A 288,358-nucleotide genomic window follows, 5' to 3' on the forward strand; every position below is an offset into this window, starting at 1 on the left:
TGCTCCATGCTGGAACCCTCCTCTCTCTTCTGGTGATGCTATCTGCCGCAGAGGGAGGGGGGCCACACTTATCAAGTGCCCGCAATGTCCCAGGCATTTCTGATACATGATTTCATTTAACCTCCATGACACTCTTAAGAGGCAAGTATTGTGGCCACTTACTAGAGGAAGAAATAGAGGATCTGAGACATACCTAGTAGAACCAGACCGATGTGCCTGGCGTGCGGGCGGATGGGCACTGAGGCTCCTGGGCCATCTCCACTTCTCTCTCCCCTTCCCGTGGCTGCAGCTCCCCTGGCCCCAGCACACCCTGGACTTCTGCTGAGGATCTCTGCATGTGGCTTCTGATGGCTCTTCAGTGCTGATAAGAGCGGTCATGTTGCCCCTTGGGTGGCAGAAGTGAACTTCCTCCCTGTGTGATGTCAGAAAGCCCAGCCCCACAGGAACCAAAATAAGCCCTTCTATGCAAAACTTTCTAGACCCTTAACCTGTCTGCCTCCCGGTGACCTGTGAGACCCCAGGGGTTCTTGATCACTTACCTCCAGAACTTCCCTGATGGGTCAAGGTGACATCTGTGACAAACACCCATGGGGCTTCCTGGGTCCCAGCCGTTCCCACAACTTTCTCTCATGTGGAGAAAAAAAAAATCTGAGAACTTTATAATGGTGACAAATTAGGGAATAAACCTGGCTCCCTCCACAGACCCACCTGGCAGCATTCAGAAAACAACACTGTTGCCCTCATGGGAAGCCAGTTGTTTGCATTAAACTTCTTCAATCCTCCACCCAGGATGAAGAGAATTCCGCACAAAGATATTGAGGGTGAGGAAGGGAAGTGGATACTGGGCAGGAAAAAACATTAAATATGTACTACGGACACAGACCAGGGTCCCAGCCGGGACTGTGGGTCACAGTGCATGTCAAGCAGAGGGGCCTGTGGAAAAGGAGACAAAGAAAAAGCTGCTGGCATGTCCTGGGCACCTCCAGTGTGCACTGGGGGTTTAATTTACTGAATCCTTGTGAAACTGTTGTTAACCTTACCTTTCAGGAAAAGAAATTCAGAGCTTATCAAGGTGATGAGATTTATACAACTACGTGCTATAATTTATTAACCCAGTGAGATTAGAAAACCCAGTTAGAACCCAGATTAGAAAAGTATTGAGCAAATGGAAAATGCACGTGATATGAAAAACTTGGAAATGTGTTTTAATAAAAACACCTTATATATGTGCCAAGAACTGCATGTACCTGAGGAGTATGACAGTCCTGTATAAAAGAGGACTATCTTTGAATGTAATACACGCCTACCTGTGGTTACGATGGAATGGTATCTATCAGTGGTCTGTGGTATTCTGTGAAATGGGCCCATGTCTTCCAGGAGCTTTGTCACATGAGCAAGTTTGAGAATCGCCAGCCAACAGGATCCAGCCCCAAGTCTTTCCTGGATATCCAGACCTCGGCCCCATCACTCCTGCCCTTGTCCAAGGTAGGGGTAGGGAAGGGTATCCCAGAAAGAGGGCACAGCATGTGCACGGGAGGAGATGTGTGGGCAGATTTCCACTGTGAGAGACTTTTCAGGCAGCCATGTGGAAGGTACATTGGTGGAGAAAGATGGCAGAGGAAGTTCTTATGAAAGGTGGTGAGAAAAGCGATAAAGATGTGAACTGAGCAGAGCTGGGACTGGCAGCCCAAGAGAGGCACTCACCAGGATGGCATCCGTGTGGGCTGTGGTAGACCTAGGAGGACCCTGGGCTATTCTAGGATGTGGCCATGAGGTGGGCTTGGAGACAAAGGCTGGGTTCCACTCTGTATCTATGGGAACCATGAGGACTCTTCCACCATGGCTGCATCACAACTGCCCCCATCCTGACCTTCCCCCAAGTACACAGGAACAAATGTGACTTTGCTAATAGAAAAGGGGAGTGCCTGAACTTTCATGTTGTGACGCTTCATGCAGAGATTTTCTGTCCCCTCTCACCTACACCTGACTCTCTCAGGCCCCTTTTTTCTCCTTGCCTTCCTTCTGCATTATGGACGTGGCCTGGGGGTAGCACTGGTCTCTGGGCCTTCCACTGCTGGGAAGTAGATGATTTTAAACCCATCCAGTGGGGGCAGTGGGCCCACCTGCCCTGGTCTGCTCCCCTCCACACCTCGTTGCTGTGGCATCTCCCCTTCATCTGATTCTTCAACCCTTTGTTTTCTATGCTCCCCGTCTCCATCATGATTTCAGTGACAGTGCTTTTCTTCCCTCTGCACAGCAGCTCCTGGAGTCCAGAAGGACCTCTAGGATGGAGCTGTTTTCCTGCTCAGCCACTGGAGGGGAGCAGCCTTTGAGTGCATCCAGGGACCTGCTGGGCCTTTCTGTAGAACATGGGTGGGCAAGATGATTGGTGAAGCGTTAGCCAGAACCCGGGACAGGGACCAGGCCACCTGCCAACCCCAGCCCTTGTCAGAACCTTGTCCAAGTGAACTTTCCAGGAGTTCACAGATGACTGACTGTAGCATGGTGCCTGTGGAGGTTTCTAGACCTTTAAGAGAGAGGGCTGCAGAGAGGGGAGGATCCCTGAGTGTGTCTAGGTCTGAGGTTTGTGTGTGGCTGAAAGCACAGTGGGCATGGCCGAGGGTCAACAGGACACAGAAAGGAGGCTGTATGGGGTGAGGGCTTTGCTTCACGATCGCACGGGTGCAAGGATGGGCTTCCCATACACAGCCATGGTGAGAGTTGCTCAGCCCAACTGGAGGGACACCTTAGGGCATCAGAGGGCACCAAAGGAGAACCGTCAAGGCCTGGACAGATGCTCCTACCTCCTCCAAAGGCCTAGCTCATCTGATCCCTGAAGCTGACATTTGCCTTTCTCTCTTTTCTCTGAGACTCACACCTTTGACAGAGTTGTGAATACTCATGTGTGTTCCACTGGGATTACAGCAGACATCACACCTCAATCAGCCCTGGAGCAGGCCAGGTAAAACTTCTCAGTCTCCCTGCACAGGGCTCAGGGACAACCCTGATCATCAGTTACCCCAATCACTCACCCCAGTCCATCAGCCAGACTTACAAAGGAGCCATGGCCCATGTGCCTTCTCTGGCTTAGGTTTCCTACCCTTCCACTGCACCTTGTTCTATGCCATCCTCACCCCCTACCTTAGAGATGCCAAGCTTTCTGGGAAAGCCACACACAAAACCAGTGTAAATTAAATCACCAGTCCCTGTTCTTAGAGCATTTATTCATTTGATAAATACCCTCTAACCCACCATCTGCACCAGGCCCCGTGGTCGGGGGGTGGCAAAGGGAAATGGAATGAAGATGAACAAGCCATGCTCTGTTCCTGTGGAGCCCCATGGAAGGGAGAAGGTTAGCGTAGCTTCAGCCAGACATGGTAGAGGCGTAGATACCCATAGTGGGGCTCCAAGGGAGAAGACAGAATGCATGGGGGAGGTGACTTGGAATAAAGGCCTTGGAGGATAAGTACATTCCTGCAGGCAGAAGTAGGAGACACCAGAGAATTTGGAAGAGCATGAACCAAAGCAGGGAGCAGGACAGTACCAGACTCTTTGAGAAACAGCTGGATGTCAAATTGGATAAACACAGGGTAAGTTGACGTCAGAGAGAAAGAGGAGATGATCTTGGACACAGACTGTAAATGGCCTGGAATGCTCAGCTAAGCTTGGACTTTATTGACCAATAGGAGGAGAGTGGGCCCACTTGGGATGAGGCAGGGCAGAGCACAGGGTACTCCAGGGAATGGTCCGGAGCACCTGAGCAAGCAGCCAAGGGTGTGGGTGGCAGAAGGTCATGTGAATGCAGCAGGAAGCCCAGGGAAGCAACTGGACCTCTGGGCACCCCTGCATCTCCTTGCATGCAGCCAAGCAGGAAACGGTGGAGTCAGGGAGCTCCGACCAGGAAGATTGGGCCAGGGGTTCTTTGTGGACCACCTTGTCCCACAGACACTCATCCAACCATCGGTAGCCTCAGCTGATTCTCATATATTCCAGATCATCTCTGCGAAGAAGAAGGTGAGGCAGTGTCACTTTGCTTTTATTCTGTTTTCTCTGCCTTAATCACCTAAATTCATTTGGAAATGGCCAAGCCTACAACAAGGATGAGGAAGGAATATTTCCGTGTTCTGAGCTGGTCTCTGAGCACACGCTTGGGTCCGAGGCCCGTCCTGCTCCAGCCTGCCCACCGTGCCGCCTGTGCGGTCTCCCTCCAGCCGGGAAGGGCACGTCTAGCCTGGGCAGAACCAGCTGCGGCTCCACCACGGGGAACCCTCTGCTCTTCACGCTCCACTGAGAGTTTTCAATTGACTGTAACTTCCTTTTCAGAAATCATATTTGGCTTCAAAGTTACTGAAGATTTTTCTCCCTGGGGACTGCAGAGATGTTCAAAGTTTGCCTCCCAGAGATGACCGGAATTTGCTTGATGTGTTTTTAAAAAGGCATCATAATACCACCATTGTCCTTGATTCTCAAATGCAAAAATTAAAATCTTCAGACATAAAACGATCTTGAAAATCTCATGGAACTATACTCTCTTTAGAGTGGAGGCCAAAAATTAAAAATCCCCTCCCCAGGAGGGTACTGGTAAACTTAGAATTAGAGACTCAGAAGGCACAGATGGTAAGAGAAGACTATCCAGGATACTGAGACAACTCCAGCCCTCTCAACCCAAAACTTCAGGACCTCACAGACCTGAATATGGAAGAAGATGGGAAATACATAAATGAATAAAATCTGCAGCGCGATGTCTGGAGAGGAATGCAACAAAGAACGGATTGAAGAGTGACAAGATTGAGGGGTTGCTATTGTAGGGGGGCCTGTAGAGAAGAAACCAGACATTCTTTCCCAGAATGAGCAGTGTTAAAAAGTGAGGGAAGCGGCTTCTGGGCAGGAGGATGGAATGTGCCGTGGTCCTGAGGTGGGAGGGAGCTGGGCGGTTTGGGGAACAATAGGCAGTCCAGTATGGCTGGAGGAAGCCAGTAACAGGGAGTGAGAGGAGATGAGGTCTTGGGAGGAGGCAAAATCCAGGTCTTTCAGGGCAGGAGTCAACAAGCTGTCTCTGTACCGGGCCAGTTAGATATTTAAGCTTTGTGGCCATACAATCTCTGTCATGTCTACTCAACTCTGCTGTTGTATCATGAAAGCAGCCACAGGCAATATGTAAGTGAATAGGTGTGGCTGTGTGCCAATAAAACTTTATTGACAAAGACAGGCAGTGGCCAGAGGACTGTCGTTTGCTGAGCCTTGTTTTGGAGCCTTGTAGGCCAGGTTGAGGACTTTGACTTTTATTATTAATGTGGTGGAAGCTATTTAGGACTTCAAACTTGAGAGGAAAGTGATCTGATTTATATTTTAGGTCATTCTCTCCATCACACAGAGAAGGGTTTGGAGGGCAAGAGCAGAAGTAGGGGACTGGTTTGAGGCTGTTAAAGTTCTCTGTGCAAGAGAGCGTGGAGATCGGATCTACAGGGACTGCAGCAGTGATGCTGCTGCTCTCCTGTGTCTCTAGGGCTCCCCCTGGGTCTATGGAAGAATGGCACTTCCCACCCCTGTGAAATTAGGCATGGACACGTGGTTTGCTTCAACCAATAAAACGGGAGAAGTAGACACCTCTAAGAGCTTGCATACACCTTGCCCTTTCTTTGCCATCCCTTGACAAGGTTCCGAATTCTAGAAACTCTGTCAATCTGACTCCCTGAGCGAGGCTAATATGGAGGAGAGCCCCGTTGACCAGCAACGCATGTGGAGCAAGAGCAAGGGAACTGTTGCTATTTTAAGCCACCGAGAGTTAGGGTCTGTTTGTCACTGAGGCATAGCCTAGCTCGTTCTCACTGATACAGCAGTAGGTCGGGAGATAAAGCCTAAGTGGCCAGGCTGAGGAGAAATTTTCAAGGTAAAGTTTATGAGACTATTAAAATTTCATTTAGTTATAGGACATTTACAAATAAAAGAACTAAAGGATGACTCCTAGGGGTTGTGGCCTGAGCAACTGGGTGAAGGATGGCACCGTTTAACGAGAAACAGAAGGCTTGGGGACGAGTGTGGGGTCTAGTGTAAGACTGGCCAGGTTTAAATAATGGTTCACCGCTTACTAGCAATGTAACTTGAGCAACTTACCCAGCCTTCTCACAGTAAGTTTTCTCATCTGTACAAGGGATAAAAATAGTACCTACCTTAGAGGTTTATGAAAAGGATTTGTGGAGATAGTTCATGCAAACTACTTAGCCTAGACCCTGGCACCAAGAAGCTCCAAAATACATGTTAGCTATGTCATCTTCATCATCATCACCACCATTATTGTTATTATCATCAGTATCTTAAGAGCTTGTTTATTTTGATTCAATCCCTCGTGCTCAGACAGTTCCAGGTACCCTGAGAAGTCAGATTTCTGTACCTGCATCGCTGCCAAAAAGAGCCTGGCTGTGTCTGGCCTTCCTGGTCCTTCCTCCAGACAGACTAAGCCCAGACATTAGCCAGTCCCCTGTCTGGCTCCCGCTCACTGGCTAAGCCTCAAAAGAAAGGCTGCTGCTTGCTGATCGTCTACAGGGGATCTGGCCTTGCTTCCGTCTGCTTTTTCCAACTCCCAATGGCCTGAGCAGAACAGCATGGGGGACTCTTATTCCCATAGTGAATCCAGAGTGAGAACAATCCCGCTGACATGACTCTGGCACTGTCTTCCCTTTATTCTGGATTGCCCCTGTCTGGGGGCAGGTGGAATTACAACAGAAGTTCTAGAAAGTTCTACAGTAGTATCAGTCAGTAGTGGCAGCTTCTTGGTCACTAAGAGGAGTGAAAACATGAGCATAGCCTTTGTATATTGGTCCTCACAGGCTGAATTAAATGGTTACTTTTCCAGGTCAGAGTGCCACATTTGAGCGGTTTTGTAGCAAAGGCTGTGGTGCACCCAGAGCCCCCCACCCCTTCACGACCAAGTCCCTATTCCCCCTACCGACAGCCGGAAACTCAGGTGGTGGTCACCACTGCTCCTAGAGCAGACCCACATTCAATGGCTGGTCAGTGCAGGGATGCAAAGGCCCGGTCCCCTCAGCCACCTCAGGGCTCTTCCACAGGGTCATGTTGGCTGTGCCATGTTTCCCGTGCATGGCTGAGGCATGTGTTAGAACTGCCTCATGGCCCAGCTTCTCTCTCTGCCCAAGCCTGCTTCCATAACTCTTCACACGTGTCATTCTGGACAGCACTCCCAAAATATTTCCTGTAGACAAATCTCAGACTCAGAGCCTGCTTCCCAGAGAGTTTTACCCATGGCAGGCCGTCCCAGACACATATGGGAAGAAGCTAGATCAGAGCGGCGTGTAAGGTTTTGTCACACAGGGAGGGGAGTCAGGTCTCTTATCATTTAAAAACAAACATATTTAGAAGAGAAGAGAAAAATCCTCTAGTGTTACTTTGGCCACTATATACAATTCTTTCTCTGTAGGTGCTGATGTCTTGAGAAAAGTCAGTGTCTGGGGCCACAGGGGAGGCCTCACCCAGTTCTACGGGGAAGTCAAAAGCCCCATGTCCCCTGTGCAGGCTCTTGGCTCTGCAAAGTCCCCTCCACCCCTCTGTCACCCTAGCAAGAAATATGCTTCTCAGATGGTACTGTCCCAGATGGAAGACTTGCTGCCTGTGGGTCTCTTTGCTCTCATGTTAGCTGGTGCAGGTGCATCTGTGCTCCCTCTGTTCCTCCAGATGTGCAGAAAAATCTGAGATTGGTTTGTATAAGGTGTGTGTGAACCTCTTGAATTATGTGCAGAATTATAATAGTACTCCTTTTTAGAAAGAGTGTGTTAATTGCTTTTATCAGATTTTTGAAGGCCTGTGACCCATAGCTGTTTAGAGGAGAGCTCTCTGCCGGCTGCTGACGTGATGGCCAGGAACCCCACCCATGCCCCCGAGAGTTTACCCCCATCTCCTGACAAATCCTTGAACTCAGGTCAGGAGGTTCTTCATGATTCGCTTCTTACACAAGAGGGGCATGACTCCTTTCTTGGACATCACAGCCTTCCTTGTCTCTGTCCTTCCATTCATCAGGGTCCCTTCGTCAGGGTCCCTTTTCCCCAGCTGCCCCTCAGACACATCTCTGAGCTATCACCCTAACAACTTCCTCTTCTTTTGGTACATTCTCAAAATGTTTACCTACAGAAGTGGATGTAACATACAAAAACTGTTAGGACTAAAAAGAGGATTAGGGTACAAGTTGAGGGTGGGAGTGGGAGTAGGGTGAGAGCAATCAAAGTCTGATTCTAGCTCTACCAGGTTTTCATTGCACACCTCATGACCTCAGCCAAGCTCTTCCACCTCCCTGAGTCTTGATTTCCTCTTCCTAAAAGTGGCGATGAAGCCGTACTTGCCGCGTGCGGTTGTTATGGCAATTCAATGTGACCGTGCAAGAGGCTTAGCACCTTCCTGGCCTGCGGTGAGCTCTGGAAAGTGCCGGTGGGGAGGGTACAGCACTGCGGTTGCAACAGTACACAGGTGTCAACTGTAAAATCAAATGGAGCCGTTTTACTCTCCATAATGAAATTTACTTAGAGCAAAGCTTTTTAATTGGATTTGAAATCAATAAATATAATAGCACTGAGTCCTCATCCATCCTCTCTGACTTCCAGTGGAGGGCAGGAGCATCGAGGGCTCACTTTCCAGGCCCGCTGCCCGTCTCTGGTGGGGTGAGACATTCCTTGATCCCACCTCCTTCCTCATCCTAAGATGCTTCCTTGGTATCTGCGGGGTTGGCTATTGGCCACGCAGCTCCCTGAAACGAGCCATCTCAGGAGCATCTAGTAGTGACCTTCCTCGCCACTGACAGGGCTGGAGTGTGTCCCCGTGCCCCATCAGGCAGCCACTGAACTGGTCCCTCAGCCCTGTCTCCCAGCTAATCTCACAGGACACCCAGACTGGCCTTTAGGTGGGCAACCAATGCAGTCCACAGGACCCTGCCCTCGGAGGGGCCCCGCACTTGGGGTTTAATGCTCTGCCGTTACTGATTGGTCTCCAGGAATCTTCATAATTGTATCTTTGAATGCGTTTTATAAGTGAAGTCCTCTGGGCAACACAGCATGTACTGGGCTTGACACCTCAGCGCACATAAGGTCCCATCTCCAAGGGTGGGTTTTTGGCCATCCAGTCCCCTGCTCCCAGCATCTTTCCCACTTCTACCAGGTGACAGCTGCTGCTGCACTCTGCCCCCAGTGGAGACAGGTGTGGGGAGGGTTGGGGTCAGGTGCATGTGCCCATGGCATCTTGGGGTGAGGCGTGGCACTGGCTGCCCACACCCCAGGCTGGCAGCACCACGGCGTGTCAGTGGGCGACTGGGAGGGGAAAGCCTCTCTCTTACCCCAGTCCAGGTACCGGTGTGGACTGATGCTCTGGGTCTCCCATGCTCTCTGGGTTGAGGCGGCCAGCCCATGGAGAAGAAAAATGTTGGGCTTCATGTCCCCAACCCTGGATGGGACATAGTGTGTCCACCCAGCAGCTGCCAGGTGGGAGAACTGACCTGTGAGGTCTGCACTCGGGCCGTGAGACTCCCCACACCTAAAGGAGCAGGACAATAAGTAACAAACTAAAAACACCAAGACGGGACGAGAGAGAGAGAGAGAGAGTACAAAAGAAAGAAAAAAATCTTTATTTTTGTACCTTTAGTGACCCTTCTTCGGCTTTTTGAACAAGAGGTTTCTGTGAATTTTCATTTTGCCCCCAAATAATGGAGCTGGTCCTCTGGTCAACTTTGAATCTCTCTACTTCTCTCAGGTGCCATGGAAAATGTGGGTGAGGGACGATGGGAGTGACTTGAGCCTTATATTTCCTGGTTACCAAGCACCAGCATCTCTACCGGCCCTCCCCAACTGAGTAAATTGGATGCTTCTGCAAGAGACAACGTCTCAAATCTGTTGACAGAAGCTGATCCAAGCCCTTTTTATGCTGGGATTCCAGTTAGAGAGAAGTTAGAGAGAAAATGTGGCTTGTATATTCTCTTTCATTTTTTTTTTTTAATGCTGTTCGTCAAAAATCTGGCAGCTCTCTTTGATCTTTAAGGAGAGGTTGCTTCAAGAAAGCGCAAAATCCACTGTTAGCTACATGCAATGTTTCGTTATTGTTCTGCCCTGCATTAGTCACTACTTAACATGTGGCCACAAAAGCTATTATTGTTGTATTGCTATTATTATATGTGTGTGTAAATAAATGAGCACACAGAAAAGAATATGTTAAGTAGATAAATTTGTTGAAGACCACAGTTTGGTCGTTGGTAAGTTGTCCTGCACACTCTTTCCAAATATCTCATTATTGTAAAACATGTCTGTGGTTTTTAAATCAAAATGCATCAAAGACCTAATGTAAGCTAAAACTACTAAAGTCTTAGAAGAAAACATAGGCATAAAGCTTCACAACCTGGCATTTGGCAAAGGAGTCTTAGATACGACACCAAAAGCATGAGCAACAAAAAAAAAAAACATAAATTCGAATTCATCAAAATTAAAAACTTTTGTGCTTCAAAGGACACCATTATTAAACTGAAATATCAACACATAGAGTGGCAGAAACTTTTCTGCAAATATTTTATAAGGGACTTGTATCTAGAATATATAAAGAACTATTGCAACTGCATAATAAAAAGACAAATAACCCAGTTAAAAAATGGGCAAAGGCTCTGACTAGTCATTTCTCCAAAAAGATATACAAATGGCCAATAAGCATACGAAAAGATACTCAACATTAGCCATCAGAGAAATGTACATCAAAACCATAATAAGATACCACTTCATACCTACTAGGATGGCTGCAATCAAAAAGTCAGATAATAGCAAATATTGGCAAAATTAGAACCCTCATGCATTGCTGATGGGAATGCAAAATGTGCAGCTGTTATGAAAAACATTCTGGCCATTCCTCAAAATGTTAAAAATAGAGTTACCATATAACCTAACAATTTCACTCCTAAGTATATACTCAAGAGAAATGAAAACATATGTCTGTGCAAAAATTTGCATATGAATGTATAAAAGCATTATTCATGATAGCCAAAAGGTGTGAAACCCAAATGTCCATCAGAAGATGATTGGATAAACAAAATTTAGTATATTCATACAATGAACTATTATCCAGCCATAAAAGGAATGCAGTACTGATACGTGCTACAACGTGGATGAACCTTAAAAACATGACGCTAAGTGAAAGAATCCAGTCACAAAAGTCTACATGTTGTATGTTTTCATTTATATGAAATGTGCAGAACAGGCAAATCTATAGAGACAGAAAGTAGCTTAGTGGTTTGCTATAGCTTGGGGAGTGGGGGAATTGGAGCTAGGAGATGCAGGGTTTCTTTTTGGGGTGATGAAAATGTTCTAAAATTGACTGTTGAAATTCCACAACTTGTGAATATATCAAAATCATCAAATTGTACACTTGAAATGCATGAATTGTGTGGAATGTAAATTATAGCTCAATAAAGATGTCCATGGTTTTCCTTGACAAGGTCATTACTTTTATCCCTCCAGCAGTCCTGCTACAGATTTTATGTACTTGAGAGCCAACTGGATAAAATGCTCTGACTTCCCCATGTCTCTCCACCCCACCCAGTCTTCTCTAATACAATTGCTTTTGTATTTATTCTCTTTCCTTCCTGGAAACCAAACCAAGCCCACCCACCCCCTACATTGGCAATGGCAGAATGTAATGGGGTGTGAGTCTTTTTAGAGGCCAGGGCTTGCCAGTTGCCCACGGACATGTCTGACTCCAAGGTGTGAGGGGAGCCTGTCTGAGGCCCACTTTCCACTCCTCCAACCCATGTGTTCTGGACTTCAAACATGTCCATGCCCAAGGTCACATACTCAGGCCCTTTAGCTAACAAAGCTGGGATGAATTTGCATCCCACTCCCTTAGCAAGTTGTAATTCAAACCTCATGATTTAGGAAGAACCCAGAGGAGCAGTGCCAAGGCCCCCTGATAAAGGTGCTCTGTCATTACCAGGGAAGAATTCGAGGTCCTTCTCAGTACTCAGGAGCCACGCCCTCCCATCCTGCAGATGTGTCAGCAGCTCGCAGCATGTGCAGAAAAAACAAGTATTTGCTGACTTCCCGGAAACCTGGGTTTGAATCCTTCCCTCTGGATTGTCAGTGCAAGATGGGGTCTCCTCTCTCAGGAGTCCTCAGCCTTCCCTTGTTCCTCCACAACTTTCTATCACAGGTCAGGAGGCACCAACCAGAAGCACCCGCTGTTCTCATGGAGCCTGTGGGAGTGTAGACACATCCATCAGTGCAGAGGGCACGGGAACATCATCTCAGCAATAGCTGAAGGCAGAAAGGGAGATACCTTAGTTGTGCAGGATTGGATTGCATGCCCTCAAATTCGTGTCCTTCCTGGAATTTCTGAACGTGACCTTATTTGGAAATATGCCCATAGCAGGTATAGTTAGTTAAGTTAGGATGAGGTCATGCTGGTGTAGCGTGAGCCCTTAACCCAATATGACTGTGTCTTTATAAGAAGAGGAAGATATGCAAATAGACACATGGGAAGAATGTCAGGGGACAATGGAAGCAAAGACTGGAGTGGTGCATCTACAAGGCAAGCAACAGCAAAGGTCGCCAGTCACCTCAGAAACTAAGAGAAAGGCAGGGCAGGATCCTCCTCTAAAGCCTTGAGAGGGAACACCGTCCTGCCAACACCTTGACGGCAGACTTCTGGCCTCCAGAGCTGGGAGAGAATAAGTTTCTGTTGTTTTAAGCCCCCAGTTATGATGATTTGTTTCAGCATCCCAAGAAAACGAATGCATCAGTCTTTATTCTTGAAGCAGCAAGATGAGCATAGACAGCCAACTTTGACGGAACATCCGAGCATCAGGCTCTGAGCTGGACGCTGAGAAAAGTAGTGAACAAAATACATAGTGTTGGGGGCTTCCCTGGTGGCGCAGTTGTTGGGAGTCCGCCTGCCGATGCAGGGGACGTGGGTTCGTGCCCCGGTCCGGGAGGATCCCACGTGCCGCGGAGCGGCTGGGCCCGTGAGTCATGGCCGCTGAGCCTGTGCGTCCGGAGCCGTGCTCCGCAACGGGAGAGGCCACAGCAGTGGGGCCCGCATACCACAAAAAACAACAACAACAAAATACATAGTATTTCTCTCCTTCTGTTGCCTACAACTCCATGAGGAAGACAGACACTAAACAAATAACCACAAATAGATACTTAAAAGTTTTCCTAAGAACTAAGATTGACCTCCCAGGAGAGTGTAGCTGGGTTACGGGAAGCAGGTAAGCTCCTGAGGCAGTGTCGTTGTGCTGAGATCTGGGGGAGCGCGGGCACGAGGGCAGAGGGGAGACAGACCAAGCAGTGCGTGTGTTTGTGTCCTCTTGGGGTTTTGAACGTTGCACAGGTCGTAGATGTTGGAAAACACAAAGGGAAGGGTTCACCAGGTTAAATATCACGGAAAATCACTGTAGGCAAAGGGAATTGTGTGTGTGTGTGTGTGTGTGTGTGTGTGTGTGTGTGTGTGTTCTAAATAAAGACGGAGCAGGAAGCAGGGAGGAACTGGGAATTTAAGAGTTTGGCTAGAGGCGGATGGCAAATAAGAGACTAAACAATGGAGGCTACAGAAGTAAGTGGGGGAGGGTGGTCTGATAGATCTAATAGGACAGGATCTTCCCATGTCCCTTTCCCCTTCATCCTATAGTAATGGGCTCAGCACAGGCACTGCCCAGTCAGCACAGAAGCTGGCCCTTCCCAGCTAATATGGCCACACCCAAGCAAGTGTGCTACATGAAGGCACTACAGCCTACAGCCACTTGGGATAAAGGTTTGTGTTCCTTGTCACCCTACTAGAGCCTGTTTCATGGTTGCTCTGACATACTGTATTGTATCAAGTCTGAAAAGTCTCCATCGTATCAAAGGGAGCCATTTTCTTTAACTTACCTCTCTGCTCTATCACTTGATAAATATTGTTTTCTCCAATTCATAAAAGCTGAAAGCAGGGACACCTTTACCCTTGTTCAGTGCCCAGAGTGTACAACCACACAGGACCTCCTTATCCCGTGCCCTGGAACGGCAGCCTGCTTTAACGCATAGCAGACCTTTACATCTATTGGTCTCCTTAGAAGTTGGCACAGGCCTGTTGTGACTATCACTCTATAGATCCAGATAGATGGCGGCTGAAACTTACTTTCCATCTTAGCAGTCATAACATGTCCCCCAAATATCCTGGAAATGGGTAAAGTGAGTCCTTCCATCGTCTAGGAAAACTTACACATGCAGATTTTATTATGGCCTGTTGAGAGGCTGCTCATTAGAGGCAGAGGGGAATTTGCCTTAGGTTATCTTATGGTTAAACAATCACCAGTGACCAATCCATATCTACTGAGACCACGGGCAACAGAAATGGATTTATAAAAAGCAACAATCCTTCCCAAACCCCATGTATAAATGTCACACATTAATCTTCCCTCTAATCTCCCCCAGGCTTCCTAGCTGTGGATGGTAGCTCTCAGAAGAAACAATGTTTCTGCCCTTTTCTTTTACATGGAAAATCAAAACCAAAGCAACACTGATTACTCAGTCCTTTGAAAGAAAGAAACACTGGTTCACAGTTTGAGTTTGCAGCTTTCCATGCAAAGGTATAACACCTCTTCCCTTAAACTTCCCTTTCATTTCTACATCTAGGAGATGGACACTACAACACATGTCCCAGGCATGGAATGTTACTTTGATCTGGGTCTCTCTTCACCATGCCTGGAGGTGGCTGTAACTGGCCCTGGCATGTTTCTTGCAATGGGTGTTCTGACTCAGATGACAGGGCTCAGAGTCTTCCTGCAGGGCTGAAGCATTTGCCCCAAATTATCCCTTCCCTCAGCATTTCCAAAACAGGCTTCAGTGTGTGCATAGACTGCAATGAAGGGAGGGCAGCCGCCTGGGAGCTCAGAGCACTTACTACGCTTGTGTGAGTGCTGCTTGTTTAAAGCTCCCGAGGCAGGAGACCCTGTAGTTCCTCTCACTGGGATGAACAACCTTCTTTTCTTCCCCAGCCTTGGTTCACACTTTGGAGTTGATGCCAAGATCTGGGTCCAGGGGACCCCCACCCAGGGAACCCAAACGGACTGGACAGCACCAGCCATCCCTCAAAGGGAAAAACAGGCATTCCCAAATCCCAAGGCAGGAAAAGTATCACCTGAATGTGTAAATAAGCCAGAATTGGTAGCAAATTCTGGGACAGGGGAGCCAATAATGGGGTACAAACCTTACTAGCTATCAAAATATACTGTAATGCCATAAGAATCAGAACATAATGGCTTTAGTTGATGAAAAAACAAATGAATCAGTGAAACAGAATAGAGAGGCCAGGGGAAAAAAAGGAGTATTTCAATTCAATGAATAAAGAATAATTAAATAAATAACACTAGCTGAATTAGGTATCAACACCTGTGTAACAGATCAAAGATAGTTATAAAGTCCTTGATACTCTTCCCATTGAGAGGTGGAGTCTAAGCTTCCTCCCGTGAATCTGGGCTGGAGGTCAACTGCTTTAACCAATAGAGGGTGGTGGGAGTGACACTATGTCAGCTCCAGTCCTAGCCTTTAAGGGACGGCTGAAGCTGCTCCTTCTCTCTTGGAGCCCTGAGCTTCCATGTGAGAAGTTTGATACCTTAAGGCAGGCATGCTGTGAGGAAATCCATGCTCACCACATGGACACGCCAGGGGAAAAGAGAGATGGAGGAAGATGCTGGGTCAGCCCTCAACTGTTTCTGCCCCCAGCTGTGTGAGGTACCCTAGCTGAGTTCCCAGACATCATGGACCAAGAAGGAGTCATTGCTGCTATGCCCTGACCCAATTCCTAATCCCATAATCCCAAGATGTAATAATAATAAATTACTGGTTTTGGTCACTAAGTTTTGGGTTAGCTTGCCATGCAGTAATAGCTAACTAGAAGAACTTGGCGTGGGAGGAATAAAGTTAGACCCCTATTCTACAATGTCTTCCAAAGTAAGTTCCACAGGAATTTAAATAACCTTAAAAAATAGAATATTAGAATAAAACTAAGACTGACGATTTACATTGCTAGCAAGGAGGTAGGGAAATGACTAGTTTCATACATTGCTTGTGAGAGTATGAATTCCTAGAATTTTTTGGAAAGTAATATGCAATATCTACTAAAGTTATCAATTCTGAAAATCTATCCTATGGAAGTCAGGTCGCCAGTATGTAAGGCTCTCTGTAAAAGGCTGTCTATCTCAGCATCACTGGCAGTGGTGAAACACTGAGACAGCCTGAACGGTGAAATCAGTTGCATGATATCCACACTATAGCATGTTATGGAGCTTTGAAAAACAAAAAGGCTAGATCTGTGTTTATGAACCCCAAGGGGTCTCAAACAATATTTAAACAAATAGTTTCACAGTCTTGAAAATGGTTTGGCAATTTTTTATAAAACTAAACACGCGGGCTTCCCTGGTGGCGCAGTGGGGTTCGTGCCCCGGTCTGGGAAGATCCCACATGCCGCTGAGCAGCTGGGCCCGTGAGCCATGGCCGCTGAGCCTGCGCGTCCGGAGCCTGTGCTCCGCCACGGGAGAGGCCACAACAGTGAGAGAGGCCCGTGTATCGCAAAAAAAAAAAAAAAAAAAAAAACTAAACATGCAATTACCATACGACCCAGAAATTTTCATTCCTGGGCATTTTTCCAGAGCAGTGAAACTTGTGTTCACACAGAAGCTTGTACTCAAAGTTCATCGTAGCTTTATTCTTAGTAGCCCAAAATTAAAATCAGACTAGATATCCTTTTACAGGTGAATGTTAAACAAACTGTGGTCCATCCATACTATGCACCTGCTCAGCAATAAAGAGGAAGGAGCTACTGAGAGACCCAGTAACCCAGATAAAGATCCAGAGATTATGCCAAGTGAATAAAGCCCATCCAAAAAGATATTACACTGCAGGTTGCATTAATATAACATTTTGAAATGACAAAATTATAGGAACAGGGAACAGATTAGTGTTGCCACAGCTCAGGGATGGGAGGAAGGGGGGTGAGGGGTTGTGTGTTGGGAGCGTGTAGGAGGGAAGTGGGTGTGGTTATAAAAGGGAGACAAGAAAGATCCTGATGGTGATGGACTGTTCTGCATCTTGATTGTGGTGGTGGATACATGAACCTACCCCCATGATAAAATCGTATACACACACACACACACACACACACACACACACACACAAAGGAGTACAAATAAAACTAGGGATAAGATCCCTGGATCATCTTCAAAGGAGGCAAGAATATACAATGGAGAAATGACAGCCTCTTCAATAGGTGGTGCTGGGAAAACTAGACAGCTACATGTAAAAGAATGAAATTAGAACACACCCTAACACGTTACACAAAAATAAACTCAAAATGGATTAAAGACCTAAATGTAAGACCAGACACTGTAAAACTCATAGAGGAAAACATAGGCAGAACACTCTATGACATAAATCACAGCAAGATCCTTTTTGACCCACCTCCTAGAGTAAGGGAAATAAAAACAAAAATAAAAAAATGGGACCTAATGAAACTTAAAAACTTTTGCACAGCAAAGGAAACCATAAACAAGAGGAAAAGACAACCCTCAGAATGGAAGAAAATATTTGCAAATGAAGCAACTGACAAAGGATTAATCTCCAAAATATACAAGCAGCTCATGCAGCTCAATATCAGAAAAACAAACAACCCAATCCAAAAATGGGCAGAAGATCTAAACAGACATTTCTCCAGAGAAGACATACAGATTGCCAACAAACACATGAAAGAATGCTCAACATCACTAATCATCAGAGAAATGCAAAACGAAACTACAATGAGGTATCACCTCACACCGGTCAGAATGGCCATCATCAAAAAATCTACAAGCCATAAATGCTGGAGAGGGTGTGGAGAAAAGGGAACCCTCTTGCACTGTTGGTGGGAATGTAAATTGATACAGTCACTATGGAGAACAGTATGGAGTTTCCTTAAAAAACTAAAAATAGAACTACCATATGACCCAGCAATCCCACTACTGCACATATACCCTAAGAAAACCATAAAAAAAGAGTCACCTACCACAATGTTCATTGCAGCTCTATTTACAATAGCCAGGACATGGAAACAACCTAAGTGTCCATCGACAGATGAATGGTTAAAGAAGATGTGGCACATATATACAATGGAATATTACTCAGCCATAAAAAGAAACAAAATTGAGTTATTTGTAGTGAGGTGGATGGACCTAGAACCTGTCATACACAGTGAAGTAAGTCGAAAAGAGAAAAACAAATACCATATGTTAACACATATATATGGAATTTTAAAAAGCAGTACTGATGAACCTAGGGAAAGGACAGGAATAAGGACGCAGATGTAGAGAATGGACTTGAGGACACAGGGAGCAGGAAGAGTAAGCTGGGACGAAGTGAGAGAGTGGCATGGACATATATATACTACCAAATGTAAAATAGATAGCTAGTGGGAAGCAGCCGCATAGCACAGGGAGATCAGCTCAGTGCTTTGTGACCACCTAGAGGGGTGAGATAGGGAGGGTGGGAGGGAGGTTCAAGAGGAAGGGGATAGGGGATATATGTGTACGTACAGCTGATTCACTTTGTTGTACAGCAGAAACTAACACAACATTGTAAAGCATTTATACTCCAATAAAGTTGTGGAAAAAATAAAAATAAAAAGAGATGGTAGAACAAAACAAACAAACAAAAAAGATCCCTGGATCATCTTAATTTCACTCTCCTGGTTGTAACATTGGACTACAGTTTTGCAAGATGTTACCATTGGAGGAAATTGGGTAAAAGATACACGGTATTGTTTACAAGTACACGTGAATCTATAGTTACCTCAATAGAAATTTTAATTAAAACCATTTTTAAAGTGGAACAACAAAATCTATAATAAAGTGTAAAAAAATTAGTTTCAGAGGTGTTTAAACACCATCTTCCCATTTTGATAAAACAAAGCAAAACTAAATCCCATAAATCTGAACACACATTTGAATGACCATAAAGAAGGGTGTGATAGACTTCAAACTGCTAAGGCTGGTGACCTGAGGAAGCTGGCCTGGAAGTAAAAAGAGAAGAGATTGTTAACTCCCTGTGACATATCTCTGTGTTGGCTATTTTGCTACATTAGGGTGCATTTTTTTTTTGTCATGAAAAGTAAATATTTTTAAAAAGCTAAATGAAAGAAACAACAAAAGTTTTAGGGGGAAAAAAGAGGTTTTTTTTTACAACTTTAGGATGGGGGTTCCTTCCCCAGGAAGGAAGATTCAACACCCAGAAGCCATAAAGGAAACAACTGACTGATTAATCTTACAGAAATTAAAAACTTCCATAGCTCAAAACACATCATAAAGTTAAAAAAACAAGGAGCGTTTGGAATTTTCTAACAAGCAAAGGATTCATAGCCAAAAATAGTGCTTACAAATCACAGAAAGAAAACAGTCCAATGGAAAAGTGGGTAAAGGATTGGAAGAGATCATTAAGATGAAGGCAATGAATGTTGGATGCTCCAGTGGGGCCCTTTCAGTCTCGGTTTTCTCGGTTTGTGCACAGACTCCAAAGATCAAGCACAATATGGTAGATGCCAACTAGTCCCCAGGGTCTAAAAGCTGGATTCAAGGCCTCCTGAAAGGATTTTCTAATCATTCACCTCCCACCCATGTGAGAGGCAGAGAGAGACAGGGCAGCTGGTCCTGGGCTGGCAGGGGCAGTCCATGACGGGATGGGAGGAGTTTCCAGAACAGAGCAAGCAAAGAAAGGCCCATGGGCTCCCCAGCGTGTTAATCTAGTGTCTCCTGAAAGTTCACTAAATGACAGTAAGAAGGGAAAATAAGGCAAAACCTTCTACAGACAAAGAAAATGGAGAGGAAGTAACAGGGATGAAATCTTGGAACCTGGAAAGCAGTTGCATGAGTAGTCATGCTGGAGCAGATCTGAGAAGCCTGAAACCTACCCAGGTGGTGGGGGAAGCCTGGAAGCAAAGCAGAGTCTGCCAGAAATGAGTTGGGATTATAAGTGACAGGTATGTCTGCAAGTGGCGGTGTGGGTGGAGCTGAAAACAGAGGGATAGTTAAAAATTAGTATGAGAATGTTTTGGCCAATGGTCCCTTGCCCCAACTTGTACAGGTAAGAAACCACCTCCCCATCATCCTGGCAGAAGACAGGGCTCTACTCTCTAGTGAGAGAGAAGCAGGGGGCTCTGGACTCAGGAACCAAGGGGACAGATGCAGGTGAGGGCACCAGGCTGACCACGGGGATGAAGAGAAAGTCAACATGCTGAATGCTGAAACCCACACCCTACACCTCTTTCTCCCTGAGAACGAGAAACCAAGCAGTATTTCGGATGATTCTTCTCTAGGGACACAGGCCAGCCCAGTAGAATCTATACAGACACTGGCAGTTCGGATCCCCCCTCCAGTAAAATGGCCCAGATCAGTCTTCCTCCACCAAAGCCCCACCCAGACACACAGAGCTTCCCATGTGTGTGTTAGAGCCTTACTGGTTACATCAAGTCAGAGGCAAAACCATCAAAGAGTAAAAAAAGAACTTCGAAGAAACAGAGATATCTCAGGGAGCAGGGGAGAAAAAAATTATTATCTATGTATATAAATTACAAGTGCTATCTCCAGGAAATAAGATAGTGCGTGTATCCATGAAATGAGGGAGTGGGTTGCTTACAAAATAATAACAAAGCTTAAAAAGAATCATTCAGGACTTGAGGACACGAGGAAGGGGGAAGGGTAAGCTGGGATGAAGTGAGAGAGTGGCATGGACATATATACACTACCAAATGTAAAATAGACAGCTAGTGGGAAGCAGCCACATAGCCCAGGGAGATCAGCTCGGTGCTTTGTGACCACCTAGAGGGGTGGGATAGGGAGGGTGGGAGGGAGACACAAGAGGGAGGGGATATGGGGATATATGATACATATAGCTGATTCACTTTGTTATACAGCAGAAACTAACACACCATTGTAAAGTAATTATACACCAATAAAGATGTTAAAAAAAAAAAAGAATCATTCAGGATTTTTAAAGTAGTTTTGGAAATTAACAATGCAGATAGATAGCATACAAGAAGCTCAATAGAAAGGTTAAGACACATCTTCCAAAAGACAGAACACAAACAAAGAGATGGGACATCGGAGAGAAAAACTACAAACTCTAGACAATCAGCTCAGGAGGTCCATAACCGAAAAAACAAAAGGGTTAGAAATGAGAACACAGAAAATAGATTGGGGGGATGAGGAGGAGGGGTAGAAAAATAACAAAAGAACATTTACCACATTGCGAGTAACAACCATGAGCCTCCAGTTTGAAAACCCCCATGTGAAATGAGACCCACACCCGGGCAGCCCAAGGATAAAAAGAAAATTCTGAAAGATTTCAGAGAGGAAACTGGCCTGATGAGAACAGCATCTGACTTCTCCACAGCAGCTCTGTGAGCTGGAAGGCAGTGGGCGACGGCTTCAAAGTCTGAGGGTCAAGCATCTCCACCCAAGCTGTCAATCAAAAGTGAGGGTGGACTGGCTAAGTTTTGCCTGTACAAGCTCTCAAAACACTGTGCTAACACAGAACATTTGTCAGGAAGCTCTTGGAGGAGGCGCTTCACCAGAACAAGGGAGGAAACCAGGAGAGGACATTGGATTCAGCCAACAGGGACCCAACTTGGGGAAGTCAAAGGGGTGCACAGGACCCCAAGGCCACGGGGGTTGGGGGGGTGGCAGCAGCCAGTCCATGCTGGAGCGCACGCGAATCTACACAAAGAGCAGGGATAGCCTCCTTCAGCCCAAAGTCTACAAAAGACTGGTAATCAAACACTAAACAAAGGGAAAACTTGGCAACCCTTTATTCCAAGCAAAACAAAAAGCTGTGCAAGATAGGAAATGTGCTCTACATGGTTTAGCCGTGAATAATATGAACATAGTCATAACTACGTAAATACCGACTATTGATTTGGCCAAAAATTACACTATAACTACCATGACGAGGGTTGAGGAGGAAAGAGTGTGCCTACGCATGGCGGGAGGGTGGTTTCAGAGTGCTAAGTCCTCCTCTTCCATTGTAGGAATTCGTCAAATAACATTTAAACTGGGAAATCAAGAAATGGCAGTCGACGCATGTTATTTTAGAGTAAGGAGGAAAGCAGCAGAAGAATCAGCGAGAAGAATTCAAAGTGATGGCCTCTGGGGAGCGAGGATCAGGAAGGGGGAGGGGAAATGCTGGTTTTCATTATAAGCCTTGCAGAACCCTTTAACTTTTAAAACTATGTATGTGGACGACTTTGATAAACATAAAATGTTTTTTAAATATCTACTAAAGAAACAACAAGGAAATGATTAAATGGGTGAAGTCAGCACATTTCAAACTTTTTATCCAACAGATCTCCAATGAATGAATAAGTCATTTGGGGCATTTGGGGCACAGCCCCAAAAAGAAGCTGCAATCCAGAATTCTTTAAAGTCTTGCTTCTTATTCTTAAAATTCATGCACAAGTTTCATTCTCCCCATGATGCATCCCTGTTTGTTTTTATAATATGGGAAGGTTTTTTTCTTTCCTCCTTTCTCCTCCTCCTGGGTCAGACACACACCAGGTTATGAATACAGAGGAGGACTCTCTGATAGTGTAATAAGGTCCAGCGGGTGCCCCGAGGAGTGTTCATCAGGGAGGGTGAAATGTCTGAGCATCTTTCCGCTGCTCAGGGCAAGCGCTGTGAAGGCCCCTTGTCCTGTCAGCCCCGCCCCTAGGTTCAGGTGTGGTGCCTCTCATCAGGGAGCTGGGGGAACCTAAGGACTGACCCCCAGTAGGAGGCTGGGGTGAGACCCTCTTGGTGGGGAGCAGAAGAGGTACAGGCCACGGAGGAGGAGGGGGAGTGGAGCCCCAGGAAGAAGAGACATCTCTATCTCAGCACTGGGGAGGCCGTGGGGTACCCACAGGGCTGGACTCAAGCTCCATTGCAGTGCATGAACCTGGGAAGGAAAACTTTGGGGGACAGGGTAGAGAATCCCAAGCCCAATCCCTACCTCCTCTTGCGAATCCTGCAATCAGTACAACACAACCTCTCAAAGCAGACAGCTCATTGCAGGGCTCCCCGTACATAGTGGGGATTTCAAAAAAAAACACCATGTTTTCAATTCGTTACCTTTGCCCGTAATTGATGTGCAAAGTTTACCCTGAGGCTCAGTGTCCCCCAAAGTTCTCCCAAAGAACCCAGCCCCCCAGTGCTGTCAGGAAGATCTGTCTGGAGATCACAGACAGGGAAGCAGTGAGATCAAGTGTGGGACACAGTCACAGGGTTGGCAGGATAATTGATGCGATGTGGCATTTGTCAGTTCTCTCTCTGTCCCCTCTCCTGTCTAGGCCTGAAGTAGGCCTTTGCACTCCCTCCTCCTTAGGAGGGTTGCAGCAGGACAGGAAGCAGAAGCTGCCCAGAGACCATCCCTATTCCTGGATAGTGATTTTCAAAAACCCGACAGTGTGATGGTAGGAGGAAAGGTGTTCATTGCCAAAGCCCAGACTCGGGGCTGCCGGAAGTCCAGGGGTCCCTAGAGGAGAGGAGACCCTGCCCAGCTTGACATCAACCCTACAGGGGAGTGACAGGACCTCTGAGGGGAGTGGCTCCTATATGGGAGACCCCACTCAGGAACAGGATGTTCTGCTCAGGCCCAGGTTGCTGTGACCTTGTGGTTCAGGGCACATTGGGCCACTGGGCTTGAGGAAACCATACGGGCTGCAGCCTCAGCATCTCCGCCCTAACAGGTGGGCTGGAGGGCTTGTCCAAGTGTCCTGCTCTTTGTAGGGACCCTGGGACTTCATGAGCTTGGGATGCAGGGGAAGGCTCCGATATTTCCCAGACTGAACTTCTTCCAGTCTGGCAGAAGCACCACAAACAAATAAAACAAGACGTGCACCTGCCACACAAGTTCTTCTCATTATTATGAATGACTGATGCTTAGCCTGGCATCAAAGGCAGGTGAGAACGCCTCACCTGTGTTTGGACCAGGACAGGGAATTCCAACTGGAAGCCCACCCTGCCTTCCCACCCACCCACACACACACAGGCCTTTTGGGTTTGTCTCTCTCTGTTCCCGATATCCAATCCCAGAGCCAGCTGTCATAATCGGCCCTGACAGTGGGGATGGGTGTCTCTGGGAAGGACTGGAAAGGGCAAGAGGACCGAAAGGAGAGGTGGAGAGGGGAGAGGAGACTTTGGAGACACACAGGATGGGTGTGTCGGGTGCTAGATGTCTGGAAGTCTGAGCTGTGCTGAGCCGTGAACAGACCAAAGTGGGCAAGCTCCCCACTGGGGCCAGTGTTTACCTCTCCGGTCCCCTGAGCACAGACAGCTGGGGATGCCTGGATCAACGTATGCCATCCACACTGTGGCCATGTCCATGGGACCCAAAGACCACATGGAAGGGAGCTGGTCCCCAGATTCTGATACCTGTGACCCAGACATCAGAGATCATGTCTGACAGACATAACCAACAGGACAGAAAGAAGCACCTCCTTGTGACCCTGAAAACAGTAGAGAGTAAGAGCCTGAGTATTTACCATCACCTATTGGTGGTGGTGTGATAGAGGGCTTTACAATGCCATGTGGGGAGACCTCACCAGAGTGACAGTCCCTGCTGCCCTCCCCCACCCCAGCTGGTGGTGGGTGACAGCACTGTCCGAAGCTCTACTTTGGGTGGGGCGGCGCCATCAAAAGGCAGCTCCCAGGGACTTCCCTGGTGGTGCAGTGGTTAGGAATCCTCCTGCCACTGCAGGGGCATGGATTCGAGCCCTGGTCTGGGAAGATCTCACATGCCATGGAGCAACTGGGCCCCTGCACCACAACTACTGAGTCTGTGCTCTAGAGCCCATGAGCCACAACTACTGAGCCCTCATGCCACAACTACTGAAGCCCACGTGCCTAGAGCCCGTGCTCCACAAGAGAAGCCACCGCAATGAGAAGCCTGTGCATTGCAACGAAGCGTAGCCCCCGCTCACCACAACTAGAAAAAGCCTGTGAGCAACAGGGAAGACCCAACACAGCCAAAAATAAATAAATAAATAAATTTATTATGTTTTTTTTTAAAAAGGCAGCCCCCAGAAGACTCAGACCCTCTTGGCCCTCCCTCTGCTCTGGGTGAGTTTGACTGTTCTGCTCTGCCGACCCACACGATCTCTCAGGTGGGCTGCCCCATGATGTGACGGTGTGACCAGGAGGATGGTGGCAGGTGCAGGAAGCTGAGTACCCCGTGTGGACCACAGAGCTAAGGCCTACTGTCCATCAGCAGGACCACAAGGATTCTGTCGCTCGTCCATTTCTCAGTTGATCTGGCTCCAGCGTCTCATTTCCCAGTTGGATGTGAGCAGAGGAGGAGAGTAATGGGGTGTTATTTATGAGTCCCTTAAAACCTCAACAGCCGTGTGTCAGGTGCAGTGCCTGGTGCTTTGTAAATGCAGTGTGTCATTGGATTCCCATGACTCTCGGTGGTCAGGATTAATACCCTGTGAATCGGAGCCTCAGCCTCTGTGATTCTTAGTCCCGCTCTGCCTCCCCTGCACTGCAAAGCCTCCCGGTGGGTACAAGCAAGGGTCTGGTGAGGAATCATAAGGACGTTGTTGGGTGCGAGGCCTTTGTCACCTGGAGAGCATGGACCAAATCTGGGCTCTAGCTCTTGTTGTTGATGATCTGATGATCTGACAGAGGATGGAGGCGGCCATGGGGGCCCTGTTCCCTGCTCGTCTCAGCCCACACGTTCCCCTTAGATGATTTCATCCACCGCATGGCTCTAATTAACTGTCTATCTGTTCAGAGATATGTCTCAAGCCCAGACCGAGTGCGGGGCTCCAGCTGCATGCAGCCCAGGCACATCTCACTCAGCAAGTCCTCAGTGAGCACCTCATCCTTGTTCCCAGGTCTCTTCCCCTCCAGTGTCCTGTATCTCAGGGTACAACACTTTTTCTCTCTAACACTGTCCCCTGGCTCCTGGCCTAAGGAACTCTCCTGGCTCGGTCCATGTCTCTCCCACCACACTGGTCAACACGCTTTCCTGCCTGGGTCACTGCGATGCCTCTTAACTAGTCTCCCATTTTCACCTTTCTCTCACCTGATCCATTCTGTGCATTAGCCAGGGTAATATTTTTGAAACACAAACCCGATCATTTCCACCCCTTCACTAAAGCCCTTCAAATATTTCTGATCCATCTGGAGAGAGAGCAGAGCCCTGGCGAGGGCCCCCAGGCACTGCAGGACTGGCCCTGCCCCCTCTACGGAGCCCTCAGACAGCCACCCTCTTGCAAGGGTGCAGGCACAGGCTCCTTCTCTCTGCACCTTAGAGTCCCAGCTCCTTCCTGCTCGGGGCCTCCACACACGTCCTTCTCCCTGCTCTCTTGCTGCCACTCTCTTGACCTGAGTGACTCCAGCCACCCTTCAGGTCAGATGTCACTTCCTTGGGAAAGACACCCTCACCCTCTAGACTACCTTGAGTCCCCCCTGCTCATTACTTCCGTGAAATGCGGACGACTGAAAAAACATTTACTGCGATTATGATTTTTTAATTTATTTGCCCTTCTAGATGACTGTCTTCCTGCAGCATTGTGTTGCTGTGACCCTAGGAATCTCTCCAACCTTTTTCTTGACTATGTCCCTTGGGCCTCAGAGATCGATTAGTAAATATGGATTGAATGAATTACTTGGAAATGGCTATTAAATAAGTTAGAAAACCATTGACTCTGTTGCTTTTAATAGCTTTTATTTTTTAGAGAAGTAAGTTCGCAGCAAAATTGAGCCTAGAGTAATACAGAGATTTCCCATATGTCTTTGCGCTCACACGCACGACCTCCCCGTTATCAACATCCCACCACCAGAGTGGTACCTTCATTATAATCAACGACCCTACACTTACACATCTTTATCACCCAAAGTCCATAGTTTACATTAGGGTTCACTCTTGGTGCTGTACATTCTATGGGTTTTGACAAACGTACACAGGCATACTGATTTTTTTTTTTGCGGTACGCGGGCCTCTCACTGTTGCGGCCTCTCCCGCCGCGGAACAGGCTCCAGACGCGCAGGCTCAGCGGCCACGGCCCACGGGCCCAGCCGCTCCGCGGCATGTGGGATCCTCCCAGACCGGGGCACGAACCCACGTCCCCTGCATCAGCAGGCGGACTCTCAACCGTTGCGCCACCAGGGAAGCCCAGGCATACTGATTTTTATTGCACTTCTTATTGTGCTTCACAGATACTGTGTTTTCTTCAAATTGAAGGTTTGTGGCAACCTGCAATGAGCAAGTCTATTGGCGCCATTTTTCCAACAACATTTGCTCACTGCATGTCTGTCCCATTTTGGTAATTCTCGAAATATCTCAAACTTTTTCATTATTATTATATTTGTTATGGTGATCTGCGGTCGGTGATCTTTGATGTCACTCCTATGACTCACTGAAGCCTCAGATGATGGTTAGCATTTTTTAGAAATAAAGCATGTTTTTAAATAAATTTACTTATAAATAAATTTATAAATATATAAATAATTTATATAAATTTATTCATAAATATATAAATAAATTTATAAATAAATAAATTTATTTATAAATAAATAAATAAATTTATGCGTTGGGTCTTTCTTGCTGCTTGCGGCTTTCCCTAGTTGTGGCGAGCGGGGGCTTCTTTGTTGCGGTGTGTGGGCTTCTCATCATGGTGGCTTCTCTTGTTGCGGAGCACGGGCTCTAGGTGCACGGGCTTCAGTAGTTGTGGCTCACGGGCTCTAGAGCGCAGACTCAGTAGTTGTGATGCACAGGCTTTGTTGCTCTGCGACATGTGGGATCTTCCCGGACCAGGGCTCGAACTCGTGTCGCCTGCATTGGTAGGCGGATTCTTAACCACTGCGCCACCAAGGAAGTCCCTAAAGCATTTTTTAATTAAGGTATGTACATTGTTTTTTAGATGTAATGCTATTGCACACTTAATAGACTACAGTATAGTGTAAACATAAATTTTATATGCACTGGGAGACCAAAAATTCACGTGACTTGCTTTTTGCAATATTTACCTTATTGCACTGGTCTGGAGCTGAGCACGCAGTACCTCTGAGCTCTGCCTGTAATGACATGTATCCACCACTGCAATGTCATAGTATCTTCTCTGCCCTAAAAATCATCTGCAATTCTCCTGTTCATCCCTCCCTCCCGAGAAGCCCCTGGCAATTACTGATCTTTTTTACTGGCCCCATAGCTTTCCTTTTTCCAGGTTATCATTTGGTTAGAACCATACAGTATGTATAATTTTTTTGCCCATTTTTAATTGAGTTGCTCATTTTCTTATTGTTAACTTTTTTTTTTTTTTTTTTTTTTTGCAGTACGCGGGCCTCTCACTGTTGTGGCCTCTCCCGTTGCGGAGCACAGGCTCCGGACGCGCAGGCTCAGCGGCCATGGCTCACCGGCCCAGCCGCTCCGCGGCATGTGGGATCCTCCCAGACCGGGGCACGAACCCGTGTCCCCTGTATTGGCAGGCGGACTCTCAACCACTGCGCCACCAGGGAAGCCCCTTATTGTTAACTTTTAAGCGTTCTTTGTATATTCTACATAAGTCCTTTATCAGATACGTCTTTTGCAAATATTTTCTCCCAGTCAGTGGCTTGCATTTTCTTACTGTTGAGTTTTAAGAGTTCTTTGTATCATTTACATAAGTCCTTTGTTAGATATGTCTCCCAGTCAGAGGCTTGTCACCTCTTTTTCTTGAATTATATTGAATTTTAAAGACAAAAGTAAACCTGAAGCTATTTTAAGGAGTTTGTAAGATAGATAGATCCATAAGTTATATCCAGGTCTTCTTCCTAGTTCTTTAACCCATGCACAAACACAGATTTGTAGACACTTCTCAACATGAGAGAGCAGGTTTGTCAAGAGTTACAGGAATGTCTCTTAAGCTGCCCTGATGAAGCTGAACAATGAACATGGCCAGGTCCGTCTCATCCGGCCTGCTAAGCCACAGTCACCATCTCAGGCTAAGGCTTTAGGTTAGAAAAGCCAAAAGTCCTTTGAATAGAGACTCCACAGGGCAGAAGCAGGTGGGGACGGTAGTCCAAGACTGATGCTGCAGGTGAATTTACCTTCAAGCTAATGAGTCTTATAGGACAGACCCCCAATTTACAGGAACCCCTTCCAAAGCCCCAGGAGGGACCCTAACAATATAAAAAGTAAGACTGCCTTCTCTTTGCACTGAGGCTTCCCATTTGTCACATATACCCCCCAACCCCCATCAGGTGGCATTGGTGGGGCCCCAGGCGCTTTGGTATCCAGCTGAGGAGGGGTTCGATTGGGAATATATTGTTCAAATTTTAATTTAGAAAGATGTTTTAAAATGTTGCAATAAATCAAGTGAAAAGTTATAGTTTTCCAATTTGAACATACACGTAATTTTTTGTGCTTAAATTTTTAATTAAGAAACTGAGAAAAGAAGCATACTCACAGATATAGAAGACAAAATTGTGGTTACCAAGGGGGAGAGGGAAGGGGGGCAGGGGCAATGTAGTGGTAGGGGAGTAAAAGGTACAAACTATTAGGTATAAAATAAGCTACAAGGATATATTGTACAATAAAGGGAATATAGCAATATTTTATAACTATAAATGGAGTATAACTTTTAAAATTGTGAATCGCTATATTGTATACCTGTAACTTATATAATATTGTACAGCAATTGGACTTCAATTTTTAAAAAAAGAAACTGAGAAAAAAATCTGATAAAAATTAGTGGAGTATAAGACAAGGTATAAAGATATGCAATGGAATCAATAAAAATTAGCATTAATCAAATTAAAATTTTAAATGTTCAGATTTTACCATGAAGAGGAAGAGATAAATCTCTAAAAAAATAATACATAGGTTCTTGGATGGGTTTAGTAATCTAACGAATTAAAAGGAGTGAATCCCAGGAAGATATTGGGAAGATATTTCAATTTCTTGCTGAATTCACTAAAACTGACAGCAAAGAAAACACAAAGTGACAAAGATGTGAATATCATCATTCAGAGAATATTTAAGAATAGTAACCATGAGAAACCTTGAAATGCCCTAAAATCTTATAGCTCACATACACACAGAAACATGATACAAATGTTCCCCAAATTTGATAATAATACTATAATTTACATGTCATTACCAATGAGTTATGAAATTGAAAGCAATTTTTCTAAACTACCCAAAAACGTATACTATTTTTGATCAGCCATACTCTGAAGAAAGACTAAATTATCTTTTTATTATGACTGTAGAAAATCACTGTCATATGAAGAGAACAAAGGCGACTCAGCCAAAAACGTAAGGAAAGTATTATAGAAGTATGGCTAGAAGTGAGTCAAAATTATGTTTTTGAAGGGTTTTATGATATTTATATTATTTATCAGCTTTTTAAAATGTATGATTTGTTGTGATTCTGGTCACATTGGAAATATTCACTTTTAGACCTAATTTTGTATTCATACTTTTGTGGTTTTTTTCTTAAAGGAGTTCCCCAACTTGAATAAGGAGTACTAGAACCTAGGTCTACCATGACTGACATGGGTGATGGAGGGATGGGAGGGGGAGGGGGCCTGCCCACCACACAGACTCTCCACTGCCTCAGACAGTCTTTGGTGGGAAGGTGCCTGGCGGCCAAGGGCACACAGAGTCAACCTAAGAACCTGCAGGGTTGGAGGCTTTCCTACAGGGAGCCAGCCCTCTGTCCCTGCAGCTTCAGCACAGGGCCCCATGCCAGGCAGCTCCTGCTTCACGTGGTGATTGGACTGGCATCTAGTCACTAGATAGCTAGGCACCAGATTCACTTCTGAGTCATTTCCAGCCCTGATCCTTTTTTAAAGACTGGTGGTGGGCACCGTCATGCTCCTGGAGAGCAAATAAAGTGACTCACTTTCTGGAAGACTAGTTGGCAAGAAATACTCAACATGTTCACACCCTTCAGCCCAGTGATTCCCCTTCCAGGAATCTATGAATAGAAATGATTAGAAATACAAGCAAATATGTAAGCAAAATGAAGCTCCCACAGCATTACATGGCACAATGACGATACGATAGCGACAGTGTTTAAAACAATCCCTCTCTTGTGTACAGCTAGGTGTCTAGAACTGAAGAAATTTACCAGAATGTTGCTAAAATCTTCTCGGTGGTACCATTTGTGATTGCTATTTTCTTTTTTATGTGTTTATCGGTGTGTACCGGCACGTGTGTGTGTGTTTGTGTAATCAGCACAGATGACTTTGACAATCAGAAGAATGTGCATTTTTTAAATGAACCAGTTGTGGAAGGAAATCAGACACCTACACTAGGTGGCCGACACACCTGCTCCCACAGGAATGTCTTTGTACTCATCAGTCTTTCTTTAAAATAAATTGCTTTAGCCATCACAAAAAATGGTCACCTCCCACCTCATTTCTCCAGGATCCCTGGAGCCTTTGCCTGGACACTATGATTCAGCAACACAGGTAAACTTGGAGCCGCTCTTTGCAAGATTCCTCGCATTCTACTGTGGGCTTTCCTCTCAGCGGGTGGGTTATTGTGTGTACAGGCAGTCCTCTTGGTTCTTACCATCACAAGAGCCGTGTACATGCCTGGGTGGGGATGTGTAAGAGGACATAACCTGAAAATAGCCTCCAGCTGAGGAGTCCTTTGGACCTTGGAGAGACCAGGAAGCAGAGAAAAGACAAGAGCCCGTGTGATGGACCTCACTCTCCTCTCTGTAAAGTGAGGGTCTGAGCGACCTCCGAGGACCCTGGTTCTACCCCTCTGAGCCCTACTACAGTGACGGTGCATCATGGGAACTACACGGCAAGGACACAGACTCCACCTTATCCGGTGGGATTGTCACGGCTCCATTTCAGGTTGGACGATTCAATATTACTCATCCTGAACTCAAACTACCTTCTCTGGTCTGCTTGAGTCTCTTTAGAAATCAGGCTGGGATTATGGAAATATATAAATTACACATGCTGTGCAGGCATAATTTTTTAAACAGAAATGAGCAAGGCGAAAGGAGGCAAAAATCGTGTGCCTCTGTGTGCCTGATCCGTGCAAGGTGCCTGTGTATGTATGAGACAAGCCTGTGAGCTGGGCCATCAACTCTGCTCAGGAAGGGGGTGAGCTTATATGGTGGTCAGAGCAGGGGGCAGAGCTAGCGCCATCAGCCTGCACAGCAAGGGTCCCATCGTGGAGGCCTCTGTGCAGGGGCCACCCAGGAGGGGACTCTTCATGGGACTCAGTGCCAGAGGGAGTCTCTATGGGTCAGGGGAGTCCTGGGGTCCAATTCCAGGAAGGGAGGGTCCCAGAGAGATAAAGGAGGGCCAAGAGAGGTCAAGCTAGAGACACAGCCCTATGCCAGGTACAGAGGAAGGCCAAGAAATCAGAAGCGCAGAGTGGGCTCACGACACTTCAGAGGCCACCAGCCGGGGAGGAAAGCCCCCTGAACCGGATGCCTGAACACAGCGTGGCCCACAGACCCCATCCTGCTAAAGGCTCTGCACCCACACACTCTGATCTCCCTTATCCTAGCTTTCACACAAAAGGAGTTTCTACGTGTCTATCCAGCCAGCAAAGGCCACCAGCAGGCACAGAAGTGAGGTGGAGCAGACCCCTTCCGGGCCCTCTGCCGTCTTTGATCCTATGTGTTACTCAGGCCAGCTCCTGCCGTGGAGGATCCATCTGATGCAGAGGTTCTATCTCCAGGAAGCCCCGGGTGCCACCTTCGAGCCTGCTTGGAAGAATGTCGGAGTCACAGCAGATTGGCCGATGTCTTGGAGAAGCTGGGGAAACCGAGATCCACACAGGGAGGCGTAACTCACTCAGACTCCCAGCTGGCGCAGGCAGATTTGGAAACAGCTGGGAACCACACTGTGAATAACCATGGTGTGCTTTGGCCACAACTCCCGACGGGGCATTTTCCCCCCACATTGCCTGCTCGTGGGCTTCCAAATCATCCACTTGGAAGCTCCCCATCACCAGCCTCTAATGAAGTGCTCTCAGCCTTCCAGAGCACAGCCCCACCTTGACTGATCAGAGCAGCTCCTGGTACAGGCTGCATGCACTTGGGGGTGCACCACTCCGGCTGCATGAAGCCAGGGTGCTGTGAGATGCTGGGAAATGGTCTGCAAAGCTCTAATGTTTATTACTTTCCAAAGTCATCACGACTCGGTCTTCCAATACAGAAAAATATGTTTTTGATTTTGTCGTCGATGTCCCAAAGCCCCAGTCCGTGGGTCCCCGACGACAGACCCCTCTTGGTGGGCAGGGCCTGGGGCCCGAGGCTGGTCTCAGAGGGGTTGCTGAGCCTTCCTGCCAGGCCCTGCTGCTGAGGGTAGCACTGGCCTTGCCCGATCTTACTGGCCATCGGCAGAAGCCCACCCAGCCCCGGTGGTCCTTTCCCAGATGTTCCCAGGCTGGCTGAGGCCTTCCTGGTGTGCTTTCCCTGGTGAGCAGGGATCCACTGGCAGGAGACAGAGCAGCAGCCATTACAAGGAGAGTTCTTGAGCGCCTGGTATGTGCCAGCATCATTAGCACCGATGCTCCCCGGCATGGGCCGTGAGCCAGGCCTTGGAAGGGGAGAGGTGAGGACCTGCGGTCAGGTCTTCAAGGGAGGCGGGTGGGCACCCAGCTTGTCCCAAGTCAGGTGGAACCCACAGGCCCCAAGGGGTTCATCCAGATTCCTGCTCTTTCTTGTTCTCTATCTGTCTCTCACTGTCTCTGTGCATCTCTGTGTCTGTCTCTGTCTCTTTGTCTCTCTCCATCTCTCCTCTCTCAGTCTCTCGGTCTCCCTCCCCGTGACCCCATCACCCCCACCCCATCACCTCCAGGCTCATCTGTGCCCAAGGTCACCTGGGGGCCTGCTGGGTGGGTCCTGCCCCATTGTTCATCGAGCCCGACCCAGTACTTACCCCTTGTCCCGACACCAGGGAGCTATCCCTGTGCCCCCCAGAGAGTGTGCCTGACCCTGGGAACTGTGGAGCCTTCTCCCCACATCTTTGCCTCCCCCTCAGCTTGGGGTTAAGAACAGTTGCTTCAATGTCTGTTGTCTGTCCTGGAAGCTTGTGGTATATCTGGAAGCTTCTGGAAATCTTAGGAACCTCTTTTTGCCCTTTCCCTTCATCTCCCCCAGAGTGGGTGGAGTTTTCCTCTGTGACAGTGTGGCTGGGGCCAATCAGCTCCGGCCTTCTCTCTCCCAGCGTGAGAGAACCAGAGGCCAAGCCACACACAGGGTCCCCGGGTGGCTGCTCCCACCAGGTTTCCAGCCCAAACCAAAATCGCTAGTTCTGGGGTGGGGGAGACCTCTCCCACTGCTCCCCCATTCACTCCCTACTCTGCTGTGGACTGTTAACACCAATGACCTTGAGTGCCTGTCACCACCCCCATATTCCTCTCTAGGGCAACCAGGATCATAGCCAGATTGAGGGTCCTGGGGAGGGGCCAAGGACTCGTGGAGGGCATCCCCATCCATGGTGGAGGCTGCTAACAGAGTGGCCCAACAAGGCAGGGGACATATAAGCAGTGAAGGGGGCACTATAGAGAGTGGTGGGGTCTGTGGTAACATTTTCACCAACTGCATAGGCAACCTCTCTCCTCTCACACAAGGTGTCCAGATCCTCCATTTTTTTCAAGAGAAACTTCAAACCTGGATTTTTATAGGAAAATGTTAGGGCATAAATAAAATTTTTAAGAAGCACTCTGTAAGCCAAATCGAATACACTGACAGGATAAATCTGACCTGCACACCACCTTTAGGACCTTTGTTTGGTGTCCCCAAACACCCACCCCCTAACCTCCCAACCACCCTGATGACTGACTGGCAGGGGGACTCCTCACAGCTCCCACACTCCTCCTTTGCCCCCAGCTGCGGGCCACGTGCCCTGTCCCTCAAGAGCCATCAAGGTACTCAGATGATCCCCATGCAGAGCCCGCTGCAGCCTGCAGCCTCCAGGCTGGTCACCCTGCCCTTGGCCTGCAGACTCCTGGGCTGCCCTTCTCCTTCTCACCCAGCGCAACACAAAGCCAAGGCAGTAAGATGGTCCAAGCCACAGGGAGTCCCCAGAGGGCCAGGCTGCCGACGACATGCTTGCTTAGATTTCTTTCCCCTTCTTTGCCGCTACCAAAGATGATGTTTCAACACAGCTACTGTCTCCACTCAGGCAACCAGGTCAGAGTGCCTGGGGCTGATCCCACGGTCCCCAAGAAGGGTCCTGCCTGCCCATGGCTGACCCCAGCCCTGGGCTGCCCCTCAGGCGGTGAGAAGCAGACGTGTCTGGACCAGTTACCAGCTTTGCTGAGCTATGGCTGTGTGGCCTGGGCAAGTGACTAAGCTTGGCTGCCCTGCTTCTTCATCCATAAAACAGGAACATTAACTACCTCATTCTAGATAAAAAGACACAAAATTAGATAACATACTTAAATTCCCTCCCAGCTTCCTCCCCTGCAGAAACCCTGGAATAATAATAATAATGGTTAACATTTATTGACCCCTACAGCGTGTGAGGCACTGATAAGGGCTTACAAACATCTCATCTAACCCTCACGACTGCCCTGTGGGGATTATCATCACCCCATCTCCCCCATTTCCATTTTACAGATGGAATCCCAGCTCCAGAGAAGTTGGCTATTTGTCGCTGGAAAAGCCCAGATGTGAAAGTTTAGCTTGTCTTAATGTTGAATCTAAAGATACCAAGGTAGGACTTGGGGCCGCCCCTGTTGGTTTCAGTGACTGACTTCCACCCTCTTCATCCCCCTTGTCCTAGGACTCACTCCCTCCCCCAGAGTCTGCCCTTGGCCCTGGGGTCCAAGATGTGTGGGTTCAGCTGTCTGAGCACCCCACGGGGGCTGGTCAGCCGCCACTCTTAACACAGACCTGCAGCCTTCTTCAACTTACCACCCACCACCCAGCTCCCACTTCCTGCTTGTGCAACACGGCCTCGAGCGTGGAATGCTGCCCACTTGGCCCAACTGACTCCTACTCATTCTTTGGAACACAGTTCAGACAAACCTTCCACTGAAGCCCCTGGCAGCCCCCAACCCCCCCAAGCTGGGCTGAACCCCTCCTCTGGGCCATCCCGGCACCCACCCTTGCCTTGATAGCGCATTCTTTGTGCTGTGTGAGTTCACAACACGGTGAGTGACATGAGTGAGCAGAAGCAAGGCGGGCCCCTCCAGGTTTGACCTGAGGGTCCCAGCAGCTGTTCCCAGGACCCCTGTTCTTGCCTCGATGTCACCCCAGGCCACTCTTTGCCGCTCCCAAGAAAACCACACCCTGCCAGGAGGCCCTGGGGCCACCAAGCCTGCGAGAACAGAGACCTGTGCTGGGTGTCCTGCCCTGGGCTCTGGAGAAGCCCCTGGTTGAAGCCCCCCGGCCTCCATGCTCCCCTTTGCTCCTCCCATGTGGACCGGGCACCTTCCCTTTCTCAGGCTTTATTTCACACCTGCTCCAGATGCCTTCTCATCAGGAACTGTATGTCCCTTTCTCAGGGCTGAGAGGGGCTGGGGGCACCAGGAGCCCGAGGCTGCCCCTGGAGTGACATCCTGTGATATTATTAGCATAGGAGGCGATGAAGTGCAGACAGTTTGCCATCTAGGACCGGAGCTAGATTACCATGGAAGCGATGCCAGATATGGGCACCCACTCAAAAATGTAAAAATATGTATTCCAGCTGTTGAAAGTGTTTCCAGGATGGGGGGTGGGGGTGGGGCGGGGCGTCCCTCTGTGGCACAGCACCCCCTGCTGGTCATGCTGAGATGCAGCTTCACTCACAGGCATCCTTTGCTGTAGGGAGGGACAGAGCGGGGACCAGGGGATACAGGGTGTGCACGTACGCACCATTTCTCCCGCGCTCTCTCTCTCTCTCTCTCTCTCTCACACACACACACACACACACACACACACACACACACACACTGACGCCCCTCTTGAGGAGCCCTCAGCCCACTGGCACCAGGAACCAGTCACATAGCAAACAAATTCATAAGCACCTACTGTATGCAGACACTTCCCCAGAGTCTCCTCATCCGGGTGCCCCCCAGCCTCCCTTCACTCCGCTATGGAGTCCCCCTTTCCTGCCTCCAATGGCCCCCACCCACGGAACTGGCCCTCGACCCCTCCCCCCAGGCCATGATGCCCGCACAGGGAGACGGGCCCAGGGCCCAACCAGGCGCCCTGCCTCTGCGTGTTCCTGCACCCACCCATCCTGCAGGGCCAAGCCTCCAGGGCCTCCCCTGCGGCAGTTAAGGCCTTGGTTCGTGAAGCTAGCCCGCACATGGGCTCCCCATTCCTCACTCATCCACCCTCTATGCAAACCACAGCGCCATTGCCTACCCCAGGCCTTACAGACCCCCGCACCTGCCAGCTACACCCTCACCTGCCCCCTCACCAGCCCAGGAACCCCCTGCTTTATACGCCTCCACACAGCCCTCGCCCCATGCCTGTGCACAGACACACACGCTTTCTCTTCCTCACTCTGTGCCACGTGGGCCCACCAGCACTTTCCTCGCTGCACTTGACCCCCACTCCCAGAAGCACCCACTTCCCTGACACCCTCTCTCATGCCCACCCTCGGCCCTGAGGTCAGGGCTCCGCGGAGAAAGGCGGAGCACGGCGGAGCATAAGGGTCACAGGCCACACTGCCCAGTTTCCCAGGAGGAGCCTTTCCAAGTTGTTCCGTTCAGAGGGTGGCGGCCTGCCGCCGGAGCTGCGCAGCCAGCAGGACCATTGCTCAGACCTCAGCTGCTGGAGCCCCTTCTCCGTCTGCTGAGGCAGTGGGAAAACGGGACCTTGAATCCAGAGGCCTAGGAGCCCGTCTGAGCAGCCCCCCTCAAGCAGAAGTTTCCCACATCGCCTTCCAGCTGGGATGCTGCACCAAGCCCACCACCGCCCACCAACGCCCGCCTCTGGCTTGCCTGGCCTTGGCGCTGTGTCTGCCAGAGCAGGGGAGGGCCTGGGAGAGGGGACGGAGCTGGGAGGGCCTAGCAGGCCGGCCGGGCTCCTGAATGGAGGTGGCCCTTTCTCTGAGGATCCTTCTGGCCCTCAGACCACCTCTTTCTACCACCTAGAGATACCTTGACCTGCGTGGGGCTTGGGGACCCACCGAGTGAAGTTCACATCACTGGGCCCCTTCCAAGCCATCGTGTGACCCCGGGCAAGCGAGAGGACCTTTTCCTGCCTTGTCTCCTCATGCCCTCCTCACTGAGACAAGCTTGGGGAGCCTACATGGAGATTCAGAGAGAAAGCTCCTATACAGGTCCCAGAGCGGCACCTGGTACTAGTGAGCCCCTTCTAAGATATCCTCCCAGGGAAAAGGGAACCCTCCTGCACTGCTGGTGGGAATGGAAATTGGTACAGCCACTATGGAGAACAGTACGGAGGTTCCTTAAAAAACTAAAAATAGAACTACCATACGACCCAGCAATCCCACTACTGGGCATATACCCTGAGAAACCCATAATTCAAAAAGAGTCATGTACCACAATGTTCATTGCAGCTCTATTTACAATAGCCAGGACATGGAAGCAACCTAAGTGTCCATCAACAGATGAATGGATAAAGAAGATGTGGCACATATATACAATGGAATACTACTCAGCCATAAAAAGAAACAATATTGAGTTATTTGTAGTGAGGTGGATGGACCTAGAGACTGTCATACAGAGTGAAGTAAGTCAGAAAGAAAAACAAATACCGTATGCTAAACATATATATGGAATCTAATAATAATAAAAAAAAGGCCATGAAGAACCTAGGGGTAAGATGAGAATAAAGACACAGACCTACTAGAGAATGGACTTGAGGATATGGGGAGGGGGAAGGGTAAGCTGTGACAAAGTGAGAGAGTGGCATGGACATATATACACTACGAAACGTAAAACAGATAGCTAGTGGGAAGCAGCCGCATAGCACAGGGAGATCAACTTGGTGCTTTGTGACCACCTAGAGGGGTGGGATAGGGAGGGTAGGAGGGAGGGAGATGCAAAAGGGAAGAGATATGGGAACATATGTATATGTATATCTGATTCACTTTGTTATAAAGCAGAAACTAACACACCATTGTAAAGCAATTATACTCCAATAAAGATGTTAAAAAAAAAAAAAAAAAAGATATCCTCCCAGGAATCCGTTTGCCCAAATTTGAGCTTCTTCAGGACTTACAGACCCCACCCCCAGATGGAGTGAGCTGCTCTCTCCCCTTCCCCTCAGGGGGCCTCTGTTCTGGCTGTGTTCTCAGCCCGACTTTGCCCACCTCCCCTTGGCCTGCAGGACAAGATGCTGGCACTCTGTGTCCCCGCCCTGAGTCCCACCTCTCTGCTCCACTCTCTCCACCCCACCTGACCACCCGGGACTTCCAGCCCTCGCTGCTCCTCTGACAGGTGCCGCTTTGAGCCCCAGGGTCTCACCTCTTCACACCGAGCCCCTGGGCAGGGCCAGGTGCCTCAGCAGCGTCTTGGTAGAGAGCGGGAGGGGCCTTTGTCCTCAGCATTGCTCTAGGGAGAGAAGACACAGGAAGTACTAGAAACCCAGGCTTTTTGTCCCCAGGCCCTTTCAGAGAGACCCTCTGCCCTGCTGTGTCTGGTAGCTCCCACGGCTGTTTCCTACTCATGCTGTAGCCTGGCCATCCCAGTGGGTCCTCACACTCCCTGAGCCCATGGTCACAGGGAGGCCTGGCTGCCATGCTCCTTGGAGGCTCGGGATCCAGGTGCCAAGAGCTCAGGGCCACCTGCTGAAGTCCCCTCCGAGAGGGTCCATCCCTTCAGGCCTGCACACATGGGTGGCTATTCACAAGTACACATCGTTCCTGGCTGGTTCCAGGACCTCCTGAGCCCACCCCACCTGCCCACACAGTCAGTGAAGATGAGGCCAGATTCCAGGTCTGCTAACTCTTAGGACCACCCTGCTATGACTCTGTCCCTGTTTCCTCTGACCTTTGGTTCCTCTTCCTTCTCGCAACCCAGCTCGTCCACTGGACTGTCCATGGGCTTTGGAGACCTGGCCTTGACCTCCATCTCATCCTGGGACTGTGCCTTGGACTTGGCCCTTTGGCCTTTTCTGCCTAGTACATGCTCAGGTGGACTGCCCGGAGCCACTTGGGGCCTCTCAGGACCCATTTCCGGGGGGGGGGGCAGTGCTCTAGACAGAGGAATGTTCTGGAGAAGGAGTGACACGTGCAGGACCTGGGGCCTGGAGCAGCAGATGCTGAGCCTGGCACCTGACCCTCGGCAGCACCTCGGACTGGATTCCACCCTTCTGCAGCCCTTTGGGGTCCCAGTTCCCATACCCTATCGAGGTAGGGAGACCATGCACAGAGAGGTGGAACTCTCATCCCACATGGCAGTGGAGCACGTGCTAAGGAGGATCTGGCCTGTGACTGTTCTCAGCTCTCATGGAATCTTAGCATCAGGAGGACCTGCCCTCACGCTCCCTCATCCTGATAAGTAGAGGCTTATCCAATAAAGAGCCAGAGAGGCCCGGGGGAGGGGCCAGAAAGGCCCTGGGAGGAAGCAGCAGGGATGGCCAACCACTCTAATCAAAACAGAAAAGCATCAGTGGGAATCAGGGAAAAAAGAGGGCAAGCATGAGACAAAGGATTGAGTAGGTTCTAGAAAGAGTCCTGGGCCATGCCGAGCCAAGTCTAGTGGCTGCCGTCTCCCAGGAGGTAGAGCTGAAATCCAGGGGCAGGTACAACCAAAGGGATCAAGCAAGACCCAGAAGACAGCGGAGATGGCTCCCAGGGGGACACTGCGATGGGATTCCTGCTGTCTTTGCAATTTCCGGGCTCTGTGGCTTCCTGAGGGAGGCTGGAAGGCCTAACCCAGAGCCTAAGTCCTCTGAAGGGCAAGACCGGCCTGCTTCTTAGAGGAGACGCACTGGTCAGTGGTAGGAGCATTGTGAATGGGGTGTGCAAGTCCTATGCCACTCGCAGTGACAGGGCTTGGCTTTACCTGGAGGTCCATGTTATCAACTCATCTTCCAGTCTCCCGGACCTCCTCATCTCAGGGTCATTCCTCATGCTTCTTCCAGGGACCCCCAGTGCTCCCATGAGGCCCCTGTGTGGATATGCTCCAGAGGCTCAGAGGCCCTTCTAAAGTCTGGTGCTGAAAAGCACCGCCCGCCCCCTCGCCCAGCCCCGGTGCAGCGGTAGAAACGTTTTCCACATGCATGTCACTCTAGCTCGGTCTCATGAAGGAGAGACAGAAGCTGACACGGGACATCAGAACTGCCTGTGCCCCTGTACTCAGCTCGGATGAGGTGGGGCGCCCTGCAGCCCCCGTGGCTCTGCCTGGGCCCATCTTTGGATGCCCCTTCCTGGATCTCGATCAGCAGCTTCAGTTTGGGCCTCCGAAGCAGGGTTCCAAGGCCCTGACTGCTCTCTTCTCTCTGAGCTCAGTGGGAGGAAGCTCATCAGAGACGATGCCCAGGGGCAGCTACAGCTGCGAGGGATGTCCAGGGTTCCCCAGAGCTGGGGTGTGAGGCACACATGGACCAGAGGTTCTGCCCTCCGCAGCAGGACCCCCAGGGGTCCACGGCCATCATCCATCACCACCCAGAGCCTCTAGCTGTTCTGTCTCCCCGCTCTCTGGGCCTGCTCGCTGCCAGGCAGGCTGTGAGCATGGGCCTCATGGTCATGGAGCCCCACAGCCAGATCACGGCGAGGTTTGCGGGCGACCAGTGCATGGGAAGCAGCCTGCTGGAGGCTCCAGGTACCAGCCCAGCCCAGGTTCAGCCTTCCCGTACAAAGCACAGGAAATTCCAGGCACTGGCTACAGAGCCCAGCATACCTACTTCAGTTTCCTCAGGAGTGTGAAAAGTATTTTACATGAGAGCTCAATTTCCTTTAAACAGGTGGAGTAACCTATGCAGGGCAACCCCCGATGCCAAACCTCTGTGTCCAGCAGTGAAAATGCCCCCAGTCGTTTGGATGGTTCCTCATATCCAGATGTCGGGCACCAGGGAATTCAAACTTCCACATGAGGACTTTGGGTTCTGATGCAAGAAAGACCCCAGAGGCCATTGGAGTGATGGTTGTCACTTCCCAGGTGAGCATGCACACCTGGATACAATCCTTGACACGGGATTGACCAGGCAGAATCAGGAGGCCTTAGGAGGAACTTGAAAACTGTGCTCCTCCAGGGTCACCTTCCTACCGTGGAGGAAGTGCCACCTGTGAGTGCCCGGCACACAGTGGGGCTCATTAAATACTGGGAAGTGTCCACTGACTTGAGGTCAAGTGGAGGAGTGCAGCCTCCCGTGCAAGGCTAGAGCCCCATCTGTGCTGTGCACACACATGCGCCTGCCTCGTCTAAGCCGAGGAGGGAATTTCATCAGGACAACTGGAAAGCTTCTCCCCCGTCCTTGGCCAAGTGGCCTGATGCCAGAGCTGCGATCCAGGGCATCCCTGCCAAGTTTCCAGGCTCTTGTCATGCTTCCCTCTTACCCAGGGGGAAAACCCCTGCACTTTCTCACTTCTTTTGAGACAGATCAATTTGAAGAGAGTTGGCTCAGAGCTAAGACTAGGCCTATTTTCTCTACACACATATTTTGGAAGGGGGAACAAATTATATTCCTTCTTTTCCACGGATGCTGGTGATGGGCTGTGGGGGACATGCTCCAAGGCACCTGTCGCTAAATCCCAGGGCTGAGCAGAGATGGTGCAAACAGCCAACTGCCGTGGGCTCTGGGATTAAAAAAAGAAAAAACCACTCAGGTTCTCTGAAGTCCAGTGGCAGCATCTTGCAGGATATATGGCGGGGTTAATGGTGCCCTGAATGTGCACATGGCCATGACAAGGCTGAAGGGCAGATCTCCACTCAGCCAGGAGGGTGCTTCTCCACAAGCCCTGCGGTTCTGCACTCCTGGGAATTCCAACCTGGGCCAAGAGTAGAGGGTGGGCCCCCTCTGGGCACTCACACAGCAGTTGAGCCTGGACTGGCTCCCTGTCCTGAGGAAAGGGCCAGGTGGAGCCATTGTCCTGAGGCGAGCCTGCTTCCACGGCCTGAGGGATTTATACCCGTTTAGGTGAACCATTCATTCACGGGCTCAGCAAGCATCCTTTGAAAGCTTCCTCATGGAAAGTGCTACCATGTAGGGCATCTTTCAGGGAAAACCACACAAGAACTGCACTAAGGGTCTCCTTAATGCACTGGAGTACAAAGAGAGGATCACCACCTGGGCTGCCCCCAAGGGTTCCATGTCTGGAGAGAGTGACAAGGCATGGCCATGCCATCCTTGAGGGAGCCCTGGACCCCTAGGGTTGGGAGAGTCCCCCAGAGGAAGTGGCTCCTCAGTTGAGCCTCACTGGATGACCTTCAAGGATGGGGGTCATTCCTCCCACACAGAGGTCTCCACGAGGGGGCTAAAACGACAGAACATTATATAGCTCAGTTTTACAGACCAGATCACATTAGGGGGAGACTGATGGAATGTGTGCCCCCTGTTCCCATTTCTACAACACTCGTGTCCCTCTCCTCCTTCAACTCGGAGGCCTTCCTCGACCCTCTCTGACAACATACACACACCCTCCCCGTCCCTGCTCCATCATTTCTTCCTGGCACTTCTTCTCACCGACAGCATGTATTTGACTCATGTGTGTTGCTCATTGTTGGGCCTCCTTCCTGCTGTAGCAGCAGCTCCTGGGGTCCATGAAAGCAGTACACTTTGCCCTGCTAGAAATACAACCTTGCTGCAGCTAGAGGTTTACATTTCACCATTTCATCAGTTCTCAAGATAGCCTTGCAAGGCACATGTCACTGCTCCCATGTGACAGATTAGGAAGCCTTCTCTCGGTTCCATAAGAAATATGCCAAAGGTCCCACCCACAGTAGATAGGAGCAGAAGTGGGATTTGAACCTAAGATTGTCTGGTTTCAGAAATGCACTTAGGGCTTCCCTGGTGGCGCACTGGTTGAGAGTCCGCCTGCCGATGCAGGGGACACGGGTTCGTGCCCCGGTCCGGGAAGATCCCACATGCCGCGGAGCAGCTGGGCCCGTGAGCCATGGCTGCTGAGCCTGTGCGTCCGGAGCCTGTGCTCCGCAATGGGAGAGGCCACAACAGTGAGAGGCCCGCGTACCGCAAAAAAAAAAAATGCACTTAAGAACCACCTTGATGCGCAGTTGGACCATCCTCCCCCTGGGCATCCGTCTGGCAGGCATGGGTGTGGAAGCCGTGCTGGACCGGCTCATTCTTATCCTGCCCACCTACCATGGACTGTTTATGTTAATGTCACAGCTCTAAAATATTATCACTGGAGGCCATGAGATTTCAGAAAGAGCTTCCTTTCCAGAGCCACGTTGCTATCTATAATTAGCACAAGTTTCCATAAGCATGAAGAAGAGGCAGGAGCAGCTGCCCTGGGAGCTAGGTTTGTTAATGTAAGGCATTCCTGGGGCTTCTGTGCAGCCCAGGCTGTGCTCCTCTATCCCCCGCTTCTCTGGCCCCTGCCATCGGGAGCCGCCAGGCCCTCATTAAGGGATTAGCAACATCAGCCATTCAATGCCTTGGCTGTGGACGCGAGAAATGCTGGGCCCTCTGCTCTGTTCTCTCTGCCCCTTATCAGTGGTCCCTGAGCCATGTTTGTGCTGCGGAAATCAAAGCAGGGCTTGGGCGGAAATTATGGACCACTGGTGTCACACACTAATTAAAGACACTGGGGTCAAGCTTCAGGGAGGGGACCGGACTTCTTCCATCCTCGGTCCCTCTGCTAATGGGATGTCGAAAAACACAGCTGGGGCTGCAGGCTGAGAAAGCCCACTGTGCCAAGGCCCGTGAGAGAGAGATAAAAGGGTGATGCAGTCTGCTGTGCCTCAGGAAAGATGACTGGTCTTCCTTAACCAAGTACAGAAGAGGGGCGCTCCTATCTGGGCCCAGCGCCTGGGCCACAAAGTGTCTCCCTGCCAGAGACTGGCCACGTGCTGTGAACACCCCCAGCAGTGGTCCATCTTCAAGGGCCCTCTGCTTTCAGTGCAGGAGGGCGGGAGGAGCCCTGGGGGGATATTCTTATGTTGATCACAACACATTTATGACCCGGTAGGATGTCTGGGACAATTCTGAGCGTCTATACCTCTGTCATTAAAAAAAAAGATAGATTAAGATTCAAGGACAATTCTGAATAATGAAAAGTAGCCAAACATACTATAGGGGAAAAAACAAAATGTAACCCTGAAAAGCTTCTCCTATTGTTCTCTGGTTCTCAGGCTCTCAGCCCACTAGACTGTGAACAGCTCCATCAATATGATCCTTCGCTGCTCCTGTTCCCAAGAAGGCAGATGCAAGGTGAGAGCCTGGGGCCGAGTCAGTGGCTGAGCCCTTGCACGAGGGGTGAATAACACCCCTAGGTATCAATCCCATCTCCCTCTACCTCCCCTACTCACTCAGTCCTTCTTGCGACTGGAGCCCTTTCTCTAGCCTCATCCTAGCTCCCAGCCCTTGCCCTCAGCCTCGCCCCAGATCCCAGCCACAGACAGATGGACAGGAGACTCTTCCTGCTGACTCCGAAGCAAAGGCTGTAAATATGAAACCACTAAGGTCAAGGCCTGGCGATTTCAGCCTAGATGAGAGAGCTGGCATGAGTTCCTGCACAGAAAGCGTTCATATGTTCCGGGACTATCTCCAAAACTTCTCATGGACCAGGAAAAGGTCCACATGGGCATAACCCCACCTGAGTAAGCATGATCACTGCCAGGACCAGGTAGTACTGCAAGGGTCCAGCTCAGAGCCAGTGCCCCACCCACTGTCCTCTGGTCAGTACTCCCAGTGGTGGCACCTGCCATCCAGTTTGTAGTGATAGTTAATCACTGCCCAAGACTATCCCCATTCAATGAACCCATGTGGCCAGCCCCCATCTAGTGGCCCAGGACACTCTCCAGCCTCTTTCTAGACCCCTGCAGGAGATGCAGTGCTCAAGGCAGGCCCGCCCATGACTGGTGTGTTGTGTTGGGGCAGATGCCCTATGGTGTAATCCAGTAATTCTTGAGGAAAACTTCTGAGACCCTTTCTCTTCCTCCTGCCTGTTCTCAAGCCCCACTTTTGTTGAACATGTTTTTCAACTTCTTTATGACCCAGTCGAGCTTCTTCTGACAGAAGTGGCCTCACCTTTATTGAGCACATACTATTTTCTAGGACCATTTCCGCCAACTAGGCCTGCAGGCCAAATCCAGCCCATTGTCTGTCGATAAAGTTTTATTGGAACACAACCAGGTCAATTTATTTATGCTTTTTTTACTTCCTTATTTATTTTTTTAAAACATTTTATTTTATATTGAAGTATAGTTGTCTAACAATGCTGTGATGGTTTCAGGTGTACAGCAAAGTGATTCAGTTATACATAGACATGTATATCTATTCTTTTTCAAATTCTTTTCCCATTTAGGTTGTTACATAATATTGAGCAGAGTTCCTTGTGCTATACAGTATATTTATGTATGCTCTTAGGCTACAGCAGCCAAGCTGAAAATTTGCAACAAAGACCATATGACCCACAAAGCCTAAAATATTTACTATCTGGCCCTTTACAGAGAAAATTTGCCAACTTTTGTTCCAGGAGGTTTGCAACAATGGTTTTAGTGTACCTTCATAGTGCCCCTGGGCACTACACCCTGACTTCCATTTGGAGAGAAGCCGCTGAAGCCTGGCAAAGTCAAGTAGAACCCATAGCTGGTAAGGAGGGGAGGCAGACCTCAAACCCACCACACTTTTGGCACTTGGCATTTCTTTTGCATCTTTGGTAGAATAAGCTGAGGGTGAATAGTTGCCTTTGTCCTGTTGTTTGGGTGGCTAGAACTATGGCTCCCAAACCAGCAGGATGTCTAGTAACTGATTCCAGCTTTTCTCCCTGGAAATCCTGATTAGAAACAAAAGATAGGGCTTCCCTGGTGGCGCAGTGGTTGAGAGTCCGCCTGCCGATGCAGGGGACACGGGTTCGTGCCCCGGTCCGGGAAGATCCCACATGCCGCAGAGCGACTGGGCCCGTGATCCATGGCCGCTGAGCCTGCGCGTCCAGAGCCTGTGCTCCGCAATGGGAGAGGCCACAACAGTGAGAGGCCCGCGTATAGCAAAAAACAAATCAAAACAAAACAAAAGAAAAGATAAGTGACCTTCTCCCAATTATCTCCGAAGATGCCCAAATTAATCACCCAGGCAACCAAGTCCCTCCTCTTCCCCTTGGGTTTGTGACATAAAAGTCAGTCAATCAATCAGCCTCTTCCTCTTCCCTCTCATTCAGGATTAGGCATTCAGACCCTGAACCAAGTGGGTAAGACTAGGCCAAATGCCCCTCAGGGTCTTCTCTGGGAAAATCAGAGGACTCTCCGTGGGCCCTGAGACTCAGCATGAGGAAGTTGATGGAGAAAGGGCCTTATGGGCATCCGGAACTCAGCAGACCTTATCTTTAATCCCTAGGGTTCCCAGGAAAGCGCATGAATTGGCACTAAGCTGCTTCTCATTCTCTCTGTTGGCTGCCAAGCCTCTGAATGTCCTTTCATGCTTGGAGAGCTGGCCTTTGCATGAGTCTTGGGGGACACAGAGCACTGCCACTGCTATAGAAACTGAGCAGGGTAGGCATGGCTTTTCAATCTTTCTTCTCCCTGTGCCCACCAGGCCATGTCCCCTACACTCCTCAATCCAGGAGTGACCTTCACCAAGGTTCAAGGGCCGAGGTGGTAGCACAGGGCAGTGGTGCCAGCGTGGCAGCAACAGTGGCCTGGACCCACACCCTCCCAGCTGACCTTGGCCTTGGTGGCTACGCCTGCCTTGATTCCTGCCTGTTCTCCAAGTCTGTGCACGAGGCTTCTTTGTCACTGGCCTGATCTCTTCCAATAAATTCAATTTCTACTGAAGTTGACTCAGGTCTGTGAAGAAATGGAGCTTGGAGAGATTAGATGGCTTGTCCAGAGCGACACTAATAGTAACAGGCAGATCTGGGATTCATTCCTAGCTCCTCTGGACTGAACAGACAGTGCCTTTCCACTAGCCCACACTTCCTCTCAAGGAGTGACACCACTTGTTCTAGAACCTCAGAAATTGGCCACCACCCAGATGTGGCTGGAACTGTCCTATGCCCACCCTCACTCAGCTCCCAGCCGGGGCCTCCCTAGTGACTTCTCAGGCCCAGGGCAGCCTCTTGACTTAAGTCCTGGCTTCTTGGGAAGCACAGTCAAATTCCTGGGCTACCAAGTGAGTTTCAGAAGTGAAAGTAGAATTTTCAATCATATGTGGAATGATGAGGGGAGGGATGGACTTGGAAGGTACCAGTCAGCTTGGAGATGAGCAGCGTCACCCATGGGTACCAGCCACAGGAGGAGATGGGTGGGAGGCCCACATCCCTGGAGGGCCTGAGACCAAGTCTAGGAACCAAGAAAGCGAGCCTGTGGTGGCTTGTCATTGTCCCAGAGCAGGATGAACAGGAGTTGCCCACTGGGTGGGGTTGTGCAGGTGTGGAACTGAGACTGACCTGGGCAGAAGGGTGGCTGCATAGGGCAGTGTCGCTCGCCTGCACCCCTGCAGGGCTCCCATACACCTGCCAGTCCTACAGGAGTCTTGAGGCCTCAGATATATTTCCTAATTCCTGAGGCTTAACTCTCTGAGCCTAAGGATGTGTGGACAGGACAGATCTGGGCCTTACCTCCTTCCTCTTGCTCCTGTCCAGACATGGCTGGATGATGGGCCAGACATTGCGGGGAGGTTCTGGCTTCTAAGTTTGGGGACCTACAGGTCCTGATTTTCCTGTTCAAGCCCAGGGATCTACATCCCTTGGCTTTTGACTATGTTCACTTGGGGTACTCCCTCAAAAGGTGAGCATTACAGCCCCGTGCTAAGTACTTCACATATTTGTGTGACATGGGCCATCGTGAGGATGAGACAGACATATTTGCTGATCTTCTAATCATCTCATTTTTAAATCACAAAAGTGAAAATAAATAAGCTTTATTTCTGTTTATTTATTTATTATTTATTTATTTTTGGCTGCGTTGGGTCTTCATTGCTGCACGGCGGGCTTTTTCTAGTTGCAGCGAGCAGGGGCTACTCTTCGTTGTGGTGCGCGGGCTTCTCACTGTGGTGGTTTCTCTTGTTGCAGAGCACGAGCTCTAGGCACGCAGGCTTCAGTATTTGTGGCACACGGGCTTAGTTGCTCCGCAGCATGTGGGATCTTCCCGGACCAGGGCTCGAACCCGTGTCCCCTGCACTGGCAGGAGGATTCTTAACTACTGCACCACCAGGGAAGCCCCAAAATAAATAAGCTTTAGAAACAAGAATTCCTTTTACTTGTCTTTGCAGAGAAACTTAAGAAATTATCACACTTCCTCAGGCCTCCAAGTTGCCTTCAGAATTCTGTTGAAAACTTGGACAGGGGCTTGTAACATCCTTGTCGACTGTCCTTATTGACTCAACATTTTATTTAAATTGCACTTAGCACCTGCTTGCAATTACTCACCTCTGGCAGAGAGCAGAACTCTGGTTAAATGCTTGTCCCGCTTTCGCACAGCATTACCCCAGGCGAAAGCCGGGCCGAGCAGGCATCATCTATCTTCATCAAGCCTCCGCTCCCAGCTCTGACAGCAGCTGCTCAGGAGGTAATGAGGACAGTTACCGCTGGGAGGCCAAGATGCTAACGACATCCTCTTCAGTGTCCGGGGAGTGATTTGTATTCATTACTGTTCCTCCCAATCACTGTCCCCGGGTTTACACGGAGAGCAGGCATGGACAGCCTGGCCAGGCTGCGAAGGCAAGGAGGCGGGGAGGTTAATGATGGCCATGATGCTGACGACAGTGATGATGAGAGAAGGTGGCGGTCGCTGATGCCGATGCTGATGAACCCGGCCGCTTTGGGAGCACCTGCCGTGTCAGGTATCTTGCCAACCGTGCAGCCCAATCTTTCCCATTTCACACCCACGCCGACTCTGCGAGATTGGTGTTCTCGGGTTCTCCCTCCACTTTATGGCCGAGGAAATGGAGATGGGCACACGATCATTTACCCAGACAAACTCAGCCATGAAGCCCACCTGCAGCCTCCTCGAAGGGGTGAGCACATGACCCTGCCCCTCACCTTTCCGTGCCAGGAGATGCTCCCTGGGCCAGTGGGGCTGGCTTCCTGTGGCCACAGGGAGGCATGTGTACTGGGTGACTCTGTGGTCACGAGCTGTCCCCTCAACCAAGTCCATCACTGATGGGTCTCCTGGTTCAGACAGAGCTCATTGTTAAACATATTAAATGTAGCGTGTGTGTGTGTGTGTAAAGCTGTGTTTTAGAGCTAGAACATGGGGAGGATTGTGGAATGAGTGGAAAACGTCATGATTCATGGGATCAGTGACATCCAGGTTGGAGTCACAGCTCTACTTTCAACACTGTGACCTTGGGCAACTCACTCATTGGCTAACATCTGCCTCAGAGTCATACCCGGGGATGGAGCCCCAGGGCTCACCTCTACCACTGAGGGAGTGGAGTTCTCTAAGCTTCCAGGCCCGTTTATTTACATGAGATGCTTTCACCATTCAGCTCCAGAGTCCCACTGGCCCTACCTCCTATCTCGCTGGCCATCCTCTCAGCTCCCAACCCATTTCCACCGGCCTAATCATACCTTTAGCACACATCATCCAGACCACTGCTACTGAAGCCGTCTTGCCAAAATGCATACGGCACCTCTTCCCTGTGTAAAGTCATTTAAGGGCTCTTGTCTCCAGCCAGGTAGAGCGAAGCCCCTCAGGGCACCATGCAAGTCCCTTTGGCTTGGCCCTTGCTTAGTCCCAGCCTATCTCCCACCCCTCCTGGCCTCCCCTTTGCTACTCCAGTCATGATGAACCACTGGAAACTCCTCGAACCTGCAAGAGGGCTCCGCCACCTCCACGTCTCAACACCATCTGCTTTGTGGCTTGGAAGGTTCTTCCCTCCTTTATTTATTCATCAATTATCAGACAACATTCAGAGAGCCGTCCTGAACGCCGCACCTACTTTCTGTGCCCACCCCACCCATCCACCGCACCAACACTAATACCACACTTTCTGCCTTCCCATGTCCATCTGTCTCTCATCACCACCAGACTATAGGTGCCAAATATGGGAACTGTGACACATGCGCATCTTCATGTCTGCCCAGCACCTGCCCTACCAGGGCTCCAGGCTCCTGACTTGCCCTGGACCATCCTTGTATCACATGCTGTCACTTAGCACGCTCACCTCAAAGTTGTATGAATGACTTTGGCATTGCCTGTGCCCACCCTCTTCATCCTCAAAATAGTCACAGGAGGCTTACCTCCCAGCTTCTGATTTCCTTTTAATAAAAAGACCCACCCTCCCAAGAACCAGAACCATTACAAAAAGGCAGATGAATGAAAGGAATATAGAAGCAAGTCTGAAACCCTCACCACCCTCCATCCAGGGAAAGATGTCTCAAGGTGTCCTCTCAGCCAAGTGGCCTGTCCATGACCTCCATGACCAAGGCCATGACCTGTCCGCCTCACCGACTAATACCCAGTACAGTTGCCTGGAGAATGAGTCACAGAATCACCCCCATCTCAGTCCTGTGGGGATTTTCAAGGTCCATCAGACTCAGCTCCCATGGGAAGGGCCCCTTCTGCATTATCCCCCAAATGAAGTCCAGTTTCCCAAGACATCCCTCGGGGAGGGGCTTCTGGGAGGAGCTGCAGCTCTGAAGTCAGAAATCCCCTTCTAAGCCTTGGCAGCCCCCTCCTCTGGCTCTCTCTCTCTCCGGGAGCTATAGAGCTGCCCAGATGAGGTGCCACCAGGAAACAAATGCACCTGTTCCCTCCCTGCACCCCCGCTCTGCAGGCAGAATGATCCACCCAAACACTACCACCGGACGGGTTCCAGGCCCTTCTCTTTTCCTCTCAGGCTCTTCTAGAGGCACCGCCTCTGTGGGGCCTGAGCAGCCCGGAGGAGACCCGGTGCCCTCGTTCTAGTGGTTCTACCTCTGTGGATACAGGGAGCAGCGGCAGTGGGCTTCTGGCAGCCCCGCTGCCCTGACTCACACTGAGCCTTGCCTTCCCCCTGGCTCCACCCAACCAGAGCAGCAGAGCCTTGCTCCCTAGCCTCCACGCATGACGTCCCTGATCATTTTCCATCGTTGAACTCAAGCCAGAGTCAATTCAGTGACGTGCAATGGTCTCAGGGGCTGTGCTTACATTAAGGCCCAGCCTGGGTTCCCACTCTGCCTATCCCTGAGCCTCCGCAGGGAGTCCTTCCCACCTCCCTCTACATCTCCAGCCCCATCTCCTCTGGCGCCAGACCTGCATTTCAATCTGAAAGTTCCAAGGGCAGCTCAAACTCACCATGTCCCAAACTGAACTCATTACTGATTCTTCCAAACTCACTCCTGTTCCGTGCTCCAAAAAATGACATCACCACCACCCGGTCCCCACGCCAGAAACCTGGGACTCATTTGAAATGTCTACCCCACCAGTGAGTACGCATTTACCTAGTTTTTCTCAAATCCAGCCCCACCCCTGGCCTTCCCACCGTGCTTTCCCTGATTCAGACTCTCACCATCTTTTGTCTGGACTATTACTGCACCAGCCTCCTAACTGGTCTAATTCTAACCTGGATTCCTTCCAATCCACCCTTAACACAGTTCTCAAGAAGCTCTTTCTAAATGTCCAACATATACATTTCAAGGAAGACAAACTTGCTAACCCGGCTTATGCCTGCTTTGCTACCTTGTTACCTTTTCTTTCTTGCCCTTTCAATTCTCTTTTTATTCCCCTGTGATCCCCTTTGTCCTCCATCCCCAGCGCTGAGCATGCTGTAGGGCAGTGGCTGTCAAACTTAAGCCTGCATCAGAATCAGCTGTAAGGGTCCGTTAAAGCACAGTGCTAGAGACCCCCTATCCAGGGTCTCTGATGAGGGAATCTGGGTGGGACCTGAGAATTTGCATTTCCAACTTCAAATCTTCATAGAGGTGATGTTGCTGGTCTGGTGGCCACATTTAGAGAAGCGCTGGTACAGGGCTTCAATGAGTACCCAGAAAGGACTCAGTGAATGTCAGCTGAATGAATGAGCTGCATACATGCTGACCAACTGAAGTTTTGCAGCCCGTCATGAGGACTCATTATTCACGTGTATGCGTAATCTCGGGTGGAATTTCTGAATAAGTTAAAAGAGACAAAATTACATCACGCCCTCTGCACAGTCTGGAGGACCCATCTGAGTTTCTCCCCATAATCAGGGCCTCGCTGTGTGCTTGGAGGAGCCAGTATCTTTCCCAGGCACAGAGGAGGGAATTGGAGGGTCTGGGCCTGGGATCCATGATGGCATTCCCGGTCACATCATTTGGAATTCTTTATAGAGTGGAGAGCTTACAATGTCATCAAAACATGTTTTTGCGATTTTCCAATAACGCTGATTCCCGCTAACATGTCCTGTTCCCAAGCCACTGCCAAGCTCAGCGGACAAAAGCCAGCAAGCCCCAGAGCTCTCAAATGCTCATAGCATGTCCCTTCTCACGGAGGGGGTTTGGAGAATAGAAAACAGGATGCGAAAGACCCAGAAAACACTAGAGAAGGTTTTGCAGTGAGCTGGCCTATACCTGGACAAGTAGTAATTGTGGAGACTCCATGCCTTCCAGAGTCATGATCAGTATAAAGAAGACCCCAGTGCCCAGCACAGCCATGCCAGCCACCAAAGTCCCCCTGCTTCACCCATTTTGCGTCCTGAGCCCCAGGCTGGTCCACTCTGATCTTGGAAACAGTAGAACTAAGTGGAGCAGCATCCATTACACCATTTCCTCAGTTCATCCTAACTCCACGTGCTGCCAGCTCCCCTGGGACTTCACAGAGGGTGTGCAGGGGATGGATGCTGTACCCACAGCTGCAAGCCCCTGGGGTGATACGCGGCAACCACTGCGAGAGTCCTTTCCCTGGCCTGAGATTTAGTGCTGAGCCTTGGGTAAGGGAAGTCCTCCCCAAGGGACTGTCAGGCCACTGTCCCTCCTCGTGGTGACTCCAGGTGACTCTGCCCCAGAGAGGTGTGCTGCCCTCGTGCTTCTCGCTTCTTCCGCAGGGCTCAGGAGTTCACTGTGCCTCAGGACGGCACCTGCAGCACACACCGGTGTGCCTGGAACATTGTCGTGAAGGGGACGAACGTAGGAGGTGAGGGTGGAGGAGAAGGCTGCGGGCCTGCCGCGCCAACACCAGCCCTCCACACAGTGGGGCGCCCTACGTTCCTGATGCTAACCGCCTGGGGTCAGAGCAGCCCGCGCAGGGCAAGGGCGTAGCGCCACAGCACTGCCTCCATCGCAGACACTGGCCCCCAGTTGGCAGGTGTCCCCAGGCTACCCACACTTCCGCTCAGCCAACTACACAGTCAGGGTCCCCACGAACCACCCCCAGGTTTGATAGTTTTCTAGGCCAACACACAGAACTTGGGAAAAGCCTATACTCACTACAACGGTTTATCATAAAGAACACAAATGAACAACCAGATTGAAGAGAGTAGGACAAGGTGAGGGGTGGGATGGGAGCGCAGGGCTTCCGGGGCTCCCTCCCAGCACACCCACGTATTCACCAAACCAGATGCCTTGCTTCAAGATCTTTTCTTGGGGTTTCATCACCTAGGCAGGATTGAGTAAATCATTACTGGTCACATGACTGGGTGCAATCTCCAGTCCCTCCCGCCCCACAGGGGGCCAGGAGTCAGGAACCGGTGGGGCTGAAAGTTGCCACCTCCAACCTCATGCTCTTTCTGGTGGCCACACCCTGCCTTGAAACTCCCTGAGGGCCTGCCACGATACACGTGTGCCTGTGAGACATAACGTCAGGTATGGTCAAGGGGCTCTTTATGAATGACAAAAGACACTCTTACCACTCAGGAAATTCCAAGGGTTTTAGGAGCTCTGTGCCAAGAACTGGGGGCAAAGGCCAAATAAGATGTTTTATTACACCTGAGGCCCCAAAGACAAATATAGGGGCCTTCCTTCCCTTGCAGTGTGACCTCCCAGGTCCTACCCACAGCCTGCAGGTTCCGACCCCTTCTCCTGCTGGCAAGGCGTGTCCTGAGCAGAAGTGGGAGCCCCACTGAGGCTCAGACACAGGCCGCCCAGGCTGCTGGGATGCTGGGCTGGGGCACAGGCTGCAGAAGCAGGCAGGGGCCAAAGGGCTTGGGCCTTCGGGACCTGGGGAGTCGTGCTAAGAGCCCCCGATCTAGATTCTAAGCGACTGGGAGCCCTGGGAGCAGGGATGGCACTGATGGAGAAAGGCCGCTTTGCTGCTGTGTGGGAAACGTTCCCTGTGGGAATGCAGAGCACAACCCCAGGAAATGTTCTAAACATTTCTTGAGTGGACTTCAGCGGGTGAAGCCTGAGGCAGGTGACCCTGGAGGCAGGAGGCTGACTGGGGAGGCTCCCCCCAGTTCAGGCAGAGTGGTGGGGAGCCGAGGGGAGTCACTGCACGTTTCAGACAGAAAACCAGGCAGAGCTGGACCAACGGCTGGCGGGGGTGGGCGGGCGGAGGGCACTCCAGGCATCCAGTGTGGGGCTGTGTGACTGGCCTCGGGGACGCAGAAGGGTGGAGGGAGGGTGGCAGTGGCAGCTTCCTGGTGGACAGGCTGAGGATGAGGAAACTGGACACTGAGTATGGGCAGCCGGGGCGGGGGGGAAGGAGACCCTCCCACGGAGGCCTGAGCCCGGCTCTCACCTTCCCCCAGGGCAGGGTGCAATCACACGTGGGTCCCACGAGCCTGGGTGGCACCCTCACCGTCCTGCTTGCGCTGTCCCTTCTTGGGCTGGAGGGAGCCTGAGACAGCTCCATCAGCAGCTTTCTCATAGGAGTTAACCAGGCAACCTGCCCAGCACACCTGGCTCAGAGGTGCATGCAAATCAGGTGTTCCCTCTCCTTCCCTGGTCATCCATCCCCATCTGGCCACCTTTGCTCATCTCAGGCAATGTAGGAAAGACTTGGATTCCCTGATTGAGGGACTGCAGAGTCTTCACAAGTACAGGGTGACCAGCCTGCCCCTCCCCCTCCCCCAGCCCCACTCCAACTCCCCAAGGGCTTCCTTCCCAGCTCCATTGCCTCTGCACCCCAGTCTGCCCAGATGCGCCCCATTGGGAAAGCTCCTCCTTCGGCCCAGGGCCCTAGAATTGTACGTCAGGTACAGGTGGGGACAGCCGATGTGAGGGAACCTGGCAGCTGTGGAATCAAGCTGGGCAGTCCCAGGCCTGCCCATGGCTTTTTCTCCTTATAGAAAGAGGTCATTAATGCCCTCCTTGGTGGCCCATACTGCTCTGCGCCACAAGCCCTACAGTCACTCTCACCCCAGCAGACAGGAAAGGAGCAAAGCCCCAATTACAGAAGTCCCACCCCATCTGGCCTCAGTCTTCTCTGGGTCCATTCCCTGATGTACCCACAAGTCCCCTGCCCTATGCCCAGCGCAGCCTCCTCCACCAAACCCGGGGCAGGGCCCAGGTGGGGGCACATGAAGACAGGTAGTTCTGGAGGTAGTTCTGGTTTCCTTCGCCTCCAGGCTGTGTGACCCTGGGCCGTTGCTGAACCTCTCTGAACCTCCGTTTCCTCACTTGACAGGTGGTTGCAAAGATCCAAAGCAGTAATGTATGTAAAGTGCTTTTTGCATGGGGCAAATGAAGGCTTCCCTTCCTCCCTGAAACTAACAACTGCAGCCCTGGGAAGTGGAATGTTAAGTCCATCCTCAAACAGGATTCGGGGCTGATGGCAACAATTTCCAGCTGAGGCTCATCTGTTGGCCACAGGCTTCTGACTGGAACGGAGCAGGGGACAGAGATTGGGTGCGCGGGAGTCGGGGGAGCCTGCCTCCCAAGACCCACCGCTTTCTGGCACTGACGTGCAGCTGCACAGGCAGGCAGCGCCACCTAGTGGATGTCGTTGGGACCATGAATCAGGAGGCCGATTTACGGGGTGGGCGTCTTCTCCTCTCTCCTGCCGCGCCTCTCTCACACAGACACGCAGACGGACACACACACACCATCAGGAACACTTACCACAGCCCCTACCCACACCTGCGCCCACACACAGATATTTCCCAGCCTCCTCCCCGCTGGGTCTCGCTTTGGAGCTGTCCATCGGCAGCCATAAAACAATGCTTCCTTTCTCTTTCCAAAAACTGATTCTGTGACGACTGTGTGAGGACAGCAAAATTGTCTGAAAAGGAAACAGGGTGAGGTCACATTTGCTAAGGGCCTAGTACTGCCAGGCTTCAAGCCGTGAGGTAGATGTCACCGTCACACAGAAAGGGCGACGTATCCAGGCCCACCCAGCCAGGAAGGGGCTCCAAACTCCAGGCTGTGCAGCTGAGGCCTCCGCTCCTCTGAGCTCCACCAACCGTTCCATTTTCTAAAGTGGTTGCTATGGACCCTGTAACTTCCTTCTTGAACTAGGATTTTATTTCAATCAGAATCGGCTTGGCCCAGAATTCTATTTTTGGTTCTAAGATGATTTTCTAAGTGGCACTAGAACCTCAACTCTCAATAGCCAGTGTCGTACCTACCCTGTCCTCAGCCTCCTCCCAGCAATGGAGTGTGTGTGTACATCCGCGTGTATGTGGTTTGGTGTGTGTGTGTATGTTTTATGAGTGTCTGTGAATGTATATATCTGTATGTGCAGTATTGGGATATGTGCGTGGTGGGTGAGGTTTGTGGCACAGATACCGCAGTCAGAGACGGGGGGCGGTCAAACCCCAGTTCTGCCCCCTGCTATTCTGGGTGTGAGCCCACCTCCTGGGCTTGTGTAATCCCCCCCAACCTTGAATGTAGGCTGCCCCTAGTGACTTGCTTCTAATAAATATGGCAAACGTGATGTGATGTCACTTCCAAAATTAGGTCACGGAAAAGACTCTGAGTTCCGTCCCAGCTGCCCTCTCAGCCACCGGTTCTGAAGGAAGCCAGCTACCATGCCCTGAGCTGCCCTATGGAGAAGCCCACGTGACAAGAAACCTCATGAGAGAGGCTTCAGTCAACAAATAGCAAGTAAGTGAATGGCACCAACATCACTGGGCAAGATTGGAAGCAGGCCCTCCCCAGTCGAGGCTTGAGATGAGACCACAGCCCCAGCTGACACCCGGATGGAGCCTGTGAGAGACCCGAGCCAGGGGACCAGCTGAGCCACACCTGGATTCTTGTCCCACAGAAACTGTGAGGTGATAAATGTTTAAGCCACCAAATTTGGAGTAATTTGCTATGCAGCCATAGATGACACCCTGGGCCTTTCCTTTGCTTTTCCTGAGTCCCAGGTTCCCTGCTATAAAACAGGGATTGGATCCTAGGACATGCCTAGCACAGTGCCTGGCGCAAAAGAGAGACAAGAAAAGTTTCCTTTCTCCTTTCCATGCTGAAGGCTGCCTTGGTGGGGGTATTGCCCTCCCAAACAGCATGGTGTAATGGAAAACCCTAAGTCAGGCTCTGTTTGGAGGCGGAGGCTGACGGAGAGCCCACCCCTTCCCAGCCCATGACTGAGATGGGCTGTTGCCTCTAGAGAATCAGGAGCCAGCAGCCCAGACATGCGTAGAGCAGATGTGATGGCGTCAGCTTGGGCCTCCCTCCATTGCGCAGGGGGTGGGGTGATCACCTCCAGCCACAGATGCCCTTGACCTCTGTCCTTACTGGAGGGAGCAAGACCCTCTCCAGGACCAGGACGGTCTGCTGGGTGTTCACTGGACCAGAGGCTAACAGCCCTAACAGCAAGCTGACTCTGCCTTTGCCACAGTGAGCCCAGGGAGGCACCCGGCCACCACCCACAGCTGTGGGGAGGAGCACCTGCCCAGCGCTTGCTGCCCCAGCTGCACCCAAGCACCCCAAGTCCCTCTGTCTATCCTCCTGGCTAAAGAGTGGGAGGCAGCCCCCCAGCTCCCTCCCCTGCTGCTGCCCCAGGGCCCCCCACTGGCATGCTATCTCACTGCGAGGATTCCAGGGGTGGCTCTCCAAGGCAAGCCCCGGGAGTCGCGTTCGAGGTTGGGTCTCCCTCCGGTGAGGCCGGCTGAGCCCCTCTTCTGCTGACCCTTGAGTCAGGCACACTGGCCCCCGACCCTGCAAAGTGCAGAGAACTCACCTCTGAAACCCGGGCTCCCAGACTGGGCTTCTACCTGCTTTATCCTCCCTCCCAGCAAGGAAAGAGTTTGTCCTACTTTCCAGATGAGGTTCAGAGTCTTTGGCAAGGTCACACAGCACGGGTGGCGGTTCTTAAACACTCTTTGTTCCCCGAATTCTTTGACATTCCTGGCACTGAGAGGGGGGGTTTCTGCCCTCTCTCTTTGAATCTGGGCCTGGGACTGCTTGGCCAAGAGAACACGGCAGAAGCAACACCGTGACAGTTCCTGTGGTGGGCTGCGTGGAGCTGGCAGCCTCCACTTCCGGTCTCTTGGGACGTTGCTCTTGGAACTCAGTCACCATTCTGTGAGGAAGCCTGTGTGGAGGGGCTGCATGGAGAGGAACTGAGACCCCGGCCCTCAGTTCCAGCCAAGCCCCTGCCGCCGGCCAGCACCCCCTCATCAGCCATGAAGTGAGACTTCTTCAAAGCAGACCTTCGGCCCCTAGTCGAGCTGCCCCAGCTGACGCCTCTCTGCTGAGTCCTCTTCCAGCCCACACTGTCGTGTCCTGAGATAAACGCTGGTCTTCAAGCCAGTAGGTTTGGGATGACCTTAAGTTTAAGTAACTGATACAGCAAGAAGTGATGAGCACAGCTCAACTGACAGCAAGGTCCATGCTCTCCGAGACTCCCAGTGGGGCAGGAATACCCCCAAATCAAACTCCCCATCTCACCAGGGGCCAGGAAATTCCTTTGAGGCCTAGCCTGACTGCATTTCACCTCCCAGCCCCGTGGCAGGGTTAGAAGGCCAAGATGAGCCTGAAGCCCCTCGCCTTTGTACAACCTCTTTCCTTGATTGTGGCTAAGACTTGTGAATATGGTGAGATATCACTCCCTTGATGAAGTTACTTATATGGCAAAGGGACTTTGCAGATGGCATTCAGGATACTTACCAGGTGACCTTAAGATAGGGAGACTTTTGGAGGGGCCTCATCAAACCTAACCTGATCACCTGGGACCTCTAAACTGAGGAGTTTTCTCTGGTTGGTGGAAGACAAGGTAGTCGGAGGGGATTGATGTGTGTGCTTGAGCATGAAGGAGGGGCTCCCTTGCTGAGGTGGAGGGGCAGGGGGTCCGGACCTGAGAGTGGTCACTGGGAGCTAAGAGCAGCCTCCAGATATCAGCCAGCAAGAAAGTGGGGACCTCAGTCCCCAATCCACAAAGACCTGAATCCTGCCGGCAACCTGAGGGAGATGGGAAGCAGATTTCCCCCAGAGCCTCCAGATAAGATCCTGGCCCAGTGATTTCAGTCCCATGGGACCCTAGGCAGATGGCCCAGTGGAGCCCACCTAGACCTCTGACCTACAGAACTGCGACATGATAATTGGGTGTTGTCGGTAAATTTGTTACACAGCAATAGATAATTAATACGACCCCATTACTTTTGCTTCTGGACTCTTCCTTCCCTGCAAGTATCCTTTCTTTCTTCATTGCAAATGGGGTGACACGTAGGCCTTCAAGCACAGGCTGGGGTGGGGATCTACAGCCTGGGCCAGGGCCCCTGAACCAGCTCTCAGGAGTAAGCGGCTCCACCCATCGGTGGGTCCAAGCGTGGGCCCAGGAGGGAGGTCCTTAGCATCCCCCTGCCAAGCCTCTGTGGCCTGGCAGAGCCTTCAGGACTCCGGGTCCAGGGGATGGTAGCATCAAGTCCGCTGGCTATCAGGCTATCAGACTCCCAGAATTCTTGTTAGGGTGACTAAGCCTAGCCTTAATTAGCTGGGCTCTGATGACCTGGACACTTCCAATTCCCTCATTTCCAGGACAATAATAGCTCCCTGTTCAGACCAGATTTCCTCCCGAAGGACCAGTTTCAAACTCTTCATATAGCTGATTTAACCTGCTCCCTGTCTAACTAAGCCATGATTTGTCTCGTACCTTCTCTGAACCCATCAGCATTCTGGTCTGGATCCACAGGGATACCTCACAGTGTGGGGACGCTGGGGTATGGATGGCACTTAATGGGCTCAACGCCCCTTCACCTCCTCCCCCTCCCCGTGCCAGGCCATACTCCCAGGAAGCAGACCACACCGAAATTCCCATGCCCGTTTTCCAGATGGGAATCCCGAGGCCCAGAGCACTAACACAGAACGTGGCACTTAGCATGCCACTTGAAGGGGTTTCTAGTTACTTCATGTCATTGCAATTACTTCTTAGGTTTTGAAGGACAATGCTTTTTGTCTTCTATGACCAAGGAAGATGTCCCCATCAGAAAGAAGCACCAGCCTGGATATACAGCGAATGATTGAGAAAACGGCCCTGATGATTGCCAGGTGGTATATATTTACTTATCAGATCAAGCAGGGGGGTGTTGTTTGGATTTTCCATTTCCTTACTAATTGTCTTACCTGTTTATATAGAAGTAAATTAAAATCTCCCATTTTGGGTTACAGCTTTGCAATTTCTTATCATTCTGTTGGGTTTTGCTTTATGCATGTTGAGACAATATTGTTTTTGATATTGCAGGGCTACATTATTTAAGAACATACAGCTCATAATTGTCCCACATGACCCCCAAAATGCTACTTGCCTTAAATTCTATTTTATCTGTTATTAATATTGCTTCACCATCATTATTTAGGTTGGCATGTGCCTGATATATATTTTTTCTCTCCCTTGATTTTTCTGCATGATTTTCTTTCAGTTCTGTCACTTGTAGCAGCATATGGATGGATTTAAAACTTTTTTAATCTGCTGATATCTATCTTTTAATAAGCAAGGTAATCTGCTTACTTTTTTGTGATTACTGATATAACCTGGACTTACTTCAGCTATTTTGTTTCTCTTTTCCATACCTTTCCATTGCTTCTCTTTTTATTTACATTTTTCCTGCACAGGCAAATTTTGCTTCTTTGATGGTTTCGAAGTGATTATATTTTTCTGTTCTTGCGGTTGTTACCCTGATCTTTTCAACCTACATCCCTAACTTTACCTTTTCCTCTGAGCTGAGAATAATGTACATTATTATTCATCATCTCTATCCCCCCTCCCAAGTATGACAAGGACCTTGCCAAACTTAACCACCCAGCCATGGAGCCCTTGTCCTTCATTTCTTATTTTTGTCTGAAGTCAGTTTTACCTCTTATCTTTAGATATAAAATATTACCTTTAATTTTCACAATCAAAAGTGTATTATAGTTTCTGACATACTTTATAGATTCCATGCTAAATGGCTGATGTATTGTTTAAGTTATTACCAGTTTCCTGCCCCAACAGATATTCTTTGTACTACATGTTTACATTTTCCTAATCATTAACTCTTGAACCTTTTCAGACTCAGGGAAGGCCTGAAGCAAAGGCTTTTACTTCAAGAGATGGGGGAGATGGTTGGGGGGGTCCTTATACCCAAGAGGGTCCCAAAGGGTCCTGTTCGATTTCAAAATGAACACATCTGAAAACTAAAGGAAAGGAAAAATCTTGAAAGCAGGGTAACTGACATTCATGCATATCAGACCGATGCAAATTGAGGGCTACCTGCACTTTCATAGAACGAAATCAGCCTGAGGGGGACCCTTGGGATAGACGAAACTAAGGTGAGCACAGAATCTCAAATATCCCTCAAGAATCACTCCATCGCCAGTCCCTCTGATGTTACCCTCGTGGACCCCAGTCTCCCCCTACATCCGTCTCTCCCCAGCCCTTGTTCACCTGCTATTTATCCCCTAAAGATCACCCATTTTCTCATCCTGCAAGTTCCTCCTGAAATCACTTCGAACTTTAAGCTCACATACAACTCCAAATCCCTGGCCCTCCTGGCATTTTTCCATTCCTGCTCCAGCACTGGAGAAGGCAGCACCTGGCTTCCCTTCTCCCCTCCCCGCCGTGCAGCCTGGATCCAGAGGCTGTGGAACTGTGGGCCTCGGCTCCTGGACAAGCCCCTTGAGGCTGCTGCATAACCCAGTTCTTCATCCCTTGCTGGCCTCCGGCATATTCCCCCAGCAGCTGTTCCCAATCTTTCTCCTCTCCCCAAGCCCACGCACCCACCCCTACTTCCTGAACTTGTAGGGGATGAATGCGCTTCATAATTTATTGAGAATTTCATCTGATAATGACACTCTCACCTTCTCTCCCCTTTGCCTCAGAATGTCTCTATCTTCCCCCAGTGGGTCTTTATTGAGAAACAGCCTTCCTCTTTCAAGACAAACGTTTCCCCCTGGACTCTGGATCCCACGCCTTCCTGATTTCTTCTTGACCTCTTTCCATGTTTCTGTCTCATAAATTCTTTTTATTTTTTAGATTTATTGAGATAGAATTGATACAAAAGCACATATTTAATTTATACATCTTGATGAATTTGGACATGTGCATACACCTGTGATACCATCACCACAACCATGGCACCAAGGCACTAAAAATAGACATCACTTTCAAGAAAACTTCCTTGCGTTCTACTTTTTTCAATAAGAACATAACGTGTGATCAATCCTCTTAACATATTTTAAAGAGTACAATACGGTACTGTTAACTACAGGTACTATGTTGTGTAACAAAATCTCTAGAACTTATTCATCTTGCATAATAGATTCTATACCCATTGAAAAACAATTCCTAGTTCCCCCCTACACCCCAGCGCCTGGCAACAACCATTCTATTCTCTGCTTCTAGGAGGTTTAATATTTTAGATGTCTCATGCGGTATTTGTCCTGTGAGTGGTTTATTTCACTGGGCATAATTTCCTCAAGGTTCATCCATGTTGTCACAAATGGCAGAATTTCCCCTTTTAAGGATTCAATTATATATATATATATACACACACACACATATATATACATGCATGTATATATGATATATATTATCTTTGTCCTTTAATCTGTTGATGAAAATTTGGTTTGTTTCCATATCATGACTATTGTGAATAATGCTGTAATGAACTTGGGGATACAGATACCTCTTAGAGATCTTGATTTCAATTTTTTTGGATATACACCCAGAAGTGGGATTGCTGGATCATTTAGTAGTTGTATTTTTAATTTTTTGACGAACCTCCATACTGTTCTCCATAGTGGCTGTATCATTCTACATTCCTACCAACAGTGTATAAGGGTTCTAATTTCTCCACATTCTTGCCAACACTTATCCTTTGTTTTTGATAACTGCCATCCTAACTGGCCTAAGGTAATATCCCACTATGGTTTTGATCTTCATTTCCTTGATGGTTAGGGATGTTGAGCACCTTTTCATATACCTGCTGGCCATCTGTATGTATTATTTGGAGAAATGTCTATACAAGTCCTTTGCCCATTTTCTAATTGGATTATTTGTTTTGGGGGTTTTTTTTTGCTATTGAGTTGAAGGAGATACTTATATATTTGGAATATTTTCCCCTTATTAGATGGATGGTTTGCAAATTTTCTCTAATTCTATAGGATGCCTTTTTACTGTTGATTGTTTGCTGTTTCCTTTCCTTTTTAGTTTGATATAGTCTCACTTGTCTATCTTTGGTTTTGTTTCCTGTGCTTTTGGTATCAAATCCAAGAAGTCATTGCCATGACCAGTGTCAAGAAGTTCCCCAACCCTGCCCCATGTTTTCTTTGAGGAGTTTTATAGTTTCAGGTCTTAATCTAAGTCTTTAATCCATTTTGAGTTGATTTTTATTTATGATGTAAAATAGAGGGGTCCAATTTCATTCTTTTGCATGTGGATATCCAGTTTTCCCAACACCATTTGTTGAAGAGACTATCCTTTCCCCATGTGTTTTCTGTCTTGTGACTTCTCTTCATCCACATAACTCATGAAAACTGAGTTTATCAATTTAAAACAAACCATATCCTCAGGCTTGTTGCCTTTCAGATTCCTGCCCATCTCGTTCCCTGCTTCTTTTCATGATTGTAAACCTGAGTAGTGAACTGTGCAGTCACTACTTCCCACCTTGTCCTCCATCCACCCCTGGCCCGCAGGCATTGTGCCCCTGCCCTCCACACCCACGGAAGACCACGTGCAGTGGCTCCTTCATGGTTCTCATTCCCTTTGCCTTCTCCACAACCTGTTACCCTTGTGACTTCCCAAGTCTCAGTTTCTCTAATGTGATAAGTGCAAGCTCTCCTCCCACTTCGTATCAGTCCTCAGTTTCCTTACCACAAATCTATAGGATTCTGCCCTTGACCCTCCTCTCTTGCTATATTTCACCTGTGTTTCTTAACAGGAACGTACGGCACTTTAAAACTTATCATCCAAACTGGGACACTTTAGAGAATGAAAGCTGTATCATTAATAATTATGTAGAGCAACTGGTGTCAGGCAGGACAGTCCTGATCAGCCTACCCATAGGGCTGTTGTAAGGGTTCCTAGGATTTGTTTTAATCAGGTATAATAAGACATGCAGTCATGGAAATGATTGTCATGAAAGAAAAAGTTGTTATATCCACAGATCCCTGGAAACAGGAGGCACAGCCTGCCATGTAGGGCCACAAGGGGAAGCACCAGAGTCGATCAGGAGGCAGAGAAAGAGGGGAAAACATGGGCAAAGCATTTATTGTGGTTTTCATGGGAATGATTAGGCAAGGCAGGGTGAGGTTGCTTAGGATTGGCTAGTCTGAACAACTTTAGTAGCTCTGGGGCACGTTTCTGGTATGTGGCCCTGGGTGATTAGGGCAGGTTGATAGTGGCCCAAAGTGTGACAGCCAATAAAGGAGGTAGTTGGGGTGTGGGCCCTGGACTGGTTGCAGTTGAAAAGCATACTTTCAGATGAGTTGTTTACTATCTTCAGGAATTGGCCGACCCTGGGAGGGGCAACAAAGCCCCGAGGTGTCAAAGCATCAGAATACAGAAAACAAAAGACATGATCAATACGAGGGTCTATGAGGGTCACTGAAGAGACTTTTCCAAGACTGACAGGAAGAGGAAGATGCACTACTCCCACCCTCTACTTACTTCCCCAGGTAAGAATATATCAGTGAGCCAGAGGTACTGATGCACGTGCCATATTTCTCAGGTTTGTGAGAACAGGAAACGTGAGAACCACTGCTTTGCAGGTTGCCACCACTTATGCTGACTCGACACACCTAATGCCTTGATTCCAAACCTGTATCCTTAACTTCAGGCTCCCCTTTACTCCTGAACTCTGCCTGCTACTGCATTTACTCCCATCCTTTCCTTCACCTGGAGCCCTTTCTTCCCCAGTCCCACCTATCAAAGCCCAGCTCAAGGCCCCGTTACAATGCTGTCGCTGGAAACACCTTAGTCACCCTCTACCAGGCTGGGGCCCTGCAGAGTTTGCAGTGCCCCTACCCTCCAGCATTTCCTCAGCTGCCTTCAGCCTTATACATCTCTCCCGTCTTCTTTTCTGGTTCAGCTGCGGGAGCAGAGGATGGGGGCAACCTCTCTGCTGAACATGGATGCTCTTAGACTGAATTCTGTTGCATCCCTCCAGAGTAATAAATGTGTGTTAATGTACCAATGTGTTACTCCCTGGCAACATGTTTAAATGAGAACAGAAGCTTCTGGGAAACATGATATTTTGGCTAGTGTTTGCCATAATACGGGAACACAAGCTTCCTGGGATGCTAATAGGTAATATGCAGAACAAACAAGTATGACTCTGGGTTTAACAGTTACAGTGTTGCAGAACTGCAGTACTTCTCACAGCTTTAGATACCCAGGAGCCTCTAATAAAGACAGTCCTTCCAAGGAGAGGAAAAGGGAGTCTGGAGGTTGTTTTTGTTTGTTTTTTTGTAATTTACTTGGCCTTTTTTTCTCAGACTCAGGAAATTGATGGTTACGAAGAACACTTTAGTCTAAGAGCAATGCTCTCAAGAGGCTGTGGGGCCGTGCATAAGCAGGTGGGTCCTCCTGCATCCTGCAAGTTACATCAGCTCACATCAGCAGGACCAGCACCTATTTCACTAGCATGCAATCATCCCCAGCCCCCAATTAAGGTGACATTTGTCCAGAGAAGCTAATATGTCCCATTGGTTCCTTCTCTTTAGTCACCCCCAGGGACATAAGCTAAGCCAGCCCTTCCCCCTCACCTTTGGCTCCAGTCAAGCTGATCAGCTTGCAGTTTCCTGAACGCGACACAACGTTTCTCTCCTCTGCACCTTTTCTCACACTACTTGCATCAAATAAAAAATTATATATATATGAAGATCATAATCCTAATATATATAAAACCTAATATGTATAACCATATATGTACATCTGTACATAGAACCATATATATATGAAGTTTGAGATGCACATATATATGGAGATGTATATAAAGGAAAGGGAAACAAAGTGGACTCCGCTATGGACCCACATTTCAGTATCTCAAATGTCCTATATTTCACACCTACCATGTCTTTCTTGTCAGCTTGCTCTCCTGCCCTCCAAAATGACTATTGCTAACCTCTCTTCTCCTAAACTCTCCCATTGCGCACACTCCCCTTCTCTCCAAGCAGGTGACCCTGCCTCTACTTTCCAGGGGAACCCTTGTCTGGTATACAGTCCGCAGCTGAGCCCCTGAGCCCAGCCCCTGCCCGCCCTCAGCTCTCACCCTCCACCCTCGCTTGACCATGAGCACTGGTCTTTCAGTTTCCCGGACACAGCCTGCTCCCCCTGCAAGGGCCCATTGCAGGTGGCTCTGTCTCTGCTGTTTGGCACGCCTGGTGGCACACTCAGCAAGGTATCTCTCACTCGCCCTGCAGATCTCAGCTCAAACATCACTCCCCCCCATGGCACTGGCCCTGAACTTTGAAAACAGGTCCACTTCCTCTGCCATATGTTCTCCTGACACCCACTTCCTTTCATACCTTTAATCATCTCCTCAAATAGTCATCATGACAAGATGTTTAAATTATAGACACTGTAATCTTCCAGAAGGGTTTGAAAACACCATGAGGACAGGCACCTACTTGCTTCTGATTCTTAGGTTGCCCCTGACACTTCGGAAATGCTCAATGATATTTACTACATGAAAGTAAAAAAGGGAAAAGAGAGTAAGTCAGTGAATGAATGAATGAAAGTAAAGTCTTCAGTTACCCATACTGGAGAATCTTGATCTGATAAGAAATAGAAGTTGTGGCTTGGCCAAGACTCCCTCCTTGACCAAACTTTAGGCAGGGCCCTCTGAGCCCTCCTCTGGACTTGGCCTTGTCTTCGGCCGGCTGAGCCCAGGGTCACGTGCCGACAGGTTCTGAATGGGATGAGGAGACTCCGGACTGAATTCCGGGACAAACTTACACTCGACTACAGCAAGCCCACCTGTCACAAACCCAAGATGGCCCTGGAGGGAGTGCCAGGCCCTCTTTCTGCCCTAGGCCTGGCTGGCCCTGGTCAAGCAGCCAGCCTGCTGTTCAGAAGGCGCCTGGGGACCCGGGGAACTGGTTGTTCCTGTGCTTGTTGGTGAGGCTGACGTATCAGACTCCAAACCTCACCTTCCAAGCTTTCTTAGGACCAGAGCCTCTGAGGCAAAAATACCTCCTGGTTGTTCTCATTCCCTAAACGGCTGTGTTTTATGATGTGTTAAAGTTGGGGGAAAAAAGAAAGTTCCTCCAGCTGTGGAGCTATCCCAGCTGAAAGCCTTGCGGGACGGTGATTTATGACCTGCTGAGTGCCAGCAGCGCGCTCAGCTCCATGAGAGGGCCGAGAGGGGAGATCCGGCCAGGGCACCGCACCGCACCCCAGGCAGCAGGTACGACCTCCATGGAGACCCTCCAGGTTGAAGTGCCCCTGTGGGCTCAGGGCTGCCGTCGTGCTGGATCTGTCTCCAAGCCTTGGAAGCTATTGGCCTGCTGTTCCTGTCGCCCTGAGAGTCCAAGCATGGCCTTGGGTCATGGAGATTCTTTGGCTTGAGCAACTGCCTCGTAAGCTGGAGATCCCGTGGGCAGCTGTTTCTGGCCTGCAGCCCCTGCAGACTTGCCCCCGCCTTGGTGCCTGGGCTCAGGGTAAGCAGGGCCTGTTTGTCCTGGAGGCTGACCCAGTGGCCTCAAAGCAGACTTTGTTTGCCAGCTTACCCCTTCCAGACCTAGATGTGAGGGCTGCTCTCCACTGGTTTCCTTCCCCGGGAGGCACAAGGCCATGCACAGTTGGCCTACCCAGGAGGTTTGAACTTACTGGTTACGTGGCATGGAGCCATGCCAAACTTTGAGCAGAGTGACCTCATTAGAGGTGCAGGCTCCCCAAGACAGGCACACACAATGACTGCTGGCGTGGGCGTGTGGGTACCATGTGGTGGTGAGGGGGCTGACAAAGATGGGACAGGCTTTAGTGGCAGGAAACCATTTAGAGGTGGTGATAAAGGATCCAGGCAAGCCCTGATCGATGGCCTCCCACCTTCCCTCTTTGATAGAGCACGTCCCACCCTCTCAAAACTCACTGCAGATTTCCCTCACTGCAGAAGCTGCCTGTAACTCCAGGCCAGTCTTGACCAGGGACGGGGATGAGCAGCCTGGAGGGGTGAGAACTTGGGGATTCCGGCCCCATAGAAGCCACCTTGAGCCAACACCAGTAGGTGCTCTGGGCTCCGTGGGCTCTGGGGGCCAGTGCTGCTGGCAGGTGGAGAATCGGCACACACAGGAAGTGCCAGGGCGGCTGTGTTTCTGTCCAGCAGGAGGCTCACCGTCAGCTCCAAATCCGAGCAGAAAAGCAGGGGAACCCTGAGCCCCACCAGACAGCGGAGGGAGCGTGGAGGGATGGAGAACCGCAGCAGCCAGCTCTGGCTGTAGGTACATGTGACTTAGAGTCCTCATCTCCAACAAGGACCACTAACCCTCTCCCTCGGTGGTTCCTGTGAGCTTCAGATGGGGTAATGGATGAGAGTATCCGCTGTGCTGAGATGTTGCTCAGCAGGAAGCCACAGCCCTCATGTCCCGAGGTGGCTGGCACTGCTCTCCCCAACGGGTCACGCAAAGAACAGGCGTTCAACTAATACTTAGAATTAGGATTAACTCGCCCTGCTGCCTGCTCTTATGTCATTTATATAGCCACTTATTTAATTAATGTTACTGGGTGCCAGAAAATACATTAAGCACTGACAATACAGAATGAATGCAGTCAAGTTGGAAATACGTTACACCAGGGTGAGTAGTACATTAATCCAGAGGTGAGTAGTGAAACTCCCATTCCAACAGTAAACTTTTAATATTGTGGTCTGTTTTGTTTTTTCTTTTCTCAGGTGGGATGGATTGGTTTGTAAGAGGAAAATCACATGGAAAATGTGACTTGCCCTGTCTGAAGGGACTCTGGGTAAGAAAGAAGTTGGCATACGACTGAGAAAGAGACAAATGAAAGCTATTCCTGGTAACCAGGTCCCACCGAGCCTGGTACCCACCCTTCCTTCTCAACAGCCTAGAACACAAGGATGGCTTATCCTCTGGGTGGATCAAAGTGTCTCTGGCCCAGGGAAAGTCATTACAAGGAATGGGCCTCAGAGTCTCACTATTGTCTGTGGAAAGATGAACAACCACTTCTACTTAAGGAATGGCCATGATCCTACTTCCCATTACAGGAGGGACACACACACAGACCACAACCACACAAGAGGACACTGTGTACTGAGCCCATGTAAGGCCAAGTATGCAAAAGCCAGGCCAATGTGGACAGTGTCCTACACCTGGCAACAGTATTATGAAGGGGCATGGTGAGCCCCTGTGTTGACTCAAGGACTGTCACTTTCTCTCCTTGTTCTCCCTCTGATCGTTCTCAGTGAGTGAGTCATGTCTGCTCAGGTTCCAGCCTGAGCAGGGCTCTGAATCGGATATTCACCTTCCACTCTCAGCTCTGGGACACACAGGGCGAGGCACTTTGACATATCCGGGCAACTACACACATGGAGTACAGAACCCAGGGTTGACCTACGTTGTGACTTTTTCAATTTTTAGCCAGCCACCTCTGGTTCACCTGTTATCAACAGAAAAAGCTAAGCAAAAGAGAATTTCCAAGTTCAGAAGGATTTGCTTAACAGAGATTTCCCAAAATGCCTTATACCAACAGCAACAGCAGTCAAGATGGTCAACATTGTTACCATCTTAACAGTCAACATTGTTACCAGCTTGCCTCTCTTGGGAGATGGTCTGCAAGAGAATGTCAAATGCTATCTACCTAACAACTCTAGTCGTTGGCATTGCATCGTGAGAATGCAAAGCATCTCTTTTCACTCCACGATAAAGGAGAACTCCTAAGGGCCTCTGTGACAATACTAAGCTACTAGTTCACTCAGTTTCTCTAACAGCAAACGAGCATTTGTGGTGACCTGGTTCACCGAAACACTAGGAAAATGCACCCTGAAAATAAGGTATTGACATTCATTCACTCATTCAAAAAGATGAACTATTTGAAATTGACGAGCAGGGCCACAGAGGACAGCATTGGTGAGGACATGCTTAGAGACAGCAGAGTGAAGTCCAAACAGCCAGCCCTGACAACACCAACACCACCCTTCAGTGCTCACTGTAGAGAGAAGGGCTTCCTGTCAGAGTGGAAAGCAACGACCATGGATACCATTCAGACACCAGAGGAGAGGAAACAGGCAACCAGCAGCTGAAGAATACTCACTAGATGAGAATTATGATTCCACAAAATAAGAACTAAAGGAGAGGCCAACAGAAGAAGAAGAAGAGGAGGAGGAGGAGGAGAAGAAGGAGAAGAAAAAGGTAATAGGGGGATAAAAGCAGTTTAAACGTGAGTTGGGGGCTTCCCTGGTGGTGCAGTGGTTGAGAGTCCGCCTGCCGATGCAGGGGACACGGGTTCGTGCCCCGGTCCGGGAAGATCCCACATGCCGCGGAGCGGCTGGGCCCATGAGCCATGGCCGCTGAGCCTGCGCGTCCGGAGCCTGTGCTCCGCAACGGGAGAGGCCACAGCAGTGAGAGGCCTGCGTACCGCAAAAAATAAATAAATAAAAATTTAAAAAGTGAGTTGGTGGTGCTTGGGGAAATAATCCCACCCAGACCTTTGGTCTTCCTGCTGGTTCAGCCATTAATGAGGTAAATGAAACAATGAGTTGTGCTCCCTGTCTATTTGTATGAGAATTATGTTTCAACACAACAAGTTCCTCCATAACAACATTCAATGCTATGAGAAGGTAAGTGAATGTCTACAAAATGTCTACAGTGTCTGCAAAACCCTCCGAGTGAGAAAAGAATAACACATGAATTATATACAGAGTCAAATGTCATGCATGATAAAGACATTTTCAAATACACCAGACATCAGAGAATACAGACCTCATGAGCTCATCTTGGAAAAACTACTGGAGGATGAACTCTAATCAATGTAGTGGAATTTCTATATATCCACTAAAGAGACGAAAGCAAGTTTGCTATTACATTCCAATATTTAATTCACTCATCCTTCTTCCTAGAGTCATAATTTCATACCAGAGGCTGAGAGAGGCATGGTATTTTCTACATGCAAGTCCTCCTCCTGGTCTGTCTGATGCTAGTATACTAATGTGCACTATGGAACTCCAACAGAAGCACGTGGAATGCAGTATTTCCCAAGAACCCTTCTCTTACCGACTCTCATGGGACTGGTTTCTGCGGAATATGACTAAGCATTTCGGGAGAGTATGCTCATGTCATAAACCAATCCCTACGATATGAACAACACTCCAAAATATTGACATTGCATGATGAGTAAGTCATCGGTTTCTCTGTTCATTCATTCTCCATTCATCTAGCTTTTACTGAGGACTTACTCTGTTTAGGCATCCTGCTAGGTAATGGTGACTCAAAGCAGAGTAAAGCACAGGCAAGCCACGAGAGCTCACAGGAAAGTCATCAATGAATAATTATATAATGTTGTGTTTGCTGTAGTATTACTGGTACAAACAGTCAAAGAGTCTAGGGGTGAGAGTGAAAAAAAAGTGTCTTATGCTTCACAGACCTGCACCTATTTCAAGGAGAGGGCTGTAAGTGGAATACGACACTGGCCCCTCCTGCCCTGCTCAGAAGAAAGGTGTGTGGTAGGGAAAGCAGAGAAGTGCCAGGAGATCACACCTGCGTGACTGTCCACGCATCTGGGTGTCGGCAACCAGGGAGCGCATGAGTGAGACTAAAGGGTGAGGGCACTAGAAGTGTATGTTTGTGATTCTCCAGGAGCAGACGTCTCAATCAAACCAGCCTCCTCAGCCCAGGGTGCCCCCCCTGCCCACAGACCTATGCAGGATCTCCCAGCCTGTGTCCCAGCATTACCCCTCAGGGTCCTGCCCTCCTCACACTCTCCCCCGGGGAAGGACACCCTCCTGGGCACAGGTGCAGATCCAGCCCTGGCCTTGTCATTACCGCGATGAGCGGAGGCCTCTTTTCTTCTCACTAAAACCACTGATGAACCCCAACAAAAGTGTATTCCCAGATTATTTGTTCTTATTGCTGCTTTATATGACTTACTTTTACAGCTTACTGTTCCATCAACCCTCCCTCAACCTGACATATGTTCCCAGAAGGTCAACAGCCAGAGGAAACGTGAGCAACCCTGGTTAACCCCAAGCCTCCCTTACTCATGGTTCCTGCAGGAGCCTTTACCTCCTGGACAACTCTTTTCCACAGAACTTGACCTGAGAAGCTAGGGGATGGCCATTGTGCCCAAATGCCATCACTTAGCTCTGGAGGCAGCTGTCAGTGCCAGCAGGCACAGACATTAACTCCCCTGACAGGTCATTAGAAGTCTTATAAAAATAAGCTGCTCCCATAAGCATGTCAGCCCAGGCATCCTGGGCAGGCCCCAACATGCCCTGGTGCTCAGTGGCAGTCCAGCTTGGACAGTCACTAAGGGACCCAGACACCATTTTGTTTCGTAGAGCCGGTAACACTCAGACTCTGGAATGCTGTGTCTCTTTATTTTGGCCCTTTGTTGCAAAGAGCTTTAATACTCTGCTTTGCTTTCAGCTTCACACAGGCAGAATTCCCTGTAAACAAGCACCTTAACACTAGAGTACTGGGCTCTTCAGATGTACTTTCCTAGAGAATAAAATACTGCTAACATAGGCATTTCTATTTGACCTGTGAAGTACCTTTTCTACATTGGGTTTGTGAGAGGATTGGTTCTGGATTGCTGACATCACAGTGGTGATCCTGAGCAGAAAGGATACTGTTGGAGAATACTGAAGGTGCTCTATGGTGTAAAATTAACCAAATCCACTCCCTCTATATCTGAGAAAGAACTTAAGAATCATCACCAGTGAGGAAGGCATGATCTTTTGCATCAAGGGACATTTAGTTGTTTCCTTGGGGCTTCTATCCAAGCCTGACTGTGTAGTGGACTCTGTTTTCCCAGTTCCATGCCTACCCATTTTTCAGAAGACAAGTCCAAGACAGCACTTGATTTGTAGGAGGGAACAATGTCTTACTATTAAATGAACATCACCTGTAAATGTGCTGCAGCTATCCTTTAGCAGATTGAAGCAATTCCCTTCTGTTCCTAGTTTGCTAAGAATTTTCTTTTTCAAAATCAGAAATGGATATCAAATTTCATCAGAATTTTTCTGCATCTATTGAGCTGTCTGTAGGATGTTCTCTTTTAATCCATTAGTGTGATGAATCACATTCATTGATTTTACATTGTTAAATCAATTTGGTATTCCTAGAATAAATGCAATTTGATCATGATATCTTATCCTTTTTATATTGCCAGGAAAAACTGTAAACAGCTTTGAAATGGACCGAAAAGATTACCTGGTGTTCTCAATGGAAAAGTAGGAATTTTTTAATTTTAGGTTTTCTGATTTTTATGGGCACTGTACCTTTCCTAGTCTTTGAGCTATTTTACAACTCTGTAATTGCAGATAATTGATAGCAATGCAAATGATTCTGATCCATAGACATGTAAATTAAATCTGCCCAGTGGAGAGACAGCTCATTCTTCTTCTTCTCACCCATTATGGTAAAAGCCAGTTTAACATCTATTTGTAAACTTCAGCATTTATGTGTAATTTTAAAAATTGTTATTAATTGTATTAATTTTTAATTAATTATGTATTTTTAATATTAATTTTTAAGTTACATGTGTACAATATGGTGATTCACAATTTTAAAGGCTATACTCCATTTATAATTACTGTAAAGTATTAGCTATATTCCCTGTGCTGTACAATATATCCTTGTAGCTTACTGTATACCTAATTATGTGTGACATTTTAAAATTTTCCTGAGAACTAGCTTATGGGTTCCCTCATTAACTGATGAATTAAATACAAATTTTGACTTGTGTATATATAATATTATGAAAGTAATAATTATGCTTTCTTTAAAAATTATCTCCTAACAGTTCATTTCTAGGTTCAATTTGTTACTACTTTGTTTAGGATATATGCATACATGTTCATGAGTCAAAATTGACCTGATGTGTTCTCATAGTTTCCTTTTTGGGTTTTGGTATCAATGCTATGCTAACCTTTTTCTTTTCTATCGAAGAACTGTATAAGATTGGAGACATTTCTAATTATTTTTTAGAAGTTGCCAGTGAAGCCACCTACTTTAAGTTTTTATTGTGGAATGGTTTTAATTATGAATCAGTTTCTTTGAAATTTTAGACCTACCTATTATGATTTTCTATTTTGATTGTTAGTTTTTCTAGGGATCTGTTCATTTCAAGTGTGTTGGCATAACTTATTGATATTCTCTCACTTTTTTTTTCAGCTTTTTTATTGAGGTATAATTGACATATAACATTATATTAGTTTCAGGTATACAACATAGCGGTTCGATATTTGTATATCTTGCAAAATGATCACCAGAATAAGTCTAGTTAACATCCTTTACCATACAAGTTAAAAAAATTTTTTTTCTTGTGATGAGGACTTTTAAAATCTACTCTCTTAGCAATTTTCAAATATGCAATAAAGTATTATTAACTATGGTCACCATGCTGTATGTTACATCCCCATGACTTATTTTATAACTGGAAGTTTGTACCTTTTGACCCCCTTCACTCATTTCATCCAGCCCCAACTCCTGCCTCTAGTAGCCACAAATCTGTTTTCTGTATCCATGAGCTTGGTTTTTATTTTGTTTTGTTTTGTTTCTTAGATTCCACATATGAGGTCATATAGTATTTGTCTTTCTCTGTCTGACTTGTTTCACTTAGCATAATGCCCTCAAGGTCCAACCATGTTGTTGCAAATGGCATGATTTCATTCTTTTTTTGCTCCTGAATAGCATTCCATTGTATACATATATACCACACCTTCTATATCCATTCATCCATCGATGGACACTTAGGTTGTTTTCATATCTTGGCTATTGTAAATAATGCTGCAGTGAACATGGGGGTACATATATCTTTTCAAATTAGTGTTTTCATTTTCTTTGGATAAACACCCAGAAGTGAAATTACTGGATCATATGGTAGTTCTATTTTTAATTTTTAAGGAAACTCCATACTGTTCTCTGTGATGGCTGCACCAATTTACATTCCCACCAACAGTGCATGTGGGTTCCCTTTTATCCACATCCTTGCCAACACTTGTTATTTCTTGTCTTTTTGATAACTGCCATTCTAACAGGTGTGAGTGTTATCTCACTGTGGTTTTGATTTGCATTTCCCTGATGATTAGTAATGTTGAGCATCTTTTCTTGTACCTGTTGGACATCTGTATCTTCTTTGGGAAAATGTCTATTCAAATCATCTGCCCATTTTTTAAATTAGCTTTCTTGTTTATCATTTGTTTGTATTTGTTGTTTGCTATTGAGTGGTATGAGTTCTTTATATATTTGGATATTAACCCATTATCGAATATATGATTTACAAATATTTTACCTCATCCAGTAGGTTGCCTTTTTCATTTTGTTGATGGTTTCCTTTGCTGTACAGAAGCTTTTTAGTTTGATATACTCACACTTATTTATTTTTTCTTTTGTCACCTTTGCTTATAGAGCCTGCCTTGTTTTTTTTTTTGTTTTTTTTTTTTTTTTGCGGCACACGGGCCTCTCACTGCTGTGGCCTCTCCCGTCGCGGAGCACAGGCTCCAGACGCGCAGGCTCAGCGGCCACAGCTCACGGGCCCAGCCGCTCCACAGCATGTGGGATCTTCCCAGACTGGGGCACGAACCCGTGTCCCCTGCATCGGCAGGCGGACTCTCAACCACTGCGCCACCAGGGAAGCCCTGCATTTTCTTTTTTTAAAGTCTCCAGATTCTATAATGAAACACCTTTTTTTCCATTCCTGCTTTTTGTTATTTGTGCCTTCTCTCATTTTTCTGGATCAGTCTTACTAGAACCAGTTTTGATCAAGCTATGTTGATTCCCCTTATCATATATTTGTTTTCTATGTCATTCATTTCTAGTCTAAACTTCCTTCTACTTTACTTTGGTTAATTTTGCTGTCCTTTAACTTCTTGAGATCAATGCTTATTTAGCTTACTAATTTTGTCCTTTCTTTCCTAATATATGTATTTAAGGCTATAGATTCTCCTCTAAATATTGCTTTATTCTCTCACAAAAGTTTTTAAATGTACTAATTTCATTATCAGTTCAAACTTATTTCGATTATGATTTTTCCTTTGTCCCATTATTTATTTAAAAGTACATTTCTTAAGTTTCAGATATATGTGGCTTTTCCAGTTACCATTCTGTTACTAATTTCTAGCATAATTGCCTTCGGTTTAGAAAACACACTGCTTATGATTTTAATTATTTTGAAATAAACTGAAATTTGCTTTTTGGCCCAGGGTCATTTTTGGTATAAGTGTCACGACAGCTTGACAAAAAGTATATTTGGCAGTCTTGGGTACAACGTTTTATATATGTTCTTTGGTCAACTGGGTACATCATGTTCTTCTATAGTCTCACTGATTTTTTTTTTTTTTTTTGGTTTATACAGCAGAAATTTATTTTATTAAAATTCTGAAGGGTAGAAGTCCAAGATCAAGGTGTTGGTAGGGTTGGTTTCTTCTGAGGCCTATAGATGGCTGTCTTCTTCCTATAGTCTCACTGATTTTTGTCCGCTTGTTTTATTAATTACTAAGAGAGGTTTAAACCCCTCACTATTATTTTGTAGTTGTCTCTCTCTTTATAGTTTTTTTATTTTATATATATGCTTCATTTATTTTGTATATATATTTTAATGCCCTGTTATTAGGTGCATGCAAATTTAGAGTGGTCATATATTTCCAGAGAACCGCTCTAGTAACGCTTTTTGCTAAAATTCTATTTTGTCTAAAAGTAATATACCATGCCAGCTTTCTTTTGCCTAGTGTTTGCATCCTTTTTTTACACCCTTTTATTTTAAGCCTTTTTGTATCCTTATGTTTTAAATTTGTTTCTTGATATTTTTCATCATTCACCTTGAGCATTTCATCCACTTATCACTTATTATAATTACTGATATCTTTGGGCTTCAGTCTACTCTTTTTATATGCTTTTTATTTGCACCACATTCTGTTTCTTTTTCTGTCCTGTCTTGCCTATATTTTACCTTCTCTTAATTTGGAACTTATACACTTTTCCTGTTCTTTTAGTAGTTACAACAGAAATTATAAGAAGCATTTTAAAGTTATCAAAATCTAATATTAATTGAAAAATTTACCCTTCTCTTGAATAGTCCAAGAACCTCAGAACATTTTAAATCTATTTATATCTCTCCCAACCAGTATGTTAGTGTCGTAATGTATTTTTTTAAATTAATTAATTAATTTATTTTGGCTGCATTGGGTCTTTGTTGCTGCACATGGGCTTTCTCTAGCTGCGGCGAGCGGGGGCTACTCTTCGTTGTGGTGCGCGGGCTTCTCATCACAGTGGCTTCTTTGTTGCGGAGCACGGGCTCTAGGCACACAGGCTTCAGTAGTTGTGGCATGTGGACTCAGTAGTTGTGGCTCACGGGCTCTAGAGCGCACGCTCAGTAGTTGTGGTGCACAGGATTCATTGCTCTGCGGTATGCAGGATCTTCCCAGACCAGGGCTCGAACCTGTGTCCCCCGCACTGGCAGGCAGATTCCCAACAACTGTGCCACCAGGGAAGTCCCTGTATTTTAATTCAATATGTGTATTTTAAACCCAACAAAACATTTAACCCATTCTCTCCTCTTAATTCCATCTTTAACTCATCTGGGATAATTTTCTGGCATTTTAACTTTTAGAATTTCCTTTAGGGTACTCTGCTGGAAGCAAACTCAGTTTTGTTGTGTCTGAAAATGTCTATGTCACTTTCATTCTTGCAAGATTTAGAAATCAAAATCTGGGCACTAGGGATGCTCATTTTTACTAAGTTAGTCACTGTTTCTAGGTCATTTACGTTGACAAGGCATCTGTCTTTCTATCTATCTATCTAGCAGCTAAATACTTCCTGGGTTCATATTGTTATTTTCAATTGAGAACTATAGGTTTTTACTTAACTTCTGTATTACACCTATATCTTTTTTCTTCTACATCTAGAGTCCTCATTCACAATGACACAGAGGATAACTGAATTCAAACATCACATAATTACTCATTTGCTTTACCCAGTATTACAATAGGCTAAAAATAATAATCCAATACTACTTTACCAGTTATTACCAAAATCACTTAAACAATTTTTGCCTATAGTATACCCATTCTTCCCCCATTTTAAGTGACTATATCTACCTTGTTAGGTCATATAGTCATTTGCATACTGTAGTTTCTCTCTTGTAACATTTTTATATTTCAAAACATTAAAAAGGTTTTCCAGCTCTGTTCCCCTCACTCACTTTTATATGGACTTTCTCTTTTCTTCATCCCTATTATCCCTGTTCTGCTCAATTTTGATTCTACAGTTTCTCCTCAGTGTAGTACTCTGTCCTGGAAAAGAGTCTTGGCTGGTCTGCTTTTAGAGTAGATAAGAACTAGACTGCTCCAACCGCTTTAGGTCTTACCAAGTGCTGCTTGCACTACTCACTTTTGAAGTGGACAGTAGTGATACTCATCCAGTTTCAATTGCTGTTAACCCACCGCACTTTCCAGTAAATATCTGTTGGCTATTTTGGCTGTTTGGGGGTCCATCTGTTTGTAAATAAAACAGGTCTTTCACCACAGACTTTGAAAAGCACTGAGGAAAGAATCAGAGGAGGGAGAGATGAGTGTTAGGAGGCTTCATGAAAGAAGAACCATGGCTCTTAGGCTGGGCCATGAAGGGCACTCAAAGTGGGAATGAATGTTGACATTCCCCAGGGCTCTGCCCTTGGCCTCCATCTCACTTCCTTTAGGGAGCTCATCCATTCCCATGCCTTCAAACATCACCTTCAAGGCAAACACTCTCTAAGATCTTCAGCTCAGGAATTCTTTTAACATTAGACTTGCAGAGACACTTGGAGGTCCCACAGACATAACAAATTCAGCATAGCCCAACCAAGAATATGACTTTCCCCCTAAACTTTGTCACTGCATCTCACAAGTTATATGTTGTGTTTTCATTTATTTCAAAGTATCTTCTAATTTCTCTTTTTTTCTTTGACCCATAAGTTATTTAGAAGTACACTGTTAAATTTCTAGATACTTCGGAATTTTTGAAATATTTTTATATTATTGATTTCTACTTAATTCCATAAGCATACGCACATAGTTCCTTTCCTTTGAGTTATATTGAGACTTTTTGAACCCCCAATATAATTTCTCTTGGTGAATGTTTCACGTGCACTTGAAAGAGTGTATATTCTGCTGTAGTTTGGTGAAGTACTCTCTACAAATGTCAATTAGATCAAGCAGGTTGATAGTGTTATACAAATCTTTTATATCCTTACTGACTTTCTTTCTACTTATTCTATTAACTATTAAGAGGTGAAATCTCTAACTATAATTGCAGATTTTTCTATCTTTCCAGTTTTATCAGTTCTATCAGTTTTTGCCTCATATATTTTGAAGCTCTGGATTTGGAATGCTACCTTTAGCATACAATATACATTAAATATTCACAAGTATATATGAGTCTGTGGAGTCTACTTCTTGACTATTTTGTTCCATTGAACCATTTATGTATCCCTGTACCAGTTTCACATTGTTTTAATTACTGTGACTTTAGACAATACTTTGATTATTGCTAAGGCAAACCCTCTTCCTTCCTCACAATTAATTTTTCTTTTCAAAAATATCATCGTTCTTTTCATGCATTTACTATTCATTCAGAATATGAACTGGTCAAGTTCTTGGTAAGTTTAATCTTAAGTATTTTATACATTTTATGAAATATATATGGTACATATCCCTATTGCTCAGAGATATTTTTCCTATTAAAAAGATATATAAAAGGGGTTGGCCAACTTTCTCTTCGAAGGGCCAGATAATAAATATTTTAGGCATTATGGGCCATGTGATCTCTGCCACTTTGCCATTGCCATTGTAGCACAAAAGCACCTACAGACAATATATAAAGAAATGGCCATAGAACTCTATTTATAAAAACAGGCAATAGGTCAGATTTGGCCTGTGGGCCATAGTTTGCTGACCACTGATATAAAGATTTTTGGTGCATAGATATCTTTTATCCATACTTCATAATAAATCTTCTAATACTATACTTTAGTTGAGTCTACTATTTCTATGTGGGCAAAATATCCAAACTAAAGATTACTGTGGGGCTTCCCTGGTGGCGCAGTGGTTGAGAGTCCACCTGCCGATGCAGGGGACACAGGTTCATGCCCCGGTCCAGGAAGATCCCACATGCGGCGGAGCGGCTGGGCCCGTGAGCCATGGCCGCCGAGCCTGTGCATCCGGAGCCTGTGCTCCACAACGGGAGAGGCCAAAACAGTGAGAGGCCTGCGTACCGCAAAAAAAAAAAAAAAAATTCAAGATACAGATTAATATTAGAAACTTTCCCAATATAATGCATAGACTATTCTGATCTCCATTGAATTACATCATACAGAGACATGTATCACTTGCTTTATAGTTTATAATCAAGAATAATTGGTCACTGAAATCTCTTGACAAAAATGTCACTGTAATTGTGTGAGGCAAAGTCCTATAATAAGATGAATATAATAATGGCCATATCTTTTCAAAAACAGAATATGGACATTTTCATTTTCACAACTATGAATTTGGTTTTCCAAAATCTGGTTCCCAAAGCCAACTTCTAAATGTTACAGTGGAGGTGGGGCAGTTATTGAAATAAATGATTTAATGAAACTCTGAAGAAAAAAATAATTATCATAGATTTTAGTTTGAAAAATATATCTGCTGTAAGAGATACTCAGAAGTACGTAATACAGATTATATAAAAGTTTATTGGTTAGCTAAAGGGCAGAGAGTAAGAGGCAAGTAGAATGTAATATTTGCTTTTAACAAAGCAGACTGAGTAATATGTTAAGTGTTCGGGTGGGATAGGAAAGAACTCAAGACGGGCAAAAATTTCCTCTTGGATTTTCTATATAAACATCTGTTTTAGTTTTGGACCGTTCACCAAAGTGCTCATGTGATGGAGAGGAGGAACTCTGCCCACCCATGAAAATGCTTCCCAGACCAACAGGTCCTTGTCCAGCTGCTCTAGAAAGGCAGCTTGTCCTCCGAGGTCCCTGGGGCCCCAGAGGAGTGTAGAAGTATAGGAAAATGGAAGCCAATTTGCATAGACAGTTAACCCATCCTAATTGGACTCTTCAGTGACCTAAGTTTTTCAAACACCACCTACAAGTACAGACTCTAGCTAAAAAACATGGATACGTATCTGTCTTGAAGATGCCTGTAAGAGGTCATGATATATGATCTTGCGATCTTGTGATCCGCAGAATCCTCAGCTCCCTTCAGCTGTCTTTCCAAATAAAATCTTAAATAATACAGTTTAAGTCCTTTATTGGGTTCTGTACCCCCTTCAACCAAATAGGCTGCAGTTGTTTTATGTAACTTTCATTTCATTGGAATATGTGGGAGGGTACTTGATATTACCTAAGTAAGATCAGTGGGTAAACACCGTCCACCCCAAACCAAATGATGCTGCCTTCAGGGAGTTGTCAGAAAGAAAGTCAAATGATACACCAAGACAGCACATTTGCATAAGCAAAGCCCTTCAGCACAGCTCGAACATGTTCTTTTTGAGGAGGCTCCAAGACACTTGGTAATTTCAAGCGTGAAGCAACAGAAGTCTTTCTTACTTTAAAGTCAGAAGCTTCTGAAGAACTTCAAGCACAATTTTATAACAAAGGATATACTGCTCCTAAAAACATATATATATGAAAAACAATGGAATGTTAATTGAATATCAATATCCACTTTCAGAAAACACATTTGTACTTTTCAACCACAAAGAAAAGTGCTTAAAAAGCAAACATTTAACCAAGAACTTCTTTATGTAAATACATTTTTAAAAATATCAGGAAGATAAATGTTAATAATATAGTTCTTGGTCTAGAACTAGTTAACTGAAGCTTAACTGAACAGAAGGGAAACTGACTCGATCTCAATCTCTTTATATCTTCACTGGATAAATCAAATTTAAACTTTTTTTTAACCGTAGCCTAGTTCAAGTGAAACACTTCATATCATTGAACATTGCCTTAAAAAACCCTAAAAAAGATTTAGGGGTACCTGTTTATTTTCATTATCCATATTCTCTTGATCCCCCAATGATTAATGTAACTAATCTGTGACATAAATGATTGCCTTTTTATGACATGTCAGTGACTTTGATATTTTAGTTGCAAATAAATATCCCAAAATTGCCATCCAGAAATTTATGGAAAATAACTTTAGAGATGTTACTTAAAATGGCATTATGGACTAAGCATGTGTGTGGGCATTAGCGGACTTCAGTTTCAGTCTTGGCTCCTCTACTTGCTGTCTGAATGACATTATGGAACAAACTTCATTGCTCTGAACTTGAAGTATTTCATCAGTAATATCAGAGCATAACTAATGTCTACCTCAAACGGTGAGAATTCAATGAAACTGTGTAGACAAAAGAGCTTTACAAATTGTAATGTGCTATACAATGTTCATCTTTATATTCATTATTGTTCTTATTAGAATTTATGTGGTGAGACTTACCTTGTTTGGATCATTCCATAACGTTGTTCTCTCATTTGGCCCACTATATTCATGATGTTGAACTGTAACAGGATGACAGTAATTTTGTATTATCCACAGAGGGGGAAAACACAAAACCCACAGATGCCAAAGGAGTACGCCATACTTCTTTCCAGTAAAAGATATCTCAAGATTTAACCAGAAAGTTCTCATTTTCAGTCATAAGAAAATGTACTATGTTTAACCTTGTCTAATGGATAAGGAAGACTTGTTTAAATGGGTTTCCAGGAAAAAGCAGGAAGCAATCATTTATAATAAGAAATGTTCTCCAAAAGAAATAACAACAAATTTGCCCCTGTGTATACTTTTCTGTTCTCAGAAGGGAGAACTTAAAGCAGCACTGTGATTCTGCAAAAGTCTGAAGCATAGAAGACTTTTTCTGGCCACAACAGTAACACAGCTGTTTCTCATATAAAGAGCCCTCTCAACTCAAATGGAGACCCTGAGCAACAGTTGGCCCAACACCAGATTCTGCACCTGTGCACGGAGACCAGCACTACCCAGTGTGGTCACTAAGCTGGTGCAGGTCTGCAAGGGGATGTTGCTAGACCACAATGAGATGAGTCCAGAAACTGGTACTAAGTGTTTAGAAACTCTTACGGCAATCTGACAGTGGTGTAACACTGAGCAGCCTCATCAGTGGAACAAGATCTAGACCAGCTCAGGTGTTGCTGAACTTGCCTGAAAAGTCACATGTGGTGTAAGCTGAGGACGAGTCATGTGCAGCAAGACCACATGAAATTTAAGGTTTGTCAACTGTCAGCTATAATCCAAAAGTACATAAAATCAGAGAAAATGTAAACATTACTTTATTTCTATAATTTGTCATTTCTATAATAATTTTAAATGTTAATTAAGCCTTTAAAAATTTTTATACTGAAATAATTATAGATACATAATAAGTTGCAAAAAATGTACAGAGAGAGTCTGTGTATCCTTCACCTAGTTTCTTCCAATTACACCATCCTCTACAACTAGAGTATAATATCAAAACCAAAAAATTGACATTGGTACAATCTACAGAGCTTATTCAGATTTTGCCAGTTTAACACGCAATCTTGCGAGAGTGGGCATGTATGTGTATGTATAGTTCTATAAAATATTATCACATGTGAAAATTCATGCAACTGCAACCACGATCAAGGTGCATAACAGTTCCACCACAAGACTTCCTCCTGTTATCCATTAGAACTACCCACCCACCCCAACCCCCAACCCTTGGCAACCAGTAAACTGTTCTCCATCTCTATAGTTTTGTTATTTCAAGGGGATTACATAATGGAATCATGTAATATCTAACTTTTCGAGACTAACTTTTTTTTCATTTAGTCTAATTGCCTCATGATTCATCCAAATTGAGTGTATCAGTAGTTCATTCCTCTTTATTGCTAAATAGTATTCCACAGTATGGACAGGTACCAATTTTTTAACCATTAAACTTGTTGAAGAACATCTAGGTTGTTTCCCAGTTTTTGGCTATTATAAATAGATCTGCTATGAACATTTACATACAGGTTTATGTGTGAACATAAGTTTTCATTTCTATGGAATAAATACCCGAGTGTTATTCCTAAGGTTATACGGTAAGTTTAGTTTAGTTCTGCTTTTGTTTTTTTCAAAGAAAATTTAAAACTATTTTCCAGACTGGATATACCATTTTACATTCATTCCTATAAGCAACATATGAGTAATCTAGTTTTTTCAAACATTCACCAGCATTTGTTGTTGTCATTATTTTTTATATTAGCCTTTCTGATGGACGTCTAGTGATATTTTATTATGGTTTTTTCTTTAACATCTTTATTGGAGTATAATTGCTTTACAATGGTATGTTAGTTTCTCCTTTATAACAAAGTGAATCAGTTATACGTATACATATGTCCCCATATCTCTTCCCTCTTGCGTCTCCCTCCCTCCCACCCTCCCTATCCCACCCCTCTAGGCGGCTACAAAGCACCGAACTGATTTCCCTGTGCTATGTGGCTGCTTCCCACTAGTTATCTATTTTACGTTTGGTAGTATATATATGTCCATGCCACTCTCTCACTTTGTCACAGCTTACCCTTCCCCCTCCCCATATCCTCAAGTTCATTCTCTAGTAGGTCTGTGTCTTTATTCCCATCTTGCCCCTAGGTACTTCATGACAATTTTTTTTTTTAAGATTCCATATATATATGTGTTCGCATATGGTATTTGTTTTTCTCTTTCTGACTTACTTCACGCTGTACGACAGACTCTAGGTCCATCCACCTCACTACAAATAGTTTCGTTTCTTTTTTATGGCTGAGTAATATTGCACTGTATATATGTGTCACATCTTCTTTATCCATTCATCTGTCGATGGACACTTAGGTTGCTTCCATGTCCTGGCTATTGTAAATAGAGCTGCAATGAACATTGTGGTACATAACTCTTTGAATTATGGTTTTCTCAGGGTATATGCTCAGTAGTGGGATTGCTGGGTCATATGGTAGTTCTATTTTTAGTTTTTTAAGGAACCTACATACTGTTCTCCATAGCGGCTGTATCAATTTACATTCCCACCAACAGTGCAAGTGGGTTCCCTTTTCTCCACACCCTCTCCAGCATTTATCATTTGTAGATTTTTTGATGATGGCCATTCTGACCAGTGTGAGATGATATCTCATTGTAGTTTTGATTTGCATTTCTCTAATGATTAATGATGTTGAGCATTCTTTCATGTTTTTGTTGGCAATCTGTATATCTTCTTCGGAGAAATGTCTATTTAGATCTTCTGCCCATTTTTGGATTGGGTTGTTTGTTTTTTTGATATTGAGCTGCATGAACTGCTTGTAAAATTTGGAGATTAATCCTTTGTCACAAAAGACCCCGAATAGCCAAAGCAATCTTGAGAAAGAAAAAGGAGCTGGAGGAATCAGGCTCCCTGACTTCAGACTATACTACAGAGCTACAGTAATCAAGACAGTATGGTACTGGCACCAAAACAGAAATATAGGTCAGTGAAACAGGAGAGAAAGCCCAGAGATAAACCCACGCACATATGGTCACCTTACCTTTGATAAAGGAGGCAAGAATATACAGTGGAGAAAAGACAGCCTCTTCAGTAAGTGGTGCTGGGAAAACTGGACAGCTACATGTAAAAGGATGAAATTAGAACACTCCCTAACACTATACACAAAAATAAACTCAAAATGGATTAAAGACCTAAAGGTAAGGGCAGACACTATCAAACTCTTAGAGGAAAACATAGGCAGAACACTCTATGACATAAATCACAGCAAGATCCTTTTTGACCCACCTCCTAGAGAAATGGAAATAAAAACAAAAATTAAAAATGGGACCTAATGAAACTTCAAAGCTTTTGCACAGCAAAGGAAACCATAAACAAGACGAAAAGACAACCCTCAGAATGGGAGAAAATATTTGCAAATGAAGCAACTGACAAAGGATTAATCTACAAAATTTACAAGCAGCTCATGCAGCTGAATATCATGGTTTTAATTTCATTTCCCTAAAGGTTAATGAAGCTGAGCATCTTTTCATGTGCTTATTTATCATCAATACATCCTCATTGTTGAAATGTCATGTCTTTTACCCATTTTCTAACTGAATTACTTGCCTATTTATTTATTTATTTTACTATTGAGTTTTGAGGGTTCTTTATATACTCTAGATGTGAGACCTTTGTTGGATATGTGGATTGCAAACAGTTTCTCCAAGTCTATAGCTTGTCCTTTCATCCACTTCATAGCATCTTTCATAGAACAAATAATTTTAATTTGCTTTCCCCCTAATATTAGTGATGGCAAGAATGTCTGCTCTCACCATCTGTTTTCAACACACTTGAAGTTCTAGGTAGCGCAATAAGACCAGAAAAAAGAAATATGAGGCAAATGAATTGGAAAGGAAGAGGTAAGTGTGTCCCTACTTGCAGATGGAATGACTGTCTATGCAGAAACTCTCAAGGAATCTGGAAACAAAACAAAACAGGACAAAAAAACCTCTTAGAACTAATAAGTGAGTTCAACAAGATCATAGGATACAAGATCAACATGCAAAAATCAACTGCATTTAGGGACTTCCCTGGTGGCACAGTGGTTAAGACTCCATGCTCCCAATGCAGGGGGCCCAGGTTCAATTCCTGGTCAGGGAACTAGATCCCACATACATCCTGCAACTAAGAGTTCACATGCCACAACTAAGGAGCCCGCCTGCTGCAACTAAGGAGCCCACGTGCTGTAACTAAGACCCGGCACAACCAAATAAATAAATATTTTTTAAAAACACAAAAATCAACTTATTTGTACATATGTGTACACACAATGAACATGGTAGTAAAAACACAATACCATTTACAATAAAATAAATCCAACAAAACACGTACAGAAGCTATATGCTGAAAATGACAAAATGCTGATGAAAGAAATCAAAGAAGACCTAAATAAATTGAGAGGCATACCACATTCATATTGGAAGATCCAACATAGTAAAAATGTCAATTCATCCTATCAAAATCCCTCAAGCTTTTCTGTAAACACAGACAAGCTAATTTTAAAATTTATATGGAAAGGCACAGACCTATAATTGTTAAAACAATTTTGCAAGAGAAGGAATCACTCTCCCTGATATTAAGACTTCCTATATAGCTATAGGAATCCAAAGTGTGGTAATGGCGAAAGGATAGACACATAGATCAATGAAACAGAATATAGAACTAGAAATAGGCCCCATAAAAATATTCCCAATGATTTCTGACAGAGATGTAAAAACAATTCAGTGGAGGAAGAATAGCAAGTGAACCTTGACTTAAACCTTGCCCCTTATAAAAAAATTAACTCAAAATGGACTATGGACTTAAATGTAAAACATAAGACTACAGAACTTTAGAAAAGGACATAGGAAAAATTCTTTAGGACCTAAAAATTCTTTAGGCTAGGTGAGGAGTTTTTAAACTTGACACCAAAAGCATGATCCTTAAAAGGAAATATTGATAAAATGGAACTTCAATGAATTTAAAAACCATTGTTTCTTGAAAGTCTGTTAATTTGTAATTTAAGATTAGGCAAATTATGAAAATATATTTGTATTATTCATTTTTAACCTTAATTTACTGATGGCAAAAGCTGCTGCCCTGGATTGTCTTGACAAGAAAAGGCACAGCTTTTCTGAATATAGCTGTAGTGGTTAACCAAATGATAATAGTGTAAGTAACTACAAAGAAATGAAGACCAAAGGAGTTCATGTTAATTTTACCTAGCATTATGATTCCTCATACATTGAGTTTTATAGCCATTATTAATTGTGAATTGCTAAAACCACACTTGTATTAATTGCAAAGATGTACTTGCTAACAAAGCAAAGAAACCATTAAAATGTACTTGTCACTTACAGAACAAAAGCTCCAAGACAAAAGAATTATTTTAAAAATACTAAAATAAAAAGCTCATGTTCAACATTTCACATGTAACATTAATACTCTGCAGACTTACAAAATAGCACTTTGAATTGCTAAGACTAAAAACCCTTACACGATTGCCAGATAATGGTGACAGACTGTACTGAAGGTGCTGTATTGAAAATCTGAGCTGAAGGTATGGCAGAAAAAGATAGTTAAAGTACCATTTTCTAATGAAGCCACAGCTTGACGAATTCAGGGACTGGCTAGTGATGCGAAGTGGTACCAACTCACAAAACAAAAGTAGCAAAGTATTTACCATTGCAACTTACTGACTGCACAGCTATTGCTAACACAGTGATTCAGTATATGTGTGATTTGAAAATGATGTGATAAGAAGGAAGAATTCTTCCTTTTCTCAGTTTGATTACTGATAAACACAACTAACTAGTCTTAAATTGCATAAGAATGCAAAGTACTACACGGTCATCAAATGTAATTTGTAAGTTTTGTGTAGGATTATGTTCTGGTAGTAGAGCTGCAATGACAACAAAACAAGTCTGAGGTAGTTATACAGATTAAAGAATTTATCCCCAAAGATAAACCAACACACTGCTTCATCAAGAAAGTCTTGCTACCAAAAAAAAAAAAAAAAGAACTCTGCCAGATGAACTGGACAGTGTGTTTAGTGATGTGGTAAGAATTTTTGATTTCATAAAGGTTAATGTGTTAAATTTTGGATTACTCACTTCATTATGTGATAATATGGTAACTGATAATTAACAACTGTTATTGCATGTTGAAGACGGTTAGAGGGGAAAGTTCTATCGAGAATGTTTCAACTACAGAGCAATACCAGTGCTGGCAAGAGAAGAGCCAGTTTGCTCCCAATGTTTTAAGGATTTTTAAGCAGGCTTACTTAAAAATAAAAATGACTATAAAATAACAATAAAAAGAAAGAAATGGTTACATATTCTCAGATTTTCATATCCTTTAGAGTTATAATTGATAAACTAATCTTAAAATGTTAGCCACACAAAGCTGGTATACAGCTTGCAGCATGTAAGACTCCCTGTGTGATTTCCACAATGCACAAACTGATCTACATCCTGTTCACCAAGGCCAACCCACTGTCATGCTCTTGGATGTCACAGCAAGATATCAAACTGCTTTGAAAGTTTCTAAATGCTTACTCTCAATTTCAGAAAACTTATCTTGCTGCAAATAACACAGATTGTTGCTGGTCCAAGACCATACTTTAAGTAGCTCTGGTGGACAAAATTTCTGAAAAGAGTAGAGAGGGGCATAAATAAGAACATTTGACAGCTCAAGGCTCTATGAAAAGCCAATAAGGCAACAATGGATGCATTTCCTTTTTTTTTTTGAACCACTATTTTCCATCAAATCTAAGCATCCTTAATTGTAAAATACATCACTATTTTACATAATGCTAAGAAAAACACTGTCAATTAAGCTGACAGATGACTTATTATAAAACACATTTTGAGTTTAAAGAAGGTATAATGATGGGGGAAAAAAAAGTGCTCCTCAGAATCACAAAATACAATACTTATAGTTTTTATAGTTTCTATAAGGAATATAAAATAAGAACAAATATAAACAAATTAATTATGATGAAGAATATATAAAATAAAACTATGCTAATGCATTTTCTGTTAAAAGGATAAAAAAACATTAATTATAGGAACAGGTAACATCAGATTCATACTACTTAAATTTTCAGCATTTTGGGGACATTTGTCATTTTTTTTTTTTTTTTTTTTTTACCACCCAGTTTATATTCATTCTTTATTTTAAAAAACAAAACAAAACTCTCAGTTTGCTTTGGAAAACCATTCGTCTCTCATTCTCAGCTGTATGGCCTGGAGTAGTCCTGACAGACCTTAATGGACCAGCATCTCCCACAGTGATCAGTTTAGGGAAAGGGCTATAACTGAAGTGGAAACAGTGAAATGCTAGGAGATATTGGCTCAAGCTTCTGAGAAAAATAAACTCCCTCTGTCCTCCAGGGAGTTTCTGGGAGAGGACATTTTTCTACCCGCCGACGTAATACTACCTTAGAATGGAGAGTTGTAGAACCCATGCAGCCAATTTGCTATCACAAGGGAGAGTTTGTCACTCTTGGGGTATAACTACATAAAGCCTAAGAGAGCAGAGATTTAACATTTGTCCTGATAACAAGATAACTCTGCAAAATTTGCCTACCAGGACAAATGCCTCGTATCCCCTGTTGTCTTACGACCGAGGTGTGGATTTTCATATTCCTTGTGGACATGGTGAGAGCCGCTTTCCCCTGCCACCCTGCAGTGCCTGCTAACTAATGTCTTCCCCTCCTCACTTCTGCAGCACAGGAAAGCAGTTCAGTAAAAGTAGGCCTTTTGGGGCACAGATTTAAAGTCACATTCCCTAATTAATCAGTAATAAAGATCATAGTAGAATCACCATATGTCTAATTCTTGTGTTTCTCCCTTAGCTGGTTCCAAATTTGGGAGGAAAATAAAGAATTGTTAACAGTTGACTCAAACCCAACAATATTATTAGCCTTATTTTACATAGGAGAAAACTAGGTTTCAGAGAAGATGAGCAATTTGCAGAAAGTCACCAAAATCTAAAATGTGTGGCAAAACTGGCAGTCAAACCCAGGGACCTCTCATTAATTCTGAAGTCTACTTTTTTTCCCAATGTGCTCACATGCATGTATTTCTGTTCATTAAAAATAGGCACACATCATCAACATTCTCTAACAAGATTCTAAAAACTGTATGTGTGGGTGGAGGGAAAGAAAAGGAAGATGAACTCATGTTTACGATGCACCTACCACGCTCCAGACACTGTCCGAAGCCATTCATTTGCATTGCGTACTTTAATTCTCACAACCACCTCCAATAACCTGCAGCAGTTAAGTGAGAAGCAGGTATCCAAAGCTCACAGGCTCTCTATTTACTCGGCTGCTCTTGAAGGCCAAATATTAGTCTTCAGTTATTAGAAGGCTGTTAAAAGTATAGTGTTTACTAACAGCATCATTTTCTCTGCTTAATTCACACACTTACTGAAAAGTTCTTTTCAATGGCACAGAACACAACATCCACACATAGGAACACCCCTGTCCGGCCCACGTCAGCACTGCAGTGAACAATGATGGGTCCTGTAAGGTGGCTCTTCCTCACTTAACGAACATACTATATAAAACCTTCTGCTGAGGCAGGAGTGCCATGGTCTGGCCACTTGGTGAACTGCAAGCGTTTTACAAAGTGACTAGCTCCTGTCTGTGGGGGTGGGGTGGGGAGGGAGAGAGAGAGAAAGGGAAAGAGAGAGGGTGGGAGAGAGGGAGAGAGAGAAGGAGGGAGGGAGGGAGAGGAAGGCGGAGAGAGAGGAGAGATTTATCAACGTCTTATAGTAGAGATCTTCTTTTAATTTCTAATATGCCAGAAATAGTAATACTAATTGCTATATGGTAACAGGATAATAAAAATAAAAATACTAACAGGTGACCGGAATTTAGCCCTTACTCTGTGCCAGGTACTGTGCTAAGGACTCCACACGCATGATCTCATTTAATCCTCACATCAACCCTGGGGAGGCAAGCACTGTGATATCCTCAGCCTACAGATGAAAAGTAAGCATTTGATTGACTGATAGATGTATGCTAGGTCAGAAGGCTCATATGTTTAGAGCTGGGACAATAGTGTAGTCCTCCCAAATCTAACTCTACCATCTTTCTTCTGCACCATGAGAATGTAGAAGAGTCCAAACAAACCAAGAATCCCAAACACTTAGGATGAAAGATGAGCTAACATGTTAGGAATAAGATAGAAAAGCAATCTATCTCGGCTTAAATATTATGATACTAAATTTAATTAAAACAATAAGTGCTGTCAAGCTGCTTGACCGGGATTTGGTGGGGGGCAACCTCCTCCGGTGATGAGAATTGGGCAGTTAATGACCATGTGAGTAGACTCTGGTCCCCACTCTTGTGCTGAACCCCCTGAAAGTGGAGCCATGGAACTCTCCTCAGGGTTGACAGATAAAGCACTTTGAGTTTACTGATCATCCCTTCCAGAGGGTTCACCCTTTCCCCAATGTGGAGCCCTCATTTTACTTCACTGGGCACCCTCGTAAAAAAACTCAGGAAGGGTTTCTCACTGCTCCTCTGCTTCTCCCTAATGTACCACTTTTTTCTGCGTTCCAAATAGAGATACAATTTTCCTAAATTCCAAACAGAAAACCTCAATTTTGAATCATTGGCACATGAAATTGGATGAGGAAAACGACACTTGAAAACCTTGTGAAGGCACCAAATTGAGGATAGCTCTCACTCCATCACATATCTTAGGGATTAAATCTTTCATGCACTGTTGACCACTGAGAACCTGCACGAAGGTGGGCCTATTCTCCAAACATCAACCCCATGGTCTTGAGGCTTGTGGGCCTCAGCCCAAAGGCCACCATCCTAGACGCCCTTGTCAAGGGTGCACAGGTGGAACCGAGCATTTGAATCCTTGCAGACAGATCATCCCTCTGGGCCTCTCACCTGGCCTGTATTCTCCAAGCATGCTGTCCTTCTCCTGCCATAGCAAGTATCACATATTATTTGGAACTGGTGTTTTCCTCTCCCACTAGCCTGTAAGCACTCTAAGAGTTGAGGCTGTTTCTGTTTTCTGTCTCCAGCATCTGGCACAATACTTGGTTAATAGGAGGGAATCAACAAGTCTTAGGAGAGTGAAGGATCAGGCAAATCCTCAGGTGTACAGAACAAGCACAGAGCCTAGCACACAGCCAGCAAGCTCTCCGTCAATGTCAGCCATTATTACTATTCTTGGCCTCCTTTGTCACCACTCTATGCTCCGATCCTCATGCTCTTCAATTCTATCTTTTCCCCTCCCTCCCCGCTTCTCTAGCTCTTCAACATCTCCCTTTGCACTCAGGCCCCCATCCCACAGTAAACTCGTGGAAACCATCATCACTTCCCTAAATGCTTCTTCCACTTCCTGGCCTTGCCTCCCATGGGCACAGCACTCCGCAGCCCTCTCTAATCAAGGCCACCTATTTTCCTGTGTACTCCAGGTACCACAGAGCCTAGAGATTAGGTTGCATACCGCTTGCTGCCCAATGCTATTTCCAATTCATTATTCCTTCTCTTTGTACAAAAACCTCTCTTCCTTTTGAGTTTCATACCTCTTAGCTTCACCTTCTCATCGCTATCACCCTACCACAGACTCTGACCAGGCAAATTTGGGAGCTCAACAACCAAACAGACACTCTAACCTCACATTTTTATTTCTCTCTTGCAGAGGAGACCATTTCTTTCTTCTAGTCCTCACAATGTGATCACTCCTTGGACTCACCATCACCTATAATGTCCAATACCAAAAATCTTCCAGTTCTTAGATTCCAACATCATTTTCTGAGCAGAAGCTGTTACGCTACCACCTCATTTGTGCTTCACTTCAACTCCAACAATGTAACTGAACGGAGCTCTCCTGTCCTTGTTGTCCTCCATTTCCTCCTAGCCCGATTCCATCCATCTCCCTAAATTTAGACTTCATGGCTGATTACCTAAATCATTCTCTTACCAAACTGTCAACTCCTTTCATCCTTTGAATCCTGCCACATATACTAAGCAACATCCCTCCCTGGGTAAGTCTCATAACCTGTGTTCAGGAATCCCATGGTTAGGAAAAAAATTAATCACATAGTTGCATATTTTATTGTTATTGCAAATTCTGGGTTCCAACCTCGGCACCTCCAGCAACCCTTTTCCTGATCACTGCCTGTGCTCCAATCAACTTCTTTGATGATGACTCCAAATCTCATCACTCTTTTCAAGTTTCTGGTTTAACTCCCATCCCCTTCACTCCTATAGGACACATGTATCACCTACCTGCTAATCAAATCCACTTAGAGCAATGTAACATCGCTTTCTCCTATAAATCATTCCTTTTCTATTTTCTGAGTCTGTTAGAGCAAGAAATGAATTATTCTATGAATTATTCTAGACCAATACTTCCCAACAGAACTTTCTACAATGATGCAGACGCTCTATATCTTTGCTGCCCATATGGTAGCCACTAGTAACATGTGATTAAATACTAGAAGTGTGGATACTATAAATGAGAAACTGAATTTGTTATTTTATGTGAGTTTAAATAATTTAACTATAAAATAGCCAAATGTGGCTATCGCATTTGACAGCGTAATTTTTGAACGCTCCTTATAAGTCATAAGTCACATAAAGTCTGCCAATTTTATCTGAAAAACACCAGAGTCTTTGCTTTCTATCTAATTGTTAACTGCCCTAGTTGATCATGGACGCTTCTTACTAAAATTGTTCAATGTCTCCCAATTATCTTCATAATGAAGTTCATGTTCCTTAGCTGAAATCCAAGACATTTCATGTTCTGGCTTTCTCTACTTATTTTCTATAGCCTCATCCCACCTCTCACTACTCCCTGGCATTGAACTTTTACATTCCAGAAACACTTAACTACTTGTATCTCTCTATACATATCCCATGCTATTTTATACCTTGATCATCTACTTCCTCTTTCCATCTTTCTCATTTGGGTTATTCTCAATCCAGATGTCACCTCCTCTAGCAAATCTTCCCCCCAAGCCCAAGGAGAGCTAAGTACTTCCCTTCTGAGCTCCCAAAGCATCCCATACAAATCTCAATATTACCACATTCATTGAGCACAGTAACTGGAGGTACCAGTAAGCGCACTGAACTCTTTGCTACTCAGTAAGGAGCAACAGTGCCTGGCACAGTGATTATCAGGATATCGTAAGGACTCCATACACATCTGTCACTCCCACCAGAAGAGCCGAAGTACATCCCAGGATTAGGCAGTTTCCAACACTCACTCTCAACCGCCCCAACTCACCTCTTCAATTATTTTGTCTCTCCAGTCAGAGTTTGGTTAGGCGGAAGTAGAGGTGGTGTTGTCTTAGTTTCTGGTACCAGGGAGAAGTAAAAACAAGTTACTTTAAAAAGTATCCCCAGCTATGTCCCATCTTACCCCTAACTTCCCATCCTGACACGTGTGCTTATATAATGAAATATATATCTAACACTGATTTTTTTTTAACTTACGGACTTCTTGACAACTTGAAATATTCGAATGATGAAATATTGAAGTATCTGGTAGTTCTCCAGGAAGATATGACAATTTTTCAGTTCCAAAGGTTTCTTCATAGAAACAGGCCAGTAATGGTGGCATTTGATAACTCCACCTTCTACCTCTCTGGTTATCATGACAATAACATTAGAGTTATTTTCCAAAACTATTTGCCAAAAGTCATTTGCGGTAGTTGGCAGTGGTCCTTGGGTAGCAATATAATAATACTTCTCCAGAATTGACTATTTTAATATAACTAGCGTTGATGTAGTCCTTGTTTTCTCCAAGAGGAACACATGTTGAATCATCTATTACAAACACAGAAACATAGGGTAGACAAAGGAAAAGCAGGAGATGCAATACACCCAGATTTCATGAAACCCTTTCACACAGGTAAATCCATTTATCTCTGACCAACAGAGAAGGTGGCATAGGAATTTCTTTTCAAAGGGTTATTTCAGTCCATGAATTTAAATTTTTCCCTCCCCAAAATCTACTGGCATGACCTAAGAAATATACAATTAGGTTAAGGTAGCTTTTTAAAAAATCAGTTTCTGAACAGAGAAGGATGCCATCGGTATCCAGACATTTTGAGAGATTTCTGTTACATGTGGCACAGGTAGGAATAGGCCAAGGGAGGTACCTCCTAGCCTGTGACTGAACACAGCAAAGGAGGAGGCCTCTGAGGGAGCAAGTGAATGAATGACATTCTCCTACAAATCCGGAAAACCTGCAAGCCCAGAGCAGCAGAGCCAGGAGGGAGAAAAAAAAAAAAAAAAGATTGGGGTACTTGGGCAGATACAAATCCCAGGATTACTGTAATTCTACCAATGCCCCCCACACAAGGCAGCCATATTTTATGTCCATTCCCAGCCTTCATGTGGTGAAGTGGCATGCTAATCAAAGGTATTGTGGCAAAAGGATGCTACAAAGGGGATTTGCTCCAAGTAACATGGGACTCGCCCAACATGGACTATTATAACAAATATGAGAGGGGAAAATCCAACTAATTGGCTCACTAATAAACTCCACTGGCCCAGGAACTCTCTTCACTTTACACAGACATCTGGAGCTCTGGTTCCACCACTGCTCCCACAGACAGACAGAATAAAAGGAGGGTCCTTCCCTGCCATGCAGTGGTCTCACCAATAGTTCCTCTCCATTACTCAAGGTCACGTGACCTACTTGTCTTCCAAAAACACTATGACCAAGATCACTGAAGAGGGCTTACACAATTTCTGACAGAACTTTTCTCAAATTCCAAAATAGCAGACATAAATCTCTCCTTGTAAATATGAATAAATAGAAAAAACAATCACTAGATAAAGATATCTAGTACTTCACAAAAGTATATCATGCTGAGAAATCACAGCAAATGTTTTCCTTTCCATAAGAGAGAAGAATACTTTAAAAACTCCTGTTTGTATTTTAAATAAAATTTGAGCAAACATTATTTTATTATTTAAAAGAATGATGTATATCTGTTTATTGACATAAATTTGTTATATTATTAAATTATAAAGGAGGTGAAAGAACATTAAAGTGAGATCTTTCATCATATATATGTATGTATACATATATATCATATATAAACATATGATTAAAAAACGTGGCAAGTATTCATCAAAATGCTAGCAGTGACTATTATCTAAATTTTTATAGTGAATACATACGTACCATTTTGCAGAAGAAAATAAATTTTTATTTTCAAAAGGGAGATTTAACATGTAAAAATGAAACAATCTAAAGTAATAAAAGCTTGCTTTCAAATAAAAACCACAATTACTCAATTAAAATCCCGAAAATGAGAAGCGAACAGAAAAACAAATTAGTGATTTAGAAAACCAGCTTAAGGAATTTTCCCAGAACTCAAAAAAAAAAAAAAAGTGAAAAAAATGACAATAATTATTAAAATACTAAAGGATGCAGAGCATATAAAAGGAAGGAGTTTCAGAAACAAACTATGGAACACAAGCATACCTCAGAGATATGGTGGGTTTGGTTCCGGACCACCACGATAAAGGTACTATCGCAATAAGCAAGTCACATGAATTGTTTTGTTCCCCAGTGCATATAAAAGTTATGCTTCCACTATACTGTAGTCTACTAAATGTGCAATAACATTATGTCTATAAAACAATATACGTATTTTAATTAAAAAATACTTTACTGCTAAAAAATGCTAACCATTATCTGAGCCTGCAGCAGGTTGTAATCTTTTTGCAACAGTAACATCAAAGGTCACTGATCATATCACTATAACAAACATAATCATAATGAAAAAGTTTGACCTATTGCGAAAATTACCAAAATGTGACACAGAGACATGAAGTGAGGCAATGCTGTTGGGAAAATGTACTCAACACAGGGTTGCCACAAACTTTCAATTTGTAAAAAACACAGTATCTGCAAAGTACAATAAAGTGTAGGGCTATAAAACCAGGTATGCCTGTACTTAGCAAGAAAGAAATAACTCAAGTAGTCATAGGAGAAAAGTTCCCCTCAAAAAGGAGACAGTAAGAGATGATCACGAGCCCACTGCCACAAATAATTTGCCTCCAAGTGAGTTCCTTGATCAGAAGCAAGGCTGTGTGGACTACCATGATGGTGGATAAGGCATCCTGCAGGTCCAGATGGTAGATCTGCTAGAAGCTTGTTGCGAGGAAGGCAAATCCATATCTAGTGTCTATTTTAGTATGAAAAAAAGCACCGTTCTTTCTATGACAGAAGCAGTCCAATGTAATCAACCTGCCATCAAGTAGCTAGCTGGCTGATCACCCTGGGAAATGGTGCCATATTGGGGCCTCAGTGTTGGTCTCTGCTGCTGGCAGATTGGGCACTCAGCAGTGACCATAGCAAGGTCAGCCTTGGTGAGTGGAATTCCATGTTGATGAGGAGCCCATGCACAGCTTCTATTCCTGCCAGCATGTCTACTTTGTTCATAAATCCACTGGGTAATGACAGGAGTGACTAGGAAAGAGGCTGACCAGTATCTACAGAATAGGTCATCCTATCCACCTGATTATTAAAACCTCTTCTTAAATCACCCTTTGATGAGCATTCACAAAGGACACAAATATATTCATGTTTTTGGCCCTTTCAGAGAGATCTATACACATTTCTCTCTCCCAGATTTCCTTGTGACCAATTTTCCAGTTATGTTTCTTCCAAGTCCTTTTGACCATCCAGCTAAACAATTGGCTACAGGCCATGAATTAGTAAAGATTTGTACCTCTGGCCATTTCTGCTTCCAAGCAAAATGAACAACCAAGCGCACTGCTCAGAGTTCTACCAATGGGGAAGACTTCCCTTCACTACTGTCCTTCAGGCATGTCCCCAAAACAGCACTGTAGTGCAGCTGCTGTCCACTTCCAGGTGGTGCCTGCATATGGTGCAGAACCATCTGTAAACCAGGTCCCAGTTTTCTCTTCCTCAGTCAATTGATCATAGGGAACTCATCATGAAGCCACAGGTACAGGCTGAGAAAGAGGAGGTAATGGGGACCATGGGCATTTTAGCCACTTCATATAACTTATTTGTGCCTTCAGAGCCTGCTCGAGCCCGACCTTGTATACACCACTTCCATTTGATAATGGAATGCTGCTGTGCACGCCCAACTTCCAGGCTCATGGTTAAGTGTTCAGTCTCTACTAAGGCCCAGTGGCTGGTCAAAAGCTGTTTCTCCAAAGGAGTAGAGATTGAGTTCCACGGATATTTATCATATCACTGTACATTATAATGTTTTTAAAAGAACTACCCTAGGTGACCAACCAGAAGAGATCGACTATACAGATAATTGTGTAGTCATACAATGGAACACTATTTAGCTTTTAAAAAGTGAGATGTAAATATATATTCATTAAAAAGACATGTTTACAAAGGAATATGCTCTCGTTTTTATTTTTTAAATACATTTATATTCAAAATTCCACTTCTGCCTAAAACGTAGAAAGGTAGTATGAGCATCACTCACGCACTAACAACGTATAAAAGTTGAAAAAAACAAAATAAAAAAATTTTGAACCCATCAGAGAGCTGTGGTTACAGGCCAATGAAGTATTCTGAAATCTAAGGAAAGACAGCCTCCTAAGGAGAGACAGGTCACTTGTGGTGGTCACAGTGTGTGTAGGGCACACTGGCTCACTTGTGGAGCTGAGGGGTGAACGAGATACAGAAAGCATTCAGATAAGAAAAAGCCCAATACATTGCTAAAGGCTGAATGAGCAGCTCAGCCTAGTGTGAGCATATAGAACCCCAGGAAGCCATAGATACAGAGAGTGTGCACACCTCACAGACGCAACAGACCTCCGTAAGTGCGCATAAGAAGGACTGGAGACAGGATAGGAAATGGAAGGAACCCTTCTCTCAGTGGCATAGGCTTAGAGGCTTACTGCCACTGCTGTAAATGTCGAAAAGCCCCGCTTGGACCTACCTCCCCAACAGAACAAAAGTCTTCAACTGCAGGGGGAATAGCAGCAAACCCTGTTGTACACAGGTGAATACAGTACAGTTGGAAAAAGGGCAGAAGAAAAACCCTCCACTCCTGGAGGAGGGCCGGAAACATCCCTGATCCGAGGATCCTATACCAATACTATTATGAGTCTCCTACCACTAAGCAAGGGACAGGAAACCCTCTCCCACACTAGACCTACCAAAAATATAAGGCAGAGTTTGAATGCCATAGAGAAGAGAGGCAGCTCCACCTGCTTAGATCCCACCGCTTAGATCCAGGGATAGAGGACCGCCAGGCTGAGACTGGGCTACAACAACGAGCACCAGGCTACTGCTGGAGGGAGGGCAAGGGTAGGGAGATGACTCCTAAAGCACAGGCACACGGGAAAGACCTAAAGTTAAGGATGGAATAGAAATGGTAAAAGAAACTCTCTAACATTCCAGTTGCCACCCAAGTACAAGTTAAACCTTGAGAAATTTTAAGTCAATAGTTCACTACAGTTCAAAATCCAGTTCATGTCCTCAACATGCTGAATCAATGACCTAACGACCTAGCAGAGCAACAGGCACAACTATTTCCAACTGTATTGTATTCACCTGTGCACAAACACCAACACTGTCAAAATTTATGAGACACACAAAGAAGCAGCAGCAGCAACAGCAGCAAAAATCACTGTCAAAGAACAAAACAATCAACAGGAAAACAAAAAAACTCAGAAATAACCCATCTATTAGAATTATCAGAGAGGGAATTTGAAATAACTATAGTTAATATGTTTAAACTCTTGTGGAATGTGGAAAAGGTGGACAACATGCATGAACTGATACAGAATTTTTTTAACATCTTTATTGGAGTATAATTGCTTTACAATGGTGTATTAGTTGCTGCTGTATAATAAAGTGAGTCAGCTATATGTATACGTATATCCCCGTATCTCTTCCTCTTGCGTCTCCCTCCCTCTCACCCTCCCCTGATACAGAATTTGAACAGAGATGAAAACTATAAGTCAAATGGAAGTGTTAACAATAAAAAAATTACATTATAAAAGAGCTAAAAAAATGCTTTCAATGGGTTCATTAGTAGAGTCAGCACAGCTGAGGAAAGAGTTAATAAGCTTGAAGACAGGTTAATAAAAAGTGCCTTAACTGAAACACAAAGAGAAAAAAGAGTAGGATGAAAAGAAAGTAAAAAGCATATTGGTACAGCCTCTTTGGAAAACAGTTTGTCATTTATATACTTATGACTCCGAAATCCCATTCCTAGATATTTACCTTAAAGAAATGGAAACTTAGGTTTACACAAAACCGGTGTGTGAATATTTGTAATGCTTTTATCCATAATTGCCAAATCTGGAAACGACTCAAATGTCCTTCAAACTGTAAACGGCTAAACAAACTGGTGTAGCCATATAATAGAATACTACTCAGCAAATTTTTAAAAATTAAATACTGGTAAATGTAATGGTGTGGAGAGCTTTACACTAAGTGCAAAATACTCAAAATGCAACGTATTTATGATTCCATCCCCATGACACTTTGAAAAAGACAAAAGTAAAGAGAATGAAAACAGATTACAGGTAGCCAGGTGTTGGTGGTGGAGTTAGGAGCTGACTACACAAGAGCACAAGAGAAATTTGAGGGGTGAAGGAAATGTACTGTATCTTGACAGTAGTGGTAGACCTTTGTCTAACCTTATAGAACTGTATGCTAAAAGGGTGATTTTACAGTATATAAGTTATACTTCAGTATTTAAAAAGTATTTTCTTGTAAACTATTTTTGTGTGAGACCTGTACTTTAATAATTATATAGTGTGATATTGCCTTAGATTCGACATGCCTCAAATAAAAAAAAGTCCTCAGAGAAGATGATTCTGGCACTTGACGAGAGGCTGAAAGGTGATCTCTAAGATCTTCTCTGACTCCAAGGTTTCTGAGGTACGTATGTGATTCTTCAACCTTATACACAATAATTATATATGTATATTTTTCTCCATGGTTGTATTTATATTATATACAAATGTAAATACACATACACAGAAAAAATTTGGTATATTCCTCAGTATTATGACTTATTTTATTATATATGCCTGTATTTTCTTTTTCCCCACAACACGTGATAATGTACAATCCAAAAACAAGTTATTATTTTACTTACAAAGTATATACTGTGCAACAAATTAAAATTAAGAAAATGAAGAAGCAGGTCATATTCAAGGCTATACAAATCATTAAGAAATACAAACAGATCATTTTATTAAATTGACATGTTTGCTATACTAAAATATTTAAAGAAAGGGTAGAAATGTGCCCTTTATGAATGTGAGGTGTGGAGTATTTTCTTCATTTTTAAAGGAAAATCCTAGAAAATCATGTTTTCCCCATTTGAAAAAGTTTTTCCTAGCTCAGGACCTGCATTTATATTAGAAATTTCTTTGTGCATACCCCTGAAATATAGCCTCTTCAAGAATCTGCTAATAAAATGGGATGAGGTCATACCCTGAAGTTTAGGGGTGTCAGTATGGGAAGGCCCTGCAAGCTCTTCATCCTCACTGCTCGACTTCTTTTTAGAAAGAAGTTACTGGTTGTCCACAAGCTGGGGTCACTCTCACTAGAAAAGAAATTTATATTTGTTCATTGGTTTCAGAGAATGTATATATTTAAGAAAGAATCTCTGATAATCTATATTAATTATTCAATTGACATTCACCTCCATTTCAGTTCAGCCACACATTTCCATTGTCAGCCCCTGGAACTGGCCCACTTTCAAAGAGAGAATTCCAAAGTTCGAATGCCTGATCACAAACTCCAACTCCTCTCCCTTTCACCTGGCTTGCAAACTAGCCGCCTTGGATCAAGCCACCTATTCACTTTCTTTCCTCCTTTATCCAGGCTGTGGTGGAAGAAGATTACTGGAGTCCTGGGTTTTCTAGTATCAGCAGAGAGCCATTTGGAAAACACTGGTACATCTCTATTGCATTTCCTCTACCCTTCCTAATTGCCGTATTACCACCCTCATGTAGTCCCCTTCTCAATTCTCTGCTTTAGTAAAAATGTAGTCCCTTCTATAAAATGTAAGCCAGAAAGCAAGAACTCTTTCAACTTACTCTCTTTAAAAATGCATCAACATTCTTCATTACTCCTTACTTTCTCCACGTTCAGAATTAATCCTTCCATGTTCTCTACAATATGCCTTCTGTCTCCTCTGACAGATTTTTCTAAAATTATCTTTTCTTATATATAACTAATTTCTCCCTATCTACAAATTCTTTCTTTCTACAATATCATAAGAATACTTGATTCTCTCTCACTTTAAAAACAGAAGACCCTTTAATCTATCTCTGTCTAAATAACTGCTCTATATACTCTAAAAGATTTCTCAGATTATGAGCCCACACTCCCTTTCTGTTTCCTCTCCAACTTCTCACTACTCAGCTTACTCACTTATGCTATCTGCTTGGCTCTCTTTGCGCTTTCATTTGCAACTCCACGTAGCAAAAGGCTCCTAATTTGATTTCTGGGTCTAATCTCCAATTTCTAGAGAAAATTATCCCCAAAATTCAAATTTAATTGTTATACCTGTTCACCAACGTCAGGATAAACTCAGGCTCCTTACTGGACTCATAAATTGGGGATGCTGGTGGTCTGGCCCCTGCCTACTTTTTCATCCTTATCTCTATTAATTTCCTTTATGCCCTTTATGCCTCAGCCTTAACAAAGTAAATGCCTTTTCCTTTTGTTTCTGTGGGTAATTTCAGGTTTCTTGCTCTTTCCTCCTTCCCACTTTTTCTTGGGTTACTGTAAACATCAACTTGCTCTCCATTTCCTGTCAGCCAGCTATCTTTCACCTCATTACCAGCAATCCTCCTTCCAGATAGGTGATTGACAGACAGACAGGAAAATGCAAAAAAGACTCCATCTGTGCCTCATTTTCATTCTAACAGACTGAATAAAATGTGTACTCCTTGGTTTCAGTTTATTGAGTTCCTTCACACTCTGGCCCACATTATATTTTTTGCTCTGTCTCTCATCTTCTCAAGCCTCCTGGCGTTCCAATTCACGTATACCTTATAACTCCTGACACATTACATTTCTCACCATTAATAAGATATTTTCACAGCTCCTTACCTTTGCTCAAACTTCTCCCCACAGCTTGAAACTTTCTTCCCTCCCTTTCCACCTGCTGAATTTCTATTTATTTAAGATCCGATCCTAAATCCAACCAAAATATCTTTTCTTCAAAGAAGGTGGTGGGGAACTCTCCCCCTTGCATAGTCCTGTCTTCTGCACCCACAATCCTTGGACTCTGCCTCTATAATAATATTTACTACACTGTATTTAAATTTGTCTTTTACATGTCTGTGTCCCCAATTAAACTATAAACTAGAGAGCAAGAACTATTAATACTTTGTATTTGTATACAGTGCTTAGTATATAATTAGTATCTACTAATTAGTATATATTAGTAGCATATAATATTATCTCATAACACCTTTTGAATTAATATTATTTGTTCATTTAATGCACTTGTGAAAGTTGTTTATACAAGTTGCATACTATACACATTATTATGCAGTGCTCTTCCAGTGACTGTAGCTAACATTACTTATAAATCTCTAAGAAAATACGGCTCAAAAAAATGTTTCCTTATTTGATGTTTTTGCATGCAACACCTAAATTTGAACATTTTATAAGCATGAAAGCTGCTGTTTCTTTTGTTTTTCTAATGGAAATTTACATTTCTCCCAGTTTTTAACTTTTTTTTCATTTATAGAACCAAGTATTCGCCATGCTAATAATTCCATTTCTAGTACATTATTTTCTTTCTGGAAGCATATAATGTCTCAAAATTTAGTTGTGTACTGAGCTTTACCTTACCTCAAGTACAGTGCCCCCTCCAAGAGCTCCAAAAACATTTACAAAGGCTTTGGAACTGGGTAGTTGTTGATATGACAGAGAAATTTAATTCTTTAGGAATATCTTTTCTTGTGTTAATACCATATTTATGGGATCATAAATACGCCCTATTTTTAGACAAATCAGGTTGTACTTACTACAAAGAGCTATATTTTTAAAACTTATCAAACATCTGAGGGCCATCATTCACTGTCTCCACTCAGAGGGCTAGCTATGAATATGAATAAGCAAAACCTCACTAAATAAGCATATTAGTTATACCTTTCTGTCTTCTTTTTAAACTGATCCTCAAAACCATCACTATGTTGAAAATCCTGAAGAAACAATTTTACTTCCCCTGAGTTAACTTCATTTTCAAAAACCTACAGGCATAAGAAAGGAAAAAATTATGACTATGATTTTAAGAATATATAGTTTAAAGAAAATGACTTCTATAGCTTCTCAAGAAGAGCAATAAGGTATTCAATAATAGAATTAAAACCACAATTACAGTGTGATTTCTACTCCTAGAAAATCATTTGAAATGAATATCTCCCTATTAAATATTTTCCAATCTGTCAAAACAGAGTGTAGAGTACTATGCACATATAAATTATTTCTACTGAATCACCCAAGTTATTTTCCAAAAGTTCATAAAAATAAACTTTATTTTTCTTCAAAAACAAAAAAACAGATAAACACTATTACTATAGCCCAGAAGAGATTCTTATAATGAATGCTTATCACATTTAGTTTATTGTAAAAATAAAATTCCTAACACTTTATTTATCTTTATTTTAGTGCTTGTAATCTAATCCAGTAATTCTAGGTATGTCTCTGCCACAAGGTTTTGTTCTGCCCAATGGACTTTAGTCCACTTTGTTGCCTTTGCACCATCCTATACAGTACCTGGCCCACTGGTAAACAAAATTGAATATAATTAAAGGGAAAAATCACATTAAAATAAAGATTCAGTTACCAATATTTTAGCCCTCAATTCTGCTTCAATTAATCCTTTCATTTGACATTTCTTTTCTGGGGGTCCTAGTACATGCAGATACTGTTCTAAGTGCTATGGATAAAACACTGAATAAGAGGCATGTGTTCTGCCCTTGTGGAGCATATATATATTCTGATGGGGAGAGAGAAAATACACAAGCAAGCGTAGAAAAATTACAGCTGTGATAAATGTTAATGCAGTAACAGAGTATGGTGATACTTAACCACTATGTACCTAAAAGACAGAAGGAAGGGCTAGGCAAAGAGACAGGAAAGCATCCTGAGCGAAAGGAGCAACGAGCCCAAAGACTGGGAGGCCTGCCATGGTCTGGCCTCTGCCTAATTTCCCACCCTCAGCTCCCATCTGTTTCTCATGCAGCATCTCTAGCCACACCCTGTGTTATGTCTTTCCACACTCTGTGTTATGTCTTTTCATCTTTTTTGAAGCATCTTTTGATGATCCTTATTTTGTGGAACTTATTAATCCTTTCACTTCTTAACTACTGCATAATGAGTAAACCACAAGTTTTTATAGATAGTAATTTTGTTTTTATTATATTCTAAAATTTTAAACTTCCATTATGACTTCTTCTTTTACTCATGAGTTAGAAGTATGTGTCTTTAAGTTCCAAATGTATGCTTCATCTTTTTGTGGTTGACTTCTAACTGAATTTCTTTATATCAGAGACCACAGGCAGTACTATAAAGATTATTTGACATTTATTATGATATATTTTGATTTGGTACATGATAATTTTTTAGAAATGGTCCATGTATGCTTGAAAAAAATTTGTGTTCTCTAATTTTTGGATGCAATTCTATATTTATTCATTATATCTAGCTTGCTAATTGACTTTTTAAAAAATTTTTATACTCTTAACTAATTTTCTAATCTATTAATAAAGGAGATATTTTAAAATGGCCCACTATCATAGTGAGTTTATCAATAACTATTTGTAATTCTGATTTATATATTCTGAAGCTATTATTAGTTGCTTATAATTTTAGAATTTTATATCTTCCTTGTGAACTAAACCTTTCAGTATTATACAGTGACTTCTTAATGCCTAATGCTGTTTGCTTTTAAGTCTCTTCTTTCTGATCTCTCTATAGCTATACCAGCTCTCTTCTGTTAGTGTTGTTCTGTGTATTTTAATTTTTACTTTAAAATATCCAGGGAAAATGTTCCCAAAGATTCCTTCTCATTAAACTGCGTGGATGACCAATAAATTAAATGAAATGAGTTCTACAGAGTTGACCTAGTCCTGAAAAATAATTTATCAACACTAATTGGTAAAGCAAATCTCTAAAAATTAATTTCAGGTAATTACGGTAGGAATGTGGAGATTCTGAATGAAATGGAACAGAGAAAAAGAAATGGGGCAATGCTTATACACTGATACAATCCCTCCCATCTCCAACAAGACGTTAAAAAGCCATTTGCGCACAATTCATTTACTAAGAAAAAGTGACATCACCCAGTGAGAAGTCGTAGCATAATTTAAACCTGAGACATATTTCAAGTCATGCTTCCAAATAAACTTGATTATATTTATCAAAGAAGCAAACTGTTCTAGATAGTTGTAATTCAAATAAGGCTCACTTAGGACTCTAACATGTCTTTGATTGAATGAAATGTGATTTGGCTAACAATGTCAAGAAGGCACAAGGAGAAATATTCTAAATTATCAAGATACCAGGTCTTTTTGGAGAGTGCTCACTGAATCAAAGTAATGTCAAAGAAAAGGCTGGATAAAATTTTCCAAGGAGCCTAAGTTAACTTTTCTGCACTGCATATGCAAAGATTTATGAGGACAAAGTGTAAACAGTAATACTAAGAGATAGGAGCCTGGTTCCTGGTCTTTCCGCTGTGACTGAAGAGCTGTATGATCACAGACAAATCATTTCAGCTCTCTGGGAATTAGTTTCTTCACCTTTAAAATGAGGGTTGGAATAAAAATTAATTGATCTATCTTCTAAATCTAGTCATCTACATACAAGTCTATGAAGTCTAGACAATTCCTAGGGACAGCATCATAACTGAAAGGGCATCAAGCAACTATAACATCAAATTAATTCATGAAATATAAGCAAGGCAAATTCTAATAAAACTAGTGATTTTATTCTAAACAACATAGTCTAAAAAATACCCAGTTCTGTTCTAAGATACTCTTTTCTAGAAGTAAACTTTAAAGCATATCAAAACTCATCCTAGAAAAGTCAAGCCATAAAATATAAAGGAAAACACCCAAAACATAAAGTATACTCAGTTCTAGAAGGGAATCAGTATGGTTATATAAAGGATCTACTCAAGACATTCTGTGAAGTTTCTCACTTCCAAATATCTCTCCAAGTAGAAAATCATTCTGATCAGAGAAAAGTATCAACAGTGGAACTGAGAACCCTGGATTACACTAAGAGAGACTGCCAGCCAGAAATGTGATGGTGGTCTTGATATGGCCACCTTACATGTCACGGAGGAATGCACAGACTCCTACATGAGAGAACAACCAAACTACAATGTTGTTTTTCAAAGCAGCAGCATAACTGTCAGCCTTGGGTAGTGGTGGCAGCCAAATTGGGAAAGTAAGGGAGGCAGTGCCTATTCTTGGTACTGATTTCTATCTCTATTATTGCTGGAACCTACAGAGAGTGAGTATGAGGACAATAACATGATGGAAGTCCCAAAGCTCCAATAGATTAGATAAGAAAAAATAAATGCAAGGCACCCATAAGATGAAAATATATTTCCCTTTTTGTGCTCTAACACTGGCAGTATCTTCACAAGGAAAGTAATATATTAAGGTGAGGATTTTGCCCCAGATTTTTTCACAGCCATCTACTATTCCATAGTTTGGAGACACTGCACCCTGCTGTCCCTATCAATTAAAAGTTCTATCATCAATATATCTAAAGGTGCTTCAAATTTTATGTGAAATTTATTTTGTGTCTCTATTAGTAGCACAAAATAAAATAGATGCTAAAATAAGTAAAATTTCCAAAAGAACAGTGAAAGGGGTTTTCTTCAGTTGCAAAAGTCCCACTCTTCCAAATCCCTGTTTTGGTCATCTTCAATATCAGAGTGACACAGAATTGAGAAATCATTGCAGCAAGGAGAATAAATTAGATATTTATTCTTTAGAGAGTTTAGTCAGTGATTTAGGTATCAGCCATAGTTAATTAGCAGAGATCTCTCTTCTAATTTTACCTCACAATTCACTGATATAGGGGTCGTTTCCTGACTTGATGAAGGCAAGTTGTCATGATACGATGTAGGCAAACATAGATCCAGGTTTTTCATATCAGAGTCCTCTCCCTTCTGATCTTTTCCTGAATAAAGAAAAGGAAAGAACTGATCAAATGCAAAGGGCGACAGAGAAGGACATTTTGAGCCTTAGTGAGAAAAGCCAAGCTACATGAGGGGAATTTTCACCTACTTTTCCTGTTTTAGTCATCTCATCTTTATCTCCTATATTAATCATTGTTCTCCCTGCTTTGAAAAATAACATAGCAAACATGATCCTTCTTCTAGGATCATCCTCAGAAAGTAGATTTTTGAGCAGTCCGTTTGTTCCTACTTCCATATTATTCAAGAAAGTACCCTTGGGCTTCCCTGGTGGCGCAGTGGTTAAGAATCCGCCTGCCAATGCAGGGGACATGGATTCAAGCCCTAGTCGGGGAAGATCCCACATTCCGTGGAGCAACTAAGCCCATGCATCACAACTACTGAGCCCGTGCTCTAGAGCCCGCGAGCCACAACTACTGAAGCCTGTGCACCTAGAGCCCGTGCTCTGCAACAAGAGAAACCACCGCAGTGAAAAGCCCACGCACCGCAACGAAGAGTAGCCCCCACTCCTGCTACTAGAGGAAGCCCACGCGCAGCAACAAAGACCCCAATGCAGCCAAAAATAAATAACTAAAATAAATATTTATTTTTTAAAAAAAGTATCCTTCAAGTAAATTCTAAATATATACCACCTATAGAACCTATGCATTGGGATCTAAAGAATTCAATTCTCCTGTATTTCAGAGTCTCCTTCTTGGATAAAGAATAGTATGCTATGTGTCTCATTTTTACATCTTGCATTGTTAATAATAAATTAGTAATATGTTAATGTACATCGAAAGTTGTTTTAGACTTTATTGAAGAATATAATATGAAATCATCCCATGGAAACTCTTTGTTGGTTTTATTTTAAGATTTTTGTTAATTACTCTGTTAATTTTACTGCACAGAATCTTTCATATAGTAGCCAAGGGAGATAGTTTTCTCTAATCTTAGAATTGAGCACTCAGAGTACTGTTTCTTATATCGTGGCAGCCTTAAATATTATGATTTAGAAATTTATGACATAGCATATTAAAAAATCAACAATAAAAAGTATAGTAAAAATATAGTAAACAAGTGCTTTAGAAACTAAAAACTGCATTTCTTAATGTGCCAAAAAGGAAATCAAATAGAAATTATGAACTATTACAACATATGAATTAATTTTCTAAGTATATAGTAAGAAATATCAATGAAAGGACAACATATCAAAACTAACGTGAAGTAGCTAAAGCAGTGTTTAAAGGGGAAATGTATAGTTTTAAAAACATTTTTAAAAAGACAAAAAAAAATGACAAAAACTAGTTTTGTATTCAATCACAAAGGCCAAGAATAACTGAGGAAACCCCCCAAAATAGAAAGAAAGAGATCATAAAGAAAAACAGCAAATAGAAAATAAGATAAAACAACAGAATAATCAACAAAATCAAAGACTGGTTCTTTGAAATCAAAGACTTAAAAATATACAAAACTCTTTCACTACTCAATAATATCAAAATGAAAAAAAGGCACAACCACAAATTCAGCTATCATTTTAAGAACTAATATGAAATTACAATTAGACAAATGTGATAAAATGGAAACCTTTATAGAATTATAAATTATCAAAATCTACTCAAGAATATACAGAAAGCCTGAATAGTATAATAACTATTTAAAAGGTTAAACCAATAATCAAAAGTCTCACACCAAGGAGGAAAAAAGCATCTGGACCCAAACAGACTTCCAGATGAGATTTTACCAAACTTCCAACGAACAAAAATCTCTTCCTTATGCAAACTGTTTTAGAGAATTTTTTTTTAAGTAAAGGTGTTTAATTTATATTAAAAGGTTAGTAAATCCTCACATGAAAACCAAACATGTAAAATACGAGTAAGAAAAACTGTAAGCCAAACTCAAAAATGAACACACATGCAAAAGTCCTAAATAAAATATTACTAAATGGTACAGTCGAAAAAATGTGTACACTAAGATTTATCTCAAGAATTCAAAGTATACTCAGTTTCATAAAAATCTATCAATGTAAATTGGCATATTAACAAATGTTAACAGAATAAGAGACAGAAATCATATTATCATCTGAACATATAAAGAAAAATCATCTGAAAAATTCAATAATCTTTCAAGGTAGAAATAGAAGAAAGCTTCTTTAACTTATAGTCAAGGTTATCTAATCAAAATATTGAGCCAACATTATCCTTAATGGTAAAACTTTAGAAACATTCTCACTGTTTTAAAGAAAATACAGGAAAGCCTACTACTTATTTAACATTGTATAAAATACAGGGTCCAAGCAATGAAAAGAAAGAAGAAAGAAAAATAAAAGCCATAAGGATTGGGAAAAAAGCAAGTTAACTGTTATTTGCAAATATTGTAATTGTCTACATAGAAAATTAAAGAGACTCCATGGTCAAACACTAGAAATAATAAAAAAGTCTGATAGAACAGATGACACAAGATCAATAAATTAGAAACATTCCATAGGCCAACAATAACCAGCCAGATACTGCAACAAAAGAAAATATGTCATTCACAATAGAAATAAAAATATAAGGTAACTAGAAATAAATCGAGCCAAATATATACTGAAAATTGCAAAATTTTGGTGAAAGCTACAATAAATAGAATAAATAACCTATATGCATATAGGCAAAAACTCCTATCATAATAATGGTAAGTATCTTCTAAATTAATCCACAGATTCAATGAAAATCTACTCAAAATTCAAGCAGGATGTGTGGGTGTATTTGTGTGTATGTATGTATGTGTATAGAACACTAGAAAACAGAAATCTAAGAACAGGAAAGGCAACTCTGGAAGAGTAGAACAGAGAGGGGGCATTTGCCCTATAAGATATCAATACTTATTATAAGCTAGAGTAATCAAAACAGTGTGAATTGGTGTAGGGATGGAAAAGTAGATCAATAAAAGAGAACTGGGATTCAAAAACAGTCTCAATCAAGCACATAAGAGCACCTGCCATTTGATAATGATGGCAATGCAAATCAGAGTGGGGAAAGTACTAAAATAAGTGGGGTTGGGACAATTGGCTTTCCTACCAGAAAAAAAAGATCATATCCCTTTCTCACAGCATAAGATCAAAGACCAAAATATGCAAAATAAAAGAGGCTATTTTTGTTATCTCAGGTTAGGGATGGATTCTGGAATTATGAAAGCACAATTTATGGTATAAAAAATATTGATACGTTTGAATATTCAATTAAAAGACACTATCAATAAAAAATAAGCATTTACCAGGAAAAAGTGATACAAGAGATGACAGAATTTATCTAGGATATATAGAGAATTCTTAAAATTCAATATGAAAAGCAACCAACTATCTCTGATTGAAGAATAAAGAAAATTTACCACACGTCCTCTGGGAAACTCCTTTAACCACCAAAAATGCTGAGTGATAAGATATTGTCCTCTGAATGCTGTGGGGTGCACGTCGAACACTCCTGATGCTGAATGCTAAAACTACACCATATCTTCCTAAAGTCCTTGACTTTGGATATCACTGCCAATATTGCCTCACACCAAGATTTAAAGGACAGGGAGCTCTCCAAACCTAAGAAGGAGCTTCAAATATAGGGAGGCCAGTTACAAGGGTGAAAAAATGTCTAGAAGAACTATAAACAAGCAACTCATAGAAGAAGAAAACTTAAAGGCCAACAAAGGTATGAAAAAAATGTCCACTATCACCTAATAAACAAAGAAATGAAAATTAGAATAACCTACCACTGACTTTCACTTCTGCCCATGAGGGATTTACTGGTGCAAAATTTATTCACAACCAGAAAATAGGACAAAATACACGTGATGACAATTTTCAGATGTTGTACAACAGACTTTGATCTCTGAAAGAGGGAAAACAAATGATGTGAGCCTTATGATTACCCCAGATTAAGGCCTCAAGGAGTTTCCAGGCTAGAGATCAGGGAAAGAAACCTTGAGAGTCTGATCTTTCTTTCACTGAGTTAAGAAGAAAGAGGTCAAACTTCAGAAGATTAGGGCAGATAGAATTTGTAGGGCAGAATATCAGAGAGAAGGGAGCTAGCTGCACAAAACAAGAGAAGTCTGAATATTGGCAAAGAAATCCTCTCATGTCCTTTACAGAATATGGATCTGCTTTTATGTAGAGGACAATCCCTGACACCCAGGAAGAGTCACTGGAAAGCAGCAAACCAGACAATTCCTAGAGATTAGTAAGGGCTAGGAACAGTGTATATTCTCACAGCCAGAATAAGAACTTGTAAAACATGGGGGCACTGGAGAGAGTGCACAAAAAGGATACGTCCTAGTAGTAAAACTAAGTTATCCTCAGAATAAAAGCTACTCTGGACCACCTACAAAAAGTTTAACAGCAAGCCTCAAAAAGGATCAAGTTACCCAAACTTCAAGTAACATAACTACAAGGCAGAAAATACTTAACTTTTTTATAGGAATACAAAAAAAAAATTCAGAACCCCAAACTGTATAATTCACAATGTCCATCATCTTGTCAACAGTTAACAGGCATATAAAGAAACAGGAAAATATGGCCCAGAACCAGATAAGTCAATTAATAGAAATACACTTAGAAATGACAGATGATGAAATTTGTAAACAAGAACCTTTAACAAGCTATTATAACTTTTATAAAGGTGTTCAAGGAAGTAAAGAAAACATCATGTAATGAGAAGAGAAATGTAAAGTGTAAAAATGAGATCCAAATGGAACTTCTAGAAATGAAATGAACAATATATGAACTGAATGGAATTAATAGCAGATAAGCAGAGAAGAAAAGATAAGTGTATACCAACAGATAGCAATAGAAACTACCCAAAAATGAAGTATGGGAGGCTGGTGGGGGGAGGAGACTGAACAGAGATTCAGCAAACTTTTAAAGAAGAAAAAGGGGAAAGAGATACCATGTTAACAATAGTAAAAGAAAGTTGGAATGGCTAGATTATTATAAAAATAGACTTCAGAACAAAGAATGTTACCAGGGATAAAGAGGGACATAACATAATGATAAAGAAGTTAATTCAAAAAAAAAGAAGAAGTTAATTCATTAGAAATATAACAATTCAAAATATGTATATAACTCATAGCAAAACTTCAAATTACATGAAGTAAATACCAACAGAATTGAAAGGAGAAAGACACATATACACAAAATTCTCTCTCAGCAACTGACATAACAAATAGAAAAAAATATTAGTAAAGACACAGAAGACTTGAAACACCCTGTAATTCACATTGTCCTAATTTAAAAGAATAGACACTTCACCCTAAAACAACAGAATACCCATTCAAGCACACATGGAACATTCTCGAAGATCACCTACTGGGTCATAAAACAATTTTTAATAAATTTATAAGCTATTAAATAATATAGAGTTTATCATATAAATTATAAAATATATCATGTAAATATCCTCAAATCACAATGAAATTAGAAACCAGTAATAATAAGATATATGGTAAATCTCCAAATATTTGGAGACTAAACAACAAATTTCTATTTAACCAATGAGTCAAAGAAGAAATCACAGGGAATCTAGAAAATATCTTAAACTTCATGAAGATGAATAAAACAGCACATTGAAATTTTAAAGAGGGAGCAAAAGTAATGTTTTTGTAAATGTACAGCACTGGATACTTCTATGAAAAAAATAGAAAGGCCTAAAATTCATGATCTAAACTTCCACCTTAAGAAGTTAGAAGAGGGCTTCCCTGGTGGCGCAGTGGTTGAGAGTCCGCCTGCCAATGCAGGGGACACAGGTTCGTGCCCCGGTCCAGGAAGATCCCACATGCCACAGAGCAGCTGGGCCCATGAGCCATGGCCGCTGAGCCTGCACATCTGGAGCCTGTGCTCTGCTACGGGAGAGGCCACAACAGTGAGAGGCCTGCATACAGCAAAAAAATAAATAAATAAAAAAAAAAAAAAAAAAAAAAAAAAAAAAAAAAAAGAAGTTAGAAGAAAAAATTAAATTCAAAGAAGCAGAAAAATGGATATGTTGGTAAGAACAGAAATCAATTAAATAAGGAGAAAAAGAAAATGGAACAAACATCTGGTTCATTGAAGAGATCAATAAAATTGGTAAGTATCTTGACAGATGAAGAAACAAACTAGCAATCTCAGGAATGAAAGGGAAGACCTCGTAATACTTTCAATAGAAATTTAAAGGATATTAAAGAAATATTATGAAAAACTTTAAGTTAGTAATTTTGACAACTTAGATGAAATGAACAAATAATTTGAAAGTCACAATCTACCATAGCTCACCCAAAAATAAACACATAATCTGAATAGCCCTATAGCTAGTAAAGAAGCTGAATTCATAATTTAAAACTCTCCCACAAAGAAAACACCAGGCCCAAAGAGTTTCACTGTCAAATCCAAAACATTTATGGAAAAAATACCAATTCTACATCAACTTTCAAAAAAATTGAAAAGAAGGAAACACTTCTCACCTTATTTTATGAGGTAAACACTACTGTATTCGTTTGTTAGGGCCGTCATAAAAAAATACCACAGGCTGGGTGGCTTAAACAATAGAAATTTATTTTGTCACAGTCCTGGAGGTTGGAAGTACAAAATCAAGGTTCCAGCAGGTTTGGTTTCTTCCAAAGCATCTCTCCTTGGCATGTAGATGGCCTTCCTCCTGTTGTGTCTGCTTTGATCCCAGTTCTGTCACTTGGTATGATCTAGGCCAAGTTCCCTATGATCTCTATTCCTCAGTTTCCTTATCTACAGAATAGAAATATTAACAGTACCTATGTCACAAGGATGTCACAATGATTAAACAAGATATACATGAAGTCCTCGGCACAGCACTTGACACAGGGTCAGCATTTAGTAAGTTGGTTACTACTATTTGAGTTTCCAGAAATAATTTCTTCATTTACATTTTTCAAGAAATATTTATTCCATTAAACCATGTGATTATTTTTCAATTTATTAAAAAAAAATATCGAGCCTAGAAACAATGATACTACATCAGCAACAAACATGCCCAGTGCCCATATCTTGGTTTCTAAATGCTATTATCCAATAAGAGAAAACTAAGCTCTTAGGAGAAATGGCTGCATCTAGGGCTGGGACAGAAGAAAATGCAAGATAAGCCTGGAGTATCTTGTAATGCAATAAAGTGCTCAAAAAACAAAAGGATGGGTTATGTCAAAGGGACCCAGGAGTCAACCTGAAAGAGCTCCCAAGGACCCAGACTAGAACAATTTGAACAAAGTAAATAACATAACAGCTAGATTATAATATAAAGTACAAAATACATATACTGAGTCCATATTGATATAAACAAATGACAATAAATAAATAAGTAGGGGAGTAGAAACAAATCTTCTTTATAGGGCAATCCCAAATAATGTACATATATTACTCCCTTGTCTAGGAAGCAGAGCTACCTCCCTTCCCCACCTATGAGAGCAACCATGTTGTTTTGACCTCTTGAATGTTACTCTCCTTTCCTAATTCCACAACCATTGTCCAATTTGTCACCATGTGTCTTAATTACTGCCACAGCCTCTTAACAAGCCTGCTATTTTCACTCTTACTATCCATCCAATACATCCTCAACACTGAAGCCAGAGAAATGACAGATAATAGAAACAGACAGACAGGAGTTCTAGATACTGGCATTAACAAATACAGACTTTAAATGTTCTATGTTTAAGGCATAAAAGATGAATGAAAATCTAGGAAAGAAACTGAAGAAAAACATCTATGGTTTGAAAGGAACACAATAGAAAGACTAATACTGAAACTAAGACATCAGTGGTGAATTTAACAGCAGATTGCATACAGCTAAACAGAATATTAGTTAACTGAAAACAAAGTCAGAAGAAACATTTCAATAAAAATACACACACACACAAAAAAGACAATCTAGAGCCTGGGAGAAGATCTTTGACTTACATATTAAAGATAAGATTGGCTATAATATATAAAACCTACAAACTAAAAAAAAAAAAAGCAACCCAGGACAGAAAGCCCAGAGATAAACCCATGCACCTATGGTCACCTAATCTATGACAAAGGAGGCAAGAATATACAATGGAGAAAAGACAGCCTCTTCAATAAGTGGTGCTGGAAAAACTGAACAGCTACATGTAAAAGAATGAAATTAGAGCACTCCCTAACACCATACACAAAAATAAATGCAAAATGGATTAAAGACCTAATGTAGGACCAGACACTCTAAAAACTCTTAGTGGAAAACATAGGAAGAACACTCTGACATAAATCACAGCAAGATCTTTTTTGACCACCTCCTTGAGTAATGAAAATAAAAACAAAAATAAACAAATGGGACCTAATTAAACTTAAAAGCTTTTGCACAGCAAAGGAAACCATAAACAAGACAAAAAGACAGTCCTCAGAATGGGAGAAAATATTTGCAGATGAAGCAACTGACAAGGGATTACTCTCCAAAATATACAAACAGTTCATGCAGCTCAATATCAAAAAAACAAACAACCCAATCAAAAAACGGGCACAAGATCTAAATAGACATTTCTCCAAAGAAGACATACAGGTGGCTAAAAAGCACATGATAAGATGCTCAACATCACTAATTATTAGAGAAATGCAAATCAAAGCTACAATGCAGTATCACCTTACACCAGTCAGAATGGCCATCACCAAAAAATCTATAAACAACAAATGCTGGAGAGGGTGTGGAAGAAAGGGAGCTCTCCTACACTGCTGGTAGGAATGTAAACTGGTACAGCCACTATGGAGAACAGTATGGAGGTTCCTTAAAAAACTAAAAATAGAGCTACCATATGATCCAGCAATCCCATTCCTGGGCATATATCCAGAGAAAACCATAATTTGGAAAGGTACATGCACCCCAATGTTCACTGCAGCACTACTTACAATAGCCAGGACATGGGAGCAGCCTAAATGTCCATCAACAGAGGAATGGACAAAGAAGATGTGGTACATATATACTATAGACTACTACTCAGCCATACAAAGAACAAAATAATGCCATCTGCAGCAACATGGATGGACCTAGAGATTGTCATACGGAGTGAAGTAAGTCAGACAGAGAAAGACATATCATATGATATCGCTTATATATGGAATCTTAGAAAAAGGTACAAATGAACTTATCTACAAAACAGAAGTAGAGTTACAGATGTAGAAAACAAACTTATGGTTACCAGGGGGTAAGGGGCGGGGGGAGGGATAAATTGGAAGGTTGGAATTGACATATACACAAAATAATATCCATATTAAGCTGATTAACATTTATTTCAGTTTTTGAGTTACAACCACTGTAGTAAATCAGTAATAGTGTAAGACTATAGAATTCATTTTACTTATACTAGATATCACTAATATCAGATATGAAAGAGAGGTCATCACTAATGAGTCCATGGACATTAAAAAGGATAATAAAGGAATATTATGATGCCCCCAAATTTGATAACTTAAAGAGACCAACTCCTTATAAAACAGAAACTACCAATACTCACAAAATACTCAAAAGGAAAAGTAAATCACCTGAAAAGGCCTATGTCTATTAAAGAACTTGAATCAATAACTAATAATCTTCCAATATTCCAGACCCAGAAGGTTTCACCAGTGAATTCTACCAAAAATTTAAGGAAGAAAAACTATACAAATTATCTCAGATCTCTTCCATAAAATAGGGCCATTGGGAACACTTCCGAACTCATCTATGAAGCCAGCACTGCCCTAACAGCAAAACCAAATATAAAGATATTAGAAGAAATAAAAACTACAGACCTACATCATTCATAAACATAGATACATAAATCCTCAACAAAATATTAGCAAATTGAATCCAACAATGTATAAAGAGCATTATACACCATGACCAGTGGAACTTATGCCAGGTATGCAAGTTTGGTTCAACATTTGAAAGTCAATTAACATAATGCGACAAAACAGGCTAAAGAAGAAAAATCATATTATGATATCAATATATGCAGAAAAAACATTTGACAAAATCCAAACTCCATTCATGATAAAAACCTCTCAGAAAACTAGGACTAGAGGAGGTGAACTCCCTCAACTTGATAAAGAACATCTACCAAATAATTTACAGGTAACTAAATGGTGAGAAGCTAGATGCTTTCCTCTAAGATGGTAAACAAGGCAAGAATGTCCTCTCTCACCACTCCTATTCAAGTTCATATTAGAAGTCCTAGCTAATGCAATTAGACAAGACAAGGAAATAAAAAATATACAGACTGGGACAGAAGCAATAAAACTGTTTTTCTTCTCAGATGACATGACTGTCTATGAAGAAAATCCCAAAGAATCAATAATAACAACAAAGAACTCCAAAAACTAATAAGCAATTATAGCAAGGTTGCAAGACACGAAGTTAGTTTACAAATGTCAATTCCCTTCCTGTATACCAGCAATGGTATACAACTGAAATTGTAAATACATAACATTATATTAGCTCCCCCCAATAAAATATATACATATAAATATAACAAAACATGTACAGGGTCTATATGAGGAACTCTACAAAACCAATGAAAGAAAGCAAAGATCTAAATAAATGGAGAGCTATTCCATGTTCATGGATAGAAAGAATCAATATTGTTAAGATCTCAGTTACTCCCAATGTGATCTATAGACTCAATTCAATCTCAATCAAAATACCCAGCAAATTATTTTGTGGTTATCAACAAACTCATTCTAAAGTGTATGTGGAAAGGCAAAAGATTCAGAATGGCCAACAAATACTGAAGAAGGATAAAGCTGGAACACCAATGCTACAGATTTCAAGACTTACTATAAAGCTACAGTAATCAAGACAGTATGGTACTGGTAAAGGAATAGACAAATTGATAAATGAAACAGATCCCCAAGTTAGGAGTATTCCCAAACTCAAACTAGACCAGTAGTAGGAACCTTAGAGAATGATTTTAGGGGAGTCAATCAATCAGTACACATACCACCATGGCTTCACTACCAGGTAGGTGGTAGTGCAGCATTTACATAACCAGGCATTAATTTAGGCTTATTAAGTATATTAATTCATGTGATCCTCACAAGAACCCTATCATCAGGTACGATTATTATTCCCATTTCATGGATAAAGAAACAAAGGCACACAGAGGTTAAATAATTTGTCCAAAGTCACAGAGCTAGTATGTGGCAGTTCTTGAACCCAGGCAATCTGCTTCAGTCCATTATCTTGCCTACTCCACTACAGTGTAGATGAGTGATGGCCAAGGTCTTTAAAAAAAAAAAGTTGAAGTATGCAGCAGAAACTGGAGATCAGACCATGTGTACCTTGGGCAAGTTACTTAACCCCTCGGAGCCTATTTTTGCATCTGAAAAATAGAGATAATAATAGTACCTGCCTCACTGAGTTGAGATGACAGTTAAACAAGATTATGCATATAATGTGCTTATAACAGTGCCTGGCACTTTTAAGACCTGTCAATGTCAGCCATTATTATTATTTGTACCATAAAACAGCCCAAGCGGTCACAGAAAAATTATAACCTATGAAACTGAAAATTTCCCCTGGTGATCTGAGATCATGCATAGATTCTGTAGATTGCCATTACATCAGAACCAATAAGACACGCAGTAATAAAAGATATTCATGAAAACTTATAAGAACTGCCACTGTGACAAACCCCCAGCCCCTCCAGTCCAAGGCTATGAGTTAGTCTGAAAATGGAAAGCTCTATTTGCTATAGTTTGTCTCTTTTTAGCAAACATACCCAATTATCAAGCTGTATAAATGTAACCACACCGGGAGTCAGACTTCCAAGTAGATGCAAACTGCGGTGGACTTTGGTGTGATTGGAGAACATGTCACAGGAGAAGATCCTCTCAGGTGGTAAATGTCAGCCTTCCTCAGTCACATTTGTATAAACAAAAGAAAAACAAAGTAAGAATTCAAACAGGTAACATTCATCATGTGCTTGCCACTGTATTAAATGTTTTCCATGTATTACCGCACCTAAACTTCACAACACCCTTCCCACCCATGGGAAGCCACACAACCCCACTAGGTTGATCCCACTCTAAGTTCACAACTACACATCTCAAACGGGCACTCAGCACTGCCTAGCAATCCAGTTCCATTTCCGTACTTAGTTCACTTCCCCGTTCTCCAGAAGGACTTCTCCTTTCCCCTGCTGCCCTTGCTCTCAGCCAGTGGTGACTGCCTTCACAGACAGATGATGCCTCTCACCACCTGTCCGCATCTGCATTTGTCTCGGCTTTCCCTCTAGATACAATGGAATATGTGTTCCTGTTCATTTCAAAGCCAACTGCTCACCTACTCTGGAGTCTCCTCCCCTCTCAGGTGTTCACATACCTCCCCTGCAGTGTTCCCCTTATCTGCATCGTTTCTCCCTTTCTATGAGTTCAATCCCACTGGCATATAAACGTATTCTAGTTTCCTCCATCTTAAAAACAAAATTCCACTTGACCTTAAGGTCCCTCTACTCCACTAAAGTTGTTCTTGTTAAAATGATTAAAATCCTCCTAATTGCCAAACAATCCTGCACAGTAGCACTCACCATGGTTGGCCACCACCTCCCTCTTTTTTTGGCTTCCTTCCTCTTCTCTATGTACACTCTCAACCTAGGTGGTTTCACCTAGTCCTTTAGTTTAAATACCACCTACGTGGTGATGATTCCAAAGACCAATTCTAGCCCTAACATCCCCTAGGACTTCAGACTCAAATTTCCAATGGCCTATTGGACATCTTAACTTAAAAACCTACTAGGTAATTTACGTTATGTGTATTTTACCACAATAAAAAAAAAAAAAACTACCAGGTGGTTAACAGATGGAGAGAGGGATGGTGAGATGAACAGGCATGTGAAAAAACAAGTGTAGCTACATATTAATGGTAGGGTCTAGGTGGTGGGTGTACGGAGTTTAGTGTAAAATTCTTTCCAAGTATATTGTTCATATGTTGCATGTTGGGAGAAAACGTTCTAGGCATCTCAACATAATAGATCCAAAACAATTTTTGATTCCAACCGTTCCAAAAATGAAACCTACCTTTCACCTACAGTTTTCCCCATCTCATTAAAGAGCAAGGCAAAAGTAGGCAAGGCAAAAACCCAGGACTCAGCCTTGAAAGGCTCTCTCCCACCTGGAATATAATTCCATGAAGGCAGGGACCCTGCCCATCTAGAACAGTCCTAGCACACAGGAGGTGTTCAAAAATAGCTGTGGAACTAATCATGGATTACTGCTCTGTTTCTCTCTAGGCCCTTCAGCCCTCACTGGTCCTTGAGTGAGAATGGAGCTCTTGGCCTCCAAACCTCCCCAGCCCAGGCAGCAGAGACTGTGTCTTAGTACCTGATTATGGCTTCTTACCAATCACAGCGGTTCCATGCTCCTCAGCGAGAGTTCAAGGCCTTTCTTTACCGCAGAGCCAGTGTTTCCTGTCCCAAACCTGTGACACACAGGACCCATGACACATGTCACAGCACAGCTGGGCATCTCACTGCCCAGGCTGTCTCCCTGCAAGGCTTCAGCGGGCCTCACTTTGCCCAGGGCCTGACCGAATCCAGCCCAGGAGGCCTCCCTAGGGTGGCTGGAGCCACAGTCCACTCCTTCAGTGGGCATCAAGGCATCTTCCTCTCAAGGCCATTGGGTGGGTCCAAGCCTGCTCTCTCACGCCCCACCGCAGCAGCCCCCTCTAACCTCCCCCACGTCCCGCCGGGGCCCTGCCACGTTTCCTCACCTGGACCTGCCCCGCCCCGCCCAGCCCAGCCCCGCCCAGCCCAGCCCAGCCCCGCCCAGCCCAGCTTGGCCCGCACCGACACACCTGCTCCCAGCCCCCTTGCCAGTTGGGTTCGCGCGGGAGTCCGCCGGCCCTGTGAGATCGGTGCCGTCCAATCCTGGAGGCTCCCATGAGCCTGCGCACTGGAGCCGCACCCTGCGCTGGCGCCCTCCGCTAGTAGGCTGGAGTCGGCAGTGCCTCCCCCTGCTGGCCTTCCGAAGCACTGCAGCAGTTACCGCGGACCCGGTGGTGGATGCCTTGTGGTCCCTGGTACACCTCCCTGTCCCTGTCCGTGCCTGGTCCCAAGCCAGGCTTATAATGCCAGCAACTCTCTGAGCCATGCCCACATCCTGAACCACTGAGGACTGTGTTCTCTAGGGGTGATGGCCTGGTTCACACCTGCCCCCTCAACTCCCTACTGAGTTGGAGAGGGGCCGGGGTAGAGGACTGGTTAGCAGTGTCAGAAAGGGGCAGGTAGTGTTTGGGCACTTTGGACAGGATAGACGATTGCGGAAGGAGTCATTAGACTGTACCAGAACGTGAGGTCAGTTACAGCTGCTAGGTCGGGTGAGACGGTTTCATCTAGGGTGGTCATTGTAAGGGGAATTCAGCGTGTAGACATTGCCTCAATACAGGAAGCCAGAATCTTTTTATCTTAACAAGTGCACCTCTCTCTGTTTGGTCCTGACCAGAGCCACTCCAGTGGATCCAATTCCCTTAAAGGCATGATGAGACCTGCCTCACTTAGCCCACAGCCTGGTCCAGGAGAGCCATATCCTTGAGCTGAGCTGGGACTGAGCCAAAACAGTCACCCTCTGTCCAGGCGTGGAGAGATCAACTTCCTGCTCCATGAGTCACTGACAGTAGATGCCTTTTCTCCACCAGAGGCCCTGCCTTTCCTCAGCAGCCAAGGCTCCCTCCCATCCCAAGGTACAGTTCCTCCTTAAAGATGGGCCCCCTTTAAGGGGATGCCTGTTGTTTCTCGTAGCATCTAAGGTCAGAACTTTGCATGCCATCACTATTTCACAAATCTGAGCAGCACGAATGAATCAGAATATTCTATTGTTGTGTTCCTACATAGATGGCTGTCATGGGGACACACACACAGAATTTTCACCCACGGCATCAGGAAATCACTAAATGGAGACTGAATGAATACTTGGTGGGAGTGAACCCCGAGGTCTCATCATGTTCCTCAACTTACTGTTAAACCACATCATATTCCCAGTGGCCACCAACCCAAAAGGCTGCTTCTGTTTTCACCAGTGAAAAATTCGAAGAATTATAAATGTTAGTTCTTTATCAAAATTTCTGCCATTCTTTGGAGGCCTTTTCAAATCCCTATGACTTGCTATTACCAGCAGTGCAAGGAGTCTTGCAGGCCTGGACTTAAGTCCCTGATCTGCTACTGAAAGGTCCCCTTTCTAGCCTGACTGAAGAGTAGCTCGGTTGTCCCCTCCCTGCTGCCCCCCAGACACCAACTTCTCATGTCCTACTTGGTCCCAGGCTCACTGCGGATCCCTGGGGTAGCAGCAGTGACCAGCACAGAGGGATGTAGATTCTGGAATCTCACAGTCTGCATTCCTGATCCTGGTCTGAGAACCCAGACTCCCTCAGGATGGACCCTGAGAGCCAGACATACCTCTGCTCTCCACTGAGCTGAGACCCATCTGTCCCTTTCAAGTGTAAGAATTTACTGCCCAAATGGCCCCTCATCCCAAGCTGTGTTCTCCAGACACAATCAGAGAGTCCCTTGAGGGCCTCCCAGACCCCAGTGGACAGCTTGTACCCAGGACCTCAGGACCCAAAGTCATTTCTTCACAGCCCCTAAAGCCTATGATCAAGTTCAGAGTTTTCTAAACCTGGCTTGGGGCCAGGGAAGAGCAAATAACTAAGAACAAGAAACGCTGACCAAAAAAAAAAAAAGAAGAATCATTTCAGCAGCGCTACCCTTCCACGGCCCCATCCTGGTACTGGCCTCTGCTTTGCAGCCCGTTTATTTTTGGATGGTGTTCTTCACACCCAGCACCATCAAGTGTGAGTCGATGAGGACTGTGGGCTTGGGAGAAGCTGTGAGACCTTGTCTGTGTGTTTCTTTCTCTCTGCTCAGCTTTGAGACACTTCACATAAAAGACTCTATAAAAATAAATTGTGGAAAGTACAAGGCCAGTAAAAATCCCAGTAGAGGCTGAACACTTTTTTATTTAGAAAGCAGAAGGACATGCACTTACCTCGTTCTGGATTCCCAGATGCCTAGTTCCTGAGCCTGGCACATGCGCAATGCCCAATAAATATCAGTTGATTGTGTATATGTCCATGACACACTAACAAACGTAGTAAGGTAGATAGCTAGGGGGAAGCAGCCGCAAGGCACAGGGATATTAGCTCGGGGCTTTGGGACAGCCTGGAGGGGTGGGGGGGGAGAGTGGGAGGGAGGGAGATGCAAGAGGGAAGACACATGGGAGCACATGTATATGTATGGCTGATTCACTTTGTTATAAATCAGAAACTAACACACCATTGTAAAGCAATTATACCCCAATAAAGATGTTAAAAAAAAAAATAAAAATAAAAAAAAATAAAAGATTCTCACTTGTCCAAAAAAAAAAAAAAAAAAAAAAAAAATCAGTTGATTGATCTGTTAGTTGGCTGCTCACCGGTTTGCAGAGCAATGACCAGCCCACCGCTCTGCCTGCACACACCACAAAGAGAGAGAATCCTTAGGCTTTGATGGGAGAGTTGTTAAGTTGGCAGGTGAGCCTGCTACAAACCCTTGCCTATAAGTGCCCTGCCTTCTACTTCCAGCTCTGCTTATTAACAGTAAAATAATGATGTAGCAGAAAGTGAACTGCAAACACTGCCAAATTCTAAGAGAGGAGCTGAATGCATGCCTTTTAGTCCTCATGTATTCAATCCTCTTGGTCTGTGTCAAGCCCTGTGCTTTACAGCAAGAATTCAGATGTCGCCATCTTACTGCATCTTATTAGCTGGACAGAATAGGGTTCACACAGAAGGCAACTTCTTTGTTTCTTTTCAGTGTCATTCAAACTCAGTGCCAAGATGCATTTTTCTCCTGGGTTCTTGAATATAAAATCTTGGGCAGGTCTATAACTTTGAGCAACCAGAACAGTCCCATTTCAGTGTAAGACTCCCTCTGACTTCTTATCTAACTCTTAGGCTCTCTCTGTCTCGAGGCCAGGACTGCTTTGGACTGGAAATAGGCATGGGAAATGGGAACGTCAGTTTCTCCTTTCTCACCCAACTTCGCACCCACATCCTACCCTCCAGACTCAGTGTCTGACATCTTTGCAGCTGGAATCCAACAGAGGGCTCTCTGGCTTCAGCAGATATCTTGAGCTGGCTGTTTGCCTGAGAAAATCTTATGGTTTCCCTAAGAATTCCCTTTTGAGGTATCTCCAAGTGCAGCTCCATGGCCTGGGTGATGTTGCCACTGGCCAGTTGTTTACAATGCCCTCCCTCTGTTCCTGCCTCCCGTGGGCCCATTCCAGGACCATGAATGAAGGTGTCAGACAAATGAGTAAGTAGAGGCCAAAATGCAGACTTGGCTTTGTGCCCTCATGAGGGGCTTCTCAAATGGAGGAAGGGCCACCTTCGGGTCATTCATCAGCCACAGGAGGGTGCCTTTCCGTGATTCTCCCCAGTCCACCCTCTGTGAGCTGAGGCTCTGAGTCTCTGTTTGGGTCCATGTCCCTTCTGCTTGTTTTAGGGCAGTTCCAGATGGTGCCCCACCTGTAGATCCACTTGGTTCTAAGAAGGGCTTCCACGTCCTTCCCCTACCAAGGGTATCAGCAGTTACAGTCCTGGGCAGTCCTCTTCCTCTTTGCTCTCCCACCAATCATGTTGTTTCAGCCATCTCCTTTCACCTTTCACTTGCTTGGGCATGGGTCAGACACCAAGCCCTTGTGTCCCCCCAAATTTCTGGAGACACATATCAAGCCTTACAAATTATTCTCCTGAAGTTCCTGTTATGCATGCAGAGGTCTTGAAGGAGAAGAAGCACTGCCTTCCCTCTCCCCTCTCCTCCCCAGGGCTGGGAAACAGGTGTGGAAGGGAAAATGCCATGGCATTCCAACAACTCAGAGGAATCTTCCATTCCTGGCCTCCTTACCCTCTAATCCCTCACAGGCTATGGATGGGTGATCACCAGTGCTCCTGGCTTGCCAGGGGAGGTGACTCTTAAAGCATGAGTAGGCGTTAACTGAACGAAGAAGGGAGAGTGGCCTATATGGGCGTGTAGGGCACAGAGCAGCACAGGAAGGAGCACGAGAAAGTGTGGCATGTTCTAGGAGCCCCATATGACTGCATGAGGAAGAGAGAGTTTGAGGGATGGTCAGAGATGAGATTGCAATCGGAGAACCGACCACATCCTGCAGTGTTTTGCACACTATGCTGAGAAATTTTAATGCTATCCTATAGGATTAGCCATCAAATGGTATTAATCAAGGGAGTACATGTCTGGCCCTTAGCATGCTGTTTTTCGCTGCAATGTGGAGAGGCATGGTGAGAGTAGAGACTTCTTTAGTGTGAGCTGAAAACATTAGTAAGCAATGTTCAGAGGATCTTCCAATCAGAATACAGAATATCTGGAGCTTCCCTGGTGGCACAGTGGTTAAGAATCCACCTGCCAATGCAGGGGACATGGGTTCGAGCCCTGGTCTGGGAAGATCCCACATGCTGCGGAGCAATTAAACCCATGTGCTACAACTACTGAGCCCATGTGCCACAGCTACTGAAGCCCGTGCACCTAGAGCCCGTGCTCCACAACAAAACAAGCCACCGCAATGAGAAGCCTGTGCACAGCAACGAAGAGTAGCCCCCACTCGCCACAACTAGAGAAAGCCCACGCGCAGCAACGAAGACCCAACGCAGCCATAAATAGATAGATAGATAGATAGATAGGTAAATAAAACTTATTTTTTTTAATTGCTGTTAAAAAAAAGAATAAAGAATTTCTGACTTGTTTTCTTATTTCTCAAAGTCTTTCTAATACAGTCTTGAAAGCCACACATTCTCCTTGGTTTGCCAAGTTCTTAGGGAGGCGTTGTGATTAAGAGATTTAATTGTGATTTTATTTTTTTATGAAAAGAACCAGTGTCAATCCACACTGAGAAATCCTCTGAGAAATCAGGCTGGCCAGGCCAGGTCAGCAGCCCCTCTGCCCAACTCAGAGGCTCAGTGACAAGGGGCGGCTTTATTCCGAGTGACCTGGGTTTTATTTCAGCATCACTATTTACTTGTGACCTCAGACAAATATTAAATTTCTCTGGGTCTCAATTCCCTCATATATAAAAATGACTCTAAGAATGTATGAGTCAGAATAAGCTAGGTTATGCTGCTGTAATAAACAAACCATCAAATCTTAGTCACTTAGAGCAGTAAAGGTTTGATTCATGCTCTCAGTGCACATCCAGTGTGGGTCAGCTGGAAGCTCTGCTCTGTGATCCCTGACTTCAACCCGCAGGCTGATGGAGCACTCACCATCCCACACCCTGTGGTCACTGTGGCCAATGGGGATAGAGATCTCTAGAGGGTTCAGCACCTGCAATTAAATGTCTGGATGTGTCTACAGTTACTACGGATATGGTATGCATTACTTCTGCTCACAACTTTTCGGTCAGAACAAATCACATGGTCCCACTCCACCAGAAATACGCACCCTATAAGCCTGTGGTGGGGTTAAACACAGAGTGCTTGGCACAGACCTTCAAACCCACCAGGCTCTGACAAAGCTCTTCAATGAAGAGTGGCCTCTGCCCACAGGGGTAGTTAAGACTTCCAACTTCTCGCTGAGAAGTACTTTAGGAAAAGGATTGTATCCTCAACAACACAGGTAGACACTGGGCCTCCCATTTCAAAATGATAAAAGGAAATTTGAAAATTCCAGTGAAGGAAAGCCTGGTTGAGAAACAGAAATCCAAAAGGACCAGGATTGGCAACAGTCTCTACCTTCGAGTTGTAGATGTAGAGTGTCCTAATACAGAAGTTGGGGAAAGGCTCAATATTTTGTAATAACCTATAATGGAGAAGAATCTAAAAATGTTATACATATGTATATGTATAACATATGAAACTAACACATTGTAAATCAACTATATATTAATAAATTTTTTTAAAATACTACAAGTACCACAGTGATGGCACTGACTATGTAGATGGGCTGTTGGAGAATCATGTTTGATTCAGACAGTTGGTAGTAGAGGCTGAGCACCCTCACTCTGCACTCTTGGTGGATGGATCTGTAACTTTCTGTAGAACCCGCCCTGCCACGGCATGGCTAAAGCAGAGTTGGGAAGACCACTTTTCAAAATTAAACTTTATTTTGAGATAATTATAGATTCACATACAGTTATATGAACTAACACAGATGATTCCCTGTACCCTTCACTCAGTTTGCCCACAATGGTAACATCTTACAAAACTAGTACAACATCACAACCAGGATATTGACGTTGATGAAATCCATCCCTCTTGTTCAGATTTCTTTTGTTTTATTTGTACTCATTTGTATGTGTATTTTAAGTTCTATAATACCTGAATTCTGTGATGTTGTGTAAGATTTGAGTGTTTACGAAAAGAAGAGCCACATTCGTTGCATAAATGAGGTTTCTCACCAGTGTGAATTCTCTGGTGATGAATGAGGTGTGTGTTCTGACTGAACACCTTCCCACATCTATTACATTTATACGGTTTCTCTCCAGTATGGATTCTCTGATGCTGAGTAAGAAATGATCGACATCGAAATGTTTTCCCACACTGCCCACATCCATATGGTTTCACTCTGGTATGAATTCTTTGATGTCGAACAAGGAATGAACTACGACTAAAAATTTTCCCACATTCCTCACATGTGTAGGGTCTCATATGAGTTATCTGATGCTGGGTAAAGGATAAGTTCTGATTAAAAGTTTTTCCACATTCACTACATTTCCAAGATATTTTCTGTGTAGAGAGGGTCGGACATTTACTTTGGTCTGAGATCTCATTGGTGTGTATGCTACTTGTCTCCCACTGATGTAGGCTGTCTTCTGTAGAAACCCTGAGATGTGTAACAAGACTTGAGATCAAAAGCAGGCTTCTCTCAAAATTATATTCTTGTCTAATCATTTCTGGAGGTGCTTCTTTGTGGATGAAAGTTATTCCCCCAAAACCTTCTTGGAAAAGGCATGGTCCAGGAACCTCTCTGGGAGGGTTTTCCTTCATGCTCTCACATACATATTTTTCTTCAAAGGTAGGATCCTGGTATTCATCCTCTTGGGATCTCTTTGATGCTATCTCTGGCAAATCAATTTCAGAGCCATCCTGCTCTGGAACAGACCTGTTCACCCAACCTGGACAAATCTCTCTTTCAATCTCTTTGTCTTCAGCTCCTTGCATATTCAACATTCACAAATCTTCTCTTTGCTTTGATTGTAGAAGACTTCAAGGTTGAAAAACTGGGAGCCCAAAAAAAAAAAAAAAAAAAAACTGGGAGCCCATGATGTCCTGGGGCTCCCCGCAGGGCGGCGACCACGATCCCGGAGGTACACGGAAACCCCACTGCTATTTTTACATTAATTTTGTCACTGCTACTGTACAGAAGTTTTAACTTTTTCAATATTGTCAACACTGTAATTCTTCTTTGTTATACTCTGTCTATTGCTGGCAGCCAGAGGAAGTTATTACTCCTCTGTATATCTGATAAAACTAGAATATATTTTCCACCAGTTTTCCTATGCCTTTTTATTTAATCAAGCTGTATGTAATTTTAGTAGATGATGACACTTTTGAATCTAAGTCATCTTTTCCATCTATCTTAGTTCGATCTATGAAATTGGGCTCCCTCCCCCACATTGAGACTGATTGCCATACGTCCCCCATTATATAGCACTGAGTGTTCCTTGGTTCACATTGTGGTCCTCCAGGTCTATTTCTTTTGTACACTTAATAACTCCAACCTTTAGCTTTTTCGTTTTTTTTGTTATGGTGGTGGCTATATGTCCTAATATCATAATGTTGGATCTGCCACTTCACTCTTCCTTTTTCTTAGATGTTCCCATCTTGTTTTTCTTTCATATAATTTTTAGAATTAGAACCCAAAAAGGAAAATGTTTTTAAAAGAATGTATAACCATTTGGAGTTGCATAGAAAGTACATAGAAAGATGACAAAACACATTACTCCCATGGCCTTTGAGCCAAGTCTCTCAGCAGATTCCCTCGAGGGAACTGGGGGCACTTTGAAAACCATGGAAACTCCTTCAACCAATGGAGAACCCAAAAGTGTCAACTGGAACAAGGCATCTGTCCCAGAAAGTGTGACCAGTGCACCAGCAAGACCGCACCCTGTCCTGGCTTATCTTGATGTAGGAGGTTGATTCTCAAATTCTTTCACCAGGCGAAGCCCCCTTTAAGTGCACACACATACACACAGAGCTTTATTCAACATAAACCCCAGAACTGAAGAGGGGTCACGACCACTATGCAAAATGAGTTTCAGAAGTGACAGGCATGATTTTTTTGAAGTTACTTCTTAACAACTGGGCCAGACACTCCATCCCAGGTCACCTTCTCAGGGCCCCACTGGCCTCTTTCCTTATTGTGGAGTATGTGGGTACATTCTTTGGACCAACATCTGAGGGCTCTTCCATGTGATCACAGTCAGAACGATGTCCAGGCAGAAACCCTCAGGTTCTGCCTTGGGAGACTGTCCCACTTTCTCTGTTCACCTAAAACAGTAAGCAGCTTTTACTGGGTCACCTTGCCATTTGGCCAACAGCCTTCCCTAAACAGAACAGTTCAGTTGCCTTCTTAATCCCACTGGACAGCAGGGGTTGTTTTAGCCTCATAAGAGAGAAATAGTAGGACTCATGACACGTGATGGAAAGACATGTGTGTTACACAAGTCTACGTGGACAGGCACATTCTAGGGGAAATGTAAAAATGCACCAGAAGTGGAATCAGATAGCAGCAGTGTGAATCTGCCCCTGCTAGCTGTATGATCTTGGCCAAATTAAATAAACCTTCCAAGCCCCGTTTAGAAAAGAGGAATAAGAATACTGCTCAAAGTTGAAATGAGGATTAAATTAAATCATTTATAGAAACTACCTATATACTATTACTGTCTCAATATCTAAAAGGACCCAATAAAATAATTTGTTATGCAGTTTTAAAGGATGCATGACTCCATCCATAAGCAAAGTCCTCTTATACCCTCCAAAACTTCTCCGTACTTCCAGGATGAAAGAGAGAAAATATACAACAGAGGCCCTTAACTTTGGGGGATTTGTTCTCCTAGAGAACTTGGAGAATGTTAAGAGCTGCTTTTTCCAAAAGAAGCAGCAAGTCAACATTCTAACTGTAGAGCTCCCCAGGTGCCTTGAAGCACATCTGTGGGCAGCTCCATGGAGCCCAGTCTGAGAGCTCACACCTTGATCAGCCACACGTAGGCCCGCCTTCTGTCAGCAGGGAAGGTAAGTGACTGTGACAGGACTCAGCCTAACTACGTCCCAAGCCGTCATCCATAGCTGAGGGCTATTCCATCCACCCTGGATCCTGACACCTTTGCCATAAACCAGTACTTCTCCTCATCCACCCCACACCCCATGTTAGGGCACCAGTCCTTTGTCTACATGGGGAAAAAAACGATGGCATTGAATGCGTTAAGAAGGTTGCATCATCTCACTGCAGTAATTTCCTCCTTTATGATTAAAAGTAGCTAACACTTTTTGAGTTATTACTACACGCCACACAGTGTGCTAAACACGTGAGCTGCGTTGTCATCTAACCCTCCCAGGCACAGCATGAGATGGATTTCGTTATCTCCACTTGGCAGTCAGTCAGCTGAGTCTTAGATGGTTTAACAGTCACTTGCTGCTGGTCATTTAGCTAGTGAGTGGTGAAGTCTGGCTTGGAGCCCTGCTCTCACTACTCTGCTCTCTGCCGCCTCCTCCCATGGCACTGTAGATCTCCTGGGACATTTCATAAGTACTAACACTTATAGGCCTTAATTACTGCCCTGTGGATCCCCAAAGCTTTGCTTATCCTATCATCTTTTAGCTCCCCAGCCCTGAGGAGCCCCCTCTGGGAAGATTGCCCTCCACATATAAGCTGCTCCCTGCTCGCTGCACACTTTCGTGAATCCGTAATGCCTCATTCCCAAAGTGGTCAGAGTGTCTGACTTCCCCATTAATGGCATACAGGGTCTTCAAAGCCTCCAGGTCATCTCCTCTATCAGCATGTTGCTTCCTATTTCAGATAAGAACCAGCCCTTTCGTCATATTTGAATTTCAAATATCCACCCACCTTATCAGCTTGCCTGCCACTGTCCTTTAAGAGTCCAGTTCAATCATTTGTGATGAAAATGTAGCTGGGACACAATGTAATGAAAGTGAACGAGAGTGTTTCAATTATACCTAAACCTTCACAGCCAGTGCCTTGGTAAGTTTCGATGTGTCTTGGAAATGTATTTATCTGAAAGTTTCTTGAACAGTGAGCATTTTTCAAGTATTGGAACTATCTATGTTGTAGGCACTTTAACAGAATGCTGCGTGGTTTACCAACTGGTCAAGAGTTTAACCCTTTCTACTTGAAGTCTGACGGGTTTTATTACACTTACTCCTCCCACGTCTTCATCAGTCTGATCTGACTCCAGCCTGGTCACCCAGTCCCAGCTTCTGGCAACACCTTGTGTCAACAGTTTGACTTTCTTGATCAAGAAAGAGCTCACTGTGTTAAGGCACAGGGGCTGTTGAGAAGGGCCACATTACGTGATACCAAGACTCTTCTCTGCAATACATTTAGCCCAAGGGCAGTCAGGAGCAGACAAAGTAGGAATCAGAACTTTACCAGCAACCCACCGAAAGAGAGAGGCCCGAGGAGAGATGGTGGGCCCAGCCACATGCAGGAGGCCGCAGAGGAGAGCACTGAGCAGGGGGGTCCATGGAGTGGGAGACCTGGGGTTGAATTCTGACTGTCACTTACTTATCTGTCACTTACTATATGACCCCGGGAAAGTCCTAAATGTGTCATCTGTAAAACGGGAATGACAATAACCCTATCTCATAGGGTCATTGCCATGGAACATGTACCGTGATAAGTGCCATGATGAGGCATGACCCAAAGAGGGAATGCAAGGGGAACATGGTGATGCGTATAGACCATCACCCAGCCAAAGTGGAGACACTGAGGCCCACTAGAAGAACTCAGCCCAGTCTCATTCCACCCAGACAGAGTGATACCCACCTGAGGGTGCCATCATCTGGGTCCTCAGCCTCCTCAAGTTCTTCCCACTCGCTGTCACTCTCACGGGACTCTTCTGGAGGCAAAGACTCTGAGAAAGTACCCCAAGAACAGAACTGCGGTAAAGGAATGGTCCCTGAATCTGCCTTCAAACATTCTCCACAGGGTAGCTGGTCTTCCAACGTAGAGCTGATAGTAGGATATGCTTCATCCTCCAAGGTGAGAGAAGGGGCTTCAGGTAGATGGCACATGTCACCTTCATCATCATCACAGAAACCCACGTGTCTTCCAGTATTGATCGGAAATTCCTCTCCCCACCTTCCCTTGCTTTCAGGATGCTTATCATGACACATCACAGGCAAGCCAGCCAGGCTTGAAACAGTTCTTGCCAGAGACTGCTCTGGGGTCAGGAGGTGAACAGTGAATACGGCATGCCCTTGACCTGGAGGAGCCCCTGATTTAATGGGAAGAGCGAGCAGTGAACAAATGTTAGAATCAGGTAGTAAGTGCTATGGTAGAGGCAGCACAGAGCCTTATGGGAGCAGGGGGAGCTCCTTACCGAGTCCAGAAGACAATGCGGGAACTTGCCAGAGGACATGGATCAAAAGCAGAGCTATGACCCAGTTTTAGTACTGACGCTTCCTATGGGAAGACAGTCAGACCTCAGGCAAGTTTATTAACTTCTCTAGAACCTCAGTTTTTTCATCTGAAAAATGGCAAGTTTAAGAAACTTATAGGAGCACTGAGATGCTTACATTAAATAATTCTGATACAGCCACCCATGGCTCCTGGTACAGGGTAAGTTCTCAGTAAATGGAAGATGTCATGATTACTACTATGATTACGTTTGCTATTTCGACAGAGGAATTAGATGGAAAGGGCCAAAGCAAGAGGCTGGGAACAGCTCAAGCAGGTGACCTTCAGAGCACTTTGCCCAAATATCAGGTCCTTTTCAGAGCACTGAAACAGTGTCTATTTGGAGAGGCAGCCAGCTGGAGTGACATTTACTCCCTGTGTGACATAGGAAACAGATGAACGGTGAAGCTCATTGGTCGGCAACGAAGACGCTGAAGCAACAGGGAAAGAATAAGCCTTCGAGGGGCTGCCGAAAGTCACTACACACGTTTTTGATTAGAAAGAGCAGTCCGTGAAGATGACAGAGAATTGGGCACAGTGCTTCCAACATGCAGACAGGGTACTCAGAAAATATCTGTCGAGAGTCTGGTTAGAGAAGATGAGTAGGAGAATCTAAAAGAAATGCACATAGGTTGAGCTTTGTACCAAATACATGGATCCTTGTTTATCAGCCTCCTTCCCCATCCCCAAATCAATAGGTTGGCTTCGTCAGTGCCCCTGCCCTCCGTTTCCCTTTCCTGCAATACATCTTTCCCTTAAAATCAGCGCTGGCACCTCCTTATAGCTACAAGCCCCCAAACACCCATGTAGCTGGCCCTCCTCCCCAGTAGGGCTGGAGTGTTGGTTCCAACCTGAGTTTGCTGTCAAAGAGACATCATTTCTGCTCATGAGAGATACAGAGTTCATGTAAATGGGCATTTCCTGTCAATATACACGCACATGTGTTTAAAAAGAAGACCGTATGCATAAAGACTAAAGAGGAATATTCACTTTAAGAAAACAATTTCTTAAAATTGCTAAGCTCTTTAAGGAAAAATTGATTTAACACCTTAAAGTATTTGACCAAATTGTGCAGAAAATGTGTTTTCTTATAAACATAGGGAGGGAATGCCATGGCAGTTTTGTCAAAGGACAGGAAATCCAGCTGGTGCCCAGGCCCACCCTGCCGCTGCTCCCCCGCCCCCCAGCAGCAACCCTCTCCTTCCCTCGCTGCGGAGAGGCAGGTGGCAACACTGCAGCGCCTGGCTGTCCATGCCTCACCTCCCGCTTCCGTGCTCCTCCAACCTTTGTAATAAGCTCATGCTCTCCAGGTTGGATTTGGGGCTCCGGCTACTAGCCCTGCCCGGAAAGAGACCCAGGGAGGCCGTCAGCCTGAGAGGCAAGAGGCAAGGCCGTTGGGTGTCCAGAGGGGGCTCAGTGGTCTCCAGGGTGGCATCTTGGCCATTATCTCAGGGAGAATAACTGCCCTTCCAACCACCCTTCCACCCAGGCCACCAGGCTGCTCTTGGAGCTCTGACCTGGAGTTTGCTTGTGGGCATGGAGAAAAGGATGTGAGGCAAGAAGAGGTCCAGAAAGGCCCAAGACAGCCCGCCAGGCAGAGCCTATTTCACGGAAGGGGTGAGACTTGGAGATTTGGAGAATTTGATAAGATGTTTTGGCGTGCGGACACGCCAGGTAGAGAGTGAGAGCCCTTCCCCCAGGGCTCAAGGCCAGCTCAGGACCTGGGGATGATGCAGTAGGGCTCCATCTAGAACCTGAAGGAATCAGAGTGCTCCGAGCTCTCTGTTTACCCTTGGAAACATTTTATGACCTCAGCTCCTCCCTGCCCTCATTCTCTCCCTCCCAAGCTGTCTGACAAAAGGAGCCTCCTGTAGACAGATGGTACTTAGAGGAGAATCTGGAGACCCCACCTGGGTCTCCTCAGGTGTGCCCAGCTGCCTCCTCCACACAAGCTGGCAGGGCCCTGGCACTAGGCCTCCCACCAGATCCTGCAATTCTTCAGTGACTGCTTTTAAGGAAAGGAATCCCGGTTCAGCTCTGAGGTCAGTGAAGCCTCTGCTTGCTACAGGGTATTTACTGAGAATGGAAGACACCATGCCCAACGTCCCAGGAGAGATGTTCCTTAGAAACTTGAGCCACGAAAATCACATTCACCTTTGAGGAAGACAAGTCAAATGAGTAGACGGCATTTCAGGCCTGAAATACCGGGTATCGTAATTGCCCTATTTACTGCAGGTAAGCTCACAACAAGGTCGGGTTTTGTGTCTCTTCACGTGAGGCTCAGCCTTCCCCAGCTCTCCAGCACCAGGCCCGCCCCACATCCCCATTAGCCTGGTGAGTGCCACTGGGACTTCCTGCCGGTGCCAAGTTTAACATCTGGGGGGTTGTGTTTGCAGTGTTTCTAAGACATCAAGTAGAGATGTTCAGTGGATCGCTGGGGGTGAAGTTCAGTTGATAAACCTGAGCTGGAGTTCAGTATTTAGGGGTCGTGAGAGTGGGTGTGTATGAGGGTGTCCCCAGGGAGCCTGTCAGCTTGCGGAGAGAACCCAGCTGAAGGCAGCGCCCAGCCCCAGGCTGCCATGGGCTCTGCTCTGCTGGGTTAGACCACTGCCGCTCCTGGCCAGGCATCTGCCCCACTCACTCCTCTCAGTCACACTTTGGCTGCAGAGCAGGCCTTCACAGGGGTCCCCTGTGTCCTCCCATTTGACCGACAGCCCTGCTCACCTACCAGCTCATTCAACCCTTGGCCAGCTACTCTGAGGTCCCACCTGGCATGGCAGCTGCAGTTAAGTTAGACCCTTAATCTCCTAAGCATCCTTTGCTATTCCAGGAACACTGCCCTCCCCAGAACATATACAGTAACTTTAGGTTCATTTCAAGGACCTGGTTTCATTTTGCATTCTTAAATAACCGTGAAGACTTATATCCTCACTTTCTCTAAATGATACTTGCTGAAAATAGATGCATTTTAATTACAGGAATATAAGTATATATGCTAGGGGAGAGAGACAGAGACAGAGATAAAGGAAGGAAGGAAGGGAAGGGAAGAGAAATAACCTTAAACACTCTGCAACAACCAACTTCTCAGTCAATGAGTTTAAGCCCTGAATTGAACGTGAGTGGGAAACTTGAATCTGCCATCCCTTCATTCCTATGAGGCTAGCATTTAAAGGTAAGCATTTTGCAGTCAGCATGGCCCATAAATGCATGTCACCAGACTTCATCTGAGGCTCAACCAAAGAAAAAGTAATCTCCTCCCACACCAAGGGAGAAAAACAGCACATCTCCCAAAGTGATGTTCAGGGTAACGTGACTTGATATGATTTTACCTTATGCCCTACTTTAGAAACTAACCTTGCATAAGATGCAACTCCAGCCAAGTACCAAGTCCTCTCTCTGGAAGATACACAATTCCAGTGTTCCTCCATGAAAATGTACTGTACTGCTTTATTACCTGTTTTACAAAGATCTACTGCCGTATGGTAGCAGTATGTGTACAGTATGGTAAAAGAAGAGAACGGGGAAAGAAGAGTAAAACTTCGTCTTCTCCATGAACACTCCGGGTTTGCTGGGGTGCCGGCAGCCACTAGACTAGGAAGTAACCACCTGGTAGATGGTAAGATCTGCCAGTTCAGTGGGAATTTTAATTGATTGGGACTTGTTTTTAGCTGAAAATGGCTCAGGAAAGGGAAGGAAAACTGACTTGAGCTCCTGCTGCATGCCAGGCTCTGGACTAGTGCTCTGCATGTGTTATTTCTTTTGAAGGGCACAGCACTCTGTGGAGTTGCCAGGGTCTTCATTTACATTTGAGAAGCCTCAAGCTCAGGAAAGACAACTCTCCAGACACACTAGTAAGTGGTAGAGCTGAAGCCAGGGCTGTATGATCAAGAAGTCAGTACTCTTTTTGATCTAAACTGCAGAAAGAAAACTTCACTCAGGGAGGCCAGAAACAAGAGGCAGTTACCTGGGGCAGCCACCTCAGAACTGAGCTGTGGGTATTCCAGGGAGAACCACAAAGAACCACAAACCCAATTTGGAATCCTAATTCTGACCCTACCCAGGAGCTGGGGGAACTGTGTCCAGGGATTGCTGAGCCTGTGCCATGCTTTTCCTCCTGTAGGGGGCAGTCACTAACTATGTGTGCTTTACGGGCAAGCAGACGTCCCACTGGAGGAGAAGCTAGTATGGTTTGAGTCCTTCTTTGTAGAGAAAGAAAGGTTCCTGAATGGAAGAGAGAAAACGCAGTACAAGTGAAACACAGTAAAAGGAAATGTGAAGAGGCAGAGCGCTGCCATCACCAGGGCTGTGGGAGGTAAGTACAAGGGGGAGGAGTTGGTGATGGAGGGAGTCAGGGCAGAGAATAGCAAGGCTGCCCCCCTGTAACTCCGTGGACCACATGGCCTGGGTAGCAAGCATGGGGTAACAACCAAGACGGAATGATGATCTGGGGCTCCACCAGAATGTTCTGAAGAAGCTCTTAGTATAATTCTAGGAAGGGGCAGCCCCCTGTAAGGATGGCAGATTTTGGATATCTGGTATACCCTTGCAAGGAGGAATGCTAAGTCAAATTTAATTTGATTCAGAAATATAAAATGATGTGATGTTTCTTATTTTTTTAAAAAACAGGAGGAAAACATATCAGGATTTATGAGTAGAAGATAGAGAAAGGCAATTTTCACGTCAGTATAAAGAAGAACTTCCTGATCAACAGCTACACGATGATAAAATGGGCCACCTCAAGAGGCAGCAACTTCCGCCTCCCTGGAGATATTCAAGTAAAAGCAGGCCGCCTACTTCAGGGGTGTCACAGAGCAGATTCCAGCATGGGATATGAAGTTAGATGAGACCATTTTTATATGGAACAACCCTGAATTTCTGTGAGTCCGTGAATGAGACAGTGACAACATACAGTAATAATTAGTTTAAATACTATTATTAATAAGTAATGACTATATTATATTAAAGGCACATGGCAAGTCAAACTCCAGGCTTATACATAATCCTAGAGTCACTTTGTAATACAGTCCATCGCCCCAAACTATCTATCAGTAAAACCTTTAAAAATCCAAAAGAGTGGCCCCAGGTCTACAGGGAAATACTGCTCCTTTTATATTTCCTATAAGATTATACGAATAGTTGTCCTTGGATAAATCTCTGTAGGTTGTTTCCTTTATCATTTGATCAAGTATATCAATTACTGCCTAGAATGCAAATGTAAGGAACGGCACATACACACGTGCTTACGCATTTTCAAACAATGAAAAGGAATACCACTGATGGACGTGCCTGCCCACCCTGTTCTACTCCGCAGAGTAGTTGGATTTGGTTTGGTTTAGTTACTTTAAAAATGGTATCTGGATGCTTCTAGGAAACATATGTCTGGCTCCTGTCCGTCACGGATCTCACCCTGCCTAATTGCATTACCCCAGCCGCTTCATAGTTCATGTCACCTGCTAGTCCCTATAGATTTGCCCTTGTCAGTCTTCTAGGATGACCAACAATTAAGAGCTATTTAATATCAGTGGGTTTATACCGTGTCAAACACAAACCATTGTTCCTCGCTTGTCTGCTTTGTGCCCATGCATCTAGTTAGCACACTCTTAGAAGCAATGTCTCGCCCTCTCTCAGTATTTGTACCCCTCTCTCTTCTCCTAACAGGTTTCTAAGTACCCTGGCTATGTGTAAAAATACTCATCAAACTGAATGAAAGAGTTTGTTTTCCATCAGAACGGGACCGAGAGGTGGAAATACTCAGGGCTGGATGAGCACAAAAATGCAGACTATGTTGAAAAACAAATGGCTATTAAAATGAATGTTTCAGTCTGGTCTTGAAGATGTAGATTTGTTTTTTTTCTTAAGCTGGTGTTGATTATAAAGCATTATATTTGCAATAGAAATCATGTACACAAGGGAACCTCTTTCTTACCATGGTGCTTCAAGAGGCCATGAGGGATGCAGGACAAAGGTCTGTATGTGGGGAAGAAACCCCAAGGCCTGCCATCTGTAGTCTCCAAGGGTACTGGAGGACCTCTGGGTGGGGGTTGCTTTCCCAAAAGCTCACAAGTTGTGGTTACAGCAGCTCCAGATTGCATGCTTCTCTTGTTTCTTCCTCCCCTACAATGCCCAGAACAGTCCTGGCCCAGCAAGCCTCTGAGCATAGTTATTAATTGCTTGATTGTAATTTCTAGCAATGATACGCACACAATTTATAACAAGTCTGCAAAGGGGTGATCCTTACCTTTCAAGTCTCCTGATGTCACAAACTGAATAGCAGTTTTGCCTCATATCGTTTTCCAAAGAGGTAGCCAATGTCGATGCATCCATTTCTTGGTGAAGTCTGAATAAATGAGGGTAGGAATCCCGAGGACGAGTCAAGGAAGTGGCCCAGGGTCTCTCTGTGTCTTGGTCCCATTGTGCCTCTCTGGTGGCCTGTTGGAAAGACTCTGGCCTGAGACCCAGGCCTTCCCCTGCATCTGCGGAGGCACTGTCCCTCTGGCTGTCCTCTTGATCTAGGCTGGGGCTCTGCTCTGAGTCAGTGCCTGTTGCCCTGGTGAATTCTTTGTCTGCTGAGAGCACAGGTGTCTATTGAAAGAAATGCTAAGGATTACTGGATCCACGGTGCACACTGAACAAAACCTAAATATTACTTTGGTACCAAAGTCGGTACCAATCCACCCCTTTTCTCTGTTCTTCAAATGAGCGTCTGTACTCACTATTTCTGTGTCCCCTCCTTCTCATTTGTACCCACTCCAACCAGGCTTCTGTCTCCATCATTCCACTGAAGGAGCTCTGATTAGGATCTCTAGTGACCTACATCCTTCTAAAGCCAAAGGATAATTCTCTGTCCTCATCTCACTCTAACTCAGCAACATTCAGCATAACTGGTCCCTCCTCCTTCTTGAGAATGTCCCTTACGAATTTACTCTACTTAAACGTTGAGTTTACCCTGAACTCTGCCCTTACCTGGACCACTTCCCAGGCCCCTTCTCAGTCTCATGTGCTGTCTCATTTCTTTGGACCAGACCGCTCAGTGTTGGGGTGTCACATGGCTCACTTCTCAGCCCTCTTCTTGACTTTTTCTGTACTCCTTCCCACAGTGATCTGATCCAATTTATGGCTTTCAGTGGCATTATTTGCTGACAATTCCAAGTTCGCTTTTTCCAGCCCTGACCTCACACAAGTTCTCCACAAACAACTACCTGACAGACATCTCCATCGAATGCTCCACAAACATTTAAGTTTACACGCTATCAAGAGCTACTTCTTCTCCCCCATGTACTTTAAACTTCTCCCTCCAAGCACATCCTATCATGGTAAGTGGTGCCACCATTCATCCAAGTTGATCAAGCCAAACTCTACTCTCTGTCCACACACCCATATCTAATCCAAAAGTCATCCTCCCAGGCTCTACCTCCCAGTCACATCCCAAATCTGACCACTTACCAGCTATTTGGCTACAGCCTGAGTCTAAGCCACATATCTCACCTGAATCGCTGCCAACTTACCTGCTCTACTCCATCTCCACCAGCAACCTAAGTGACCTCTCTAAAGTACAGACCACATGAGGCCACATTCCTGATTCACCCTTCACCCTCCCATCCCTCCCAGCCCAGTGGCTTCCTGTTGCAGCCAGGATGGAATCGGCACATTACCAAGACCTACAAGGTCACACATGGTGCAGTCCCTGACTCCCTCTACAACTCCTCCCATTCCACACTCCCCTTCATTAGCTACTGTCCAGGCACAACCATTATCTTTGTGTCCTTCAAACCTCCAGGTCATTCCTGTCTCAGAGGCTTTGCATATGCTATTCCTTCTGCCTGGAATGACCTTATTCCAGATGTTTGTACAGCCGCCTCCTTCTCATAACTACTTTATTCTAGTTCTGAACTAAATACTCTCTTCCTTGGTCTTCAATCTGACCTCTGGAGCCACATGAATGAATGAAAATTCTTCTTGCACTTGGTCCTCAGGTATGAGGAGAGAGGAAGCATGCCCACCATTCCTCACCCCAAGCCCTTCCCACTAGATGCATCTGGGCTCTCCCTGGGGGAGCTCTTCTCCAGGACAGAAGGACAACTCTTTCCCTGGCATTACCAGATATCTCACAAAAACACTGGGTACCAGCCCCTTGGCCTGATCTTTGTGCGTATGAAGCTTGACCCTCCCCTGCCCTGTTTATTTGCTTAACACAATTGCTGTCATCTACCTTCTTTTCCAAATTGGCAACTGGAAACTTTCAGATTTCCTTCCCATAGCTCTTTTCTCACCAAAGTTGGTATCAAATGACCTCTTGGAGTCCAAGCATCAAGAGGATCTGGGTCACCAAGTCCCTGTGCTGTGTCTGGTGACTGTCGCCCTCAGTGATGATAAGTGATTGATTTTCTTATCCACATCTCAGATGAGGAGTCATGAGACCTAGAGAAGTCAGGCAAGTGCCCGAGGTCCTTGCAGCAAACAGAGCAGGTGCAGGTGATTCCAGGCTGCTCACACCGATCCCCCTCCACAGCTGAGGCCATCAGTCCCCAGCTGCCAGGACTGCTGGCTGCTGGCAGCTTACAGCTATCCCCTCCACAGGAATTGTGCTCAGCTCAAGGGAACTGCCTCGGCCAAAGTTAGGCCCCCTCCCTTGGGGCAGCTCTTACTCCAGCGCTGGTTGATGGAGAGAACAAAGGTACAGGCTCTTTTGTCCCAATTCGGGACAGCTCTGTGGGGCCATCCCAGCTTCAGAGCCCCCTGTGAGGTCAGCCGAGGCCCCTGTTGCAGCTGCAACACATTTACTTCCCCTTCTGCCCAGCTGTGCTTCTTGCACCCTCACAAGGGGGTTCCCAAGAGCCGGCCCCATAAACTTCCTGCACTCCAATCTCTACCACAGAGTCTGTGCCCAAGGATTCAACAGGTGGTATTGTGATGGTGAACGCTATGTGTCAACTTGGCTAGGCCACAGTACCCAGATATTTGGTCAAACACGAATCTAGATGTTTCTGTAAAGGTATTTTTTAGAGAGTAGCATGTAAATCAGTAGACTTTGAGTGAAGCAAATCACCTTCTGTAATGTTGGTGAGCTTCGTTCAATCAGTTGAAGGCCTTAAGAGAAAAAAGACTGAGCTCCCCAAGAAAGAATGAATCCTGCCTCCAGACTGCCTTAGGACTCGCCCTGCAACATCAGCTCCCCACTGGGTTTCCAGCCAGCCAGCCTGCTCTGCAGAATTTAGACTGGCCGGGCACCATGATCACGTGAGCCAATTCCTTAAAATCTCTCTCTGTCTCTCTGTCTCTACACACACACACACACACACACACACACACACACACACACACACACACATATCCTATTGGTTCTATTTCTCTGGAGGACCTAATACAGGCATCAATGTAAGAATTCTGAACTGTCCTGATTCCAATGCTTCCCTTCTTTGCACTAGACCATACATGGCTAATTCATGTTTTAGAAGGGTGGATATATACCCTTCTTTTTTTTCTCTCCATTTCATTCCTCAGAATGGAAATTCTTACCTTCCCTTCATTTGGTTTTCCATCTACTCCCGTTGCTCCTGGTTTCCCCTCTCTGGAGCTTGGACTGTCAGAGAACCTAGTTCTAGAAGTTTCACAGCCAAGATCTAAACATGTAACCATCTACAAGAAGAGCCAAATATTGGGAGAGGCAGAAGCAGGGAGAGGAAGGGGAAGGCAGAGGTAGGACCTCATGAACCTGTCACAGACTAATTGAGGTTCAGGGGCCAGCTACTCTCCTGCCCCAATGAAAGTAGATGGCATTGAACACTACAAAAGCAAGGTTGGGCTTCTCAGGACCCACCAGACAAGAAAAAGAGTGCCTGAACCTGAGGCATGTGGGGAGAGCAGAGGGCACTGCCCCTTACCTGCCAGCCCTGATCCATCTCAGGCAGCACACCTGGCAGGGGTCGGCAAAGCAGGAGCGTGACTTCCTGTGAGGCTCCTCGCAGTAAATGCAGCACCTCCTATCAGAAACCAAACTCCATGGTTAGTTGTAGGGCTGTGGAGGGTCCTCCTCTATGCTCTCCACTATCTCCCGGGCCCCTCCCACCCCCCACCTTGATCTGTTTCTTGGCTCCAGAGAACTTTGGAGGACACCGCTGACTTCCCAAAATGCATGGATCCAAGGCCAGTGGCCTGTGGTTCCCACAAAGATGATGCACCGATACTGAGCTGGAAGTGGCCAAGGTCTGCTTGGGGCCTTTTGATGGCAGCATCTGCCAATACTGATGCCTTTTCTTCAGCGAGAGAGTGAATCAAGCACATGACTGTTACCATCTCAACCTCCTTTCCCTGTCTACCCACCCCCACCTCAGGGGCCACCGGTCACGTATATGCCACCACCCCAATCTCTAAAGCCTGACCCTCAGCCCTGAGCTTCCGCCCAGGGTCAGCTCAGAACCTCTCACCTGTGAAACTGCAGTGACTTCCTCTCTGCTCCTGGCCTCCTGCACTGTCACCCACGTCCCTTCCTCCACATCACTAACACGCAGTCATTCCCAAATATGGATATAACCAGGTTCTTCTCCTGCTGAACCCTCTCTCTGGCTCACCTCACTCAACATAAGCACAGCACCCAGAACCTGTTCTTACCTGCCACTGCCTCTCGCCCTGCTCTCTCTCCCATCTGCTCCTCCCTGCACCCACTTCCTAAGCGCCCACCATGCTGAACCTCTTGCTCCAAGCCACCCTCTCAAAGCCCAGGGCATGAGGTTGCCTGAATAGCTCTTATTACCTATCTACACCATGATGTCTCAACCTCTCAGCACTATCGACATTTTAGGCTGGATAACTCTGTTGTCAGAGCTGTCCTGTGCACCGCAGGACGTTGAGCAACATCTCTGGTCTCTACCCACTAGATGCCAGTAGCGTCCATTAGTTGTGAAAAACATAAATGTCTCTGGTCTTCACCAAATGTCCCAAGAGGCAAATTCACCCCTACCTGGAACCACTGATCTGGATTGATCTGGATACTACTCAGTACCCCCAGCTGCAATGGACTGCCATAGAATGGGCTCCTTCCCCCTTCCCTGGTGCAAACACTGGAGCAGGGCCTTTTATCTCTCATGGCACTTATTTCCCGCAGTGAGAATTGTTCTCTTGTCTATCCCACTACCCCCGTGAGCTCTGGGACCAGACCGTATGAACTGTCCGCCTCTCTGTCTTCAGTTCCTCACACAGTTGCTGGCCCAGCAGCGGTTCTCAGAGGATGATCCTGGATCAGATGAAGGATGCAGGATGGATGAAGGTATCCCCACCCTAACGCTGCTCTGAGGATTCTCCACCCCTCCCCATCCCACCTAGAGCCACTCTCCACCTTCGTCTGCCTTGCTCTGTGCCCTGGAGGTAGACCTGCGTGGGCTGCAGAGAGGCTTCCTGCTGGGCTCAGCCAATGCGAGGGTGAACAGGGATCAGAGCCGAGGCGGGGAGGGAGGTCCAGGTTTGCTTTCCTGCATCCCTCCCCGTGGGGTGGTCACAGGACGACTATATCCCTGCTCCACCTAGCTCACTCAGCTTCTAGGATTTGGTAACTGCTCCTACCCATCTCCCTTTGGACTTCGGGGGTAGGGAGGGTGAATGACTGCGCCCACTGTTCCCAGCCCCAGGGCTCTATACTCTCCCTTGAGTTTCCCAACAATCTCCGCACCTTTATTAAACTTTCTCAGATGGCCCAATTTCTGCCAGGACCCTGGCTGATATGTACAATATTTCACTGAGATTTTATGCTATAAGATTAAGAAATGTCCACTTTTTACTTTCCTTTTTATTACATTTTTGATCATACACACGACAACCAATGCAACACTACACGTCAAAGCCGTAAATTTAGTAGAGAAATGGGAAGGAGGGCAGGAAGGGACCCAAGGTAGCCCATTGAGCCCTCACCCCCACCTCTGGGAGTGTGTGTTAGGAGACCTTTAGCCAGCACAGAAGCCAGGGTTTTATCTTCGATTTCATTACGAACCTACTGAGAAGCAAGGCTTACTCAAGGTCAGATACTTAAGAATTGAGATGGAAATTTTAATATGAGGATGTTCTGCCAATTTCTCTCTTTATGTGATCCAAATCCAGGCTCCACGTGTGATTTCCGGGAGCCCAGAGTATTCCCCATGGTGGGTGGCCCTGAAAGGAGCACGGCTGACCTCAGCCTGCACACAGTACTGCATCCCTCATGGCCTCCCACCTGGAAGTCGAGGCCTTCCGTGGGCCTTCCGTTCACAGCCAGGATAATGTCACCAGCTGCGATGGCCCCATTCTCTTCTGCCGGCTGCCCCGGGAAGAGCCGCTTAATCCTCACAAGATCGTTCTTGAGATGGCCGCAGCGTTCACTCTCCATCTGCACGAAACTGAATCCCAAACCACTGGCGTTCTTTTTTAGCTTGACTTCAAACCTGGGACCTGTATCGTGGGATGTGAATGAGATCCATCCTTCAGTAGATTACAAATGAAATTGGCCAGCCTCAAAATGCAAATTGTCAAGTAAATGAATTATTCCTGTTTTACATTAAAAGATTTCATTTTGCTCATTTTTATGACAGAGTCCATTATACCTGCTATAGGTCAGTGTCATCCAAAGGAAATACGTGAACTGCACATGCAAACCACATACATAATGTCAACGTTTTCAAATAGCTACATTTTACAAAATAGGAGGAAAAAGGTAAAATAATCATATTTCATTTAACCCAACATATCTAAAATATTACCATTTCAACATGTAACAACACGAAAAAATTATTAATGAGGTACTTTACATTCTTCTTATGAACTAAGTCTTTAAGACTCGAGTATATATTTTATCAGTTTGGAGTGGTCACACTTCAAGTACTCAATAGCCACATGGGCAAGTGGCTACCATATTGGACAGAGCAATTATAGACAATCAACAAAGTTTATATGTAAAGATATAACTCAGAGACGTACACAATAGGCCCAAATCATTCAGTAAAACTTGAATCACATATATTCCTATTACCCTTTTAGAACCACAGTCATTTTTTAGTATACTTGAAAAAAAATTTTTGCATAATTAGACCATGGAGATAATCATGGCCAACTCCATGAAAATGTTTTAGCTGCCATTTTGTTCAGCCCTGTGTAGTGACCGTAAGACAAAACAGCTGCTTCTGGGCACCCAAGATGGACACAGCCCAAAGAACTTATATAGTCTGGCGGCCAGAGGCCTCTGGGCCTCCCCTACTCTGCTTTCACCACCTCAGTTGGCAATCAATCAATAGAGGGACAGAGCACTGATTTATAGACTATGATTTGGGGCAAGAATGAAAGTGTCTGAAGCAGTTAGGTTCAGGTATGTCGTATGACCAGTTTCACCATCACCATCGTCTGACCCCTTTAGCTCATTCTGTATTCAATTTCTCAAAGGCCCTCGCTGGAGTGAGCTGAGGAGCAATGAAAGAAGAAACAGACTTATTTTATGCACATGCTTTTCCCCCTCCACCCAACCCCATTGCTCACTATGGTTACCTTGCATTCAACCTGATCAAACGCGTTCAGGAAAATCTCTATAAAGGGGTTGACAAGCAGCTAAGCTGCAAATCATGACATACTAAGGAAATAAATGTTCTCCTAGCAGGAAACAAAATCTCAGGGAAGTGCAGAGAGGCAACCCATCAGATGATGTGTAATACTTCCCCTGTAAACTGATCATGGGTTTGCTTTTTGATGTTAGTAACTAGGCTAGGTGTCTGAGCGCCTTCCTCTCCCCACCCGCCTCATCTTTACTCAGATTTTTGTTACAAGTGTCTCGGCTGAAACGTGGACCCTTTGTCAGCAAAGGCATGATCCTTTCATTCCAATTTCAACCCCGAATACTTATTTAGACACAAACATTCCAGCAGCTGATCAGAAATCCTCAGAAGGCTTGGGGGCAGAATTATGCCCGGTCATCATTTTGGGGACAATGCATTTTTTTTATAGGAACATGTTCCATTAGATTGGCTTCCATTGCATCAGAAAGCGGCCGCCTGATGACCACCGCTGCTCACTCTCTTTTGAGAACCCAGAGGGAGGCTTCCTGCTTTCCCTTTGGAGTTGACAATTCAAAAGCAGCACAGGACGACATGACAATAGTAACACTCAATCCTCTCTCCTCTCACCATATGTCGCTGAGACACTGCTCGCAGGCCTTCCAGGCAAGACTGTTGCCAAGGAAACAGCCGTGCATTCATCTCCCATCCTGTCATTAGCAGAAGGACACTGCTGCGCAGTCCTGGGGCCTCTTCTCTCTAAGACCAGTCTTGCAACCTAGAAGGATGGGTGGACGAACTCAATTTACACCTCATGTGGCAACCAGGAGTCTCTCCCTCCACTCGGCAAATGCTTCGTAATTTTCTGATACATCCAGTAGCTGCTTCATTTGAATCTCAAATCAAAATCTCCAATCTAGCTTATCTGTTAGAATCCAGAGCCATATTTCCAACTGTCTGTTGGACAAATGCTCCTGGAAGTAACACATGTACTTCCATCTCAGTGTATTCAAGGCCAAATTCATCTTCTTCCTCTCACTCACCCTCACTTCCCCCTCCTCATTTTGCCTAAAACATTCCTTCTCTTGCCTTTGCTCTCTCAGAACACTGACCTATCCCTCAACTAACCTCCCAGGGGCCACACTTGCAGTGGACCAGCTCTCCCCCTTCTGCCCTCCAAATACCCAACTGCCTTCCAAGGCTTGCATGTTCTCCATCAGAAACATCTCCCTCAGTGCTCCCCTCTCCTCCATTCCCTCTCCTGCTGCCAGTGGCCAGCTGGACTGGGGCAAGTGCCCTCTAACTTGACTTCCTGGACCCTATCTCCTCCTCCTTCAGTCCCCTCCCCTCAAGGTTACCTGTGGATTGAAATAAGACACAAGCTGAACATGCAACACTCTTGATTAAAAATCTCCAGTGTTTTCCATCACCTAAAATCCAAAGCCCCAGCACAGTATCCCAGGCCTATGTCAATCTGGCCTCCCCTTTTCTTTCTGGTTCAATTTCCCTTTCCTCTTCCCCACACACTGTATACTCCCATTACCCAGAGCATGACCCAGTAGCTAGACATCGCCTGGAAGCTTTGGAGAAATTCTGAGCTTCCACTCGGGGCACTTGACCTTGCCAACATCCTCCTGCAGCAATGGTCATTCAGCACCATTGCTGTGACCCCAGAGTGACAGTTCCTACCTGTCATCACCACCAGTATACTGGCCAAATACATTCTCTAAGCATGTCCGTCAGCAAAGTTCTGAAGAATAGAGAATACTACTAAATTATGACTTTGTTCTCAAGATATGTCAACCAAGGTCGCCAAGACAAGTAAATCTCACCACAAAATAGAAGAATGGTTTGGGAAAGGAAGCAAAAGGGGGCCCTTCCACCCCTCTGTTTGCCAGAGGGGTCCCTAGGAGCCCTTTGCATCTCTGATGGTTGCCCAGTTGCCAAGAGGGAGACCCCAGCTCTGTGGCTTAGGCCACCATCGCAAGTAAAGGTTCCCACCCTCAGGCGGAGGATGGGACAGAGTGTAGTGACATCCAGATGCTGCCTGGGCACTGCACAGAATGAGGACCGAAGGGTAAATGCTCTTGGCACCTTGAATTTCTACCTCTTTGTAATAAAAGCACCCCTAGGACAGTGTAGCCTGTAATTACACAGGTTGACGGGAACGGCATGAACTTGGGTGGGGGTGGGTGTCAGCACGTGCCAAAGCAGGTGCTGAGAGGCCCTGAGAGCAGACGGAGGCGTTGGTCAGTTACAGCAGGAGCAGAGGGTGTGAGGGGGCGGCCTGGCAGGAGAAGTCACTTCACTCAGTCAGCTGAGTACAGCTGTCTGACTCCAGAATCTAGGCAAGAGACAGCAAGCTTTTCAAGGCTCCTTAGAGGAGGTGAGCTTCACTGCCTGGGAACATCTGCTTGCTTCCTGCTGACTTTCACACCTCCAAAGAAAAGTACTGGTAAAAGGAAGATGCGAAAGGAGAAAAACAGACACAACAGAAAGTCTCGTTGGTTTCCTGCCTACCCCCTCCCACCCAGAGGCAACCACAGCTTCTGATGTTGTCGAGGAAAACTCTGGGGGGAAGGAAAGCTCCCCAGTAACCAGTAATGGTGCACTCACCTGCCCAGAGCCCTTGAGGCACTGCACGGCCTGCTTGTGGGTGAGGCCACACAGATTCACTCCATCCACCTGCAAGAGCCGGTCACCTGGGAGGGGGACAGATGTCATGTCCCCGAGCTCCTGGGGCTGCAGGAAGGACTATTCTGCGAGGCCCCTGCCCAGCACCCCTCCACACAGCCTCAAGGAGGGGTAGGGAGCTGAGCTGGGGGGATCCCCGCCCGGGCCCTGCCAGCCTCCCCTGTGAGCACCTGCACAGATCAGCGGTCTAGAAACCTCTATCCTTGGCTCACAGAGCAGTTAAGCCAGCTAAAAAGTACAACCTTATCCTTTCTCCCGATTTCCTGGGAAACCATTTTTGAAAGTTTTTTCAAGTCTCTTAGGGGTGATATTTATATCTCCAGGATGTTTTTTATTTCAAAAAACGTCAGGGAGACCTGGTTGATGCCAGGGACCCTGGAATTCTAGGGAAAATGGAGATAGGTAAGATCGTAGGTGCCCTTTTTAGCTCAATTCTAGCCATTTTGGAGAACAGTAAAAATCCACCCCCGGCTTCCTTCAGAGCAGTGGATGTGAGGAAGGGCAGAGAGGAGGCTTGCTGGTGTCCTCCCCGGATACTTAAGTGGAGGTCACCAGTACCTGCTCTGTCCTCCATGGGGAGCATGGCTTCTCCCATGAAAGCCAAACAGCAACAAGTTTATTTAAAATTTCATATTTTTAAATCACCTTATGTTTCCCAAGCATTTGGGCCCCATGTTAACATATCAGGTAGGTGGGTCAGGTTAAATCATCTCCTTTTCCAGGTAAGGAAACCATGACCTGGAGAGGCAATCATTTGCACAAGTCATCGGAGTGAGAGTGGGGCAAGGCTTGAAGGCTGCACCCCCCAGGCCGGGGCTTATCCCACCACAGAACGCAGAGCCCAGCATGACTCCATCCTCACCCTGCAGGATCTGCCCTTCCTTGGCTGCTGGCCCTCCGGGAATGATGGATTTCACGTAGATACCTCCACAGAGCACACTTGTGTTAATGCCACCCTGGAAAACACAATGAAAAACTCACCACCCATCTGCCCCATCCTGAAGGGGCCTCCCCCACCTCCCTGACTCAGAGTGCTCCCATCTGCCTTCCGCTCTATCCCATCACCTCATCTCCATGTGACACCATCTTATATATTCACTTGTTTGTTTAGGCTTTATCATCCACTGAGCAGAAGGTTAGATGCTCATAAGAAGTATAACGATATGAGCTGTGTGAGGGAGCTGTGTCATATCCAGCCCAGCACTGGCCAATGGCAGGTGCTCAGAAATGAGTCACATCAATGTACCACATCATCGCTCCACAAGCAGTGACCAGCAAAAGTGGATACCACGATAGGCCCAAAGGCTGGTGCCATGCCTGGCATATTCTGTATCCTTTTGTGTTGGTTTGTGGATACAAAAGCAGAATTCAACCACACAGTATTTTGCAACTTTTTTTTTTAACTTAACAATAGATTATGAACATCCTTACAGGTCACTAAAGATCTAACTTTATCTTTTTCTTCTAATTTTTCCATGTATGTATACACACATACATAAAAATTTTTACATCAGTGGGATTATATAATATCATTCTTGTACAATTTTTATCCTTCCTCCTCCCGGGTCTGCCAGATGGAGCTCAGAAACCAAATGCAAAGTGTCTGTCCCAAATGGAGGTCTTACCAACCTGACGACCAGGGGCCACCCCATTCACCTTTGGCTTGTGTCCCTGAAGCTCCACAATGCTACCCTCTCCTTATTGTCCAGCATAACCATAATTCCACCCACACTGCTTGGAGTGTCTGCTCTTCCCAAGTCTGCCATTGGTCTCCCAGTTTCACTTTGAACTCCCATCCCTCACTGAGGGCGCCACTGACTTTCTTGGTTCATCACTTCTGACGTGTTGCTTGTACTCAGTGATCACTGGGTTATCAGAGATTGGCATATGAGTGCAATGCCCACCAAGACTCCAGATGAACATCTTTCAACTGTTTACTTTCTAAGCTCTCCTAAGAATTCTTACAGTCACGCTGAATCCAAGTGTCCCATCTTCTTTAACCAGCTCCACGAAGTAGATTTCACTGGCATTGTTTTCTGAAGGTGATAGAGGACACGAAGAACCAGTACCCTGCCACGAATGAGCAAACAAAAAGAAAGAAGAAGTGAAGGCACTGGCCCTGCCTAAGCAGATGGCACCTCTTAGCTCTCACCTGCTCTCAGGAGCCAGCAGCATTGCACACCAAAAAAAAAAATCATAAGTTTCAGGGCTGGGCCAACAGGGAATTCACTCTCCACTTAATCAGCTCCTCCCCATATGACTTTGCACCTGTCTCTTGGTCTCTCCAGACTTCTTCCCCAATCCACAGAACTGCAATGAGAGATCACCGTCTAACAGTGAATATGAATGATGCCCAGCACATAACAGGGTCTCAGTAGATTCCCCCTGTTTCTACTCATGATGCAAATATCGTTATGAGAACTGAAGTCATCTAGACACTCCCTGGTAGCTTCACACATGACACCAGTCAAGTGAAGGCATGCTGGATACCAGATACACAGCAGCTTCTGGAGCAGAAGAAAACCTCAGGAGGACCTTCAATCATCTCTAGCAAGGGTAGCTATACTGGGTCTCTACTTTACAGTGGTTGAATTCTTGAGAGAAGAACAGAAGAGAGTATTTTCTACCTCATGCCAGGCATTTTGCTTGGTGCTGTGACATGCATGTCATGTTGATTCATCCGTCCAGTCATGCTACGAGATTAACTGAGCACCAAGAGAAGGTGTACATCCCCATCCTGGGTGATGGAGGAGAGCTGACACAAGGCCTGCTTTCAAAGGTGTGGGCAAGCAGTTAAAGAAACCGATGAGGAGAGCTAAGCACCTCGGGGCTAGAAACAGCGGACGCTCTTAACTTTCCTGAGCCTGAGGAGCGAGAGGAGGGATGGCTGATGGAACTGAGCGAGTGGTAAAGAGCTCGAGGGCAAAGAGCTCCTAACAGGAGCTGTGTTCTTCAGCAGAGGGCCACAGCCAACCTGAGCACAGGCAGGGTGACAAGCCAGTACTCACTTATCCGCCAGCTGCAGGCTCCCACTAGACTGTGAAGTAAGAGAAAACCTATATAGTGGTCTCTGCCCCCCACCCCTGGCACAGAGCTCCTTCAACCCTTGTAATTTCCTAAGTGATGTATGTGGAATCTAAAAAAACAAACTCAGAAGCAGAGTAGTGGATTGGTAGTTGCCAGAGTGAGGGCGAGGGGTGGGCAGTGGGGAGTATGGGTGAAGGTGTCAGAGGGTACAAATTTCCAGTTATAAGGTAAATAATTTCTGGGTATGTAACGTACTGCATGGTTACTATAGTTAGAAATACTGTATTGTATATTTGCAAGCTGCTAAGAGAGTATATCCAAAACGCTCTCCACACACACACACACACACACACACATACACACACACACACACACACACACACACAATTTTAACTCTGTGAGGGGATGGACCTGCTAACTAACCTTGTTGTGGTAATCATTTTGCTATATATGTGTGTGTGTGTCTATATACATATGTACATATGTATAGACACACACATATATGTCAATTATATCACAATGAGTGATAAAAAAAATAAAATACAGGGATGTCTAAATTTTTTTTAAAAATTCCTAAGTGATAGGAGACTAGGAGCATCTTTTGTTCTAATATTTGGTCTTTGACCTCAGTTCCTGACACAGAGCTCTCAAATCCCTTGAAATTTTCTGGGTTATAAGAATGCCTTTTGTTCTAAAGAGGGAACTCTGGTTCCTGCGTAGCTTCAGGATGGGGGCTGGTCACCAGAAAACCAAGCCATGATTAGAAGCTTGAAACTTTCCACTCCACTCAACCTCCCATCCTCTGGGAAGGCAAGAGGGGCTAGAGATTGAGCTAATGATCCACTATGCCTGCGTGCTGAAGCCTCCATAAAAATTTCAAAAGTATGGGATTCGTAGTTTCCAGGTTCATAAACACATCTATGCAGAGTACGGCACACCCCAACTCTACAGGGGCAGATGACGCTGCTCTCAGGACCCTTCTAGACCTCACCCTATGCATCTCTTCCTCTGTCTCCTCCCTTGTACCTTTAAAACATCCTTTATAGTAAATCAGCGATAGCAAGGAAAGTGTTTTCCTGGATCCTGTGAGCTGCTCTAGGAAATTAACAAACCCGAGGAGGGGGCCATGGGGACCTCCAATTTGCAGCCAAGTCAGACAGAAGTGTGGGTAACCAGGGGACGGACAACTTCATTGTCATCTGGAGTGGAGGCTGTCTTGAGGGATGGGTCCTTCACCTGTGGGATCTGGTGCTAATTCCAGTCTGTTAGTGTCGGAATTGCTTGATGTGGAAAACCCACCCAGCTGGTGTCAGAGTGTTGTGAGTGGGGTAGTAGTGTGAGATAAAGGAAAACAACTCTCTTTTCCTAGACACAGGGCTTCTGGGCAGAGCCAACCAGAAGACAGAGGGCTGACACAGTCTGTGAGTGTCAGCTCCACGGGGCCCAGAGAAAAACGGAGAGAGGTCTGGAGGGGCAAAAGGAGACCTTTCCATCCAGTGTCTAAGGAAACACAGCTGGAGTCTGGCGGCCCTGGGACTAAAGCAGACAGTTCTCTGCATGCCAGAGCTGGCCTTTGTCTTCTTCCTCCTTGGTGTGTTGTCAAGAGCGAAGGCAATGAGTTGCAGCTTGAGGACCAACTAGAGACCAAGAATACAAGATGTCTGATTGTCCATGCGTGGCCCTCGGCAGAAGCCAGTTATTATCCGTCACAGTTAAAATTAGTGACCGAGGACACTGAAACCTCAAACACTGAGCCCTGGCACTGCGCTAGAAGCTTTGCCTTTTCCCCTTTATATTCTTCTCAACAACCTTGCACTGTAAGAATTTATTCCCTGACATGGCAAATAGAGAACAAAGAGGGACTTTGGAGCCAAGGCTGTTGGGCTCCACAGCCTGTTCTCTTTCCTCCAGATTCTAGAGAGTGAAGCAAGGGAAAGATTACCTTTAATGGTGGAGCAGACAGCTGAGGTCTCAGCCTGGGCATTAAGCTCTGAGTCCGAGCCATTTCCAGTTCTTCAATATTTCTTTCCTGGTCTTGTGTGTGTGATGAAAAACTTCCCAGGTGCCCGTTGCTCAGGCTGTCTGTAGAGAAGACCCCAGAGTTGGCCGTGCTATTCTTCTCCTCGCTTGAGGTATTTCCACAAACACCTATAAAAACAAGCCAAGAAGAAATCAACAGCTTGGAAAGGCTGGCGTCTCAGTGGCATTTCTATGTGGGGCATAGCATTTTCCTCCAATGACAGAAAGACCTTTTATAGCTGCTGGGAGCCATGTGAGTTTAGCACCTCATGAGAGATGATACATTTAGAATAGAGGAAGGGAAGATTCTGGATGTGTTCTTGAAACTTAAATAGAGCTTGTGTGACCCAATTATGAAAACACAGGAGCAACGGATGGTTATAATGGCAGTTCCCCCCTTTTAAGCTCTTGCCACATATGGGCACCACACACACACACACACACACACACACACACACACACACATATACACATATTTACGTACGGAAAGATATACGTATCTTTCCATGTTTTCAACATACCCACCAGGAAGGTGTGATCCCAGTTCAAACACAAGAAAGCAGAGTCAAAAGGATTACATCTTGCCCAAAACCCCACAACCACCATGTTGCTCTTAAAGCTAGCCTCTTCCAGAGTCCCTGCTGAGCACACCTGTAATCACCCTGTGATCCAAAGTTCACCATGTCTGGTTCTTTGGGGGGAACTTGGTACAAACCAGGTGGTGGACTCCCTATGGGTGAAGACTGGGCCACTGATTCCCATTTACCCCATGTCTGACCCTTGAGCTGGCACAGAGCAGAGGAAAGAACATGAGGTCAGGAATCACTAGGTAAAACCCTGGGGAAGGTAATTCACATTTTTGGACCTCAATTTCCTCATATCTAAAATAGAGATAATCTCAACTACCTCATAGGGTTGGTGAGGCTTAGAAATTAAATATAGAGAGATGTTTATACATGTAGAGAGAGAGAGAAAGAGATTACAGCTTAGTACATAGTACTAAGAGCCTCAATACGTGTATTTACCATGCATATGTTAATATCAGCTATTCAACAAATGTATATGGGAGGAAGGAACACAGATCTTCTTTACATCTGGATATGTAGTCACACAAGTAAGTTTACAACTTTTGATACAGACTCATTAGTACTCAGGAAAATGCCCAACTCACACAGTGGATAAACTTAATTTAATGAATCAGATTAGAAGTAGTTCAAGCCTAAAGGTATTCAGTAGAGAGTGGTGGGCCACCGTTCAGTAATGCCTTATTCCTGGCAATTTCTTTATTTTTAACATCTTTATTGGAGTATAATTGCTTTACAATGGTGTGTTAGTTTCTGCTGGATAACAAAGTGAATCAGCTATACGTATACATGTATCCCCATATCTCCTCCCTCTCGCGTCTCCCTCCCACCTTCCCTATCCCACCCCTCTAGGTGGTCACAAAGCACCAAGCTGCTTCTCACTAGCTATTCTACTGTCATTGTCCTTCTAGCAATGTTGTAAGCATCTGTTTATTTTCTTCCACACCCTCCACAAGAGACAAGGACAAGACTTACGACTGGATTAAAACGTCAAGCTGTGCAACGTATGTCCTGCCTAACGGAAATACAAGCTAGAACTTCTGCGAGTAACTAAAACTCAATCTGTAGTGGAGGGTGATGTCTGCTCCTGATGGGAAGTCTCTCTGCCTTGTCTTTGATCTCCAGTCTAGAGCACATGCCCCAACAGCAGCCCAACCAGATAGAAACTCACGGCGGTCAAGCCTCTGCCCACAGTGACCAGCCAGAGTCACTGTGGAAGCATCTTCCTCCAACAAAGGTGGCAGCTGTTTCGAGGAACCCCAACTGTGACCAGGCAGAGTTACCAACAGGTGACAGGGGCTCCAGGATGAGAGGACACGTAATTCACAGGCACTGCGGGTACTCCATCATCTGAAACTCTAAAGTGAGGTTGGAGCCTCGCAGACTTTGGGTGCCAGTTTTGGACATCCCCACCCCAGCAGGCCATCCTTGACGCTGAATGGACCCCAGCTCAGCTGCATTATGTTTCCTGATTTTAAAAATAGGATGGTTTGATCGCTCCCCTCTGTCCTTTCCTGTGCAAAGTATGGAGGGAAATACAAGGACAGCTAAAACATTGTGGGAAGAACAGTGACAGTGTAGGAAATCCAACAGAGCAGTGTGTTGGGGCAGGTGCTGTGGAAGGGCCGGGCTAGCCCCTGGGTCAGGTCCAAGCACAGGATGAAAGGCGCATGGCTAAGGCCCCAGCTTTGCCAGCCCCCATCCCCCCACAGCTTCTGGACGAAGGGCAGATGCAGCACCTGGAAAGCCACCTGGTGATGGTGTGTCCATGTGCAAGAGTGAGACAGGGCATGTGGTTTTCAGAGGCCAAGGCCAACGGGGTGACTGTATTTAGGACCAGAAAATGCTGGCTGGTGTGACATGAAGCATTTCTGTACATGAGAGGAGGTTGTACAAAGCTCCTAGAGTGTGGGCCTGGCTTTGTAGGCAGCCTTCTGGAAAATGGCAGGATCACCCAACCAAAATGCTGTGGTGAGCCCGGGTAACTGGGAGGGAAAGGGATATTAACATCCCCCCATTACCACCCCAAACCTGACCCAGATAAACAGAGTCATCTTATCCTTCAGTACAGGCAATTGTTGGCTAGCTATCTAAAGGACGAATAAAATCATCTTTAAAAAAAAAAAACAACCTTTACTCTTTGGGTTGATCTCTAACATGCTGAGTCTTAACCAAATTAGAACAGAACGCTTGTTATGCACTTCAGCTTCGAGAACAGCCCCCTGTCTCCTTCCCACCGGATTCCACGACTAAGCCCCAAATATGTAGAATTACTGCAGTAGCCACTTTCAATAAGGACTTGGCTGATAGAAAGAGTATCCTCCCTGTCATGCGAGAAGAGTGGCAGAAAAACACACAATAGCTGCATCTAATAAAGAACTAGAGCAGGCTTCTCCCATTCAGCAGGACAAGCAATGGTAGAACCCATTCTGCCCCTGAAATTGCAGAGTTTATTGATTTGTGCCAAAGCCACTATCACGAGAGAGGTAATACAAAAGACCTACACGGACTTAAAGCCCCAGTACTCTGTTTGTAAAAATGTACTCCTTAAAAATAAAGGAGGCTCTCAGCTTCTGAAAGGGGGTTAAGACATACCTTTTGACTGAGAAATGATTAATTCTATGTTGTCAGGAGAATTCTGAATCATTCTAACAGCCATGTCGAATGTGAAGCCCTCCAGACTGATGTGATTCAAGGCTAATATCTGCCCTCCTGGAAACATAAGACATCTCAATAATCCCATCAAGGAAATGAGAAAGAGCAGTTCCTTAAAGCAGCATCTCTGGCAATCAAAAATGACATACCTGGTTTGATCTTTTTAGCTTTTTCAGCTGGTCCCCCAGGTATAATAGAAGATATAAAGATGCCAGGATCAACTTTGCCTACATCTTCTCCCTCATTGATGACAAAACCTATAATCCAATTATATGAAAGAAGATGATACTTAATGATTTTGCAGCTCAGAGAGGTTAGGTTATTTGCTTGAGATCACACAGCTACTAAGTAGCAATGCTGATATTTGTACCAACAGCTCTTTCTACTCTGCCATGACAGATGGAGAAAAGTGGATTGTCCCGCATTCATAAGCACAACTACAGCTAGGAACATTATGTATTATTGTTCCCATACATAATCAGATCGGAAAAAAAAAGATGATTTTTAATGAAGTAACCCTTCTCTTCTTAAGGGTCTTCGAATGTGGTAAATAGTAAGAGGTGAAAAAGATTGACTACTCTTCCCCATCCCTAAGAATCTAAATATGCTAGAGAAAGATTATTACGTGGTATTAGACGGAAAAGCCTTTTTCTATCTTATACTTAGATTTTCAAGATCTGCACCCCAAAACCTGATCAGGCCTAAAAGGAAACTTTGACCCCAACATCCCATTGCTGGTTAGGGACATTTAAAGGGAAGAAAAAGAAGTGATCACTGAAAAAGTCAAATTGGGAGAGGACAGGCAGGAAAACGGAGTAGAAAAGTCTAAAGGGAAGATGGCACACACCTCCCCTCTGCCCAGACGGAAAGACTGGGTCCCCCCTGCCAGGAGCCCTCTTACCAAAACCACGGCGTGGATCCCGGCTCAGTGCCACGTGCACAATTTCTCGATCTGGTTCGGCTGTAAAGCTCCTTCTCCTCTTATTTTGTGGCCCTGGAAGTGGAAACAAAGCCCCACATTGTGCTTTTCCCCCAAATTATCAGAGACCTAATACAAAAGGTGTGAACACTATTTCACACACACGCACAATGCTGGGCATGGATGGCTGAACACATACTCTTTTTTTAAATAAGTTTTTTAAATTTATTTTACTGAAGTACGGTTATCTACAATGTTGTGTTAATTTCTGCTATACAGCAAAGTGGTTCAGTTATACATATATATGCATTCTTTTCATATTCTTTTCCATTATGGTTTATCACAGGATATTGAATATAGTTCCCTGTGCTATACAATAGGACCTTGCTGTTTATCCATCCTATATATAATAGTTTGCATCTGCTAATCCCAAACTCCCAATCCATCCTTCCCCCAGCCCCCTCCCCCTTGGCAACCACAAGTCTGTTCTCTACGTCTGTGAGTCTGTTTCTATTTTGTAGAAAAGTTCATCTGTGAACACATACTTCTGACCCTCACCAGGTCAGTGTTGGCTCATCAAGGGCAGAGGCAAAGGTAGGTGGGCCATGGTGCTTGCTCTGCAGGACTTACTACAGCTATTCTTTTTTCTGCATTGGTCTTGGGACAAGACAGAATCTGAGCAGAGGTGACCTTGCTGGCAGTGAAAACTGAAACTAAAGTTGGAGCACAGAGATGAGCCAGCAAAGCCTTCCCGTCTTGGGCCCCTAACAGTAGGGGGTGATATGGCCCTGCAGCCCAGAGCAGGGTTCCCCCAGCTTGGGTCTTGGAGGGGACCCAATGCAGAGCCCTGACGGGCAATCCAGTGTTGACCACAGAGCACGTGGAAAAATTCCCAAAGAGTGACCTGCCCTCCAGCGTTTTCCACATCGCTCCCTCCCCCAACGGACCATGGTGGGACCTGCACACAGTTCATGGTAAAGAGCCACCTGGTGGTATTCCAGATCCAATCCCAGGCTTAACACTTATCAAATATAAATATCTTCTCTAGCTCAGGAATCTCTTTGTCTTTATGTCCCACTGGGGACCTGCCTGGAGGATATATGACAGAGGGGAATGCCGCCTGCCCTGTATATGTTTTCTGGTGAGTAGTGGGAGGATGATATTCTGGGCCCATATGAAGAGTTGTAAAGAAAATGAATGATACGTTTATCCAGCCACGCCCCTCCACAGCAGGTATTCCTCACGCTGGAATCGAGCGCTGGGAATCTTCACCAGTGCTAACACATTCAGAATCTATGTGCTCAGCCCAAGCCAAAGGTGGACATCATGGGCTTTTCCCAACCATAAGTAGTTTTGTTCTTTTTTTAACATCTTTATTGGAGTATAATTGCTTTACAATGGTGTGTTAGTTTCTGATGTATAACAAAGTGAATCAGCTATACACATACATGTATCCCCATATCTCCTCCCTCTTGTGTCTCCCTCCCTCCTGCCCTCCCTATCCCACCCCTCTAGGTGGTCACAAAGCACCGAGCTGATCTCCCTGTGCTATGCAGCTGCTTCCCACTAGCTATCTATTTTACATTTGGTAGTGTATATATGTTCATGCCACTCTCTCACTTCGTCCCAGCTTACCCTTCCCCTCCCCGTGTCATCAAGTCCATTCTCTACGTCTGTGTCTTTATTCCTGTCCTGCCCCTATGTTCTTCAGGGCCTTTTTTTTTTTTTTTAGATTCCATATATATGTGTTAGCATACGGTATTTGTTTTTCTCTTTCTGACTTACTTCACTGTGTATGACAGAATACTCTGGTTTTCTTCAGATCGAATAAATCTTTCACCTTCTACATAAGTAGTTTTGAGATTAATGGAAAAGCAAAAAGATTGTGAACATTATTGAGGAAGCAAAATGAAGTAGTGGCAAAAGATTGAAAGCAAGAGTCACGTGTAAGGTTTCCTTTACCCCAAGCCCACGGCTTGGCCCGTACCTGTGTGCGTGCTCTGAGCAGGCCGTCCAGAGAGAGGGTCACAAGTCGTTGGCTTCTGGGTCAAACAGATGTGCTCCAGCTGCTCGTGGCCAGGGCAGGGCCTGCAGGGAAAGTCAACAAGATGAGGTAAGATGCCCCTAGAAGGCAACTTCCTGCCATTCTGAGTGTGGGTGGTGGGAACATGCTCATCGGTCAACAGATACATAGACAGACCCCATCAAGGGCCGATCTGGTTATCAGAAGTACACTGGAAAGAATGGCTTTGGGGGCTTTCTATCTTAGAGGGGACCCTAGAGTCACCCAGGCCCCCTATGAACCTCCCACTATCTCTCCTTTGAGTTGAATAAGCAGCCCTTCCAAACCTCCATTTCCTTAACCAGAAAATAAGAATATTCTTATTTCCTAGACTTGTGATGGCCCCAAAATGAGGTAGTAGGTATAAAGTACTCATGCTTTTAGTGGGTCCTGATTTTTCTGTTGTTTGCTTTTTCAGCTGGGCCAGCCATGTTCCAACACCTCCACTGTGATGTTCCAGCACCTCCACTGAGGGTTTCACACAGTAACTTACCTGCTTGATCCTTGCAGATACTGGAGTTGGCTACCCCCTAGTAATACTGAGCTGAAAACAAGAATCTTTCATGCCGGCATTCAGTTGGCTTTGCCGAGCCAGCATTCTAGCAAACAAAGGATGTTCTAGGCCCTAGAAGAATAATGAATTAAGTGGGGACCCTGCCTGACCCACAGGGTCAGCTCTGCTCAAGATAAGCTACATCCAGGGATGAACAAAGTAGAGAGTGAGCAGAAAGAACAGAGGCAAAGCCACAGGACTTAGAGTCCTGGAAAAAGCCAGCACTGGGCCTCATCTGAAGAAGGAAGGCCAGGAGGTCGACCATCTGAACAGATCCATCAGCCCTTCATCACCCAGGTTGGCCCCAACCTCAGGGAGCCCACACCTGCCCCACTGCTTTAGGCAGCCGGCCCAAGGCAGGGATGGGTGCTGCCACCGCACCTCTCACTGCAACCTGGGATCAGTGATGCCCGGTGCTCCGGGCACAGAGCCTGGCGCTGTTCAAGGGGCCAGACCTAGAAAGGGAAGAAGAGGAGCGATGGGGGAGAGAAGGCAGATGCAGGGCGAGGGACAAGCGCAGGGCTGCTCTTCAGAGATTAGGGAGAAGGCCTCACTCCAACTCAGCTCCTGTTTATACTGTGTATTTCAGCAAGTTCAGCCCAAGTTGACTGAGATCCGACTAGAAGTCAGGCCCCGGGCTGGCAAGGGACCGAGGGTAAAGGTGAATCAGACATGGGCTCTGCCTTCTGGGAGCTCCCAGCCCACTGCGAGTTGCAGGATGGGTGCCTTTCATGCCATCTAGAGCTGACCTAAGTGCCCAGGGAGAGGCTTTGGCAGAGCACTCCTGGGTTTCAAAGAAGGAGATATCCCAGCAGACCCAGAGGGGCCAAGAAAGGCCACAAGGGAGGGCCTCTGGAGAAAGGAAGGGATTTTCTGCCTTAGGCTGCCACTGCCCATGTGATCCAAGTCACACGTGCAAGTCTATTGTTTAAAAAGGATAAAAAGCAGCACCTACTGCAAATCACAGAGACTAACACTGTGTGATTCCACTTGTACGGTAGAGTGAGGTCCTTAAAGTAGTCAAATTCATAGAAACAGAAAGTAGAATGATGGTTACCAGGGTCTCAGGGAGTAGGGATGGGGACTTGTCTTTTAATGGTCATAGGTTCAGTGTGGCAAGATGAGAAGAATTCTGGCTGCACCAATGTGAATATACTTAACAGTACGCCGCTGTCCACTTAAAAATGGTTAAAAGGGTGAATTTTATGTTATGTATATTTTACCACAATTAAAATAAGCTTTTAAAAATGCAAACCTAAAGAAAATAATGCCATTTACTGAAAGTCTCCGCATGCTGGCCTCAGAGCTGAGGAGGAGACAGGCACGTCACTGTTCTCTGGAAGTTCCCCGTTTACAGGACAGACAGATGCACGTGGATGTCGGGGTGGAGGGGCCCTGGGGGCAGCTGCTTGAAGGCGAGCCAGTGGTGCTGGCCAGGGCAGTCAGGAAAGGCTCACAGAAAAGGTGCCATGAAGTACGTGGGGCAGGGATTGTATGTCAGGGTTGGCACCCTGATGGCATCCCCGATCTAAGCAGTGCTGAGCACACAGCTGCTCAGGCTCGACACTGGGAAGCGGGTCCCATCTCTTGCGTGTCAGTGTCTGCATGCCGTCCCATCCTTCCCGTCCTGGCTCTGGCCCGCTGGTCAGCAGCACCACCTGCTCCTGCCACACGGGCCCTCTGCTTGTCACCTCTGTGAGCGCCATGAAGCAGGGGCTGTGTCCGTCCTGCCCACTGCTGAGTCCTCAGTGCACAGCTCGGGGATGGCACACAGCAGACACTCAACCAATTTTTGTAGCAAGAGGAACTGGGCCTTCGCTCATGGCATTCCTGCCTATCTCCCCTCCTTCTCACTGTGCCCAAACCCATGGTTGGTCAAGACCCGCTGTCACTTCCCCCATGCAGCCCTCCTCTGTCCCCTTATCTGGAAATCACCTCACTCTCGGGGGAGCGATAAAGCTGTATCTGTGTCTGCCTTAAACATTTAACCATTCTATCCCCTTTAAGAGGGTTTGTGTTCCTACCTTCTCCCCTAGAGACTAGGGGAAGGGCACCAACATTAGGACACTCATCACAGACTCATCCCATCTTTAGAGTTCTATAACACCATTTAATTCCCACAGCCACCCAGTGGGGTGGGCATCACTGCTCCCACCACTAGACAAATGAGGAAAGAGAGGCACGGGTGTTACAAACAACTAGCACAACACCACACGCAGCAGACAGCTGAGTAGGTGTAGGTGGATTTCCACGGCATTGGGCTCGTTCCAGCGCTCTGCCTGAAGGGGACCCTGGGCTGGCTGATCTTTGCACCAGCCACAGCAAGGATGATGCACTTCTCATCCGTGCACAGGGATGACAGAGCCGGATGGATGCAGCCCTTGTCCCACCTCAGACCGGCCAGAGCAGTGGTGGGCAGTGCCACCTGAGCTCAGCCTCAGCTCGTGCTGATCTAGCCTCAGATATGGTCCTCCTTCTGCCCTAGAGCTTCTTGAGCGTCCTGGGCATCTCACACACCCCCTCTATCCCCCCACCTTGCCCAACGGTATAGGAGAGTTCATACCTCCCACAGACAAGCTTGCACCAGCGCGGGATGGGAGCCGGTGCACAAGTGTCCGCTCCCTGGTCCTTCAGACAATTCTGGGAGGACTTCTGTGCACTTCTCATGGCATTAAGCCCTGGCTGCCCACAGCAGCTATCTTGATGACACTGCCCCCTTTCTTTTCACTTTCCCTCCTCCCCTGTCTCACTTACCCTGCTCACTCCTGCTTCTCAGCATCACCTCCACAAAAACCACCTGCACCCAAGTCATTGTCTTGGGCTGTGCTTCTGGGGACCTTCTAGATGGCCAAAGACCCTAGATTTCCCTTTTCATGGACGGTGACCCATAACCTCTGACGTGAGTTACTAAGGGTTGTGAAAGTCAGGCATTCATAAACTAAAATTAGAGGAGAACCAGAGATTGCTGAGGACTCCAATTCAGCTTCCTGTTGAGAAGGCTGGCTGCCATGCAGTGCTGCCAATCCCCTCCTGTGCGTGCCCACTGGCAGGTCACTGGAAGGGTGCTTTGCAGTCAACACATTCTCAAGGTGGCCTTGAGCTAGTCATGGCTTCTTCAGGCTTTTAATCTATAAAGTGCTATAAAGTGCTATCAGTTTGAATGACGGATTAAAGATGGCCACATATGCTTTGACACTCCTACATCAGGAGGTGGGGTCTGTTTCTGCTGCCCCTGAATCTGTGCTGACACGTGACTACTTTGACCAAGAGAGTATGGCAGAAGTGACCATGTGCCAGCTCCAGGCCCAGCCTTTCAGGAGACTGGCAGCTCGACTTGGGCCCTTGGAGCCCTGAGCTGCCGTGTAGAAGCCTCACTACCTTCCACATGGAGGCACCACATGGAGAAGGGCCTGAGACCACACTGGGATTGAGAAGGGCCCAGCTGAGCTCACCATCCCAGCCATCCCCACTGAGGGCCTGGGCACATGTACAACACAGTCCTGGAGCCTCCAGACCAGTCCTGATGAGTACCCTCAAGAAAAGCAGAAGAATCGCCCAGCCAAGCCTTGCCTAAATTTGTAACCCAGAAAATCGTGAAACAGAATAACAAAATGCATGTTGTTTTAAGTCACTATGCTTTGGAGTTGTTTGTTACACGGTAACAATAATACATAGTTCTGCTTCATCATTATTGAGTTAGTTTGCAGTGCGTGGAGATGCATATTTGCATCAACAAGATCTGGAGCAGTAATTTTCTAAGAATTACTTTAAGATATAATATATGCATTGCCATTCAAATCAATCACCCATACCCTCTTGCTGAAGCAGATGTATAACTCATTCCAAAAAACAGCTCCCTCCCACAGCCCCCTTCATTGGTCCTGTGCTGCTTGTGAATCTGTGCTATTTATAGAACTGGTAATGTAAGTGCAATTCAACTTCGAGGCTATTTTAAAATTTGTGGATCATTATGTTATAATGTGAAGTTGTGTTGATGAGCTCATTATTTTCCCTTGCAAATTAAATCGCAAGCAATCCATCAAAAGAGAACGCATCGGCAATGTAGAGCTTAGGAGTACAGACTCCAGGGCCAGCTGTGTGTGTTCAAGTCTCACGCTGGGAGAGAACAGAAAGTACTTCACAGGGTTGCGAGGGCTAATGTAGTTGACGGGTACAGTGCCTAGAACAGTACCTGGCTAAATAGCCTATCGCAACTTGTTTATTTTGTCCCCTTCAATTTTGTAGCATCACCTAGCTCTTTCTCCACCAAAAGATAGAGCAACGCAGCAGGGAGACAGGGGATGTCTGTCCCGTGTCTAGCATAGATCTGGCCCACAGCTGCCCTTCGGGAAATCTCCGTGGATTTAGTTGATAATTACCCAATGAATGCATACTCCCCTTAGACATTTGACATCCTTTAAACAACGTCTTCACGTATGGATTACTCCAGAGCACCGAGTACATGATGCTTTGGGCCCACAGAACAGATATGTCAAACCCACCTGCCTCTCAGCCCTTGCGCCCTGGTCCCCTTGCTGGTGTCCACAGTGAAGTTATCCAGTGACGTGGGTAGCAGGCCTCCTGCCGCACCCTCCAGCCCGGGTACAAACAGCGCATTTTCTGAGCACGACAGTCTCTGGATCCAAGTGAGCGGCTTGGACTGGGCCAGGTGTGCAAGACTCAGACTGGCCATTTGCACACACTTATCATAGTCTGCAGTGTGGGAGAAACAGATAAACATAAATACAAGAATGATGCTGGCCCCATCGCTCTTGTGGCAGCCACACATCACAGGCCCCAGGCTCTGTCCCGGCTTTTCTTTGTCTGCATGGAGGGGCCTATTTTTCCTCATGCTAGCTCGTGGAGCTCCTATGATTAGCCCTGAGAACGCCACGTCTGCCTAATTAGTACTGACTAAGGAAAGAAAACTCAGACACACAGGAAGGAGGAAACAAGATGCCCTCCATCCCCTGGCAGCTGACAGGCCTTGGAGCCATGGTTCACGGCAGTGTCACAGCGCCAGCAGAGCCTTGTATAAAATTAACCGCTGTCATCCGCTCTGCTCGCTGCCTTTACAAACCATCCTCCAAACGTTGTTTTAACAAATAGGTCTGCAAACTACCTGAGCTCCCAAGATTACGCTCTGCCCTGTGGAATGTAATCTTTCATCTCTACACGGCTTAGTTTCCTTGGTAATAATATTTAAGATCCGATTTTCTGAAATATGAATACGGATCAGATGTGTTGTCTCCCAGCTTTCACACTTCCCTTCCTCCCTTCCTGCAGAAAGAGGTAATAAATGATTCTAATGAGCCCAGGAATGTGAGTGGTTCTCACCACTTCACTCTTCACGTCATTCGTAGGAAACTGGATTTGATAGATAGATTCCTTGAATTAACTAGGATTTACACAAAGCCCAGTTTGTATTTTGAAAAAAGTAAATGATGACTGTGTTCCAACCATCTGTTCCCTGTTAAAACCAAGAAGGAAAGAATGCTCGGGCACACGGCGTTTGTATGGCTCCAGTTGTACGTGTGTTTGTGTGTGTGTGCGTATCTAAAGCACAGTGAAATGCCTTCACTGATAGCATGCCCATGAGCATTTATTTCCTCAAGCAGACAGCCCCCCTTTCCTGCAATGGTGCCTGGTTCATTGTCGGGACTGTGCCCACTGAAAAAGGTAGACTTTAAAAAATACTTTTTGAGAACGTTCTGTGTCTAGGAGGCATTAGGTACCATCATTCACATACAGTAGGCAAGGAAGAAAGGAGGACTAAAAGCAAAGTGAATATGACCTGCAGCTTTTGCAGAAATTGTCCAGTATCCGACTCCAGAGCTTGGACCCGCTCAGACACATAGCAGCAGTGACTGTAACATCCACACCAGCAGTTCACACATCCCGCATGCTTGTTACATGCCAGGCCCAGTGGTAAGCATGTTATCTGCATTGTCACATTTAATCCTCACAATAACCCTGTGGGGTAGATATTATTATACCCATTTTATAGATGAGGTAAAGTGAGGCTAAGAGAGAGTTCACAATTTGCTCAAGGTCCCAGGGCTTGTAGGCGGTAGAGCAGGACTCACACTCGGCTGACTCCACAGTCCACGCCAGAAAATGGACGTATAGAGGACATGGAGATACAAACAGTAGCACAGGAGATTCATCTGAAGCATGCCCGGCCCTCTGATCGCTAAGGTTTAAAGGGATAGTGATCTTAGCTTTAATTGTGGTGTATTAATACCCGCAGGGGGACATTTCACGGAAAGAAAGTGGTGAGAGGGAGAGGCTCAGAGAAGTTTAATGGGTTTCAAGGGAGCCTTCATATAGAGGTTGGAGGTGCAGGAAGAAGGGGCTGCCCCCTGGGGGAGGAGGGCTCCCAGAAGGTAGCAGATGAATGAGAGCATCACAGCCCTGGGTCCTGAGCAGGGCTTTGTCCCCGCAAGAAGCTGGAGAACAACAGGGCACTGGGGAGGATGCTCTGTTAACAGGACAGATCACACAGTGAGGTCAGGGAATGAGAGCCTGGGTGTCTAACACTTAGCATCAGGCATTCAGCATGAAGCAGGGGGGCTCCTGGGGCTGGTGGGGTTGGTGAGAAGTGCTGTTATCATTATTAGGCCTTAGCTTAGTGGGGTTCAATTGGCTGGACAAATGGTGCAGGAAGGATTGATTGGTAGGTAGGAGAGCCAAGAGTTGATAACCTTTCAGGAATGGAAGGAAGGGATACCAAGAATGTCCCAATGCCACTGACACGTCAAGCAGAGCGAATGGTTTCTGTCCACCGGTGGAGGGCGGGGGCAGGGAACTCACAGCCTAACTGTGGCACCAGGAAAGTAGCTGACAAATATCCAAATCAGTCTAGATGGCAAGGCTGAAGCCAAGGTTATTTAACAGAGTTTCAAGAGTACAAGAGCCAAGGAAAAGGTAAAGGGAACCAGGGCAGGATCCTGGGCAGCCACTGCAGATCTGCAGAGTCTCATAGCCACAAGCTCATGGAAGGCCCACCGGCATCCCTGCAGCCCCCTGCTATGCATCTGAAAGGGCTGAGTGAAGGCCTGTGGTCCCACTCTGCGATGCTGACAGATCCTGCCTGATTTAGCCCTGAATTTATGCACGTGTAAAAGCTTGTTGATTTTTCTCTCTCCCCAGGGAACCAAATATAACTATAGAGTAATATGCTTGTTTAGACACTTCACAGAAGAATGACTAAGAAACATTTGGAAAATGTCCAACTTCTTAACAATCAAAGAAATGCCAAATGAAACAACACTGAGAAATCATTTCTCCCCATAAATGAACAAAGATAAACATGATAATATCTATTCCAGCAAGGATGCAATGAAACAGGCACAATGATACTGGACATGGGAATGGCACTCAGGAAAACAGGAAGGGCCCTAAAAATGCCCCAACCTTCATACCCCAAATGGAACTGAAATCTACCTTAAAGAAATAATACACAATACAGAAAATTTTTCTTCCAATGATGTTTACTGCAATATTATTCATGTTATTGGAAAATGAAAAGCAAACTTAAAATCTAGAGGAATGATTAAGTAAATGATTGTATTTCCACACTAATCATCCATCCATGCATTCATTCAAAAAAACATGTAGTAACCATCTCCCACTTGACACACCTCTGTTCCATGCTGGAACCGTAAAGGTACGGGGACACTGTCCCTGCCCTCCAGGAGCTCCCAGCCCACTGCAAACTGGAGGCAGACACATCCACAAATAAAAGGGGCAGAACATTACAGGTGAGAAGACGGAGTCTGCACAAGAGAGGGAGTAGTCAACTCCACCTGGGAAGGGAGTACGGGGGCAGTCAATCGGGAGGAACTTCAAGGAGGAGGTTGTCCTTGAACTTATTCTTGGAGAATGAGGCTTATGTTGGTGGTCTGAGCCTGGAAGGAGGCAGGAACAGCATTGTAGGTGGAGGCCACACAAATGTTAGATTCCCCCAAACTCCTATGACGGTAGAATTTGCAGTTTGAGAAAATAGCATATTATGAGCGAAACAGGCTTAGAAGGACTAATTTTGCTAGTAAGCCCAAGGAGTCTTTATAAATATTTTATGTTCACTGATATCAGGCAATAAAATTGATATTGATGATGTTTCACACTGTATCTCAGCAGGTAAGACATAACTAATTTACATTCATTACCTCCAATTCCCTGGAAATATCATGGAAATGCTACTCTGCAATTTCAAAGAAATATTTATTTGGTTTCGCTGCAAATAATATGCCACGTTTGTTTTCTGTATTTGGTTCTACGTCTGAATGCTCAGCAATTTTGGTTCCTAGTTGATCCCCCGTCCCAGGACTGCAGGAGCCAGTGACACAGCTCCCCTGTGAATTGACTGACACCTAACAAAACCCCCCACAAGCAGGAGCTGCCATTACTAGTCACATGGAGCCATGAACGCCAGACACTCATTCTAGATGAGCTACAGACAGCACACACACTGTCCTGTTGGAGCGCAGCGCAAACCTGCCGGACGGCCAGTTGCTCAACTGAGGACACCAAGGCTCAGAGAGGGCAAGTGACCGGTCCAAAGTCACGCAGCTAGTAAGTGGCACCTCTCTGAGTCTGTTGAACTCCAGGCTCCACATTCCAAGCCTGGAGTTCCCAAACTTTCATCTGCATCCAGATCACCTGGGTTCTTTTTCGAATGTAGATTCTGATTCAGGGGCCTGAGGTTCTACATCCCTGGCAAGCTCTCAGGTGACGCACATGCAGAGACCACTCTGAGTATGAAGGGTGAAACCACTGTATTATATTGTGCCCTCTTATAAATGAATAGGAAATAATGGTGAGAGATCAACAGCAAACTCAAAGCCAAATATCTCTAGGTTGAGAAGATGGTGTCTACTCACCAGTTGTAACTCCGGGAGAGCTCATCCGAGCGTTAAATCCATGCTGGGCGCAGCAGAGGCCCAGTAAATATTTACAGGTCTTGGCTGAATCGGTGAAAAACATGTGCTTTTTCCCAGTGATGCTGCCTGTGATGATGAACTTCTTTCGCTGAGGGAAGCAAGCACAGACTTTAATATATCGTTTGATATATCGTTTGATCGTTCTTACCTATCCATTGAAGCACAACTGTCCAGAAAGTAGCCAAATGCTGGAGCCGTCGGTTGGATACCAATGTACTAGGCATCCGGAAGTGTGTGGATGTCTGACTGTGGCCCAATATTCTTTCTTAGATTAAAGACAACCCCTCTTTTTATTTTTTCCTTAATTCGTAAATCAAATGTTTCTTTATTGGGCAATTGCTATCTGCCAAGGAGTGTGCCAGGTGAAAAGAATATGAAATGCGTTCAGTACAGGCTTGGCCCTCAGCAAGCAGTGCATTGTGAAAGGCCATTAAATACACCTATAGTTTGCATTGTCCAAACGCCCAGAAATTGAAGGCAAAATCTCGGCTTGCATCATTATAGAAATGATAAAAGCACATCTGTATGCGCATGTTTCGTGCTATTATGTGCCAGGCTCTGTGCTAAATCCTTCCTGTGTATTAATTCATTTCATCCTCGAAGCTATAGAATGAGGGAGGTCCCATCATTATCCTTATTCTACAGATGAGGAAGCAGATGGAGACTCCTCGGAATGCAGCAGGAACTGAGGTCACATCACCAAGAAACGCTTCCCTACATTTATACCTTCAAGGTCCATGCACAAAGTGATAATATTTGTACAGCTCACTGTGATAAACTGGAGAGGATTATCTATACGGGGTTATCTATATGGAGCTTCCTGGAAAAACATCCGTAAATTTTTGCGATATAAAATTCTAAGAACAATAAAAAACAAAGTAATAGAGATTATATTAGATATGAATTTATATATAACTTCCAAATAATATCTCTATTCTAGATATTTCAGTAAGAACCTTGAGCTTGCTCCTATAAAGATAACTTTATAAATACAGGGTTTGTGCTTGAAAGGGCTCCCTGAAACTCCTGAACCTCTTTAATGCTGATTCCTTTTAATTCACGATAGTCACCATTCCTAAGAAATTCCATTCACACAGTCAGATATTAACAAAAGACAGATAACTATTCATTGCTTTTCCTCTAACTCCTTTTTATCACTAACCTAATTTCAGACAATTTGAGCATTCTCTAAATACCCTTTACTTATATTAATAAATGTAATGTTGAACCTATACTAATGTGAATGGATTCTGAATCCAACTGAACTATACTATACCTAGTATTTTTTTTGTATGATGTGTTTTCTCAAACATTCATAGATGCTGTCCTACTAGCCTTACTAATTCTTCCTTAGTATTCAAATTATAATCATGTCTAAATTCCGCTAGCTAATCATTTTATTCACACTTTTGCAAAGTTGAATATTTGCTTAGAATCCATCTACTTTTTCAGTATGCGTTGATATGTTTTCATACAGTCCTGACCACTCAGGTATTAAACATTTTAGATAAGTCATTTTTTAAAATTGAATAACTTGGGACTTCGGTGGCACAGTGGTTAAGAATCCACCTGCCAATGCAGGGGAAACGAGTTCAATCCCTGGTCTGGGAAGATCCCACATGCTGCGGAGCCACTAAGCCTGTGCGCCACAACTACTGAGCCTGCTCTCTAGGGCCCGTGAGCCACAACTACTGAAGCTCGCGCACCTAGAGCCCATGCTCCGCAACAAGAGAAGCCACTGCAATGAGAAGCCCATGCACCGCAACGAAGAGTAGCTCCCATTGGCCACAAAAAGAGAAAGCCCGTGTGCAGCAGCAAAGACTCAACGCAGCCAAAAAAAAAAAAAAAAATTAAATAACTGTTCTTGAACAAATCTGAAAAAAGAGAATTGTGTAGCACACACATGTGCTACTTCTTTCTTTGAGCTCATAAACTCTTGGCAAGGTCTCGTCCTTTTGGACCCCAGCGCCCTAAGGTGTCCCAGAGGGTGGAATTTCGATCTCATTTCTTGGCATGGAGCTGAAAACAGTCTTGACCGTAGCGGTTTGGATTTTTTTCCATTTTGATAACATCATTTAATGGGAAATTCATATCTGTAGGCCAACTTGCACACAGGCAAGCTGCTCTACGAATAAGATGATGTATAACTTGAATCCCAGGGTTTTCAGCGCAAACATGAAAAATGTATTTACATCCCTGCTGTTGCAGAACAAAAATACTTGGTGCTTCTGTAACATCATGTTTGTTTCTAAGCATGGTTTTACTATTTCAAATATTTCATCCCCAATAGTTTTATTGTTGCCGCTGTTCCTTCACAGCCTGGTTTCTTTGTTTGGTTTGATACATCTTTGCAGAATAATAAGATTCTTCCAGACACAAGCGGATGTGCCCTGAAGCTAAGGAAGTTGAAATCCCAGGCCTCTACTTGGGAAGGCCGTTTCCTGGGAGGGACCCAGCATATTTTCTTGTGTTCTTGTAAAACGTGGAAAGTAAGATGCTTTCTCTACAATCTGTTAAGACCACTGACTCTTCTTTCCACCGCAACTCAGTCTCACTTTTCTCACCATAGGTCATGTTGCATGGTGGGGAAGCAGATCTCACTAAGGAGAAGTTGAGATAGGGCTATATTTAGTGTAGATTTAGTGGGATTTATTTATGTGGTTTGCAGTCTCTTCTGCAGTAGTTTATTGCCAACCATCCCAGAATACTCCTTCCATTGGACCGACTCACCCAAAGTCTCAGCATAAAGATATAGGGCCAGTGGCCATGTGAAATTGACTGTGCCCTACAGTACCCAGCCCCAGAAGTATGCGGTGTCAGCACTGGAGGGGAACAAGGTTTAAAATACACAGAGCCACAATATCAAAAAAAAACAAACAACCCAATTAAAAAATGGGCAGAAGACCTAAGTAGACATTTCACCAAAAAAGACATACAGATGGCCAAGAGGCACATGAAAGGATGCTCAACATCACTAATCATTAGAGAAATGCAAATCAAAACTACAATAAGGTATCACCTCACACCAGTCAGAATGGCCATTATCAAAAAATCTACAAACAGTAAATGCTGGAGAGGGTGTGGTGAAAAGGGAACCCTCCTGCACTGTTGGTGGAAATGTAAATTGATACAGCCACTATGGAGAACAGTGTGGAGGTCCCTTAAAAAACTAAAACTAGAACTACCATATGACCCAGCAATCCCACCACTGGGCATATACCCTGAGAAAACCATAATTCAGAAGAGAGTCATGTACTACAATGTTCATTGCAGCTCTATTTACAATAGCCAGGACATGGAAGCAACCTAAGTGTCCATCGACAGATGAGTGGATAAAGAAGGTGTAGCATATACATACAATGGAATATTACTCAGCCATTAAAAGAAATGAAACTGAGTTATTTTTAGTGAGGTGGATGGACCTAGAGTCTGTCATACAGAGTGAAGTAAGTCAGAAAGAGAAAAACAAATACCGTATGCTAACGCGTATATATGGAATCTAAAAATTTTTTAAATGGTACTGATGAACCCAGTGGCAAGGCAGGAATAAAGATGCAGACATACAGAATGGACTTGAAGACATGGGGTGGGGATGGGGAAGCTGGGGCGAAGTGAGAGAAGCATCGACATATATACACTACCGAATGTAAAATAGTTAGCTAGTGGGAAGCAGCTGCATAGCACAGGGAGATCAGCTCCATGCTGTGCGACAACCTAGAGGGATGGGATAGGGAGGGTGGGAGAGAGGCTCAAGAGGGAGAGGATATGGGGATATACGTAGGCATATGGCTGATTCACTTTGTTGTACGACAGAAACTAACACAGCATTGTGAAGCAATTATACTCCAATAAAGATGCATATAAATAAATAAAATACACAGAGCCAAAGGCCAGTCTGAGGGACATATTTTCAATTATCAGAAATGAAAACCTGTAATTTAATTATCAAAAACACCTAATGAAGTGGAAGTTTTATCCTATCAGGGATACACTTTATAATTGTATATACTGCCTTGTAAGTACAGCACACAATTTTCTCTTTTTTTGATAGGAATCACACAATATGGAATGTATTTGATTTTCCTGTGTTGATAGCATTTAGAAACCTACAGAGGCACTTCAAAGAGCAAATATGTCTCTGCCGCAAAGCTGCATGTTTTATGCATCTCATCAACAATAAAAACAACTTTCAATCAGCCATGCTAGAAGAAAGACTACATTAGATTTCTCTTCTCTGTAGAGAAAATATTACAAAAGTATCATCCTATGGAAAAGTAATCAGAGGGTATGCCACCAAAAATTTGAAAGGAAAACAAAAGAATTATAGTGTTTATCAGGGAGTTCATCAAGAAGAATATTACTTTTTTGCTTTTGTGGTTTTGCAGTAGTTGTTCAAGTTTTTTTTTTTAATTCACAGGTTGTGGTGATTTCTTTTCTCATTCTAAATGAACATTCCCTTTAAAATCTTGTTTGTGTGGGCTTCCCTGGTGGCACAGTGGTTGAGAGTCCGCCTGCCGATGCAGGGGACACGGGTTCGTGTCCCCGTCCGGGAAGATCCCACATGCCGCGGAGCAACTGGGCCCGTGAGCCATGGCCGCTGAGCCTGTGCGTCCGGAGCCTGTGTTCCGCAACGGGAGAGGCCACAACAGTGAGAAGCCCGCGTACCACAAAAAAAAAATAATAATCTTGTTTGTGTTTGGAACTTTGTGTCCTTGTTCTTGAAGAGAGCCCTACAAAGCCTGTATTCTCCAAGATTTCAGGCATTTCTCTCCAGACATTTTAACTACTGCTAATACCCAAGAACAGTTACTAACATGGGAAGGTTCATCATTACACAATGAATGCTTTCTCGACTGAATAATCTTCTGAATTGATGTCTCTGTCATAGATGGGCTGCCAATGCACCTACAAATCATATCCATTGAAAAATGGCATTTTCCTCTATTTCCGTTGCTACTTCTCTCCAGGCTGACAAAATACATGTCTGTAATTGTCTGGAGCGTTCCGGCTTCCACTATTAATTAAGCAGATTTGGAACCAGCTTCCTGAGCTCATTCTCGTATTGTTCATGGAGTTCCCATTTTGTGTTTGCAGAAGTGTGAAGAGTCCAAGTCATTTTCTGTGTAAGACGCCTGGTTTGTGGCAAGCAGCTGGTGACATTACTTCCCATGATGACTTTTCCATAAAAAAAAGGATATTTATGCTGAGGAAGAGACTGGTCATCAACATGAAAATTCTAATTAGTGACAAGGGTGTTTTTAAGCTACTAAGTTTGTTTTGTGAACCTGATGATATTCCAGCTTTAATCAAGAAATTGTCTATGGTCGTAGGGAAAATAAATATCTGTAAAAATTAAACCAACTTAAATATAAAATACTTAAGGGGACTTAAATTTTATGGCTTCAAAAGTTCTATTTTTCAAAATTACTTTGTAGGTTGTCTGCATTTCTACAAATGTTTTAAAAGAAATTACACTGAGAATTTTGAACAATTAAATATGAGATAAAGAAAATAGAAAGTAATATAATAGTATTGAATAAATTCAATAATTAAAATTCTTCAAATAATCTTTCAGTGGAATTAAAGTTATTTGAGTCATTAAATTTCTGAAAAGTTCACAAAAATAAATATCAATTACTTTTAGATAATGTCAAAAATATTTGAGAAAAAGTCAGTTTCCTGATATTATAAAGGCCACTTTAATAAAATTATGCTCAATTATTATTTATTTTTAGATGTAAGCTTTTTTTCTAAGGAAAAACAATACTTTATTATGAAATTCTATCAAGAATCACACTTTAACAATTACATCAACTTCAATAGCCAAGATGGAAGAAAATGAATAAAATCAATTATGTTCTGCTTAAGAAACTTTAACATTAGATAATGATAATGAAAACAAAAACCAAAGAACAGATAATGAAAAAAAATCTCGTTAGTAGGAAAAATTTTAAAACCACGAGAGAAAATTCAATAGAAAGAAAAACTAAAATGTTTCCTGAGCCACAAGTCAAAGAACTTCATGTTTTATAATGAAATCATTGCTGAAGTTATGGGATACTGACCCACAGGACAGGTGGGTAAATTAGCTACTGGAGCATTCTCTGCTATGGGGACACACATAATGTTTTTGATGTCAAATTTATTGTAACTGAATTCAAGAAAATGGTGTTCAAATGTTATTTCAAACATTGTACATTTAATAAAGTTGTTGTTTTGTTTTGTTTAAATGGCTGACAAAGGTTTGCACACCTGTAGTCCATGGGAGACAGGCCAGATGCCTCGGTACAATGTGTGCAAAGGGGAAATTAAAATACAAGGAAAATGTTTCAAAAGCATGCAGACTCCATTGCACCTACTATACACTCTCCTCCCCCATCTCCCACCTCCAACCTCGCTCTCAACATCAATAGATTCCCCAAATTAAAAGAACTTCACCCAGAGGGAAAGTGTAGCCCTTTAGGCCAATGGCTGCCCATGGGAGTGAGGGGGAACTAGGTGATGGATGGCAGAGAAGTAATGGCCTCGTGGGGACCCTCAAACCCCCTGGTAGACTCCTTCCAAATATGTAACAGTCGTCAGAGTACAGGTTAGCTGACAGGCTGTGAGCGTATCTTCTTAGGAGAAGATCACCTGACCTATCGCTCTTTAAAGGGATAACAGATCAAAGAAAAATGAAGCATGGGTCATAACCAACTGAGTGACACTCACATAGGCCAAAATCTTTTCAATTTCTCTCCACTGAAACCGTGAAGTCACAATTCTGCTGTTGTTTCTCACTTCGTACACTATGACCCCCTTGGCACAGAGCCCCAAGGCCATCTCTCCTCCTGGCCTTGTCTTCTCTGGGAGAACTTGGTAAACCAGCACACCATATTCCGGGAGGTGCTGAGTCACCTGGAATGAGAAAAAGGTCAATTAAGAAGAGACAGGCACATTGGTCTAAAATAATGGATTTCAAACCATTCCATGAAGAAAACACCTTCACGTATGTTCTGAAAAAAAAGAGTAGGGTTGCCAGATAAGCTTAGGAAACAACGAACTAAACAGATCTCCTTACTATAGAATTCCTCCGTACCTCTAATATGATAGTGTTTTTCTATTTTATTAACCCAAGGAATCCTTTCCTAATGAAGTACCTTAAGACACTTGGAACACAGTTACTATGAAAATGGTACAATAGAGTAAAAATATTCTGAACAAAGTTGTAGAATTCAGATTCTCTTGAATCATCTCAAAGTAAAGAATCCTTTTCCCCAAAGTCTACTGCAGTACAATCTGGTACAACCCCTTCATTTTACAGATGGGAAAACTGAGGCCCAGGCACAGGAAGCAAACTTCCAAATGGTTAGCATCACTGTTAAAGCAACATGAGCCATGAACATCCTGCAGAGAAAATGACCAATCACTGGCACTTCTCACCATGTAGCAGTGCTTTGGTGGGGTCCCCACAGCACAAGATCTGTCTTCAGTTTTACCAGTTTAGGAGATGGAATTTTGTCAGGGGCATGAGGGTCAATCAGAACTGGGAACTGCATCAGGCCAACCAAAGTCTTAAGAGGCCAGAGTATAAACCTAACACAAATGTTTTTATGTCTGAATGGTAATCATGTCTCTATTCTGGTCTCTACCATCTTCTTCTTCACCTGGAAGACTCCAGTTTTTACCAAACGGTTGATGCACCTCAGCTCACAGCAGGGACATTTTGCTCCAGGCATTTGAAACCCTCTCAGAAGGGTTTCACTGGTGAGATCTGGTATCTCATCTCTACCCCTGAGCAGAGGGCTCTATGTCCTGCCTAATCTCTCTCATCCCCAGGTGGGGTCACAAAAGTGAGGACAAATTATGGCTTTTGAGAGCTCCTTTCTCAAGCTCTTTGCTGACCTTTCTGCTTCTGCTGGTAAGTAATCTGTGCAGATAGGTTACACTGCCTACGAAGCCTACAGCTCTTCACATGATCTTGATTGCATTTCTGGACCCTGAGCCTCCCCGCTTTGTTTAACTTTGGAGAGACCCTCTCACTGTCACCATCATCATCATCATCATCATCCAAAACAATATTTGTTGGACATTGGTGCTGAAGTATCCAATGGCCAGACCAGCCATGCACTTAAAGTATGACAAAGCAGGACCATCCCAAAACAATTAGGTAAATTCTTTTAAAGAATTTGATGTGATACAGCAAAGGAAGCCATAAACAAGATGAAAAGACAACCCTCAGAACGGGAGAAAATATTTGCAAATGAAGCATCTGACAAAGGATTAATCTCCAAAATTTGCAAGCAGCTCATGCAGCTCAATATCAAAAAAACAACAACCCAATCCAAAAAATGGGCAGAAGACCTAAATAGACATTTCCCCAAAGAAGATATACAGATTGCCAACAAACGCATGAAAGGATGCTCAACATCACTAATCATTAGAGAAATGCAAATCAAAACTACAATGAGGTATCACCTCACACCAGTCAGAACGGCCATCATCAAAAAATCTACAAACAATAAATGCTGGAGAGGGTGTGGATTTGAAAAGGGAACCCTCTTGCACTGCTGGTGGGAATGTAAATTGATACAGCCACTATGGAGAACAGTATGGAGGTTCCTTAAAAAACTAAAATTAGATCTACCATATGACCCAGCAATTCCACTACTTGGCATATACCCTGAGAAAACCATAATTCAAAAAGAGCCATGTACCACAATGTTCATTGCAGCTCTATTTACAATAGCCAGGACATGGAAGCAACCTAAGTGTCCATCAACAGATGAATTGATAAAGAAGATGTGACACATATATACAATGGAATATTACTCAGCCATAAAAAGAAATGAGTTATTTGTAGTGAGATGGATGGACCTAGAGTCTGTCATACAGAGTGAAGTAAGTCAGAAAGAGAAAAACAAATACCGCATGCTAACACATATATATGGAATCTAAAAAACAAAAAAAAATGGCCATGCAGAACCTAGGGGCAAGACGAGAATAAAGACACAGACTTACTAGAGAATGGACTTGAGGATACGGGGAGGGCGAAGGGTAAGCTGGGGCAAAGTGAGAGAGTGGCATGGACATATATACACTACCAAACATAAAATAGATAGCTAGTGGGAAGCAGCTGCATAGCACAGGGAGATCAGCTTGGTGCTTTGTGACCACCTAGAAGGGTCGGATAGGGAGGGTGGGAGGGAGGGAGACGCAAGAGGGAAGAGATATGGGGATACATGTATATGTATAACTGATTTACTTTGTTATAAAGCAGAAACTAACACACCATTGTAAAGCAATTATACTCCAATAAAGATGTTTAAAAAAAAAGAATTTGATGTGATAGTTCAAAAAAAAATTAAACCATTAAAGTTGTCATCATCAGAATAGAGATGCCTTTGTTAGAGTTGCTTACATTTTTTAAATTGTTTAGTATTTATTTTAATTTTTAATTTTTTAATTATATAGAGAGGCATATGATACTGAAGTACTTGGAGCCACAAAATTCTTAAAATGGTAAAGTGCCATTCTATAATGGAGCAGGATCCTATGGGGCCTTCCTGGGATAGACACACACACAGACCCTGCCATGTCTTCCGCCTGCCTCTTGTTTGTAGAAAAACTTTAGCTTCCTAGTCCTTCCCCGAGTTCCAAAGAATAAATTTAATCAGACAAGTGAGAAAACAAAGGAAAACTGTCAAGCAAGACAATTTAAGAAGAGCCGTTAAACAAAGTTAAGAATGTGTAATTCCCCCTCAAAGGCTATAGATAATATTCTGAGCCATATCCTTTGAGCTGTTTTGCAGATACTGAAATCCCCACCAGGAGGAAAAAGTTAACTGTATGCTGACCACCACCAGCATGTAGACCCCCAGACTGGTTGGAACCAGAAGGTTGATGACGTTGACTCCCAATTACCTCACTGCCAACCAATCAAAAGAATGTCCATGAGTTGATCACACACCCCACAGCCCTCTCCCTCACCCTGTCTTTAAAAACCTTTCCCTGAAAGCCATCAGAGAGTTCGGGTCTTTTGAGCATGAGCTGCCCATTCTCCTTGTTTGGCACCTGCAATAAATGCTGCACCTTCATTCACCACAGCCAGGCGTCCGTAGATTGGCCTTACTGTGCATGGGTGGGAGGACTAAGTTCAGTTCAGTAACAATTCTAAACATTTCTCATGCACTTATTTCATTTAATCTTCACAGTAATCATAAGAGATAGGTGTAGCCTTGAAACTGGTAAGATCGCATACAAATCAAATCTATTTAGTGCTTTCCATCAAAGACTAAAAAAGAAAGCTTAGAGATTACCATACTAAGTGAAGTAACTCAGACAGAGAAAGACAAATATTATACTATATCACTTACATGTGGAATCCAAAAAATAGTACAAATGGACTTATTTACAAAACAGAAACAAACTCACAGACATAGAAACAAACTTATGATTACCAAAGGGGAAAGCAGTGGGCGGTGGTGGGGGTAGATAAATTAGGACTATGGGATTAACAGATACACACTACTATATATAAAATAGAAAAACAGCAAGGATTGACTGTATAGCACAGGGAACTATATTCAATATCTTGTAATAACCTATAATGGAAAAGAATCAGAAAAAATATATATCAATATATGTATATATAACTAAATCACTTTGCTGTACACCTGAAACTAACTCAATATTGTAAATCAACTATAGTTCAATTAAAAAACAAAGATACGCCCTAAAAAATTTCCGCATTTTTGCTTACGAGATGGTGGCTTCCTTTACAACCACTTGTCATCCTTCAACCAGAGGAAGGAGGGACACAGTGAGCCCAGCACACTAAGCCAGGGCCTGGGCAGGGGTGGGCCAGGCATCGTCTGCCTGCAGGAGCCTCTGCAGACCTGAGTCCTTAGTCTCTCTGCTGGTTCTATGGTCCTGTGGCCACTTTCCACCAGATGTGTGCTGATGGCTTTGAAGTCCCCACTTATCTCTCGTCAAGGGAATGCTGCATCCCCTTAACAAGGAACGCGCATGAAGGCTGGATAATGGAAGACAGTGAGCGCTTTTCTGCCAGGGCTTCTCAAATGAGATGCTTGAGGGTTTACACTGTGCTAGGTGTTGCAGAAAATTCCAAGTGACTGACCAAAAAAAATGGACAGACCTCACCTTGGCAGTTCTGCTTTCAAATGACTGTCTCTATCAAAGGCAAGAAAACACAGAATATTTCTACCTGCTTCAGGAGACTTTTGTACAAAGAAATGTATAAATCCTGGAGTTTCCTTTTGAAACTGATCCCCAGATCTAAAGGCCCCACCAGGCACATAACCCTGGGGAAGCTGGGGGCCTCCTCCCGCGTGCCCCCGAGCTCTACCTGCACAGGCAGAGCGGCAATTCCCTCCTACCCTGAAGTAAAGTAACTGGTACTGTTATTGTTCTCATTGGGCAGTTATCACAGTGTTGCATGCCTCTGGGTACCCATCTGTCCTCCCTACAAGACTTGGGACTCCCTGGGGGCAGGAAGCATGTCCTTTCTGTCTCTGTTTGCTACTGTGCTTGGTCCACTGCAGGTGTAAGTCGTGGAGTGAGCAAAAGCTATTTGTCTGAGGCTCTGTGTGCCCACAAACATAAGGGACTGAAATATCACTGCTTTTGCTAAAGGGCCAAAGAAAGAGTAGACCAGAGCTGCACCCATATGTATGGACCACACCACCTGTGCTGTGCTGAGAACAGTTGCCCGGAAGGCTGCAAACCTGAAGTCTTCCAATGGCTTTGCTTTTGGCTCGCACTCAAGTTTTTTACTTCAGTTGTCAGAAATGTCTCTTTGAGAAACGTGGTCTCCCCCCACTCACCAAATAGCGACTGTGAGCTCCAAGATTGAAGAAAGGCCCTGCCATAACCACCCCAGCCCAATAAATCTTACCCATTTGGGGGGATCATTTCCAATGCCATCTTCTTCCAAAAGTCTCTTCTTGCCCCACAGGGCGATGGAGCTTCCTTCCTCCCAAAGGCTCAAGTCCCTTGGTCATACTTCCTTGTGGGTCTGAGCACATCCAGCCCCAGAGAAACCTCTGGAGGGGATTGCCGACTATGTGCCCTTGAACACCGATACACCCTCTCAAGAGTCCAAAGGCCTCACCCTCAAGAATTCCAGCTCCGCATCCTCTCCCCAGAGCGCAGGACTTAAACGGTGAAGCTCTGAGACTTCGACTTGGACCCGGAGAGCCGTCATCCTCTCAATCAGACTTGCGGGGATGTAATCTTCAACTCGAAAGTAGGCTTTACTCTCTACCTGCTGGAAAGATGCAGAAGAAAAGAGGTGCCACCAAGACGCCTTCTATGGGAATCTGAGCAGGACAGAAGCCTGTCTGCTCCTTTAAAGTGCCCACTGGGATATCATTTTCTACCATATTAGAGATTGGGCCAAACCATATGACAGGAACAGAAGGGAGAGAGGAAAGAAGCCACCTGTTTTTGAGCCCCTTCTGTCTGCCACGTGGTGCCCAGAACACATTAGCTCTTTCTATCCTCACGGGAATCCTGTGAGGACAGTATTATTATTGTCATTGCCAAGATGCACAAAATGAACAAGAAAGGAAGTCATTCAACAGGGCCAAGGTCACACCACTTGTAAGTGACAGAAAGGAGATTTCATCCCCCAAAGCCCTCACACATTCCACAATGCCACTCCACTTCCCAAAAGGCACAGCGAAACCACGGCCCTAAAGCTTTGTTTCTGTGTATTCATTTGGTGCTTCTGTCTGCATGTGCTACCAGTACACTGTCCCCTCTCCCAAGGGAGGTCTTGGCTGTGGCACCATCTCTCCACAAGGTGATCAAGAAGTTGTCCCCTGAACAAGAGAAGATCTGACACCCACACCCTGCCCCAGGCCAGAGCCTACATCAAGTCTACTCTTCTGGGAACCTGAGGCTGCAGCCCACCAGGAGCTGCAGGAAGATCTTCACCACCCAGCATCACTTTGCTGTCTGATGCTAGGTTCCCCGGTACAGACTCCGGGGCAGAGAGAGGTAGGCAGCTGTTCTGGAGGCGTGGTCTCAGAGTTCACTGTAAGGAATGAGGAAAGTGGAGCTTGGCAGATGGAGAAGCTGACCCTTCCCTGGTGTTCCTGAATCAGCCCATCCTAGTCTCAGGAAGCCCCTCCCAGTCTAATCTTGAGCAAGACAGGTCCCCACAGCTGAGGACAGCTGCCCATGAGGGAGGCAGCTGGAAGCCGAGAGCACCTGGCCTTCTTGGGGCTGGGATTGGGCAAGTCGGTCTGATGAGGGGGTCTGAAGGGAACAGCACAGCATCCACTACATCCCATGCCCCTGGTGTGGTACAGGAGTCCCCGTGTAGCTGTGGACTGAGAATCCTCCAGCCGAGAGCTGGCCCATGCCAGTTCTGAGCTCAGCTCAGAGACGCAAAGGGAAAGAAATTGCTCAACAATCCAGTGCATAAAAAAGCATTCAGAATGCCATCAGAATGGCCAGAATCCAGAATACTGACACACCAAATGCTGACAAAGATGCGGAGTAACAGGAACTTGCGTTCATTACTGGTGGGAACGCACGATGGTTCAGCCACTTTTGGAAGACAGTTCTTCAATTTCTTATGAAACTAAACATACTTTTGCCATATGATCCAGCAATCGCGCTCCTTGGTATGTACCCAAAGGAGTTGGAAATGTACGTCCACACAGAAACCTGCACGTGGATGTTTACAGCAGCTTCATTCATAGTTGCCAAAACTTGGGAGCAAAAGAGGTCCGTCAGTAGGTGAATGAACAAATAAACTCTGGTACAAGCAGACAATGGAATATTACTCAGCACTAAAAGGAAATGACCTATCAAGTTGAAAAGACATGGAGGAAACATAAATACATATCATCAAGTGAAATAAGCCATTTTGAAAAGGCTGGATGATTCTGGCCTTATGACATTCTGGAAAAGGCAACACTATGGAGACAATAAAAAGATTGGTGGTCGCCAGGGGTTGGGTGGAGAAAGAGAGACGAATAGGTGGAGCACAGAGGATTTTTAAGGCAGTGAAACTACTCTGTATGATACTATGATAGTGGATATGTGTCATTATAAATTTGTCCAAACCCATAGAAGGTAAAACACCAAGAGCAAACCCTAATAGTAACTATGAACTCTGGGGGATAAAAATATGTCCGTGTGGGTTCATCAGTTGCAGCAAATGTACCACCTGGTGGAGGACGTTGATTGTGGGGGAAGCTATGTATGTGGAGGCAAAAGGGTATATAGGAAATCTCTGCACTTGCCACTCAATTTTGCTTTGAAACTCAAACTGCTCTAAAACAAGTCTACAAAGCTTTTTTATAAGTATGTAGGACCTTTGACCCAGCATCGCATTGCTAGGACTATGTCCTAGAGAAGTCAGCCTGAAACTAAAAGAACTCCAGCACAAACATTTATTTCGATGTCATTTAGGTTAAAAAGAAAGATCAGAAGCAACTGGAACAATAATAATAGTAGTTATTACCACTCACACGGCGCCTCTAGGTGATGCCCACCAGTGAGAGAACAAATACGTAAACAAAGGTCCAGCCCTGCTGAGGCATACCGCATGGCTATCCCAAAAGCTCATTAGGAAAGCCAGGGGAAGACATACCAAGGAGTGAGAAAACAGAATGCAAATCGAATGTGGCAACGTTTACAACTGCATAAAATCCCTGCATGTGGTCAAAGGCTGGAAGAGAATGCACCCAGGGGAAAGTTGTTCTACTGTAATGATGTGATTAAGGAGATTTATTTTTGTACCAAATTGTCTTTGTCTCCCTTTTTAAAATGCAAATGTAATCATGTTACTTCCTGCTTAGAATTCATCAGTGGCTCCCAATCTTTCACTACAGTGGTTTCTAAATCATGGGGTTTTTTTTTTTCCAGCACCAGAACCATTTATCAAACAAAATATCCACCCCTTAGGAGGGCACACAAAGTTTCTCCTGGATCTGACTGGCAGTGCCACCCAGCCTCGCAGCCCGGTAGCTAAGGCTGCCGTCAAATCCCTGCAGAGCTGGACGGGCCAGCCTCCTCCTCCTGCCCACTCAGTGACCCAGACACAGGGAGGGGCTCTCCCCTCTGAGACCCCCTAATGCCCTTTGATGTGCCCACCGCAGTGCCTGGCACATAGTGAAATGAGGCCCTAGAAGTGAGTCCTGGCTGTGCTTTCACTAGCTTACCTAACCTCACAGAGGTGCAATTCTTCTATAATGCAGATAGAAATAACACCAGCTTTGCAGGGTTGACATGGGCTTAGATGATGCAAGCATGGAGGAGGCCCTCCATAAATTAGGGCTGAACGAGTGGCTGCACAAATGAATGAGTGTGTGTAATCTGTTGCCTTTATACACACACACACACACACACACACACACAGAGAGAGAGAGAGAGAGAGAGAGAGAGAGAGAGAGAGAGAGAGAGAGAGAGAGAAAGGGAAAAAGTCTGCCTTTGGAGACCACACAGGGGCAGCAGAGAACATCTTGGAACCACACTGGTCCCCAGAGCAGCTGGAGAGGTTGAGGATAGGCAGGATCTCGGGAAGAAGCTGGAGGTGAAGGATGAGATTGGGCTGAGGTAGCAGCTAGGTGAGGCCAGTCAGAAACTGGGCAGGCCAAAGGCGCAGGGGGTTGCCAGAACTGGGCTCCTAGAGCCAGGTCTGGGCCCCTGCAGCCTCGGGGCAAGTGATCCCAAAAGAAAAGTCTGGGCCTGCGTGTTCCCAGCTGCCTTCAGTGGACCTGGCCCACAGTTTCCACCAACTATCAGCCCTAGAGTTAGGGTCTCGGGTTAAACATCGTGTCTGAATCCATAGACTGAAAGGTAGTCTTTGTTTTGTTTTACAGCAGAGCACTCCTGATTCTGGGGTAGGGGAAGGGAAGCTTGCAAACAGCAGTTGCTACATGCCGGGCCTCATACATACGTCACCACCTTCCACCCTTACAGCAGCTTTGACCTACTACTATTTCCATTTTGCAGGTGAAAAGGCCGAGACTCAGAGAGACAACGTGCCCAAGGCCACTTAGCTACTTAACAAAAGAGTCAGGGCTTGGACCTGGTTTCTGTCTGACCCCAAAACTCAGGCCCACTCCTTTGCTCCACAGAGCCTACTAAGGGCAGCCCAACGTTCTGCCCCTGGAGGCCGCCCTCCCTACCCCCCCAGTCTGCACCCCGCCCGTCCAAATGAGCCACACACAGGTCTGGACAAGATACTGCCGCTAGGACGGTGACTGATTCACCGGCGCACCCCTGGCTGACAGCACCATCCATGAGCCTGGGCCCCTCTCCTCCCAAGACCCCCCTCCCCCCAAGTACCAGTACAAGGGCAGGAGGGAGCTGGCCTAGGCATGCTTAGGACCCCAGCTCTGGGGACTGAGGAGACAGGAAGGAGCTCCAGTGTAAGCAGTGACAGGCCTGGAGGCTTGTCAAAGGGGCAGGGAGGGGTTCCGGGGGCCAGGCCAGCCCTGGGAGACTGCCCACCCAGGCCAGGGGGGAGGGTGGTGCCAGGAGGAGAAAGTGAAGTCTCAGTCCTTGTGGACTGAAGTGGGAGCAGGGAAGGGAGGGTCAGAAGGACTGGGTGTTGGGACCTGAGCTACGTTTCCCTGACAAGCAAGCTGCTGACTCCCCTGATGGATGACTCTTATCCGCAGTATTGTCCAGCCAGGAGCCTGTACTCCATTCGTCCATCCACTCCTTAGAACAATACTCTTCAGCAAACTGCCTGTGTTTGAGACACTGCTTTGGTGCCGGGGAAATGGCAGAACAAAACACACAACACCTTTACCCTCTGGTGGATCCCACTCTAATGGAGAGACCTACAGTAAGACTGATGAGGAAATGGATACACCATGCTGGGTGGTGAAAAATGCAAGGGGATGAAGAAGGACTTAGAAGGCTCCAGACATGGTGGCACCTTCTGAAGATGTGCTAGGAGGAAAGCAAGATGATACTGGTGTAGTCTGAAACGTATTTTTCAAACTGCAACCTGCAATCCATTAGTGAGCTGTGAAATCAATCTTGTGGTTCATAGCCTGCATTTATAAATTAACTAGAATAGAATAGGAAATACCAATGTGTATCACATATAGAAAGGGTGCATCTGATTTCCTAAACTTTTGCCTCAATTCTGTTACATGGACACATGTGTACAGGTTGGGTGGTAATGGCTGTAATTTTTTTTATCAGGGGTTATGGCACAAACCATTTGAAAGCCAGTGATTATAAGAACGCAGTAAATTAGTAAATTACTGTTTTTAGGCAAGACCTTAGATTAGAACTACATTACGATGTATAAACTTGACCTGTTGATCTTTGTATCCCCCAGAGTCTAGCAAAGAACACTTGATGGTTGTTTGTTGGATGAATGGGTGGATGAATGAATGGAAGGATGCAGTTTACCCCAATCTCAGCAGTTGATAGGTGCTAAAAACACAGGCTCAGTCTTCACATTTCTAACTGTTTCCCCCGTCCCATAATTGCTTCTCCAGTGACCCCACCCAAGGGCCCCCAGTCTCTACCCCTACCTCCTCTGGGTAACTTCCAAACTCAGCCTGCAGGGCGAGGACCCCCAGCTGCAGCAGCATCTCGTCATTGCAGTACAGCTTCTCCTCCAGGATGTCTCTCCGAAGCTGCAGGTAAAATTGGTGCCTTGTCCAACTGTGCCTGGGAAAGAGATGCAGGAATAAAGGTCACTGGAATGCTGAGGGCGAGGGAGACCACTAAAGCCTGGGAAGCAGAAAAAGGAGAGAAGATGAGATACAAGTCAATAGAACCCAGAGGGCAATGCCAGTAAGACAAAGGCGGTCTCCTTCATCCACACCATGCTTCCTGTTACTCATTGAGGTCTGCTCTGTGCCAGTCATTTCCCACAACCATGGAGATGTTTGTTCCTGTGGTTCAAGTGAGAAAACTGATGTTCAGTGAGATGGTGTCTCTAGTAAGCAAAGGAATAGAGACAGTGATCCAACCCCAAACCGGTGACGCTTTCCTCGAACCCTCATCACTGGGCTGCTGGGAGGCGAGGCATGTTGGGGTCAGGGGAGAGAGAACTTGACCTTGACTAGCATATGTTTGAAACAAAAGGGTAAGCTCTCATTTTGACCAGGGCCAGTCCCCAAATACTGACTTTTCCCCCTTTTCTGTCATACTGGAATCCAATCAACAGAAGATCAGCCACAGTAAATGTTGTTATTTATACGCACTTTAGTTTGCCAAGCGCTTGCCTACCCATCATCTCTAATGTCAGCCTGGTTGTACATAAACACCTTAAGGAACAAACAAAGAAGTTTGCAGCACTCACTGGAGCAGCCCATAGTGACTGACAAAGAACTTTATTCTCAGAAAGAGCGTGAAGGTATCTGGGGAGCTCTTCTTCTGGGGCTGCTCACTCCAGCCTTCGGGGGCTATTTTGCACACCCTGGTTTCAGCGTCCAGGAAAAAGAACTCTTTGCCTGAAATGGAAGTAGAGAGTATTTAGAGGGAAAAGCAGTCGGTGAGGCACCACCCCTCAGACTCACAGCCCTGAGCTCTGCCTGGAGGGTCAGACAAGAGCCGATTGAGTACAGGAGAGAACAGGAAGGAAGTCATCTGGATAGCTAGTACCACAGGACCTTTGTTGGGTCCATAAGAGGCCAAGAACAGGGGATAAAGAGGAGAGTGTCAAGGAAGAGAAACTCAGCACCCAGAGGAGAAAATATGATTATTTATCTTAGAGAAGATATCACTTAACATCTGCCTGCCAGCTACCATCTTATGGAAATAAAATTAAAAAACAAAGAACTGAGTATTTATTCCATTTCTGCCACGGGCCAGGTGCATCAGCTGGACCATACCCACATCTCTCCAGCCAGAGTGTTATGGACTGAATGTTTGTATCCCCCAAATTCATATATTAAAACCCTATCCCCTGCAGGTGTGATGCTATTTGTAGGTGGGGCCTTTGGGAAGTAATTAGGTTTAGATGAGGTCATGAGGGTGGGACTCCCATGATAGGATTAGTGTAATAAGAAGAGGAAGAGACCAGAGCTGGCTCTCTCTGCTATGTGCGGACACAGTGAGGAGGTGGCCATCTGCAAGCCAAGAGGAGGGCCCTCACCAAGAACATGACTATGCTCGAAGCCTGATCCTGGATTTCCCAGCCTCCAGCACTCTGAGAAATAAATGTGTGTTGTTTAAGCTACTCAGTCTACAGCATTTTGTTATAACCTGAGATGACTAAGACATGGCATAAGTGGAGTCACCTTTGTCTTTTGACCTGAATGTTGCCACCTTGAAAACTCCACCAACCCAAGCTCAGGACTTCAACTGCAGTTAAGTTTGTCTTCTAGCACCTCTGGGAGGGAGGCTGAATCAGCTCCAGCCACTGGAGGCCCCACCTCGACCCCCTGCTCTCCTCAAGGCAAAGCTTGACCCTCACCACCAATCCTGGGTGCCCTTGGCCACTCCCCCTGAACCCCTGGAGGTCTGCCCCAGCCCTGTTCTGCCCCATGCCCTTCTCCACACTCCGCCCTCACCACGCAGCATCCAGACCTCTGCCCGCTGTGTCCTCGGCCCTGGCTTGCTGAACCTGACTCCCCACACCAATTCACCCTTCCCTTTGGGTCACATCTTCCCAAGGGATGGGCAGGTCCCCATTACAGTTTGGCTGGCAGACCCTCCCAAATGGGTTTATGTCCAAACCCCTGACTGTCACTCTTGAGTGATTTACCCAGGAGGCTCCAGCTGAGTAGGTCTAGGATGTCCACATGGAAGGGGTCCAGGGGTAGGCAGCTGACTGGGAGGGAAAGTAGGGGAGAAGCCTTAAGGTTTTTCTCCCAGAGCAAGCGCACTGGTTTTATTAAGGCTGCATGTTACAGATCAATAAAACTGTTTCCTGCAGGCTCTTCTATTCACACTTGAGGAAAGACTGAGCAAACATCAACTGCCAACATCGAAGCATATAATGTTGCTCTTACTTGGGAGAGGGATTTTTCAGAGGTCCGCTGAGAGCTATGAGAGGTGAGGTACGCCCTCTACCCACCATGGCACACTGAGTGATCCTACCGCAAGCTGATAAGCTTCTCCCACTGGGGATGGGAGAATAGAGGAACACAGAGATCATGACACCTAGCAAGGTGGGCTGGTGGAGCAGGGTTTAACCTGAAGGCCTGTGTGATCCCAGCTCAGCCTGCTTCCCATCACTCCACACAGTGGTTAAAGAGCATCCACTACAACGAAGGGATCTTTGCGGTAGATGGAAATAAAGACTCCCTTTAACAAAAAGGCAGAGCTGGGAAGGTGTAAAAACCCTTTCCTTCTGGATCTTCAGAAGGGGTTCTTAACTTAGGCTCCTGGGGTGGGTGTGCTGATTTCCCATTAGTCCTGGATGATTAGATGGACTCATTTTAATTTTTATTGTGGTAAAATACACACAACATAAAATTGACCGTCTTAGGGCTTCCCTGGTGGCGCAGTGGTTGAGAGTCCGTCTGCCGATGCAGGGGACACGGGTTCGTGCCCCGGTCTGGGAAGATCCCACATGCCGCAGAGCGGCTGGGCCCGTGAGCCATGGCCGCTGAGCCTGCGTGTCCGGAACCTGTGCTCCGCAGCGGGAGAGGCCACAACAGTGAGAGGCCCGCGTACCGCAAAAAAAAAAAAAAAATTGACCGTCTTAACCACAGTTAAGTATATAGTTCAGGAGGATTAGGTACATTCGCACTGTCGTGCAAACCCATCACCACATCCATCCCCAGAACTTTTTCATCTTGTAAAACTGCAGCTCTGTCTATACCCATGAAGCAATAACTCCCATTTCCTCCTCCACCCAGACCCTGGCAACCACCGTTCTACTTTGTGTCCCTACGAATTTGACTGCTCTAGGTACCTTACATAAGTGGAATCATACGATATCTGCCTTTTTGTAACTGGTTTATTTCACTCGGCATAATGTCCTCGAGGCTCATCTATGTTGTAGCCTCTGTGTGTCATCTAGCCATCTATGTGTCAGAATTCCCTTCCTCTTTAAGGCTGAATAATCTTCCATTGTACGTATATACCACATTTTACTCGTTTATTCATCCGTCAGTGGATACTTGCGTTGCTTCCACATTTTAGCTACTGTGAATGATGCCGCTATGAACATGGGAATACCAATATCTCTGAGAGACGCTGCTTTCAATTATTTTGGGTATGTATGTCAATGTGGAATTGCTGGATCATAGGGTAAATTGGTAATTTTTTGAGGAACTGCCATATTGTTTTCCATAGTGGCTGCACCATTTTGCGTTCCCACCTAGACAAAAATGTTTCTCACATTTGCTTGTCTAACCTCAAGGTACTGAGATTGGTCAACCAGACCCAGCAAATCACAGAAGATACAACATCTTACAAGCATTGTTTCCTTACCATCCTCTGCACTTACTTGACAGTTTGCACATGAGGACTCGACATACTGACTAAGGTCTAGGCGTGCAAGGGGCAATGTCCCAGTCTCAAGCAGTTTTGTTAGAAGGAATAGCACTCAGGTACCTAGACAGCGGGGTTACCTGAGGCACCAGCCCAGCTGTGGGCTACCTGGGAGCCACTTACCTTTCATGTAAGCCAAGCCAAAGTAAGTGAGCTCCCCAAGGTTGGCAAAGGACGCAACAGCGCTGAAGACGGCTCCCACTGTCGACGTGATGTCACATCTCACCTCCAGGCACTGCCCGTTCAGCAGCATTACACAGAGGGCCCGGAGAGCCAAATAGGACTTCCCTTTTTTGGTCTGAAAACAAGAATGGTATAACTTGTAACAACAACTACAAGACATAGAGTCTTTACCATGGGCTAGCTATTGTGCTAACCACCTTATATGTATTTTCTCATTTAACTGACAAACAACCCGAAGAGATAAGTACGTCTGTGATTCCTGTTCAGCAGAGGAGAAGCAAGGCTCACAGACGGTAAGGGACTTGCCCAGAGTTGCAGAGTTAGTAAAAAGCAGAACCAGACTCAAATCCGTGCTCTCTGCCAGCCTCTGCAGGGGCCAGGAAGGCTGGGGAGCCACATGTAACAGATCTCTCCCCTGCAGAAATCCTGGCTGCCCCTTGAGCTCTGCTTCTCGAGAGGACTGCCCAGGACCACAGTGGTGAAGCGTACACCCCCAGGAGTACTGGACAGCCTGATACTGACCCCCAGGCCTTCACAGAGCACAGCAGAGAGAATTCGGGTGGGCACAGATCCAAGGAAGAGAGAGGGCTGGCGCTAAGGTGATTACTGTGAACCGAGAAATTGATCAGCATCCAAAGATACGCCTTCTGTCACTTCACCCTGCTCGGACAAATTCCAGATTCATCGGCCTCTGTAGCCCCACCCTAACCACTGTCGCCTGGGCTCAACCGCCCAGAACAGCCCATCATTCTGCCGCCACAAAGTCTTGTCTGCCTGAGTCTCTGCACATACTGCCCACTGCCTGGAATGCTCTTCCTCTCCCTCCCCACATGGCAAATTCCTATGAGTTTCCCAGATCAGGCTCAAGACCTTTTGTCTGTGGCCTGGAGGGTCAGGCCACCCTCTCCCTTCTCTGCTCCCCTGATGCTTTCTGCTCAGGGGCCCAGCCTCCCTAAGGACGGGGGCTGAGTATCCCCTGTGCCCCAAAGCCTAGACTGAGGCCTGGCCCAGACCTCCTCAGAATGTCCTCATTAAAAGACAGTCATGGGTGGACACTACAGCTGGCTTTAGTGCCATTGAGACCATGCCTGCCACCACACCATGACCTTCCTACACCCAGGGGCAGCCCCACACCCCAGGGGCCAGGGCAGGTCTGAGGACCCTGTGGGAGGGAGAGCTCTCCCATGATCCCAGGCAGGGCTGACCACATGGCACACTCTTAGCCACCCTGGTTCCTGCCTGTCCTGCACACCTGTGTCCCCTGGGGCGGCTGTTTACCATATGTGCGCATGCTGGGGCAGGGAGGGTGTGGAAGGTGCTCTGAAGCACCCAGTGCTTCGGTTTAATGCTCTGCAGTTGCCCTCTTGAAATTTGTAATAATTGTATCCTTGAATGTGTGCTTTCTAAGTGATGTCCCATTGGAGCACGCACAAGGAGCGTGGGTTCACAGCGATCCTGCCTCCCCACCTCTGGTAATGGGGTCTGGCTGCCAGCTCCTCTGTTCCCTGGTGCCCCAGGCCCCGTCCAGTCTCTGCCTCCCACTCCCTACCCTGCAACCTCTGCCACCTTCCACCCAGGGCAGCCTCCAGCTTATATATTCTACCATCCCTCCCGTCCTCCCTGGGGGACTGGTTCAGGAAGGGTCCCAGTCAGGCATCTCAGAGCAGGGCATGGCAGTGGCTGTACCCACTCTGGGCCGACAGCACCACAGCTCTTTCCTTGGGCCCCAGGAGGGACAAGCCTGTCACTCATCCCCAGTCCAGGTCCGCCTGAGCTGGGGCAGCAGAGCCAAGGGAAGGGAAACTGGCTTTTCCTCCCCAGAAAACAGACAAATGCATAAATGCTAGAAAGCAAGCTCCACATGAAGAGGACTCTGCGTTGTTCATATCGGAGATCTAGGGTCTGGAGTAGTGCCTGGTACCTACTAGCTGCTTCAAGAATATTTCCTGACTGAATGGGAAGAAGAAGACAGAGCTCGTCTGGAAGGACAATCAGGACTCCGTCAGAAGTCACAGAGGGTTCCTCTTAAAGGGGAAGAGGATGCTGAAGAAGGACATGAAGTAGGAGTGTGACTTGGCAGGTGCCTGGAGGAGAGAGTGAGCCCCTCAGAGCTCAGTCAGCCTTGTGGCCTGCCCAGCTGGTCACTTCCCTCGCCAACCTCCAGCCCTACCCAGTCGAACCCAGCAGTTACCACAATTGTTCCAGGCAGATACAAGATCACCGGGGCCTCTCCAGCCAGCAGGGCGAACTCCGGCCTGGAGAACTGAAGAAACACGCAGAGTCACTCACAGTAGAGGAGAGAAATCAAAGTCAAGTTCCACGGAGCTGGACCCCCAGGTCCAGAACTGGGCTTCTCCCATGGCCTCACTTCTCCCTGCCCACCAGCAGCAGTCCCTTGCCCAGAGCCAGCAGCAAGCAGGTTTCAATGAGATGGAGCTCAACTGTGCTGAGGCCCTAGCTAGGCTGGGCATCTCAGAGCAGATGTCTTACAAGTGGGTGTGGTTTTGGTGATGTTCTAGCTCTTCAGTTAGGTGTCCACTTCATTCTCAGTGTCATAATTCATGCATGATCACATAGTCTTTTATATGTCTCAAAATAAATACATATTATATGCAACAAGAGTTTTCAAAAACGGAAATACCTTTAGATTTAGATCTGATGAAACGTTTTTCCAGCTCTGGACATTGAATCAGTAGTGTGCATGAAGAGCGATTCTCAGTTTCACTCCATGTTTGTAGCACACTTGTGACGCAGGAAGTGCTTTAATGCCACCATTATTTAGACCGAGCCATCTAAAATGGGCTGAGAATGTGCACCCTATGGGGTGCACATTCTCAACCCATTTTGCCGGAAGTCAAGGCTCCAAGAGGTTAAGAAACTCACCCAAATCTAACACCAGTGAGTGATAGGATTGGGTGGGCCTTCTAATGTGTCCCCCATGGGTTCCTGGCAGGACTTCTGTCTCAAGAGGCCAAACATCCAGCCAGGGTGTCCCTCAGAAGCGTCTTTAGTGAGTGGTTATGAAGAAAAGCCAAAGAAGATGAACAAGGCCTCCCTGATGCCGGTCCATCCCTCCCCCTCCAAGTTCATGAGGACCTGAGAGTGGCCTTGGAGGGCAGCAGGGGCTGGAGGGGAGTGTGGCACCAGGGCCACAGAGGAGAGGATGTCCTGAGGCTGCCCCGAGCTCAGCTCATTCCTAATTAGTTGAGCACATTAAGCAAATCTCTCTGCAACAGACAGACAGGCAGACAAGGCCTACTGGGGGCATCTGGGTCTGACGTTCCCAAAGGGCTACTGATGCTCAGACAGAAGGCCTGGCAGGGACAGCCTCCTCAGTGAACAGCCTGCTTGGGAGGGGCTTGTCACAGATCCAGGGGCACTGATCCCCGTGGTCACTGTGGGCTTGTGTGGTTATTAAAACAGTTTTTCAGCTAATGTCAGTGTCATGCATCGAGGAAGGGATGCTTTTTATCTAAGCACTGGAAGTGGCTCTGACCGCTGGTGCCAGAGCTGTTTCTGGCAGAAGGAGTTATCCTGGGACCACCCCTGATCTCACCCTGCAGCACAGGTGTAGCAAGCCGGCCCCTCAGCAGAGACCAGCCTGCCTGCCAGGAGTCAGGGGTCCCCGGAGCCACAAGTAGAGGTCACCCAACATGGTCCCTCCTGTCGTCACGGACTTCCAGGCTGGGGCAGGCTGGCGTGGCTACTCTTGAGCCCCGACTCCCCACACTCGTCCAGCCCCTACTGCCCTATGTGCCAACCAACCTGGAGAATCTCTCTCCCTGACTGTCCTACCCATTCCTTTGCTCCCACGTGTCACCTGTTCAGAAGGCCCTTTCCAAGTACATTCAGCCTTCTCAGGTCTCTTACCACGTCCCCTGTTCTGCCACCATCCACGCCAACGGCTGTGAACTTCCTGAAGGCTGGGACCTGGTATCTTCAACCTTCTGTCCTACACAGTCTACAGCAAGGCCACTCAATAACACCTATCGCCCTAAATTTCAAAGTTCAGGATGATTTTAGTCCAGTTCTCCGTAAATCTCAGCCCAGGGAAGCGGCACCACCCCGACCCCCGGCAGGACCCTGCCCATTTTCAGCTGCTGTGTCAGCCACACGCGCCTCCTTGCTCACACCTCTCTTGGGAGTGCCCTTTGGTCCTCTCTGCTCACCTTTCCCTTTCTCTGCAGGAAACCCTTTCCAGAAGAAGCTGCTAGCCGTGAGTTTTCTGGGAGAGCAGAACCAGAGCTGAGCCGTCGGCCTTCCTGAAGATCTGGGGGAACTTCAGCTGGAAGAACGCTGGCCAGCGGTCAGAGAAGGAGCAACAGTTAACAGTAGAAACAGCTCCCATCTAGCAAAAGCCCACACACACGTGTGTCCCCACGACTGCCCCTTCACCCCACGAGTTATATCTGCTTTGTCAATGAGGAAGCTGAGGCCCAGAGAAGTTAGGGCTGCAGAGCCACGGGGGTTGTTTTGAGGTACAAGGGTGCAGGCCGTCTCTTCCTCACCCCACTTTGACCCCGCCTCTGCTCACTGTGCTCAGGACAGGCCGTGACCCCAGGTCCTGAGCACAGAGTGATGGGGCTGCAGAGGGCCTGACTTTCCTCCCTAGAATTCTATCTATTGTTCAAAATGTTTCAACGATAAACACACATTGTTTATGGAATCAGAAAAAAAAAAAAAAAAACACGATTTTCATTGGGAAAATAGCAAATAGAGTTTTGTTTTGTTTATTTATGTTTGGCTGCATTGGGTCTTTGTTGCTGCACATGGGCTTTCTCTAGTTGCGGCGAGCAGGGGCTACTCCTCGTTGCGGCGCACGGGCTTCTCATCACGGTGGCTTCTCTTGTTGCAGATCACGGGCTCTAGGCACATGGGCTTCAGTAGTTGTGGCACGTGGGCTTAGTTGCTCCGCAGCATGTGGGATCTTCCCAGACCAGGGCTCAAACCCATGTCCCCTGAATTGGCAGGCGGATTCTTAACCACTGTGCCACCAGGGAAGTCCCACAAATAGAGTTTTAAATAGAGGAAAAAGCATTTTGAGGTGAACTCTGCAGCCTCCTGCCAAGGTCCCAGCTGTGTATTTGACATCAAGCTGGCTACAGCCCTTGGCTGATCCGTGGAGAGACAACGAATCAAGATGTATATAAATAAAGTTTCAAAATGCATAATGTTCCAGGTCCAGGAAGATATGGGCCCATGTGGGTTTCAAGCAGGTTTATTAGACTGATTTTGAAAATAGCCACAGTTCTTCTCCCTGATCCATGCCCTTAACCGTGGGACTTTGAACTCCCTCCCATCAGAAGGTGGAGTCTGTTCCCCACTCCTTGAATTTGGGCTGACCTATAGCTTTCTTTGGCCAATAGAATGAGGTGGAAGTAGTGAGGGCTAGGGCTAGTTCTGGAGGTTCTGTGGAGATATCTCTCTCTCTCTCTCCCTCCCTCCCTCCTCCCTTTTCTTCTTCCCTCCTTCCCTCTCTTGACCTCAACTCTGCCATTGTCATAAGGACAATCCCAAGCTAGCTAGCCTGTGGTGAAGAACCAGGGCTTGCCTAGACAACAGCCAGCCAACCCCCAGAAGCGAAGTGCCCAGCTGAGGTGCAGCTGATCACAGATGCACAAGAGTACCCTGCAGAGTGCAGAAGAACCTCCCAGCTGAGCACAGCCTAAATTCCTAACTCACAGAATCAAAAGCTAAATAAATCATTGTTTTTAGTCGCTGTGTTTTGTGGCTGTTTGTTACGCAGCCTCATGTGACATAGATAATCACAACAACAACAGAAGCATGTTGTTCCATAACTGAGTCTGAACTTGGTTCCCAGAGGAGACAGAATGCCCTGACACCATAGCTGCCATCAGGCCCCTCATCGTCTTGGCTTCATATCTGTTTAAATGTGGCTTTTTCACCTGCCAATGCAATAGGGTCAGCTTTTTCCGGAAAAGCAACAGACTTCTCAATAATCAGAAGAAAGAAGCAGGGTACAGCAGGTCCCACACCAACGTCCCACACCAAGTTCACAGCCCCATACACCTTGCTGCTTACCTGTTCACAGAGAGGCTGCAGCAACTGTGTGCGGAGGCGCTCAGTCTGGGCTCCAGGGAGCTCTGAGTCTCTGTGCTTCTCTCTGAAACTAACCAAAGAGCATGGTGGAGGGCATGAGCAGAGGCAAAGAGCACGGCTCTCTTGAATTAAGCAACCTAGGGTGTGGATATCAGCATCACAACTTACTAGCTGTGTGCCGTTGACAAAGTTACTTGACCTTTCTGAGTCTCTTTCCTCATGTGAAAAATGGAAATGGAAATAACAGCTACAGAGGGTTGGGGGAGTTTTTAGGAGGAAAGATGAAGCTTAACAACAAAGAGAGCCTTATTTTATGGACAACAAACAGTAAATTAATTTTTTTTAAATCTCATATTGAAAAGCAGAGAACGGTGGAAGATTTGAAGATTTGTCTAAAGGCCATTCTTCTAACACACCTAGAGCAACAACAAAAACACTCTTTCACAAATTGCTTTTTCTTTCACTCCACCTAGAAATCAATTAAAGGGAAATTTTTCTTTCATGTCGTTTGTTTAAATTTGTTTTTATCAATTTTAAAAGAGAGTTTATGTTGGATATAAATAACTCTGCTAAATTACATCTCCGAATGAAGTTTTCCTCAGGACACAGGCGAGTCCTAAGCTCAGCCCCTTCTCTTCAGGGGCTTCCTGGAAGAGTTGGGTTTGTATGGGCTTTCTCTGCCTCCACTGCATGGACATCAGGCCCACAGGGGCCAGGAAACAACAGCGGGTACCATCAGCCCACCCAGGGAATGCTCAGGCGCCATACCCACCTCTGCAGGGATGCAGACACCCCGGGGCCCTCGGTGCCCGGCTCTCACAGCTGGCCTGCTGCAACCTGTTCCTGAGCAGGTAGCTTCTGTCCTGCTGCCCGGACGAGCTTTCCTCCACAGCCCTCCTCTCCACCTGAAGGTCAAGTACATCACACATCCACATCCCAAGGTCGAGAGGGGACATTTACACAGACGCATACGACCTGGCTATCAGTTTGAGTCAGTGTGGAAGGGTCTGTCCTGCACAGTGGGAGCCCAACAGTGAGCACGTAGCAACCAGAGCGAGGTCTGTGTGTACCAGCCACACAGCCTAGAGGTGGTTCCCTCACCCCCACCCCCCAACACCTGCATACACATGCACATCTGTGCCTTCGCTCACACGCCCCCTCCACGGGCCAGGGTCTCCCTGATGATCTCTCCTGTGCTTCCAAGGCCCAAAGCTACATCCTCTCCACCTCTGCTCTCTCCATAACTGCAGATAGGAATGTCCTCTCATCACCTCCCCTCGTCACTTTACTCACATCTGGCTCTATTCCACCACGTTACAGCAAGTTTGCTTGCTTGTCTCTCTCCCACAACCTCACTGTGTGCTTAACTCACCCCTGTAGCTTACTGAGTTCAGTGCCCCAGTGAGGGTCTAATAAGCAGTGGAAATCACTTCACAGGTCCCTGATCGAAATCACTTTATGATTTCCCGATGGCAATGCTGCAGATCACCACAATGTCCATCAGGGAACAACGACATATCAATGGATGGTAGGCTCTAGTGTCCTTCGAATACATGGACCTCCTCTGTCCCCACCAAATCCTCTGGCTCAATGTACAGGAGTGCCATGTTTACACGCCAAGAGAGAAGGGGTCCAAGAAGGAGGACAGGATGGGAGAGGCATTTTCTTTTATTTTCTTTTCTTTCTTTTTCTTTTTCTTTGGCCACCTGCACAGCTTTCTGGATCTTAGTTCCCCGACCAGAGATCGAACCTGTGCCCCCTGCAGTGGAAGCACAGAGTCCTAACTCCTGGACCTCTAGGGAATCCCTGGGAGAGGCCTTTTCTGATTGACTGTGGGCAGCATCTCCACAGCCATCCCCTCCTCTCCGTCCACATGGCCCCGTCTCAATTCTCCAACACGCCCCTGGACAAGTGCAGTGCTGCCCAGCGAACACCTCACTCGCCTCACCCCAGTCCCAGCGAGGCTGTCTCCTCCTGAGACCACCTCCTTACTCGGCTTGTCCCCCATCCTTGCATCACTCCCTCTCCTGGGAGTACTTCCCCAATAACTAACTTGCACAAGAATGCCCGCCTCTGGCTTTGCTTCAAGGAAACCCAGCCTAAGCCAAATGCTCACTATGTGCCGGACCCCTTGCTAGGCACTGGCGAGTGCACAGGGCAGCAAGCAGCACCGTGTGACAAGCACAGCAAGGGGACCCTCTGCAGGTACAAGACGGCAGAGGGGAGGGAACGGCCAGGGACAATGTAGGCGAAGTCAGGGAAGGCTTCTCATGCAAGGCCTAGGGTTGAATTTTGATAAGCTAACCCATGGGTCATAAACACGACTGTTTTTAGGAAAAGAGGCTCTTTCAAAGATCTCAAGGGTCTTAGCCACATTAGAAATCTAGGCTCGCTCAAAGGTCTTCACCAGCACTGCCTGCTAGAACTGCAGTAACAGGAACGTTCTAGATCTGTCCTGTCCAGTATGGTCCTCGCCAGCTACAAGGGGTTACTGAGCACTTAAGTGTGGTCAGTGTGACTGAGGAATTGAATGTTTTATTTCCTTTCAATGAACTATGACTTAGCTCGTTTGAACTTCAACAGCCACACGTGGCTAGCGAGTAACGCCTGGCTTGGAAAGCGCAGATCTACACTGACCTCGGAGATGGTGCCCAGAACCAAGCCGACCAGCTGTCTGACATGGAGACTGGCAGAGGCTGGGTGGACGGCCACTTCTTCCCAATGAATCCGACAAGCTTCCAGGATGGACTGCAGCGGTAGCCGCCTGCCAGGCTGGTCTTCACACATGGTTAGTAGAATGGAGTGCAGGGGCTCGCAGAGCTGCAGGGGCTGGAGAGTGGGGCAGCCACGTGAGAAGCCTCCAGAGCCGCAGCCCCTGAGGCCAGTGCCTTGTCAGGTGTGCCGTGGAGACAACTAAGAACGGATGTTCTCATTAACTAGACAGATGCTCACTCCTTCTGGGGAGTTTAGGGAGGCTAAACAGCCTGAGGCCTGTTTATCACTGTTTATCACTGAGGCCACAAAATGAGGAGCAATTATCTCTGCACCAGCTGTGTGTAGTTTGCTGCTTTCTAATCTGGAACGTCCTTTGGGGCACAGGGAGCCCAAACACATCCTTGAAATGCCTACGGAAAATAGGTGCTTGACAAAATGGATTTCTGCCTATGCCAAGCACCCAGATCCAACCAGGTCAGCCTTTAACTCACATTCACCTGGCCAGATTGACATTTTCTCTGATTATTTAGGTGGCTCTCACTGGGCCTTTCCCCTAGAGTGTGAGCTCCAGGACCGCAGGGACTGTGGCCTTTTCACTTTGGAATCTCCAGTGGTCGGCGTAAGGTCAATCATCTTTGACTGAACTTTATGTCACATGTACACATCAAGCAAAAGAAAAAATAGTTATTTTATTAAACACTTCCCTCATGTGTTTGAATGACCATAATTTATATGGGGAAGGTCTCAAATTCATACTCACTCTCAGGTGTTTTCTCACCCTCACCCACACTGTAAGTTATTTTCCAGATGAAGACTGCACTACCACCTCCTGCCACGGAGCGTGAGTTGTGAATGCCTATCTTCATGTGTAACCAGGCTACTGAGCCCCACACTCATATAGCACATCAGAGGACCTCTTACGTGCCGGGACTGAGTGGCTACTTGCAGTATAAGGTGGGAGACAGCCCCAGCCTTTAGGAGGTGTAAAGTCTAACGAGGAAGATGGTCACTTAAAGAGACAAGGACAGTACAGGGTGATAAGGGCTTTGGTCTCAGAAACATAAGACGTGGTCATAACACAGAGGAAGGGGCCTAACCCAGTCTGGGGAGGGAGGAGGGAACTGGGGAAAGAACTTGAACTAAATCTCAAAAAGCACACGGGCTGGCCAGGAGAAAGGCTGGGGAGTGAGCCGCAAACAGAGGGAGCAGTGTGGGCAAATGTTGGCATGTGTCTAGAAGGAAGGAGGCTATGGGCAGGACCAGGCCCAGGGCGAAAGGACAATGCAGGGCCCCTTGGTCAAAATTGTTAAGAACTTTAACGCAGAGCACTGAATCAAGTGGGGGGCCCTTTTAAGTGCAGGGCCCTGTGCTATTACACAGGCCACATGCCCACTAAGCCAGCCCTGATTATGGCAGAGTATCAGAGAGGAACCAGGGTCACAGGTAGGAACCAATTCTGGGCTCCAGGTATGCTCTGCTGAGAAGAGGAATGCAACGCCGTGGGGAGTGGGGAGCTGTGAAAGATTCCACAGGAGAGGGACATGGGCAGGTCCCTTTTCAGAAGGAGCGCCGGAAACACTGGGATGTTTAATTGGAGAGGGCAAGGGTGAGATGGAAGGAAGGAAGGAAAGCGGGGGAGGGAGGAAAGAAATAAGGCAAACAGTCTGGACAGAGTTCTCCAATGTATGTTCTTGTTACACTGGTTTCTACGGAATTCTTATAGCGTCAGATGAAAATTTACACATACACACACATACGCATACTGTAGTCAAAAATTTTATAAAATGCTACGATAAAATTTAAAAGTTTCTGTGCTTTAAGCCTTCTCAGAGTCTTTAATAAACTACTCTGACAAATCTTCAAGAAGAAGACATCGTAGGGACATTTTCCCAAATCAATTGAGCACAGAACCCTTTTTCACGGAAGCATCTCACTTCAGGAAGGGCTGCTTTAAAGCCTTTTTTATAAATTGGTATCTTCAGTATCTATAAAATCCTCTAGCTTCCCACTTCCTCTGGACTGGAGTGGCAAATAAGTTCTTATCTTACTTGCCAATCCCAAATTGTGTCTGCCTGGAGTGCCAAGTTGAGTAGGATTCTGAGGTTCTTCCTGTACGCAGCAGAAGCAGCTCTTTAATCGATTGGTAATCCTACCTAGAACCTAGGAGTACAGAGTGGTGGCACATAGCTCAACAGATGTGGTCCCTGCCCTGGGAAAAAACTAAATAAATCCAAAGACATGACCTGGCAAGACTCTGAATATCTTGTTCACAGACCTGATTTGGTGGAATGTGAAACCCTGCCGACCAGTAGAGGGTCATTCCCAAAGAATAGACGTGCATCTGCCCAAGAGAAAAAGCACATGATTAGATTTGTCACCTCTGTTATTCCATGGTCCTGTAAGCAAGATACAGTTCATTTCCGCATGTGGCAGACACTGTTGGCTGGCTAGCCAAACAACCATCTGCAACTCCCTTAAACTTTGCTGCATCTTACTCTGGAGGCTGAAAGTCTCAGTGACCATGACGCTCAATTTTTGTGAAAGATGTGAAGTAAGTCTGTTAGGGGGCTTCTGAAAAAGTTTGTTCTTTACTGTCAACAGGAACACATGTGGCTGGTCCCATCCTTTGCCCCCTGTTTCTGTCTTGAACACTGATGTGATACGTGGAATCATGGCAGCCATATTATGACCATGAGGCAATAAGCATAAAGGCAAAAAGTCAACAGCTAAGGAGGACAGATCGGAAATATACGGCCTAGATCCTTGATGACATTTACCAAGCTTCTGACCAATCTCTTGACTTCTTGTTACATAAATAACTATATGGTATGGTTATGGTTCCAGCAGCTGTATTTTAGGCTTTCTGTTTCTTGTAGCCAAAACTGTCTCTACATGACACACTACGGTTCAGCCTGATTAAAAAGCATCATATGTTGTCAGAAAGCAACATTGTGTAACAGAAGAGCATTATCTGACTTCCCTGAGCCTCAGTTTCGTCATCTTTAAAGTGAATATTCTGCCTGAAAACTTCTGAGGATTGCGTAAAGAGGACCTGGACACGGTAATAATAATATTCATTATTGTTTTGATTATTATTAGTCAGAGAGCACTTATAACAGACTAAGCCTTTCTCTAAGTCTTTTACTTATATTAATTTATTTAGTCCTCACCACCATCCTGTGAAGTATGTATTTAATTTTCCCCATTTCACAGAGAGGAAACTAAAGCAAAGACAAGTTAGGGAACTTGCCCAAATAAGACCTAAAGCCTAAACTTGAACCCAGGCACCAAAGCCCCTGCCTTGAGCCACTTGGCTTTGTCACCTCTGGATCATACTAAATCCTCAATAAATGTTTGTTATTATTATTATTATCATCACTATTATTATTAGGCTTCTATTATAACTGACAAGGTACATTTCCCTTAAGAGTTTTCTCTTCATGAAATGATTTCTGGGACTTTGAAAGGGAGACGTTGAATTCGCAAAGCATGATATGTAAAAACGTGTCGTTACTGGAGCAATCTACTGAGTCTAATGCAAGTGGGGTTCATTTTGGTTTTTACATTTTTAGGTCAAGGGCATGTGTACAATTCACATGCGCCAATTAGTCCACTTCTTGGTCCAAAACTATACACATAAACCAGCTAACCACTCCTCTGATAAAAGGCTAGACACCTGCAGGGGAGTTCACCAGCTGCACCCTCATTTCCAGAGAACTGACCCTGAGAATGGCTGCCTGGGCACTGCCAGAGGCACCGTCCACACCTGGGAACTCACCTGGATTCCAAGGGCTCTATCTTAAAGTGTTCCAGCGCAGGGCCTAAGGCCGCAATGACAACAGGCCTCATCCCAAATCCCAAATACAGCCCACTGGTAGTTGCTGCCTTGGAGAAGGGTGTTGAGAAGGATTCTGAAGGCAACTCCTGGCTCAGCGTGAAAGAACATCATGATAGATTGGTAATGTCTGCCATGATCCCAGGATGGGGTGATGATGGAATGAGTGCCTTGTAGTTAGAGACCTGCCCACACCTTCCACCTGCACCTAGAACTAACACTCCAAGCAGTGGAGGAAACATCTCAGTGTGCTGGGTAGAGCTGAATGTTGCCCTGAGGAGAGGGGTCAGAGTACATCCTCTTAACCTCAGAAAGGGCCCAGGGCTGTGGGAGGATTCTGAGCACAGCCTCTCTTGAGACTACTTTCCTGATTGTCTACCCCACCTCCCACAGGACCCAAGCCAAACTGGATGAAGACAGGAGACCCTGATGAATGGAGGAAAACAGAAGTTAACAGAACTGTGTGGTAGGGATGCTGTAAGAGAGGGAATGGTCAGGTAACCTTGCATCCTGGCCTAACAAATAAGGCTGAAGGCCAATGGTTTCTTCTACTTAAGCCACATTCCCATATGCCATGCCTAGGGAATTAAACCACCAACAAAATTGTTGTTTGGTCCATTAAGGACTCAGTCCCTGCCCACATTGACCCTCTCCCAGCTCAAACTCACCCTTTCCTTCCTGGCTCAGATTCTCAGCAACACGCTTCCCTAGTTCTTAGCTCAGCCTATTCCTTGAGCCTTGGAACTCTGGGAACCCTCCCTCCTCTCCATGGAGGAACATGTGCAGAGGGAGAAGGATGTTCTTCACCAGCTTGGCTCAGCTCCAGGATGGTCTGAGCAAAGGAGTGACTAGATCTTCAGAAGAGGCCAAGCTGCAGTCAGGAGGGTGATGTCTATCCCTCACTAGTGAGTGTTGGAAAGGATGGGGAAGGACCCCAGGAGCACTCAAGACCTGTCTTAGCTCAGGTCCTGGAGAAAGCAGAGCCTGAAGCAAGGATTCAGTATGACATTTCATTCAGGAGCAGTAAGCCCAGGGCAATGAGGGTGAGGAGAAAAGGGGGAGGGAGGCAAGGACAGATGTGATGTGTGGGGGTCACTACACTGGTCACTTCCTTGTAACAAGCAACAAAGCACAGCAGGAAGCACAGCACACTAAGCCTTGGCACTCAGAACTTCTCTGGAAGGCTAGCGAGACTTTCCTAAAAGCAGTTCATGAAGAAAGGAAGAAGGGAGAATTTATCTTCTCCTTCCCCTCCTATCTCCCACTTCCCATTGGCAGAGTTTCACTCCATAGGAAACTAGCTCCCCTGCGCTTTCAGGTTTCATCAGCAGGCCCCTCTAGTGTTTGCTCAGAAAGTCAGATCCCACGGCTCAGGATGTATCGTCTTAGCTGAGTTCAGAGTGTAGGAGGCAACTTGGTGTGGGTGGAGCATCACCCAAGAGACCCAAATAGAGGCAATCTGAGAGGCACTCAAGTCTGTGTCCAACACAGGAGTCCAGGGATTCACCCCTGGAATCTGGCAGTGTAGGAAAGGGTTCAGGGGCCTGGTGTGCTGGGGCAACTGCCAGTGGGGTGACGGAGCCCAGGCCACTGCAAAGGTGACTCTCATGTTTTCTCTGTGGTGATCTGATTTGGAGACAAACCAGTCAGACATGGGCCCAAACTAGACAAACCTGGAAGCCACTGAGGTCCTATTCTCCAAGCGCAAAGGAAAAGCAGCTCCCATTCCAGGATGCCTCCTGAGAGGAGCGGAAATTCCAGATTTGCCCTTTTCCAATGAAAGGGAAAGGAACAGAACTCAATGATTAAACACACACTATGCTCTGCCCAGCACTGTGTGCCTGCCTGACATCATTCTTTCCTTAGAAATGCTTCGTTTTAACATTGAAGATCATGTTTAACTAGAACTTTTTACTATTCAGAAGCAAAACACATCCATGGAAAAAAATCACCACTGATGTTGCCGTCCAGAAATAATCACTCGAGACATATATTTTTAGAACTCTGGGCATGTGTATGTGCGTGTGCGTGTATGTGTACACAACTAGGATCACGTTGTACATGTATATATTTAATTTCTTTTCAGGTCATTAAGTTTCTACAGCTTAATTTTAATGCTGTCTTGTTTCATGTCTGCTCTCACTGGAGATTTAGCTCGTTTCCAGTTTGTCACTAATGTCAACCACACAGCAATAAACCTCACTGCAGCCAAATCAATCTTTACTCATGCCTTGGGATACATTCCAGTTGAGGACTTGTTGGGCCCTTTTTACTGTTTTGCTACATGCTGCTGGACCATTTATCTACAATTTTTCCAGAACTTCTTTTTCAGTATTTCTAATAAGCTGATTTGTTAGGTCATATTAACCCCACTTTACAGACATAGATCTTGGAGCTCAGAGAAGTTGACTTGTCCTCATCTAAGAGCTAATAAATTACTGGCAAGAAAGCCTGGGAATAAAATTCTTTAACTCCATTCTGCTTCAGTGCTCCTCGGGGCTGAGCTGGGAGCTGGGGATGACCTAGGACCAGGCGTTTCCCAGAGGACAGGCCCAGGGGCTGCTGCAGAGACACCACGTGCCTTACCTGAGATGCATCAGACTGCTCGTCATCACTCTGTCCCGGTAGCAGTTCAGGGGCCTTGAAAGGAGCCGCTTCTATATGAGAAACATGGTCTTGGAAGGAGAGACTTCCAGTCGCAGAAAGCAAGACTGACCAGGGGCAGACCACATAGTCCGAGGAATCTGAAACCAAGGCAGCGATGCGGGTGTAGAGATAGGGCTGCCATCTGGAGGGCCATCTGTGGGACTGTGCCCGGCAGGTGCCTTGCAAACCCCCCCTCTGGGATGAACTGTGAGCAAGACCCGGGGAAACATGTAGTGGAAGGAATTCAAGCCTGACGTGAGCGGGCATAGGAGCATGTGTCATGAAAGGTGGCTGCGGCGGTAGCTGGGAAACTAGCAGCTGCGTCCAAATTCACAGGTGGCCCAAGAGTCTCAAGGTAACAGGTAAAGAGAGATCAGATCCACCTGGAAACTAGCACAAGTCTGAGTTCTCTGGAGCCAATTCAGGGACCAAGATAGCCGGTCTTCCGGATGTACTATAGCTGTTCATCAGAACCTCCAGGGCGAGGAAGAGGGAGTGAAGACTCAGGAAGAAGATGCAACTGAAGGGACCGGCGCATAACCTCCCTTCATCTCCCCACACGGGGACCCTCACGCTGACTGAGCATGTGTCATCTCCCGCATGGGGAGCCTCCACGGCTGGCTGGCAGTCCCCAAGCACGTGTGACTTCGGAGCTGACATCTGGGTATGGGCACTCAGTGTTTGTTCCAGTTATGAATTTAAGGCCTCGAATCTCCAAATCCGTCTTTCAAGACCGGCTCCCTCCCTTAAGCATCTTTTACGGCGAGCGTGATGTGCAGTTTTCTCAGTAGAGGGCGCTGGAAAGACATTGCGGGAGGCGGGCTCTCTTGCCGTTTCGAGGGAGGTGGGGGAGCGGTCACCGGTTTGTGCTTTAGAGTGACGCTCTGCTCCTACGCACGTCCCTGGGCCACCCCTCGGGCCGACCTTGTCAAGTGATCATCTTCTCGCGACCCGGTCTACACAGACTCGTTGGGCTCCAGGCCTCCTGCCGGCACCAGGTCCCGGAGCTGTGGCTCACCTGCTCCCGCCCCCACCCAGCGGGTCACCTGTAGGCAAGTGCCTGTGCCTAGCTTGTCCGGTGACTGCAAACGGCTATGGCCAGGCAAAGCAGAGAACTTTGCCATCATCGTGGGCTGCAAGCACAGCTCCTCCAGCTGATCTGAACCCCAACCTGGGGAGGGGGCTTCCCTTCAAATTTTGTCCCTCACTGGGTACTGCCCTCAATCCTAGGGGGCCATGTCGAGTTTTCTTATATCTGACAGTTACTTTTCTGTCGGAGTTATAAATAATTCTTTATATTAACCTCCCCTGTTTAGACCACTGAGTGTGTGGGTTCTGTCCCCTGATGGGACACTAGCTGTTGCAGCATCTTGCAGGGGACCATTTTGCGGGTGCCAGCCATCCTGATAGCTGCCCCCTGCCTCCTGTCTCTGATTCTGCCCAGACTGCCCAGGTGTTGGGAGAGGCCCACAGAGCTGCAGCCGCTCTCTCCCTAGACACCATGCCCAGAAAAGTTGCAATACCAAGACAAAAGAACTTTCTTCCAACTCTGCAGCATGCCATGGGTCCAAGAGACAGAGCTGCCCTCCCAGAGCAGCTCCATGGGTGGGTGTCCTTTGCCTACTCATTCTAATACCTCGGACGGATGACACATCAATAAGCAGCACCCAGAAATGTGTTTGGGAAGCTTCACATTCAGCTCCCTGTGACTCAGCTGCCCCAGTCACACACTCTTACCACCACGGAGGTCTTCCAGGAGCCGCTCAGCAGCCAGGGACAAGAGGGACCAGATCTCCTCTTCAGACAGAGCTTCGCCCCGGACCTGCAGGGCACTGGCCAGAGTCACAGAGGCCGGGCTCATGCCTGCAAAGACACACGTGTGGCAGAGCCCTTGCAGTGTCTAGGAGCATGTCTGGACCAGCACTGGCCATGCCAGCCCACGCATGGTCCAGCCCCCTCTGCAGCACACCAGCCCCATGTTTTATCGCTTACGTCCCCCCGCCTGGGTGCAGGGCCAGACACACAGGAGAAGCTAAAGAAATGTTCATTGGTGGCTGGCTGGGTTCAGCTGGTTCTCAGTGAATGAGCACATAAATAAACTCCCAGTTAAGTGTTAAGTCAATAAATGAACGAATGAACAAACAAACCATGAGAATGGTTCCCTCTGAGCTGGGCATGTTCTGTCACAGAGAGCTTCCTTGTCTGGGGAATGTCTCTCGCCTGCTGTCCTCTCTGTCTAGGAAAGTGGGTAAACAACGTTTTTTGCCTCCCAGACATGATTCATGTCTCTTCCTCTCTGGCTGCCACAAGCAGAGTTGGATTTGGTGCCAGAACCAGCCCTGTCTCTAATGATCACTGACATGTGCCTGAAGGGCAAGAATCAGTAGAAGGAATAGTAAGCCATGTGTTTTGAAAAGGTGCAGACTCACAGGAAAGCAAGGGACTGATCTGCTGGAGAAGGAGGTGAGAAAGGCTTCTTAGAGGCTCTCTTTAAACTAAAGCTGACGTTTAAATGTCTGTCCCCCTGACAAAGCTGCCACCCACTAATCTCCAGCGTGGAGAGCCCCAGGTGCGGTGGCAGCAGGAAGAGGCCAGGCAGGCTTTTCCTAATCCATTTGCGTCACTGATCTTTTCTATAGCCGGAGCTCCGAGGGCGGGTGTGCTGAGTTGGGGGCAGGGTGGGGAGCACATTATGGCCCAGCCATCCCTCCATCCAACATGCTAATCCAAGCTCTCCACTCGCCAGCTGCTCAGCTCCCTCCACGCACCTCCAAGACCAGCCTCCTGCAGCCTGATTCCCAGGAGAAAGAGCCTGGCTCTTCCATCTGTCCCCTGAGGGTGAGAAGGGCACTGCAGCAGAACCTAGACACTTTCTGTATGTCATATTATTTACCACAAGGAGTCTGCGGAGAGGGACTGTTGATCCCATTTACAGGCAAGAAAGCAGTCCCAGGGAATCCAGGTAAACAATGATGGAATCAAAGCTGTAATCCAGGCCCTCACTTGTCTTTCTTTTCTTTTTTCTTCCTCCTACTTCTTCTTTCAAACTTTTCTTGAGACTTATGGACTAGGCATTCTCATTCTGCCACATTTTTCTAAATCTTTATAACCACAATGAAACACTGCCTAGTAAAGAGAAAACAATGGGACAAGATTATGATTCTCAAATAGGAAATGAAATCTCTGAATCTCAAAATGAAGTATCTCTCAAAAAATATGAAATGTGATTTTTTTTCTAGCTATTTTATGACTAGAAAAAATTGCATTAAATGTATAGAAAGGCTGGAGTAGTTAGTTAATACCATCATTTCCATATAGTAATTGAATGGAAGAAGGACAGCCTTTTCAACAAATAGTACTGGATCCATCATGAAAAAAACTCACACCTTATATAAAAATTAACTTAAAATGGATTATAGATTAATGTACAACATAAAACTGTACGTTTTTAGAAAAAATAAGAGACAATATTTGGATCTAGGACTAGGCAATGGGTTCTTAGACTTGACACCAAAAACACATGTCATAGAAGAAAAAATTGATAAATCGGACCTCTTCAAAATTAAAAACTTTTGCTCTCAGAAAGATGCTGTTAAGAGGATGAAAAGACAAGCTACAGACTGGGAGGAAATAGCTGAACGTGTGTGAGGTGGTTAATGTTGCCACGTCTGCTTCTTCAGTAGATATTTCCTGTATCAACTCTTAATATCAACTCTTGAGCAGAAGAACAATATTTGCCCATCACAGGCTTTTGTGCAGGGTTTTAAAATGAAGAGACTGAAACTGGGGACTTCGTGATTGTTGAACATAATGTAGTCAACACTTTCCAACACATGCTAATAGGAGGAACAAAATGTATATACTGTATATATTCACATTTTCAATTTACCAAGCAGAGGGAAATGAAAATATGCACAATATGTAAAAGGGAGTAAGACAGTGCCTAGCACAAAATAAATATTATATAAGTGTTAACTTTTATGATTAATATTGGACAGCACTGACCTAGTATTCATAGGGAATTATTATACTGTACTGAAGTATTACAAAAGTTATTATAATTATAGATGGTCTTAGATCCTAAAAGTTCTATATTTGACAAACCAACATATTAAATTTTTCTTATTTAATAGCCAGCTAAGAGGGTTTAGGCTTGGTTGAATGAGATTTCTGCTCCTATTTTAATTTTGGAATGTAAATGTACTTACCATCCTGCTTGAAAATAAATTTGACTGCACTAGAAATCTGCCCTGAAAATTTATATATTGTGCCTCCTGTAGAAGGGACACAACACCAGCTATAGTCTTACAAAGGGATTAAACCTGAGTCATATCAGGTCTCTGTATCTAGCTGCCATTTTATGACCTTTAAAGGGTAAAGAATATATTGAACTACACAGAGAGTATGCCATCGCGAAATCCAAACTTGGGAAACTCTGCAAGTCAAACAGCCTAAGTTCTTCAGCAAGTGAATTATTTAAAAAAGAAGGGAAGGAAGGAAAGAAAGAAGGAAGGGAGGGAGGGAGGGAGGGAGGAAGGAAAGAAAGAAAGAAGGGAGGGAGGGAGGAAGAAAGAAGGAAGGAAAGAAAGAAAGAAAGAAAGAAAGAAAGAAAGAAAGAAAGAAAGAAAAAGAAAGAAAAGAAAGAGAGAAGGAAAGAAAGAAAGGAAGGAAGGAAGGAAGAAATGGAAAGGGAAAGAAAGAAGAGAGAGGGGGAAAGAGGAAGGAAGGAGTGAAGGAAGGGAGGGAGGGAGGAAAGAAAGGAAAGGAAAGGAGAAAATGAGGTAATGGGAATGTCAGAGTAAAAACCTCCAAAAAACCCTCTCCTCCATAAAAGCAGTGATGAAACAAGCAGCCTTGTAGATATCGTAAAGAACAAAACAGAGTTGTAGCTCTTTCAAAACTCCATTGCCAGAGAATTATCATTATTTGACCTGTCTGGCAGTTCTCTGGAAAGCCCCTCTCACAATGTTTGCTATCACTTGACCCAATTCAGAGTCTGCCCAGTGCAAGCAGACTTTTACCAGGGGACGTTTCTCAAAAACAATCAACAGCAATTGTTTACCATTGCAGCTGCTGGAGGTAGCAATAACAGTTGGGCAAACAGCAAGCTAATTAAAAAACATAAACAAACAAACAAAAACCTTAAAAGAAGAAACCGGGAAATGAGATATCTATAGTTACCTTTGAAAAGCTCCAGAAAATCCCTGAGAGGAGAAACACTCACCTCTGGCTGACTCTGAGATTCTGAGAAAGTCCGAAGTGATAACTAAGACAGAGTGTGTACTGCCTGGCTGAGTGTTGAAGGCCTGTTCTCACAACACACAGAGCCCTCCAGCAAAGACTGGGAGAATTACTGGTTACAAGCACTTAAAGAAACCCCTGTCCAATCATTAGGTACCCACTAAATTAACTGAGTGGAGACTTCAGGGGCCACCATGACAAAGAGTACAGACTTACGAAATTAGTTCAAGAAAGTAACTAAACAAACAGCAAATGGGCTATGAAACAGTCATCATCAGCCTTTCACCAGCATGTTGTGATACCTCCGGGCTTCTCTCCAAGTTTTTCTAAACGGTCTGGTGGGCGAGTGCATGCTACTGCTGTACCGTGGACTAAAAAGGGGATCGTTAACTATCTAAAGGATGGAGGGATCCCACCATATGGATAAACCCAGTCCCGCTGCCAGTGGGGCTGCTTGGAAAAAGCGTGCAGCCAACAGGCATGACTTTTGGGGGGAGTTTCATTGCTGCACCCTCATCTCTCAAGCATCTTGCTGGATCTCACCTCCACTGCCTGAGTCCTCTGTATTGACTCCATTCTCTGAAGACTTCTGTGGTCATATAATAACCTAAAAGTCTCTTTTTCCATCTGAAACCCCATTGCCCATTCAGGAGTTTCCTGGGGCTCCCTTCCATAAGTTCTTGTGCTGTGGTACATCCTGTCAGCCACCAGCTTCCAGCAGCCTCACACCCGGGTCTAGCTTGGCCTAGAAGCTCCATCCATGACCTTGCTCTTTAGTGCTTCTTCTTGGGCTGCCCTCTCACGTGGGCCATGGTGGGAGCAGCCCTGAGCTTCATCTGTGAGATTGCCTAGTATATTATAAGCTCTGGCTACGAATAGAATGGTAGGTCCAATAGAACATCCTACCCTCATGAGGCTTACATTCTAGGGGGGATGGGGAGAAGGGGACAGACAATGAACAGGTAAACAGATAAACAAAATAATTCCACAGAGCGAGAGAGACTAGGCAGAACAAATAGACAAGGGGATGCACTACAGCATGCCTTTGGTGTGGGGACACCTGAGCTGGAATGGTCCAGGAAGGAGCCTTGGAGAGGTGACATTTGAGCTGAGACTTGAAGGTCAAGAAGGTGTCAGTATTGGGAAGAACTTTCCAGGCAGAGGGAACACCAGGTGCAAAATCCCAGGGCATGGCAGATTCTGAGATCAGAGAGAAGCTGGGCAGGACAGGAGCATGGGGTGAGGGAAGCAAGCAAGGGAGCAGAGAGGTGTGAGGGGAGGCGCAGAGCTGGTCAGGTGCCCGTCTACCCAGCCTCTCTGGCCGAGAGGAGTTTGCATATTTGCCTCAGAGCAGTAGGAAACTTGGCCTACCTGCTAGCTTGCAGCATAAATGCAACCCACGCTGTGTGATGCCACACTGTGTGATGCCAGGCAGAAGCCTTACTGACACAGCCACGCTGCTGAGTATGGACCAGGGCAGAGAGGGGATTACGATGCCTGAGGGCTGGAGTCTAACACCTTATCTCATTTCACCCATTCTGTACGTGGAGATGGCTTTTCTCAAGGGCAAGGCTCACATCTACCTCCACCCCCCCACCCCTCAGGGAGAACCATGTCTAATTCACCTAGACATCTGATGAGTGACAGTCACCGAGTGCCAGCTGGTGGATCAAGCCACCTACCCGAGGGAGGCTGTGCCTTGTGCATTTGTTGCGGTGATATTTTACAGTGTTTGTAAAGTGCTGGCTTCTGAAGAAGTCAGGATCTCTACTAATCCTAATCATCTATTGACTGCGTAGTGGCTTTTGGACTGTGAGATTTTAGTCACGTTCCAGTATTCTGCCCTCACTTACCTCCTCTCCCTCACCCTCCACCAAGGCACCAGTGATGATCTCTGGCCTTAAACAAAGTATAGTTAGTGTGACTTACAACCCTCTGCAATGCCCTAGGAGACACTCCTGCATTGGGACAGAACTTGGACCAAGGTCTCTGGAGCTTCAAAGACCCTTCTTAGCTCAGGAGTTCAAGGGCCCACTGCCTAGGAAGAGAGGGCATAAAGATGGAAGCGAGGGCAGCAGAGGAGAACTGTATGGTGGGGATGATGCACAGCCTCTGGTCTCCTTGGGACAGGTCAGTGGTTGAATACTCCTTCCTTGAAACACTCCGTGTTACTTCAGATTCCTGGTTCCCCTAACTTTCTCAGTATTCTTTCTCCCTCTCGCTGTCCCTGAAATGCTGTCCCTTACGATTCTATTACAGACCCTGTAATAGTTTCTTGTGGCTGCAGTAACAAGTTACCACAAACTTGTTGGTTTGTAGAAATTATTATCGCAGAGAAAACAGTCTCTCAGGGCTGAGATCAGTGTCAGCAGGGCCACACTCCCTCCAGAGGCTCTAAGGGAGAATCTGTTCCTTGTCTCTTCCAGTGTCTGTGGCTGCCACCATTCCTTGGCTTGTGGCCACCTCACTCCAATCTCTGCCTCTGTAGTTACCTCACCTTCTCCTCTTCTGTCTGTTTTAAATCTCCCTCTGCCTGCTTCTTACAAGGACATTTGGGATTAGGGCTCACCTGGATAATCCAGCATTATCTCCCCATCTCAAGACCCTTTAACTTCACCACATCTGCAGTCTTTTTTGCCATATAAGGTAATATTCACAGGTTCCACAGACCAAGATGTGGATATCTTTGGGGGTGTGCAGGTGGAAGGAGGCATTATTCAGCCTGCCATGGACTTTTTCATGCAATACTCTCTACCTGTTAGCTAAAAAAGGACATGAACTTTGGGAGGTTGAGTCCCCAGCCATAACAGGCTATGAGCTTGGGCACAGAGCATATGCATAACCTCTCCAAGCCTCAGTTTTATCATCTGGGAAATAGGGTTAATCATGGCAGTTCCTTCATGGAACTGTTGGGAAGATTATATCAAAGTGCTCAATATATAAAAAGTGCTGAACTCATCTTATTTACCTCCTCTTTCCATCTCTGCTCCAACCACCCAGAGAGGGATTTTAAGCATCAGGGCTGCTGAGCAGCTTCCAAGTATGAGATTTTTAAGCTATGGTGTTAATTGTTTCCATCTGTCTGCCAGGATTGAGCCGCTATAAACTTCCCATTTTCAACCTTCAAAAAATGCCTAAAATATCTCAATGTCCCCAAAATAGACACCCTGGGGAGGGACCAGAGAAGGATGTGGGGCTCCCATAGAATCAAAGCTTTCAGAATGATCCTTGTTTCTCTCCTCCTTTTGTTCCATGTGTCTCCCTTCATTCCTCTCCCTTTGGACATTCATTAAAAACCATCCATCTACACTCAGGCCAAAATCTGAGCAAAACTTTGCAGAAGGCAAATGGCACCCTTCCCCCCAGGAGGAAAAGACAGCTTCTGCCTCATCTGGGCTCTGTTTAAAGCGGTAAAGGACAGGGCTCTTACCTTCCAGAACTCTCCCACAGTGAGCTCCTTGGAACCTGACCTCAAGTGACATTCTCTCCACACAGTCCCTGCCCCCGACCCTGATTTAAATACTGGCTGCAGCACCAGCATAGCATGACCTTGAACAAGTAAACTCTCAAAATCTCATTTCCCTTATCTCTAAACGGAAATGATACTTCCTACCTTACAAGACAGCTGTGAGAAACAGAACAAGCTAATGGAAAAAAGGCAACTAGCAGATAGCCTACCTTTCTTTAGTACCCCAAGGTGGAATCTTGCATTTCTATATAAGAGAGTGGATACTAGTGTCCAGAAAAATATTTAGAGTATTTTAAAGTAGTGTTACTCCCACATTCCATTCTTACATACCATTTTCCCAATTATTTGCCACTTTCCTATATTATCTGTCCTAATGAGGCAAGTTTTTTTATTTAAGTACGTTTATTTGAAGAGGAAACTGTATAATATACTTATAGTGAGTGAAAAATCAGTATTCTTGGACATAAATAGAATGTAATTATAACTAATTTTTTAATCATTGAATTCTTGCCAGATAATATTGCCTTCCAAATGCTCTGAGCCCAAGGCCTGATCTTTCACTGTGAAAGGAGCAATTCTTTCAAGAAATGTGAAAGGCCTTTGGCTCTGAACAGACTCTCTTCTTGACATAATCAGAAGAATTAAAGTAAAATGTCAAAAACATAATTCAATGTCATTAACGCAGCCTGCATTCCAGCTGTATTCTTTGATCCTGCTTGTCCTTTGGAAAGTACTGTTTCATTCTTTTTTAAGGCCTCAGGGCCAGTTATAATGCAATCTGTACTCAGAGGGTACCAATTTTACTTACTTTATGATAATGACTTAAATTTTATTTTAAAGCAATGCCTTCTAAGGAGACAAGCCCTTTATAGCTTAGAGTTTTCATAAACTTGTGTAATTCCCATAAAAATGTTTCAAAATAGGCAAATCAAAATGATCCCCATTTCCAGATGAGGAAACTGAGAATTTAACTGACAAAAGGTCACAAAAGTCACATGTCTAGTCACTGCCATTAAGGTTCTAAATGAGGGGAAGGGAGGAGTTGTAACCTAACGAGATTAATTAAAGCTACGTGTGTTTAAATTAGTATTCAATTTATTAATGTTGTGAATTTTAAAAGCTCCTTTTTCTTAAACCTTAAATTCGGTATTATGCTCCATTCATCTAGTGATTGATATAAAAAAAGAACCACTTGACAAGATATTTGATTAATGTTCAACTAATTCATAATATTAACTGTCAGGGTGTTCTCCAGAGAACCAGTAGTAATTCGCACAGTCAGAGAGGTTTATTCACATACCTCTTCCCAGACTTCCCTGTGACCAAATTTTTAATCATATTCCTTCCAAGTCCCTGGCCAGCCAGCTAAGTTATTGGCCACAGCCCATGAATCAGTGTAGATTTGACCTCTGGTAATTTCTCTTTCCAAGAAAAGTCAACAACCAGGTACACAGCTAGAACTTCTGCCCACCGGGAGGACTTCCCTTCACCACTGTCCTCCTGGGTTGTCCCAGAGAGGGGCTGCAGCACTGTAGCTGTTCCACTTTGGGGTGGTGCCAGCATATCATGCAGAACCATCTGTAAACCAGGCCCCAGTTCTTCCTCAGTTAACTGATCATAGGGAACTCATCATGAGGTCACAGGTGCAGGCTGAGAGGGAACAAGCAGTGTAGCAGGAGAGGGGACCCTGGCCTCATGTAAACTACTTGTGCCTTCAGGGGCTGCTGAGCCAGATATCACATATACCACTTCCTGTGCACACCTAACTTTATGGCTTGGTGGGTCAGACTGCACCCAGCTCATGATGGGCGGCTCAGGTCATATGGTAACTTAGTGGCTCATAGTTAAGTGATCAGCCTCTACTAAGGTCTAGTACAGGTCAAAAGATGTTCATCAAGAGAGTAGCTATCCTCAGATGATGGCAGGACTTTGCTCCAAAATCCTAAGGGTCTGAAGGGTCTGCACTGTGATTCACTCACAGGGGCCTGACAAAACTCCAAACATCTTTATCTGCCACAGACACTTCAAGCACCGTTGGATCTGCTGGGTCATCTGGGCCAAGCGTCAGAGCAGCTCTGTTGCAGAACCTTCTCTTGCTCTGGGCCCTACTCATAATTAGCAGATTTTCAGGAACTTCAGTAAATTGGCTGGAGTAGCACAACCAAATGAGGAATATGTTTCCTTCAAAATCCAAAGAGTCCCCCTAAGCATTGTGCCTTTTTTTTATTTGTAGGAGAGGCCAGATGCAGCAACTTATCCTTCACCTTAGATGGACTACTTCAACGTGTTCCACACCACTGGACCCCTAGAAATTTCACTGAGGTGGAAGGCCCTTGAATTTGGGGGAGATTAAATTCCCACTCTCTTACAGGCAAAGGTCTTATCAATAAGTCTAGGTTAGTTGCTACATCTCACTCATCAGGTCCAATCAGCATGATGCAATCAATGTAATGGACAAATGTGATAACTTGTGGAAGGGAAAGGTGGTCAAGGTCCCTGCAAACTAAATTATGACATAGGGCTGGAGAGTTAATATGCCCCTAAGGAAGGACACTGAAGGTGTATTACTGGCCTTGACAGTGGAAAGCAAACTGCTTCTGGCGGGCCCTATGAACAGGTATGGAGAAAAAGGCATTTGCCAGATCAATAGCTGTATACCAGGTACCAGGGGATGTGTTAATTTGCTCAAGCAATGAAACCACATCTGGAGTGACAGGAGTTACACCTTGATTAAGTTTGTAATAATCTACTGTCATTCTCCAAGATCCATCTGTATTCTGCACAGGTCAAATAGGAGAATTGAATGAGGCCATGATACAAATCACCATCCCTGCATCTTTCAAGTTCCTGATGGTGGCTCTAATCTTTGTAATCCTTCCAGGAATGCAGTATTGCTTTTGGTGTACTATTTTCTAGTGGCTTCCACTTGGCCTTTCCCACAGTGATAGCCCTCACTCCATAGGTCAGAGAAGCAAGTTAGCATTCTGCCGGTTGCTGAGTATACCTATTCCAATTATACATTCCAAAACTGGGTAAATAACCACAGGATGGATTTGAGTACCACATCTACAAAACACTTTAACAGCAACACCCAGATTAGTGTTTGATTGAATAACTGGGTACTATAGCCTAGCTAAGTTGACATATCGCAAACTAACCGTCATACCTATGATTAACATATTAAATACTCCTAAAAAATTAACTCCATTTTCAAAATTAGTTAATTAAGCTCTCTTGAATATTTGAACTGTATTTTAAACTTTAATACTTTTAATTAGGTCAAAGCAAATTAACAAACCTATCAGGCCAAGTCTTCTTATATATATATATATATACACAACTCCTATCAATATAATGAATAAAAGTAGAATAGCAAATAAATCAGGTTCTCTTAAACATTTCATAATTGTTTGGTGCTGATGCAATTAATATTGTGTTTATAATTTCAAATTCTAATCATCAAAGAACAGTTGACTATTTTTGAATTGTATGTGTCTCCCTTTAACTTCCACTCATAAACACTGTTTATAAACTTAACTAATTACATTCATATAATTTCACATTAAATCATTAAGTCAAGTATGTTGAGTGTTCTCTAATATGTCATATTTTCTTAAATATTTCAAATATCTTAAATGTATTTCTTCATGATTACAAGACTTATCTCTAAAGGAACATTACAATTATTAATGCTTTCTGCCTTTGTCTTCCCAAACTTTTGTTTTACTTCCCCAGTGGAGGCTACTGGGTCTAAATATTTAGTTTATAGATTAGTTACAGACAGAGATTCTGGATCTGGGTCCAAGGTTTTGCAGATTAACTGGCTGAACTTTTAGCTTTGGGACTTTTCTGTTCTACAACACAACCTCTTATAATTGGGAATGAACACTTTTTCATGATGTTTACTTGCCTGAGTTGCATCAATTGGATGCATCACTGGCTCATTATGATTATAATTAAGTGCTTTATCATCCAAGTTATACTGTTAAAACTCTATACTCTCTTTTCACTTTCTTATATCTCCTGTATCTATTTTATCCACCTCCTCTCCATAGTTCTTTAATTTTCCACAAGTGTCTGAGAATACTCAAATACCCCACCCCTGTCCCAACAGACCCGTGCTTCTCAGGGAACATTCACCGCCATGCAAAGTGAAAAACAAAGACAGCAAGAAGACCCCACGTGACCATAATCAAGCCATGTTTAAATTCAGCCCTTGTGGGCTCCCCTGGTGGCACAGTGGTTAAGAATCTGCCTGCCAATGCAGGGAACATAGGTTCGAGCCCTGGTCCAGGGAGATCCTACATGCCACGGAGCAACTAAGCTCGTGCGCCACAACTACTGAGCCTGCGCTCTAGAGCCCACGAGCCACAACTACTGAGCCCACATGCCACAACTACTGAAGCCCGTGCGCCTAGAGCCCGTGCTCTGCAACAAGAGAAGCCACGGCAGTGAGAAGTCCATGCACTGCAACAAAGACCCAACACAGCCAAAAATAAATAAAATAAAATAAATTTTTTTAAAAAGTAGAACTCTTCCTTATGGAAGGAGCAGAGAGAGAATGGCTTCAGATAATCCACCTTAAAAAAAAAAAAGCTTTATGGCAGTAACGAATGGGTGAATTTGAGGAACTGTGGGGGAGGGGATTATAATACCTAGATTCAACCTTACTAAAAATTTCTGTTGAAATCCTAAGTGTCAGTGGTGCTTAATGAAAGACTTCAAGTAAAGAAATTATTGACCCAATGTTTGAAAGCTCAGGGTTGGAAAGGTTAGGGGGGAGATTAGTGATTTACCTATGAGGTATCGTAAAATTTAAGTTAAATTTATATTTATACTATAGCTTATTAAAATGGAGGTTCTGACTAAGTATTTGTTTATTTGCTTTAATAGTTAGTCTACTATCTCTGACTTGTAACCTTGAAACTGTGTGTTTGGAAACGTATATCACAGTTGTTAGAAGGCTTGCCATAGAGAATCATGTTTGTTTCACCCAAAAATGACAACAATGTTTGCAATAGGAAGTTAGGTGTGTCCAGTCCTGTAAAAACTAATTCACTATAACTGTAAGGCTTCTTTACATTTTACACTGCCTGAATATCTATTAAAAATATATACACAAAGATACTCTTAAAGGTAAAAATGTATATTAAAGGTTTTGTCTTTGTGAAATTTACTTCTGGAAATAATATAAGTGATTCTAACAAATGGACTTTGAAATACTACGCAAGGGACTTCCCTGGTGGTCCAGTGGTTAGGACTCCATGCTTCCAATGCAGGGGACATGGATTCCATCCCTGGTCGGGGAACTAAGATCCCACATGTTGTGTGGCAAAAAAAAAAAAAGAAAAAAAACATGCTACACAATGTCTCGTTCCTCCACAGATCTATAAGGTGTGTGCTGGGTGATGTTCCCAAGACTGCCCCCAGGTTCCATGATTCACTAGGAGGACTCAAAAGACTCAGTTTATAGTCCTAGTCATGTTATTATTTAATACAGAGAAAGAATACAAAGCAAAATCAGTAAGAACAAAAGGTAGATATGGCAAATCCTGGGAAAACAAGGCACAGGTTTCCAGAGTCCTCTTCCAGTCAAGTTACAGAGGATGTGCTTATCAATTCCCCCAACAATGTGTTGTAACAACATAAGTGAAATATTGTCTACCAGGAAAGCTCATTACCCAGCGTTTTTATTGGGGGCTGACCACATATGCACCCTCTGCCTAGTATGCACCAAAATTTCAGAGTCCCAGAAGGAAAGTATGTATTCAGCATAAACCATATTATTTGCACCATCTAGGCACAGATAATGCCTCTTATCAGTTAGGGTGATGGAGACTCTCCCGAAAACCAAACTCCCAGACATCAGCCAAGGGCCAACCTTTTAAGCAGGCTTTTCAAAGAATAGCAATCAGTCCTGCTATGTTGTCCTTTCTGTACAGAAGGTTAATATGGCTAGTGTACAATGAAGGAGAGGTAGAATGGAACAAGATGAGATTGAGGAGGTAAACAGAGGTCACATCATAGAGAAGGTTCAGGCCATGGTAAGGCATTTGGAATTTTTCTGAACAAAATGGTAAATTAATGAAGAGTACATCTGTCAGGGTTCATCCAGGATAACAGAAATTAGGTTTTTCAAAAGGAAAAAAGTTAATACAAAAAATTGATTGTATAAGCAATGGAAGAGCTGGAAAGACGAGAGGGTGGTTAGGAAAATGTCCAGCACAGAGAGTTGCAAGCATGTGACCAACTGATAGAATTCATACTTGTGAAAGATCACTCTGGCAGCAGGGTAGATGGTACAATTGAAAGGCTCCAGCATCCTTCTAGTGTAAGTTCCAGAAGAGAATGGAGGGAGAAGAGAGAAGGAGGATTTGAAGAAATAAATGAATGGCTGAGGGCTGTCCATAGTTAAAGAAATGGGAGTCCTTAGGTACAAAGTACATTCAAGTAATGAACAGGATAAATCAAAATAAATTCACACCTAGACACACTGCAGTAACACCACACAACATCAAAGACAAAGAGAAAGTCTATCTGTTATCATTCATAAAGATAATTTATCTATAAAGCAATTACACTAGTCTTGGAAATTATATCTTAACAGTAGCATATAAGCCAAAAAATTTTAGGGCACTCATCTCAAAGGTAGAAATCCAGAGAATTCCCTGGCAGTCCAGTGGTTAAGACTCAGTGCTTTCACTGAGGTGGCCAGGGTTCAATCCCTGGTCGGGAACTAAAACACTACAAGCCGCTTGGTGCAGCCAAAAAAAAAAAAAAACACAGAAATCCAATCTATAGTTTCCAAATCAGCAGATTATAAAAAGAATACTAAAAAGTGTATTAATCCAACAGAAAGTAGAAAAAGGAAAAACAAAGAAAAATAATGATAAATAAATCACACAAAATAAGATCAAACACATTAATAATATATCAGAAAACAATAAATGTAAAAAGATTAAATGTACCCACTAAAAGGCTGGATTTAATCTGTTTAGCAAAAGACACCATTACCATTAAAGAGTAGAATGATAACCCAGAGGGGGAGATGATATCTGGAATACATATATCAAAAAAAGAACTTTTATCTAGAATGTATCAATATTTTAAAAACTACCACAAATCAATTTTAAAAGAACAGATGCGATAGGAAAAAATGGACAAAAACTTGAACAAGCACATCACAAAAAAGAATACTCAAGTGGCCAACAAACATATAAAAAATGTGCTCAACTTTATCAATCATCTGGGAATTCCAATTAGAATCACAATGAGATACCATTATACACCCATCAGAAGGACTGAAATGAAAAAGACATAAAGTACCACGACCTGGTGAAGATATAGAATAACTGGGACTCTCATATCTCATTGGCAGAAGTGTAAATTAGTACGACTTTAAAAAACTACCTGGCAGTATCCACAAAAGCTAAGCATATGCCTACTCCATGACCCCAAATTTCTACTCTTCATATATATATGTCCACAAAAGGCAAGTAGTGAATGGACATAGCAACACTATTCAGAGTGTCGCCAAACTGGAAACTACTCAAATGCCTATAAACAGTAGGACAGACAAATAAATTTAAAATACTCTACAGCAATGAGACAGAACAAACTACAATTAAATGCATCTCATAAATAGAATAGTGAGCAAAATAAGCCATGCACAAGAGTATATTCTGTTTGATTCAATGTATATAGATTAAAAAAAAAAAGAGGTAAAACTAACCTTTCCTGTTAGAAGTCAGGATAGAGGTTACCCTTAGTCAAGGGGGAGTGGTGGAGAGGGTACAAGTAAGGCTTCTGTCATGCTGGTAATATTCTGTTTATTGATCTGCGTGCTGGTTATGCAGGTGTGTTCAGTTTGTGAAAATTCATCAAGATGTGCACTTATGATTTGTGTACTTTATGTATCTTTAATGTCAATAACAAGCTTTTCTAAAAAGCTGAGTTCATCATATTAGAGGGAAAAAGAAAATCCTGCTAGAGTTGTTTAAAAGAAGCCCTCTAAAACAGAATAACAGAAAAATTGAAAAGACAGAATTAAGGATAGGAGTGATATGGAAGCACTAACCAAAAGAAAGCTAGCATAGCAATATTAATAAAAGACAAAAGTTAAATTTTTGTCAAAATAATGACCAAGAAAATCCTCAAAAAAAAAAAAATACCGATCATGAACTTAAATGCACCAAAAATACAACCATAAAGTCTATAAAGAAAAAACTGACATAGTTACAAGGAGAAATTTACAAACTGACAATCTTAGGAAGAGATGATAACATATTTTTCTTAGAAATTAATTATTCAAATAAAATAATAAGGATACTGAAGATGAACAATAACATTAACATATTTCTTTTAATAAATCTATGATCAACAAACATGTTTCTATTATAAAATTACATGATTGGTAAATAGGGGAAATGAAGTCAATATAATATGGAAATAACGTTGGTAAACACTTAATTAGTCTTCTTCCTAGAACAGAGGTGTTTTGCACCAGGTAGTAACAAATGAACACCAAGTAACAGAGCTGAATTCAGCAAGGCAATAGGCTACGGAACTCATTTCCCCATTCATTTCCTGTACTTCATCCTCACTCAGTGTGTTCTTTTACTCTGCTTTGGAAGTATTCTGTCTTGAAATTTTCTCTGATCTTTGTGCACCATTAGCTAAATGTTGGATTCCAAATATTAAGTATGCAAAGTGGTTTGAAAGTGCCACAGAACCGTGCTGTGACATAATTTATTCTGGCAAGTGTAAGAGAAGACAAGTTTTAACAATGAAAGAAAAGCATGAAATTCTAAAGCATGTTTTAAAAATGGAAGAACATAGGACATCCCTTGAGCTACTGAATCAAGGGCATCAACACTGTTGCACAAATTGGAGACAGTGTAAAAATAAAAGAAAGTTATCTAGCTGGAACAATTGATTGCTAGTTCAAAAAACTCTAAATGAAGATGAGAAGTAAGAATAATAAAGGCAATGGAAAGACCAAAGATCAAACACAGAAGTCATCAGGGGAAAACTTCTCCACAATTAAAGAAAAATCCTTGGCAACATATAAAGACCTTTTTATTAAAGCTAAAATATTTCAAGTCTGTTATCCTTTAACATTCACAATGGCTGGTTTAGTGGCTTCAAGACCTGGTATGTTTTCCACAATGCTAGGCTCTCTGGTGAAGCTGAAAGTACAAATGAAGAAGCTGCGAAGACTTTTTACCCGGTGTTAAAACAAAAAATAGTCATATTATAAAACCCCTATGAATAAAATAGTGTGGCATTCGCATATGAACAGACTAACGAAATAGAATATAAAATAGAAATAGATCAAATTGAATAAAAAATTTAGTAATTTAAATCAGTGAGGAAAAAGCATTGACTAATGAATGATATTGGGACAATTGTTGTTCACTTGGCAAAAATAAATTCAAATTCCTACTTCACACTGCACACAAAACTTAGGATTAATTAAAGTACTAAATATTATGTATCTATATAGGAGAGACAGAGAGAGAAAGGAGGGGAGGAAAGGAAGAGGGAGAGAGAGATTTAGGATATAATAATGTTTATTTTATTTATAAATGAAATGGTGAAAGCCTTCTTAAGCAAGATAAAAAAATTCAAAATCCATGAAAGACAAGTGGTATATTGGACTACATTAAAAAAAAAAAAAAAGTTTGGTATGGCATTTACATGAATTAAGTCTTAAAATATGCAACAGGCAGACTTCCAGTTTCCGCTCCAGTCTGTGAAGAGTTTGGAAGTCATCACTCCCATTCTCACAATTAGAAAAAAAGTAAGTGGCTGGAGTCAGTACCAGGAAGGAAAACAGACGGTAACTGACAAGCTGCAGAGGCTGAGGGTAGACTAGCTTAACAGTTACAAATTTTGCAGGGCCCAGTCTTAGAGGGACCCCACACTTTCATGAGTTTTATCTCCAGGAGTCCCAGCAGGTTTTTGTGGCAGATATGAGAAAATCCCCTCATGCTTTCCAGCAGGGGAAGAAAAAACATAACCATTTTGAAATAAGCCAAGAGCATTCTGATCTCCCCATTAAGGGAAACTACTTTACCAGAGTCTAACCAAGATAAGGGAAGGGAAGGGAAATACCCAAATCCAGTGCCTCTAGCCTTCCTATCTCACCACAAGGGAGAAGGAAGCTAAGAAGAATGTGTGAAGGTCACAGCCCAAGGGAACAACAGACTTACTAAGAGACTGAGACCTAATCATAGGATTATAGAACACAAGTTTTTCCCCACACGTCACCACCACATCAACAGGACTCCCGTATAATAACAGAGGATGACAGTGAAAAGAACTGCAAGGATTCTATTTAAGAAGGAGTTTTTAGAGACATCCAAAGACAACAGGGGAGACAAAAGCAAAGATACTAGAAGAAGTTGAAGCCTCAGACACCTACAGCTACAGTAAATAGTAAACACAGTGTGAATCTTGGCCAGATAAACACAAGTGCTCACACTAATGGCTTATGTATCTCAATTATTACCCAATACATCATGTCTGGGTTTCAACAAAAAATTACAAGTATGTAGAAAAGCAAGGAAAAAACACAGTCTGAAGAAATAAAGCAAATGACAGAACCAGGCTCAGATACGACAGAGATCTTGAAATTATCATACCAGGAATTTAAGAGGACATTACATAATAATAAAGGAGTTAATACTCCAAGAAGACATAATAATCCTTAATGTGTACGTGCGTCACAACACAGCATTCAGAATGATGTTAGAATGACCAAAATCCAGAACACTGACAGCACCAAATGCTGACAAAGATGTGGAGCAACAGCAATTCTCATTCATTGCTGGTGGGAATGCAAAATGGTGCAGCTACTTTGGAAGTCAGTTTGGCAACTTCCTGCAAAACTAAACATACTCTTACTATACGACCAGCAATTGTAGTCCTTGGTATTTACCCAAAGGAGATGAAAACTTATGTTCATACAAAAACCTGCACACGAATGTTTATGATAGCTTTATCTCTAATTGCTAAAACCTGAATGCAACCAAGATGTCCTTCAGTAGGTGAGTGGATAAATAAACTGTGGTATTTCCAGACACTGGAATATTATTCAGGGCTAAGTAGAAATGAGCTATCAAACCATTAAAAGATGTGGAGGAAACTTAAATGCATATTACTAAGTGGAAAAAAACAATCTGAAAAGGTTACATACAGTATGATCCCAACTATATGACATTCTGGAAAAGGCAAAACTACGGAGACAGTAAAAAGATCAGTGGTTGCCAAGGGTTAGGGAGGAGAGTGGGATGAATAGGTGGACCACAGAGGATGTTCAGGGCAGTGAAACTATTCTGTATGATACTGTAATTGTGGACACATGTCATTTTACATCTCTTCAAACCTATGGAATGTATAACACCAAGTGACTCCTAATGTAAACTATGGGCTTTGGGTGATGATGTGTCAATGAAGGTTGATCAGTTGTAACAAATATACCACTGTGGTGGGGAATGTTGATAATGGGGAAGCCTATACATAAGTCGGGGCAGGGAGCATATGCGAAATCTCTGCACCTTCTGCTCAGGTTTATGTGAGCCTAAAACTAGAAAATAAAGTCTATTTTTAAGGAACTTCAGTGGGCAAAAGACAGGAAGAAACATTTTACTGAAGCAGTTATACACATGGTAAATAAGCACATGAAAAAATGTTCAACATCACTAGCCACAAGAGGAAAGAAAATTAAGACTCTAAGGAGATATCACTACCCACCTATTAGAAGAGGAAAAAAAGCCATCATACCAAATGGTAGTGAAGTTGCAGAGAAAAAAAACTGTTAACAACCGAAATGTCCTTCATCTGGTAAATGGTTAAACAAATTGTAGTATAGCTATACCGTGGAATACTGCTCAGCAATGAAAAGCAAACTGTTGATACCTGCAACAACTTGAATGGATCTCAAGGGCATTATGCTGAGTGCTCTAAAAGGAAAGTCTATTAAAATAAAATAAAGTAAAATAAAATAGTAAAATAAAACTAAATTAAATTTAAAATATATGAAATAAAATAAATATTGAAACTTAAAGTTCCTGGAGTAGGCATTAACAAGCCAGGTGTCTGGTCCTAGTTCTCCAGACATTCACTTTGGTTGTAAAATGGAACAAGGCTTTACATCTCAGCTCAAACATTTCTCCCTGACAACCAAAGACAAAGAGTACATTCCTTCTGCTGGTTGCATCACCCTGTGGCAGAAGGCAAATGTGAAACAGAGGTAAGTGTGTTGGGGGCTATGATCTGTGAATACCAGCTGGCGAGGGGTCCAGGAGCCAGATAAGCCTGGGAAGGCCCCTATTTACAGAGACCTTAATCTCCTCTCATCTTGCAGCCACAGCTAGGAGATCAACCTCTGGTAGAGGGAACTCAAGCAGGGCAGGGATCTTGGTGGGCTCCCGATCTCGTGCAAGTTGAGAGGTGGCTCACCCTGTCACAAACCCCACAAAATGTTCCACCGGGGGTGAAGCTATATCCTTCAGCTGAATTTATCCATCGAGAACATATCATTAAACATAACTACTAGAAAATAAATGGTCCTTAACTATCTCTACCAGGCTTAACTGTTCCAAGAGACCTTGCTTTAGACCAAAAAGGAAACATCTGAGAACAGCGGAGGGCTGAAGAAGTGAGGGTTTTTCCTCACAAGACATTCCAAGTGGTTTCAGGGAGAGAGCTACAGTCGCAAGCTCCTTGCCTGGGTTTCAGTCACCAGTTTCCCTCTCTAGGCTCTTGAGTTCAGAAGCTGTTTCCCACTGTGACATCTATAAAGTGCAATACAGTGAGCTGGGAAAAGGGATGAAGGTCAAGCTGAAAGTGACTATTTCTGTCGTCCCAATACCAATAGATAAGCAGAAGTGATATTAAGAAAAATCATAAAAGAAACTGCAACTCATTATTAAAGCATACAGAACACTGTCCACCCCTACAGGTAATCAAGGAGACTCAAATGGAAACAGTCAGGAGGCCCATTTTTCATCCATCAAGTTGGCTTCAGTGCTGAGCACACTCAGTGCTTGTGAGGTTGCAATGAAACTGTTCCGCCCAGAGACCTGACCCGAGACTGCTGATTTATGAAGCAATCTGGCAATACCTATCAGGAGCCAGGGGATGTCCACCTCTCCTGGCAAGTTATTCCTCTTCTGGGAATTTACACTAAGAATATAATTGACATGTATATACTCAAAGAGATTGGCCATAGCGTCATGTGTAACAATGAATATACCAAAATACCGAATGCCAGTGGGCCTCAGGGTTCTTCCTGCCCTGGCCTCTCTCCTCAAATCACTCTACATACTTTAAAGTTACCAACTGTCAACTCACCACTTCCAGTCGTGCCTCCAGTTCAGACTTCTCTCCTGAGCTCCTTTTTGTCGCTCCCTGCTGCCTACTAGACAATCCCACTCAGATGCTCAAGACTGAAATCATCTTCCCCCCAATGCCTCTTCCTCCAACTCCATATCCAAACAAATGGCATGACCACCTACCCAGCTACTCAAGCCAAACCTTCAAGCATCACTCTTCTCTCCTGTCCCTCAACTCCCCATCCTCTTAATCATTACCTCCAAAACCTCTCTCAGATGCATCCATTTCTCCGCAGCTCCACTGCACAGGCTGGCCTTAGCTACCGGCATCTCCCACCTAAATGACAACTATATTCTCCCAAATGGTTTCCGCTTACCACTGCCCCAATCCATTCTCCATTCTGTGGAGACCTCTTCCTAAAACACAAATCTGGGCTTCCCTGGTGGCGCAGTGGTTGAGAGTCCGCCTGCCGATGCAGGGAATACGGGTTCGTGCCCCGGTCCGGGAAGATCCCACATGCCGCGGAGAGGCTGGGCCCGTGAGCCATGGCCGCTGAGTCTGCGCATCCGGAGCCTGTGCTCCGCAACGGGAGAGGCCACAACAGTGAGAGGCCCGCGTACCGCAAAAAAAAAAAAAAAAAAAAAAAGCTGTGGGTGGAAGGGACCTGCAAAAGGGGATGAAAGGGGTGGGGCAGGGGCAATGACCAGGGCCAGAGACTAGGGGGATTGAGAGGGGGAGAAATGGTCAACAGGGCTGTTTTCATTCATGCTCCCATACATGCTGTGTGCCCTGCCTACACTTCTCTGGCCCACCAAGAGCACTTCCTTAGTTCAGCAGGTCCTTCTGAACCAGCCCTCTCCTTCCTCCATAACCTCAAGTCCAATGAGCAAGACGGATGAAGAGGCAGAATGGGCAAGGGACAGCACCCAGGAGTCTCTCCGGGAAGGTTTGCATTGCTTTCCAGATAGTTTTAGGCTAAAAACACGTTGTAGAGAGTAGCATTGCATTCATTTTATAGCAGGGCAAAGTAAACATTATTTTAAAAATAAAAGGATTAATGCACAATGACTTAGCCAAAATAAATTCCATTGAGTGCTGATAAGCCAGACCTAGGGGGTTAGATGCTGGGAATTCAAAGAATAGGACCCCACCAGGGGAGTGAGCACAATGTCTCCAGGCATCAGAAGAAGTCCAGTGACATCTCTTGAAGGCTGCAAACTTCCCTCATCCTTCTCTGTTTTGTCTTTAAATCATAGTCATCTTTCCATACTGGTCTTTTCAAAGAGTCCAGCATTGACTTGCACACCTGAATCCATTCCTATATTTCCTTTCTTGATGAGTGATGTATTTGTCCATAGAGAGAAACAGGTATTCTTCTTAATTCCTTTCTTTGTCTCCCCTTCTCCCATCCCCACTAATCATATTCCTATCCCCATGGATTCTGCTTCTTTAAAACTTTCTTGGATCCTGTGGTGTGCTAAAGAAGGTTCCTACTGACTGGTAAGAACTAATTATTAAATCTCCAGAAATTCTGCAAGCTGGTTGTTAAACACAGCTATTACAAAAATTAATTTATAGAAACTTCTAATTAAATAAATTATATTGATAATATACTCAAATTCACTTTCCTGATTATATTACTATATATATTATGTTGTCTATGCTCTTGAGCTTATTTAAATCAATTCCATGTATATGGTAGAAATTATATACTGATACAGTGGTGTACTGGTGCATACCACTTCCAACTTTGTGTTCAGAGATATCACATTGGGAACTTAGAAGTGGCCATAGTGGGAGTATTTACACCAAAGAAATTGGCAAAAACTACAAATCAGGGCTTGGTTTGTTGTTTTGTTGATTGTCTAGACTGTGGACAAAAAAAAAAAACCCAGTAAACAGTGAATGTTGCCTGCCACTGCCACCACCCCAATGGTGGGTCCCGCAGAGGGGAATTCAGGACAGAGAAAAACAGGATACTGGCCCAAGTTAGTTAAGATGCATATCAAAGGAATTATTTCTATGAACCCAGACTCCTGCATCTTCCCATACACAGAAAGGCACTAAAATCATTCACTTGAGATGTCTGTTTTTTGTGTTTAGCAGTAATCTTTTTTTTTTTTTTTTTGCGGTACACGGGCCTCTCACTGTTGTGACCTCTCCCGTTGCGGAGCACAGGCTCCGGATGCGCAGGCTCAGCGGCCATGGCTCACGGGCCCAGCCTCTCCGTGGCATGTGGGATCTTCCCGGACCGGGGCACGAACCCATGTCCCCTGCATCGGAAGGCAGACTCTCAACCACTGCACCACCAGGGAAACCCCAGCAGTAATCTTTTGATGTTCAACTGCATGTGTGTTTTTTTTTTTTTCTTATCAGCAAAAACTCCTATGTATACTGGCTCTTCCTTTACCTCTTTGGAACAGTCCCTCAGAGCTATCTGAGAGGCTGCCTTCCCAGGCTACAGTCCTCAGTAATGTCCTCAAATAAAATATAATTCTCAACTTTTAGGCTGTGCTTCTTTTTTCTTTTCAGTCAACAAGACTTATGAAAATGATAAAGAAAATGTTAACAACGCAGATTAAAGCTAAAAGTGTGTCATGTCTGCAGTTATTACATTGTAAATAGAACAAAATTTGAGGAAACGTTCTTCCAGAATTAAAACTATTGTCCAATTCAGCACAAAAATCACTCATGTCATTGACAGATGAGTGGAGTTAACATATTCGCCTTCATTGCTTACCTTTCTTCTTCCTTGGCAACGTAAACAAACATATCAGTCAGTGTTGGAACTATACTCATTGGTCAATTGCAAACATAGGCTGACTAAGGATACAAGAGTTCGGCAAAAACCAATGAATACATTCCTTGTGAATCACTTGGCTATACAGAATTGGCAACAAAGAGCATTGTATACTTTATTGCTTGTAAATTGTGCAATACACATTCTTCACATCGATAATGTTTATAACAAACTTACGTATATATCTGTGCATGTTTGGTTTTTTTCACAGTGTTGGCAGCACTTGCTTGGAGGTTCTCAACATCCCCACTATCGTTTCCTTAAATTTAGGCCATCCATCATTATTCCAGGCTCGCTCTCTCCAATCCCATACCCATATTACTACCAGAATCATCTTTCTGATATTTAAATGCAATCACGACATCCCCCTCATTAAAATTATCAGTGGCTCTGCAGGAACTTCTGAACAAAAGACAAGCTATAGAAGGCCTTCCTTGATCTGCTCTGTTCACCTCTGCAAACTCCTCTCTTGTCAGATGCCCAACACTCGCACTTCACTCAAGTTATTCCAAACTGCCAGCTGTTCCTAGAATGTGCTTTACTTATTCATGCCACTGGGCCTTTGCACGTGCTTTACTTTGCCTAGGATGCCTTTCCCCAACTCCTCCCCTCCCATCACCCACTAGTTCCCCCGTAGCATTCGAACAGTGCTCAGACAGCACCTCTTCCAGGAGCCTGCGCCACTCCAGCTCTTGCTACCACCACAAGCTGCTGTGCAGGTTCACCTCGCTGTCTCCCCCACTCACCTGGAAGATCCTGTGAGCAGAAAAAGGTGTCCGCAACACCTAGAACCTGGCCTGGCACACAGGAGACACCTAGTAAGTGCTTCTTGAATTGATAAACTAATTGATTAGTTTCAGCTAATAGCCGATAGCAAATCACAGGATTTAGCCAGCAGATATTCATCTCTGAATTCAATTACTGCTTTAAAAAAAAAGGCTGTTTAAAGTGTCAAAAAAACTCAACTGAGTCTTTTCTTTCCTTTAAGCATGCATATAAAACTAGATGAATCATTGACATTTTTTTCTTTGTTTCATTGTTTTCTGAAAGTCAACTAGACATGGCTTGAGACTCTATTTTAAACCACTGACTTCCTGTAAGGAATAACCAAAACACTCATTCCTGAAAGATAGTGACAGCTATCATTTATTGGGCTACTCTTATGCTCCAAGCATGTGCTAAGTGCCTTCTGCAATGTGTGTACTATTATCACATTTAACAGGTGAGGAAACTGAGTCTCAGGAAAAGTATAGCATTTGTATGAGTTTGAACAGATGCTGAATAGCAAAGCAGTGATTCAAACAAGGGTTGGTCTGACTCTAAACTCCAAGTTCTCTCTGTTGAGCCCATTCTTTACTCATTAAAAACAAATGCACTGTCTGAATCAGTCCCTACCAGTAGTCTGGAATGCATAATACTCCAAACAACACTGCAAAGAGCCTTTAACACAAGACCTAGCCCAGCTGAGTTATCCTTATTCCCAGTACCCAGATCCAGTGAATGGGTTTGCCCTTCCCTTGATCCAGTTTGATAGCAGAAAAGTGAAGGATGCCAAGGAGTACCTGCGTCCTGTGTCAAAGGCTGCCTCCAAAAAGTCTCCGTGACCTGGTCTAGTCCTTCATCATGGACCACTTTCCAACAGGAGCGGGGATCTCGTCTCTCGGCTGAGCTGCCTCTGTCGCCCGTACTGCTGCCTTTGTTTACTGTTTGTTACTAAGCGCTTGGCGGCCCAGCACATGAGTCAACAAGGGCCCTTCTCTTTCCTGCGGCTTACTCTCGTGCCCTGAGCCCTGTGCAGCCTCTGGCCTGTTAGCAGGCAGAGCCACCCCAGCAGCCTGAGTCCTCAAAGCCAGTGATCCGAGAAAGCCTGTAAGAGCTCAACTGGATTAGGTGCCACTGAAGGCAATGGGATTGCAGCTCAGCTGGGGCTTTGACAACGATGTCACTTTATCTCCTGGTGCAATCAAAAGAAAGAGACCTGCAAGGAACCAGGGGGCTGGCCAAGAGCTGAGCCTTAGTTTCATTAACTCCACCGTTCTCCATGACCTTTGGACCTGCACGAAAGGACAGAGAAATGTGCAAGAACATGAGAAATAATGGCCTGGAGCTGCCAGTGGGAAGGCAAGAGGAATGTGATTGTAATCATCACTTATGTGCACATAATAATAATGATAATAATAACAGTGGGACAGGAGGAAACTTTTGGAGGTGATGGATATGTTTATGGCATAGATTGTGGTGATAGTTGCACGGGTGTATAATGATCTCCATATTCTTCCAGCTGTACATATTAAATATATACTGCTCTTTGTATGTCAATCAGCCCTCAATAAAATGTCCTTTTTGTTTTTTTTTTTAAAGGAGCACTGTAGTTGGAGAAAAGGGAAAAGGAATTCTCACACTCTCTGGTACTTACGTTCAAAAAGGAGCTAGCATAGGGCTTCCCTGGTGGCGCAGTGGTTGAGAGTCCGCCTGCCGATGCAGGGGACACAGGTTCGTGCCCCGGTCCAGGAAGATCCCACATGCCGCGGAGCGGCTGGGCCCGTGAGCCATGGCCGTTGAGCTTGCACGTCCGGAGCCTGTGCTCCGCAACGGGAGAGGCCACAACAGTGAGAGGCCCACATACCACACACACAAAAAAATAGGAGCCAGCAGAGAGAGGGAAAAGCAAGAATTAGAGTGATCATAGCTCTGTAAAGGTAGGGGTAAAAGACTTGATCTTCGGAGCCCTTTAAATCAAAGGCAGTTTCAAAACGGAGAGACTTTTTAGAAAGAGAAAGAATGCATTTTACTTCGTATATTAACCAAAAAATAAAATAATTTGTTGAAACCCAGGGCTTGGTGAGGACATGGCTGGTGAGCAGCCCCATATGCCAGAAGTGGGAATGTAGGTTAGTGCAACCTCTCAGCAGGGCATCTGGTGATATTCATTAAAACTGTAAATGTACATGTCATTTGCAAACCCAGCTGCGAGGAATTGATCCCATGAGCATTTTTGCAAAAGTTCACTCAAGCAAATAAAACAGTGCAATATATTTTGTAATAGTGAAAAACTAAAAGCCACCAAAGTGTCCATCAATAGCGGACAGATAAATAAACTGTAGTTCACACACAGTGGAAAACCAAATACACAGCAAAGCAAAGGAGGCAGGTAGGTCTGTGTGTGCTGGCATTCCACACTTGCCAAGAAGATCTTTTAAAAAGCAAAAAGTGTGGAATAGGCCTGTATGATTCCTCTTAGTGTGAATATATGCATAATATGTATAAACATAAAATATATATTATTTATATTATATATAGTATTATATACCTTTTATTAGACATATTATATAGAATATACATAGAATATGTAGAGTATATAATCTACGTATTAGATATTTTATTATACATATACTCTTTATCTAGAAGGAATCACTAGAAACTTTAACAGTGGTTGCTTTGGGGAGAGTTTTTGAGTTATTATTATTTAGTAATTAATTATGACTTATTCAGGGAAATTTTTGTCCATTTCTGTTTTTTTCCCCTTGTACCCCTTTTTGTTTTATTGCTTTTTTAAAAAACTAATAAACATTATATAATGTTTTACAAAATTTATCTTTTTCCTGCTTAAGGATGCCTGCATCCCACACTAGCTAGTAAAGCATGTTACTATATTTACAACCATCTTGTGTTGCTTCTCCCAAATTTGTCAACTCATCAGATTTAAACTGGAACTTGATGAAACGTAAATTTCCCAACACCGCCCCAGGGGGGAGAGCCAGGGGCATCTGCATTTTAGCTAGTCCCAGGTCATTTTTATTTAGTAATTTATTCAGGTCAACCACGTACATCTGAAGAAACCGAAGCCCAGAAGGAGAATGTGAACTGCTCTGATCACGAGGCTGGTTCACGGTAGAGCAGAGAGCAGCACTAAATTACAGATGCCCAGGCACGGGCTGGTCTGCTTAAAGTCACCACCGCATTCACCTTTTTTGTTACCAATGTAAGCACTCAGCAGTAATCCCCTCCTACAATGATCTCTATTAAGATTTCATTCATTCACTTTAAAGCAAGGAAAAATCCTAATTCAGTATTGACATTTTTGAATTGGCATATCTTTAAACATTCAATTGTTTTACTTTCAAGAACCATGCTAAGCCATATTTACCTACAGTTCTTGAAAGCAGGGTGTAAAATCAAGTAGAATTCAACACTAAAACCGATTCCCAGTTATACCTCTTGTGCTTTATTCCAAGGCTATGTCCAATGTTTAAATTGTCATAAATTGCAAATTAATTAAATTTAAAATAATAAAGTTATATTATTCTATACAGAATCCAGGACCCCTCATACTGCTGAGAATATAATAATGGCACAGCCACCCTGGAAAAGAGTTTGGCACTTTCTTAAAAAAACTAAACATATCTTTGCCAGTAACTGAACCCCTGGGCATTTATCCTACAGAAATTAAAACTTCTGTCCACACAGAAACGTGTACATGATTATTTGTTGAGTTTATTTACAACAGTCAGAAACCGTTAACAACCAAAATGTTCTACAGTATGTGAATGGTTCAACAAACTGTGGTCCATAGCATCCTACCCAGCAGTAAAAATGAATGAACCGTTGGGACAAGCAACACGCGAATGGATCTCAAGGGCATTATGCTGAGTGGGAAAAGCCAATTGCAAGTAGTCACATAGAGTATGATTCTATATATACAGCATTCTTGAAATGACAAAATTATAGAGATGGAAATCAGATTAGTGGTTGCTAGAGGTTAGGGATGGGGACAAGTGATTATAAAGGGATAGCATGAGGGAGATATTTGGAGTGATGGAATAGTTCTGCATCTTGCCTGAGGTGGTGATTATGCAAAGGATGTGCAGCTCTGCCCATCCCCAAACCCCTAGCCGGAATCTACCTCCTGTAGCCTTGACTCACCTGGCTGCCTCCATAGGGTCCAGGAGGCATCTTCCTTGCACCTCTAACCACTTGTCTTACCTCCTCCCTCCAAATCCTGAGCCTCTTTGAGACACACGACGAGATGCCCAGCTACCCTTCTGCTGTCACCTATTCACTCCTCAGAAGCCCCCCACTCAGGCAAGAAGACCCACTCCACCCTCCTCTGAAGGCACCTCTCCCCAGTGAGTGAGAAGTCCATAGGCCAAGGGTTCATACTGACCAGCCTCTGTGTCCCTCTTCTGGGCTTTGTTCCAGGTGCCCTGGCCTTCAGGCTGGGTCCCCAACTTCCACCCACCTAGAACATTTTCCCTGGAGTATTAAGTAGGAAAGAAAACAATATATGTTGCCTGAGCCATTGCATCTTGTCACATCATCTCCATTAGTACAGCCCATCACTAAAATCAGCCACCTGCATGTACGTGGGAGGGAGAGCTCCAACACAGCACAGTGGTTAAGAGGAAGATTATTGAGCCAAGACCACCTGGGTCCAAACCCTGGCTCTACCACATACTGGCTCTGCTACCTTAGGCAAGTTCCTGACCCTCTCTGTGCTGTGTCTCCTCATGTGTAAAATGGAGATAACAGTACCTACTCATAGGTCTGTTTGAGAGTGAAGCAAGTTAACACGAGTAAAGGGCCTAGAAAAATGAGACCACTGTCTGGCACGGTAAGCACCATGTGTCTGCTGCTGTTGCATACACCATGTCCCCCCCAACCCCCACCGCCTCTCTCATACTTATCTGGGAAGCCCCCATTCTGGGTAAAATTCAGTTTTCCACCTCCTGTACCCCTATGTCCATGCAGCTGAACCAGCTTAAAGAATTGCACAAACCCGTGCTAACTGGTCTTAATCAACACTCATGGCCACACATCTCAAGTGGCTCTCACATTTCTCGATAATCTCATTATGTTTCCTTAGCTGAGTTGCCCTCAACTCTCCCAGGATACAGGCAAGCCTTTTCCTCTCTCCCTATGCTCAGCTGATAACCTCAAGCTCTACTGAGAAAGGAGACTCCACCCAAGAAGACCCCCTTCATGGTCCCAACATCAAATCTACCCACCTCTCTGCTCTCCTCAACCTGTTTCCTCACCTCTCCTCTCCTCAACCTTCTCCAATCAGGCTTTTCCCCCAAGAGCCCTGAAAAGGCGATTTTTCAGACTGCCAAGCCCAAGGTCAGGTCTCAGCACTCATTTTACTTGATCTGAAACAGTACTGGGTCAGCCCCACTTCCTTAAAATGATTTGTTGGATTCCAGAATGAATTCCTCTGACTTTCTTCATACCTTGCTCAATCTCCGTGCCTGCTACCCTCCTTCCACTGACCTCTGAATACAGGAATGCCTTGGGATTTCTTCTCTTCTCTTCCCACTGAAGAATGGCTGCTATAGCTCCAGCCTTCACATCCTGACCCAAGCAGGTCAGAAGGGAAAGAAAGGACTTTATCCCTTCAGGTCTCTTTGGAAACTTTTTCAGAATCCTTGCCAACTTCTCCTTTTATATGATTGTCTAGATGAAGTCATGGGCCCACCATTAACCCAAAGTGGAGAGGATGAAGGTGATTGGCTCTGATCAGTCACGATTTCTCCCTGGAGAGAAAGACAAGCCCATCTTTCCAGAGCACCAGCTTCCTGACGTATGCACAAACTTGGGCCCCGAGACCAAGGAAAAAGGGGGCGTGTGTCTCTTGGGTGAAAAATCCGAGAATTTCTGCCACAACGTTGCACCCCCAGCACCCAGTAAAAGATGTCTCTCAGAACATATGCTCACTAAATACATACTGATTGGATGATGGAATATTTGTACCCTTACAGATTAAAGTGACAGAGGACCCAAACAGCACCCACGATGACCCTGTAGAGATGCTCTCTTTGGCTTTGTCTCACCAGTCTCTCATAATAGCCCTGTGAGGTCAATGCTTTTTTGTTATTTTTCCAAGAAGATGATTAAAGCTCAGAGGGGTTAAATGAACCAGGTAGGGTCACCCAGCTGGGAAGTGGATAAGGTGATCAAACCCATGGAAAATTCCAAAAGTGGCAGAAATTACATTCAAGAGCATGGGAATGATTGATGATGAGAGGTCTTACAGAGGTCCAGGACCGGGAGTCACTTGCTTTAATGAGAGTCAACTGTGTGTCAAGGCTTTTTATCACATACACATAGTATATGATTCCGTATGCACACACCCTGGGAAGTGGGAAGTATTATCCCCATTTTACAGATTAGGAAACTGAGGCTCAGATAGTTCAAATAATTTGCCCAAGGACACATAGCTATAAAAGATGAGTTAGGATTTGAACCCAAAATAGTCAGACTTCAAAAACCTGTGTTCCTTCCCTGGAAGAACCAACACAAGGGAAAGCCTTGGAGAGCTGGAGAGGTCGTTCTTTCTTTGAGGTGGAAAAAAGGGAGAAAGGATGAGTGAAAGGGCATAGGAATGTTGAGGCCAATGGGGAGAATTTGAAAAATCTCATGTCAGATGGCTTTTCCTAACAGGAAAGTGGCACTCAAAGTCACAGGCATGATGAGGTTCAGACTTTAAAATGGAAAGGATTTGAAGTGAATACTGGGAAGACCAAGATGGTGACCAATTTGGGAGGAATAGGGAAGATGGTGAGCAGCAGGTGGGCCCAAGGGGCTGGGGGCTGTGCAGAGGGTCAGAGAATCAGAAAGGCCAGAGGGAGGTCCAGTGAGGGAGAGGGTGACTATGACAAGGCAGGGACAAATGCCAGAGCCTGGCCCAGTCCCTGATACTCCATGTCCTGTAGGTGGGGGAGGGCAGGGAATTTTTAAAGACCAGACACCCAGGTTTCAAATCTGGAGCAGGCGGTACCTGGGTAGTTTTTGAAGACGAATGAGCAGAAAGGAAGCTTTGTATACAAAGAAAGGAGGATCCTGTTAAATGGCATGAAAGGGGCCATTCCAGAACCAGGCAGTGCTGAGAAGGGCAGGGCTAGGTTGAACTGGATTTGTATGTACAGAAAGGACAGGGAGGGCAGGGGCTTGGAGGGAGGGGGACAGAGCCAACTGAGACTGGCAGACCAGCCAGAAACGTGAGGATAGAAACTAGGACCTGCCAATTCACTTACCAGCCTCAGGGCTGCAGTTTCAGCTTCTGCTAAGCTTACCTGTCAGGTGCACAGGCATCTGGAATGACTGACCTTGGTTAGTGTTGTTACTCCCTGCTTAGGTAAAATGTGGGTGGTGTTTTTCTATGAACCATAATTGAAAGGAAGGCACATCCTTGACCAAGATTTCCATGGCATTGTCCTATGGTCCAGCCCCAGAATTCATGAGGAGGAGGCTAAGGAAGGGTCCTCACGACCCACGCAGTACCACCCACCTCAGGGTCATATGCTGTGGATGCAGACACCTTTCCCCTGCCCATGACAGTTTGGGTGGCTCCTTTTCAGGAGCGATGAGCTGAATGGAATGCTTTGGCCCAGGAAGAAAAGAAGGCAAATGGCAGAGCTCAGAGACAAAGCAGCAGTGCATTGGGGTCAGAATCCACTGAAATCAGCTCTGCACAGAGGAGGAGCAGACAAGGGCCCTCAGCAGATGGAGATGAACACAAGTCAAGTCCACCGAAGGTGAAGCTTGAAGACACAGAGCTCTCGTGTCCTTTCTTCTCATGGCAATGTATTCCAGTTGTTGACAAAGTGGTAGATAGAGACAAACGATCCCTTGAGAGCCCAAGTGAAAAAGGTAACACTGAATTCAGGACAGGGGCCCATTCTTTGGTGGTTTCTCTGAACTCAGTAGGTGAGGAGCAGTAGATCTTCTGGATTTGTTCATTAAGAAAGGGGCCGGGCACACTAACTTCCCACCACTTCTTGCTCAAGTATTTTCCTTGATGGATGAGGCAGCTTTAATACATAAATGGCCTACCCAAATGTGGGGAGGAGGCCATGATGAAAGAAAGAGTGGGGTACATTGTCTGGGATGTTTCTCTTTGCCCTTATCAAGTTGCTAAAAAGAAAGTTTTTCCAAGAGCAGTGACAAGGCAGTCCCATGTCCAACAGGCAGACCCAGCATGCAGCATCCCATCGGTGACCGTGACACCTGCTGGTCACCACTGGAACTACGCCCAACCGCCTTAATCGTGAAACGCCACAGTTCTTTGTCAGCTGACCTTGAGGGCTGCTTGGCGAGCAACGCCGCTTAATTAAGGCAACTATACTTTAGAAATTAAAGAACCTTCCTCCATGTGTCCAGGGCCTGATAATCAATTTGACAGGGCCAGGGCCATGGTGGCCAGAAAGCTGGCAAAGAGGTAGCAGAGGTAGGAGGTGATGGAGAGGAGAGGAATCCCTTTGGTGAGAAGGAGGTGGTATTTTAAAGACATTTAAGATGTCTTGTTTGAAAAGAGTATTGGAAAGAGGGTAAAAGAAGAATGGAAGGATTCTTTCCAAGGCCAAGGTAAAATATGGGGCTCTAGTCCTATTTAAGAATTTGATAATGATTGCATTAAATCTTTAGATAAATCTAGGGAGAACTGGCATCTTTGCAATACTGAGACTTCCAATTCACAAACATAGTGTGTCTCTCCACACATTTTGGTCTTCTTTCAAACAAGGTTTATCATTTTTTTCATAGAGGTCTTGCATAATTTGTTAGATTTATACCTGGGTACTCCATATTTTTTATACTATTTTAAAATGCCTTTTAACTCATTTAGTACTTCTTTATTTTATTATGTTTTTTGTTGGTATATATAGAAATATAATTAATTTTTATATGTTGATTACTTTGCTAAACTTGTTTATTAATTATAATAATTAATCTGTAGAGTCTCTTGGATTATCTACATATATTTTATAGTTCCTGGACAATACCAGTTTGGGTTATTCATTAGCAATTCTTCTACCTTTCATTTCTTATCTTGCTTTATCGTATTGGTTAGGACATACAATATTGATTAGTAATGGAGATGGGCTTCCTCATTTGATTTCTGAATTCAGAGGGAAAGTTTTCAGCATTTTTCCATTAAGGATGATGTTTGTTGTTTTGAGTAAACACATAATAATGATCAAGGAAATTATTTTCTATTCAGAGTTTGCTCAAAATTTTTACCATGAATGGGTTTTGAAAAATCAAACACTTTTTCAGAATCCATTAAGATGATCATATGATTTTTTCCCTTTCCTCTGCTACTGTAGTCAATTTTTTAATTGATCTTCTAAGGTTAAATCAGTATTCCTGAAATAAGCTCAACTTGGTCATCATGAATTATCCTTTTTATATATTACTGGATTCAATTTGCTAATATTTTGCCTAGAAACTGTGCATTTACATTTGTGTGAGTTTAACTTATAATTTTCTTTTTACTGACCTTTTAAATTATAAAGGTTATGCTAGCCTCATAAAATGAGTTAGTAGTATATGAGAATTATTTATTCTTTGAATTTTAGATAGAACTTGTCGATAAATCTTTCTGGGTCAAACAGAGTGAGGTAGGTAGCCCACTACACAAGTCTCCACTTTTTGGAGCTATGAAAGCTAGAAAATAACTTGACTTTGTATTATCTTTTTTAGCCTGTTTTGGCCACACAGTGCAACCATTAACAGGAAATTCTTCCTTAAGTCTGCCATGAGTTCCATTGTTTTACTTGTTCTGGTTTTGGAAGATCACCCCTTCATTTTTCCCTCCATTATTCCACCCAGTGTTCTATAAGGCCCCATTTTTGTGATCCTAAGTAGCCCACGTTCTCTAGACGATAGGTAACGAATGCTCATTACTGTGAAGTTATCACCACCAATGGAAAATTCCTAGAGCACAAGGATACTTGCACACAGGAACACTCATTTTGGTGGTCTTCGACATTTATGTTTAATTGGGAAGTAGTTGTCCTCCATGCCCCATCAAGGTGGAGAAGCAGCATGGCTTCCTGGAGGCCATTCCCAGCATGATCTGGCCTATCTCTATACTTGTATGTATATCGTGTGTGGGGCAGACACTAACAGAAGCCTGTTGTAGAGGAATCCTGGATGGTCCCACTTTCTCACACTTCCAGCACAGGTGTGGAAGAACCAATAAGTTCGGCGAGGGAAAGTTCTCTGTGATTTCCAAGGCACTCTATCCTTGGCAAGGTTTGGGGAAGAGATGGAGTACAGAGGTCAGCAGCTCATAAGTAGGCCAAAGTCATATTCTGGGATCCCTGGAGACTGGAGGAATTTGACCAAATGCTGAGGTCTTACTCAGGCCTCATTATCTCCAACCTTTTCTTGATGTAAACTTCCTGGTACATCAAGTGAGTTCTTATAGAGGTACCCTGTTTAGAAATATTGGAAAATTTCCTTGTAAAGATTCATCTCTTAAAACCAGAGTGTCTTGGGGCAGGACCCAGGTATGACCAGATCTGTTTGTTACTGACATCAGGACCCCCTTAAGAGTCTTCAGTTGATTTAGGGGAGCAGAGGTATGAAGGAAGAGGTAGGAAGAAGATTTGAAGGGCACAGAACATGGAGGGAGGATGAGATTCCTGGCACTTTACATGTGGTGGGATAGAATCAGATCGGAGAGACTGACTAGGAGCTGGAGAGTGAATGGGTTTCCTTAGGAATCCAACCAAAGACACCAAGTCCCTGGGACAATGGAAATGTCCCATTTCAAGCCCATGTTCAGCACTCTCCAGGTGCTTTCTTTGCTGCTTTCTGCACTGCACCACCACACTACTTCAGTACCTCTGTGGGGCAGGTGGACTAGTCCACACCTTTTATACTTGGCTCTAGGCCAGTGAGGATCATGTTCAAATATGGAGACGTTTAAACAGAGCAAGAAAGCAAGCACATTATCAGGCTCCACCCTAAAACCCTGGTATCTGACCCAGGTCTCTGCCCTGTACTTCCACCCTAAACACACACACCCACACCCACAACCAGGAACTGCCTCCTCTTCTCCATGGGAACTCTCCAGAGTTCCCATCGTTGTTCTTGCCTACCCCAGGGGAAATGTAGCCAAGCAAACCAGAAAGCGCCCTTCTTTCTGGCTAGCTTTGTATTCAGAGAGTTTTGAAAGAATCAAGAATATGAGGGCAATTAAGTAGCAGGTAGTTTTTTGTTGTAATTTTTCTTAACTTCCCAAACTCTAATTTGGCTATGTTTCTTCTACAATATGTAATACGTATGTGTATATGGTGAACTCCAGGCCCCTCTATCCTTGGCCAAATTATAATATATGTGTGTGTGTGTGTATATATATATATATATATATATATATATATATATATATATGATATATATAATATGATGTGATGTCATACAGATAGATACCATATATCACCATGTAATATATATGTAATATATATAATAAATATACCATATACACATACACAGTGCTGAATATCTTTGTTTGTCCCTCTCACCTGCTCTGGGCTTGGGGCAGGGTGGGAGCGAACCATCTGTATAGACTGTATCAGTGGGCTCCCTGGCCTTCTGCTTGTGGCTCTGTTAGGCCAATGGGAGGCAATGGGCAATGGCAGTAGACAGAAGATGAGAGGTCAGGGTATTTATTCCCTCCCTGCCTATGTGTCGAGGGCTGTCTGTATCCATCTACCACAGACCACAGCTCCTGTCAAGTGGCTCTTTCCTACAGCAGCCCTGGCTTGGCACTGAAAACCACTCCTTCCCCTTGCCCCTCAAGACCCAGGCATGGTTAAGGCTCCCAGGTTGTTGCTAGCCCTAGGATACTGCATCACCACCTGGTGGTTTCCTTTAACCCTTCCCACACCTCCGAAATTGCCCTTTATTAAACTCTCCTTAATTACCCTGTTTGAGTGAGGCTATTTATTTCCTGTGGGGATATTGACTGGTACAAACAGATAATGCAAATACTTTGTGCAAATCTTAATAAAATTAAAAGTTAACCTCCTTATAAAGATGCAGATGTAGAGAATGGACTTGAGGACACGGGGAGGGGGAAGGGTAAGCTGGGATGAAGTGAGAGAGGGGTATGGACATATATACACTACCAAATGTAAAATAGATAGCTAGTGGGAAGCAGCCACATAGCACAGGGAAATCAGTTCGGTGCTTTGTGACCACCTAGAGGGGTGGGATAGGGAGGGTGGGAGGGAGGGAGACGCAAGAGGGAAGAGATATGGGGATATATTTATATGTATAGCTGATCCACTTTGTTATAAAGCAGAAACTAACACACCATTGTAAAACAATTATACTCCAACAAAGAGTTAAAAAAAAACAAAACAACTTAACCTCCTTGAGGTTAAGCCCCCCCCTTGAGGGGGCTTAACCAGCCCCCACCCCCAGCTTCATCCTTGAGGTAATTCCTTGCTTGAAGTTGAGCATGTGGGATTCATCTCCCCTGTCTCCACCTTCACTTGAACCTTGCTGAGGGGAAACAAACCAATCAACAACAATGACCCCCTCCCTCCAGGGATTCCATAGAGACACTTCTCCCCTCCTTACCTCAACTGCCCTTGGCCTCCCTGAAGACTGCCTTTTCAGCCCTCACAGCAAGTGCAGGCTCTCATTCCCCATGGCCCAAGCCCTGCTGTTTTAAGGGGTCTACTATTCCTTTGCCAGGCTTCCTTCTGCCATTTCCTTATTTCCTGACATTCACAACGTATTTGGGAATGTTTCTATCCCATATCAACATTCTGGGTAAATTCAATGACCAAGGCAGGGCCAACTATTATAATTGCAGACCCAGGACAAAATGAGAACAGGAGGCCCCTTGTGCAAAAAGCAGGAAAACAAAAATATCATTAAAGGTACTAAAATACAAATCTTTTTCTTTTAAAGTATTTTACTACTCATAAAATGTAATAAGGGTAATAATGATTCATGAGTAACAGCATAAACCTACAAATTACAAAAAAGATTGTACTTTTGCTGTCATAATTTTATATTATTTCATATTACTTATATTTGGTATCATAATTTTTATAGTGAATATAATACTTTGTTATTATGGTATCTTGATTGATCATAATATTTTTCTGGCTCACTTTTCTGCAAATTTATTTGTCAGGGCATCAAAATTTATAGTTTTAACAACGTTTTAAAAATCAACTTTCAATTGATATAATTGAAAATGACATCAGTTATTCTTGGCAAGTGAAGATCACAAATAATTTTTGATACTTTTAAAATTTGAGGGGAGTTCCCTGGTGGCCTAGTGGCTAGGATTCCCGGACAGCCCGGGATTCAGTCCCTGGTCGGGGAACTGAGATCCTGCAAGCCACGCAGTGTGGCAAAAAAATAAATAAATAAAAACAAAAAACCAAAATTTGAGAAGGATCCTTCTACAGATGCAACGGCTGCTTGTGCTATTAAGAGTATTTTATAGGCTGTGATAACATCAGGATAAATTTCTCATAATTGATGTAAAAATATAAATTTTAGTATATCTGGAAGTAATGATTACTAAGGAAAAGATTTTCTAGAAAAAATTTAACTCAGTTTTATGTAAATCTTATAATTTTAAGTGTAAATTTACGCAATGCCATTTTAATATTTCCTCTGACATCTTTTGTAACTTGTGCAAGTTGAACAAGAAACCAAAGTAGCTTCATGATTTATGTATATTTCAAAACAGCTATTTGTACATTATTGCTGTATCATCAATTACAGGGAAAAATTAATCTTAAAAGTGTCTTCCTCATGAATAATTGGTTCATCTGCAGCTTCATATGAAAATGGTATTCTTTTCCATTGAATAAAACAATCCTTAATCTTAATTTCTATTTCTAAGCCTGTAGATATTTGCTTTGCCATCTTGCAGCAGTTTTCAAAACCAGGTAATCTAAACTCTTTGAAGAACTCTAATAATTCCCTGATATGCTTTACTGCAATGTCTATGTTGCATTTTTATTTTCTAAAAAAGTACAATTTTGTAGCTAACAAAGTTATCTGCCTGAGTATGGGCAGTGTCTGTCCTTGACTTCAGGCCAAAGAATTCATATTTCTGCAGATGCCCCAGGGATGGGCTCTGGAGACTGATGGGAAGGCGCCTCTCACTGGGGTCCCAACCCTGCCCTCAGGCAGATTCCCTCCTCGCTCCTGGGCCATGGCCATTGCTGCCACCACTGCTGCTGCTTCTACTACTTTCACTGCCATTGAATTTAGTCATTCAAATCTGGAGACTTTTGAAAGTATGGGAAGCACTATTAGTAATTACACTGGGGCCATAGATGTAAACTGGGCCCATCCTGGACAACCTGGGACAAAAGGCTAACAGTTTCTTGACTACTCACTTTGAGTGATCTTTAATTCTGCTTTAGACTAACCATTCACAGTGATGAATGTGCCTAGGGGCTGCTTTATGTTGGAAACAAACTACATCGTCTCCTCAAATTCGTCTCTGGCCATCTCCCTCTGGCATGCCCTTATGTGCATTGACAGCCATTCTCAGTCCTAAAGTACCGAAAACCCTTGCTCCTTGTGTGGATTTTGCCCCAATCTATCTGTCCTCAACTGGCCTCACTGTCCTTCTTGCCCAGTCTGGACCCCACAGTCCTTATCCTGATCCTCCCAGGAATACTTTCAATTTCCTTGCCCTCCACCTTTACATTCAACGTGTCCAAGAAAACCCCAGCTCCTGGATACCCCCTCCAAGTGTTGTCTCTATTTCTCTGAGTTGACAAGGATTCTAGAGAAATGTCCACACTTATGCCATTTTGAATCCTGGCTTTTGATGGCAACTTAGTACCACTCAAGAATCCTTGAACTCACCATTTACTTGGTACTCTAACACTTCTTCACTTGGATCCATAAGCTTGTATAATAGAACTGTTTGGGGTGAGGAGAAATCTAGTACCTTGTCTAGTCTCTTCAGGGGGATTTTTGTTTCTGTGTAGTTGTTTTTCTTTTGTAGTTAAAATCTCTGCCCCATAGGCCAGCTCTTGATACTTGTTTTCTCTTTGGCTCGCTTCTTTGAGCCCTGTCCAGTCTCCCTCTCAGGGCTGCCGACCTCTGAAACAATGGGGGAATTCTACCTCCTAGATCCTGATGCCACACCCTGCTGTGAGGGTAGAGTGAGCCATGTATTTGAATCTGTCAGTCTGTATGGCCCTATCTTCTCTAAGTATGTGGGTATGTGCCCACAAAAGGGGATCCAAACAGGATGGTCCTCCTCTCTTCGTGGGCACAGCCTTGCTTGGTAGAGCCTGCTTGATTGCTTGGTGATAGAGAAAACCTCATGTCATGGCCCTGCCTTTGAGAAGATATATGTGACATCCCTATTGCTCCTGCTGATTCCAAGGGAAGGGAAATTCTGCTTTCTGCTCTGCATAGGCTGACATTTACCAACCACACTTTACAAGGAAACAGAACACTGCAAGGGGGATGGGGAAAGTGGGCTGGGTTTGAGACCTTACCCAGTCTTCATGACTTAGCACCTCCAGAAATAAATTTCTCCCCTATTTATGCTGCATCGTTTATCCCTCAAGCTTCAGTTGGAGCATAAACTGCCTTGGATTCAGGAAAGAATACTCACTTTCTTCCCTGTGCAGTTGTCTTTCATTTAAAAGGGCCTTTCCTTAAAGGGTTATGGCATTTCCCCCTGCCTCTCCCCAAGATGGATAGAAACCATACTCTCCTCTCCCCTCTTCTTAGCCCCACAACGAGCCTCGAGCTGGCCAGGCTGGTACAGCTATGTCAACGCCCAGCTGAGAATTAATCCTGCTAGTTTGGGCGTGAGGGGCAATGAAACTTAGCCACAGAAGCAGGGATGTTTTTGTGTGGGAATCTGCTTCAGGAATAGGCTAAAGGGGCTGTTGAAATTCCTTTACCAGGTGGTTTCATAACTTCTGCTTTCTAGAAGAAAGAACATCTTCTCAGGACCACTGGAGGACTTCAGATCACCTCTGGAGTCAGGGACAGGAGACAAATCCTGTCCTGCCAGAGGCCTCTGCAAGGCAGTAGCAGGAAAACACACCTCTTTTAGCAATGCTTTTGCTTTCTGAGGGGCTCAAAATCCTGCCACCTGAAGACAATGACTCTTAACTCTACAGTGATGCCAGATTCTCCTTCTTGCTACCCAATAACACCACAAAGAGACTTTCTAAATTTATCAGAATGGTAGGGACTTTTGGCAGAGGTTGGGAGTTCATAGGGGTCTCCCTGCTAAAGGGTCATTTTCTGAATGCCAGCCAATCTAACATGAATTATAGTTTTACATCTGAAAGGTAAGGGAGGGAGCCATGGAGGTGGAGATGGAGATGAAGGCAGAAATGGAGGTAGAGACAGAGATGGAGATGGAGGTGGGGATGAAGATGGAGACTGATATGGAGATGGAGGTGCAATGGAGATTATCCTCCCTAAAACTACCAAGGGAGAGGGGCCAGTAATGAGGGGCTCTCTTCTCTCTGCCATGGGACCTAGACAAATTTTCTGCAGTACCGGAGTTACAAATGGCAAAATTCCACTGGGCTGGAAGAGACTGTAGGTGAAAGGATTGTAAATGAGGCACAGAATCCTTGTTGCGAGATCTGATGAAAAGGCTTCTTCCTAAATATATATTTATTTAAGACAACAGCAAGGATTTTATTGTTACAGAACTTCAATGACATATTCTTTCCCTCCCACTCAATTCCCTTTGTCTTTTTCTCTGGGGGATAAATATTGAATATCTTCAATATCTGGATGTGGATGGAGAGAGGGCAATTTAGCATAGGTGTATCTACACTTGGGAGGTAGGGGCAGAACTTGAGAAAAAAAGCTAATAATGAAAGAATTCCTCAGCTTTTCCTCTTTTTCAGAGTCAGCCCTCAATAGGTTCACAAGGTACCACAATCAGTTAACAAGGAACAATGCCATGAGAAGGAAGAAGGAGGCCCAGAGCCACGTCTGGGTTACAAAAATGATTTTGAATTTGCAGAACATCAGAGGTGATTACATTCAATCACAAGTAGTGAAATGCCTTCTGAAATCACACACATGCACATATACATACATAAACATGCAGGATGTCCCTTCTAGATGTAGATAATAGGAAGCTGACAGTGGAAGGCTGATGCTAAATCAGAAGCTCTTCCCGTGGAAAGAAAGAGAGGTGGTTAATAGAATTATAGAGCTAGGCATGAAAATTGGGAGCTGTTCTGCAATACCCCTCACTTCACAACTGCTCTGATTGTCGTTTGTTACCTCCAGGTGTTTAATATTATCTGGTGGGGAGTAGGAGGTACTTGTCAATACTTCCACCTTCATGTCCAATCACACAACCTCCACCCCTCCATGCCCCTACCCCACTCTCCCAGGAAATTTACACTCATGCTTTTTCCTTCTCTCTTTTTTTTTTAATAAATGTATTTATTTATTTTTGGCTGCGTTGGGTCTTCTTTGCTGCACGCGGGCTCTCTCTAGTTGCGGCAAGCTGGGGCTACTCTTCGTTGCGGTGCGTGGGCTTCTCATTGCTGTGGCTTCTCTTGTTGCAGAGCACAGGCTTCAGTAGTTGTGGCACATGGGCTCAGTAGTTGTGGCTCACAGGCTCTAGAGCGCAGGCTCAGTAGTTGTGGCACAAGGGCTTTGTTGCTCCGTGGCATGTGGGATCTTCCTGGACCAGGGATCAAACCTGTGTCCCCTGCATTGGCAGGTGGATTCCTAACCACTGCGCCACCAGGAAAGCCCCTTTTCCTTCTATTCTACCCTTCCCTCTCAACAGTCTTCCTATCAGATATAAAATATGCTTGTCTTCCTCCACTGCCTGACTCATCAATATCCACCATCTCAATTTTCAATGTCCCATTCATTCCTTAGCCCACTCTAAACTACTTCTGAATCTAAGTGCTCCAGGATTTTAAGCCTCCTCTTTTTTTGATACTATTGATCACTCCTTCTTGAATCACTCTCACCTGGTTTTCCATCTACCTCCTGGCAGCTCCTTCTCAGGCTCATCTTTTGTTGTATCCATTTAATGCTGAAGTTCCTCAAACCTGGCTCTTGGCCCTCTTATCTTCTTGCTCAGCACCCTCCTTCCCCCAGGCCTAGGCTAACTCATCCACACCCAAGGGTGCAAGTAATCACTATCTGTCAATGATTCTTCTCTTATCCACCTGAGCCCAGCTCTATATACCCGACTGTCAACTTGGCCTCTCTTTTGTGCAGATCAGAAGCCTTCAAGCTATCTGCTCTTGCAATCTTTCCACTCAATCCCGTCCTCTTCCAAGATTCCCATCTCAGTGAACCAGCACCCACATCCATTTTTGGCCACATGCAAGAAACATGACTTTTCCTTGATGACTCCCTTTCCTTCACTGCCCACCTAATCCATCACCAAGTCCTATGCACTGGATCTCCTAAAGGGCGCTCAGAACCTTCCTCTTACTGTTTCCATGACCATCACCCTAGACCAAGCCTACACCATCTGCCATCTAGACTACTCCTATGTCAACCTGGCCTCCTTCTAACAAGGAATCTTTTCAAGATGCCATTCTGACCATGCTACCCGCTTTGCTGAAGCATGTCAGGTGCTTCGCATTGCACTTAGGATAAAGACAAGATTTTCAACATGAGTAGTATGGCTGCACTAGGTTTGGTCCTTTTCCAATATTCCAAACTTCATCTCACAGCTCCTTCCTCCTTGCTTTTCAAGCAGCACTGGTCTTTTCCTCAATTTCTCAAACTAACCATGCTCCCTGTCATCATATAACCCTTGCACATGAAGTTACCTCTGTCTGAAATATTTTTTGCCTAGTTGAATTTATTCTCAGTTCAAGAGGCAGTTCCTCAAGGAAGACTTTCTAGGCATTATTAATTCTATCAATTGGTTCCATAATACTATGTATCCATATCAATTTGTATTATAATGCAGGGATCATTTTGCATTGGTTTACTCTTATTATTTCTATGTTACAGTGATTAAGTCTGTAAGCTCCATCCTATTGCCAGTGTTAGCTCAGTACCTGGCACAGAATGGGCATGTAATAAATATTTATTTGAGAAATAAAGGAAGCAAATAAAGAAGTCTGAGAGAGAGGGAGGAATTAGGGAGAGAATGAAGAAATTAACACTCACATTTATGTTTCATTTCAGAATCACTAGAAACAGGTCAGCCCAACATGACATGGAAGTAGTCTACCTGAATTCATTCATTTATTCAACAAATATGTATTATTCATGATTAAAGTAATATACTTTTTTCTGATTATGAACATAATTTGGAAACCATGGAAAAATACTCAAAATATAAAAGAGAACAATTCACAGTCCAGTAATGAACTACTGTTAAAATAATTTGCCATGTTTCTTTCCAGGTTTTTTCAATGTATATATAGTATTTATGTAAGTAGGATCATTCTGTATATAGACTTGCTTCTTTCTCTTAGCGATGTATGATGAACATTTTCCTGTGTGGTTCAGAATCCCTTGAACACATGGCATTTAACTTGCTTAAATGTATTCTATTGCAAGCATGTATGTGATTTAGACATCTTTCCACTCGTCAGATATTTAAGGGCGTGCCAATTTGTCACTTCTATAACTAACATATACATGCTTTGTAGGGCCCAGAGACAAATAGGGTAGTGCATGGACTTTTGTAGGAAGTGGATTTGGAGAAAACAGGAGGCAACTTTTTCCAAGTGGCTAATATTTGCTTAAGGATTGCTGGGCCCGAAGCAGGTGTTCTCAGAATGTAACGTACTGTTAGTCATGGTAAAGAGCTTTTCGTCTCTCAGGTGTGAGCCCGGGCCTGAAGTGCCTGATGCCGGGGCGGGTCTGCCTCAATCGCACCTGACCGTCAAACCCTGGGGCTAGGAGCCCCTGAAGCTTTGGCTGGGACTAGGGTACTGCCCCCGTACAGATGCCGGGGGCTCAGGCCACACGCCGCCACGTGCCAGGAGCAAGTCTCCACCCCCTCCATCTTCCCGCCACGCCCCTCACAATCTGCTCTCAGACGCTCTCGAAGGCTCTCCCCGCAGCTCCACCTCCAGGTGACCTCCGCAAGTCCTCCCGGCCCCCAGCAGTAGCCCCGCCCCTGGGCTTCGAGCTCCGCCCCCGAAATCCGGGCCCCGGGGCTGCTCCGCCCCGTGGGGGCTCTCGCGAAGCGCGGAGGCGGGGCCCTGCGCGATGACGTGAGCGGGCTGTGCGCGGTGACGGCCCGCGTCCCTGTTACTCAGCGGAGGGGCCGAGGCCGGACGACGCGGCCCGGACCGCGGAGCCGCGAGCAGCTCTGGGTAACGGCCACGGCGACCTCCAAGACGGCGCCGGTTCCCGCCGCCGGGCTTTCCTGTCGCCATTCGTTGCGCTGCCGGGTGAGTGCGGTCAGTGCCGCAGGGCCGGGGCGGCCGGCGGCCCCGCCGTGTTTATGTTATTGTGCTGCCGCCGCCGCCTCTCCTCAGCCTTGACCCCCTCCCGGGAGTGGGGGCGGGAGCGCGCGGCGGGCGGGGGCGGCGCGGGAACAATAGCAGCTGGGGAGGCAGGGGCCGGCCAGTGGGCGTGGGGCTGCTGGACCCAGGCGCGTCCCGGCCGACCCCCGCCCCAGCTCCGCCCGTGGGTCCTCGCGCGCCCTCCTCGCGCGGAGCGCGGGTCCCGCGTCCACGTCGGGAGGGGAAAATGGAGCGGGAGGTGGGTGGCAAGTTCTGAAACACTTCGACGAAGGTCCGGACGGAGGCGCCTAGGCGGCCCGCTCCGCCCCGGCTACCTCCTCCGGCGGCGGGCAGCCGCGGAGAGCGCTCCGGTGGCCCGGTCCCGACGCCTGCCCGGCGCCCACGGGGACAGTGTTTTGTTTCTCGGTGGTTTCTTTGTGCTGATATTCTGGGCGAACGCAGGCGGCGGCGCCGAAAGAGGCTGGGGTGGCCTTCAGCTCCGGGCTGCGAGGAAGAGCCCCGGCCCGTAGCTTGGGCAGGAGGTGTACGTCAAGCTCGGCGCGAGCTTCAGTGGTCAGCGCGCATTTCTTTTGAGGGTCATTCGGTGGTGACCTTTTGACTTTTTCACCCCACCCTCCCTTCTCTTTGTCTTGGACTTGAGTTCCCAGTCCTTCGATGGGAGCCAAATCTGTTTTAAAGTACTATGATGAACACTTTTCATTTTAATTTCTGAAAGTTTCCCGTCTTATATTTACTGTGAATTTAACACGTTGACTGCATGGTAACAGACAGTGTCCAGTGGTTACTATTTTTGCCTCTGAAATTCAGTGATCTTTACAGTAGAATTCTGGTCTGTCAGTCCATTGTGTTTTGAGATAAGCATCTAGCAAGTACTTCCTTGGTAATTAGAACATCTGTTTATTTCATTCATTCATTCAGCAACTGTTCAGTGTTGTACCCAGATGAGAGTTTGAGGGTAAAGAGAAATATCCTGTAATGGAAGAAGATACTTAGACTGAAATATAATAGATGTACCTTTAAATGAGACGATTGTATAAGTGATATGTGTTAAAGAAGGTATAGTTAATACTTTGGGTCATTTTACTAGTTTTTACTAGTATATCTGGAACTTCTAGCGTAATGTTACACATGTTAGGAAGTAGAGTTAGATTTGGTCTAAATGTACAACAGCTTTTATGTATTTCCTTACAGTCACTTGTAACGTTTACTTCAGAATCCCCTGCTGTGGGTTAAGCCTAGGAGGTCATATGCTGTCAGTTAACATGTTTAGTGCTGTATCTGACATAAGCAAGCAATCAAAATGTGCCTTCCTTGAGGACAGACCTGTCTTGCATCTGTGTCTCTAGCACCTAGCCTGGAATATAGTAAGTGTTCAATAAAAATCAGATTGATGAAAAGCTCTTTATAATTGATAATATCTAAACTGAAGCCTTAACAAAAAATGTTTAATGTTCTCTGTAAAGTTTTGGAAGCTTCCTGCAAACTGTCACTTCCAGATGGCTAAATGATCAGTTCATATATATTATCTGTCCTGACAGTAGGGGCTTTTGAATCACTTCAGTATTAATGTTTTTTTTCCTATCACTTCTAAACGATTGGCTATCCTAAAATTAAACCTTGTCTAAAATATTTTTTTAGTATGTGTCTGTGTGTGATATGTATGCACACACAGACACAGACACACAGTGGTATTTCAACAGGGTCTAAAATGATTGCATTTATCCTTTTGTGAATATTACTTGAAAAGTTTCTGAGTACTCCTTTTTATTTTTATTTATTTATTTTTTAAGATGTTGGGGGTAGGAGTTTATTTATTTATTTTTGCTGTGTTGGGTCTTCGTTTCTGTGCGAGGGCTTTCTCTAGTTGTGGCAAGCAGGGGCCACTCACTATCGCGTCCTCTCGTTTTTTTTGTGTGTGTGTTGATCATGCTTTATTTATTTTTTTTAACATCTTTATTGGGGTATAATTGCTTTACAATGGTGTGTTAGTTTCTGCTTTATAACAAAGTGAATCAGTTATACGTATACATATGTTCCCATATCTCTTCCCTCTTGCGTCTCCCTCCCTCCCACTCTCCCTATCCCACCCCTCTAGGTGGTCACAAAGCACCGAGCTGATCTCCCTGTGCTATGCGGCTGCTTCCCACTAGCTATCTACCTTACGTTTGGTAGTGTTTATATGTCCATGCCTCTCTCTCGCTTTGTCACAGCTCACCCTTCCCCCTCCTCATATCCTCAAGTCCCTTGAGCTATTTGTAATGAGGTGGATAGACCTAGAGTCTGTCATACAGAGTGAAGTAAATCAGAAAGAGAAAGACAAATACCATATGCTAACACATATATATGGAATTTAAGAAAAAAAAAATGTCATGAAGAACCTAGGGGTAAGACAGGAATAAAGACACAGACCTACTAGAGAGCGGCCTCTCTTGTCGCGGAGCACAGGCTCCAGACGCGCAGGCTTAGTAGTTGTGGCTCACGGGCCTAGTTGCTCCGTGGCATGTGGGATCCTCCCAGACCAGGGCACGAACCCGTGTCCCCTGCATTAGCAGGCAGATTCTCAACCACTGCGCCACCAGGGAAGCCCTGAATACTCCTTTTTAAGTGGATAAGTTAGAACAAAGGAAACACATTGCCTAAAAGTTTTTTTTTTTAAGTTTTATTAGAAATGTTTAATTTTAAGTTCTTCCTTGTACTAATACTATTGGTGAGGCATATGGGCCTAAAACTCAAAATAATATTAATTTATCTATATTATATCTCTTTCCCACTTAATACGTTTTAGCATTTGCTAAAAGAATTTGAAAGAATTTGAGATGAGCTTATTATTATTCTCTGATGTAGAGTACAAATAAAGAAATAAAATGGTACTTTGTTAAGATAAGGGATGAAAGTCTTGAGATACTAAACTTTACTGCTTTACCTATGTCAGATTCCAGTAAGGGTTACTGATACAAATCCTCACTGTCAGGCTATACATGTGTCAAACCATAGTTTTTTTTTTTTGCTTTGTTTTATAAATTCTGTTGGTTTTAAAAAATAACAGCTTTTTCAGTAAACCCCATACTTATTAGCAGTCACTCCCCATCTCACTCTACATTATCTTTAAAGGAAGAGATAGCACTGATTCTGTTAGTAAGTATATTCCAGTAATGAATTTGAAAAGGGCTCCCTTTAAGTGTCCTGGCAGAGTGGGAAACTATATCCTTCGTATTCCTTTATATCCTGGGAGAAAGGCCAGTTGGAAAGAAATTAGTTTAAGAATGAATTCTACCAAAATTAATGAAGTTATAATCTTAACTGTTTGCTCAGTACCTAATATTATGGAAATAACCTTGTGATGATACTCAGTGCTCAGTGAAACAACTTGAAGTAATTTATTACATGACTAGTCACAGACTTCCTAGTGGCAATTAAGAGCTTGTTTAATAGATGCCTGATTCTTCATGTCTTTGTCAGTGAGTTGAGTTTTGACATATTTGAGTCATCTAGATAATTGAGATGCTTTGTTGCATGTGTATAAAATAATGTCTGATACTTAGATGCCAGCTCCCTAGAGGTCTCTGGTCAAGTCAGTGGTATGGATAGTAGTCTTTTCTGATTCATGTAGTTCAAGGAAGTCATTATAGCTACATAACTTTAGATATATGTCATTTGCCTGTATCTGTGAGCTGTGAAACTTATTGTTTTAGTCATGAGTTCTTTACATGAATGTTTACAGCTCTGTCTTCTTGCTCTAATGCAGATTAACTTGAGTTTTGATTTCAGAAATGAGTTCTGAGTCAATAAACTTTACTACCTAAAAGGTGACAGGAGTATTAAAATAAGCTATCCTATCAATCAGGGAAGTAGGTGGAAATAGACCTGTCCAGGAATCAGACCTAGGTTCACTTCTCAGTTCTGTCATCTGGACTTTGTCATCAGCAAGCTCTAGAGTTGTGGACAAGTGACTAGAACTGTAAACTGAGGCTGTTAGAACTCTTTTTTTTTTTTAATAGAAAGGTTGTTCCTCAGATAGGTGGTTCTTCAGAAAATATATGGGGACAAAAAGAGTCCTTCTTGGGTGATAACAGAATGCCATGTCAAGAATAGCAATGAGGGCTTCCCTGGTGGCGCAGTGGTTGAGAGTCCGCCTGCCGATGCAGGGGACACGCTTTCGTGCCCCGGTCCGGGAAGATCCCACATGCTGCGGAGCGGCTGGGCCCGTGAGCCATGGCCGCTGAGCCTGCGCGTCCGGAGCCTGTGCTCCGCAACGGGAGAGGCCACAACAGTGAGAGGCTCGCGTACCGAAAAAAAAAAAAAAAAAAAAGAATAACAATGAAAGTTAGACCTTTGTGATTACAAAAGGAAACAGAAACAGAGAAAATTATTGAATCAGATATTTTCTGTAATATCTATTCTTAAAAATCAAATAAAAAGCTTTTACTCATTCCACAGCACCATGCTTACTAATGAGACTTCGTGCTTTCAGACACTTAGTGGAAAATGTGAAAGTGAAGAGTTTATTAGCCTTAAGCTTATGGTCAGGGATAAACTTAAGGCATATCTAAACAGTGAATTTATGTTCTTTTAAAAGATTATGAGAGGGCTTTCAACAAACGAACACAAGCCTACCCCAAGTCTCTGGGCAGGCTAAATTTTATTGAAATTCAATTTTTTAAAATTATATGTGGGTGTGTATGTGTATAAGGCCTTTTAGAGAACTTATTAACTGCCATTCTTTTTCAGGGTGGTGGGTTGTGTGACAAATACAGCAGATATAGTGTAAATATATGCCTGCGTCTCCTCTTACCCTTTGTAAATGCATCAGGTTTGGTTAAAATCTGCCAATTCTTTAGAAAGTTAAGGTGCCCAAACTTAATAGTGGCTGCTAGCATGGATGTTACAGAGTCAGCCCTGAGTTACAATCCATGCTCCAAATTTAATTAACTGTATGGCGTAGGCTAGTTCAGGTTTTGTAACATCAAAAACATTAGGAGATTGCTATTTCCTAAAAGCTATTAATGAGAGTGGAAACCCACCATACCCTGCCTTGCTCCTGAGAGGGTGATTCCCTCTCAAATGCCATTTGGGTCAACCAAAAGTGAGACAAAGGAAAACCACCACTGTATAGATCTCCCTGTGACTTCAGGGTCACTTTTCAGTCAAAACAAAAACCAAAGCATCTGGCTTTGTCTGTTACTGTTGAGAATTTAGACGTCTTAGTGATTTTAGTTTATTTACATTTTATTTATCTTTTGACTAAGTAGTATAATCACTTTGATTCAGAATTCCAAAGATTTAAGTAGATACACAGTAAAAAGTTTCCTTTCCACCGTGTGCAGCCCAGCCACTCCATTCCCTTGCGTGGAAACAGTGTTAGGTTTCCTGTGAATCCTTCCAAAGATCGTTTATGTGTGTGCAAATAAATATACAGGTATATAATTCCTTTCCAAAACCTTTGGTCCAGATGTATTTCAGAATTAAGGTTTGGGGTTGTTTTTTGGGGGGGGGGGGGGGCGGTGAGGGAGGACTGTGAAAAGGTAATATAGTGTGTCTGCTATATTATCCAAAATCCCTAGTGGGAGATAGTGTAGCATCCCATAATCAGACACATTAATATTTCTGAATTGAAAGCATAAATAGTACAGTAAGGATAAATACAAATTATAAATAGTCTTATGGAATTTTTGGTCAGGCTTGACACCAAATAGGTTTGTACTAAACTTATAAGAAGCTTGTATTTCTCAGAGGTTTATGGATTTTGGAATTGCCAGTGAGGGATTATGTATCTTACATATATATGTCCTCTGCCTCCCCCATTTTTTATGTAAGATGCATACCATGCACATACCCTTCACCTTTTGTTTTTAACTTAACTGTCTAGCTTATAGGTGATTTCTTATTAGTCCTATCAGTACATAAACATCATGCTTATCCTTTTTTTTTTTTTAACACCTTCATGGTATACCATTTTTCTTAGCTTGGGCTGCTATAACAAAATACCATAGACTGGGTGGTTTAAAGAACTGACGTTTATTTCTCACAGTTCTAGAGGCTGGGAAGTTCAAGATCAAGGTGCCAAGAGATTTGGTTCCTGGTGAGGATGCTTCCTGGCTTTCAGATGTCACCTTCTCACTGTGTCCTCACATGAAGAAGGAATGCTCTACTCTCTCTTCCTCGTTTTACAACACTAATCCCATTATGGGGGCCCCATCCTCATGACCTGATTGATTGACCTTGTAAACCTGATTACCTAGATTATTACCTAGGGGTTAGGACTTCAACGTAAGAATTTGGGGAAGATTCAAAAATTCAGTCAGTAACACCATCATACAGGCCATACAGGTCATCATACATCATACAGGTCATCGTACATCATACAGGTTACAGGTGTAACATATATTTAAGTAGTCCTTTTTTGAGATACATTTAGGTTGTTTTCAGTCTTTTGCTATCAAAAGCCATGGTGCCGTGGATTACCTTGTGCATACATAATTTCACACTTGTATAGACATGTGTGGGATACACCTCCAGAAGTGGAATTGCTAGGTCAGGGTGTATGTGCATTTATAATTTTGATAGATATTACCGAAGGGCCATCTGTAGAGGTTGTTTCACTTCTACACATTCCACCAGCCCTGTATGAGCATGCCTGCTTCTTTCCTCATTGCCCGTATGAGTGAGATTAAACATCTTTTGTCTTTTAAGGACTATTGGTATTTTTATTGTGAACTATCTATATCCTTGCCTATTTTTTAATTGCTTTGTTACTCATTCTCTTAGATTTGTAGGATTCTTTTTTTTTTTAATTTTATTTATTTATTTTTGGCTGCGTTGGATCTTTGTTGCTGCACGTGGGCTTTCTCTAGTTGAGGCGAGCGGGGGCTACTGTTCGTTGTGGTGCGCAGGCTTCTCAATGCAGTGGCTTCCCTTGTTGCAGAGCATGGGCTCTAGGCATGTGGGCTTCAGTAGTTGTGGCTTGCGGGCTCTAGAGTGCAGGCTCAGTAGTTGTGGCACACAGGCTTAGTTGCTCCGCTGCATGTGGGATCTTCCCAGACCAGGGCTCGAACCCGTGTCCCCTACATTGGCAGGCGGATTCTTAACCACTGTGCCACCAGGGAAGCCCTGTAGGATTTATTTTTATAGGGAAATAGCTCTGTGCTATTTTTTGGAAATATTTTTTCCAACTTATCATTTGCCTTTTAAATTTGCTTATGATGGTTTTGTCATGCTGTTGTTTTTGTTTTTTTTCCTTAGTAGTTAAGCTTACCAGTCTTTACTGACTTCTAAATTATATGCCATGGTTAGCAAGTCTTTCCCTAATTCCAGATTATATGAAAATTTGCAAATGTTATTTCTCTAATACGTCTATGAAGTGGAACAGAGAGGTGGGTTGGTAGGTAAGAAAAATATGCGGTCCAGTTAGTAAAAAGGAGAATATGCAGGAAAGGAGATGGAGAGCACAAATAGAGAGGTTGGCCTTTGTAAGAGAGAGGTCTTCCATCAGATAGGAGGGAATGCAAAAAAGCTGTGTGTTCTTCCAAGGGAATTTGGTGGCTGGAAGATGAAGGCTTATCCTCTCGGCTTTCATCTTCTCTCCTGGTTTCTGTTTTCTCACTGAGATTGGTATGGCCAGAGGAGGATGGGAGTCTTTGAATTAGTTTGCTAAGAAGTATTGATTATTCATTTAATGGTTAGAAGTCTTGAATTTAAAGTGATATCAGTGAGCCTGGTTTTGAGATTACCCTCCCCCGCCCCAGCATTATTTATGTGGTTAGATACAAGCACAGGTAAGGCAGATGGTTCAAATTCCTCTGGAGTGAGGTTTTGCCAGGTGTCACAGTTCTCCTGAGAAATAAAATCAGTAGGAGATATAATTGTATGTATGTGTATATGAAGAAATTTCAAGGCATTTGCTTACACATTTATGGGGGCTGACAAGTCAGAAATCTGTAGGGCAGGCTGGCAAGAATCCCTTGGACAGGAGCTGATGCTGCAGTCTTGAAGCAAAATTCTGTCTTCCTTAGGAAGACCTCAGTTGTGCTCTTAAGGCCTTTCAGCTAGTGGATGAGGTGCACCAACATTATTGAGGATAATCAACTTAAAGTCAACTGTGGACTTTAACCACATCTACAATACCTTCACAGCAACACTTAGATTAGTGTTTGATTGAATAACAGGACTGTAGCCCAGCCAAGTTGACACATAAAACTAGGTCAGTATGAAAGAGTGGAATTCTGCCGTTTGCAGCAGCGTGGATGGACCTAGAGAATATTGTGCTAGTGAGATAAGTCAGAAAGAGGAAGTCAGATACTGTATGATATCACTTATATGTGGAATCTAAAAAGTAAAAATGAATGTCTATAGCAAAACAGAAACAGACTCACAGATATAGAAAACAAATTAGTGGTTACCAGTAGGGGGAAGGAAGGGAGGAAGGGCATGATAGGGGTATGGGATTTAAGAGATTAAAAACTACTATGTGTAAAATAGGTAAGCAACAAGGATATGTTGTATAGCACAGGGAATTATATCCATTGTCTTGTAATAACCTTTAATGGAGTATGATCTGTAAAAATTCTGAGTCACGGGCTTCCCTGGTGGCGCAGTGGTTGAGAGTCCGCCTGCCGATGCAGGGGACACGGGTTCGTGCCCCGGTCTGGGAGGATCCCACGTGCCGCGGAGCTGCTGGGCCTGTGAGCCATGGCCGCTGAGCCTGCGCGTCCGGAGCCTGTGCTCCGCAGCGGGAGAGGCCACAACAGTGAGAGGCCCGCGTACCGCAAAAAAAAAAAAAAAAAAAAAAAAAAAAAAATTCTGAGTCACTGTGCTGTACACCTGAAACTAATTATATTGTAAATTAACTGTACTTCAATATAACATTTTTTTAATTAAGAACATTTTTTTAAATGAAAAGGAAGAGGGAAATGAGGGCTTTTAGAGGGAGTGCTTATAAAGGAGTGGTGATGAATCATGAAATCTAACATGGACAAGAAAGGAGGTGAAGTCAGGATGCATAGTAAGGAAGTGGTAGCATCAATGTATTGGAAATGTCAATTAGAATTGTTGTGGGTAGTGGTCAGATGAAGTAAGAGAACTAGAAGGATTGAATGTGGTGGTCAGAGTGGGATGCTTGAAATAGAGATTTGACAGATATAATCGTTTCTGGCAATGATAATGTCCAGGGTAGCCTTGGGATGGGCTGCTGAGGTGGAATAGAGGGAAAAGAGGAGACCAAAGAATTAAAGGGGCTGAGGTATTAAAGGGGTCAGTCAGTCTGCATGAATGGTAAAGTCAGCAAATGGTGAGAGGAGTAAGGGTACATACTATGAACCAGTTGCTGACGTCCTAAATCAATGGGAGAATTGGAGGGAAGGTAGATGATGAGAAGGAATAGTAAAGGTAGTATAAATTGGCTGTTTGCTGGTCACAAATTAGGAATTTCAGAAGGTCCAGTAAAGGATTTGGGGGGTGGGGGATGAGGAGTTGGGTAAAATGGAGGATGTACACAGCAGTGTGACAGTGACAGTTCGGGGAATAATAGATGACCAGGAAGAGTAGGACTTTTTCTGGGATGTGAGATGTGATGGTATGAATCCTGCTACTAGGTAGGAGAAGGTGGCCATCAGTTCAACTGTTAGATGACTCTGTGGCGGTGTTTTTTAAATTGCCAGTCTTGACCCATTTGTGGGTCATAGAAGGAATCTAAGAGATCACAACTAGTGTTGTATTTTTAATGAAATGCAATAGAAAATGTCAGTGTGTATCACAAGTAATAAGGGACTAAGATAAGAATTTTTAAACATCTTTATTGAGATTTCATTCACATGTCATTACAGTTCACCTATACTTCAAGTATGCAGTTCGCAGTCTTTCTCATATATTCACGCTAGTGGATGAATTCTCATATATTCATGAAGTAATGCAATCACCACAATCTAATTTTAGAACATTTTTGTCGCTCCTGAAAGAAACTCCATGCTTATTAGCAGTCATTTTCCATTCCTGCGTGCGCACATGTACACACCCACACTCCCTGCCCTAGTCCCAAGTAACTACTTATCTTCTGCTTTCTGTCTCTATAATAAATTTGCCTATTCTGGACATTATGTAGCATGTAGTCTTTTGTGACTGCTTATTTCACTTAGCATAATGTTTTCAGGGTTCATTCATCTTGTAGCATGTATCAGTACTTCATTACTTTCTATGGTCTAATAGTATTACTTTGTACAGATATATCACATTTTATTTATCCTCTCCTCAGCTGATGGGCATTTGGCTGTAATAAGTAATACTATCATGGGGACTTCCCTGGTGGTCCAGTGGTGAAGAATCTGCCTTCCAGTGCAGGGGGGACACAGGTTCGATCCCTGGTCGGAGAACTAAGATCCCACATGCTGTGGAGCAACTAAGCCCACGTGCCTCAACTAGAGAGACCACATGCTTCAAACTACAGAGACCACGCACCCTGGAGCCCACGTGTCACAACTAGAGAGAGAAAACCCACATGCCACAATTAGAGAGAAGCCCGCGCACTGCAACAAAAGATCCCACATGCCGCAATGAAGATCCCATGTGCCGCAACTAAGACCAGACGTGGCCAAGAGTAAAATAAATTAATTAATTAATTAAAAAAATAATACTTAAATAAAGTAATATTATCATGAACATTCATGCACAAGTTTCTGTGTGATGTATGTTTTCAGTCCTCTTGGTTATAGCACTAGAATGGGAGTTGCTGGTCATACGGGTAATTCCATGTTTAACACTTGGAGGAACTGCCAAACTGTTTTTCAGGGTGGCTGCACCATTTTACATTCCCACCAGTAAGGTATGAAGGTTCCAGTTTCTCTACATCATGTTAATGCTTGTTATTGTCTGTCTTTTGATATGGCCATCCTTAATGGATATGAAATGATATCTCATTGTGGTTTTGATTCCCATTTCTCTGATGGGTAATGATGTAGATCTTATTTTCATGTGCTTTGTATATCGGGAGAAGTGTTCATTCAGACCTTTGCTCATTTTAAAAATTGGGTTATTTATCTTTTTATTAATTTTAAGTGTTCTTTATGTAGTCTAGATACAAGTTCCTTATCAGACAGGTGAGTCACAAATTTCTGTTTTGGTGGTTGTCTTTTCAGTTTCTTGATGTTATCATTTACAGCATAAAATATTTTAATTTTATTGAAATCCAATTTATACATTTTTTCTTTGTTGCTTGTGCTTTTGGTGTTGTATCTTAGAAACCACTGCCTAACTCAAGGTAATAAAGATCACTCCTGTGTCGTCTTCAAAGAGTTTTATAGTTTTAGCTCTTATGTCTGTGATTCATTTTGAGTTAATTTGTGTGTGATGTGAGGAAAGAATCAGACTTCATTCTTTGGCATATGGATGTGTAGTTGTCCCAGCACTATTTGTTGAAAATACGGTTGACCCTTGAACAACATGGGTTTGAACTGCGCTGGTCCACTTATGTGTAGATTTTTTCGATAAATATGTAACCCTACAAGATACAGGGTTGGATGAATCCAAGGATGTGGATGTGGATAAAAAGAGCTGACTGTAAAGTTATACCTAGATTTTCAACTGCATGGTGGGGTTTCAAGGGTCAACCATACTGTGCTTTCTTATTAATGTCTTACATTCTTGTTTAAAAAAAATTTTTTTCTGGACTCTCAGTTTTATTCCATTAATCTGTATGTCTATCCTTACGTCAGTCACCCTGTCTTGCTTATTTACTATAGCTAAGAATTGTTTTATGAAATTTGTGTTTCAGTTGAATGTACTTACGTATAGATATATACAGAGGTGTATATGTAACGGGTTGTGATGTAAAATGCTTGAAAATCTCTGATTTGGGCTTGTGCCTCCCTGCAGCAGTTCACTCTCTGGTGGCAGTTTAGTGGGATGTGCCCCCTCTTGGGGAATGTACCAATAGGGCAGGTTAGAGGGCCTGTCTGTGGGCACATGAATTCCTTTTAGATTGGAAGACTGATTTTTTTTTTTTACTTTAGTAGGCATTGTGTTCTTTTTTGATGTATGTGGACCAAAGGAGGGTTTAGAACAACTGTGGGAATTCCTAAAGAATTAATCAGATGAATTCAAGGATTAGGAAATGAAGTATGATTTGAAATTTTGAAGTTAGCAGGGTTTTTGTAGAGGGCCAGTCTTTCATGGCCCACAGTTAAAAAAAATTATTTTAATATATTAGGCATGTCTGTATTGGATAACTTTATTATCTTGATCCTGTGTGTTTTCCTGCAGGCTATTGTAAGTTTGTTTGTTTGTTTGTTTGTTTGTTTTTTGCGGGTACACGGGCCTCTCACTGCTGTGGCCTCTCCCATTGCGGAGCACAGGCTCCGGATGTGCAGGCTCAGCGGCCACGGCTCACAGGCCCAGCCGCTCCATGGAATGTGGGATCTTCCTGGACCGGGGTACGAACCCGCATCCCCTGCATCAGCAGGCGGACTCTCAACCACTGTGCCACCAGGGAAGCCCTATTGTAAGTTTTTATCATGTTGTCTTAGTCTCCTCCTTTTTATTAAGACATTATATGTGAAAAATTATAGAGGTAATTTAAGGATCATCTTAATCCAGCCAGAGACAAAAATGTTTCAAAGCTTGGCACTCCAGAGTCTGCCAAGGCTGGTCTATTTTATTTTTTCTTTAATCCTAGGATATTACCCTCCGGGGTCCCAACATAAAACCAGGGGTGTCATCAGCCCCGTATTTCCCTACCCCCATACTTCGTTGATTCCTTACCTCTAATGTTTAACACCCGCTCTGTGCCAGCCTTGTAAATCTGTGAAAAGTTCAGCTCGGCTTGTCAGCCACCTTTATGGGATGGACAGATGCCCCTTGAGAAAATGGCCACCACGTGTCTGGCTCACCTCTGAAGATTTTCTTGCTGTCCCCGATCTTAGCCTCCATACTTTTTTTTTTTTTTACTGCCTTTTTAGCACTGTGATGCCTTCAAAGAGGTATTTATATTTGTTTTTCTAATTTTGCCTGGGGGAAGGGAATGTCCAGTTTTTCTCTTTGCTCTCAGTAGGAGAGCTGGTCTAAATTACCTAGTTCACCATTAAAAGGGAAAGCAATTTGTTAGCATAATGAAGCCTTATCTCATAAAATTCCCTATTTGAAATTCTATTGTATGTGGTTTTAGTTTTTTCTCAGGGTGAGAGTTTGGGTACCAGTATTCTTACATATACAATATATATTCATTATATATACATTATAGCAGTTATTAGAGAAATGAAATAGGATTAAGAGTAGAAAAGGGGGGAAACAATTGGCAGAGAAAATAATATTGCAAAGTTTGGGAGAAAAATAAGGCAACATTTTCATGTCTATCAGGAATGAGAAAGGGCAGTCACACATAAAAAGAACTGACATACTTATCGGCATGATATTGTCATAGTTATAAGGCTGTAGAATCCTAGATAGTGTGGAGGAGGCAACGAGAAGTATTTACTCAGTTATGTTGAGTAAAATTTTTAAATTTGTTCCGCAGAGAAATCCCAGGATAGCCTTCTAAGTCATTAAATGTGGAGGGGTTGACTTTGGGGCTGGACTTATTGGTTGTGCCTTATAGCGTTATATACTAGCACAGCCACTAGTATAGTAAGGCATTGCAGAGAGAACTTAATTCTATGAAACCCATTATTAATATGATATATGAAATGTTGCTGATTTTGATTTAGTGTGCTATCTTCATATGTATTTATGTATGTAAATTAACTTATGGTCTTCATGAGTTCATTTATGTTCTTTTTCCTCCAACTCATTTGTATATTTCTGAAATTTCAGAATTACAGAAGTTTTCTGTCACTCTTCAACCACTGTAATTGAAAAGCAAAGTATCTCTTTTGTAGTCCCTTTTTTCTTCTGAAAAAATAAGAGATACTGGAGGTGTTCAGTCTTAGATGTTTTTATCGGTAGAGTTTTGGTTGATATTTTAAACTTCAGAATAGGAATTGTTTCTTAAACTGATTCCATCTCTTTCATGCCCCTACTTTGCTAATGTTCATGCAGTGTATGTGTCATAGGAGACTGGTTTAAAATCCACGTTTGTTACACCTGCCATAGAATCTGCTCTTACTATCTTTTGGTGGTTTACAACTGATCACTTAATCACCTTTTTTTTTTTTTTTAATGACTGTATTTTTCCACACCTCCCAGCTTTTATTAAGGATGTTCAAACATAAAGAGAAATTGAAAGAATAGGACAGTGAACACCTGTATATTGCCACTTGCATACAGTTAACACTTCGTTATATTTATTTCTCTCTTAATAGAGACTTTTTTTTTTTTTTTGCTGTATTTGACCCCTAAAATTAACACATTCTCTTACAAATGTCATATTTGGTGGGGGGGAACCCTTAATATTTAGTCTGTATTCAAGTTTTTCTAGTTGTCCATTTGTAGTGGGTTTTCTCGAGCCAGAATTCAATCAAAGTTCATGTATTACATTTGATTGTTGTTACTTTAGTCACTTTTAACTTACTACAGTTGTCCCCACCTCCACTTTTCTCCCCCATGATATTGGCATCTGGAAGAGATCAGACCAATTGTTTTATAGAATGTTCTTGCGTTCTGGATTTGTTTGATTGTTTCCTTATGGTATTTTTTTTTTTTTTTTTCTTTGCGGTACGCGGACCTCTCACTGTTGTGGCCTCTCCCGTTGCGGAGCACAGGCTCTGGACGCGCAGGCCCAGCGGCCATGGCTTACGGGCCTAGCCGCTCTGCGGCATGTGGGATCTTCCCGCACCGGGGCACGAACCCGTGTCCCCTGCATCGGCAGGCGGACTCTCAACCACTGCGCCACCAGGGAAGCCCTCCTTATGGTATTTAACTTCTATCCCTAACTGTTGTGTTTCCTAAAAACAGAAGGTTAGGTCTAAAGGCTGCATTATATTTAGATTTTTTGGCTTAGTTGCTTCTGTGTACATTGTATTGGTTCATAACACAAGGCATATCATATTAGGTTGTCTACCTGAAATGTGATCATTTGGTTAAGATGGTGTTCACTAAATCTGTCTGTTATAAACATGATGCCTTTGCAATTAGCAGTTGACTGGTGAGGTGATACTTTGGTTCCCTCCAAATATTCAGTTTCCCAGCCGACTTTTACCTGATGTTTTTAGCATATATTGATAAGCCTTATCTAAACCAGTTATTTAATTTGGGGTTGCAAAGTGGTGCTTTTGTAACCTTATCATCCTTCTGGATCTATTAGCCAGCTGTCTTTCATTAAAAGAAAACTTTTCCGTATCAACTGAGATCGAACTACAGTTCTAACCGAAAAGATGAGGGATATGCTTATTTTTCTTTGATGTATCAACTCTTTAACTCTGAGAATTCTTTCAACTCTGAAACTCTGAACTCGATTTCAACTCTGAAAATTGGTGACTGGTTATCTCCAAAGGTGTCAAATAATTTTATTTCTCTTTCTCTCTCTTGGTATCACAGAGATTTTTGGGTTTTTTTTGGCGGGGGGTGTGTGTAGTCATTTAGTCACTATTCCTTTTTTTAGTAGACTTTATTTTTTAGGAACTTTAGATTTACAGAAAAAATGAGAGCATATTATAGGGAGTTCCCATATATGCTGCACCCAGTTTCTCCTGTTATTAACATCCTACATTAGGATGGTACATTGGTTATAATTAGTGAACTAATACTGATACATTATCAATAGCTAAAGTTGATAGTTTATTCAGCTTTCCTTGGCTTTTACCTAATGTCCTTTTTCTGTTCCAGGTATCCCATCCAGGATACCACATTACATTTAGCTTTCATGTTTCCTTAGGATCTTCTTGGTTTTGAGTTTCTCAGACATTCCTTGAATTTTTTGATGATGTTGACAGTTTTGAGGAGCACTGTACAGGTATTTTGTAGGATGCCCCTTTATTGGAATTGGATGTTTTTCTTATTTTTAGACTAAGATTATGGGTTTTGGAGGGGAAGATCACAGAGGTAAATTGACATTTTCATCACATAATATCAAGGGGACATACCATTAACATAATTTATGACTGTTGATGTTGACCTTGATTACTTGGCTGAGGTAATGTTTGTCAGATCTCTCCCCTCACGCTTTTCCTGGTGTGTGTACTGTTTGGAAGAAGTCACTGTGTGCAGCCTTGAAGAATGAGGAGTTATACCCTCTCTCCTTGAGAGTAGAGTACGTGAATCATTTAGAATCCTGCTGCTTGAGAGATTTGTCTCTTCTCCTATTTATTAATTTATTCAGTCATTAATATCAGTATAGATTCATAGGTGTTTATTTTAAATTTTGGGTTATAATCCAGTACTACTTTATTTTGTTCAGATTGTTCTAGCTTTGGCCATTAAGAGATCTTTCAGTTGGCTCCTGTGCCCCTCTGATTTACCTCCATCAAAGTGGGTGTTTTTATTTGTTTTTCAGGACATCCTTACTTTCTGACACTACAAGATACTCCTAGCTCATCTTGTATATTTTCTGCCCCAGACCTAGAATCAACCATTTCTCCAAGGAATCCACTTTCATTTTATTGGAGAATGGTATTAGAAACAAAGATCTGGGTGAGATGTGCTTGTTGCTTCCGGGATGTGGTTTCTTTTAGGGACTCTCAGCAGAGTAAAGAAATGAATATGTATATCTTGACACACATGTATATAAATATGTGTCTATATACGTGTCTATAAATGTTTCTGTGTGTAACCATCTGTGTCAGTATTAAAGTTAACATGAGTTCTTGCTGTCTTCCATTCTAATCCATTACCACATAATCATTCTGGCATTCTCCCCTTATTGGTCATAAATTTCCTCCAACGGTGAGAAACATGCCTCCCACCATACACCATCCATTTACTTAATTGTTCCGTTCCAGTATGTATATATGTATAGCAGTATCAAAGTTAATTTATACCTAAGTGGAAACAACTATATCAACTAGGAGGTTTTTTTTTTTTTTTGCTCCATTCGTTGGGAATTTCTCTGTATATAATCATCTCATCTGCGAACAAAAGCAATTTTATTTCTTCTTTAACAATATCTATACCCTTGAATTTCTTTTGTTGTCTTATTGCAATAGCTAGAACCTCCAGTATGATACTGAATAGTAGTGGTGAGAGGACATGTTTACCTTGTTCCTGAGTTTAGAGGGAAAGAATCCAGTTTCCTACCATTAAGTATAATGTTAACTGTAGGTCTTTTTTTTTTTTTGATAGATGTTCTTTATCAAATTGAGGAATTCATAATCTCAAATTCTATTCCTAGTTTTCTGAGAGTTCTCTTTTATCATAAATGGGTATTAGATTTTGTCAAATGCTTTTTCTTCTGTTGGTATGATCATATAATTTTTCTTCTTTAGCCTCTTGATGTGGTGGGTTACATTTATAAATTTTAGAACCAGCCTTGAATTCCTGGAATAAAGCCCCCTTCATTGTGGTATAGAATTCTGTTTATACATTGTTAGATTTGATTGTAGATACTTTGTTGAGAATTTTTGCATCTGTGTTCAAAAGAGATACTGTTCTGTAGTTTTCTTGTAATATATTTGATTTTGGTATTAGAATAATGTAGCCCTCATAAAAATGAGTTGGGGAGTGTTTCGTCTACTTCTGTTTTCTGGAAGAGATTGTAGAGAATTGATATCTTTTTTTTTTTTTTAATCCTTAAATGTTTGGTGGAATTCACCAGTGAAGCTATTTGGTCTTGGTGCTTTCAGTTTAAGGTTAATAACTATTGATTCAGTTTTAGGCCTATTCAGATTATCTACTTCTCTTTGTGTGAATTTTGGTAGATTATGTCTTTCACAGAATTGGTCCGTTTCGTCTCAGTTATCAAATTTGTGGATACAGAGTTTTCCCTAATATTCCTTTATTATCCTTTTGATGTTCTTGCAATTAGTAGTGCTGATCCATCTTTTTATTGGTAATTTGTGTCTTCTCTCTTTTTTTTCTTGCTTGGTCTAGCTATACATTTATCAATTTTATTCATATTTTTGAAAAACGGCTTTGGTTTTTGATTTTTTCTCTATTTTCCTGTTTTCAATTTTATTGATTTCTACTCTAATTCTTATTGTTCTTTTCTTCTGCTTGCTTTAGGTGTCATTATTTATTTATTTATTTTTGATGTTCAAATTGTCCCAGATTTGGTCAGTGGGAATTTTTTAAGGTGACTACTCTGTCATTTAAAAATTTTATTTATTTTTCGCTGCGTTGGGTCTTCGTTGTGGTGCGTGGGCTTCCTCTAGTTGCATCGAGCGGGGGCTACTCTTTATTGTGGTGCGTGGGCTTCTCATTGCTGTGGCTTCTCTTGTTGCAGAGCATGGGCTCTAGGTGCGCGGGCTTCAGTAGTTGTGGCACGTGGGCTTAGTAGCTGTGGCTTGTGGGCTCTAGAGCACATGCTCAGCAGTTGTGGCGCACGGGCTTAGTTGCTCCACGGCATGCGGGATCTTTCCGGACCGGGGCTCGAATCCATGTCGCCTGCATTGGCAGGTGGATTCTTAACCACTGTGCCACCAGGGAAGCCCTACTCTGTCATTTTGATCTGACCTGGTTGGTCATGGAGCGCTTCCTGGCTTTCTGGCAGTATAAGATGTCTGCGTTTCAACTTGTACAGACCCTGACTCAACCTGGAAGACTCGATTTCTGTAGGAAATTAGTTTCAGTCTTAATTTTATATGATTGTTCATTTCTTTCATTCACATTTTGAACAGATTTGCCACACAGGATCAGCCGTTTGGTTTTTTTGGTGGTCTGCAGAACAACTAAGGCCTCCAGTCCATGCTAGTATTCGGTGTAACCTTCCTTATTTCAAAGCCAGAACATTTTTCTGTTCAATTTATGTGGGCATAAAGACACTTCAAGTTACATAGAGCCATACTCTTCTATGAAGTCCCTGAAAGTGATTTGTACTTCAGCAGTTTGGACTCCTGCTGTATTCAGATATAATTGAACACCACATTGCTATACCATTTTAAGAAGCTAGAAAGTTGAGTATACAGTATTCTAAACGATTCGATTTGGCTTTTCTGCATTTCTACAATTATTTCATCATTTATTTTTGAAGTGTTTGAACTTTAACTTCAGGGTTTTGTTACTTTTTCTTTAAAAAATATTTACTATGTGCCAGCACTTATGAATATTAACACTCATTTAATCCTTCTAACAACCTTGTAGGTAGAGATTATTATTCTACCCTCTCTTCCATTTTACAGATGGGGAAACTGAGGCAGATGAAATTAAGTTAATTGCCCAGGATGATGGGGCCAGAATCGGTACTCAGACTCTGCTCCAGAGTCTGAGTTTTAATCACTTCTTTGTGCTGCCTCTCCTCTGCTGGTTAAGTGGAAGACTTGTTTGTGATTCAGCATCATGTTCTCCCTTCTCTTCACATTAATTATGGCATAATGGGTGTGACATTGCAGGCACCAGTTATAAAGTAATAAGAGTTTTGAGATTCCTAATTAGAAGAATTCAGAGCCTTGTATTTCATTGCTGTGAGTTATTAGCCCTTTGCTGCAATTATTGGCCAAGAGACAGACATTTTCATGAATAGTGGTAATCTCCACAAAGATTGAGGTCTCTTTTTTTAAAAGTTTATTAAATCCCTTAAGAGTACGAATTTTAAAGTACTGTATTCTGTGATGATATAAGATCAAAGGAGAGTAAGTGAGAACACTTATAAGGTACAGAGAGCTAAATATTTGTAGTAAGTTTATTGGTGTACATAGTTCCTGCTGGCACTGTATAAGAAGACGTATTATTTTATGAGAAGAACATATTTTATTGGAAATCCTAGGTTCTTAGATCAGAATTCTAAGTTCCAGTTCTTTGATATGTTAACATGGAGTCCACTGCATCCTACTTCCGGGTGTAATTTTGTCATTCTCTCCCTCCTTGTAGTTACTAAGGCCTGCTGGTTCCCTAAGGTCAGGGCACACTCCTTTTGAAAAGAATATTGTCCAGTGCTAAAGAGAGGAAGAGAGTAGTGGGAAGCATTTTTCTTTTTTTTTTTTAACCAAATGCAAGTACATACAGAATATTGGGGAAAAAATAAAGATAAAAAGATCAAAACTATCCATAATCTTGCTAATAATGTTTTGGTGTATTTCTTTTGATGTATTCTGTGCATGTGTGAGAGAGACTATATATATTTATGCACATGGGTTCACACATACATGTATATGTTTAAAGGGATCTAAAAGTAGTGTTAGTATATATTAATTGGGGACTAGAGTAATGATAACTGCTTTGATTAGGGATAAAGCCTAAAGAAATATATTTTGCTTAAAAGAAATGTGTCCTTAACAGAGTAAGAATTTTTATAAAAGAAGAGATTTACGACTTTGGTTCTCTGTACCTTGGTCTGCTAAGGTTTATTACCATCTCTTAACTTTAACAGTGGAAAATATAGGAAGAAATTGCAAGGGTTCCATGAAGTTTAACTGTTTTCACAGTAATACCAAGATGCTATTTGCCTTTTTCCATGCTTGTTCTCAAGAGTTTTTCAGAGGCCATGTGGCCTGACCTGTGATGTGGTAACAGAGTGAGTGCAGAAGCACATGAGAGAATCCAGCTGTCTGAAATTAAACTGGACAGGAAAGGGATTTGAAAAAAGGTAAAGCAGTGACACTCTTCTCACTAGAGTTTTTAAAAAATAGTTATTTCCCATCAAAATGCTAGTTATATTAACATGTAGTAGGTTTGTTTTGTTATTTTTAAATAAGTTTTAAAAATTTAAATGCTCAGCTTTAATGTCTAATATAGTAAATATTGATAGATATAATCCACATAAATAAAAGTTTTTTGGGATTCTCAATAATTTTAAAGGGTTTAAGGATCCTGAAACCAAAAAGTTTGAGCTGCCACATTATATAATATAAAAAAATCATTTGTTAATATCACTACCTGTCTTATCAGAAGAACCTTGGGAAGCTGCCAAGTCTCCCACGGACAGGTATAAAATTTCCAAAATTTTAATTTAAAGTTAGAATTTTATCATTGGTAGTAAATACTGTCATTTGTTTTCCTTGAAGTAATAAGCTCACTTTGTTCATTTTCAAGAAAACATCTTCCGGATACTCTAGTCCAAGTAATGGTTTGTCCGTTTTCTTTCAAGTAAGATAGTGTTCCATGAAAAAGTGGCTCACAACTCAAATAGTTGCATGGTGCTTTTTTTGACAACAGTTATTTTTCAGTACACAACAGAAGTGCTTGTGTGTACACTTCCCATTTCATCATACAGATAATTTAGATCTTCCTGTTTTATATTGCACCAAAATTTAACAATTTAACTGCAGTGTGAAATCTGAAACCATATGAAGAAAATTTTCTTGCTGTATTATATTAAACCCATTGGTCTATCCTGTATTTAAATAAATCTTTTGCCCATGCGTTGGTAATTTGGAAAATACTGGTTGAATGAGGTCTGCAGATCTTCTAAATGTTTATATATTTGATCATACCACCGTTGCCATCGGGTGTTATAAAGACTAAAAGGCCATCACCAAAACCCCAATTGTGTCAAGTATTGGAGGGTTGAAATTGATACAGTTAATATTTGGGGGGGAAAATCAATAAAATTGTTATCTGTAGTCAGACTGATCAGTATAAAAAGAGAGAAGCCACAAATTATCAATATCTAGACTGAAAGAGGGACATCATAATGTATCCTAGACTAAGGGAGTATTATAAACAATTTTATACTAATAATTAAATAATTTAGATGAAATGGACAGATTCTTTTCAAAGATAATGCATTACCCAGACTGACAAAACAAGAAAGCTATGTATTTATTAGAGAAATTGAATTTGTAATGAAAAACTTTTGCACAAGCTCTGTGGCATCACAAAAGAACATTGATTTGATGAGGCCACTATGCCTAAAGCAGTCACTTGCAAACTTTTTAGTCTTGGAATATCTTTATGTAAAAATTATTGAGGCTCTCAAGCAGGTTTTCTTTATGTTGGCTATAGCAATCAAAATTTACCTTATTAGAAATTAAAATTAAGAACTTTAAAAAGTATCAGTTCATTTACAAAATAATAAACCAATTATAGGTTAATATAAATAACTTTTTAATGAAAAATAACCTTTCCCAAAGAAACTACAATATAATCTGTTGTGGTATCACAAATTTTTTAGACTCTGGAAAATTCTTGTACATTTGTGAGAGAATGAGAGTGAAAAAGACAATGATAGGCATTTTTGGATTTACATTTTTGTTTTTCAGCACTTTAAAGTTGTAGTTTCCTTGTCTCTGGCTTGCACAGTTTCAGAGGAGAAGTCTGTGGTAATTTTTATCCTTGTTTCTGAATAAGTTCTGGGAACTGTTTATCTTTTAGCTCCCTGGCAGTTGTCCTTTACCAACTTAACGGAGTTTTGCCATATGCATGTGTAGATTGGTATTTGGCTAAAGACTGAGGACTCCTCTGCTGATTTCTGGAGCTCTTTCTTTGAGTGACTCTCTTCTCTCTACTCTGCCCTCAAGATTTCAGTCACTTTCGCCTTCCTAATCTGGCTTCTCAACTCAGTGAGGCTGCTGTGCTCTGTTTAGTGTGGCTGTTTCTGCACAGTGGTGTGGAAAGGGCCCCTAGGTAGAACAGCAGAGAAATTACAAGGCTTAACTTACTTGTTTTCCTCTTTTTTTTTTCCCAGGGGTTGAAGACCTAATTTCTCAGTTATCCAGTGTCTGATAACAGTATCATATTTTTGCCTCTTTCTAGTTACTGAAAGAGGGTAAATCTGATCCTAGTACTCCACCATGCCAGAAGCAGAAGTCAGCTTTATTAATTTTTATTTTAGAGTTTCTTCAAGAACTATTGTTTTAAAGGAACTGAATTCTATTTAATATATAATGGGTAATATTGGACAATGATAGATATATATTTTTTACTTTAGGAAAGTGTAAATAACTATGGATCTGAGTTAAAACGTATTAATAGCCTTGGTAACTAAATGTAAAAATTAGTCGTCCCTCGATATCAATGGGGGATTAGTTCCAGGACCCCCTGTGGATACCAAAATCTGTGGACACTCAAGTCCCTTATATAAAAAGGCATAGAACAGTCACCCCTCTGTATCTACGAGTTCTGTATCTGCAGATATGGAGGGCCAACTATAAGGGAAGAAGGCTTAGGTGGCTTCCAGGACACTCACACTTGAAGTAATAGTTTTCATTTGTTCAATTGGCAAATATTATTTGATGTTTTCCTATATGCCAGGCACATAGTATGTGTGTGTGTGTGTGTGTGTGTGTGTATATATATATATATATATAGTATATAGAGTGAATAAAACAACCATTCCCTGCCTTCTTGTAGTTTATAGTCTAGTGGAGAAGAGAATTAATCACAAAAAGTAAGTGGATAATTAGAACTCTGATAACTACAACGAGAAGAACATGGTGTCATATAAGTGTATAAGGTTACCCAATTTAAATTGGAGAGTCAGGGAAAGTTCTGCGAAGGTGACAGCTGAACTGAAATTTGAGATTGGAAGGATGAGCAGGAACTCAACAGTAAGGATAGGAAGTAGGTTGAGTAGAACTTGTTCAGAGCAGTATAGCCTGAGAGAAAGCACATGCAGAAGCCATCAGGACAGGGAGGGCCTTGCATACTCTAAGGAACTGGGGGAAGGTTAATGTAGTGGTTGGAGAGTTGTATCAGTTGCTGAGACGAGGAATACTAGAAGAGGATCAGGTTTGTTACTGGGAGATGTTGAATTGGAGATGCCTTTGGAACGTTCAAATGGAAATATTATGTAGGCAATTTAAATGGAAATATCATGAAATCAGAGGAGAGATCAGAGTTGAAAATACACATTTAGATCTCTTGTATTGGGTGGTAATTGCTGTGGATGTGGTTGAAACTAACTGGAGCAAAGGAATATAGAGAGAGAAGAGAATTCCTAGCCTTTGAGCAATTCCCCATTTTAATGTCCAGGTAAGGAGGATGACGACTCATTAAAGAAGCTCAAGAAGAACTGATTTCAGCAAACTAAGTGAATTATTAAAGAAGCTACATTGTATTAGTTTTCTATGACTGCTTTAATACCACAGACTTAGTGGCTTGAACCAATAGAACTTTATATTCTCTCATAGTTCTGGAGGTCAGAAGTCTGAAATTAGTATTACTGGGCTGAAATCAAGGCGTTAGCAAGACTGTGCTTCCTCCAGAGGTTCTTACTACTTCTGGTGGCTGCCACCATTCCTTGATTTGTGGCCACCCCATTCCAATTACTGGCTCTGTGGTCACATTGCCTCCTCTTTTTCTGTGTCTAATCTCCCTCTGTTATAAGGACATTTGTGATGGCATTTAGGGTCCACCTGCATAATCTGGGATAATCTCATCTCAAGATCCTCAGTGTAATTACATCTGCCAAACCTTTATTCTGAGCTGATTTTTTTTTTTTTTAACCTTTCTGGCTGCACCGAGCGGCATGTGGGATCTTAGTTCCCTAACCAGGGATTGAACCTGTGCCCCCTACAGTGGAATTGCCGAGTCTTGAACACTAGACGGCCAGGAAGGTCCCTATTCTGAGCTGATTTTACCTACACAACACTTCTGACACCAAATGTGTGGGTTTTTTCCTTATGCCAACCAATTCACCAACTTTCTGGACACCAACTGGTTGTCCTACAATTCAATTCTGACACTAACTACTGGAGTTAGTGCAGACCCTACAGGTTAAGGGCTCAGTCCCACAAGATTACCCCCACTTCAGATGCTAGTTGCAAGTGTGGGCCACTGGTACTTCTGACCAAATGGCTATGAAGTCGAGGTTGGGGGTGGGGTGGCTTCCTACAACCCCTCCTCTCTGGTTTGATAATTTGCTAGAAATGGCTCTCAGAACTCAGAAAAGCACTTCACCTACTGTTACTGGTTTATTGTAAAGGATGAAACTCAGGAATAGCCAGATGGAAGGGATACATAGAACAAGGTATGGGGGCAAGGAGTGGGCAGAGCTTCCATGCCCTCTCCAGGCACGTGGTGCTTCTAGCACCTTGATGTGCTCACCAACCCAGAGGCTCTCTGAACCCCACTGTTTAGGGTTTTTTTATGGAGGTCTTATTACAGGAACTGAGCCTAGTACCCACAGTCTCAAAGGTGATGGGACAAAGGTGATTGACTCAATCTCCAGTCACGCTTCCCTCCTAGAGGTGGGGGGGCCAGTGGGACTGAAAGTTACAACCTTATAATCATGCCTTGGTCTTCCCGGCTACCAGCATTCATCCTGAAGCGACCTACTGGCCTCCAGCCAGTAGTCATCTCATTGGCATACAAAAGACATGCTTATTGCTTCAGAGTTTCCAAGGGTTTTAGGAGCTAGGTGTCAGGAACAAGAGACTAAATCAAATATATGTTTCTTATTGTGTCACATTTAACATGTAAGATAACATTCACAGGTTCCAAGGACTAGGACCTGATATTTTGGGGGTGTATTTTTCAGCCTACCACATAAGGGAAGAGAATGCCTCAAGCCTTCAATTGATCCACTGTGTCTGGTACTTCTGAGAGATCAAGTTAAATGTGGATTGAAAAAATGTCCCATTGGTAGCCTCAGAGAGACCTGTTTGATGGAAGCAGAAGCCAGATTGGAGGTGTTAAGATTGTAAAGGGTGTTTGGTAGCTAGAAGTTGCAAGACTTCTTGTTTGATAGCTTCTCTTCTATGAAAAGAAGGAAATGATGGAGATTAGAAGTTTGAAGAGAATGGAGAAAATTTTAAATAAATGTAGAGAGTGGAAAGTAATTTTACAGAGAAAAGAACATTATTGTGTACTCACTGAGGTTGATCATGAAGTGATAGTTATATCTATCTGTCCTATTGTGTTACTTTTTCTAATTACACTTGGGTTTAAGTATGAAGAAAGCGGATAGCTGGGTTACCATCTGGACTTGGGGTTTTGCAAGACAGGAATCTAAGGGGTTTGGGGGATTCATAAGAGTATTTTTAACAGAATAGAGCACGGAATTTAAGTTGCCTAAGAAATGAATATAGTAAAAAGAAGATAGATGGGTAGAAGATACAAAGTTAAGTACTGGAAGGTCATCTGAGGTCAAAGAATGTTCACAGTGAGGGTGGTTTATAAGTAAACTTCCAGAAAAAGAGGTAGTGGTTAGAGTAGGATACCTGAACTATGTTCTTTACAAGTTGGTCAGTTTCAAATGATGACTAGATCCAGGTAGTGACCACGGGAATAGGTGGTTAGGGTTAGGTAGAAAGGTAGATTACGTAATTGAGGATGTCAAAAGAACTGAAAGACCATGATTTTGGAGAGTTTGGTCTCAGGGGTGTTGATATCACCTAGGATGATAGCAGGGCTTAGGGTAAAGGGGAAGACTTTAGGTATGAAAGTTCTCAGTGAATGTGGGAAGTGACTGAGAGGCTGATAGATCATAGCAGCAAAGAGGGGAACTGGGTATTAAAGCTGAGTAACATGAACTTTAAAGGAGCAAGTTTTTGTGTATGTCTTACAAGAGTTTGGGAAGGATAGAAGGGAGCAGTGGGGAGTAAGCAAGATACCTACCTATACCACCATTTGAGAGAGCAGCGGTTTGAGAGAAGTGGCGGTTTGAGAGAAGACAAGATTTCATTCAAAGCAAAGAAGCAAAGCAAAGGCTTGGAAAAAAGATTGAGGATATAGGGGAATTTGGAGCTGCAGTTATAGTGACTCCGTAGAATGGTTTGGGAGCCTTGAGGAGGAGTGAGGTCTTGGTCAAGGTCAGAGAGGTAGTAGAACTCCATGGGGATGATGATGAGCATTTGGTTGGGCATTACTTTTTTTTTTTTTTTAAATGAAATGAGGAATGAGAAGCATGATGAATTTTGTCTTATCCTTTTCTTTGAGACTATGGACACTAGGCCCAGTTCCCAAAATAACTAACTTGACCTGAAGTGAAAGCTTCAGTTGACTGCAGTCTTAATTTGCCTAACAAGGCAAGCACTGAATCTTGCCTAGATTTTTGTTCTACTGTTTTCAAGAGAGGGCATTGTAGGATAGGGAGCCCGAAGTGAAGGAGGCAGAGAAAAGAAGGTGGTACCATACATTAAAGTATATGGAAGGGCTTCCCTGGTGGCGCAGTGGTTGAGAGTCTGCCTGCCGATGCAGGGTACACGGGTTCGTGCCCCGGTGCAGGAAGATCCCACATGCCGCCAAGCGGCTGGGCCCGTGAGCCATGGCCGCTGAGTCTGTGCGTCTGGAGCCTGTGCTCCACAACGGGAGAGGCCACAACAGTGAGAGGCCCTCGTACCGCAAAAAAAAAAAAAATGGAAAATTTGTGCTATAAAAGTATCAATCAAAAACATGGGTTATTTGATATGTGGATTTGTAGTATTTCAATTCTAGATGGATTACCCATTGAACATAGCACATTTCTGGTGTAGTTCCAGTTTCTCCCATTTAGGATACATTTAAGGAATGCAAATTAAATACTTGGTAAAATAGAGCAATATCAGAGTAAACAAAGATCACGTGCTATTTTGACTCTATTAATGGGTTCCCTCAGTGACCATAGATGATTTAGAAGCAACTGTAGTTGGTCACCTCTGAGAATTATTGTAAGTAAACATGATCCAGGTGAAGCTTAGTAAGTGTAGGGTAACAGATTTGCTTCTCTATATACATTTTTAAAACTGCACAGATTTTGTGAGCTACTTTTTTTTTTTTTAGCTACTTTTTTGGGTTTACAGATTCTGGTACTATTTATAACTCCCTGTTGTCTTTATTCCTAAAGAGCTGCTCCAGTTTAAGATTGTTGCCAGATTGGCCATCTGCTGTTGTTTCCCACTAGTCATTAGTTTTTCATCATGACTTAACCAAAGCAATTCTGTTCATTCCTGCTTTGGGGAGTTTCACATTAGGCCACTGTGCAGAAGCTGACTGAATATCTTGTTGGTGGCCATTCTAAGCATACATTTCTAAACTGGCAGACTGTTTGTTTACTAGGATTTCATTGTTGATATATTCTCTAGCCTCACAATGCTTAGTGCAAAGATTAATCTTCCTGATTAAATTCAAAATGTATTTGTTAAATATCTTCTATAAATAAGGCAATGTGTAAGTACTTTGGGAAGCTTTTCAAAAAGTAATAAAAATTTCTTCCACCCTCCAAGAGCCTGCAGTCTATGGAGAGATACCATATATATGAATTTGCCAAAGTCACATAGTTATAATTGCTAAGACAAGTAAAGTTAAAATGCTATAGGAGTTCAGGAATTCTAGGTAAGACTGTGATATGATCGTGCATGTCTCTCATTCTGTCTTCCTTTCTGCCTGCTGAAATCTAGGTAGATGCTTTCTAAAAGAAAATCATGTAAAACAAAGTGAGGCAGAAAGATTAAAAGTTGAAAAACAAATTCATGAACTTAAAAAAAAAGGCTATGAAATTGTAAAGGAAACCAAGAATGTGATGTGGTAAAATTCAAGGCATGAAACATTAAACAGAACAGAAAGGGTCTTTTTTTTACTGATAGATCCTAGTGGGAGACTTTAACATACTTACCTCTGAGAGTAAAGTGTGTAGAGAATAAATAAGACCATAGGAAATGTTAAGGATTTAGACAAGCTTGTCAGGAACTCCCTGTTTCATGGCTTGATCCAATATTTTTGTGAATTGCCCACTTTATATTCTGTATGGTCGACTCTCTTTCCTAACTGTTGGGTGCCTTCTCAACTTGCCTTGTGAGTCAGCCAGTATACAAGCCTTGGGTTCTTTGTCATTTTCTGTTAGAAAGCTAATTGTAAATATTTTGTTAAATAAGTAAAATTAACTAGTATTTGTAGAGAATAAAATGAAATAGGAACATTTTTTCCTATTTCCAGGATATGATTTTTCACACAAACGTGCACATGCTCACGTGCGCGCACACACACACATACACACCCCTCTCCCTGTCCAAGCCTATACCTGAAGAAAATACAAAAGTGATTCAGTGTAGACTTCTGCTTCCAGAAAGATGGAATTGATGAACATTTCTCTATTCCTCCTGCTAAATAAGTACAGCTGAAAACTGGACATTATGAGTACAACAAATACAAGACTCTGAAAAGTGAAGAGAAGAAGGTAGATGGTCTTAGGACCTCAGAACCCAAATAATAACATGACTGTAAAAATACTGAGTTTTCTTATTGCCTCATATGTTCTAGAACGGATATGGGGAAGCTGGCAACCCAGAAATGTTTGATGCAGACAAAAGCCTTAAGAAAAGTCTATCCTCTTTAGCCAAGGATTAGGAATGGGATAGTGAGAGAGAAAACTTAGACAGTAACCCCTCCACTCCAGCCAAATATACAGAAAAAAACCACCCTGATTAGCGGAAGCCAAATGGGGTCCTAAACTTTTTTCAGTCATAACAAGGCAACCCCTCTCTCCCATGGTGTTAGTAGAGGTGATGGGCGAGGGTGGTGGGTGGGGACAGTAACAGTGTGCTCCTCCCAGCCAGGGCAGTATAGTGAGGTTCCTGAACTCCCACCTTCACCCAGTATAACAAGTTCCTTTTTCCCTTCTCCCCCACCAGTGGTCAACGAAATCAAGTGAGGAAGCTGCACTTCCATCCCTGCCAGGCAATAATGAGGCTTGGTCCTTCTTCCCCCACCAGAGCAGTGGTAGAAGAAGCCTACTATAACAGAATATTTAAATAAGATCCATAGTCTCATAACAGTACCCCAACTATGCAGGTTTCAATTGAAAGTATCTTATATCAAGAACCAGAAATGTCTCAACTCAAATTAGGAAAGAGAGTTAATCTTGCCAACACCGAGATAACACAGATGTCAGAATTATCTGACAAGGATTTTAAAGCAGCCACCAAGAACAATTATAAACACACTTGTAACAAATGAAAAAATATAAATTCTTAGCAACATTGATAAAATGAACCAATTACTTGGAAAGCACAAGCTACCACAACTCACACAGCATAATACAGATAATTTAAATAGCCCTAAACTATTAAGGAAATTAAATTTGTAATTTCAAAATGAAAACCAGACCTGGATGTTTTCATTGGCTCATTCTACCAAATTCTTGAAGAATTCAAACTCTTTGTACACAGTCTCTGTCAGGAAATATAAAATTCAGAAACCCCTTCCTCATTTCATATTATGAAGCTGGTAATAACCTTGCTACCAAAGTCAGACAAAGACAATACCAAAAACAAAAACAAAACCAAAAAAAAACTGCAGACTAGTATCCCTCATAAGTATAGATGCAAAAATTCTGTAACAGATTGTAAGTAGAATGTAATTCAGCAATATAGAAAATAAATACACTGTGACCAAGTGGACTTTATTCCAGGAATGCAGGTTTGGCTGAATATTTGATAATTAGTCAGTATAATCAACTGTATTAACAGGATAGTGAAGAAAAAATCACATGATCATATCAGTTGTTGCAGAAAAGAACCTTTTGACAAAGTTGAACACCATTCATGACTAAAACTCTCAGAAAACTAGGAATAGAGGGGAATTTCCTCAACTTGATAAAGAACATGTGCAGAAAACATACAGTTAAGTCATACTTGATGAAAAAATGAATATTTTACCCCTATGATTGGGAATAAGGTGGCAAGGATGTCCATTCTCATAACTCTTGTTCGGCGTAATATTCGGAGTTCCAGCCAGCATGATAAGATGGGGGAAAAAGTGTGTACAGAATGGAAAAAGAAATTAAACTGTTCCTGTTTGCCTTTGTCATATGTGTAGAAAAAGCTGCAAAAAGACCTGTAGAACTAATAAATGAGTTAAGCAATATCACAAGATATAAGACTGACATACAAAAATTGATTTCTATACTCTAGCAAGGAACATGTGGGAACTGAAATTAAAAATACAGTACCATTTGCAATTGCTCAAAAAATTGAAATACTTAGACATGAACTTAACAAAACATTTATAGAACTTGTATACTGAAAATTATAAAATGCTGATGAAAGAAATCTAAGACCTAAATAAATGCAGAGATATACTTTGTTTATAGGTTGGAAGACTGAACATAGTATAGAAATCATTTCCCTAAAATGGATATACAAGTTTAACAAAATTCCTATCAAAATCTCAGGAAGATTTTTTTTTCGTTTGGAGAGTTTATAAATGTTTGATTTTTCTTTAATTTTAAGTATATTTGATTTACAATGTTTCAGGTATACAGCAAAGTGATTCAGTTATACATATATATATATATATATATATATTCTTTTTTAGATTCTTCTCCATTATAGGTTATTACAAGATATTGAATACAGTTCCCTGTGCTATACAGTAGGTCCTTATTGTTTATCTCTTTTATATATAGTAGTCTGTATCCGTTAATCCCAAATTCCCAATTTATCTTATCTCCCCCTTTCCCCTTTGGTAACCATAAGTTTGTTTTCTATGTCTGTGAATCTGTTTCTGTTTTATAAGTAAGTTCATTTCTATCATTTTTTTAGATTCCACATATAAGTGATATCATATAATATTTGCCTTTCTCTGTCTGACTTCACTTAGTGTGATAATCTCTAGGTCCATCCATGTTGCTGCAGACGGCATTATTTTACTCTTTTTTTATGGCTGAGTAATATTCCATTGTGTGTGTTTGTGTGTGTGTGTGTGTGTATTGCATCCATCTGTTGATGGACATTTAGGTTGCTTCCATGTCTTGACTGTTCTAAATAGTGCTGCTGTGAACATTGGGGTGCATGTATCTTTTTGAGTTAGAGTATTCTCTAGCTGTATGTCCAGGAGTGGGATTGCTGGATCATATGGTAACTCCATTTTTAGTTTTTTAAGGAATCTCTATTCTGTTTTCCATAATGGCTGTACCAACTTACATTCCCATCAATGGTGTAGGAGGAGGAGGAAGATTTTTTTAAGGTTTAGCAAAATTATTCTAAAATTTATATGGAAAGGCAATGGAACTAGAGTAGCTACAACAATTTTGAAAAACGAAAAATAAAGTAGGGCAAATCACTCTACTCAATTGCAAGACTTACTAAATAGCTGGAATAATCAAGACAGTGTGGTATTGGCCCACAGATAGACCTGTAGGTTAATGGAACAGACTAGAAGGCCAGAAATAGCTCCACACTGAAATAGCTCCACACAAGTAAGGCCAATTGATTTTTTTAAAAAAATAAATTTATTTATTTATTTTTGGTTGAGTTGGGTCTTCGTTGCTGCGCGCGGGCTTTCTTTAGTTGCGGCGAGCGGGGTCTAATCTTCATTGTGGTGTGCGGGCTTCTCATTGTGGTGGCTTCTCTTGTTGTGGAGCATGGACTCTAGGCCTGCGGGCTTCAGTAGTTGAGGCTCATGGGCTCTAGAGTGCAGGCTCAGTGTTGTGGCGCACAGGCTTAGTTGCTCCGTGGCGTGTGGAATCTTCCTGGACGAGGGCTTGAACCCGTGTCCCCTGCATTGGCAGGCGGATTCTTAACCGCTGCGCCACCAGGGAAGTCCTGGTCAATTGATTTTTTTTTTTTTTTTTTTTTTGTTTTTTTTTTTTTTTGTTTTTTTTTTGCGGTACACAGGCCTCTCACCGCTGTGGCTTCGCCCGTTGCGGAGCACAGGCTCCGGACGCGCAGGCTCAGCGGCCATGGCTCACGGGCCCAGCCACTCCGCGGCATGTGGGATCTTCCCGTACCGGGGCACGAACCCGTGTCCCCTGCATCGGCAGGCGGACTCTCAACCACTGCGCCACCAGGGAAGCCCTGGTCAATTGATTTTTGATAAGAGATGCAAAAGACAATGGAGGAAGGAT

At 44.2% G+C, this 288,358-nt stretch overlaps 5 protein-coding genes across 6 annotated transcripts in view; 1 reads left to right on the forward strand and 4 right to left on the reverse strand.

Annotated features, from left to right (window-relative positions):
• Positions 1-82,987: 82,987 nt before the first annotated feature.
• PTPN20 (protein tyrosine phosphatase non-receptor type 20) lies at positions 82,988-99,677 on the reverse strand. Its single transcript, XM_032607582.1, is given in 5 exon segments — positions 82,988-83,050; positions 83,880-83,945; positions 96,411-96,663; positions 96,665-96,743; positions 99,668-99,677. Coding segments are annotated over 5 exon segments (471 nt in total).
• Positions 99,678-130,400: 30,723 nt separating this feature from the next.
• LOC116741291 (zinc finger protein 502-like) lies at positions 130,401-131,268 on the reverse strand. Its single transcript, XM_032607583.1, is given in 2 exon segments — positions 130,401-130,634; positions 130,636-131,268. Coding segments are annotated over 2 exon segments (867 nt in total).
• A 5,031-nt stretch (positions 131,269-136,299) lies between these two features.
• On the reverse strand, positions 136,300-152,059 carry LOC116741703 (putative protein FRMPD2-like). The gene is made up of 6 exons (XM_032608648.1): positions 151,855-152,059; positions 149,869-150,016; positions 147,936-148,150; positions 145,618-145,716; positions 141,975-142,318; positions 136,300-136,348 (listed from the first exon to the last, which is right to left on the reverse strand). The coding sequence occupies exons 1-6, from the start codon at positions 151,960-151,962 to the stop codon at positions 136,300-136,302; spliced, it is 963 nt and encodes a 320-aa protein (XP_032464539.1). The 5' UTR covers positions 151,963-152,059.
• Positions 152,060-152,633: 574 nt separating this feature from the next.
• On the reverse strand, positions 152,634-239,374 carry LOC116741292 (FERM and PDZ domain-containing protein 2-like). The gene is made up of 25 exons (XM_032607584.1): positions 239,345-239,374; positions 238,080-238,251; positions 211,308-211,433; positions 209,511-209,668; positions 205,407-205,430; positions 203,012-203,164; positions 201,147-201,279; positions 200,357-200,444; positions 198,484-198,610; positions 196,506-196,577; positions 194,255-194,429; positions 190,989-191,139; positions 190,213-190,351; positions 184,809-184,964; positions 179,408-179,593; positions 172,637-172,784; positions 170,909-170,917; positions 168,254-168,464; positions 163,124-163,224; positions 161,119-161,211; positions 160,367-160,474; positions 160,158-160,274; positions 156,902-157,107; positions 153,898-154,002; positions 152,634-152,888 (listed from the first exon to the last, which is right to left on the reverse strand). The coding sequence occupies exons 1-25, from the start codon at positions 239,372-239,374 to the stop codon at positions 152,634-152,636; spliced, it is 3,243 nt and encodes a 1,080-aa protein (XP_032463475.1).
• A 16,019-nt stretch (positions 239,375-255,393) lies between these two features.
• Positions 255,394-288,358, forward strand: part of MAPK8 (mitogen-activated protein kinase 8) — a 119,875-nt gene continuing 86,910 nt past the window's right edge. Inside the window, exon 1 of one of the 2 annotated variants that reach the window (XM_032607465.1) lies at positions 255,394-255,576. The gene's annotated coding sequence lies outside the window, so the exon portion shown is untranslated. The remainder of the gene's footprint in view (positions 255,577-288,358) is intronic. The other variant, XM_032607466.1, reaches the window with a different exon arrangement.

This window comes from Phocoena sinus, chromosome 16 (genome assembly GCF_008692025.1).
Source record: "Phocoena sinus isolate mPhoSin1 chromosome 16, mPhoSin1.pri, whole genome shotgun sequence".
Taxonomy (NCBI): Eukaryota; Metazoa; Chordata; class Mammalia; order Artiodactyla; family Phocoenidae; genus Phocoena; species Phocoena sinus.

Excerpts from the sequence above, each read along its gene's own strand:
- LOC116741292 (XM_032607584.1), bottom strand. The coding sequence starts at position 239,374 with ATGCCTCCTGGACCCTATGGAGGCAGCCAG. Across the intron at positions 190,352-190,988 it reads AGTCACTATGGGCTGCTCCA|GCACAGTTGGACAAGGCACC; the intron begins GTGAGTGCTGCA and ends TCTCTTTCCCAG. Across the intron at positions 160,275-160,366 it reads AGCTAAAAAGATCAAACCAG|GAGGGCAGATATTAGCCTTG; the intron begins GTATGTCATTTT and ends TTATGTTTCCAG.
- LOC116741703 (XM_032608648.1), bottom strand. The coding sequence starts at position 151,962 with ATGACATCTGTCCCCCTCCCAGGTGACCGGCTCTTGCAGGTGGATGGA. Across the intron at positions 148,151-149,868 it reads CAGTGTCTCAGCGACATATG|GTCCCAGGTTTGAAGTCAAG; the intron begins GTGAGAGGAGAG and ends CCCACGATACAG. Across the intron at positions 142,319-145,617 it reads AGATGGATCAGGGCTGGCAG|ACACCTGTGCTCTCAGCAGA; the intron begins GTAAGGGGCAGT and ends TTCTTTCAATAG.